The 280566-nt window shown below is 41.2% G+C and overlaps 3 protein-coding genes across 18 annotated transcripts; 1 reads left to right on the plus strand and 2 right to left on the minus strand.

Moving 5' to 3' along the window:
- Positions 1–1577: 1577 nt before the first annotated feature.
- RNF175 (ring finger protein 175) lies at positions 1578–41103 on the plus strand. The gene is given in 10 exon segments (XM_073230500.1): positions 1578–1690; positions 5459–5738; positions 9275–9312; positions 12256–12397; positions 23175–23329; positions 27416–27523; positions 31062–31182; positions 37178–37311; positions 40305–40406; positions 40853–41103. Coding segments are annotated over 10 exon segments (1314 nt in total). The 3' UTR covers positions 40974–41103.
- An 89-nt stretch (positions 41104–41192) lies between these two features.
- Positions 41193–54830, minus strand: TLR2 (toll like receptor 2). 11 transcript variants are annotated; one of them, XM_036998946.2, is made up of 4 exons: positions 54377–54584; positions 51747–51846; positions 48361–48437; positions 41193–47554 (listed from the first exon to the last, which is right to left on the minus strand). In XM_036998946.2, exon 4 carries the CDS (start codon positions 47536–47538, stop codon positions 45181–45183), a length of 2358 nt encoding a protein of 785 aa, XP_036854841.1. In that variant the 5' UTR covers positions 47539–47554; positions 48361–48437; positions 51747–51846; positions 54377–54584; the 3' UTR covers positions 41193–45180. The 11 variants fall into 11 exon arrangements, with proteins under 11 accessions (XP_036854841.1, XP_036854818.1, XP_017505319.1 ...); XM_036998923.2 differs by having other exon boundaries at positions 48132–48437; XM_017649830.3 differs by lacking the exons at positions 51747–51846; positions 54377–54584 and adding an exon at positions 54686–54830.
- A 24747-nt stretch (positions 54831–79577) lies between these two features.
- Positions 79578–237285, minus strand: TMEM131L (transmembrane 131 like). 6 transcript variants are annotated; one of them, XM_073232560.1, is made up of 35 exons: positions 237091–237285; positions 236316–236386; positions 228063–228106; positions 169305–169373; positions 164925–165048; positions 163757–163873; positions 162853–162963; positions 142131–142178; positions 141781–141934; positions 140022–140080; positions 139568–139676; positions 137986–138079; positions 137348–137501; positions 136700–136870; positions 135319–135388; positions 134132–134249; positions 132677–132818; positions 131366–131475; positions 130257–130329; positions 126265–126392; positions 124274–124416; positions 122443–122629; positions 122046–122231; positions 121349–121498; positions 120410–121035; positions 109793–109938; positions 102036–102160; positions 96299–96465; positions 95025–95231; positions 92427–92505; positions 91347–91429; positions 85804–85927; positions 84553–84644; positions 82417–82556; positions 79578–79985 (listed from the first exon to the last, which is right to left on the minus strand). In XM_073232560.1, exons 1-35 carry the CDS (start codon positions 237212–237214, stop codon positions 79710–79712), a joined length of 4821 nt encoding a protein of 1606 aa, XP_073088661.1. In that variant the 5' UTR covers positions 237215–237285; the 3' UTR covers positions 79578–79709. The 6 variants fall into 6 exon arrangements, with proteins under 6 accessions (XP_073088661.1, XP_073088664.1, XP_073088660.1 ...); XM_073232563.1 differs by having other exon boundaries at positions 120746–121035; positions 142131–142208; XM_073232559.1 differs by having other exon boundaries at positions 142131–142208.
- Between the last annotated feature and the right edge of the window lie 43281 nt (positions 237286–280566).

Here is a 280566-nt window from a genome sequence, read left to right on the forward strand (position 1 = left end):
CAAGATCTCTGCACCCACCCTTATATCACTCTCTCCCTGCTCTCCCTGATCCCTACTTCCGGTGCTTAGCACCCAGAGGAACTCTGTGGGCGGGTATCTGATGACTGGCAGATGCCCAACCAATTATATACCAGGAACTGAGGAAAAGAGAATGGATGTTTCCTCTCCACCTCTCCCCGGGGCGGGTACTCCTGTGACTGGCCAGCTGTTCTGTCCTGGGTAAATATCCCATAGATGTGCAAACATGCTCAGGTATATATACACAATGGGCACCATTAAGGCCAGGTGGAAGTCCTGGTCAGAAATTTCCATTTTCTCCACAAGAACTCTGCATACCTGGGAGGGGCAGAAGTCGGGACAGTCACTTTCACTGCTGCTATCTGATCTCTTAAGGCTGACATCACTGCCTCGCCCACTGCCCTCAGGAGGCATGGCTCTTCTGTTAATGCTGAGAGGGACTCACAGCTTTTCCCTTAATCCCCCAAAGCAGAGCTATCTGTCCAGGGATCAAGAGCCAAGGCATCACCCTGGTACCAATTAGAAATGCAGGGTCCCAATCATCCTCCCAGACCTACTGAATTAAAATCAGACCCTGGCTTACTGCACATCAAAGTTTGAGAAGTGCTGCCTTAAACCAGACTTTACAAGAGCTGGGATAATAGAAAACAATGCATATAGTTACTGTCCATCCCATAAAAATGTCCTGACTGCCCTATATATTATAGCATCCTCTCACTCTAAACCTCACCCTATTTTCCCACATTACCCTTGTTGCATCCTGAAGCATGTCTATTTGTGTGTTTGTCTGAGAACCTCCATCACCTTAGAAGCTCCACAAAAGCATGCACTTTATCTGTTTTGCAAGCCACTGTACTTCCAGCACCTAGAACAGTCTGGCAAATAGCAGGGCCTCAATACATGTTTGTTGAATGAGTAAATGAGTGAGTGAATGAGTATACAATCTCATGATTTAGGATGCCAGTCAGCCCAGCTCCTCAGTACCACTTGAAGCAGATACTACCCTCCCTGTCTAGCTACAACCCCTGGGGTCCATTAAGTTAGCCACATCCCTGTACTTGTGAGACTCCTCAAAGTTGGAGTGCGAGAGACTGAGAGCGTGGTACAGCAGTTCTCTTTTGCTTGTCTGAGGCCTGCTTTGCAGGCTCTGATGCCTCCAAGAGGACCCACTTCTGCCCCAAAACTGCCCTCTGCCTTGGGGTAGGCCCTACACTCCCACCTCTTTCCATGGGAGTTTTGTCCTCATCCTGTGACATGAATTCCCTGTCACTGAACACAGCATCCCAAATCTAAAATCCTTACCTCCTGCTCACATGTCCCAGGAACATTAATAGTTTGAATTTACTATTCTGTTTGACACTCATTATAGTGAGATTTTTCTATCAGACAGATTTTGTTGAAAGAGGGAAATCAGTTTGGAGGCCACAGCTGAGGTGAGAAGTGATGAGGGCCAGCACCAGGAAGGTGACATTTTTCAAACATATTGATCAAGTGTGCAATGTGCCACATGGGGGCCATTCAGAGGCAGGGTAAAACAAGCAGACAAATTATCAGTGATCATGCAGTGTGATAACAGTGTTCAGGGGACAGTGGGCCTACTGGCAGGACCTAACTCAAAGGGCTTCCTGGAGGAAGTCTGGTCCAAGATAACACCAGAGGGAGTAGAGAAAGAGTGAGTAGAAGAAGAGCATTCCAGAGACAAAGGGTGTGCTGGGCCAGTGGAGAGAAATGAGGCTGGAAAGGGGCACAGGGCCACATGAGACATGTTAGTGATGAGGGAAGCCACTTGGGTTTCAAGCAGGGAGATGATGACACCCAGGAGGTAGTCAATAAATATTTGTTGAATGAATGAAAAAGTGGATGACAAAGATGCCATAGAGGTGGAAAGAAGTGGTTTGCAAAATATTTAGTGGTAAGGTCAATGGGAGAGTAGTGAGTTGGAGGTAGAGGATTAGAGTCTAGAATGGTACCCTAGATTTCTGCTTTGAGCTGTTGGATAGATGGGATGTGGGGCTATTGAGCAAAATAGGGGAGCAGTTTGGGGAAAGTTAATACTATGTTCAGTTTGGGGCAAGTTAAGTTCATGAGTCTGAGGGACATCGAAGTGGAGATATGTAGGAGGAACTCAGAAGAATCTGGAGCTCAGAAGTGAGATTTGGCCAGCTAAAAGGAGACAAGACATAAATAGGAACAATGATGCAGGGACAGGAAAAAAGAACTTGGCTACTGACAGAACAGAAGGAGAAAGGAGAGGGCAGAGTACCTATGGCTTCATAATGTCTTTTAAGTGATGTATGTTCCATGGGGTATATTCAATACAGACAAGTGTGCAAAAGAAGTAAATATCCCAAGGTACATCACCATGCATAGGTCATTCCTGTTAACATTTTGGTAACCATTCCAGATATCTCTTTTTGGGATGTCTTTTTATTCTTTATTCTATATAACTATACTTTTACCTTAACAGGCTCATATTATACACAACTGTGTTTGGAGCATGCTTTTTCTTTTAACAATATGTCATGGAAGTATGTCTACCTCAGTAAATATAGACATGTGCCACCATTTTAAAGACCCACATAGATTTCCTTTGTATCAAAATATAACTCATTAACTGATCCCCCTACAGGTTGACATGTAGATTGTTTGCCTATTTCTCAATATTATAAATAAAACTATTTGAACACCTGTGGTATCCTTCCTTGTAGAGTTGTCTCATTTCCTGAGAGAATATTCCTAGAATATTCAAGTTTCTAGAATATTCTACACCAAAATAGACAAACACTTGAAATTCTGACATGCCTTGCCAGATTTCTCCCCAGAGAAACTGCCTTATTTTATACCCACACCTGAAATGCAGGAGGAGGCCATTTCCTCATGGGCACTGGCTGCTAAACATTTTCCTCTTGTCATTCTTTTAGGTGAAAAATAGACCTCACTGTTGTGGAAATTTTTTCTTTTCGATGTTAATTTTATTTAAATTATGTACGTCTACGATTTAGAAGGAAACCAGAAAAATAGTAATTCCTCCCCAACACTCTTCTTCATTACTGATTTCTATTCCCCAATGGTAATGACTTTCAGTTCTTTCAGTCATTTTTTCTAGTGTACGCTCCATATTTTAAATAACACAACTGATCTCTCATCACTGGCATTATTTTTTGATTCCCTAGTATGGAAGATGAGAACAAAACTCTTACACCACCCTGTGCATCCTTCCTACTCCCACTAATTTCCCATGCTCTGTCCCATCAATCTAGTTATGTCACAGGTGTTGACTGAGTCTGTAGTCACTGCTTGCATTGGTGTATCTGTGTGGGTACTGTTCACCTCTCAGCCCAGTCACTCCATATGCACTATGTCCTGTGGTGCCTGCTCTTGAGTGTCATGTTTTGGTTTCCTTTGTCCTCCATTCAGCCCCAAACCCTCTGCTGGACTTGTACATTTCTTCTCAGTCTGTTGGAACCCATCAGCCCATCTCTCAACTTCACCTTTTTCTTGGAGATGCATTTAGTGAGACCACCTGTCCTGGTCCAGTCTGGGCTGGCTGCTCCCTCAGTCTGCTGCCCAGACAGCCATCCTGGACGCCCCTCCCTCATCCCCCCGGGGAATCCATTCACCTGGAAGGGACTGTCCAGGTTACCTTCCTCTTTCCTGGATCTCCTGTTCTCTTTTTGAAATTTTGCATGTCTGTAAATTCTGCCTCCAAACTTGATTGGTAGTTTGTCTATAGAAATAATTTTCCCATGGAAGTTTGGGTTTTTGTCCTGCTGTCTTGTAACTTGCAGAGCTGGTGTTCAGAAGCCTGGTGCTATTCTGAGTCTTGGTCCTTTGCACATAACCTGTGTTTTCTCTCTGGAAGACTTTTCCTTTTGAACCACAATTTTCAAATTTCATGTTCATGTGCCTTGATGTGAGTCTGTTTGCATCCTTGGTGCTGTGCACCTGGCAAGTTCTTTCATTTGAATACAGGTGTCTTTCAGTCCTTGGGAGTTTTCTTGGGAGGAAATTGTATAATTTCCTGCCATCAAGAATCTCTATTCTCTGCTTCTAGAACTCCTAGTTTTTGTATGAGACTTCCTGGCCAGATTCTTTAATTTTCTTGTATTTTCTCTCCTGTTTTCAACCTCTTTGGTTTTTTTTATTATTATTATTCTTTCTGAGGGATTTTCTCAGTTTATCTTCAGTCTTTCCATTAGATTATTTCTGTTCTCATATTTTTCATTTCTAAGATCTTTTGTTTCTATTTTTTAAAACATGGTGTCGCTGACATCAGTGCAGAGCCCTCTCCTGTCTCAAGTGTCTAGTGATCTTTGGCTGTGTCTTGCCAATGGGTTTCAGCCCCAGGCAAGTTCACTATGGATTCAATGTGACCAAAGAAATTGACAGCAAATGTTCTTTGGCGTGAAAGGGTTTATTACCCAGCTTGTTCTCCCGGCGGTAGGTTGAGCACTGGCATCTCTGCCTCCGCCCAGACACTGGGCTGAGCTCTCTATATAGCACAATAATAGCTTATTGCCTAAAGGTGTGGAAGCAGTAGCCTAGCAACAGGCCAGTTACATCATCAGGTGGTTTAAGTTCAGTGAGGATCCTGACCATAGGAACCCCAACTTCCCCACAGGCCGTCTGCTTGTATTTAAGAGGAAACACTAGAACATGGTTTGGAAGCTTTTGTGAGTGGGCAGAACTTGGTTTCAGGCAGGCTGTGCCAGCGGCTGACCTAGCTGGGTCTTTTCATAGGGAGAATGATAATGGTCCATACCTGAAGGTCTTTTCTCCTGGCCTGGTTTCCCCACAGAGAAATCCTCTGATCTTCTGTGTATAAGGGCTGTGTCTGGCTGCCAGCATTCCAAGCCAGTGAAGCATGGCTGCCTCTACTAGGCCCAGGGCAAGGATACAAATGAAAGTCCACATGCACATATCTAAAGATCATAAACCACTCTGCTCTGACAGCCCTATCAACATGCAGCCTGCTTGTCCCAGAGGCTATAAGAAGCCAGACTCTCCCCACCTATCAACCTGAGCAAGGATCCGCTGGGACTGGAGGGGTGGCAGTTTGGATGTGCATGGATTAGTTTTCCACACAGGAGAAATTCATTTTTTCGGAGTTTTCAACCCCAGTTGCACCACTTCTAGGACCCATCTACCCCTCAGCGTTCCTGAGGGTCTTACACCACAGCCTGCCTTCACACAGTTATTCCTAGTGAGCTTGAACATCTTTTCATACATCAATCGTTTGTATGTCCTCTCTTGTGAATTTCTTGTTCATGTACTCTGCCATTTGGGAATGTTTGTCTCTTTTGGATTAAACTGTAAAAGCTCTTTTTCTATTTATGTTGTTTACTTCTTGTTTCTCACATATGTTGTATTTTCCCCCATTTAATTAGTCCTTCAAATAAAGGTGATTATAATGTATCTGATTTCTCTGTCTTCCATGGAGCTCCAGTGCTCCCAGGCCAGAAGCTGGGGCTGCAAAACCACGAGGCCCTCTTGGCCGCCGCCTCCAGGTGCCCAGGGCCCGACGCCGCAACTGTGTGGAGGCCGACTGGGGGCTGCTACCCCTTCTCTGCCCCGGCCTCCCCTTGCAGGAAGGAAGGCCAATTCTCAGGCAGTGCTCTAGAGGGCTGAGGCGCGGCTTGTCCCCAGCCCAGGCTGCGAGCTGCGGCACGTCCTGCAGTCTGTCCCCCCGAGGCGCACCGGGGCCCCCTGCGTTCCAAACCGTGTGTTGGGCGGGGCCGGGTCAGTAACGTGGGCCAGTAGGAGGGGCCCTGCGGCCCTGCCTCAGCGACCCCCTGGTGCTCAGGAACCAAGGGTGGACTCTCCCAGCAGAAGGCAGGAAGGAGCTCAGCACAGGAGAGCACCCTCGTCCTCCCCGATGAGCCCGGCGTTCATCCGGGGGCTTGTTCTCCCCAGCCCCAGGGATGCCCCTTCTCGCCCTCAGCGTTGGAATGGGGTGTAGCCAGGAGCAGGGAAGTTAATGAGCCACCTCCCGCTCATCCTGTGTGCCCCAGTCCACAGGCACCCAGGGTCCCTGGGTCCTCTGCTCACAGAAATAAAGTGGTTGTGGCCCTGGGGGGCTCTGAGGTTGGGGCGACCAGCTGTGGGTGAGGTGCGGAGGCTGGACTCATCCAGGACTGGAGCGAACGGACAAGCGCAGCAGCTTTCCCGCCGCAGTCTCTGCCAGGGCGGCCCACCTCTCGGACCAGCTGGCCCCTCGCTGCCCCCTAGGAGGAGGAAGAGGGTGCTGGGGGATCCCAGGGATCTAAGGATTCAACCCAGCCCTCTCATGGGACCCCTGAGGCACTCCATGTGACCCCAACCTGGTTTCTGGTCAACTAAATCCCCCAGAAGTACCACAAGTTTTCCATCGTCCCTTTGGGCCCAGACTCTGCCCCCTACCTCCTCATTGCTGACCAGTCCCACCCCAAATGAAGTTCCAGCTTTCATTCTGCCTGGAAAAAACAATAATCTGTTGGGTTCTTTCACTTTATAATTTCTAGGCACCACATCATACTTAGAAATGCCTTCTCCACCACATGATTATTAAAATGTTTACCCATATTTTCTTCTAGCACTTTTAAGATTTTCTTTTTTACATTTAAATGCTTGATCCATCTGGAATTTATTTTGAAGTGGGGTATGGATCCAGCTTTATATTTTTTCCAAATGCCTAGCCAGTTGTCTCAGCACCATTTATTGAACAATCCATTTTTTTCTCACTGATTTCAAGTGACTCATTCATCATATGTACTTGGGTCTGTTCCTGGACTCTTGTCTGTGTTCTGTTCATTCATCTGTCCTTTTATTCCTGGGCCAGCAATGCTTTCAATTAATTTCTGTGGCTTTATTGTGGATTTCAGTGTCTGGTAGGCCAAGCATCCAGTCTTCACTCTTGTGAATTTTCCTGGCTCTCCTTTTATATTTATATTTTCAGGTGAATTTTTTTTTATGTTATCATTAATCTACAATTACGTGAAGAACATTATGTTTACTAGGCTCCCCCCTTCACCAAATCCCCCACACACACCCATTACAGTCACTGTCCATCAGCGTAGTAAGATGCTGTAGAATCACTACTTGTCTTCACTGTGTTGCACAGCCCTCCCCATGCCCCCCCACACATGCTAATTACACATGCTAATCGTAATACCCCCTTTCTTTTTCCCCGGCCCTTCTCCCTCCCTTCCCACCCATCCGCCCTAGTCCCTTTCCCTTTGGTAACTGTTAGTCCATTCTTGAGTTCTTTTCAGATGAATTTTGCTGTCATTTTGCTTTGCAAAATCAATCCTCTTAAGATCCTGAATGGGCTTGCATAATAACACTTCAGAAAAAAAATTGTTAAGAAGTAGACCCTACCTACAAAAAAATATTGTACTCTAGGGAACTGTTACCAGATAAGAGATGTCTCTAAAAGTATCATCTTTATTCTCACCATCATCATCATCATCATCATCATCGTGAGTGTGGTTTACTTTTTGCCTAGGAAATAAGTGCTGTTTCACTATCAATATTGATGTCAGATAATAAATTATGGAAGTTCTTGTATTTAGCAGAAATCTTTTCAGCTACAACTTCCACTCCCTATGCTCTCCTGGTCTTCAGTACAATGATTTATCAGACTTCATTAAAAAATAACTTGGAATCTAGTGGGTAATTACACATTTATGCCCAGGGCTATATTACTAGTAAAAGACAAAAGTATTTTTTCTTCTCAGCTTAGCTTGTGATTCACAGTACCTTCCTACAAAACTCTCTGAAACTATCTTATTTATCCTCACCATATTCCAGTGAAGTTGACAAAAGCAGCTATTACATCAATCTCCAGTTTCTAGTAAGGAAACGGAAAAAACTGGTTAGTGATGCACCTAAGGCCACCTAAAGAACCAGTCAACTCCGTGCTGGGTGCTGGGTGTTGCTAAATGGCTGCATGACTCAGTGCTCCAACCCCATCCAGTGTTTTCTGCCCTGAAGCAGAAGTCTGCAGAAATGGACCCATCAAGCAGGAAGGGGCTGAGGTTCAGCTCTTCCCTGAGGGTTGCCACCAAGGCTTTCTTCCTGCTCCTGGAAAGCAGCACTTGAGCCCAGCTGCTGTGACTTCCATTTGGATATCAGGGAACACCTGGTGGGATCACCCAGGGGAGGAACCCATGGAGAAGCTGCCAGCATCACCTGCTGCTTCACCCTCTTCCTCTCTCTGGCATCATCCAGCAAGCGCTGGCCCTGTGCAAATATATGTCAAGCCGCCACTAGCTGTGCCATCTGGAGCCTTGTTCTTTCTTGTAGAGGAGCCTCTCAAGCCTCTGACAGAAGCACAGATTTTATTATGGAACCTGCTTAGCTGGAGTCAGAGAAATCCTAGGCTGAACTATGGATGGTATCGTTCTTTTCCATCTGTCAGAATTGCTTGTGCCATTTGAAGAAAATACAGTGTTAAAATCTGGTTAATATCAGATTTGTGTAGCAAGTGTTCTATTGGCCTTCTCTTCTTTGCCATCATTGGGGATTTTAGCTTTTAACACAACTGGTCTGGGAATTATGCTTTCTATGCTCTCCATGAAAGTTATAGAAGATTATGTTTTCCCAATGCTCGACCTTAAAGGTTTCCAATGACCACGTGCAATGGATTAGCAGTAATCAACAGAAGGCAGTGTGGGAGTACATGCTGTGCTCACAAAAGCATTTTCTGAGGTTAGTCTCGGTGCTCTCGAGGCCAGGGCAGGGCCAAAGGACCCCCTTCCCTGGGGCCAGACTTTAAGTTAAATGGAACTAACAGGAGTACAACTAAATGCTCCGAACAAGTAGGGCCTCTGGTTAGCTCTCTCTCTAAAACCTTGAGCTCAGAGATATTTACTTCTTGGCATCATTGAAGACAACAGCAAAACAGATGCTTTTTAGATGTTCTGAGGTTCGTCCTCATATCCCAGAAGCCAGGGTGACACTGCCTAGTTAAAGGCCACTCCCTTCATCCTTGACTGAATTGCCAAACAAACCACAAGAACAGAGCCTCTTCTGGTGCTCTGGCCTAGGAGCAGAATCAAATATTTACTAACAGTGATCTCACTGCTGTTTTGTTTTGGGGTGTGTGTGTGTGTTTGAGTTCCATAAGCAAATATTTTATTAGGGCTTTCATCCTAAATAATTTGTGTACTAAGAAACATTACCACTTTTCATGGTTTGGGTTTCCTGTTGTAATGCTGTAAAACACAAGCTAAGGAAACAAGGACACTTTGAAAGGGGCTCTTTTTATTTTTTTCAGATCTCTCGCACAAGGCTCTCTGCTGATGATGAGTGGAAGTAAGTGATTAGTATTTTCTTATAGCTGTTATACTAAAAATTAGATTTCTAGCTTAACATTTTGAGAAATTACTTGAAGCCATCTCACCTGAGAGAAGGTGGGTCATCATTATAAACCCAAACCACAGGGATTTCATGTTTTCTAAAATGTGCTCCATGTAATCCCACAAAGTTGGATTTATATGTCCTTCAAAATAGGGTAGTGTCAACCTAGTATTTATCTGTGCACCAGATATATCTGGTTTTCTTTATATGCTGTTTCCACTGTGTTCTGAGTGCCTATTGTGTGGCCATGGGCCCCTGTGGGCACCAAAAAAACTGAAATAAAAATTAAAAGTTCCTCCTTTTTGCATTACGATAATCAATTTGAATATATTCTTAATCAAAATAAGGAAGTACTTACTACATTTATATACCACTTTATGCTTTCCAAAATACTTCCACTATGTTAAGTATTTGAGATGCATTTTATTATACATATACAAAATAGATTGTCATGAAACATATTTTGTTTTATATCTATGCAAGTCCTATTTTAGACTGATGGTAAATTCACTCTTCTATCTATATGGCCTAAGATGAAAGTCTATTCACTACACAGAATATTAAATAGTTATTTTGGTTTTGGAGATGTAAAAACTGAAACTAGGTTCTTGTACCCTTTTATTTTTCTTCACTTCCCATTTCTTCAAAGGAACAAGTGTATTTTTAATGAGGTTTTAGAAATCATTCTCATCTCCTAAGTTCAGATTCCAACACTGAGTCTGACAACCACGTAATTTTATTCAGACCACTTACCTGATACGGAATTCAGCTTCTTTGCTTGGTAAACAAAGGGGTTTCAGTACATCTATAATGCCTTCCAATACTAATATTCTAAGAATACATCTCAAGCAGGACTCAAGCAAGAATATTTACTAGGCTGTACGGGCTCATTTCCATACATTGTCCAGAAGGGGGCACCATCAACACCCTTTTCTGGGGCACGCAGTACTCTGCTCTTTAGAGGAGCTGTAGATACACTGGTAAAGGGGGAAAACCCAACCATGTACTCAAAGTGCCTTTAAAAGGTCACCGTCCTGTGGTACAGACTATTCCCCTCCAGTGTTTTCTGATTGATACACTAACTAAATGCACACTCTAACCAGTCATGAGTGGGAGATTTTGTGACTGATAGTGCCCCACTGGGGTGTAAGATAATGCTAGCCAATATTTAAAAAGTAATTGATTGGCTACACCCATCATTTTTACCCCTTTTCTCTAGTCTTGAGCCTAGACTGCTCTCTTCCTCTAGCCCAGTGGTTCTCAGTCTTGGCTGCACCTTAAAATCACATGTGGAACGCTAAAAAATTCCTGTTGCCCAGGTCCTGTCCTGGCCCTCTGTGTTAGGTTATTAGAGCTACTGTAAAAAGTGCTAGAGAGCTAGAAGTCCAAGGTCAGGGTGTCAACAGGTTTTAGTTTCTTCCAAGGCCTCTCTCCTTGGCTTCCAGATGGCCACCTTCTCACTGTGCCTTCACTCGGTCTTCCCTCCATGTGAGGTTGTCTCTTAATCTCCCCTTCCTACAAGGACACCAAGTTATATTGGATTAGGACCACCAGTGGCCTCAATTAACTAACCTTAATTACCTCTTTAAAATTCCTGTCACCAAGTACTGTCACATTCTGAGGTACTGGGGATTAGGACTTCCAGATAAGAACAGGGTAGGGGGAACACAGTCCAGCACATAACACTCAGCAACAGTCGTTTAATTGATCTAGGGTATGGCGCGCACTCTGGGATTTTTAATGCTCCCCAGTGATTTCTGCTTTATAGCCAAGGTCACGCACCACGGCTGTAGGCACTCCTTGAGGCCACTCCTGCTATAGGAAGTTAGACCATATAACATACTATTTTAGTGGTTTTCTCTACCAAAACTGTCCAACTAAAAACTGAAACATTCAGCTGTCATCTTAGTGTTTGTGCCTGCTAAATGGGCCTCTGCTTTCTGCTTATGAAAACAATTTATACCACTCACTTGAGAGTTTTCTGTAGATGGATAACATTCTCTCCATAGGCACCATCTGCAGGATATCCTTTTACTTGAGAATATTAGAAATTACTCAAAAGTACTGATATTTTACTATTGCTGACTTATAAAAAAATGCCAATTTCATGTGCTTCAAACTAATCATAATTAGTATTCCTCCTATAGGAACAAATGAAAAACACATGTGCTTTGCAGTTTTAGAAGTATGGAGGCATCATCAGTTTAAATTTGCAAATGAGGAAACTGAGGCCCAGAGAAGAGAAGTGACCTTCATAAGGCTACGTGGTAACATAGTGGCAGATCAGAGACCAGAACCCAGGTCTCTTCAGGGCCCAGCAGTGATTTTGGAGCCCATCACTTAACCTGAAAAGACAAAGCTGATGACAAAACCAGGTGGGAAAGCTAAAGGCTGAGAGGCATTGGTTTTGCTGATAAACGCAGGCCCCTCCTCTCAGCTGCCCCTTCCCTGGCGCTGGGGGAAAGGAAAGAACCAAGAAGAATGTAGGATCTAAAAACAAAACAAACAAAAAAGAAATAGACCCATAAACACTGACAACAGACTATCAGTCAACATAGGAAGAACATGGAAGTACAGCATAGAGAATACAACCAATAATATTTTAATATTTTGGTATGGTAATGGGATGACTACATTTACCATGGTGAGCATTTAATAATGTATATAATAATTACTGAACCACTATTTGGTACATCTGAAACCAATGTAATATTATTTTATATCAACTATATTCCAATATAAAAGAAAAAGAAAAACTTAAGAAAACTTTGTAATCAGAGCTTTAAAACCTCCCATTTGAAATCCCCAGTTGCTTCCTATGAGCCCAGCCAATTTTTTTTTTCACTAAAGGTGCAAGGGTTGAGGGCTTTTTCAGATGCTCTCCTTTGCCGGTTCCAGCCTGCAGCAGGAAAGGATGTACAGGACGCACCCGGGCCACGAGTCCATGCATGTGGAGATGATCCTGATCTTCCTTAGCGCTCTGCTCATCTCCCAGATAGCGCTGGTGCAGTGGAGACAGATGCACGGCCGGTCCTACAATGTGAGTTGCCTCTGTAGCCTGCTCCGCTTCCCGCCATAGCCTTCCTTTGTTACCACTCTGAAGGAAATGATGTGGTTTAAGTCAGTAGTTCTCCAGTAGGTGCAGTTTTGTCCCCAGCAGATATTTGGCAACATCTGGAAACATTCTTGATTGTCACGCTTTAGTGGACAGGGTGAGGGGGACGGGAGTTGCTTCTGGCATCTAGTGGGTAGGGGCCAGGGATACTGCTAAACATGCACAGGACAGCTCTTCACGATGGACACATCAGTGGTGCCAAGGTTGAGAAACCGTGGCTTAAGGAAACCAACTTTCCTTTTGTGCATGAACAGCTTCTGCCAATGGCCTAGCAAAGGAGGATTAGGAATGACAGAAACAAAATGTTGAGGCTGTCTAACTTTGTTCATTAACAATAAACCGTCTGGGCATTGACAGTTGGCGTGCCCATGGAAGCCCGTTAGTGCATACTCCTCACTGACTCAGCAGCACAGAGCGCAAGCCCATTTTCACAGGCCAATCCCACGCAAGCGTGTTCACTGGAACTTTGCCATCTTAGGGCTTCAGAGTCATACCCTGGGCCTTGTCAGACCTGAGACCTTGCCATTTCAACACTTAGAGCCATGGTTCTCAAGTCTTAGGGTTACCTGGAGAGCTTCTTGAATCAGTTTCCAAGATCCCATCCCCAGAGTTTCTGATTCAATAGGGGCCCAAGAGTTCACATGTCTAACAAGTTCCCAGATGGTGCTGATGCTTCTGGTCCTGGCCCCATGTTGTGAGAGCCAGCAGCTCAGACTTGAGTATGGCCTCGATGGAGAACTGTTGCAAAGGAAGAAGGTCCTCAGTTAACACTCTAATGGTTCTGGGTCTTGGTCATTGTACATAAGACTTGCCTGTGACATATGAACTTTGTTTCATTTCACCAGTGTTTCATTTCAATTCCTTTAAAAAATGTTTACCCATCATAAAAATTATTTCTTGTGTAACCTAGGGTCTAAAAGAATTACACATAATGTTTAAGTTTAGACAATTTGAACATTTTATTTTGAGAGGGTAATCTTGCCTTTTTCTTTTAAAAAAAACATCGATTTCCTGCCATGTCAGCATTGCCTTGTCAGTTAGAATACCCTCTGTAATGCATTTGAGAGATTTCTTTTTAATGAAGGAGACTAGAATCAAACTTCATTAGTTATCCACTCTCATATTGAAGAAAACCTCCTTAAATCTATCTTAACCATGATTTCCTTATGTGCAAAATGGAAATACCTACTATAGAATTTCTGGAGTCCATAAGAAACCTACATTCATAAGGAAACCTTTCATAGCCCTGTTGCATCCTTCCTTTATAGCTGATAATTATCTCTAGATTAGATACTTTTGAAAATAGGAAGAACCTATGACCCAGTAATACCACTTGGGAATTTACCCTCCAAAAAAAACACAATCACTAATTCAAAAAGATATATGCACCCCTATGTTTATTGCAGCATTATGTATAATAGCCAAGATATAGAAGCAACCTAAGTCCATTAACAGATGAATGGATAAAGAAGACATGGTATAAACATAGAATGGAATATTACTCAGCCATAAAATAAGAATGAAATATTGCCATACGCAACAACATGGATGGATCTAGAGGGTATTATGCTAACTGGAGTAAATCATAGAAAAACAAGTACCATGTGACTTTGCTTATATTTGGAATCTAAAAAATAAAGCATATGAGGAAACGAACAAAACAGAATAGACCCATAAATGCGGAGAACAAACTGGTGGTTGCCATAAGGGAGGGGGCTGGGGGGATGGCTAGAACAGGTGAAGAGGATAAAGAGGGACAAACTTCTAATTATAAAATAAATCAGTCACTGGTATGAAAAGTATAACATAGGGGATATAGTCAATAATACTGTAATGTCTTTGTATGGTGACACCTGGTAACTACACTTATCGTGGTGAGCATTTAGTAGTGGACATAGTACTGTATATCAACTATACTTCAATATTTTTAAAAGATCCAGTTTCCATGGCAGCACAGGTGTGGATTTTGCATAAAAAGGCCCCTGCCCTTGAAAGGAAACACGTGAGCCGACAGACTTGCACTGTGTCTCACATCCTCTGCCATTTTTTAAAAAATTTCCATAAATGCTGACCTGAACAGCCTGTCATCCAGAAAGAACCTAACTTTTAAACTGTTTCTCTTGGCATCTAAGACTATGTGGGGGCTAACAGAGCTACAGAGAGCTTTGAACATGTTTATAAGATACATGAAGCTCCTGGCTCTTGTCTACAAGGGGCCACATAGCAAAATACATTTCCATGATTTGGTTTGTAACCTCCATCAATATATTAGCAACATATTATTATTATAGAGAACAATCACTCTAATAATAGTTACCCTATAATTATTATAATTATAATTAATGTAATACACTTATATGTAAAGTATACTATTATTATAGCTGTGATATGTGTTTTTTGTACAACATCTGAGTTACCCCAGGAGGTAATTATTTTTATTCCCTTTGTGAAATATAGTTCAGAGAGGCTAAATAACTTGGTCATGGTTGTATAGCTAATTTGTTACAGAGAGGAAATTAGAATCCAGCCTCACTAGTTATTTTGTCTCATATCAAGGATAAGCTCCTTAAATATCTCTAAACTATGGTTTCTTTATCTGCACAATGGAAATCCTGAAGATAGGAATCTATCTCACAGTTACTGCAATTCAGAAACATTTCCCTGTGAAAACTTCTAGCACAGTGACTGATACATAATGAGTGTTCCGTATCATTAGCTGACTCCAAATGCATTCAAGAGATCATTTTTATATACAACATTTGTGCGAATTAATCATGCATTGTAAAAGGACTTCACTAACAAAAGAATCCGTCTCTGAACCCTTTTGTAAAGCTACAGTGAATATTCAGCTATTCATCTACATCCTTCATAAGGAGATGTCGATGTGTTGTGTTTTTCAGAGCAGTAGGCTTGTTCGTCCTGCCTTGTCACGTCCCTCGGCTCCGCCACACTCTGTGTCTGAGGAGCATTCTCCAGGCTGACTTTGCGAGACTATTAATAGGAAGACAGGAAGATGAAGGGAAGAGCACTGGCTTAGGTGCCAGAAAATGTTAGCTTCTCACTTAACCATAGTGAGCCTCCATTTCCCAACCTTTAAAATGATGGAATTTCTAAAAATAGGAAGAAACTTTGGTTTCAGCTCTGAAACCAAAAATTTGGGAGTAAACACCTCACCTTACAAGAAGAAAAACGTTGGACAAACTGAATGTCCATGATTTATCTTGGACATACTGGAAAACTGAGGTGACAAAGAAAACCAGCACCCCAAAATCTGGAAAGACAGGCAAATGCAGGAAATCACAACTGGGATGTACTTGGAGCAGAAACTGCCAAAGCCATAAACTGGTAGAAACACTTAAGTAACTTTGAAGAACTGCTGAAGGTGGAATTTAGTGTGAAAGCGAGAAGCTCCTGGGAGGCCACAGTCTTAGGGATCTCCCCACCCCTGATATTTTTTTTGGAGTTTTGACCCCAGGAACCCCACCAGGTTCTCAAAGTGAAAAGTCATGAAAAAAGCCTTCTGCTTCTGACAAGGAGATGGAAAAAGTATTCATTCTGAAATAGACAGAGAGTGTCTCCATAACAGAACCAGCACAGCAAGGGGAAAGATTTCATCAGAGCCTTATCCAGCGTGGCGGAGGGGAAATTACCCAACGCCAGTCCCCTGTAGCCTTCATGTCACAACAAAAAGAACACCTCTCATGGATCATCAATAAACTGGACATGATTGAGGAAAGAATCAGTGAGCTTGAATAATGTCAGTAGAAACTTCCTAAACTGAAATGTAAAGAAAAAAAAACCTCAGGATATTCAAGAATTGTAGAACAATTCCAGAAAGTATAACATATGCATATTGAAATGCCAAAAGGAGAAGAAGGAAATAATGGAGCTGAAGAAATATTTGAAGTAATAATGGCCAAGATTTTTTTCATTGATGACAGATACCAAACCACAAACTTAAGAAATTCAGAAAAGAAGCAGGTAAACCAAGAACTCTATACTGAGGCATATCAAATTCATGCTGCACAAAGACAAAGATAGAAAATTTTAAAAGCTCCAGAGGAATAAAAATGAGACCCGATTATATGTTGAGGAACAAGAATAAGAGTTGCATCAGACTTTTCTTCACAAACCATGTATGCAAGAAGAGAGTAGAGTGAAATATTTAAAGTATTGAAAGAAAAATATCCACCTACCTAGAATTCTATATCTAGAGAAATTATCCTTCAGAAGTGAAAGAAAAATAAAGGCTTTCTCTCTCAGATAAACAAAAGGTAAGGGAATTCATCACCAATAAGTCTGACTTGCAAGAAATGTTCAAAGAAGTTCGTCAGAAAAAAAGAAAATTATGTAGCTCTACATAAAGAAAGGAAGTGTGTCAGAGAAAGAATAAATGAAGGTCAGATAAAATCATTTCTTCCACATCCTTAATCTAATAGATAGCTACTTGTTCAAACTAATAATAGTAACAATATAGTGGGTGATTACAGCATATGGATAAGTGATATGAATGACAGCAATGTTACAAGAAATGAGAGGGAGGAATTGGGATCATCTGTTATGTGGTACGAGCACTACCATTGAAGCAGTATAATCTAATTTGAGAATAACTTGGATTACTTCTAAATGTATATTGCAAACTCTAGAGCAACCAATGAAACACTTTTTTAAGGAAGTATAACTGATATACTGAGAGAGAAAATGGAATCATAAAATGCTCACATAATACCCGGAAGAATAAAAAGGGAGAGGGCAAAAATAAAAAATAAAAAAACAAGTGCAACAAACAGAAAACAGTCACAAATATGGTAGATATTAATGCAACTATATCAATAATCACTTCAAATACTAATGATCTAAATACACCAATTTAGATATTGTCACAATGGATAAAACAGGACCCAATTATGTGGCGTCTACAAGAAACTCACTTATAAAAATACAGATATGTTAAAAGTAAAGGTATGTAATGCTAATATTAATCAAAAGAAAGCTAAATTAGCTAAATTAATTTCAGTCAAAGCAGACTTCAGAACAAGGAAAAATTATCAGGGATAAAGAGGGTCATTACATAATGACAAAGGGGTCAGTTATTCAAAAAGACATAACAATTCCTAATGTGGATATAGCTAATGACAGAGCATCAAAATATATGAGGCAGAACTGATGAAACTGTAAGGATAAACTGACAAATCTACCATATAGCTGGAGATTTCAACACCCTCTTTCTGTAGTTGATAGATCAAGCAGGCAGAAAATCAGTCAGGATATAACTGACCCGGATAGCGCCATCCATCATCTTGCTCTAGTTGACATCTACAGACAACTTCACTGACAACAGGAGAATACACACTCATCTCAAACTCACATGAACATTCACCAAGACGGACCACATGCAAAGTATAAAGCACACCAGAAATAAATTTTAACAAATTGAAATCACACAAACTATGCTCTCAGACCACAGAAATTAATAGAAATCAATAACAGAAAGACGGCTGGAAATATCCCAAAATATTTTCTGATCGAATAATACAATACTAGATACCACGTGAGTCAAAGCAAAGGACTCAAGAGAAACTAAAAAATAATTTGAACTAACTGAAAATGAAAATACAACATATCAAAATTTGTGGGATGTATCACAAGCAGTGCTTACAGGAAAGCTTACAGTATTGCTAAGCATACCTTAGAAAAGAAAAAGATCTAAACTCAGGAAACTAAATGATTAATCATTAATGCATGATTGAACATATTATGTCCAATATACTTTAATAATGTACATGCTCATTTACTTTAGGAATCCAGAGGAAAAAAAATAGTTTAAATCTGAAGCAAGGAAAAGAAAAGAGTTAACAACTAGGGCAGAACTCAGTAGAGAACCTCATTGAAACTGAAAGCTGTTTCTTTGAAAAGATTGATAAATTTGATAAACTTCTAGGCAGCTTACCAAGAAAAATAAGACAAAGAACACAGATTAGTAATAACAGAAAAGAGGGGTTGTTATTACTTATCCTATGGACATAAAAAGAAAATAAAAGAATTTTGTGAACAACTCCATGCCCAACTCCAACTCCATAAATTTGGATAACTTAGATTAAATAGTCATTCCTTGAAAGACACAAATTATACAAAACTCATGCAAGAAGGAATAGGTAATCTGAATAGGCCTGTATCTATTTTTTATTGAGAAATAATTGACATTTAACAGTGCATTAGTTTTAGGCATACAATATAATGATTTTACATATATATAGATTGCAAAATGATCAATGAACTCAGTAAGTTTAGTTAACATTTGTCATCTCACATAGTTAAAATTTTTTTCTTGAGATGAGAACTTTTAAGATTTACTCTCTTAGCAACTTTCAAATACACAACAAGGTATTGTTAACTATGGTCACCATGATGTACATTATTGCCCCAAAACTTATAACAAAAGTTTATACCCTTTGCTCACCTTCACCCATCCCTTTACCTCCTGCCTCTGGCCTTTACCTATTTTTCAAAACTGAATCAATTCTTAATAACCTTCCAAAAAGAAAGCACCAATCCCAGATAGTTTCACAGGTGAATCCTACCAAACATATAAGGAAGAAATGATACCAGTATTCTACAATATCTTCCATAAGGTAGAAGTAGAGAGAACACATCAGACCTCATTCTTTGAGGCCAGCATTACCCCAATACCAAAACCACGTGAACATTATGAGAAACTATAGACTGTCTCTCATGAACATAAATGTAAAAATCCTCAATAAAATATCAACAAATCACTTTAAACTATGTATAAAAAGAATTGTACACCATGACCAAGTGGGACTTATTTTAGTTAGATTGGTTCAGCAAGTAAAAATTAATTTATGTAATCATTCACATCAAGAGACTTAAGACAAAAAAATTATATGATCATATTAATAAATGAAGAGACATTTGACAAGGTCCAATACCCGTTCAGATAAAAACACTCAGCAAACTAGGAATAGAAGGGAATGTCTTCAAATTGATAGAGAATATCTACAAAAAACCTGTCACTAAAGGCCTGATCACTACATATATAGAATTTAGGGTTCAGACACACTGCTAACTTGCCTCAACACACAGGCAAATAATTTGCCAAAGATCGACATATTTCTCTATTTAAAACAAACTTCCTGCCCGTTAATAGCTGTGGAACACTAGAACATATTACTGTACCAGTAAAGTGTTTATTTCTGCTTGTCTTTTTTAAATGAGTCAAGACACAAATATACACATAGCTACATACATATATAACATTGCAGAATTTCTGTGAAGAATTTACATGACAAAGTCAACAGTTGTGACTGACTTGAATATAAAATTAAGACTGAGTGAATTGCTAAGAGCCCTTCATATGCCAAGATGCCATACTTTCACTTGTTGGATTTATATCCACACTTACCTTTATTGCCTTTGTATTAATAGCAGGAACATTTCCTGTATTCGTTTATTTAAGTGATAATTTTCTGCTTACCTCTGGACTTCCCCCTGCTCCCCCTCCACATGTACACATGTACAAGTGGTTGCAAACAGTTTGGGATTTTCAGTGCATCACAGAAAATGAGCATCACATAACTTTCTTCCTTTCTACTTTCCTTCCTTCTTTCCCCCCATCTGTCTCCTCCCTGTCTCTCTCTTATTTTGCGTTACCCATTCATCATTCCTTACAATTAGACAAATGAACAGATATCTTGGTTTTGACTTGATTTACAATTCTTTTCAGAGTCATTATGTGCATGGCTACAAGAGAAAACATGGATACCTTGGGTAGCATTTGATTCATCAGGAAATTCCTCCTGCCACGATGTGTTGGTGGGGAGAACATGGGTGATGGAATCCAGATGCACAGGCTGCCCTTCGCCAGTAATGCCAACGTGTTTTATATGCACACGCCTAGATGGTGACCCCTCTGGCATTATTAATGTGTCCCAGGTGCCAGGCTTCCACCTTTGCATGCATGCAACTTGATTGCACATATTTCATTTCTTTATTTATGAGGTAAAACATTCCTACATTTCGTATATGGCAGTTACTATTAAAAATGAGAAGTTGTAACTGCTCTGGAAATTGATAACGAATCTTTTAAATTGCTATGAAATACAGACTTATTTCAAAATGACTTCTAATACAATTACTGAATTTACAATGCAAATTTCTGACCTTTCCCCTTGCAGGCTGAGGAAATATGGCATTGGGTATACACTTTAAAAACAGTTAAGAAATTAAATATTTGCACACACATTATAATGATGTTTTGCTTTCTTTTTATTCCTGATCTCCAAGGCCTATTTTTAAAAAATAGTGTCCATAGCTTTGAACATTGTTATTTGTTATGAATTAAATCCAGGCACCAAGAGAAATTTGGGGTCCTTTTAAAATAGGTCGTACTTACAGATGCACATGGAGAACTAGTTTTATAAAAATAAAATCCAGTCATCACTCCAAACTATCGTTAATTGTAATTCCATGGATTTAAGAAAATGGGTTAGTCTTGTAAATGCTGGTTTATAATCTAAGGTATAAAATAGAGGAGCATGATAGTTTCACTGAATTAAAATGAACTGACTCTTAACTTTTTATTTTAAACATTTACAGCATTTTTATGGAGGACAGGTAAACATAATCAAATTCTTAAAACAGAAAAGCTGAAAAATGCAAGTGACTGATCATCAGAATTTGAAGGAGTTCATGTTCATTTCCTTCTTAAATATCATAAGCAATGAACTAAAAAAAGTAAAAAATGTATAATTTATCATACATAGCTATCTCCAAAATTAGCAATAGGAGACAGGTGACTAAAATATTGATGAGATTTTTTAAGGGGGTACACACTTTTATTATCAATAGCAGAGGGTCAGAATTGCTGATGCTGAGTGCTGGAGTAAACTTATCTTGAGCCTCGGTTATCTGGCATGTGGTTTCTGGCCCTCATCAAAGCTATTGTACTCCCTTAAGTAAAGCCTGTTTTTCCCATGTGGATACACACACACATACACACACACACACATACATGTATTTGTATTTATTTATCTTGATTTCATAAATAAAGATGCTAACTCATTCATTAGCTTCAACCACACCCACAAAGTAGGATGGGAAATTAAAGCAATTATTTGATGAATTCAAGTAAGAGTAAAGAAGATTTACTCTTCCCTGAAAGTACAGCCTGGAATCTAAAAAACAAAAAAAGTAGGTTATAAGACTTTTCTTATATAATATAAGGACATAATTCAGGTCATTTATGGGAGATGTTCAAGACATTTCAAATGCCTTGGAAATGTCTTCTTATTTGACCTGCAAAGAATGGCTATAGTCTTGTCTTTTTCATTTACATCTGGAAGTCCTATCAAATAACTTGGTTATTGGCTTTAAGACTATTAAAACGAAGACCTCATTGAAGGATCCAAAAACATATCCATAAACTCTTTTTCGTAAGCTGCCTCTTTCATCACATGATGAAGAAAGCAAAGAACACAAACACATGACATCAGACTTTTTTATACCCAGATGGAAAATATGTGAAGTGCATGCTTTAACAGCTCTTTCCGCTTCACTGGCAGACATAATTAACTGATCATGATACTTTTTACACTAAACCAGGACCCAGGCTCAGAATCCTCCTCAACAAAGCATCACCAGGTGCCACCACCAAATAAAGTCCATACCTGAGATAAAACCTCATGCTATCCCTTCTTATATTGATGCTGAGCACATAATAGGTGGTTGGTATGACTATGATAAAACATAAAAGACCAAAGGTCATTGCTATTGTTTAAATCTTCCTGTTTTTTACAAGAGAGGTAAATAGCTGGTGTTAGGCCTGATCTAAAGAGTGGGAGTGTCACTGTACCATATCAAGTCATTGAGCCACAGCGTGTCAGCTCAGTCTATCCTGCTTCCTGCTACATGGAGTTGGGGTCGGCTGTCCTAAAGGCTGTTGGTCAGTGGTCAGGCCACAAAGGAATTACACAAAGACAAACAGAAGAGAGTCTGATCCACAACTTGGGTAGCCTGGAAAAGGCTTCAGTAACTAAAAAGGAAAGACAAGAAGCAAAAAGGTGGGTTGCAAATCCAATAGTCATGGGCAAGGTACCCCCCAGTTGGGATTTGAGGGTTAATCTTGCAAAGCATGCTGGGACAGCAGGCAGAAGAGGTTCCAGGAGCTGCTCTGACACCACTTCTCCTTGGACATCGTTGTACATCTGCACATGTGCACCTGACAGTAACAACAGCCTTTTGTCTCTATATCGTACAGTAGTGTTTCCAAAGTACTTTCCCAACTGCTATGTCATTTGATCCTCACCTCAGTCAGCAAAGGCAAGCAGGGCAGGCATTTTTACCCCCAATTTTACAACTGAAGTGAGCCTTATTTGTCCAAAATAACATAGCTGTTAGAGCCTAAAGTTGCTTTTATCTGAAATGTCCAGGGGAAAATGTCCAAAGGAGGTGAAAGAAGATGAATATTTTGGATTATCCCATATGAACTTTTAGATAATGTACCAATTCCCTCTGAAACTTGCAAGTACAGAACAGCTGACCACTGGATGGTAAACAGGTTTATGTTACAGGCAGGCTAGTGAAGGTAGTTTCCCCTAGAGTAGCTTCTGAATCGTTTAATAGTGTGCATGCCATTCCAGGCCTGCAATCATTGAAAGAGACTTTCTGTTCATTCCTCTGTCAGCTGGTGACACTGTTACAGATGTGAGTCGTCCCTGTGTATTTCACGATAAAACTTCACTGGTGGCAGTTTCTGTCTCTGTGGGGAATGTTCTCAGGGATCACCAGTTACATCCTATTCAGAGCTATGCGAAAACCCCTCTCGGGAAGAACACCACAGTACGTATTCCAGCATTCCACTCATTTCTTCCCTGCCATCCCTCTATTATGAACATTAAAAAGTGTAATTAATTTCCATTTTCCTGGATGTCTGTTGTGCTCTATTTGCCTTTAATAGCAAAATTATTTGGAAATTAGCTGTAGTGCTGTTAGTTCCCAATTCATTATATAACAGTGATTCAGACATGCCTCTAAAAGTGTGACTTCAAATATTAGCTAGTGAAGACCAAGAGAAAGAGAAGTGAAACTGGTGTTTAAATTTTCTAGAGCACTACTTGCATGCTTATTTTTAGCTCAGCATTTTGTTCTACTGCATTATAAATTGGGTTACACACGTTATATAATACAGCAAGAGTTAGAAGTTTGTATGTCTAACAACTATGTATTATTTTATGTCTGATAAATCAAAAGTAATGAACTTATTACTCTCATAACAAATGAGACTTTACTATTCCAATAATCATTTGAATTAACATTGCCAACCTCTTGATATTTCACAAGTCCATCATCTCATTCACACATCTTCCCAAAGTGCTTATAATCTCATAATGTGCCCACAAATTTATTCTCACTCTGCTTGTTCTATAAGCAAGATCTGAATCCGAATCCAGGTAAAACTGACACAGGGTAAAGAGAAAATGTGTAATGCGTTAAATGGTAATAACACAATGTCAAATTTTTGTCTTTGGAAAAAGAAGACATAAACTTTGGGGAAATATCTTTGTGATTATCTAGCATTCAGATATATTTTTAATCCTGTAGAAAGTATGAGAGACAAGTATCAACTTTTCCTTCTACTTTGGATTAAGAAAAACATGCAGTGAGAGAAATGAGATAATAAATGCAGTGATAAAAGATTAACCTTCAAATAAGTGAATTCAGGTTTTATGAGTGTTTTCATTTAACCCTGCTTGGAAAGAGCATTGGGGTGCTGTTAGCAAAGTTTCTACACTGGCCAATTTGGGGTTTTAGACAGCCTTCTCAGGACCTGTTTACCCATTAGCAAATGGACATGTGGCACTCCTTGTCCTAAAAAACAGTAGATATATAAGACTTGTGAAAGTGATCTAAATTTTGGATAAATCAAAATGTACTTGCTTTCATCCCCTGGATATAATCTATATTGTGTTTAAAAGGAACTGTTCACTTTTCCACTGTATAATGAGTTACCCTAGCTAAATGCAGTACTTCTATGCAGATCAGTTCATTTAATCAGAGAAACCCTGATTAGAAATACCCAAATTTTGCCTCGTTGCTCTGCATGGCTCATCTCCCACTCACACGGTCAGGGTCTCTGCCCTCTGCTTCTCACGCCCACAATATATTCACTTCAGCTTCCTCCTGCTTGCACAGCTTCGACACCAGGCGTACTCTGACAGCCATCGCACTTCACTAACATTTTAAGCCAAACTGGCTGCCATTTGAGAGAAAACAATAGGAGAGGCTAATTACGTCCCCATTTCTTCTAGAAAAGCAGTCTGAATAAAGAAGCTCCTGTTTATGAGAGGTAATCGGCCCTAAAGATCTTTATTGATCTTTGCTTAATCGTCATATTATAGTAAGTCCTGTTTTAGGTATTTTCCATATGAAAGTGGAGGATTTCATCACAGGCTAAGAAAGCTGGTCAGAGTAAACGCGCATGTGCAGGAGCAAGCCCAAGAGGAGTGGTCTCTGGCACCAACACCCTCTAAACACGGGCTTTTGCTCCCCCCAGAGTGCACCTAGCCCTCGCTGTAGGTCAGAGTAACAGGGAAGGGGAAGTGAGTTTCCTCTCCACCAGAGCTGCACTGTCTGTCAGGCAATGTTCAGGCTCAAAAAAAGGCCACACGCCAGCCACAAATTGCTGGGCCTGACCACATCAATTCCAACCCAAGGCCAAGCTTTCCTTTGTGGAGACTCCGAAGCACTAATACAATTGCTGACCTGGCTTATCTGCCTTCTAGTGTAATCTGAGTAGCAAGGGAGTTTTGGATTTTGGTGCTCTAGAAACTTGTATCACCAATAAGCAGGAAGATTTGGAGGGGGGAGCAATTTGGAAATATATCCATATATACAGTTTGGAAATATATCCATAATAATGACATGACATACAGAGCATTTAATGTGCCGAGTCTTTTAAACATTAATACATTATCTCATATAATCTTCAGAACTATTTTAGGAGCTAGTGTTTTTATTCTTCCTTTTTAAATGCAGCAATCATAAGAAGAAGTGCTAAGTGGGGTGGTCAAGGTCCCACAGCAGTAAACGAGGGAGCCCAGAATCAAACCAAATCAAAGACTACTGGGATGCAAAGCCCCTGCTCCCCGCAGCTTAATGACATCACCAAACCGTGGAGCACAGGGAAACCCTGCACTTTAAAAAATGGTTAGGAACACCTCAGTGCTGCCACAACCTTGATGGGGGCCCCCTCGAGGCAGAGAAGGAACATCGAGGATGTGTGGATTCCAGGAACTGCCCTCTGGTGCCAGCCGGTGTTGTGGGGCGGAAGGGGAAATCCTTTCAGAGTTGGCCACCTTCCCATCATCACCGCTCTCAGTGACGTAAACTTCTGCCTCTCTGGCTGCCCTGAGCAAACGATCCAAACTGCTGGGCGCTGGCAGATCAAACGGCCCAACGGCCCAAGGAGTCACTGTACAGAAAGACCCCCAAAGCCCCCGCAGGCCCCTTTAGAGATGACGCAGCCTCGCAGTGCCGTGGGCCACCCCCTGCAGCCCATGGGAGTTTCCGGCCCCCTGTAGTGCCTCATTGCCAACCCCTCCCGTGGCAGGCCGCCCAGGCAGCCCCCAGGTGTGAGCCACAGAAATGCTGTAAATGGCCACTCATTTCTCAGGCTAGCCCATGAACCTCTGTTTAAGCCTATTTCATGTTCAGAAGGTCCCTTCTGCCTGGAATTCAGTGAAGCAGGGCATTTTTTAAAAATAACATCACAACATTCCATCAGGAATGTGCTGGAACTTAGGCATTTGGTGCGATTGCTCCAACAGGGAGGAGGCTGGGGCAGGTGAGAGAACTGGGGTCAGGGTTCCGTGGGTGGAGGTGAGAGGGTGGGGTCCGTCTCTGGAGTGACTCTAAATGCAGTTTGGTGTGAAAGGCAGGAAAAGGGCTTGAGGAGAATGTGGAGACAAAGGGCTGAGGTGCCAACAGGACCTCCTGGCGCCCTCGAGAGCAACATTTACTCACGCAGTCAGGGTGGCCTAGGCACCCCCTTATTTCCTTTGGGCTCCAAGGCCAGCCCCCAGCGGCCTCTCCTCCCAGCAGGGGGCAGAGCCTTACATGGCACACCGGGAACGGAGCTGAGCGCCCGGCCTCTTCCCACATCCCCCAGGTGTGAAGCAGCCACATGGCCCTCTGCTGTTCTGCTAAGGTTTTTACTGCCAGAGATGTGGGAAACCACCTGGGCACAGGACCCTCTCCCAGGTCACCTCCACTTCACCCCTCACCCCATGCTCTACCCCTCAGACCCTGTGGTCCCGGTCCAGTCCACATAGCAGAAAAAACGCGGCTGAACGCCCCTGTGGCCCCTCCCAGAGCTGGGGGTGGGGGTGCTCTCAGGGCAGAGGAGAGAGAGGGGGCCGGGCCCACTGCTGATGGGATCTGCACTGGGGTCGGAGGCGGAGGCGCAGAGGGGCAAAGGAGCAGGAGTGCAGAGAAATCCCTGCTGGAGGAGATCCTGCTCATTTCCCATCATTTGCCTGCCTCCAAGCTACTGCTGTGCTGCCAAACCCACTCTAAGCTAACCCCAGGGCCAAATGAGAAAAGGAGGGAAGGGGCGGCAGGGTCCCCAGTAGGGTAACCATTCCTGAAGGCCTTCCAACAGGAGGAACAGAGATAAATTACCACGAACTCATGCCTGTACATGCATAGAAACACATGTGCAGGACAGCACTGTTTGTAGACTGCCCTATGACATTATATTAAAATGGTAGAAAATTACTGAGTTTAGCTGATACACTTATGTTCTGTATATTCTGTAATAAATTGAATTCCAGAAACAAAAACTCACTTATAACAACCTTTGAAAAAAGATAAAATACTTCAAAACATACCATGTTCTATGTTTCCCCCCATTTTTACCCTCCACAGATTGGCCTACAAATGGTTTCTTCTAATCTATGAACTCAGCTATGCATTCAGTGTTGTGGGTTATTTGGCTATCATGTTTACAGTGTGTAGATTCAATTTATTTTTCAAGTAAGTATCTCTGTTAAGACATTAATATCTTCAGTTTTAAATTGCTTATAATATTCAACTGGTTCAAGTTCACTGTATCCAGGGGCATTTGACTCTATAAAGTTCCATGCACACATTGTTTACAGTAGATATCCTTGGTACGTAGATGTCATGGGGAGAAGCTGCTAGAAAAGTAAGAGAAACTCATACTGAATAAGATTCTGCTTTAAAAGTTGTAAGCATTAAAGAGAAACTATATTTGATCTTCAAATTTAAAACATCACCATTAAAAGTAAGCCTACATTTGTGGCAGAATAACACTTACCAAAGCAAAACTTTTCCTTCCATATAATTCTGAAGTGTCATCTCCTTCTACTTCTTCCTTAAAACCTCTAAAACTATGCTGACCCAGTACAGTAGCCTCTAGTTCCTGTGACTTTGAGCACGTAAAATATGAAATAAGATATGCTGTAAGTATAAAAACCACACTAGATTTCAAAAACAGTGTGAAAAAATAATTTTTTATTGACTGTATGTCAAAATGATAGCACTTTGGACATACTGGTGAAATTATTTCATCGGTTTCTTTTTACCTTTTTAATGTGGCTACTAGAAAAATTTTAATTTTTTATATATGTCCAAACTATATTTCTATCAATCAGCACTGCTCTAGAATTTCGTTTCTGGCGTCTGTGATCCCTTTTGCTGGAGACACTTGGAAAAGGAGGAAGCTCAGTGCTTAGAAACTGGAAGAGAGATAAAGAGATAACAGAGCAAGAAAATCTTGGGAGAAATAAAGGAAATTAGAATAGTTTGATCTCTGACTCAGAACTGAGCTCCCACCAGGAAGGCTGCTGAGATGTGCTGTGGATGGGGTCCTCGTGCGCAGCGCTGAGGCTATGCAATCAGCCCATGCTCTGGAGAGGGAACTCAAGACTTACGCACAGCTGTGGAGTCCAACTCAAATAAAAATTCCCCAGGTTATCTCCCACATCAAAGTTTCTCTAAACCTCTAGGACCTTAATAGAAATTGAAAGGTAGAGATTGGCAACCCTTAACTCATAAAATAAGGAAGGCAATTGAAGGAGAGTCATCCCTGTGGGAAAGGACTCTTCCTATGGCAACCTGATCTTAAAGCATTTCATAAAATTTTCAGAGCAGGAGCTCCTACCATTTCCTATCAGGAAAGAGATGGAAAGTAGTTGTACAAACCCCTTATTTCTCGCTAAGATACAGAAAGGCACTGACTTGTTTTTTTAGCGTACTATCTATACTACTTTATTTTAGTGAATGTAAAAATATTCATAAGGACTTTTATGAAATCACTTGGAGCTATGGTTGTCCCAAGACTATTATCTGTAAGACTTTAAGATTCTTAACCATGAATACCCCTATAATGAGGCACCCCAAGAACTTAACCTTTCAGATTGAGAAGGAACTCTTTAGTGTTGTTGATCATCTTTGTATTAAGATTCTTTTCTGTGGAACCACAGTCTGCTACTAATTCTTTGCCATTAAGATTATAGATACCTTCATTCCTGGACATGGAAAGAAGGTCATCTTTATTCTTCCCCATCACCCTAATTCTCAAGTATACTCAGGCAAATCTTCAAAGGATAATGCCACTAAGTTGGCATTCCCAACCACCAAAATTCACATCACCAAATGATCTGTACCCTTGAGGTATACAAAGCTCTCTGCCTTTACCATTTCCTCCTCAAAGTACCAGAGCACAGAAACAACCAGGAAGTTCCCAAGGCAGAGTACCCACCCAGCTCCTCTCCACTTTCTACTTCCTTCTCGATTCAATCAGATCTGCCCAGGCCCATCACTAATATTTGAGACTGTTGACAGAGCAAACCAAATGTGCAATGATTAAGTTTCAGAAATTAAATTAGGGGTGAATTATTCACTTTTTAAAGAAATCATTCCCTTTAAAAGGGCTGGGGGTTATCATTGATAATCTTATATTTGAAATATGATCTGACTTGCAAAAACATTTTATTAATACATAACAACTATGATGTAGCAGCAGAGGGCCTCAAAATTTGAGCTTGGTTACTGGTTTTGTTTTGTACCAGTTGTCATGTGTCTTGCCAATGGGTTTCAGCCCCGGGCAAGTTCACTGTGGATTCCGTGAGACCGAGGCATGACAAGGGTACGTTCTTCGGGTCAAAGGGTTTATTACTCGGCTTGTTCTCCCAACGATAGGTTGAGCACTAGAATGACATCTGCATCCAACAGTCTGCAGGTATGTAATCCTCCCTCACCTCTGCCTCTGAGCAGAGCACTGGGCAGAGCTCTTTATGCAGTGACTCAGTCAGTAATAGCTTATTGCCTAGGGTATGGAAGCAGTAGCCTAGCAGCAGGTCAGTTACATCACCAAGGAGTTTAGGTTCATGTGAGGATCCTGGCCATAGGGACTTCCATTTTCCCCACATCATGTTAATCAAATCATTTTTTCTAGGTGTCTCACCTGAGGGTTTCAGCCCCAGTCAAGTTCACTTTGGATTCAGTGAGATTGAAAAATGACAACAGAACATTGGGGGTAAAAGGTTTATACCCAGCCTTATTCTCGTGATGGTAGCAGTAGAATCCCATCGGCACCCAAAGCAAGCTGGTCTCTGCCTCCATTCCTCACTCTCCAGGCTCTGCCTCTGCTCCAAACACTGGGCAGAGCTCTTTATATAGCAACACAGGCAATATCTGCTTATTGCCAACAGGTGTGTAAGCATTTGCCTAGCAGCAGGCCAATTACATCATCAGTAGATTAGGGTAAGGTGAAGATCCTGGCCATGGGAACTTCCACTTTTTCAAATGCAAAATTGGGAAAATCATATCTATCTCAAATATTTGTTAGGTAAGTAAAGTATTTGAAAGCATTCTGTAAACTCTCAGTTTTATAGCAGGGGTTCTCAGCCCCAGCTGTATTGTAGAATCACCTGAGGAGCTCCTAAACAATGCTGTTGTGCAGACCCCACCCCACGCCACTTAAATTAGAATTCCTATGTCTGTATGGTCTTAAATCTTCCCACATGATTTTAATCTATATTTAGTGCTGAGAACCATTGCTCTATTAAAGAGGTTCTTAATGTTAGCCACCCACTGGAATCACCTGGAGTCTGGAGAGCTTCCAAAAATATTGCTGCACAGATCCTAGCCCAGGTGGTCAGCTGTAACTGGTCTAGGGTTTGGCCAGGATATAGAGATTTTTACAAGCTTCTGGGATCTTTCTAAGCACATTTGAGCTCAAGAATCACTGGTTAGAGTGAGTTGAGTCAGTCAGACTAAGCACTCAAGTCTTAAGAAGTATTTGAAGACTCTCTCCAAAATTACTTTGTCCACTTAGCACTGAGTGGTAAAATTTGAGGGGAATTTTAAATTCTTCCACTAAAAAAAAAAAAAAAAGGAAAGCTGCACAAATCAATTAAAAAAAGGACATATCCCCAAGGTTCTGTTAGATACCATGGCAGGAAATGTTTTCTAAGCTGCAGCCCTTTCCGGCCCCCAAATGTCAGCCTCCACATTCCTTATTTCCTTACACTGTTGTTTTCAATAGAATCAAGGCTAGAGATTCCATGGATTTTGGCATTGTGTCCTTGTTCTATGGCCTCTACTATGGCATAATGGGGAGAGACTTTGCAGAGATCTGCTCAGATTACATGGCTTCTACTATAGGGGTAAGTATGTTGCTTTCATTATTTGAAACCACTTGTGTATAGCACATGGAGAAATGGTCTCATACATTTGCCTCCATTTTCAGAAATAAATAAGTCTTTTTTGATCCTCCAAGCCCAACTGCTCCCTGTGTTCTCCTTGCATCAAAAATAGTCTTTGTTAATTAATTGGAAACTACATTTCTTATTTATATAAAGTGATTGGTCAATAAGGCATCTGTGGATAAAGTGAAAATTCCTATGACCAGGATTCTCACCTGGCCCTGGTTGGCTAGCTCACTACACACGTGTGGACAATGCATCGTTATTGACTCTATGTAAAGAGCTCTGCCCTGTGCTCTGGGCAACATGCACAGCTGCAAGCCTGCAGGAGAGCAGAGCAGAGGCTGGAGTGGTGGCAGTGCTGGGACAGAGACTGGGACGGCTGTGCAGTTAGAGAAGCCCAGAGGCAGAGACCGGCTTGCTGCCTGCAGACTCGCTCTGAGGGGACGGGATTCTAGTGATTGACCTGCCACTGTGGGAATAAAGTTGGGTATAAACTCTTTTACTCCAAGAATGTTCCAGTGTCATTTTTTTGGTGTCACTGAATGCATAGTGAACTTGCCTGGGGATGAAACCCATTGGCAAGACAGTTGGCGATATTGACAGGATGCACTGTAGACCAAAGAACGAACAGGCTGCCCCCATGGGAGGAGTGTTCCAGCGGGCTGTGCCTATGGATGCAGAGACCTCCGAGTGTCCCCCAATACACATGTGTTCTGAGGGGCTTGCCTCCTAGAGGCCTGGGCCCCACCCCAGTACTGGGAAGGGCTGGAGGCAATACCTTAGGCAGTAAAGTTGGCCCTCAGCAAAACAGGGAATTCATTAAAGAAACAGAGTACCCTGTAGGGCTGCTGGAACTGTGGGGTGGTTTTCCTCACAGTACTGAGAAAGGCCATCAGGGAGAAACATGCCCTCTTGCAGGAAGCACAAGAGGCAGCCCTAGAATGAGCACTGGGAGGTGCCATAGAGGCGGTAAAAAAATTGTTGATAATTGAAAAGGCTTCACCACAAGGTGCTGTGTAAATGGTGAAGGATGTCATGGTAGCCTGAGAAGAGGCAGCTCAAGAAGCAGCCCGAGAAGCACTAGAGTGCAGGCCGCCAGGTGCCGTGGGGCTGATGAAGGATGCAGTGGAGCCGTCAGCCCCAGAAATGGAGGAGGAGCTGAGGCTTGGTGAACAGGTGGGAGTGGAGGCCCTGCCGGTGCCGGAGGCATCAGCCCCTCCTTGGTTGAAACCCCACCCAGTTGAAAGCAGGTGGAAAGCCGGAAAGAAAATAAAGACTTGGCAACCACGGGTTCCTCAGGAGAGGTGCCGCCCCCTCCCCAGGTCGGGAGCACTCCGTGCTCTGCTCCTATCCTCAGGCTCAAGCAATGAAAGAGCAAAAGGAAGTCGGTACACAAGGACTCAGATGTGGGTCGCTCTGATACAGGCAGGAGCAGACAAAGAGAAATTGGATGGAAAGTCAAACAGACTCTTCCTGGAGCTGTGGCAACAACTGAAACCAGAGCAGTGGTTCCAGCCGCTGAGGATGAAGAAGCAGAAGCCAAAGACAAAGCAACGAGACCAGCCTGTGTTTCTGCTGGTGAGGTTGGAGAAGGTGGGTATTGTAAGGCCCACCCGTGGTCCTTTTGGTTAATAGCCAGAATGACCACTTGGTGGCAATGGATCTCCTCGGGCTTGAGCGTTATTATAATTTGTCATAATTTTTGTTATTTGTAAGTTGTTGTAGCCTTTTTTGTTATTGTGGAATTTGGTTACAATGTTCCAGCTTTCTCGCACAGGGACCATTGCAGAAGATTGAGGGCGCATAGATTAAGAGGTGAGAATCCTGGAGGGGTGGAGTGTGGAGAAAGTGAAGGTTCCTACGGCCAGGATTCTCACCTGGCCCTGGCCAGCTTGCTCACTACACACATGTGGGCAATATGTTGTTATTGACTCTGTATAAAGAGCTACACCCAGTGCTGTGGGCTGCTGCATGGCTGCAGGGCTGCAAGGCTGCAGGAGAGCAGAGGCTGGAGTGGTGGCATCACCATGGACAGAGATGAGATGGCTGCAGGGGCAGAGGCCCAGAGGCAAAGACCAGCTTGCTGCATGCAGACTTGCTCTGAGCAGATGGGATTCTAGTGATTGACTTTCCACCAGGGGAATAAAGTTGGGTATAAACTCTTCCACCCCAAGAATGTTCTGTTGTCACTTTTTTGGTGTCACTGAATCCATAGTGAACTTGCCTGGGGATGAAACCCATTCGCAAAACAGATGGAATCCAGATTCAGATTTTAGGAGCATTCATCAACATGCACATCTCTTAAAATGTACAAGCCGTGGACTCCAGGGATGACCCAGTGATTTTAGGTACCCACACATCTCTGTCCTCTATCAGTCTCTTGGTACACAGTCTGATCTGATATGGAAACATTAGTGTGAGTGACAAGAATGAAATTCTGGACCATTCTTCTCTCTCTTCATTTATGGGGCAGGACTAAGTGGACATGACCTTGACTTCATCCCCACTCTATCTGCCCTTCCTCATCTGTGTAGGCTCTATCCTACTCTTCTCCAGGAGCCTGGAATACAACTTTTATGGTGAAATGCTGTAACAAGATACCTTTAGGAATGCCTCTGCCCTGTATCATCTTTGGGACAACTGGACATCAGCACAGGAGGGAGCATTTTCATTCCCAGTTCCTCCAACTAAAAACAGAAACCATACCCCCTTAAGAAATTCCCCAAGCCTCTTGTGCTTTTCTGTGGACAGGAGAGGAAGAGAAGAGTTGTATGTCTCTGTTCTTCAGTGAACCAGGAAGAAGAGATTTAACCTGGCAAGACAAACAAATCTTTAGGCACCAACTTTCTGGAGACTTCTCACCTGATCTCACCCCACCAATCTTCAACTTCTTGTCATCCTCTGTCATCTTCACCCCAACTACCAAATATATAAAACAGCCCCAAGCCATTGGCACAGCCACCAGTGACTTGTACTGATGGGGAGTGTGTGCACGCATTTGTGCATTTGCTTCTGAAGGAAGTAAGGTGGAAGCAGAGGAGCAGCGATCTCCCACTCTCACACCAGTGCCTGGGCCCCACACTGAATAACTGAGTCAGAATCCTGGAACTGGAGCCAATGCATCTGCTTTCTTTTAAAAGCTCCCTAGGAAAAGGAATGAGCTATTAAGCCATGCAAAAACACAGTTGAATAGTAAATGCATATTGCCAAGTGAAATAAGTCACTATATAATTCCATTTATATGACATTTTTTAAAAGGTACAACTATAGAGGTGATACACAAATCAGTAGCCACCAAGGGTTTAGGGAGGGAACAGTGTTGAATAGGGAAAACATAGGGAATTTTTTAGGGTGGTAAAATTGTTCTGTATGATTCTGTAATGGTAGATACATGACACTATGCACTTGTCAAAATCAATAGTACTATATAGCAGAAAGGGTGACCCTTAATGTATATAAATTTAAAAAAGTTATTTAGGATGTCAGGGGATGCCAGTATAAAGTGGATACTGTGACAAAAGAATCCAATTGTATTACAAACATATGAAACAACCTCTCTGAAGGGAGTGGGGAGAAAAAGTGCTGACCTAAGTAACTTTGAAATGAGTGCAGATCTAAAAATAAAAGCAAAATGAACTAAATATAAGCACCGCACTGTAGTTCATAAAATAGTTTCCTGAGGGCTGTGGGTTAGCAATTATGACACTAGTATACATGTAACATGGAATTGGACAACTAGGTAAATGAATGAATGGTAATAGTGGGAGCTGTTTCTCAGTCTCAGAAGGTTACAGACAAGCAAGGAGAGAAAGCTAGACTGATCCATGTAGTAATGGTTAAGAGTTGAAGACATCCCTCTAAGCTTAATATAGATTATATGTCTCTTGCTATAGATGGGTACACATAGAAATATTTATGTTTGTGTGTATACACATCTTAGTATATACAGATATATTTCCTTGTTCTGTCAGCTAAGAAACCCTAGAAGCAATGACACCCCAGTGGCAATGAGCACACCTAATGCCTACATCTTGGTTTCTAATACCATTCTACAATAAAAGGAACCAGGGCTCCTTGGAGAAATAGCTAATTCTAGGTCTTAGCAGGGAATATACATCATGAGCCTGATTATTTTTGTAGTGCTAGAAAGTAAGTGCTAAAACACACACACACACACACACAAACCCACAATGACGGGAGTATGTCAAAGAGATGCACAAGCCAAATGAAGGTGCTCCCAATGGCCAAAGCTTGATCAATATGTGCAACAAAATAGTAGTAGTAGTAGTAGTAGTAGTAGTAGTAGTAGTAGTAGTAGTAGGTCATAACATATTGATATAAATAAATGATTGAATAAGCAAATAGAGGAGAATATACAAATCTCCTTTAGAAGAACTCCATATAATTTACATAGATACTCCCTCCTTCAGAAGGTTGTGTGGTTTATTTTTATGTGTCAGCCTGCCTAGCCTATGGCACCTGATTGTTTGATGAAACACTAGATGTAGCTGTGACGGTATTATGTAGAAGTGATTTCAGTGAAGTTGGAAAGGAAGGAGATGACCCTTGATATTATGGGTGGGTCTCATCCAGTCAAATGCCTTAAAGGGTAAAACTGGGATTTCCCAGAGAAGAAGGAATTCTGCCTCAATTAAAACAGCTCTTGTCAGAGTTTACAGCCTGCTGGGCTGCCTTACAGGTATCAGACTTGCCAGCCCCAATGCCTTACAATGAATCTTTCTCACTTTCTCTCCAAATATATATGTGTGTGGTTCCATTTTTCCAGAGAACCCTGACTGATACAACCTTGGAGCCCAACTCCCCACTCTTGAAACATGGGCTGCTTGTGGCAATTTCCTTCCAAAGAGTAAGGTGTAGAAAGGAGTAAAAGAAAGAGTAGCTTTATAGTATAGAAACCTAACAGACACTACCTCAAGCCTGGGGATCAAGGTCAATATCAACGGTCATGTTACCCTGTATGGGGTCATACGAATGGCACTTTACTTCTGTTATCTTACTCCCCCAAACCCATACCCTCAGTATAATCAAGAGAAAAAATCAGCTAAATTATGAAGTTCATTCTACAAAATACTCTCCCAAACTGTCAGAGTCATAGAAAAAAAAAAAGTCTAAGAAATTACCATTTCCAAGAGGCACCTATGGAGACATGACAACTAAATGAATCCTGGAAGTAGGGACATTAGGTTAAAAAATAAACCAAACTAAGTAACCTCAATAAAATATGTGCTTTATTTCATAATGTGTCAATGTTGGTTCATTAATCATGACAAATGTACCCTCCCAATGTAAGATGTTACTAATAGGGGAAGCTGGATATGTGGCATATAGGGACTCTGTACTATATCTGTATCTTTTCTTTAAGTCTCAAACAATTAAAATTATTTCAACAAAAGCTTCTTAGGGATTCTACTGCTGCCACTGCTGGGCACCGCTCCTCATCCACACCACTGGGAAGGTGCAGGGACCCCAAGTCAGAACTCTAAATGCCTTGCCCCCGAGTGGGATTTGTCTGATCTGCTCCCTATCATCACACGGGAAGTTAGCAATATCCAGGTGCCTGGGTTTGCTTCAGATCCATGAACCAGTCTCCAGGAGAGTAATGGGAAGAGCCAGGCTCGGGGGAAGCCTAAAAAGCCTCTGTGGGACTCAGAACTACAGCTCTGGATAAAAACCATTCCTCTTGAAGGATTCCCCAGTGGAGAGATTAGATTGGAGGTTGTAATTAGCAATGTGCTTTGGGTCCATTTTGGGGTTCAGTGGATTTTTGCCCGGAAACCCTAGCCCAACTGTACCATCATTCCTGTGGGAAAAAGTATACCAGTGAAGAAGAGGTAAGGACTGTAGGTCCCAAAGCCTGGCAGGCGCTTCCCTGTGTCCAGAGAATGGCGTGTGCTCCCTTTTCCAATGGTGCCCTGTGCATTTCCCCCAACAGTTCTACCGCGCCAGTGGGATGCCCACCAGGAGCTTGTCAGACAACATCTGCGCCGTCTGTGGGCAAAAGATCATAGTGGAGCTCGGTGAAGAAGGACTTATTGAAAACACTCACCAGCTTTCATGCAATCATGTGTATCCTTTCTGGGGAAACCGTCTGGGCTTCATCAGGGCAATGTTGGGAGGCAATTTTTAAGTGATCAGAGTTGGGCGTGGGAAATGGCAAGTCAGGGAAGACGTCTCATCACCTTCCTGCTCCTCCCTCTCCTGCTGTCTCCGTCTCCTCTGCCCTGCTTGGCTCTCAGCCTGACTCCTGCCCATCTTCTTCTTCTTTTTTTGGTGGGGAGGGACTTTCTGATAATCCCTTCTGAATAGTGAACTGCCTCTCCCCCAGTAATTTCCTTCTTCAAAAGGAATGTTAGGGCCACACAGACAGGAAGGCTGCAGCATCTGCACAGGATGCTGGCGGGAGCGTTGGTGAAGCCATAAGCAGACAGCCAAGGAGGAGCAGGGAGATAAGAGGTTTGGGAATGAGAACACAGTGGTCTTTCAAGTCGGGGAGACACTGAGGGCTGTCCAGGGGGAGCCCTGTGTCTGAATCTCATGGAACCGAAGCGAGCCTTGCCTAGAAATAACCCAAGGAACCTGCTGTGTCAGCAGTCGTAATCAGGGGTCGCCAAGTATCAACTTCGGTCTTGGGAAAAGGATAATACCACAGAGCGCAGGACAGCTTAGATTATACAAGAAGGGAACAAATTTGAGCACCCACTTCTCGGACCATTTGATTCCTCCATCTATGGGGTTCTGCTCCAAATAGCAGATATCTACTGGCTGAGAGATCTTCAGGTATTAGGGACCAGACAAGCCTGGGCCTGGGTACCAGCATTCCCAGGGAACCCCAGTAACCATTGAGGAAGACCTCAATATGCGGAGACGTGCTGAGGTCAAGAGCCCTCAGCAAAGCCACCTACTCTGCCTGAGCATGTAACCCACTCTGGATACCAACGTTGTTTGGGTTGGCCAATAATCAGTATTTTAATTCTTTTCTAAATACAGAAAAAAAGGTATAATGTATCTTTATTTTATAGTACAGTATCAATTTTATCTTACTGCTATACACTCAATCAATTCAAAGTTCTGGCATTGTAAGTGCTTAAACCATATGTCTTTTGCCTCTGAAGCCCACTGAACTCAGGCAGTAATACCCTAGATGTGCAACGCCTATAATTCAATTCTGTTTAATCTGGACAGATTCCATTTATTCAATCCTGAAAGTAAAAAACTGGACTAAATGCATCTGAAATGTGATAGGTGCTCTTACACCAACATTTAAGCACCAACATTTTAAGGCAAGAATGCAAAGATATATGGAGTTCTACAGTGGTTTTTCAGTGTGATAACTTTCCCAAAAAAACTATCATTCTTAAGTAGAAATTTTCCAAGTCTGGCCCTAGTTTTAAATACAATTTATTTTTCAAATGTTGGAAAAGAGCCCCTTCTGACATTTCTAAGTGGAAATATTTTCTCTCTCCACCTTTAAAAGCCCTTAGGGATCGTTGTACGTGTGTGCATGTGCAATCTGAAATGTGGTCACCTTTAAATTTGCTTTGCAGGGAGTATTATTAATGGGCCATTTTAGCATGAGTGATATTAGCAAAGAGTGGGCAAACATGAGTCATATTAGAAGATAAGGAGGGGGAGGAATCCGAGTATTTTTCTAGGGCGGTTCTGCCAGCATGGAGGTTATCCAGCATCAGATTTTGAAGATGAAAGAGAACATTAAAGAGGAAGTGGACATTTTGATGCTGGCTCTGTATCCAACTGGAAGATGGAGTATTCCAGCCCATTTGAAAGAAGGGCAATATGGGTTTAGGTTCAAAATCTGTGTTATAATATACCACTTTATGTTACCCAAGCCTATTGTAAAAGGGACCCCAATTCCAAGAACATAAAATAGTGGAAACTCTTAGTTGCACACATATCTAATGTATACATATGGTCTTGACTTGTCTACACCTCCACAATCTTGCATTTGTTAGGGAGGAGACTTCTGAGTCATTGCTGTTCACATGGGTATGTAGCAGGCCAATCAGAAGATCATGTGATCTTGCTAAAAGAGCTAGATTGGAATCAAAGACAGAAAGCTAGATTGGGATCAAAGACTATAGAAATAAACCAATCAATAGGATGGATCTCATTATAATTATTTTGCCAAATCTACAATTTGTGTAACCTGGGAAAAGGTATTTGTAAAAGTAATCGGTTTTGAGTGGTTCCTTCAAATATTCACTCAATAAATAGACACTTAGGCACCACTTAAGATACTGAGGACAGAGATGAATGAGCCATAGTCCCACGGGAAGCATATGGTCCAGAAGAGACATGTAAGGACACTGAAAGTAATGATACAATGTGACACGTGTTCTAATAAGACTGAGTCCCTGGTGCTGTGAGAAAACAGTGTTCACTCTCAGCTTTGGAGGTGAAGGGTCAAACTTTCTGGATGAGGAGATGTATACCAATGAATTTGTAAGTGCCTAGAATTTTCAGAGGCTTATTAAGTGCATATTCTATAAAAAATAGCTGGCTTTGTCAGTAATACAAAAGTTGAGGAAAAACTTATGAAGCTAATGGAAATATTTGTAAGTTTATGACCACAACTAATGCAGACCTGCCAAGTGCGAAAGACAAGTCTGATTACATAGCAGGTACGAATAACACACAGGAAGCAGACTAGGGAAGGCTATGGTAAATAAATGCCTGAGAAATGCACAGTGAAGCAGGAGATACAATGATCCATTTCCATATGATATTGCTGTAGAAAAAGCACTTGCACATTCTTTATATAATTTCATTCTTGTGATAAGAGAGGCAAGGAAAAGGCAAGTGTGGCCAAGAAGCTAAGTAAACGCCTCGGGATCACAAAGCTATTGCAGCTCTGACTCCAAACTCACCCTGGAGTTCCTTTCTCCTACAGAATCTCCCTCAGTAGTGGTGTGCACAGTTGAGTCCGACAGCCATTCTCACCCTCCACTACTCCGCTCTACAGATAAATCACTGCCGTTACGTCATCACGAAGCAAATCTTGCCTTTTAACATCCAGAAGCTTCCCTAACAAGATGACTAAGTTTTCATGAATTCTGCATCCAAGGTTGGTGTATTACTGGTAAAAAGCAGACTTGCCCTTACTGCAGAGAGAAGGTTGATTTGAGAAGGATGATCAGCAATCCATATCCTTTTTGTAAAAAAACTTAAATATTTCTGGGGACGCATTCTTTGGTCTAAAACTTCATTATTGTTATAGCAGAAATCTTTGTGTTTTCTCTAACCACCTATTTCAAAATGACTAGTGATCTCTTTTCTCCCTGTGCCTATGTTACTATTCTGGTAAGAACTTACATACTTTTAGTGTATGCCACTTGCTTTTTATTGTTGTTTTATAATTTGGGATTTTATTGTGCACTGTTTATTTTTGGAAATTAGGTGTAAATAACAGTGGTAGGTACATAGGTAAATAAAAATCATGAAAGGGGCTCTTAAATGAGTACACATAATTAACAAGAAAGGAACTAGCCACTCATGAAATTGATTATTATATTTGCAAATTTGCAAATGATATTTATGAATATTTCTGCTACTGGGCTGTATAAGAGCAACCTCCTTAACTGAGATTTAGCTGGGAGCGCACACACTTTTTGTATGGGCAAATCCTGGACTGGCTTCGTTACCTGGTGGCCTGGCAACCCGTGGTAATAGAAATAGCTCAAGGCATTAACTACTCACTAGGGCTGGAATAGTACAGCAGATTTACTCCAGAAGTAATGGATTGCATGTTAAAGTCTTTTTTAAATTCTTGATCCTACATTTAATATTAACATTCTTTCTTTAACTTTAGACAGTTTAAGAGAAGTCAGTAGAATCTGGTGTCCTTTATAATTTGTCAATGTGGAAAGAATTTCCAAAGAATCTCAATGTCAAAAGTTCAGAAAAAAATAGAAATAAAACCAATGAATCACTGAAGTAGTAACTGGTAAAAGTTTATTGGGTGCACACCAAAAAGACGGTTTGTAAACTGGGAGAACTCAAACCAGAACCTGGCTCAGAGGTACATTGTTATAAAGCAGCTGAATAGTGAGGAGGCTAGAGTGACTGTTTATTCTTCACAGCGATGGGTTACAATATTAGAATTTGCCTAAAGGAAAGGGGATGGGTTAGTGGTTACCTCATACTGACTTGGGGGAATAATTTAAGTTTTGCTTTTGATTATCAGAGGCATAGGCAAGAATGACCCAGGGCAAGTAAGCTTTGCTTGTCTTACCAAAGAAGCTAAATTAAGCTCTGCTTGTAGGCAAAGAAGTAGGCAGAATTGTTAAGTACTCTTTGGTTAATGGATATGGTCTTTTTGGGTTTTCCATGCTTGTCATCACGTGACAGCTTCGGCACCACAAGGCCTTCCACATAGAGGGGAGGGGGTTACCCCTGAAACCTTGAGCACCAGGTGCACGGCCACTCAATGGGCCAGAATTAGGCTGGGTTTCCCGGGCTGCCAAATGCACTGAGCCCATCCAAGGACGCATTAAAATGGAGAGAGAACCACTCTCTCTTCTTCTGTGTTATCTGTTCACATGCACGCGCACACACACACACACAGATGTGCACACGCATCATTACTCTATTGCTATATTGTGCTTTTATTTTCTTCATAACACTTATCAATGCCTGAAATCATATCAGATTTATTTATTGTCTTTCCCTCCATGAAGGCAGAGAATTTTATGTTTTGTTCCCTACTGTATCTCCAGGATTGAGACCAGTGCCTGGCACATCATAGGTACTCAATAATTTGTCAAAAGAATGAATGAATCCAGCAGGAGACAACAAAATTAATGGAATAGGGAAGACCAGTCAGAAAGAATTAACCCGAGAATGGTATGTTAAGACTCCCCAAACTAATGCATTTCAAATTACTGGTCATTTGTTAAACAGCCAACACTGTATACATAATACCAAACATCAACTCTGCAAATAGTTGAAGATATTAAACTTGTAGTAAGTAGAAAGGAAACATACCTGTTGTCAAAATTATTGGCAATGTATTTAACTTAATGCTTTTCAAAGTTCCATAGTTGTAATGAAGCTCACACTAAGATTTCTATCCACTGGTAATTTTCCTTCTTGAAAATGCCCAGTGCTTCAGTATTCTTCAAAGATTTAACTATGGTTTCTTTCTTTACTCAGCAGACATTTGAACAATTCAATACTTATTACATACTTATTACATACTAGGCATGTGCAAGGGATATGGAGAAAAAAACAATTCTTGAGCTTATAGTCTACTGACAAATAAAAGTCCTCACAGTAAGAAGAAGCATTAACTAAAAATCAGTTTTTCTTCTGTAAAAGAAGGGGCCCTTAGACTAGTGGTTACCACAGGGAAAGGGGGTGGGGGAGGGCAGGTGGGGAAGAGGGAGGAGGGGATCAACGTGTATTATGATCAGCACACATGATCATGCAGCAGGGGCTTGGGGAGGGCACTACAGCACAGAGAAGACAAGAAGCGACTCTATAGCATCTTACAGTGACTGCAATGGGGTATGGGCGGGGCTTGATAATATGGGTGAATGTAGTAACCACAATGTTGCTCATGTAAAACATTCATAAGACTATATCAATGATACCTTAATTAATTAATTAAAAAGAAGGGACCCTTAAATTGATCTCTGATATATTTGCCACTTATCTTTTATGGACAGAGCCACATGAGGTAGTTTTCGAACCCTTTAGAACTCAGAGCAAGTAAACCAGTGTGTAACTGCACGGAATTCTGCACGACCCTTGAACTTTCAAAATGTTAATCACCGAACAATCTCAGAAGAAAATTAAGATGCTCTTTTCTTCATACAGCTTGGGTATTTAAATTCTAACCCCGATTTTATGGAGTAATATGTATACATAATTGAGGAAATTATGGAGAATTATACACTTCACAGTTATCAGTGGTTATCCCAAGGTAAAGGAATTAGAGCTGTTTTCTCTTACATGTGCTCATCTCTTTTCCAAAAATTTCTACGGTGAACATATTCATCATTTGCAAGAAAAACAAAGATTATTTTTAAATGCTCCTTTAAATCTATCAAATGTGAAGTTATTTTTATTGCTGTTTAAATTACTGAAGTTAAATCTACACACAAAGTCCATGTCAAATTTGTCTGGTTTTCATGATAATTAACACCATGCCTTATGTAGGAAATAGAGAAGTAAACTAAAAAAGTCTATTATGGTGTTTGGTGTCTGTGAAAGTAAAAGTTTCCTTCTCTGACCATGTCCATTTCCTTTCTTAGGCTGGCTTCTGTTCCCTCCATAACACTCTCCCAGGCATCTGTATGAGACAAGAAACACTGCATGAGTCCCCAAGGCAAAGCCCTTTATGCACTTACTGAACTTATTTCTTTGGGATATTTTTCTGCCAGCAACAGGGTCCTTTATATCCTGGCTAGTACCATGACAGAAAACTATGTATTTATAAGCCATTATGTAAGATGATGAATCACTTCTTGGAAAAAAAGTCATAGCTAATGTCTGCACAGGCATCCCTGCCACCCTGGGTAAGCACCTCACGGTTCCCATTCTCATAGGCTTGGTGCTCGCGCCCACCCCGCCCCTCAGGAGGGAAGGGTAACCGGGAGTGTGCTCAGCGGTTTACTTACACTACTGTACGTTAGTCCTACATCATGCCCTATGGTGTAAATACTATTATCCCTCTTTTAAAGACAGGAAAATATTTGGTATCAAGTGAAGTGACTTGCCCAAAGATACAGGCCGACTAACCTAGGTTTTCCGACTTCAGAGCCAGATGAACCACACAAACCCAATTCTAGCCAGAGTTTCATTTCCTGTCCCACGTGGTTCCCAAATGAGGGAGGAAGTTGCACTGAATCAGTAAATAGCTCCCAGCTGTTGAAGGTACTGTATTAATTGCATTAAATGTAAAGTATTATTAAGTCTGGATTATAAACAGTAACATATGAAGTAGTATCTTTTTAAATTATCAAATATTTTTGAGTCATTATGAGGAACCTCTAGGTATATACTTATTTAAAAACCTAGTTAGCCCACATGTTCTTTTATATATTTTCAGAAGAAAAAAATGGAAGGCTGTTTTAGAGCCAAAAACAATTTTTCAAAAAAAAGAAAAAAAGCAACATGACACAGGGGAAACAGAGTAGAAGATAGGGACAAAGAGCCAGAGTAATTAGACATTAATTAGGACTTCACATTACAGTTAAAGGCTGGTGGAAGATCAGAAGGGGCTTCTTTTAAATTCTTCTAAACTGAGTATTTTATTTACTTCATTAGTTTCATTTTCATGGACAAACATAATTTAGCGTATCTTGGCTTATGTACCCTCTCTCAAGTAACTATGGCTGGAGAAACCTATCCAATACTCAGAAAAAGAGACACAGTTCACACAAAAATACAGCCTCTAGGTGTTTTGTGTCCTGTAAAGTTTCCTGGGGACACATGGCACTTTTTTCTAGGAACAGCAACAGGTTTGCTGAGTGGCCCCAGCATCATGCCTTGTGGCCTTGAGCGCCGCCACCCAGAGTGCACACAGGGGCGCCGGCCGGAGCATGCCGTCTGGGGTGAGGGTGAGTCTCCTCACAGAGAGCAGACAGACGCATTCATCTGAGATCTTCTGTTTGAGCCATTTCCTAATGAACTTAGCCAACTGTTACACACAATTCAGAAAGCAATAACAGACTTAGATCAGGTTGATCTCATAGGATAAAGAAAAAACAAAAACCATTTTTTTTCACCCTGGTAACAGTTTTTATAACACAGCACTATAGATAAAATTTGAACAGTTTCAGTCGTTTTAGTGAGCTAGTTTTCAAATGACAGAACACTCATGTGGTTTGCATAAAATTGTGTGAGAGGGGACTTGGTGACAATTAGTGATATAAACACCACCACCAGACCAAGACTGGACATTAACAAAGGAAGCTAGGATTTTATCGCAGCTCTCAAATTCAACCAAAACCCTTGCTGCTGCGCTTCATCTGCGGGCCACTCCAGGTAGGTCTTGGTGTTCATTATCTTGCGCAGCTTGCAGAAACGCTGGGGAATGGCCTTCTTCTGGATGGGCTCCAGCAGAATGAGGATGGCAGCATCGTTGTTCTCATCGAAGAGACGAAAATGGGAGAAATCCAGTTCATACTTGCACCACTCACTCTTCACAAAGTTCTCAGAGAGCACAAAGATAGTTTTGTGGCTCTTTTCGATGGAGTCAATGATATTGTCAATAATCCATTTGCCAGGAATAAAGTCCCGCTTATGAAGGCACAGTTTAAAGGGAGGGTCAAAGTTCTCCAGCTCCTGGACCATGAGGTTCTCCACCCAGTAGGAATCCCGTTCACTGTAAGATACAAAGGCGTCATAACAGATGTCCCGGTGTGGAGCTTTCTTGGGCTTCCTTTTGGCCTGCAGCCAGGCCCACATCATCTTCATGTACCACAGTCCATGGAAATGGTGGCACAGAACCCCGGTGAGCAGGATCAATAGGAAGAGGACACAGCACACAGCAGACACCAGAGCCGCCCTGTGGCACTCAGAGACCGAAAGGTGAGTGTCCTGAACACGCTGGCCCCGCACATAGGATGGAGAGTCACACAGGTAGTTTTCTGGCCAGTCGATCAGCATCTGGCTCAGTGAGTCCTGCTCCTGAGTGAAAGACAGGAATTCACAGGAGCAAATGAAATTGTTGCCTCCAGCTTCCAAAGTCTTCAGTTTTTTAAAAGAATCAAGTTGCTCCTTAGAAAAAGTATTTATTGTATTTCTGTTGATATTCATGACTAGTAACATGGGTAAAGAAGAGGCATCTGGTAAAGTCTTCAACTTGTTTCTTGAAATATAAAGTTCTTTGAGTTGTGGCAAAATCAAAGAAAATGAATTGAGATTGTTATTGCTAATATCTAAAGTCTCCAGGGTCTGGGGAACACAGTGGGTTAAATGGTCTATTCTTGCACTGGATAAGTTCAAGTATTTCAGTTTTGCTGGCCACTGACAAGTTTCAGGCATAGGATGAAAACCATTCTTACTGATATCAAGGTTAGTCAGGTTTTTCAGAGTAAGCAAAGTTTCTGCAGTTTTTTCTAACGATTTCAAATGATTTTGCCTTAAAATTAAGGTTTGTAGGAAGGGCCAGGCATGCTCACAGGCTGAGTTTCCCAAGTATTCCTCAACCATTAAATTTCCACTGAGATCCAAATATTCTAAGGATTTTAAATGTTGTGAAAGTGAACAAGGAACCAGAAAAACCTTACTGTTTTCTATTGTGATTCTTTTAACTCTTCCCGTAAGTGAATATATACTACTCAGATCATAAAATGAGTAGAAGTATGGAATACGCAACCTCCGTATTGTTAACGTCTCTATGTTACCCAGCTGTTTAGCTTTGTCCATAATAGATATATCGAAATCACCAATTCCATTAAGAGTACAGTCATTAAACTCTACTTCTAATGATCTAGAAATATAATTAAGTATTTTCACAACTTCATTAAAACTTTCATCAGTGATTTCCACATTTGTAAATGTAAGCTTTTTAATCAAACTATTGGTGTCGTTGATGGATACTTCTGAAAAACGGAAAGTGTTCAAATGAGTGTCTCTTAGTTCTAAATATTCCAAGGAACTTAAAATATCTACAAAAATCTCCGGCAGTAGAACAGGCTGTTTCATATGAAGGATCAGATGACTGATGTTCTGAATTGACTTCAAACTCCTGGGCTCATACTTCTTGAGATGTGAAGCATCAATCTCAAGTTCCTCGAGAAAAGTTAGCCCAAAAAAATCCCTTTCCCGAATCTCAGCAAAGGTGTAAATATTTCCTACTTTCAGGATTCGCAGATTTGTGAGATGGGAAAACAGAGATGTTTCTCCGAGTGTTTTGTAAGGATTTCCCAGCAAGTTTAAGAATTTCAAGGAAGAAAGGGGCCTGAACCAGGAGGAGAATAAATTAGATAACTGATTATAGGATAAGTCCAAATGTTCAAGACTTCCCAGGGAAAAAAAAGAATCTTCTTCTATTGTGCTAATTCCATTGGACCCCAACTTCAGAGCCTTGAGGTTCACACACCCATTAAGGTCACTTCTGCTGACATGGGTGATCTTGTTGTTGGACAAGTCAAGGCTTTTCACAGCTGCTGTGAGCCCCGAGGGGATGGAGTTCAGAGATCTGGAGCTGCCGTCGCAGACACCAGTGATGTCACAAGACAGAGAAGAGGCCTGATCAAGGGCCCCTTCCCTGGAGAGGCTGATGATGGTCCCCAAGACCCACAGTGTCCACAAAGCACGGGACATTGTCCAGTGATTCAACCTGCAAATAAAAGAGGTTCAAATGAGTGATTGTGTTGACAGCACGTCATAATTCCAGTTCTTGAGGAATGTTTCTGTAAGGTATAACACAACATACACACACACACACACACACACACACACACACACAGAGCTACCAGGAAATATCGGAGACGCCAATGGAAAGTCTGAATAAGAATAAAAAATGAATTCCCGGACACATCAGCAACACTCACGCAGGTAGACTACCACTGTGCAATTACCTAAAAGCACAATACCATCTGGGAACACAGAGCAGGGCTCCATACACATGGACTGAAGGGAGGAGGGAAGGAAAGGGTGGAGGAAAGACCAAGTAAGCAGTTTAAGAAATGGGGTAAGCTTAACCGGATGGATTTACCATCGCCTATTCTGGCACTTCAGACTTTTTACCTAAGCGTCCCTCCTCCCTGCCTGGATGCCCTCTATGACTTAGAGATGTCACAGAGCCAGGCCACAGCTCCCATGTGCAACCACTCAGTGAATGCAGCTCCAGAAGCAGCATGCTCTTGGACTAAAAGAAAAGGGCCCCGTGGTCCTCAAGCCTGTCTGGTACCTACGATTAGCAGGCAGAAAGGATGCTGGGAAGCTCAGGCAGAGCAAGATGGTTTGCAGGGCTGAGGGACAGTCAATCAGACCATCAGAGCCTTTTCTTCCTGCAGAGCAGTGTGGAAAGCAGCGCTACGTCCGGACAGGCTGTTCAGGTGAATGTGGGGGAAAGCAAGCCGCACAGTCTCCACAACTGCTAGTTTCCTTTCAGCCATGAGTCCACACTTTCTCTCTGCCCACCTTCTAGGCCTTATATCCTTCTTCAGCTCTATTCAGCTCTTTAATTCCTTGCGTCTGCACTCCTTTGTATTTGCTCACTGCATTAAATCGACAAAAAAAAAAATTTTTTTTAATTTAATCCCAATGACAAAACTTTTTATGGTAAAACTAATTTCCCACATTCACAGACTCTAAGAGATCATAAGCCTAACCTGTACAATTTATAGGCTCAGAGAATTAAAACATAAATAATTTTAATACCTACTTCATTTGGGAATGGAATTGCTCTTGCAGCCAAATCTTCCAGGGCCACACCTATGCAACTGCTTTGCATCCCTTCCTCTTTTTCAGGTAAGTGGGGTCATACCACTCATACTTACTCTGGATTTTCATTTCTCATCTAAAAATCTCTCTTCACCTCTTTCTCTGTCAGTAGATGAAGCCATTTCTGATTTTCCTCCCAGAGGATCACAGTTTTCCTAGTTCAGATAAACCATAACCTCATTCCCATCCGCACGATACTGGGGAGTTGGAGTTGCTCCATCATGTTGCTGCCACTTCGCGGCTGCCAGTCTTTTTAATTTCTGCTATTCTGGCAAGTAAATAGTGGTATCTCATTGTAGTTTGAATTTCATTTCCTAGACTTATGATGAATCTGAACACCTCTGTGTATGATCATTTGGAAATCCCCACTTGTACTGTTACTGTTTAAATTTCGGGCCCATTGTTTTCTATTGGGTTGTCATTACCATAATTATTATGATAATTATTAAATTGTAGGGGCTCTTTATATACTCTGGAAAGGAAAGATTTATGTGTTACAAAGACATATCTTCTTCCACTCTGTGGTTTGCCTTTTCACTTTCTTAGTGGAGTCTTTTAATGAAGAGACGTTCTTAAATGTCCTATCTTGTTTTTTATTAAAGATTTTTGTGGCCCGTTTAAAAAAAAATCTTCCCTACATTATCATGAAGATATTCTCTGTATTATTTTCTAAAACCTTTATTGCTTCACCTTTTACATTTAGGCTATAATCTACCTGGGATTAATATTTGGGGTAGCAGACTGGAGTCATTTATTTTTCCAGTATGGAAAGTCAATTGATCCAGCACCATTTTTTAAAATATCATTTTGGGGAAACAATCAACAATATTACCTTTGCCAATAGTCACATGTCCTCATAGGGGTGAGTCTGTCTCAGTGCTATTCTGAGCCAATGCTTAGTTGTTTATCCTTGTATCAATAACACACTATATTGAATATATATATCTTTTTTTTGTAAGACATTACATTTATTTTGTTTGAAGCCACTATATTTGTAGTAACTTGTTATAGCAGCAGTAGGAAATGAATACAGAAATAATGTCATAATTTAAAAATTTTGATTACTGAATTTTTCAGTTCTAATATTTCCATTTGGTTCTTTATATTTCTATTTCTGCACTGAGAGTTATCTCTTCATTCACTCAAGAGTGTTCATTCTTATGATACATTTGTAATAGTTGCTTTAATGTCTTCTTCTGATCATTCCAACTTCTGTGTCATTTCTGTGTGACATCTATTGATTACTTTTCCCTGTGAGTTGAGATTTCCTGGTTCCCATATGCCAGGTAATTTTGGATTGTATCCTGGACATCTGAATACTATGAAACTATGAATGAATATATAACATATCTTAATATCCAGTGGAGCAAGTGCTTCCTTTTTCCTCTTCAAGTGAGTCTTGGCCTTTGCATATTCTTATAAACTGCAAAGTCTGTTATCAGCTTCAAAAAGCAAAACTTGTTTATTTTTGTTGCAATGCCAAGAATCTGTAGATCAATTTGGAAATTACTGACATTATTACAGTATTGAATCATCCAATCCATGAGCATAACATAGCCTTCTACTTATTCAGATCTTGTTTATCACAATAATATCTTATGGTTTTCAACATAGAGGTCTTGAGCATATTTTGTTGGATTTATTCCTAGGTGTTCAATACTTTCAAAGCTTTGAAAATCAGACTATGTACTTATATATGTATAAATTCAATGACATTTCATATATTTACCATCGGCCGAGCAACTCTGTTAAACTAATTCCACAATTTGTAGATTCCTTTTATTTTTTATGTACACAATCAGGTCTCTCAGATATAATAATGGCTTTATTTATTTTTCTGATCCTTTCACCTTTATTTCATCTTCTTGATTACTGAGTGTTGAATTGTATCAGATCCTTTTTTTTTTCTTTCTGTATCTATTGAAATAATAACATGAATTTCTTCCTTTACTCTATTACTAAATACTGGGGGTTACATTAATTAATTTTAGTATTAAGACAATCTTACATTTTTAGAATAAACCCAAATTAGTCTGGATGTAGTACCCTTTTTAGATGTTGTTGGATTTTTTACTTACTAATATTTTTATTTTGAATCTTTGTTATCACATTCAGAAGAATTGTCCTATACATTTCATTTCCTTCATTAATTCACCAATACCTCTTTGTAAACCTGCAATTTTTGTTGTTACTATTTGTCTATTTTGTTTTTGTGAAATACATCAAATATATTTAACACATTTTCCTTCTTTTCTGTCCATTTTGGTAAGTTATATTTTTCAGGAAATTTGGCATTTTCTTTTAAATTTTCAAGTTTATTGACACACTTACTTAAAATACCCTCTTATATTTTAATGTCAGCAGACCCTATAGTGAGAAACCATAGTTTATTCCTGAGATGGGTTATTTGTACCTGCTTCTTTTCTTGAGTATATTGCCAGTGGTTTCTCATTTTTACTAACATTTTCAAAAATCCAACATCTCACTTTATAGATCCTCTATTTCTTTTCTATTTCATTAATTTCTATTCTTATATTACTCTTTCCTTCCTTCTGCTTTCTCTAGATTTGTTTTATTGTTCTTACTCTAATTTCTTGAGGTAGATGTTTTCTCATTAATTTCCAGCCATTCTACATTTCTAATATATCCATTTAAGGCCATATTTTCAATTAAGCACTAATTTAACTGTATCCTCCATGTCTCTTCTGTTCTTTCCATATTTTTGTCTCTTCAAGTTGCAGTCTAGACATTTTCTTCTGATTTATTTTCTAGTTTATTATTTTTTCTTCAGCTGTATTTAGTTTACTGTTAAATTCATCCATTGTTTTTAAATGTTTTGATTACTGCCATTTTCATCTGTAAAATTTCTATTTGATTCTTTTCTACATCTGCTATGTCATTTTTTTATAGTTTCCAATTCTCTGATTTTCAATTTTGTCTTTTATCACCCTGAACACAGTTAGCATAGTCTTAAGAGGCTGCATAGCACTTCTGACAGGCCTTAAAGGACAGGGGTTAAAGGTTAAGATGGGGCAGTCATAATGTAATAGGTAAGCCTGAACTAGAGGAAAACAGGTTCTCACATAGGTCACAGCCCAGGTTTGATACATCTGGGTAGCTCAGCAGTCTTGCTATCCGAAAATGGGTTAAGATGATTTCTGGGATGCTAGTGCTGAAAAGTACCTGCAGAAGCAAAGGAAAATTTTCTCTAGACATCATCAGCCCAAGCCTCAAATTTTTGTCTACAGTTTTTCAGACAGAATGTCTGGTACACAATTAAATAAACAGGTACTAAAGGAAGCAAGATAATAAGAATAGAAACAGCAAACAATAACACTTACCTGTCAAAACTATAGGTCTGATATTGTACCCACCTCTAAAATCAACAGGGTTAAGAAGAGATGGATATTACTGTTTGGTGCTGTATTTATCCCATTGTCTTTCTGCTTAATCAGTTGTTGAAAAAAAATCCTCTTAACTGTACTGGGCAACCAAATGTATTTAATCTTTTCCATTTTGCAATAAACAGCACAAATCTTGAGCAATCTATATTAGCCTTTTGGCTAAGATTTAAGGTCAAATACATCTTTTTTTTTCCCCCTAGCCTTTCCTCTTTAAAATGTAAAATTTGTAAGAACAGAGACCTTGGGCTATTTCATACAAATATTATATGGCAGCTATTGCATGTTGAGTTTTCAATATCATTTTGGGGAAATAATTATGGATGATGCTAAAACTACAGTTACTAGACACTTAAGATCATAGTGACTCCTCTTTCCTCCCACTTCTTTAATACTTAGAGCACAGAGCACAGTGGAAGACCCTGAGGAAGGGAGACGCACAGGCCCAAGTTAGATGGAGTGGGGTCATCTGATAAGGGCTGGGGGTCTGAACAAAGTATAAAAATTGTCTGCTTAAAGAATTCAGAAAATGACAGAGTGGTGTGTCCAAAGACCCAGGAAAGGATGGCAGTCTGAGAAGTAAGCCTGGCATTAGAGGCAAGTTATGCTGGGGACACATGACCCAGAACAGAGAGGAAGCTGAAACCCCTCAGCCCACAGTGAAACCACAACCAGCTACCCACTTTGGGCTGGGGCTCTGATACTTGGGTGAAGGAGTGGAGAAGGGCCCCGTGGCCCAATGCGTGGTAGAGCGCTGAAAGTGGACTAACCATAAGACCATATGCAGGGAAAAGACCCTACCTTATGTGAACAGGGACCTAAAAAATCTCTGCCCTCTGACCCGGGGTCTCAACCTGGTTGGAAAATATCCTACTAGAAATCTCCCATAAAAAATCAAAGCTCCAAGTCATCCACATACACTGCTGAGGATCGAAATAGTAAAAGAAACAATAAGAATTTTTCAAAATTGAAGAAGAAAGTAAGTTCTCAAATAATAAATGCACATTGAATCCTGAGCCAAAAAATAATAATAGTAATAATAAAAATTCCTCACCTGGCCCAAAGACAATGGAATAGTATCCTCAAAGGATTGAGAAAACATACCTGTCCATCTAGACATCTACCCTCATTTCAATTATCACTCAAGAGAAAGGTGACATAGACATTTTCAGATATTCAAACACTAAAAATGAATTTTCACCCATAGACTCACTGAGAAAAAGTACCCCCCAAACCATACATTCTTCAGCAATATCGAAAATCGTGTTGGTAAAAGTGGGCAGCAAGAAGCAACAATTGAACCTTTTTAATGTAATAACATGCAGGAAAGAAGACAGCACTCGAATACTCTCAGACATGGCTTTTCAGTCTGGAGAAAAGTAACGTAAATTTTAAATGATTTTGTTGGGGGGGTGAAAACCTATAAATTTGACAAGCAAGTCAGTTATTTGGAAGCGGCCAATACACCTCATATTTATTAGAACATCTTTATTAGATCCTACCCAAGATACCACATAGAATAAATCATGTTAAATCACTAAAATCAAAACAAGACATTTAACCAACACAGCCAAACTCTCAAATCAAATAATGCAGAAAATTAACTGATAGCTTCCAAACTTTACTGTCAACTTCCAGCAATTTTCGCTCGTGAAATGAGTCCCTTATGAAAAGTTTAAAGATGAAAATCTTCTATTTTTAGAACAGGAAGCAGCTCAAAATATTGGTGAATAAGTCACTTTCAAATAGTCTTGATGTTTGTCATTCTTTTTTTATTTTTTCTAACTTTCAATTCAGGCCACTCTACCTACCGGTTGCTTTTTGACAGCAGTGCACGAATAGAAGCAGTGCAGTAGCAGTAGGAGTGCAGGCAAGGCCTGCAAAATTAGGATCATTTCAGCTTAGTTGTTTACCCTGGCAACAATTTCTCTGTCAACCCCCAATTTTTTTTTTTTAAACAGGGAAAAAAACACCATCCTGACTTGCATCTAAGTTCTAAACACAAGTTAACAGTTTATAAAAGTTGAAGAAGTTTCAGGGGAATTTTGGAGCATTCTTGTTTAAAGAACTCACGTCGCTTAAACGCTCTGATGATGTGCTAATCCGAGACAAGGGACGCGGGGGGGGCGTGAAACCCGCCCCCTGCGCAGAGTTCTAGTATCCTGTCAACCCAGGCTCGGGGTCAGGCAGCGGCAGTCCCGGCAGGTCCCGAGTCCTGACTTTCCCACTTCGGAACCGAAACCCGGTGTTTGCAGGTTTGGGGGCAGCGGTAGGCAGGCGGTCGCAGACGCGCCCCCGGCGGGAGGCCCTACCTGAGCCGCGTGGCCGCGCTGCGGGCGCAGGTGCGGGGCGCCGTCCCCGGGGCGGCCGCGGGGCCTGTCCGCGTCCGCCCGCCTCCGGCAGCGTCCCGGGGCCTCGGCTGCCCCCGCCCCGCCCGGCGAGGACGCCCGCGCAGCTCGCTCCGGCCCGACGCGGCGCGAACCGCCCCGGCCCCCGGCGCAGGGCGGGAGGCAGAGTGCGCGCCGCCCGCCGCCCCCGCCCGTTCCACAGCGCGCGCCCCGCGGGGAGCCGCCGCCCGCCCCGGTGCGCACGCCCGGCGGGCGTCGAAAGCCGGCCATTACCCTGAAACACGCCGTCTTTAAGCTCCACTCCTTTTCCATTCCTGCGAGCCCGAATCCAGGCGCCGATCGTGCTTCTTGTTTTCTCCCCGCCCCGTCTTCCACCGGATTCCCCAGCCAGTGCATTTGCACAGCCCACTACCCCACGCAACGCTGTGCATTCCTGCACCCAAATTGCTCACCAGTCACTATCCAGACCAGCGCAGCAAGGTTTGCCTGAGGAGCGAATGGGGACAGCCCCCGATTCCCCCCCAGTCCTGGGGCAGTCCCTGGGGGTGCTCTGACTGTCCCTAGCACCTAGTCCCATCCCCACTCTTCCCAAGAAACGATGTGGGGGAGCCACTGGCAAAGAAGATTTTGAACCCAAATCCTTTTGCCCTAGTCCATCCTGCTTCTCAAAGTAATTGACAAACAGTCTTAAGATTGGCTTTCTTCCTTGGTGTAGAAACTACTGAGGAATGTTTCTAAGGGAAGCAAGCTACCTTTTAAATTTTTTAATTGCCTTCATATTCATAAAGTACATTTTATATTCATAATTCCCATGTGATCTTCACAAACTGAGATTGGAGGCTGAGGAAGCATTCTTGCTCTTCCACATAGGAGAAACGTCATGCAAATTTTAAGTGGCAGAACTGAGATTTGAAACCAGAATTTTACCCTAAAGCCATGGCTCGTTCTCTCACCATATTCCACTTCCCTATTCCTCATTAATGGTTTGGGTATCAGGGTAACTTAATAAATCGGCATGGATGTCAACCGGAGTGTGTGGTGTCCACTTGGCCATACAGTTCACTGACTTTGGGTACTCCTCTCTCTCCCTGTTACCCAGACTCGCCAGCCACCTGAAAACACTTTCTTCTTACTTCAAAATCTCCACCTCTCTTTTTGGTGATTTCTTAAGATTTCTGAGAAAATTTCTTTTCAATTTACTCCCCTGAAACTAAAACCCTCTGTTCTTTCTGTATATACATCTTCTCTGGTTGAACTGCCTACATCAGCTACTGTTATTGCTTTGTAATCCAAAAGTCAATTAGAATATTCTGGGAAAGTCAGGTAAAAATCACTTATTCATCCACAAATTATTACCAGTGTCATCCAAATACAGGGGATATTTTACTAAACTCTCAGCAGAGCTATGAGCACATTCTACTCAGGCACAGTCCTTATACTTTTCCAGTTCTTAACATTTCAAAGCACTTTTCAAGTACATCTTGTCATTTGAATTTCACAATAACACATGAAATAAATAGTTCTGATATTATTACAACTTCAGTTTAAGTGGTCAGAGAACTTGCCTTGATTCCCATATTCACAACGAGGTGGCAAAGCTCAGGATAGACTCCAAGCCTCCTAAGTCAGTCTTCTTTCCAGTTTGACAGAAGACGCACAACTCCCTGCAAAACAGCCTACAAATAGAAAGGTTAGAAAACTGAGGACAAAATATGGGAAGGTATTTGGGAAAGAGATACTCTCATGGTATGCATTTATATTTTTGAGCGACTAAAATTCTAAATAAAGTTATCAGAAAACACTCTTTTTCATATAAAGCAGTTTGTAATGTTAAACACATCTATCAAAAATCACTCAGTGAAAGTCTATGATCCTTGCACTATTTTATAGATCTTTGTACATGAATGTCTATTCACAATTTTTCTACCCTGAACAGATTTCAATAATGTCTGTCACTTTTGAAGAATGGTATTTAATACTGAGAAAGAAAAGAAAGGTCAACCAAAACCTCTCAAAATAAAATTGTTTCATATGTTGGCCCAAGTGACTGACCTTCTACATTGATTTTAGATTTCTCGGTACATACATCTGAGGATTAGAAGTATCAATCTTAATTCAGAACAGAAAGTCCATAAAAATCCTGTTTTTTTTTAACTTAGAGAATTTGTAAATAATTCAGGAATCTAACATTTGGGAAAATGGGAAAAAAGCGAGAGAGATTTTTCTTCAGGTCCTATGATGGACTATCCCAGAAGCAACAGTCCAAACGGTGAGGCTGATATTGGAGGTAAGTTGATAGAGGGTAAGTCCAAATATACAAGACTCTCAAAGACAGGTAAATAATTTTCATTTGTTGCAAGAATCCCATTAGATGATAGAAAAGGAACTTCCAAATTTACACTCATCAGCTGAATGTGGCTGGATGTAAATTTCATGAAGAGATGGATTTTGTTCTTCATTTACTTTGTTCTTCTTTTTGCAGTGATGTATCCCCAGTCCCTAGAGCATAGTAAGCACTAATCAACCAGCAATTACTGAGTGGTGAATTGACATGTCTTTTCAGAACATTGGTTAGGTCTGAAGGAATGGAGTATAAATACAAAAATGACCATTGCAGACATACAGCAGGACTGAAAAGGAGAGAAATCTGGCCAGTGGCTCCTTGCCCTAACTTCCTATCCTTGTCATACAACTGACCTCATTTAAAGATGGGATGAAGTGTAAAGCATGATTTCCAATCATATAGTTAGACAAAACCATGAGTGAACAAAGTATTATTTTCATATCTATAAGGCTTATACGGCCTTGTCAGGCAGGAAAAGTATGAAAAGAAGGCAAATTTTTATCAAATTCTAAGTCCTTTGGAGATTCTTGGAAAATATATTGAAATATCTTAAGAGTAAATCATGTAAATCCAACTACATGGTGTGGCAGTCTGGGTGCGGATTGCTGACATCCAGGTGGACGGAAAAGATGAGGTCATGATATCACTCAAACCCAGGGCTGTGAGCCATGTGACCCCTGACTTCAGGGTCAGTGCTGTTATAAAGTATAACAAGCGTTCAGTGTGTAGCAGTAAGAATCATAGCCAAGAATACTGTCAGCTTCCTGGCCAGTGTCACCAGCCAGCTAAGAAGGAATTCCCCTAATAATGTATGATGATGTGATGGTTTCCTATTTGGGTGTGAGCGTCTTTCAAAGCCTGGAGGTTGCTGTCCTCTTGGCAAATGTATGGATAGTCATACTTGGCCTAAAAAATTTCTGGATACTATCTCTGGAAGATTTACTTATAATGAGTATTTATTATTCCATGTTAAGGGATCTGTGACTGTACTTGGTTTTTAAAGAATTGTCATATTTAAATGATTTGGGCTTATTACAGTCAAGGTCAGGCTTGTAATTCCAATTTAAAATGTATACTTTGTGCTGCAAGAGGGGGTCCAGGATGTCAGTAGAAGAAGTTCTAAACTCTCCTCCCCACCATGGACACACCAAATCTGCAACTACAGATGGATCATTTCCCTCTGAAAACATATCTGCAACTAGATGAACTACTTTCAACAAAGGATGAAAGGACCACATCATGATAGGTAGGAGAGGCAGTGACATGTCTCTCAAAAACCCCACCCCCAGCACATTGATGCACCAGACAGGCACTTCTGAGGAGTGAGGGACTGGTGCCCCACCTAAGGCACCCCAGCCCCTGGGATCTGCACTGGAGAGAGGAGATCCCAGAATATATGGCTTGGAAAACCAACAGAGTTGATTCCCGGGAATACCAGCCTGCTACAGGAAACTGAGATTCCCCTCTTCAAGCACATGTGTGTGGTCTCCCTTGGCCTGAGACACAGGGGAGAAAAGGCAGTTTGAAAAGTGTCTAGACTACATGTGAGGGACATTCATTTGGTGATCTGGGGACATGGGCTGGAGCAGTGGGAGACAGCCGAGATGCTCCCTGGAGACAGAAGCGTGGGCAGGGGCTCTTGTTGCCCTCTCCACAGCCTGCTAGCACAGCCTCCCGCCACCTTGCTGGGACAGGCAGGGGCACGCCATTGGTCATGGCATTTGCTGAGGCTGGAGAAGACAGGTGGTTGCAGCTGTTCCCCCACTACCCGCTGAGCAGGCAAGTGCCAGCAGTCACAGAGCTCTCCCACTCCCTAGCTAGAGTCTGTGAATACAGGCTGTTCAGACATTCCCCCCCATGCCCTGGCTGGGGCTGGTGAGTGCAAGCTCAGGGGGTGGCATTCTCCCAGCCCCAGCCTAAAACCAACGCAGGTACACACACAAGGCATTCTCCTACTGTATTGCTGAAGCCACAGGCATGCACAGTCAAAACAGTTTCCTGCTACCTTTCCAAATCCAGAGAGCATGTCTTGCCTCCTATACTTGCCAGTTGCCTTGCTAAAACCAGCAGACATGCCCAATCCACACAAGGGACACCCCTTGATTGCCTGGCTCTGAGAGCTGGTATTTAGGAGTTCCATGGGACTGTAACAATCAGAAAGACAGTTCTTGACAGGCCACCACCACAGAACACTATACAGACAAACAACCTGTCTTCTTGTGAAGAAGGCCTATTTACTTAGCCTGGAGCTTCAGCCTCAGGAACAGGCTTCAGGCTTTCCCCCAACACAAAAGCTAAGGAAGCACTCCCAGGGAGCATCAGCAGGGAGATACCACCCTTGTGCACCCCCTTGGCCTCACTAAAGCTGGACCAGACTTCCCAGCAAGGAGCTTACACCTTTTGGAGCCCCAACTTTTGCAATTACTATCTAGAAGATACCTCCAGATCTTCTGGTCTGGAGGCCAGCAGGGAATATGATTTTCCCCATAGGACTGTAATATAGTTACATACTTCAATTAATAACAGGTCTTTGCACACCCTCAATGATGGGGGCATATCAAAAATAAATCCAGTCATTTAAATAATCACAAAAGTTCAAAAGACAACAAAAAGCTAGGGCAAGTTTGAACAACAAAGACCATCCCCTACACAAGGCCACCCCTTCAAGACTGAGAGAGGTAGATGTTTTGCTTAATACATACAGGCAAACACAGAGAGTCAAGCAAAATAAGGAAACAGAGAAGAATGCTCCAAATGTAAGAACAAGACAAAAACTCAGAAAGAGCCCTGGATACAGAGATAAGTAATCTATCTGATAATAAAGAATTCAGTGTAATGGTCATAAAGATGCTCACCAAACTTGGGGAAAGAGTGGATGAAAACAGTGAGAACCTCAACAGAGAGACAGAAAGCATAAGAAAGCACCAAACGGAAGTCATAGAGCTGTAAATACAGTAACTTAACTGAAAAACACACTAGAGGAGTTAACAGCAGACTGGATGAAGTACAAGAGCACATCAATAAGCTGGAAGATAAAGCAATGGCGCTCACTCAGGCAAAGTAGCAAAAGGAAAAAAATTTAAGAAATGAAGATCAGGGACCTCTAAAATAATGTCAAGTAGACTAACATTTGCATTGTAGGAATCCCATAAGGAGAAAAAAGGGGCAGAAAACTAATTTGAAAAAATAATGGCTAAAATCCTTCCTAACCTAGGGAAAGAAACTGACAGCCAGGTCCAGGAATCCCAGAGAGTTCCAAAAAAGATACCAAAGAGATCCACACCAAGACACATTATAATTAACATTGTCAAAAGTTAAGGATGAAGAGATAATCTTATAAGAAGCAAGACAAAAACAATACAGGAAAACCACTTAAGGCTATCAGATTTCTCAGCAGAAATTTAACAAGCCAGAAAGGAATGGCATGATATATTCACAGCGCCTATAGGAAAAGACTTCCAACCAAAAATACTCTACCCAGCAAAATTATCAGTCATATTTGAAGGAGAGATACTGGGCCATTAAATAAATCAAAGCAGCAATCAAAAAATACCCAAAAAATTAAAGAGGAGGGAAAGCTGTCAAACTCATTTCATAAAGCCAACATTACCCTAATACCAAAACCAAGACACCACAAAAAAAGAGAAGTATAAACCAATATCCCTGATTTATATACATGCAAAATCCTCAATAAAATATTAGCAAATCAAATTCAACAATACATCAAAAAATCATACACCATGATCAAATACGATTTTTTACCAGGGATGCAAGGATGGTTCAACATTTGCAAATCAATCAATACGATACACAACATTAACAAAATGAAAGATAAAAATTATATTATCACCTCAATAGATGCAGAAAAAGCATTTGATATAATTCAACATTCATTTATGATAAAAAAAAAAAACCAAAAAAGTGAGTATAGAGGGAATATACCTCACCATAATAAAGACTATATATAACAAACCCACAGCTAATATCATGCTCAATAGTGAAAGGCTGAAAACTCTGCCACTAGGATCAGGAACAAGACTGAGGATGCACACCCTCACCACTTTTATTCGAATAATAATGGGAGTCTCAGCCATGATAATAACACAAGATAAGGGGGAAAAAGGCATCCGAACTGGTAGGGAAGAAGTAAAATTGTCACTATTTGCAGATGACATGATTCTTAATACAGAAAACCCTGATGACTCCACCAAAAACTATTAGAACTAATACATGAATTCAGTAAAGGTGCAGGATACAAAATTAATATGCAAAAATTTACTGTCTTTCCACACACTAACAACAAACTATCAGAAAAAGAAATCAAGAAAACAATCCCATTTACAGTCATGTAAAAAAGATAAAATACCTAAGAATAAATTTAACCAAGGAGGTGAAAGACCTGTGCACTGAAAACTGTAAGACAGTGATGAAAGAAATTGAAGATGACACAAATAAATGGAAAAATATTCCAAGCTCATGGATAGGAAGAATTAATATTATTAAAATGCCCATAGTGCCCAAAACAATCTACAGATTCAGTGCAATTCCTGTCAAAATTCAAGTACATTTTCCACAGAACTAGAGCAAATCATTCTAAAATTTGTATGGAACCACAAAGCACCTTGAATAGCCAAAACAATCTTGAGTAAGAACAAAGCCAGAGGTATCACACTCTCTGATTTCAAACCACACTACAAAGCTATACTAATCCAAACAATATTGTACTGGCATAAAACAGATACATAGGTAGCAATGAGACAGAATAGGTAGCCCAGAAATAAATCTACACATATATGGTCAATTAATTTACATCAAAGGAGGCGAGACTATATAATGAGGGAAGGACAGTCCCTTCAATAAATGGTGTTAAGACGACTGGACAACCACTTATAAAAAGAATGAAACTGGATCACTATCTTACACCATATGCAAAAATTAATTCAAAAGGGATTAAGGACTTAAATGTAAGAGCTGAAGCTATAAAACTCCTAGAAGAAAACATAGGAGGTAAGCCACCTGGTATCAGTCTTAGTCACGTTCTTTTGGATCTGACTCCAAAGGCGAGGGAAGCAAAAGCAAAAATAAATAAATGAGACTATATCCAACAAAAAGCTTATGCACAGTGAAGGAAACAAAATGAAAGGGCAACCTACTGAAGGGGAGAAGATATCTGTGAATCATACATCCTATATCCAATGAGAGGTTACTATCCAAAATATATAAAGAACTCATATAACTCAATAACAAAAAAAACATGATAAAAAAATTGGCAGAGGCTCTGAATAGACATTTTTCCAAAGAAAACATACAGATGGATAATAGGCCCATGAAAAGATGCTCAACATCACTAATCATCAGGAAAATGGAAATCATAACCACAATGAGATATCACCTTACACCTGATAGAATGGTTTTTATCAAAAAAGACAAGAAATAACAAGTGTTGGTGAGGATTTGAAGAAAAGGAACCCTGCATGCACTGTTGGCGAGAATGTAAACTGGTGCAGCCACTATTGAAAACAGTATGGAAAAGAAATTCCTCAAAGAATTAAAAGTAGAAATACCATACGATCCAGCAATTCCATTACATGGTATCTATCCCAAAGTATGGAAGCAAATCAAGTGCCCCTCAATAGATGAAGGGATAAAGAAAATGTAATGTGGTATATGTATGTGTATGTATGTATATATATATATATATATACATACACACACACACACACTGGACTATTAGCCATAAAAAACAATGAAACCTTGCCATTTGAAACAGCATGTATGGACAACTTGGAATTGAAGATATTATACTAAGTGAAACAAGTCATACAGAGAAAGACAAACATATGATTTCATATATGTGGAATCCAAAAAACAAAACAAACTAAACCAAGACTTGTAGATACAGAGAACAGATTGGTGGTTTTCAGAGGGGCAAGTGGTTGCAGGGATGGGGGGCATGAAAGGGGTGAAGGGGAACAAGAAGTACCAACTTCCAGCTGTGAAATAAATCAGTCCTGGGGATGTAATGAACAACATGGGGAATGTAGTCAATAATATTGTATTAACCTTTTAAGGTCACAGATGGTAACTAGACTTATTGTGATGACCATTGTGTAATGTATATAAATGTTGAACACTGTCTTGTACACCTGAAACATAATATTGTAGATCATGTATGTATACGTCAAAAAAAATGTATACATACGTATATATAAAACGTATATTTCATTTATACTTATGATTTTAAGTTGATATTTCTCCATTTGTAGGAACATATTGAAACATTTAAGAGAGCTTAAAGCTCATGTTTATAAGTGTATTATTTACATAAGAGTTATCTAAGAACTCAGGACACGTAAAGACAGGACACAAAGAACTGAGACACATAAAGAGGATATCAAGTATATTTATAAATGCAGCTTAAAACTATTTTAAGGTTTAATTAGCTAAGTTTGCAAATAGGACAAAGACAAGCCAAAGTCCCTTTTAAGTGATGTTCATTTTGGTAGATTTATAAACAGCTAATTAGTTTAACCTAAAACCTTATAGAAGGACAAAGCTTTTAACTTTGTACATTTTGCAACTGAGATATTAAATCATAAAGCCAAAGAAAATTTCTGAATTATCTCATTTGCAGACAAAAAAAATGAGGATATTAAAAAGCTAACATTGAGAAAATAAACTTTTGAGTCACTAAAGAAAAAAATGTAACACGTCCTTCCTTCCTCCCCATGTTGAGTGCAGCTCTTCCTCTTTCTGCTGCTTGTCGCCGCTGCTTCCTCCAGCCCGAGTCAGCCATGAACGCGTCGCCCGACGGCTCCTGCGCGCGGCTGCCAGGGTCCTTTTGCCCTCCGCCCACCATGGCTTCTTTGAGCTTCGTCACTGGTACAGAGCCAACCATGTATACATTATTACTGTGTAGCAGTTCCAGCCCAATTAGATTTACTAAGAGGTGATTTGTGCTAAATCCCGGTTTATATCGCAGGATTAAATCTATTGTTACATGTTTTTTCATGGTTTTCTACAAAGGGCATCATCAGATCCAGGAACCCCACTCGCTGATCAAGTGCGAGCCACAGTCTTGTGTAAGACAACCAGTTCCTCTGAGGCTCTGGGCTCACGTCACACAATTTGACCTCTGCCTTCATGTCTGTCACCACCTGCTCATCACCTAGTCCCTTCTCCTCACTTGTTGAAGACTTTGGCACCTGTTCATAGACTTCTTCCCACCATCTTCCAGGAGCCCAGATGGCTTCACTGTTTACAAAGGTGACCCATCTGTCACTCCGACCTTTCAGTTTCTTGACCTCCTCCTACCAGAGACCACCTCTGCGTACCTCAGTTATTTACTTCCTGGATGTGGTCATTACCTAGTTGCCCAACCTCAAAATGATTGACTCCAACCTCCTGCATCTTGCTCAGAGCCCAGTGATCTCTCTTCTTTTCACAATCCACTGGTCATCTCTCTGGTGTAGATGCATTCAAACCTTGTCCGCGGGGCCGCTGCCCCTCCTGCGTCCTCAGCAACCATGCACTGCTTATCATCCCCTCTCTCTCCCATCCTTTCCACCACTCCATCTCAACCAGATCATTCCAACCAATATTTAGGTGTGCTCAGGTCTCTGCCTTCTTTATATCAAAAAACAAAAACTTCTCATTTCCCTCAAGCTTCTCTCTTTCCTTCTCTCCCCCTTCATAGTCCAACTTCTGAAAAGAGCTCTTTATATTTACTGTCTCTATTTCCTCCCCTCTAGTCCAGTCTCCATTGTACCCCAACCCCATCACTACAAACAGCACTTACCAAGGTCATTGATGACCACCACGGCACTAACTCCAAATATCTTTTATTCCTCATGCTGCCTAACCCGCCATTGCTGATGGCATGCTGACCACGTTTTCCTTCCTCAGGCGTCTCTCTCTCTCCCTTTGCTTCCATGACCCCACATACTCAGTGTTCCTTTTCCACCCTCCTTTTCAAACCAATACTTCCCTACTCTGGTTCCCAAGTCTAGGTTCCTAGGCCACTCCTCACTGGCCACTTCCTTCTTAAGGAATCTCATTTATGCCGCCTCTGTGCCAATACCTTTCAAATTTAAGTCTCCTGCCCAGATATCTCATCCCAGATGTAGGTAGGACACTGGTCCCCTTGACTGTCTCAGAGCATGTCCATTCTGCATGTCCAAATCTGGGCTCATGATATTTCTTACCAAGGCCGGTCCTCTCTGAGTGTGCTTTATTTCAACATGTGACACCACCATCCACCCAGACACATCTGCTACAGCACTGCGTGCTACTGATATTACCCTGAATCCATCCAGCTCTTGCCCAGTACCACCATCCCAGTTCAAGCTGCCTTCCCCTCTTGTCTGGGCTACAAGAACAGCTTCTAACCCGTCTCATCTACTTTGCCTGCTCTGTGGCCAGCCCCCTCCTCACGCTGCATCAACAGCAGCCCCATCTGACACAGATAAAATGGGAGGCACAAAGGCAAGCTAATAGGCTATTTTTTATTTCCTGGTAGCTACATTTATAAAAGTTAGCCAGAAACAAGTAAAGTTGGTTTTAATTATTTTTATTTACCCAAAACATTATTATTTCAGTATGTAATCAATATAGTAAAATAAATAAGATAGTTTAAATTCTTTTTTCCATGTTAAATTTTTGAAATCCTGTGTGTATTTTATATTTACAGCATGGCCACCAGATATCTCAACTTAGACCAGCAACATTCCAAGTGTTCAGTAGTCACTGGCAGCTAGCAGCTACTATTTTTGGACAATTGAAATCTTGAGTGTGCTTTTAACCATCTAAATCTGATCATTTCACCCTATCCCACGTTTAAAATTCTGTGACTTCCAAATTGGTCTTAGGATTAGGATCCAAACACTTAACATGACCTATAAGGCCCCAGAGTGTCTGTAGTGTGGCTTCTGCTTAAACTGTTGGTCTCTGCAACTCCCCCTCACCACGTGTGTGCCAGCCACAGGAGCCTTTCAGGTGTTTCAACACGAAAAGTTTCTACCCATCGCAGATCCTCTGCATGTATTGTTCCCTCTATCATGAATGCCATCCTCTACCACTGTCCCCTCCACCATCGTCGTGACTACCACCATCACCACTACCACCACCTTCATCAACACCATCACCAACACCAACACTACCTCCACCACCTCCACCATCATCACCACCACCACCATCACCACCACCACCACCACCAGCACAAACAAAAACATCACCACCACCACCATGAACACCTCCACCAACACCATCACCACTAGCAACACCACAATGAACACCTCCAACACTATCAACACCATCACCACCATCTCCACCACTTCCATGAACACCTCCACCAATACCATCACCACCACCACCATCATAAACACCTCCACTGACACAATCACCAACACCACAATCACCACCATCTCCACCACCATCACCACCACCTCATTCAATACCACCACCACCACCTCCAGCACCACCACCACCACCATGAAAACACCACCATCACCATGAACACCTCCACCAACACCATCACCACAATGAACACCTCCAACACCATCACCACCATCACCAGCACCACACCCATCTCCACCACCTCCACGAACACTTCCACCACTATCATCACCACACCCATCACCACCTGCTATACATACTCTCACTTCTCTTTCAGGTCTGTACTTACCTTCACTTCCCTTCCTCTTCATCTTAGAAATGTGTTCTTTTCCTTTATAGCATTTATCTCAGGTCATAACTATCCTCCCACTTGTGTGATGAGTGCCTGGCCCTCTCACTAGGTGATCCGAAGTTTGGTTTAGCTCACCACTGTATCCTTGATGGTTTCCCAGAAACTATGTACATAGTACATAAGGGTTTAATAAAAACTTTTGAATAAATATATGACATAAACCAAGATAATCAGGAAATAAAAGAACTATAAAATGGGGCACAGAATACAGCTTGAAGAAAGGAGAAGTCAGTTAACACCATTAAGTTCAGCAAGTAGAATCCAAAGTGTAGACAGAGGAGTAGGAGGTAATTACTTCTGTTGAGACCTGACTTGAGCTAAAATCTCTGCTTGTTGTTTTGTGTGTGTTTGTCTAATACTGTAACAAGTCTTTGAGGCAGATATTATCTCCATTTGAAATTCAAGGAAGCTCAGAAGAGTTTGGGAATTTGCCAAGTAACATAGCAGGAACTGGGACTTCAGTCTGATTTCAAAGTCCATGTGCCATGCATTTTACTAGATCTCCACAGACAACTTTTTCACATGCTTCACAATCTTGCTAGAGGTGTTATTCAATGAGAATATGACCAAACACTCAAATAGAAGGGCTGAATGTTTTATAGTATGCATATATGCATATGTATATCCAATTTGTTGCAAGTTTTCTTTATACAAATATTGCCAAATGCATTGCACAATTCAGGTATGATTGCCTCATATGAGAATCTTAAGCAAAAACAAACATTGTGTGAAATGATATTATTTACTATTTTAAATCCAAGAAGGAAGTGATGATCGGATAATGGCTCAAGCTTGGCATACTCTCAAATACCAGTTGATTTTCCTTCCTATTTAAATGAGGTTATGCATTTAATATACCTAACAGAATCCTTGGCATACAGAGAGATCAATAATTGTTGGCTATTATTAACTTCATTTTCATTATCATTCCTGACTCATGCAGCTTTTCACTTATTCCTGCATACATACTAAAATATGGGTTCTTAAAAATATGTTATGCTGGGTCTAAAGGACTATGAGTCACCACCATAAATCAGCTTTTGGATTGATTCAGGGCAGCACACATCCAAAGCTGAACCAACTCATTTCCAGGGCTCAGCATGACCCGAATGTGCCCGTCCTCCACAGCATTAGGGGAGGAAGGAAGCATGGCTCATAAGGGCAAGTGCTTGCAGTCATAGAGATTTAGGTTCAAATCTTGTCTCTTCCACGTGTTCGTGTTATGAGTGAGCAGATCACAAAATTCAGTTTTCATATCTTCTAGATGAGTAAGGTCATTCTTATCCAGAGTAGAACCTGGTAAATGCTCAGTGTTAGGTATTATTGTTAGGAAAGGCCCTGGAATTTAAACTATTTCCCTCTCCAGCTTGCTGTAGGTTCAGCCAATCTAGTTAAATTGTTGCTCGATCAGGAGGAAAATAATGAGAACCTTTGTCCTGGGGGAAAGGAATATCACACAGCCACTTGCTCTGTTCACAGTCATCCTTCTATTTCCTGATTGAAGTGGCCACTACCCCCAGGCCCCCGAATCTGTTGAGATTAGTGATGGCATCACCAGGTAACTAAGGAACAACAGGGATGTATCACCTCGCCAACCGTGAGCACGCTGGAGTACAACCAGGTCCTAGTCCTACTGCTCATTTAAGGTGCAGACCATCTGGACTGTCTTTTAGAAAGTTAGGATGCTATAACTCTTGTTTGCTGTGAGAAATAACACTTCCAAGTGATTTTAAAACATTTCTGACAACATGGAAATAAGAGAGGAGTGCAGAGCCGTGGTTATGCACGGAGACTGTGGGCACACTTGCTAACTGTATGATCTTAGCCAAGTTATCATCTGTGTTAAAGGGACTTAATAGCTCCATAAGAATCAGGTCAGTCCCTAAAATCCCATTCACTCAGAGCGAGTCTGTATGCAGCAAGCCAGTCTCTGCCTCTGGGCCCCTCTGTCCTCACAGCCATCCTCTGGGCCCCTCTGTCCACACAGCTGTCCTCCGGGCCTCTCTGGACAGTCGTCCCACACAGCCGTCCTCTGGGCCTCTCTGGACAATCATCCTGTCTCGCACAGCCGTCCTCCAGGCCTCTGTCCTCGGCGCTGCCACCACTCCAGCCTCTGCTCTGCTCTCCTGCAGCCTTGCAGCCCTGCCACCATGTGGTGCCCAGAGCACTGAGTAGAGCTCTTTTTATAGAGTCAACGGCCATGTATTGCCCACAGGTGTGCAGTGAGCTAGTCAACCAGGGCCAGGTGAGAATCCTGGCCACAGGAACTCTCATTTTATCCACAACAGTTTAGACAATGGATTTCACAGCTTTTAAGCTATGTTGGGAAAAAATAAAGATTCACAGAGAAAATTAATCAATGTGAATGGGTGCACACATCTGGGTAGATCATTCTCCCCACTCTCCTAAAAAGCATTTGTTTCTAATCAAACCAATTGCCAGGAAAGTTACCACATGACAGCTGCTGTTCAAATAATCAGATCCCCAAACTGTCCTGCCTTTGGCCCACTGGGGACATAATATCCAGTGAGTGAGGAGAGACAATATCCAATGAAGAGAAATATAAAATCAGTATCCCGCCCCACTGTTTTACTTTCAAAGAGACAGAGGATATCAAGAAAAAATTATTCCTTGGGGGACCTGGAAAGGACTAACCGGCCAAAACTTCTGTGGAAGTTGGGCCATAGAAAGTGTTCACTTGGATTAATAAGCCCTCTTGAAAAAGGCAAGAACAGGAAGGAATTTAACTACTAGTGGGCTTTTGACTTTAATAGGAATATTGGTTCCTTCTACCATCCCCGAGCTCAGTTTCGGAAAATGAGAGCATTGGTGGGCCGCGGGAGGTGCGGTCTCGGAGCAGAGAGCGTTGCCTCACACAGACTTAGCTGGGATGGTGGAGGAGAAGTGTTTCAGGAGAAGGGGAGCCCGTCTCACTCTCACGCAGGGAATGGACTCCAGGAAGGAGGAGGAGCAGAGAAGGACGCAGGGAGGGGCACACTGCACAAAAGTGATTTGGAAGTGCGTGAGCTCTTTGTCAAGGCCTAATCTGCAGGCCCAGAGATAATTTACCTTCACTTTCTCAGAGGACAGAGTCACAAGCCTTGGCTATGCTGTCTTTTCCAGGAATGCAGGACAGCTCAGCTGAGAAAGTTTCCCCTGTCACTCACAGAAGAGTTGCTCAATCTTAAACCTCAGGCATTTATGCAACTGGCCCAGCACCAACATACCAGGAACTGGTACTGGGCGACCACCGTTAGTCCAGTGGTTACATTAAAATTCCACTCTTGCATAATGTGTTTCACAGAAATTTCAATTTCAGGAAATGAAAGCTACTGCTGTGGACCTGCACCTCCTTTCATATGGCAACCATCCCATGCCTGGCACCAGCCATGGGCTCTGGAAGCCAGTTCACAAAAGCAGGGGTTGCAAAGAGCTGAAGGGCAGAGAGCGGTAGTATCAAGCACCTACTAGATACCAGACATGTTTTCAGTCAGCAAATGTTCAGTTAGCGCATCCTTTGGTCAGGCATGAGGTTAGCTGCCAGGGTGAACAAGCGAAAGTCCCTGCCAAACTTGGTCTCTGCCCTCGGGATGCTCAGTCTTGTGGGGAAGAGAGAAATTGAGAAGTAATTCCAAGAGGGATGACATGAGCAACATCACATACGAAGCAGAAGTCTCTTAGCATCCCCATGAAAGAATTAACAACCCCATTTTACGGATGGCCACCCTGAGGTCAGAGAGACTCGGCAAGCCTAGCCAGGACTTGAACACCAGACCTCTGATTCTAGAGCCCAGTTCTTTTGATCAGCTGAGTTTAGTATCTACCATTTGCATCTCAACAAGGTGAGAACTTGAATAAATATTTACTCTTTTCAAAGAGTTTCATACCGTCACAGGGTGAAGAGCCTGCGCAAGGAGCTATGTTTACCAAGAATAAGGAGACTGGGAAGTGACAGGAAGCCATGGCCCCACCCTTCCTAGGGGGCTGGTCTGGAGGGTGACAGTCAGTGTTTCTGGGCCTCAGTTTCTTGGGAATGTTATCTTTTTAAGCGGTTATTAAAGAAGATTACAAGATCACATTACTTTGAAAAGTAGTCTGTACAGTACCATAGATTTCCCTCATTTATGGAGTATAACAATGAAGCAAAACTGAAGGAACAAAACAGCAGCAGACTCACAGACCCCAGTCACCAAAGGAGAGGGGTGCAGGAGGGTGGGTGGCAGGTGGGGAGGGAGGGAGATGGGGATTGTGGGGCATCATAAGTAGTGCATATGGTGTGTGGGGGGTCACGGGGAAGACAGTGTAGCACAGAGAAGGCAAATCGTGAATCTGGGGGATCTTACTACACTGATGGACAGTGCCTGCACTGGGGTTTGGAGGGGGACTTGATTATATGGGTGACTGTAGTAACCACAGTGTTTTTCATGTGGAACCTTCATAAGAGTGTATATCAATGATACCTTAATAAAAAAAAAGTAGTCTGTAAACTAAAATCACTATTTTCATGCTTATTCTTATTACTACTACTTTCCAGTTTGGGAGGATGCAGCATCTCCTTGGGAGCAAAGGGCAGGCATGCTTCCCGCCACATCTGCAGGCTGTGTGCCCACCCCCAGCCCTGGGCTCCTCTCTGGCCACACAGCCCCCTGCGGGTGCAGAGGTCACCAGGTGCCCGCGCGGCCCTGCGGGGACCTGTGTCCAGTGAGCCGTGCGGGACGCAGACCCTCCAGCCGCTGCCGCCGCTGCTGCCAGAAAGGAACTGCTCTTTCCTCTGCCCCAGGGGCCTGGTGTGTTCTGCCAGCATCCGTGGGTGACGACAGGCCAACCGGTGGGCTTGCAGTCAGGGTCCAGTTCCAGCTCCTGCGCCGTTCTTGGCGCTCTCTGAGTTTCCTGAGGCGGCCTCAACATATCACCACAGACTCAGAGGATTGACCCAGACTTTTCGTCTTGCAGTCCTGGAGGTCAGAGGCCCAGAACGGGTGTCTGTGCACAGACATCAAGGTGCCAGCAGGGCTGTGCCTTGCTCCACAGGCTCCAGGGAGGAACCCACCTCCTCCCCCTTTCCACCTCTGGAGGCCCCTGCGCTCCTGGCTTCCTCTCCTGCCTCTGTCTTCCAAGCCAGACGCCTACCACCTTCAGCTCTCTGACTCTCAGCCCTTGGCCACCTTCTTTTGCTTATAAGATGGACACAATTTACCTTAGTCTCTAAATTCTGTCAATCTGGCTCGAGATCTCCTAGGAGGCTATCGGCAGAGAGGTGACAGGTGACAGCCACAGCTGAGCCTGCTGCTGCAGGGCACAGTCCCGGCATCGCTCGCAGAGGAGCGGGGGGCCAGGGAAGGAGGTGGGAGAGGAGGGCTTTGGAGGGGCAGAGGGGACCTCCAGGCCTCTGGAGAGGCCCCAAGGAGAGGGCTGGTCTGAGGGTCAGGCCGCAGAGAGACCAGCTGTCTTGAGGAGAGAGGCCAGAGTCCACCGGCATCTCTTCAAATCACTGACATCCCGTTTCCAGTCACCACGATATAGGAAAGGGACCGAAGCAGGGAAATACCTACAGCTCAGCTCCCGCCGTCCGCTGGCGTGGCCTTCGCAGCGGCTCCCCACTTGGCTGTGCCTGGGCGCCACCCAGTCGTGCCCGCACTGAGCTTTCGCAAAGTGCCTCCGCGGGCCGGCACCACGCGAAGCACCCTGGCGGGTGCGGGCAGAAGGTGCCCAGTGGGGATGTCTGAGGCCGCCGCGAGCCCGGCCAGGTGCCCGAGGTCCCAGGTGGTGGCGGAGGACTGGCAGGGGCCGGCCCAGGCCTCGCCCAGCCCCAGGATTCATAACAGCTGGTGGTAGGCCAGCTTTTCGTACAGGAATGAAACAAAACAGAAGTATTCGAACATGTTGTTTTATCTACGAGGTGGGGTTAGGGCAGTTTATTCTCTTGGTAACGAAAGACACAGCTGAGTCTCCGCCTGCTGACTCGGGGCTGCTGGCTCAACCGTAGGCTTCACCCCACGTCAGAGAGCCGGCGGTCATGTTCCCCTTTACAATGACCAACTACCCGACTTCCTCAGGAGTACCTTGGGTTAGTCCCCGGGAGTCTCACATCCTGGGCTACCTCTCAGTCCTGGGCCACGCCCTAGCTGAGCACCCATCAGATCCCTTCTATGAACTGCAAAGTTTGGCAAAGATGTGGCTTGGCAAAAATGTGTGTTTCAGCATCTGATAGACCCAAGTTCATACATATCCTTGTATGTGCTATGTGGCTATCGAGCTGTGTGACCTCAGGAAGTTACATATTATTCCAAAATGTAGGCAGTATGTCCCTCCTATGTGAGGTTCTCACCTCGCCAGGTACCCCCTTCCCTCTCGCTCACTTTGCTCCATGTCACCGGCCTGTTTTCTTCCTCCAACATGCACAGCTCACTCTCCCACATTGCACGCCCTGTTCCCGGTCTACAAGGCCTGGGTGTTCCCAAAGGGGCTCTTCCTTGTCATTTGGGTCTCTGCTTACCTGTTCCCTCCCATGAGGTGTCCCCTGACCACTCAGAAGTACCTCCTCCAACACTCCCAGGCACTCTTAGCCCCATTTTATTTCCTTTCTAGCACTCCAGAAAATCAGCACCATGGCAGAAGGGACTGTGCCTCTCGCATTCACTTTGGTATGCCCAGAGCAAAAAACAAAGGCTGGCACATAAGAGATGCTCAATTTTATTGAATGAACAAACCACAGGGGCAAAAGCTGCCCATGGGGCATGTAAGGACTGATGAAAGAAATCTTGTTGAATGACTGAGTGATAGAGTGACTGATGAATGGGAGGATGGCTAGGGAAAGGGTGTCTAGGCTGACTTACCTTGTTTCTAGACCTCTACTGTGGGCTCAAAGATGCTGAAAGTAAAAGTTAGTAAATGAACAAACTCAGGAATAGGTTTGGGTTAGAGATGGACTAAAAGTGATAAGCTTGGTGTTAACAGTGAGTGTGAAATGCCAGTAAAATATTGAACAGGCATTCAGAAATAAGTGTGAATACTGTCAGAATATTAAAGGAAAAAAGCACTTTACAGAATAATGTGTATATCCCATTTTTGTAAAAACGCCCACATACAAGTCTGAAAGGAAACATACCATACGGTGATTGCTTGGTGGGTAGTAGAATGACGATGTTCATTTCTTTCCTGCTGGTTATCCATATTTTCTACAACAGACAGAAAGATATTTCAACTTAAAAAGCAGAGAGAGAGCCCCCAGTGGCTCTAGCAGTCTAATGTAAGACACTGATGATACAGGGTGGGAGAGATCCTGTGAGAGGGAGAGGAGAGGGGACAGTGGTGGCTGTGGGCGCAGCCCAGTGTCATTCCTAATGCTGTCTGGGTGGCGCTGACTCCCACGGCACGACCACCTCCCACACTGCCAGGCGCCCTCTGCCTTGTCTTGACAGCCCTTCTCTGAAACATTCCTCAACCTGCCTTTAAAGCCATTTCCCCTCGGACTAGCCTTTATTCTCACCCCTGCACACCTACTGCCTCCTGCTGGCACTCAGGCTGCCTCAGCGCTGCAGCCCCGTCCCCTGCACTCTGGCTGCAGACAGCGACCGTGTCCTGCAGCTGAATCACGCAGCCTCCTCCTCTCAGCCAGTGCAGGAAGTCACGGGCTGCAACACGACTTCGGCCTTTATCTCACTGCCCCACAGAACTTGATTAGCACTCCACTTACAGTCAGGAAGCCAACATTTTACCTCCAGGATAACTACTACCTATTTTTCAAAGTTCGGCTTTAGAATTAATCTGGCAATGGCCCCTTTCATGGCTGCCCAGGTTCAGGCATGCTAGTTACTCCGGCAAACTGACTTGGAATAGCTGCTCGGGGTTTACTCGTACTTATGCCCATTACTCCACAGTTGATTTTTCTCAAGTAGCAGCAGCATCAGGAACACAGTGGGTGTGGGTAGAAGCAGGTCAGGCTCCTGGCAGGCACAGAAGCCCCAGTAGCTACTGTGTGTATTGAATGCCCCTCTGTATGGAAGGCTGCAGGGCTGGGTGTGGGGGTCACAGGGAATCATCACTCAATGTTGAGGAGCTCCCCAGGCAGAGCCCAAACAGTGGGGCTTCAAGGCACACTTCTGCTGGGTCTCTAAGGCCTTTTCCCCAGGAGGCCCAGGCCAAGCCTGGATTCTTGGGGTTAAACACTAGTAGTGCTCAGCTCTTTTCAGACATGTAGTGGTTCCGGTGAAGCTGCCATCAGGTGGTGAGGATGCCCTGAGGTACAGCTTGCTGTGCCCAGAGCACAGGCATGGTTGACCAGGAGCCTCCACGCATGCTACTGGCTCCTGCAGCATCACAGGGCTGCCTCCATTTCCCTGGGAGATGGGACCATGTGACCAGTTTCCACCAAGGGGTGGACGCAGAGCAATGCACCGGCATGGCTGGGCCCAAGCATAGGAAGTGGGCTGGGTCCTCCGAGTCCTTCTTCCACGAAGGTAGAAGCACTTTCTCCCACAGGGGAGACCTCTCGTGGAGACAGCAGAGTCACAAGAGGAAAGTGGCCTGAATCACTGAGTCACACGAGAGGACATTTGCTCTGGAGTGTCACCTGCGATCAGTCTGTTACTGCAGCATAACCTATCCTGTCCCACTAATACACATCAACTCTGAATTTCATTGCAGTATCTTGATTTAATGATTTTTTTTTAATTCAAAAAGGCAGGCAAACAAAAGCCAGCTTTTCCTCAGTAGCATTGTGGGCCCTAGAATACGCGATGGCTTTGGGGACCTGGCCTTCCCCACTGTCTGCTCCTCTTTTAATATTTAATTATAGGCTGAGTGGCTGTTTGTCACTCTATGTGACAGCCCACCCAGTCCTGAGGCCACAGAACTCGGCCTGTCCCTTCATTCTAAGGTTTTATGTACATTTCCCACCTCCAGTGAATGAACAAACATCGAATTGGCCAGATGAAATGATGCTGGATAAAGTTTTTGTTTTTAGCTTCTAAAGTAAGAGTTTTCCTTTATAACTAATAGTCTACATATATTAAAAAATACATTTTCGATCTTACTGATAACTTCTCTGTACTCCAATAAGAACATTCAGTTGTTCAAATGTCTACAGAAGTAATCATTTTGAAATGTTGCTTTGAGTTTGCATAAATATATGAATTTGAGCAAAGTTGTATTGTAAAAGTGACTATAGTACTTGTTCAGCATTTTGATTGAGGGTAATTGGACTGCCTTGTGTTTTGAATGTTGGCTACACGAGTATTTAAAAAGGTATTCTTATGTGCCTTTAATCCTAACCGAAGTAATTACTACATACCTCACTTTACGGGATTTTTATTAGGGACTGCTGAGTGAAAGTTTCACTTTGCTTTTGCCTTTAAATTATGTCCTTTTATAGCGTGATGTAAATTTTATTAGGATTATAGCATTCATTTTTAGCATACTTACTTTTCCCCATTGTTAAATAAAATATACTTTCCCTTCAGATTTAATTAAAAGTGTCGGGGAGAGGTGGAGTGATAGAAATGCAGGCTTGTAACGGACAATATGAAAAAAAGGGACGGAAAAGAAAATGAAAAGGACCCGAACTCCCACCCCACAGGTGGCGCACCATCCCCTCCCCTATTTAGTGTGGGATCATGCTGTGTAGATGTTTGTGTCTCTTCCAGTCATTGCCTCTGCCAGCCTCTTAGGGTTGTTGGAGGTTTCCTAGGATTCCGGTAGTATCTGTACGTACAGTAATTTAAACACATCCCTGTTGTAGGACATTAATTTTTAACTCATCCCTGTCCTCAATGCTGTCATGAACTGTGCTCGTACATGATTTGTGGTAGCAGAATAATGCCCCTGCACCAAAGAAGCCCACGTCCTAAGCCCCGGAATCTGTGAAAATGTAACTGCAGAGCAAAAAGGGCTCTGAATGTGAATAAGGGCCTTGAGATGACGAGTTTATCTAGGTGGACCCAGTCTAATCACATGGGTCCTTAAAATAAGAGAACCTTTCCTGACTGTGGCCAGAGAAAAAGACAGAACAATGAAGACATCAAAGAGATGTAACACTGCTGGCTTTGAAGATGGAGGAAGGGGGCCATGAACCAAGGCATGTGGGTGGCCTCTGGAAGCTGGAGAAGGCAAGGAAGAGGATCCTCCCCTAGAGCCTTGTCCACAAAGGAATACAGCCTTGCCAACACCTGGATTTTAGCCGAGACTTGTGTTGGATTTCCAACCTGCAAAAGTGTAAGATAATAGATATGTTGTTTTAAGCCACTAAGTTTATGGGAATTTGTTATGGCAACAATAGAAAACTAACAGTGATTTTTGTGCACATCTTCGTTTCCCTTAGGAGTCAATTCCTAGATGTTCTCAAGGTACCTAATATACATTGCCAACCAATTTATAATCTCATTAGCAATGCCTTAAAGGGCCTGCCTCATTTGCCCTCATCAACCCTGAGACTTAATTTCACATGTATCCTGTTGCTTCATGTTCATTAAGTTGATGGTAGTAATTAGATCAAATACTAATAGCAGCTGATTGAGGGTTTACTATCTAAACTCTCATTCAATTCTCACAACTCTGTAAGGTCTGTTACCATTATTATCCCCGTTTTACAGAAGAGAAAACTGAGGCATGGAGACATTAAGACTGTGGTGAAGCTGGAGTTAGACCCCAGGAAGTCTGGCCCCAAAGGCTGTGCTTTTCCCAGAGTCCTTCATTAAAATCAATGATCCTGAAAGGCAGGATCTTTCTTTACCTCCCTGATGGCTTCTGTGATTCTCAAGTGTCCCCCGGGGTTAATGTGATCTAGTGGGATAACAGGTGTCAGGAAAAGCTCTATACTTGGAGACTGGCATCTGAAAGTTCCCTCAGAAGGTAAAGAACTGTGCTAACATTTCCTCCTACCTCTGCTTGTCTCTCAACACAAAATAACTGGCATATTCTCAAATACTCAAGGTACACTTCAACTGCCAGATAACTGTACACCCCCTACACACACACACACACTGTCTCTCAGATACTACCCTAGGTGCCGAGACCACAGTAAGCCAGATGAGAGGCAAGGCTGTGTTTGTTCTGATACTACAAAGCATACCACAGGCAACTAGCCTCAACCAGACAGACTGTTCCACTCCATAGTCCCAGGGTCAGGAGTCCAGAGTCACAATACCAGTGGGAAGGGAGAAGGGCAGAGAATTCCATGCCTTCTGGTAGGGGCCCAACGGGAGTCGGCATTTCAGGTTTGCTGGCACGCTGCACAGCCACACCCAGGTGCAGGGTGGTGAGGGAGTGGGGGAGATGCCGGCTTCACCTGCACAGCAACTGAAATTTAGGAGTTCTGTCACTTCCTTCTCTCACAACCTACCCACCTGCACCTCTGGTCAGGTCTCTGCCATTCCTCCCACTACAGCGATGCAATAGGCCTGCCAGAGGCAGGCACAGGCCTCAGCTCCGCACCTTGGCTGCCAGGCCGGGTCGCCTCAGGAGCTCGGCGCCTGCAGGTTATGACTCTGGGTCCAGTTTGCAGCTCCCTGCACACTGACCTTCACCTCCTAGCCTCTGGTCAATAACTCCAGCTGGCCAGAGATGGGCATTTGCACAGCTGCATTCAGTGTCCGCTTGTCGACCTGGTTCCACAGCAGCTCAGGGGTACTCACTCACTCACCTCTCTGGCTTCCTCCGACTGCTGCCATCTCCTCTCCTGCTCCACTTCCGAAAGCGGGGCAGTCCCTGGGCTCAGCCCTCAAAAAGAGGTTCTCCTCCCCAGGAGGTCTCGTGCACTCTTCGGCGCTTCAAAACCATCATGGGCTGCAGATGCAGAGGCTTCAGCCCTCAGCTCTGCTAGCTCTGGATTGGTCAGTGCGGCCACCCACATGATGTCCTACTGGATGTGAGGTCGCCCAACTAACCCACCCAACGCAGAGCACTCAGCCCACACCTCCAACCAGACCCTCCTCAAATGCCCCTCCTCTCAGGCAGCCACCTCACAGGACCCAGCTCTCAGGGCCCCATCAGGGGTGCTCCCCTTCCTACGGTGCCCCAAGCCCACCCCCACACAGCACACGCACATGCAACAAAGCCTGTCCATCACTTCTGCTGCTGCCACGGGATTCTCATCTGTGTTACTGCTTCTCCTGCTGCCCCGGGTGTGGTCTCCACTCAGCTGTCAGTGCTTTCTTTAAAACTTAAATCAGAGAATGGCTCCTTCTCTCCTAAAATTCTCCAGGGCTTCCCACTGCACTTGAAGTAAACTCCATCTTTCCAGTGGCCTACAAGGAAGGCTCCTCTGCCTTCCTCTATGGCCCCACTTTTCTACCCAGCATTCCATTCAGAACCCTCTCCTACTGAATTTCCAATAAAGACAGAACACAATGTAAAAAATAAGCCATTTTTATTAAAAGTTAAAAACGCTTCCAAAGTTTACACATGCAAACAGATGATTATTCCACAATCACATGGATTTCTAAGACCACTGACAGGCAGGTACGAGCTGGTCTAACACACACGCATCAGCTCCCTATCCGCCGAGTCCTTGTATCTGGAGAAAGCCTGTTCACTCAGGGAAGCCACTTACCGGATGTCCCTGCTGCTGTCATCATCCCCCAAGACTGGCAGGAGGGGAAGAGGGAATAACTGCCATACTAGACAGGCAGGAGAGCACGGTGCTCCCTGCTTCCCGCTCCCAGCACCATGGCCACCAGGCCAGAAGGAGATGCCCTCTGCCCTGAGCAGGTTCCCTCCAGGCAAGTGATTAGCTGCCCAGCAGGCTTTTTGTAGCCAGCAGTTCTCAACACTGGCTGCACTTTCATTCACTGGAGAACTTGAAGCTAAATCCTGATGGCCTGAGCCACATGTCCAATAAATCAGAATCTCTGGGGATGTGACCTGGCCAACTTCTTTTCCGCAAGTTCCCAGGGAGTCTGATGCCCAAGGCGGGAGAACACAGCAGCGCCTTTTCTCCCTCAGCTCTTGTCTTCCCAGAAGCCTCCCTTGTTCTGACTGAAAACATTGGCATGTCTGAAACACTTCTTGAATTATGACACATGGATGCTTAGTTTCTATCACTAAAATTTGTGATGGGTTAAAAAAACAGAGCACCCAGATAACATAAAAAATTTTATTTCCATATAAAAGTGCCAAAATATCCACCAACATCATAATCTAGCTCAACAACCAGTTTACGCTAGCAATCAGAACACAAGCCTTTTTATTCACATTGTTTAAAAATCAAATTCTCACACATTCCCACAGTAACTGGCATCTCTAGACAGTGGGAAATTTGCATTCCTGTTTGCAGTGGTAGTCCATATGTCCAGGTTCATATAGGCACGAAACGGGTTAAACCCCGGGTAGTACTCCTTGCACAGGACAGCCTGGTTTTCCATGTGAGTCGAATGTTCCGTGGTGGGGTTGATGGGGCAGCAATTTTCATATACATCATTTTGCGGAGCCCAGATGGAACCAAAAAGTCCAGACATTGGAGACAAGCTTCGGGTGCTTGTGAGGTAGGGCTGAAGTACAATGAGGAGGAAAAAGAGAGAAATGCTTAAAAAAGAAAGAAGCCTCCGGAAGGCAGTGCCAAGGCTGACTCGGCAACAGGGTGGACCCGAGGTCCTTGCAAGTTATTAAACGATCCGCACCCATCTGGGCTGCTTTAACTCTGTTTTTCTCAAGCGGAGGGTTATGAAGTCTTCATCTCACTGGATTCTAACTGGATACACTTACTTTCAAGCCAAGGAGGTACCCACAGCGATGTCCCCCCACACACTCTGGAAAGTGTGGCATGGATGTGACAGGAGGCATCAGGCCATGCAGCATGGAGGGTTGTGCACAGGCAGGAAGCCTCAGGACCAGGTGCCAACCACTGACTGACCTTCCTGGGGCTTTCATTTCACCCCAAGCACAGAGGAAAAGGTCAACAGGCCACATAAACACAGCTGTGTCACAGAGGGCTTTCTGGCCTCAATTCAATTTTCTATACAAACCATCACTCTTTGGTGTAGTTGGGGTGACTTTTACATTTGGGGTAGTTGGACTGTCAGTGCCTGCAGGCCTCCACCATCCGATCACATGTTAGGTTCCTTCAGAAGGTGGCTGGCCCAAGCGTCTGTGATCTAAAGGAAACAAGCCCAGCTTTGGCTGATCTTAGCCCAACACTAAACTAAGGGAGACCGGCATTAAAGAAGTACCAGAAACCATCCTGCCTAAAGCAATCTACAGATTCAATGCAATCCCTATCAAAATACCAACAGCAATCTCCAGTGAATGAGAACAAATAGTTCTAAAATTCATATGAAACCACAAAAAAGCCCCAATAGTCAAAACAATCCTAAGAAAGAAGAACAAAGCTGGGACGATCAGGCTCCCTGACTTCAAGCTTTACTACACAGCTACGATAATCAAAACAGTATGGTACTGGCACAAGAACAGACCCACAGATCAATGGAACAGAACAGAGAACCCAGATATAAACCCACACATATATGGTCAATTAATATATGATAAAGGAGCCGTGGACAATGGGAGAAAGCCTCTTCAATAACTGGTGCTGGGAAAACTGGACAGCTACATGCAAGAGAATGAAACTGGATTACTATCTAACTCCATACACAGAAGTAAACTCAAAATGGATCAAAGACCTGAATGTAAGTCATGAGACCATAAAACTCTTAGAAGAAATCATAGGCAAAAGTCTCTTGATTTTTTGGACACATCTCAGAAGGGAAACAAAAGCAAAAATGAACAAGTGGGACTACATCAAACTTTGTACAGCAAAGGACACCATCAGCAGAACAAAAAGGCATCCTACAGTATGGGAGAATATATTTGTAACTGACATATCCAACAAGGGGTTAACATCCAAAATATATAAAGAACTCACATGCCTCAACACCTAAAAAGCAAATAACCCAATTAAAAAATGGGCAGAGAACCTGAACAGACAGTTCTTCAAAGAAGAAATATGGATGGCCAACAGGCACATGGAAAATTGTTCCACATTGCTAATCATCAGGGAAATATAAATCACAACTACAATGAGGTATCACCTCACAGCAGTTAGACGGCCAACATCCAAAAGACAAGAAACAACAAATGCTGGCGAGAATGCAGAGAAAGGGGAACCCTCCTACACTGCTGGAGGGAATGTAAACTGGCTCAACCATTGCGGAAAGCAATATGGAGGTTCCTTAAAAAACTAAAAATAGAAATACCATTTGACCCAGGAATTCCATTCCTAGGAATTTACCCAAAGAAGTCAAGATCCCTGATTCAAAAAGACAGATGCACCCCTATGTTTATCACTGCACTGTTTTCAATAGCCAAGATATGGAAGCAACCTAAGTGTCCATCAGCAGATGTATGGATAAAGAAGATGTGAGACATATATACAATGGAATACTATTCAGCCATAAAAAGAAAAGAAATCCTGCCATTTGCAACAACATGGATGGAGTGAGAGGGTATTATGCTCAGTGAAATAAGCCAGGTGGAGAGAGACAAATCCCAAATGATTTCACTCATTTATGGAGCATAAAAAACAAGCAAAACAGAAGAAAGAGAACAGCAGTAGACTCATAAACACCAAGAAGGGACTAGTGATTACCAAAGGGGAGAAGTGGGGAGAGTGGGTGGGGAGGGAGAGGGGATTAAGGGGCACTATAGTTTGCAATCACAACATAGGTAGGTCACGGGGATGGTAGTACAGCAAGGAGACAATTAATGACGCTGCAGCATCTTACTACGTGATAGACAGTGAGCACAATGGAGGGGATGAGGACTTGGTAATATGAGTGAAAGCTGAACCACTGTGTTGTGTATTTGAAACCATCATAAGATTGTGCATTAATGATACGTTAATAAAAAAAAAGAAGAAGAAGCACCAGAAAGAAACAGGGGCTTCCTTAGGGTCACAGCATGGAGAGCCCGGATGGGCAGACTAACCGGAGAGCTGATGAGACCCGCGTGTCCCCAGGTAGTCGGCATGTTGTGGGCGGCGCTCCAGGTAGGCGGCGAGTTGTGATCAATAAAGTCCGTCTGAAGTTCGGCAGGGCAGGGAAAGCCATTGGGGTAATTCATGTTTTCTATAAAGAATGAGAGACAGCAACATAGGTAAACATTTTTGGGACAAGAACTGAATTCTCACTGTCAGGCCAAAAAGCTTTCAGAGCCTTATTGTGCTGACGAGTTACAGACATAAGATACTTCCTCAGTCAGGACCAGGAGGGCCATTTCCCTGTTGTCCTGGAGGTTAAAACTGTTTGTCAGATGTACCACCTGGAGAGCCCTCAGTGAGGAAGGTCTTCCCCTGGGCTTGATTTTTTCCTGTTTCTGACAATTTGATGGTAATCTTTCTAAGATTCTTACATAGAATACACTAAAATACCACTACAGATTGGAATAATGTTAAGATTCTTAGTTCTTAAAAACTTTTTTATTATCTGTCATGCCAACCTCACCACCTGCATATATACCACATGTGCTAATAAAAGAAATATGAAACCAAGCACTACTTAGCTAATTAAGAAGATACAGGTAGTCCCCCCTTATCCATGGGGGACACAGTCGAAGACCCCCAGTGGATGCGTGAAATCATGGATAGTACCAAACCCTATATTTCTATTTTTTTCTATACACACATACCTATAATACGGTTTAATTTAGAAATGAGGCACAGAGATCAACAACTAATATCAAGTAGAACAACTATAACAATATTCGATATAAGTTACGTGAGTGTGTCTCTAAGTATCTTATTTAGTGCATTTACCCTTCTTGTGATGATGTGAGATGATAAAATGCCTCTGTGATAAGATGACTGTGAGGTGAGGAATGTAGGCGTTGTGGTGCAGCAACAGGCTACTACTGACCTTCTGAGGATATGTCAGAAGGAAGATAATCTGCTGCTAGACCGCAGTTGACTGCAGGTAAGGGAAACCGCGGAAAGAAAAACCCAGGACAAGGGGCGGCCACTGTAACAAACACAAGTCTCACAAGCAGTGGAAGGAAGTTCCCACAGCACCCCCTTGTGGTTAGCATGGAGCAATGCACAGATCAAAATCCAGGTAAGAACTCTAACACACTGCTTATCCCTTTCCAGAAATTTCAGGCAGCTCTAGTATGAGAAATCAGGCCCAGACTGTAATGTATAATAAGAACATTTCCCAGTCTATCAGGGAGACCTCATTATTGTTCATCCTTACAGGTGCATGAGCCCAAACATGCACAACTTTCCACAATTCCCCCTCCAGGTGCTCTTCCTTTGTTCTGCAGCATCACCCAGGGGCAGAAGCATCAGGAAGCACTGAGGAAGAAGCATGTAAATGTTCCTATTTCTCATGGGACTTGAAGAGTCCTATTCTTACTAAGAAGAATTAGTAAACAACTAAAGCCCCAGCCTCCAATGGATAATCCACAACACTAGGTCCTACCAAATTTGATGGACTAAATAGATTAGAGCTATTCGTAGAAGCCTGCATACACCCAGATGTAGAGGGCTTTTTGAGACCGTTTAAAATTACCCATGGCAGGCGTACACAACTAGACCCACAGGAAGCTCCTCCTGCAAGGGCATTTGCAAATGGGCCGTTCAAGGCCATGTTCCTAACAACAGAAACCGGGGTCATACAGAGAGGAGCTGAGTGGTGGCCAGAGGTGGGGTGGGGAGTGGAGGGAACAGGTGGAGGGATTCAAAGGCACAAGCTTGCAGTTACAAAGCAAGCAAGCCATGGGGATGCCCTGTGCAGCACAGTGACTATCATCAGGAACAAGGCAGCACATGTGCAAAAGCTGCCAAAAGAGTAAATGCTTAAAGTTCACAACACATGAAAAAAACCTGTTTTTTATAACTTTGTGTGGTGACAGGTTGGTAACAACTTATTGTAGTGATCATTTTCAATGTATACAAATATCAAATCATAATGCTGTACACCTGTCACTAATACAATGATGTATGACAATTATATCTGATTTTTTTAAAAGGGCACATTCTTCCACAGTTCGTGCTTCAAGTCCACCTGCTTCCTTCTTGACTTTCTGAGAATAAAAGCATGGCATTGGGATTGTTCCAATAGCTTTTACCTTCTGGAAAGGCACTGTAATCGTTCAGTTCCAGTGGACAGTACACACCGGGGAACTGGCCTTCACAAGTTGCACTCCAATCAATGAAACTGCTACAAAAAACAAGAGGTCTAGTTTCAGAAACAGGATGTCAATATATCAGGTACAGAATGAGGAAATGATTTTACTGCCTAGCAATCCTAGTCACTGCTAATTCCTCAGGTTTAGAAAATAAAAGCTGTACTATCTCAAGCCACTGAACCAAAGACTTACTAACTATACACTCATTGCCAATGGTGTACCATGTGGGGGAGGAGCACCCTTTGTTTATAACCAGGTTTGTGAAGTCTTAACTAGAGGCAGAATCCAAGCCACGGCTCTATCAGCACTGTGAGCAGCTGGCCTCGCCGGACACGTACACATGAAGGACTTAAAACACGACCCGCTATTAAATGGCAATCTTGCACTTAGAGCGAGGCCAGCATTCATTCACCTTAGGTAAACCACAGCCATAAAGACTATGATTCACAATAAGGACTTTGTCCACTAGGGATTCCCATTATAGAATAAGAAAGGAAATACCACTGTAATAAGCTGGACCAAAAAAAACTTCAAATGGATTATGTGAGTAAACACAGAAATGAACAGTTTCTCAAGTTTTCATAACTGAATGACATATTAATATTCAACAGCAAATTTAAGAAACTGCTTGTCAAGTCTCTGTTGTATACCTGAAACTAGTATAATATTGTGTGTCAAGTACACTTCAACAAAAAAAGTATGCGTTTTATATTATTAAACTTCCTATGCCTTCTTAGGAAAAAAATAATCTGCCACTGGGTAACTATTTTTCAGTACTCAAATTATTTGATCTTTCAAAATTGCATAAAATTTTTTAAATTGTTAATATGTTAAATATGTTAAAGATTAATGTCATGGAAAACCGGAAATCTTTTCTCTGTTAAGAGGGTAGCAATTATGAGTGATTGTTTTTTCAAATGTGCCTCTATTAACGGATTATCTTTTAAACTTAAAAAACGAAAGTAATGATGTGGTCACCAGCTATATTGCTTTTTCTTTTTATGCTTCCCTCAATGCCTGGTTTGTTGTTCTCTAAGACAGCACAGTGCAACTCCAAAAGGCAGCCTACCTACACTGGGGGAAGGAAGCTCCGCCCTCATTTTTAGAAAGACTACCGAACAGACTGAACTCAAAACCCCAGTGCAAGCCCGTAGGCTTAGCAGGGCACCAGTCAGGGCGGAGCCGCTGTACCTGCTGGGAACCGGGGCTGGGCCTTGCAGCAGGCCGGGCACATTGCTCTCCAGCGCACAGTTGAAGCCACTTGTCACACACACAGGCTGCGTGGGCCACAGGTCTCCTCCTGGTGGGTAAAGACCTAGGGAAGAGAACAAGGCCTCTCAGTGCACCCCCTTCCGCCCTCTACCCTCACCCCCGCCTGCAGCAGGCAGTTCAACCTCCCTTCCCAACACACTCCCGAGGTCACCACACACACTGCCCACTTGTGCCTCCCCCAACCTCTTCTGGGATATTCTTTCAGGATATAAAGCAGAAATACAGCATATTGCTTCAAGCTTTATTTCAGACCGTCCCCTGATGTGAATTACATGATCATTGTAATTACTCAACAAGGATTTGAGGGCCAGGCCAAGCTTTAGACATCAGTGACACAGCAGTGACCAAGTCTACATTCAAATGAGCAGAGACAGACCACAAACAGAGGAAGCAAGCCGCAGAGCAGGGCGCGGATCTACGCGCTGAGCCCACAGCCCACAGCCCAGCACAAGGATTTCAAACAGGGCAGTGAAGGATCCACTGAGAGAGGAGCGCTCCCTGGAAAGGCCCAGAGTGGGAAGACAGTGAGGGTGCAGGTGGGCCAGCAGCAGGGAGAGCAGGAGGGGAGGAGGCTGGGGCGCCTACTGGCTGGTCCTTAAAGACCTGGCATTTACATTGGGTGGGAAGCCCCTGGAAGGTTCTGAGCAGAGTGACTCCTGGGACACAAGTCTCTACCAGCTCCTCACATTTCTGTAGAACTTACAAGCAGAGGCCCTGAATGCCTTTGTTCTGGACTGTTTTCAAGGACATGTGCTAAGCCAAAATCTTGCAATAGACACAGCCTCCCTCTGGAGCAAAGGGCAGGCCTGCTTACTACTCATTATAAAAGATATGGGTTCCCTAACACAACCCACTGTGTATGCAGGCGTCCATCTGGGCCTGTTCAAGTCACCCCGTGACACTTGGAATGGACGGGAACTGACGCAAACATGCCGAGGCTCACACAGCTGGCCTGGCCTTATCACACAGCATATCTCAGCTTTATGTGGGGTCAATGGCAGCTCTCCCGGGAAGTTTTGCCCCCCAACTCTGCCACCAGAAGCAAAGCTGCTGGCTCAATGGGGCCTCCAATTCACCAGGTTCCCCTAGATGTCCGAGCCCAGTTCACTGGTGGTCAGGTTAAGCTGAAACCTGACAGTGTCCCTGGGTGGCTGCAGCTGTCCACCTCGGCACCCACCAGGCAGCGCTGAAACTGAATGCAGCTCTTCTGTGTGGGCAAATCTGAGGTGGTTCTCACAGCTCAGAACAGCTCTCCTCTGGATGCACCTTGTGTCTCTACTGACACAGGTCCTTGCCAATGGCTTGGGTATCTGGTCTGTCACCTGGTAAGCTACCGACGGCCAGATTAAAGACACTTCTCTTTGGGGTCCTGAAATGTGGGGGCCAATCTTGGGTTAAACAGCACCAGCCCCTAGTGAGGGCCTGCTGTCTGACGAGACCAAGTGGTACTTCTCATGTGGGAGCCTGGCAGTTACCTGTCCCCTCCTGCAAACCCATGGATTCACACCTGAGGGGTGGTCAGAAGAGACCTTCGAGCCTTCAAAGGACCCCACCAGTAGTCCACATAGCTCTCATGGGACTGTGGCGGCCACTCAAAGATGACGCTCCTCCCCGCCCACATTCAGGATGCATCCTGAAAGAACTTGTTCTTGCCCATCCTAAGGGCGGTAATCACCATGAGGTAGCCTTCCAATTGCAAAACGTGGTATGCCATTTGTCTGCTGAAATTAGCTGAAGTGATCAAAGACCACATGGACCCTGGAAGCATTCAGGCCAGCCTCAGTTCAGTGGCCAGGGCTGCTGCGGGTGACAGAACGGCCTAGACTTTCTCCTGCAAGCAGACATGTCTCTAAGCTATCGCTACAAGGGCATTTTTATAACAGTTTATAACAAGGTAATACGTCCTACTGTACCTAGAGTAACCATCTCCTGGCCAAGTGGAAAGGTCACTACAGAAACTTGAGGAGGAGGCCAAGTGGCCTTGTAAAGCAAACCTGCTGGCTTCTGGGACTTGTTCAGATGGCTGAGGTCAATACTGCAGGGTGACCTGAGTTCCTGTTGAGAGTAACTGTAATTTATGCTGTACAAACCAAATTAGAAGATCTGGTCCCTTCTCTCAGCCAGATTAATCAAGAACCACTTACGGAATGATGTACTCATAAGAAAACCTACCAGAAGTCAAGACTCTATAGAAATGAGGGGGTATATATATTGTTGAGACCATTTTCTATGGGTCTCTCACGTTTCTGTACTTCTTGCAAGTAGGGGTACTGGCTGCCTTTGTTCTGACCTCTTTCCAAGGATGTTTGCCAAGCAAAGTCTCAGAAGATAAACACAGGGTCTCTCTTTGTAGCAAGGCCTAAATTTGCTTAATGTCCAAGAAAATTAAGATAATGTCTCCTGCCTACTATAAAAGAGTTGGGTTCCCTAAGCTCAGGGTTCTTTTCCTGTAATGCAACTACTGCCTATGCAGGCCACCAGTGGGGCCCATCTGGTTCCTTCCAAGGCACCGCCAGCAAGGGACCTGATGTAAATATGCTAACATGCACACCACCTGCTGTGTCAAACATCCTGTGACCCAGGAGCCTCCTGTCTTCTGCCAGCATCTATAAAATTGGAGCAGGCTAATTGATTAGCTTGTCAGTTGGATAACCTTCCAGACCCTTTGCAGTTCTTGACGGATACCACAATATCATTTATGTTTAACATGATCTGGCTGCTGCATTAAAAATAGAAGGTAAGGTAGTGATGGATGTTAACTAGACTTACTGTGGTAATCATTTCACAACATATACAAATATCAAACCACTATATTGTACACCTGAAACTAATACAATGCTATATGCCAATTACATCTCAAGTTAAAAAAGAAAATTAAGACAGTAAGGTGAGGTGAGTACAGAGGGGCAGGGGGACCTCTTAGGAAGTTACCATAGTAACAAGTGAAACATAATGATAGAGATCAGGGTCATTATCATAGGGGTAGGAGAAGCAATCAGATTCTACATAGATTTGGCAGGTAGAAGGTTAACAGAGTAAGGAAACAGATCAAATGTGGGGACCAAAAATGAAGTCAAGGGACAACACTTAGATTGTCGGTCTGAGCAACAAGAAAGACCCAAGAAGAAGGCTTACAGAGGAGCAGGTCAAGATGAATGAAGGCTTAATGAAGAGGAGGGTCAAACACTCAGTTAGGGATATTTACTGCGTGCCCAAGTACAGATGTCCAATGGCAGGTGGCTAGAAGATACTGGAATTCAGGAGAGAGGCCCAGGCTGAGGTTATAAATGCAGCAGTTGTCAGAGTAGAAGTAAGACTTCAGTGTGCAGGTGGGCAAGACCACCCAGAGGGTGTGCACAGACCTTCATAAGTACAGTGCTTCAGCAGCAGGAAAGATGGGGGAGGAGGAGGAGAAACTGCTGAATCAGGAACCCCAAGACCTATAGCCAGGACAGAGTGTCTAAGGCCTTCAGTAGGACACCATGGAGACTGAAGACAGACAAATCCCTGGGGCCTGTGCAGACACCGTTTCAGGGGAGTGGTGCAGCACGGCCAGACTACAGCGGTTTCAAGGGAGAGCAGGGGAAAGGAGCTTGGGTCAGCACGCACAGACAACTCCTCAAAGGCGTTCCCCTGAAGAGGAGGGCAGAGAAGCAGAGAGAGAAGCGGGTGGAGAGAGAGGGTTTGGGCTGTTGTTGGTGTTGAAAGATGGAGGTGTTGTGTATTTGTATGCCGCTGAGAATGGCCATTAGAAAAAAAACCAATGTGGGAAGAGGGCTGGAAGTGTGCTGAGATGACATCCAGGAAAGGAAGGCTGCACTGCCCACCGAAAGGCTGCGACAGGAGGGCAGCTGAGAATGGCGCAGGGGTGTGAGGCCTTTGGAAGGCCTCTAACTGCTTCTCTCTTTCCCTGTAAAACAGGAAGCAAGATAAGCCACAAGAATGCAGAAGGCATTGCTAGTGTGGGCACAGAGGAGAAGAGGACAGTGAAGGGACAGATGCGCTGGCCGGGCCCCCATGAAACAAGTGGCCGTGGATTTACAGAATGGCCATCAGTGTGTGTGTGCTCTTCCCCAGCCTCACCCTCTGCACCAGGACTGCAGGAGAAGCTGGAGGCCTGGGCAAAGCCGTGACTGTGGTTTTGAGAGGTGAATACAGTAAAGGCAGGGGAGACAGAGTGACGGTAACCGTAGGCTGGGGCGCTGAAGCTGGGCAAGACCAAAAGCATGCGCAAGAGGGAGGTGAGGTACAGCACGACAGGCAGGGTCCCCGCTCTGCAGACAGTAACTGAGAACGGCATGTGTTAGTTTAGCGACTTGAGGACCTATCCAAGGGTTGTAAAGGGGGTCAAAAAAGTAACTGCAGAATATTAACAAGGATGAGGTAAAAGGCAATTGGAGCACACACAAACATGGAGTAAGACAGTGGGTGACATATTCTCCAGTGGACAACACAAAGACAGAATAACACATTAAGGCATATTTGTTTTGATATACCTTTCAATCTTCCCATTAGCTAAATCTATTATCTCGAAGGAAAAAGGAAGTAACTATCTCAATTCACCCAAATCTTGCCTCAGCAAATAACTGAATTTGAGATTTTTTGAAAAATTTCAAACACTATACTTTATTAGATCCAACTCACACATAATTTATTTCTACTGACCATTTGACAGCAAGCCCAAAATGTACCCAAAGGGTGGCACAGAAGCCTTGTGAATCAAACTAAAGCCGATCCAGCGGGTAGAGCAACTTTAAATGCAGCCTGTTTACGTGGGCAAAGCAAGGATGTGTATTGCAGCTCAGTGATGCTGTGGAGACGGAAAACGAGGCTTGTCTTACTGCAATTCCTGCCACAGTTACACAGGAAGGAGGCATGAGAAGAGAAGACACGAGACAAGGACAAAAAGAGGCAAAGGAGAAGAGAAACACAGGAGGGACAGAAAGACCCAGGCAGGAGTGGGGTTTCTCCCACCCACCCGTACTCCCACGTGCCTGGGCCGTTGTCCTTCCTGCCCAGCAGAAGGCCTGCAGGCGCCCCGTCCTGAGCTCAGGCCTGGGGCAGAGCTCAGCTGGTCACCAAGGCTGCAGAGGTTGGGTGACTGGGCCTCTGGGACACGGGTGGGGGTGGGGAGGAGGTGGGGCCAGGAAAGCAGGAGCAGGTTAAGGGGCTGGCACCTGCCCCGTGGCAGTCTCTCCAACCGGGCCTTGACACTGCCTTCTCCATTTTCCCATCACCTCAGGCTGGAAAAGGTGCATGAAATGCAGTGATCAGCCCCACAAAGGTACCCTGCACAGGACCAGGGCTACAGGGAGGGAGCTCAGTGTGAGTACCGAGCGGGCAGCTGAAGCCCAGGGGCACCCGTCCTGCCCCACTCAGCCTGCCTGTCTCTCAAGCTCCTGGCCCGCAGGGCAACGCGCAGCACATGGCTAGGGTGTGGGGGACAGAGTGGTGTGCCTCACCTTTATCTTCATCAGCTCCTGAAGGCCTGGCAGGGAGGTTAGGACAGGTTGGTTCTGCATACTGAGGCAGGTTAGTCACGTCTCTGTGGGGAAAGCAAGAAAATGAGACTAACTGGTTTTTCTCTGAACAAGGAAATATTGAATTTGTATAACCACATCTGATTGAGGGTTTTTTTTATATGAATTCTCCTCCCAAGAAACATACAGAAACTCCAAACACAGAAATTAGAGATGTAAATTCATGTAGACTAGAATTTACATTAATTCTTCCCCTCAGAAACATATGGAAACTAAAGACAGAAAAGGGCTGAGGAATAGTAAATGATCAAGATCAAAGTCTGCGTTTACGGGACAAGAACAGACCAGTTTCACATAAGGTAACGAAGGGAATCTGTAGCCATCTACCTGCCCACTACCAGCTGGCAGCACCTCTGAGTCCCTAATTTACTCTCTGCCCCTAACAAAAACCACTCACACAGAGCTTTCCTGTCCCCTGGCTGAGCTTCCTTCTTCACAAACCCACCAACTCAACTTCAATGACATCCCGCTGTCCTCACGCACGTGCCCAGCGCCTCAGGAAACCTAACTGTGTTTCTCACTCAGACCCCCGTCCTGGCACACTCCCCTTTCTCCCACTCAATAGAAGACACTTGTTTGTTCCGTCTGATGTGGCAGCGATCGTCATGCAGTGGCATCGTAAACATCTGAGAGCTTGTACGGTTAGGTTCTTGTGAAATTTCCTGAATCACCAAATGCTTGGTTTTATTTCAGGTCCTAGCAAAGGGTAGATGATTCCCATTCTTACAACTACCATTTCTACTTTCAGGGACAAGATGTTCTTAACGTGGTTGTATTTCATGATCCCTGAAAAGACCAGGGATTGTACAGACACTTCCAGGTGAACCATGTTTACTTGGGAGGGTCCTGCTTTCTGAACTATTAGTAAGATCGTTTTCCTTTCTTACATCCTTCAAAAGCTTTCATATCTTAACCTGCAGAATCCAGCACAAAGAAAAAACACACTGACAGAAAAAGGAGTATCTAAGACACACTGTAAAAGCTGAGAAGTGACAGACTTACATGACATTGCAGATGTTATGAGAAAGACTCAAGGAGATGGGAGCTTCCGAAGGGAAGTCACTTGGGGAAACACCGTCTCCTACATAAAAATGAAAAAAAATTGTCCCAGGTTTTTACAGGTGTAATTTAACTTGTATGGTATATTAAAATGCAGATTGTTAGTATCATTAACCCCTAAAGAGTGATTTATTCTTCACTTTAAATGATATGCACGCATTCAGTAATTTAATTTCTAGAAAGTCATGGAAAACTTAATAGAGCAAATTTCAACTTCTGAATTTTGGATTACTAAAGTTTTAATTGTGAAGAAGAAGCTCAAAATATTAATATTATGTAACTTTTTAATAGAGATTTTTCTGATAAAAGAGATTTTGCTGTATAAATAGATCCCTCCAGTTTATAGAAAGAACTTAACTTCATTGTAGGAACTCTATAAACATAAACACAAGTTTAAAGAAGAAAAATGTAAGTCACCTGCTACCATTATCAGGCATGTTTCCTTAGATTGTTTCATGTGTATACGTATGTATAAAACAGGTCATACTTCACATATACGTGGTCTTTTTAGTCTCTTTACATAACTAATCACATTGGGGACATTTTCCTGATACCATATAAGCCTCAAACAACTTAAAGACTGCATATCCTGCCAGCACACAGCAAAACCATCGATTATTTTTATCATCCTTCTATTGCCAGCCTTTCCCCCAGCAAAAGTCTTACTTCTGTTTTTTATCAATAATTTAAAATCCTGCATCAGCACTATCAGGCCAACTCTGTCTTCAGTGGTGGGTGGAGCTGTGCTTGGCACAGGCTGTGAAAACCACAATTCCTCTGGCCAAAAAAACGGTTCCGGCTACCAAACCAAGGGCTGCATGCCTGCCTTCACTGAGGTCCATGCAGCAGTACTGGCCCCCAGAGTGGGTTTTGTTTCTTGGGGATTGAGAAAATATTAAATTTTATGCATAAAGCACCACACATGGTAATAAACATATACAGCGTATATATCTGTGCTATGAAAACTTTATGGCGGACCATTAGGAAAATGATGTCTAAAGAGGCTCCTGGGAGAGGAGGCCAATCATGAAAATAGGCCAAGCAGCATAGCCTAAAAGCACATGGGGTGCTTTGTCTTGGTTTTACAGCTACCGGCGTCCCTGTGTCTCAAGCGAGTCCTTCTGAAGAGCAGACAGCCCGAGGCTGCAGAAGGGATTCCCTGCCACTTGCGAGCATCCCAGGGCGCAGGCTGGGAGGAGGCGGGGAGAAGCACTGGGAAGCTGGCCGGCCTCTGGGGATGGGGGCGGCCCGGGGGCCCACTGAGCAGACCTCTCTGAGCTCGAGGTCTGCCACGCCAGACGAGACCCCACCATGCCCGCTCACGGCCTGACGGACACAGGGCATCGCAAGCATGAACTTCTCCACCTCACCACCTTTCCTTCAACAAAGGTTAAAAGCTTACTATGCTGAAAATAACTGAACAGGAATGAACGACATCGTTCTACAGACAAGGAGTGAAAAAAACAATGCTGGGTGAGAAAAGCATGGCACCGAATGCGGTGCTGAAGCTCAATGTCCCTTCGGGAAGGCACCTCCGCAGTCTGTGGCAGGTCTACGAATGCGAAGGGAAGACCTAAAGGAGAAATACCGAGTTCGTGACAGTGGACGGGATTCTCTTGAGGAGGAAGAGGCAGAACAGACTATAAAGCATTATTCCTTTAAAAAGATCAGCAACCATGAGTAAATATCACAAAATTAAGAGTAGTTTATTCTGGGTTATAGAAATATAGATTCTTCTTTTACCTTTCCGGGATCTTTAAATTTCCCCCAAATAAAGGAAGGGCAAAAACAGCAGCACTGTTTACAATACCAGAAGGCGAAAAAAGCCAAGCATTCAGATGAAGGAACAGAGTGTGGTGCACACGTACCACAGGGTATCAGCTAGCCTCAAAAGGGAAGGAAATCCTGACATGTGACAACATGGATGGGCCTTGAAGACATTATGTAAGTGAAATGAGCCAGTCACAGAAGGACACATGCTGTCTGATTCATTTACACCAGAGACTACCGTAGTCAAGTTCAGAGAGACTGAAAACACAATAGAGGTTGCCAGGGTCTGTAGGGATGGGGGAATGGAAAGCCATTGCTTAATAGTACGGAGTTTCTGTTCAGGATGTTGATAAAGTTCTGGAAATGGCTGGTGGTGACAGTTACACAATATGAATGTACTGAATGCCACTAAACTATGTATTTAAAAAGTTAAAATGGTAAATACTGTGTTATGTATATTTTATCACAATAAAAATGTACAAGGGAAAAAACAAATGCACAAGTTCTCTGACCTGTTTCAAAGACAGATACTAAAACAATAATAATAATAATAATAATAATAATAATAATAATAACAACAATAATAATAGTGACTGAGGGGAAAAAAAAGGACAAAAGAAAATGAATGACATCTAAAGCAAAGTACACACAGACCCACAGTCCCATCTGTGTCCCGGGCTCTGGAAGGCAGACCTAGGCCTTGCCCTAGGTGTGGCAGGAGGGCAGGAAGGGGGCCATTCCAGTGTGCGGGGGCTCGTGCTCAGGACTCACCAGCTGGCAGGAAGTGCTGAGGGCCCGTCCCAGGCTTCCTGTCCCAGTCCGAGCTGCTGGTGCTGCTCCAGCTGCCCCAGCTGCCCCGGCTGGCACGCACACCGCCCCGACTGGCATGCGCGCTACCTGAGGAGCTGCCGCAGTCTGAGCTGGAATCTGAGCAAGACTTCTCCACACACTTCTTCCCAGGCTTCTGGTGATGACCCTCTGTGGGAAGGAAGAGAGGAGAGCTGGCCCCATGCAGAGAAGTCATGTTTCACTTAAATAATGTTCATCTGGATGGCGTTTCCAATCAAAGGAGCGAGGCAAAATGATAAGGAACGCAAGGCTCGACATCGGGGTCCACTCCCTCTGCTCATCTCATAGGGAGCCAACAGAAACTAATGATGGGACTGTAAGAAACTGTGGGATGAGCTATGTCTACTCTGCCTATGGATGGGCAATTAAACTTGGCTGGGCTCAGACAGTCAATAACAAAGAAAATCCTTGATGCAAACCTCGTTCTAGAAATAACACTTCTACCAAGAAAACCAAGGCTACTCGACTGGACTGGAGACTTGTAGATAATTTCCCCCTCTCCTTTCCTAAGACACCCACTAAGAGCTTCAAAGTTATTACTTCTGTGCAGGTGGGAAGAGCATCCAATACAACCATAAAGCAATCCCATGTGTCAAGGGAACAAAGGAGAGGATGAAGAAGCCCATTAACTCTGCCAGCCTGTGTGCAATGTTGTGCCCATATCTGAGAACATGGGTGCTGGTGGGAGGATAATAGCTCTCCAACCCATACCCCACATGTATGCCAACTTCAATGGCCCTGAGCCTCCACTACCCTCTGCCCTAACCGGGCCCTAGCATCAGTGTCCTCTACGTCCCACTCCTAGGGATGCCGCCCAGCTGTGCTTGGAGGGGCCAGCAGCCTGGCTCTGCAGGAACTCCTTGGCTCAGGTGTGTGAAAACTGCCAGTGTTCTCACCTGGCCGTTCCCCAGAGCAAGCACCCACTCTGCCTTACACAAGCTGCATCAGGATGGCTGAGAAGGGCCTGGATTTGGGGGGAGTGGAAGGCAGGAGGGGGCAGCACACCAGGCCTGCCTGGGCTCACAGGAATCTTAGCTTCAGGTGTCACCCTGACAGCCTACCATTCGGGCTTGTTAAGCTGAACTGCCTGTAAAGTGATCATCTCATCACAACACTGCTTCTCTCAGAAGGGAAACCTCCTCAAGGAACCAAAACTTCTAACAGAAGCACCATTCCTAGCTCACTTGGTTACATACCTGCCTCTCCCTGGACAGCAGGTAAGCTACTTCCAATGCCAGCATCTGTTTCACACATTTCCCCAAGGTTTTCCTGTATACACCAGTTTCCTACATGGATGTCACTGCTCAGCTTGGGCCTTTCAAATTCACTGCACACAGGTTTTAATTCACTCTGTTCTGAAGGCCTGGAAGAGCGACAGAAACAATTAAATCCACATCTGATTGTGCAAAAACACATACCTGTTTTCACGAGACTTGTTAGAGGTGAAAGTAAAAGTTGCCGGGGAAGTTGAGGCCTCTTCCCTTTGGGCCTGGTGTGAGAAGATGATGAGTAAGGGCGGGATAGCAAAAAGAAACGATTTTGTTGCTTTAGAACTGGAATTAATTTGGAACTCAGTTAATGTATTTTCATATTTTACAGCATGAGGAGTCACTCAGGGTCAACTGGTAAGTGGCAGGTCCAGGACCAGAACCCAGGACTCTTGGCTTGTCTTTCATGGTTTTAATGTAAAATATGATTCTTACAAAGAATTATGAGAGAATACTATGAAAAATTATAGAGGATAACCTAGAAGAAATGGAAAACTTTCTAGAAAAATACAACCTTCCAAGGCTGACCAAGGAAGAAACAAAAAATCTGAATAGACCTATTACCAGCAAAGAAATTGAATTGGTAATCAAAAAACTACCTAAGAACAAAACACGTGGACCAGATGGTTTCATTGCTGAATTTTATCAAACATTTAGTGAAGACCTAATACCCATTCTCCTTAAAGTTTTCCAAAAAAGTAGAGGAGGAAGGAATACTCCCAAACTCATTCTATGAGGCCAGCATCACTCTAATACCAAAACCAGGCAAAGACACCACAATAAAAGAAAATTACAGACCAATATCCCTCATGAACATTGATGCAAAAATACTCAACAAAATATTAGAAAACTGAATTCAAAAATACATCAAAAAGATCATCCATCATGATCAAGTAGGACTTATTCCAGGGATGCAAGGATGGTACAACATTCGAAAATCCGTCAACATCATCCACCACATCAACAAAAAGAAGGACAAAAACCACATGATCATCTCCATAGATGATGAAAAGCATCTGACAAAATCAACATCCAATCATGATAAAAACTCTCAACAAAATGGGCATAGAGGGCAAGTACCTCAGCATAATAAAGGCCATATATGACAAACCCACAGCCAACATTATGCTTAACAGCGATAAGCTGAAACCTTTTCCTTTAAGATAGGGAACAAGACAAGGATGCCCACTCTCCCCACTGTTATTCAACATAGTACTGGAGGTCCTAGCCACAGCAATCAGACAACACAAAGAAATAAAAGGCATCCAGACTGGCAAGGAAGAATTCAAACTGTCCCTGTTTGCAGATGACATGATAGTGTACATAAAAAAACCCTAAAGAATCTACTCCAGAACTACTAGATCTAATATCTGAATTCAGCAAAGTTGTGGGATACAAAATTAATACACAGAAATCTGTTGCATTCCTATACACTAACGATGAACTAGCAGAAAGAGAAATCAGGAAAACAATTCCATTCAAAATTGCATCAAAAAGAATAAAATACCTAGGAATAAACTTAAGCAAGGAAGTAAAAGACCTATACCCTGAGAACTACAAGACACTCTAAAGAGAAATTAAAGAGGACGCTAATAAATGGAAATTCATTCCAGGCTCTTGGCTAGGAAGAATTAATATTGTCAAAATGGCCATCCTGCCTAAAGCGATCTATAGATTCGATGCAATCCCTATCAAAATACCAACAGCATTCTTCAATGAAAGAGAGCAAATAGTTCATATGCAATGACCAAAGATCCCGAATCCTGAGAAGGAAGAATAAAGCAGGGGAATTATGCTCCCTGACTTCAAGCTCTCCTACAAAGCCACAGTAATCAAGACAATTTGGTGCTGACACAAGAACAGACCCAAAGACCAGTGGAACAGAATAGAAAGCTCAGATATAAACCCAAGCATATAAGGTCAATTAATACTGATAAGGGAGCCATGGATATACAATGGGGAAATGAGAGCCTCTTCAACAGCTGGTGTTGGTAAAACTGGACAGTTACATGTAAGAGAATAAAACTGGAATATTGTCTAACCTCATACACAAAAGTAAAGTCAAAATGGATCAAAGACCTGAATGTAAGGCATGAAACCATAAAACTCTTAGAAAAAAACATAGGCAAAAATCTCTTGGACATAAACATGAACAACTTCATGAACATATCTCCCTGGGCAAGGGAAACAAAAGCAAAAATGAAGAAGTGGGACTATATCAAACTAAAAAGCTTCTGTATAACATAACAAAGGACACCATCAGTAGAATAAAAAGACATCCTACAGTATGGGAGAATATATTCATAAATGACATATCCAATAAGGGGTTGACATCCAAAATATATAAAGAGCTCACGCACCTCAACAAACAAAAAGCAAATAAGCCAATTAAAAAATGGGCAGAGGAGCTGAACAGACACTTCTCCAAAGAAGAAATTCAAATGGCCAACAGGCACATGAAAAGATGCTCCACATCACTAATCATCAGAGACATGCAAATTAAAACCACAATGAGATATCACCTCACACCAGTAAGGATTGCCACCATCCAAAAGACAAACAATAACAAATGTTGGCGAGGATGTGGAGAAAGGGAAACCCTCCTACACTGCTGGTGGGAATGTAAACTAGTTCAACCATTGTGGAAAGCAGTATGGAGCTTCCTCAAAAAACTCAAAATAGAAATGCCATTTGACCCAGGAATTCCACTCCTAGGAATTTACCCTAAGAATGCAGCAGCCCAGCTTCAAAAAGACTTCCGCACCCCCATGTTTATTGCAGCACTATTTACAATAGCCAAGAAATGGAAGCAACCTTAGTGTCCATCAGGAAATGAATGGAAAAAGAAGATGTGGTACAGACACAATGGAATATTATTCAGCCATAAGGAAAAAACAAATCCTACCATTTGCAACAACATGGATGGAGCTAGAGGGTAGTATGCTCAGTGAAATAAGCCAGGTGGAGAAAGACAAGTATCAAATGATTTCACTCATCTGTGGAGTATAAGAACAAAGGAAAAACCGAAGGAACAAAACAGCAGCAGACTCACAGAACCCAAGAATGGACTAACAGTTACCAAAGGGAAAGGGACTGGGGAGGATGGGAGAGAAGAGAGGGATAACAGGGAAAATGGGGCATTACAATTAGCACACATAATGTAGCGGTGGGGGGGACATTGGAAAAGCAGTATATACAGAGAAGACAAGTAATGATCCTATAGCATCTTACTACGCGGATGGACAGTGACTGTAATGGGGTGTGTCGGGTGGACTTGATAAAAGGGGGAGTCTAGTAACCATAATGTTCAAGTAATTGTACATTAACAATAGCAAAAAATATATATACATATACACACACACACACACACACACACACATATATATATATATGCATATAATTCTTAATAGATGAACCTGTTCCTTGGGGGAACATACTGAGAGTTAAATCTCTTCTCATTCATTCATTTGGCAAGCATTTCTTGAAACTGCCATGTGCCATGTATTGCTGGGAAAGATCCAGTGCCTACGAAGAAAGGAGTTCACAGTCCAATAATAATCTCTCTCTCACTAGATTGTGAACTGCTCCAGGGAGGAACTACAACACTTTTGTGAACAGAATTACAGAAATGTGTCAAGAAGCTCTGGGAGCACCAGGGTAGATGATCTTACAGAGTCTCATTTCAGTACCTCGTGCTGGGTTTGCAGGATGGCAGCTAGGACAACTGAGTATGTGAGAGGTGCACGTGATTTCACTGACTTCTGACCCCTCAAGGTAAGGAGTGTATGGATGGAAGCAGGAGCCAAGGCAACACATAATCCAGCCACAACCTACTTCTTAAGCAGTGTTCTCAAAACATTCAGATCAGCTACCAGCTACTTCAGTGTTGTATTTTAACAACTTGTCTCTTCAGTATGTCAGAAATTTGCTTTTAAAAATACATTATAACACTTAACTTGTGAAATTCTATTCTCATTTTCTATCTTTCTATGTGTTCATATCAGGAAAATGTAATACATAAGAGTGACCTCATAAGTCAACCCAATTTTTACAAAAATACATGTAAAAGAACATAAGATATAATGTTACTTCTCATAAGATATTGCATTGTGATAAATAAAACAACCTAAACAATTCAGGCCTACATAAGGATAATCACCAATAAACAATCACATTTTGCATTAACAATGAACTATGAGTACACTTCTGATTTCTGTATTTGCATGTTGCTGAGTGGTCCCTATGAGGGGGGGACTGAAGCAGGGCTTGAAGACTGAAGCAGTTTCCTGACTGCTCTTCAGTGCACTCAGGGATGCTGGGGACTGTGTTACATGGCTGAGTCACAGGGTCCGAGCTACAAACTACAGGTGCTTCCTCAGGGACCTGGGGACAGACACTGTAAGCAGCTCTGTACAGGTTTCCCATCTGGCAGTCCATGCCACAGTGAGGGCCATTCTGCCAGAACCTTCCAGCAAGGAAGCAGACCTGCAGCAAGGTGGAACCCTTTCCCCATGTCAGTTTGGAACACCCTAGAAAATAATTTGACAGCAGCACATTTAAATACCTCCCTGAGCTCACAACAAAGAGAAATCCCTAGATGCCAGAACTCAAAAGAAGAAAAAGCCAGGGCAGTGAGGATGGAGGGATTACTTGGGGGGAAGCAAGCACTAGTGCTCAGAGGCTGGGTTTGATGCTGCCCCAGACAGTGACGTACAGGAGTCAGGGAGCTGGGGCCCTGGAAGGGGGCACTGCCAGTGCCAGGGACACCTGAAAAACTCCATCCACAGACCCAGGGAGGCAAAGGCAGGAGGGAGAGTCTCTGCTGGAAGTTCTTGGCTTGTGTGCGTGCTGGGCATTAGAAGTCTATCCTGAGAAACCAAAATTCAGAAACTGTACCACCAGGAGGATTTGGAGTCAGAATGTAAACAATACTGACCCAGGGAACAAAAACTTCAAGCTGAGAAATCTATATACAGTTAGATTTAGAGAGATATTTCTAGAAACCCAGAAATACAGGATTCCCACCTAAACACTGTCCAGCTCATTTATTTTACTGGTAAGAAAGTGAAAGCGCAGGGAGATTGTCTCAAGAAGTAAGGTTTCCAACGGAAAGTACCAAACTGCCTGGGTTCCAATTCAGCTCTGCCTTACCAACTGTGGGGCTTCAAGCAGACCACGTAATGTCTAGGCACCTCACTTCCTGCAGCTGTAAGAACCTGCCTACTACAAACAGACCTGATAGTCCCAGAGGGTCCCTATGCTCTGTCACTGTTAGGACCCCACAAGGTCAGGGGCCAGCTGGGAACAGGGCTTGTCTGTATGACCTGCTCCACAATTGCTCCTACACTGCACGGGCAGGATAAAGCTCTTGGCACAGAGAATGTCTTACGCTATTTCTCTAAAACCTCCCACAGCTTCAGCATTTTATAAAGTAAAAACTTGAAAAATTTACTTAAAGGTATTTTTTACACAATAAATTAAAACAAACAAGAAAATGTTCATTTTAGTGACATACTTTTATCTCAAAATACAAAATACAGATCTACACTCTCATATTACCTGTACCCAACAAAATAAAAACAAGATTAAAAGATAATAGCTAAAGGTGAAGACTATCGAGTAAGAACTTAATCAACATTTTACAGGGACTGTAAAAATTACATACCTCAAGACCTGGGCAGCCCCCCTTTTCTTGTTTTTTCTGCATGTTCGATTTTTGTTCCAATTTAGATTTTGTAAATTTCCTTCTTTTTTCTCCTGAAGCTTTTTCTTCCTATAAGGATCTTCTTGCTGAAGAGAAAAAAGAAAAACTTTCAGTGAAGGTTTAAACTGACTAAATACACATAAAAATTCTTTGTTTAAAAAAAAAAAAACTTTCGAAGACCAACTCTGTATGAATTCAGAATGTTCCAACACTGGTGAAGAGTGAGACATATGTTTCTCAATCTCTATTTGTTTTCATTTCCTTCTCTTTGTACCCCTCAACCTCCGAGGAAAGAAAAAAAAATTGCAGCCTATAAATTCCTGAGGGGCTAAAGAGGAAAAACCATCTGTTAGCAATTTATGGTCAGCCTGCTGTTAACTTCAACAGCAATAAATCCTCCAACCTTGACCTGTGAATTTGGTATGTGCCGTTTGCATGAATTACTACCAAAGACAAATCATGTTAAAACCCAGCTTAGGAGAAATGTGTGTATTTATGTTTTTATTTGTTTATAGAAGAACTTTGGGAGAATAGCCAATCTCCACAGAATGCTCTAAACTAGTTTAGGCTTTTAAGTAAATATGGCAATATGCTTGATGCTTTTTAAATGTGGTTCTGAAAAATTTAACTTTGCATGAGATATATATCTATAAATTATATATGTGAGTGTAAATATATGTGTATGTACATGTGTGTATATATGCATTTTAGATGCATATATGTGTGTGCATATATATTTAAAAATCATATATGCATGTATCTCAATTTTTAAGATTCAGGCTTTTTCCTCTTTTAAATGTTAGGCATGGTCTACTAAGAGGCCCAAGGGGAAGCGCTTCCCCTGCCCTTTAATATTTTAACGTAGCTCATATTGTTAAAAGTCTTCTAATACTTACCCTTTCTCTTCCTTCCACCACTCTGCCCTTTACCACAGAGGCACTGTCAGCAGCTGGGGGTGGTAGAGCCTCACACATTGAGACCCTTGGGTTGGAGCATCTCTTATAGGTGTGAGTTCTTTTCAGGAGGAAAATGCCTCCTCCAGGGACCTCACAGAAGCCAATCCCCTTGCTCAGATAATCCTCTTTCTATTGACCGTTTGGATTCACATTTTGTAAAGAGTGAAGATTGACTCCTTTTACCTTCTTTTTTCAAAAGGTTTGGTCCAGAAATCAGAGTAAGACTCCATGAGGTTTAACGTACACTTGATTCACACACACAACTTGGAAGAATAAAAATAAAAGGCTTTAGATACCTGCATGTTGCATGCTGAGGTACCAAAAACCTTCTGTATCTGTTAAAATGACATGCTTACCTCAATAAATACCCACTAGAAATAACACAACATTCTAAGAATGTATGTTGTGGGATTCCGGGATCTTTGCTTTCTTTTTTACTCTCCTTGATTCCCCCCAGTAAGTATTTCTGATTCTCGAGGTATTTCAAAAACATGCCAAGTTAAACACACAAGGCCCACCTACCCTAGAGAACCCTTGCTAACTGCTTATGTCTGATGCTCAACAGGCACATTAAAGACACATGATCAGACATAACCCAAGGTCAAACACTAGACACATACCATACTTATTCCTGTATTTGTTCCCTGTGTATTTCTAACTTTCAGAGGGAAAAGTTTTCCCCTCCCCTGCCCTGTTCTCTTAAAGGCCAAAAAAAGCCTTTTCAATACAGCAAGTACCTGAGCCTTCCTTCCCCGGGGGTCCCATACAAATTAAAGGACCAGGCTCCACGTGGGGCCGAGGAAGCGCGGGCCGGCTGCCACGGACCCACGGCTGCCACGGACCCACGGCTGCCTGTCCCACATCACTGGTTGGAACATGCCGACAAGAGGGCTCGTATCCCAGGACAACAGAAAGGAGGGCCTTGTAGCCAGCGGCACCGTCACCTTCTCGGAACATCGGGAGGCGCACATGTTTGGCCTCAGAGGCGAGGGCAGGGTGGCCCGGGGCAGACACCGCAGGGCCTGGGGGAGGGGGAGGGCGAGGGCGAGAGAGAAAAGGCAGAGACGCAGGGAAGAATGAACGACTGACAGGTTTTTGGGTGTGTGCGTGTGGCAGGCAGGGGGAAGGAAGGAAGGTAGTGTGTGTGTGTGTGTGTGTGTGTGTGTGTGTGTGTGTGTGTGTGTGTGTGTGTGTGTGTGTGTGTGTGAAGGAAGGTAGTGTGTGTGTGCAGTGTGTGTGTGTGTGTGTGTGTGAAGGAAGGTAGTGTGTGTGTGTGTGTGTGTGTGTGGTGTGTGGCGGGCAGGGGGAAGGAAGGTAGTGTGTGTGTGTGTGTGTGTGTGTGTGTGTGTGTGTGTGTGTGTGTGTGTGTGGTGTGTGGTGTGTGGCGGGCAGGGGGAAGGAAGGTAGTGTGTGTGTGTGTGTGTGTGTGTGTGTGTGTGTGTGTGTGTGTGTGTGTGGTGTGTGGTGTGTGGCGGGCAGGGGGAAGGAAGGAAGGTAGTTGGTCGGGCTAGGAGGGTAGGCCTGGAGCTCGGGCAGCAGCCGGAACATAGGGGGAAGGCCGCCGACCTATTGGAAACCAGATGGAGATGAAGGGGACAACCAACTCCACACCAGAGTGGGGGGGTCACATGGCGCGAGCCGGGCTCACGGGAAGCCGCAGCCCCCAGGGGGCTGCCGTTCAGAGCACGGTCCCCGCGCCCACCAGCCCCCTCGGTATCCCACTCATGCTGACTGGCTGTGGAATCCTGGGCAAGTTCCTTAGCTTCTCGTTGCCTCCATTTCCTGAGTCTTCCTCAAAGGGCCGGCGTGAGGATTAAATCACCTGACGGCCATCATCACTACTGGTCTGAACGCGCTAAGTTCTTTGATCTCCCTGAGAGAAGGGACAATTTAACTGACTGCAGGCTGGGAAAATGAGAGTTCCTGAGCTTTAATAAAGCAAGGAGGAAATCAGAAAAATCATATACTGCCTCTACAAAGGCACTCTTCAAGCTGTTGTTTGTAAGTAAAAGCAAATAAAAATGAGAGGGAATGGGTGTATTTCTCACTTTTAGGGGGAAAACTTTTCCCCTCCCCTAAGAAAAAAAATCCATACACCATTTGACAGAGTCACTACCTTTACATATGTCCTTACAGAAGAAAACCACTAACGTTCATTAGAGAAGTGAACAAAAGTGTAAATGCAAATTTACACAAGAAACATAAAGTTCAGAAAACCTTTTTAGGAAAGGCAAATCACAGACCAGCTTGTATCTCATCTTTCCATTTTGGTTTTAAAAAACACGAGTGTGTTTACACTGCAATGTTTCTGTATGCCAACACTAGGACAGGCCTGGGGAGGCAGGCAGCCAATTGCAGTGTCTGCCTCTGAGCAGTGGAAGTAGAACTGGGGGAGACACTGACTTCTTAATTTATGGGGAAAAAAAAAATCTACTGAGAAAGATTTAAGTGGTAGGATTTCGGATGAATGACTTTTTACCTGTCAGAGTTTTACAGAAATTGGGAGGAAATGCTCACTTTTCCCTAGAGATGCAAATTGAAATGAAAAGCAAAACACAATCATTCCCCCATCACACTGACCAAGATTTTTGCAAAAAAAAAAATAGTGCTGCTGAGAGCAGAGCGAAGCCAGTGTTCTCACACACCATGCATGTGAATGCAAATTGGTACCATCTTTCTAGAAAGCAACCTGGCAGCACTTGAGGAGCCTTGAACAGTTGTTGCTCTTTAATTCTATTTCTAGAAATCTCCAATAAGGATATATCAGGTATACAGGCAAGACTTAAGAACAACACAGTTCATCATAGCGTTATTTATGAAAATAAAAAGGTTGCAAACACTTCAGCGTCCAACTGCAGGGGAATGGTTTAGATTATGGCTTAAATGATGGAATGTTATATAACCACTGAAAACAAAGTTCCCGATTAATTTCTAACATGAGAAAATTGAGACTTTTAACATTATTAACAAAGTTACATACACATGATGATAATGATCCCAAGTTTTTAAAAAGTTGCATAGAAAGGAAACAATATAGAAAACGTGCCAAGTGGTTCATTATGGACAGATCTTCCCCACCCCCAACTCCTTCCTTGTGCTTCCAAAATCATCATGAATTCCTTTTTCTAAGGAAAAAAGAATCTACTTAAAAGAAAACGAATGGCCAGGGCTAGGGTTACAATTTAGCTTGTGGCTTCCAAATCTGGGCTTCAGCCTTCTTTGCCAGTAAATCTAGAGGAATATTCCTCCTGTGGTATAGACAGACTTATACAGTTTTCTAAGCTGCAAAGTTAGGCCGTAAGAATGTGCAAGAAAAACAAACACTGAGCGTTACACTTGGGAATGTGTTTACTGCGAATGATTTTCTCCAAATGAACAATGAAATGGAAAGTACGCTCACAGGGTTTTAAAGTGGACTTCTGCAAAACTGAGAGGAGTCACAGGGACGGCAAAGAAAGGACAGAACAGTCCCCCAAATCCTCAGGCCTGCTGCATCCTTACTGTCAAGCTGGCTATCACCACGAGGGGCAGTTGTCTTCTCCCACCCAGGCTCACAGACCAGAAAAGGAAGGAGAAGCTTACACAATCAACCACTGGGACCAAATTCAAGAAATGTCTGAGCTCCAGGGAATAGAGATTTTAAAAAGACAAGGCCTGTGCCCTCAAAGATCTAATGCTGAAGAAACACAGAGAAAATAACTTGAATATGTTAAGAGAACTGTCATACGCAGAGGCACAGGTGCAGAGGGCCGGCTGTGGTCTGGAAGCCAGGGGACCTCTGGGCCGGCCGAGTCTGAGGTGAGGGCATGACGCCCACACAGGGCGGCCAATGTGGGCAGCAGCCGTACCACAAAGCACCTTCCTCAGGCTGAGGGGATTTGCACTTAGTAGGTCTAACCACTCCTCCCTGCACACAAGGAGGTGGGGCTGTGGAGCCAGCACAGGGTCAGCCTGGGTTTCTACTCACTGCAGGGCAACGTGGAAGTCTCCAAAGCCTATATCATAAGGCTCTTAAGGTTCAGCTCTTAACTTCATCTGTTCCCACCCATCTCACATTCAATGACTTGACTTCTGCTCCAGAAAGCATGCCCTACCTTCATCTTTTGGCTTGGCTTTCTGTACATCCGCTATACTTACCCTCAAGCTGACTGCAACTTCAACATCAACTAAGGTTCAGACTCAGGCCCCTGGCGGTCCCTCTACACAACTCAGAGAACTCAGTGTCACCTCCTTAAATCCTAACCTCTGCAGGGACAACTAACATCTCAAGCTGCGGGCCCGAGCTGCCACCTGGCTCCATCACCCACTGCCCACTGCACATTCTTGCATCGATAACCAGCCATCCCTCCATTAGTAATGGTCACGGGCACAGTCCTTTCCTTGGTACTTACTAGCCGCACTGCTGTTCTGAACACTTACTTTAGTAACTCATCTGATCCTCACAACCCAATGAGATGGGTATACAGTTATCCTCTTTATTTTTCAGGTGAGGAAACTGCAATGATAATAACCTGCCCAGTGTTAAGGAGCAAATAAGTGACCAGCTAGAATAAAACCCAGGAAGACTGGCTGCAAAGTCAATGCTCTCAGGCCCCAGTCTACATTGCTTTGACCAACATGAGTTGGTAAGTCAAAATCCCCCAATTTGTAGTTACCCAGACTTAAAACCTTGGAGTTAATTTTTGCAAATGGCTATAGAAATAACAGCTCCTCTTCTTTATGCAGCTAGGTGCTAAGAAGTCCTGTTGGTTTTTCTTCCAAACTCTCACTTTAAATAAGAACCCAAATCTAGTCCTGATTACATCACACCTCCTAGCAGAGTAACAGCCTCCTTGTTAGAAGGGAGCCAGTATCTATTTCTGTCTCCTCCAACCCAACCACTAACACATTCAGATTGGCTGGTCCTCAAAAAATGCATTATTCACATATTCACTAAAGCATTTACTCAAGAACTACACTGGCTCTTTATAATATGCATTTTTCCTATCTTTGTGAAACTGAATTGAGGAATATTCAGTTCAGTATTGGCTCTCTACCAAAAAAGGTTAACATTAAAACTTATTTTCACCTACCATTCAATCTTATTTTTTGCATAGGTTCCATTTTTTGCTCTACTGAAGTTTTAATACATGCAATCTGTTGTGCAATCGTAACTGCCAACTCTTTAGTGTTAGTTCTGGATATAAAATAGAGAGAAACCTCAACAGTAGACCTTTGACATGGCTTCTACAAACCTGGGTCTTCATTTTTACTATCTTTCTTGGCTGGCTGAACTACAGTAACTTCATTTTTCAAGAAAGGCTCATAAGTTCATTTGTGTTTAAGAATGTCTGCCTCTTGCCTTTTACTTGAGTGTTGACTTGGCTGGACATACTCACATACACATTTTCATTCTCTCAGAGATAGGGCTCCACTGTTTTCTGGCATTAGATGTTTCTACAAAGTCTGAAGCAAGCCTAAGTTTGTGTTTCTTTATCTTCCTGCCTTTGCACAATGCTTTATGTTTTAAGATTAATAATTTAACCAGGATGTACATGTCTATTATTATGTATCAATTTTTCCTGGTGTACATGGTGCGCACTTTTGATTTATAAAATTCAGTTCATCCCTCATACCAGGAAATTTCTATTAACTCTGTGAATACATCTGTTGGGCTATTTACTTAGACAATCATTATTTGTGTGTTGGGCTGGTTTTGTCTTTCTTTGTCCCCCTATCTACCATCATCTTTTCTCTAAATGCTTTAATCTCTTAAGATTTTTCCCTTCTCATTCACTCAATTTATCTCAAAGCCTTTTTCTTTGAAGTCAGTAATTCAATTTTTGACCAATGTCTATATAAGCCATTTGAGTCTTCATTTATTTATTTGGCATTATAATATCTCTTTTAATCTCACTGTAGTGCATTAATTTGCCTTTAAAAGGGCTTATTTTATTCAATTCCTAGTCTACAGTGTGATACAGTCTTAGTTTTCTTCAAGTCTCTGGATATGTTTTTTTCTAGATTAGGATCTTTGCCTGTCTTCTTTCACTTATTTTTACTCTGTATATGTGTTTTTGTCCATATACATAGATATTTATACACTATATAGTATACATCTGTGGAGTTGGAATGCTGTTTTTTTTTTTACTGGGCTTGTGCTAATACACAGATTGCTCTAATGTGAAGTAGGTAAATTCTACTAAATACCTTTCTCACCTTTATGTTGGATGGACCTGTTTGATTATCCCTATGAGAATAGGGATGTATTCTGCTTTCCAGCAGCCAATACTGGTGAGAAAGGAAAGAGCTAGCCAGAGTGTACCTCTGCTCTCTCTTCTGGGTTTCTGTTGTACTAGGGCCCACTCACCTGACCCAGAAAGGCAAACCTCTCCTGTGGATGTGGTTCATGCTTCCATCTCAGTAAGACTATGCCCGAAAATGGATGGTGGGTAACAAATGGAGAGAAGGAATATGTGATATGGTTCTAATCCACCATCTTTACCCAGGAAAGAACCCATTTGCTTAAGAACAGCTTCTCTTGAGAGTAAAAGCTACTTGATATTACTGTAAAGTATTTTAATATCTCCCCTATAATCAGAAGATAAATAAAATTTTCTAAATACATCAAACTCACCATTTCTTAATATGATTTAAATGCATGATAACCATCTCTTTAAAAAGTATTAAATGTATATGTACAGTTATTATACAGCAATTTGCACTCTATGCCTAAAAATTGGTTTTGCCCTTTTCAATAAGGAAAAAAAAAAGAATACAGACCTCAACTGAAGGTATGTCCTGTTTCTCAGAACTTATGTCTTCTTTAGATGCTTTGTGAATCTTCTTTTCTGAAGACTTTGTGTCAACCTTTTTCAAAGTTTCACAATTGTCTATTTCACTCTTGACAGGCACTTGCTGGTTATTCCCTTGAATAAATAAAAATGATTCAATTTCTAGCTAACTATTTCCATTCATGTTCCCTATGGTTAAACCTCTTTCTTTCCCCAAACAATCTTGTTTGATTTAATGACACTGAGACTTAAGGACTGTTTTTGATATCCACAATGCTCTAGAAATTTATTTACAGGTGAAAATACACTTATATTAAGAATTCTATAAAATAGGTAAAGGTAAAAAAAAGGTGGGGGTATACCATTATCCACAGCGGGATTATTCATAATAGCCAAGAGAGAGAAACAAACAGAATGTCCATGGATAGATGAATGGATAAACAACATGTGATGTACATACAATGGAAAAGTATCCATCCTTTAAAAGGAATGCCTGGAAGTTGGATTAAAGATGGCAGCGTGAGAGGTGGCACAGAGGCTTCCTCCTAAAATCGCATATAATACGAAAATATAATTAATATAACTAATCCTGAGAGATCAACAGGAAAGAGGATGGCATCAGACTGCACACACCTGGAGAAAAGAGCAGACCTCACGGAACGGGGTGACATACCAGAGCTGTGGCTCCGCGGGACCCAAGCCCTTCCCCCACCCCAGCTCACCAGCAGGAGGAAGACAAACAGAGCAGGGAGGGAGTGGAAGGCTTGGGACTGCTGAATACCTAGCTCCAGAAATCTGCTCTGGGAGCACAAACCTACAATTCATGGTGCTTTCATGGTACTCTCATGTTTAGGGGGTTGGAAAACTAAGACAGGCAGAATTCCTGGAGAGACTGAGATTCCAGCTGCTTGTGGAAGCAGGGATCCATATCTGCCTGCTCTGGGACAAAAGCTTATTATACCTGTGTGCTTGGCACACTGGTTCAGGCAGTGGAGACAGGCACAGCAGCTGGGAAGCACGAAAGAGCTCTTTCCTCCCCCCAGGCACCAGTACCGCGCCCCTGCAACCCCCGACATTGCTTCAGGGGCTGAGCAGCTCCAGAGATTACAGCTTCTGGACACTAGAGGGCGCCATATACAAACATGAAACACCAAAGGAACCTGGTACAGAGTAAAATTAATATAACCCCTGAGAAAGATGACATGAACCTCATGACTCTTCCTGAAAGGGGGTTCAAAATAAAAATCATTAACATGCTAATGGAGGTACGGAAAGATATTCAAGAACTCAGGAATGAATTCCAGTCGGAGATCCAATCGTTGAAGAGCACAATGGAGGGTATTAAAAGCAGGTTGGATACAGTGGAGATGATAAATGAAATAGAAACCAGAGAAGAATACAAAGAAGCTGAGAAACAGAGAAAAAAGGATCTCTAAGAATGAAAGAATATTGAGAGAACTGTGTGACCAATCCAAAGGAACAATATTCGCATTATAGGGGTACCAGAAGAAGAAGAGAGAGAGAAAGGGATAGAAAGTGTCTTTGAGGAGGTAGTTGCTGAAAACTTCCCCAATCTGGGGAAGGAGATAGTCTCTCAAGCCATGGAGATCCACAGATCTCCCAACACAAGGGACCCAAGGAAGATAACACCAAGACATGTAATAATTAAAATGGCAAGGATCAAAGACAAGGACAGACTGTTAAAAGCAGCCAGAGACAGAAATAAGATCACATACAAAGGAAAATCCATCAGGCTAACACCAGACTTCTCAGCAGAAATCTTACAGGCCAGAAGGGAGTGGCATGATGTATTTAATGCAATGAAGCAGAAGGGCCTCAAATCAAGATTACTTTATCCGGCAAGATTATCATTTAAATTTGAAGGAGGGATTAAACAATTTCCAGATAAGCAAAAGCTGAGAGAATTTACCTCCCACAAACCATCTCTACAGTCCATTTTCGAGGGACTGCTATAGATGAAGTGTTCCTAAGGTTTAATAGCTGTCACCAGAGGTAATAAAAGCACAGTAAAGAAAATAGAACAGCTAATTACTAAACAAGTGCAAAATTAAATTAACTATCCCCAAAGTCAATCAAGGGATAGACAAAGAGTACAGAATATGATATCTAATATATAAAGAATGGAGGAGGAAGAAAAAGAGGTGGAAAAAAAGAACCTTTAGATTGTGTTTGTAACAGCATATTAAGTGAGTTAAGTTAGACTCTTAGATAGCAAGGAAGTTAACCTGGAACCTTTGGTAATCACGAATCTAAAGCCTGCAATGGCAATAAGTACATACCTATCGATAATCATCCTAAATGTAAATGGACTGAATGAACCAACCAAAAGACATAGAGTCACTGAATGGATAACAAAACAAGACCCATCTATATGCTCCCTAGAAGAGACTCACTTTAAAACCAAAGACATACACAGACTAAAGGTGAAGGGATGGAAAAAAGATATTTCATGCAACTAATAGGGAGAAAAAAGCAGGAGTTACAGTACTTGTATCAGACATAACAGACTTCAAAACAAAGAAAGTCACAAGAGACAAAGAAGGACATTACATAATGATAAAGGGGTCAATCCAACAAGAAGATAAAACCATTATAAATGTCTATGTTCCCAACACAGGAATGACTACATATGTGAAACAAGTACTAACAGAACTAGAAGGGGAAATACAATGCAATGAATTCATTCTAGACTTCAACACTCCACTCACTACAAAGGACAGATCAACCAGACAGAAAATAAGTAAGGAGACAGAGGCACTGAACAACACACTAGAGCAGATGGACCTAACAGACCTCTACAGAATTCTACACCCAAAAGCAGCAGAACACACATTCTTCTCAAGTGCACATAGAAAATTTTCAAGAATAGATCATATACTAGGCCACAAAAAGAGCCTCAGTAAATTCAAAGACTGAAATTGTACCAATTTCTCAAATCACAAAGGTATGAAACTAGAAATAAATTATGCAAAGAAAATGAAAAATTCAAAAAACACATGGAGGATTCACAACATGCTCCTAAATAACCAATGGATCAATGACCAAATAAAAACAGATCAAGCAATATATGGAGACAAATGACAACAATAATTCAACACCACAAAATCTGTGGGACACAGCAAAGGCCATGCTAAGAGGAAAGTATATTGCAATACAGGCCTACCTCAGGAAAGAAGAACAATCCCATATAAGCAGTCTAAACTGACAATTAATGAAACTAGAAAAAGAAGAACAAATGAGGCCCAAAGTCAGTAGAAGGAGGGACATAATAAAGATTAGAGCAGAATCAAATAAAATCAAGAAGAATAAAACAATAGAAAGAATCAATGAAAGCAAGAGCTGATTCTTCGAGAAAATAAACAAAAGAGATAAACCCCTAGCCAGACTTACCAAGAAAAAAAGAGAGTCTACACCCATAAACAGAATCAGAATGAGAAAGGAAAAATCACTACAGACACCACAGAAATACACAGAATTATTAGAGAATACTATGAAAAATTATATGCTAACAAACTGGATAACCTAGAAGAAATGGACAACTTTCTAGAAAAATACAACCTTCCAAGGCTGACCAAGGAAGAAACAGAAAATCTGAACAGACCAATTACCAGCAATGAAATCAAACTGGTAATCAAAAAACTAACTAAGAAAAAAACTCCTGGACCAGATGGCTTCACCGGTGAATTTTATCAAACATTTAGTAAAGACCTAATACCCATTCTTCTTAAAGTTTTCCAAAAAATAGAAGAGGAAGGAATACTTCCAAACTCATTCTGAGGCCTGGATCACTCTAATACCAAAACCAGACAAAGACACCACAAAAAAAGAAAATTACAGATCAATATCCCTCATGAACACTGATGCAAAAATACTCAACAAAATATTAGAAAACTGAATTCAAAAATACATCAAAAAGATCATCCATCATGATCAAGTAGGATTTATTCCAGGGATGCAAGGATGGTACAACATTCGAAAATCCATCAACATCATCCACCACATCAACAAAAAGAAGGACAAAAACCACATGATCATCTCCATATATGCTGAAAAGCATTCGACAAAATTCAACATCCAGTCATGATAAAAACTCTCAACAAAATGGGCATAGAGGGCAAGCACCTCAGCATAATAAAGGCCATATATGACAAACCCACAGCCAACATTATGCTTAACAGCGATAAGCTGAAACCTTTTCCTTTAAGATTGGGAACAAGACAAGGATGCCCACTCTCCCCACTGTTATTCAACATAGTACGGGAGGTCCTAGCCACAGCAATTAGACAACACAAAGAAATAAAAGGCATCCAGACTGGCAAGGAAGAAGTCAAACTGTCCCTGTTTGCAGATGACATGATAGTGTACATAAAAAAAACCCTAAAGAATCTACTCCAAAACTACTAGATCGAATATCTGAATTCAGCAAAGTTGTGGGATACAAAATTTATACACAGAAATCTGTTGCATTCCTATACACTAATGATGAACTAGCAGAAAGAGAAACCAGGAAAAGAATCCCATTCACAATTGCATCAAAAAAAATAAAATACCTAGGAATAAACCTAACCAAGGAAGTGAAAGACTTATATTCTGAAAACTACAAGACACTTATGAGAGAAACTAAAGAAGAAACCAACAAATGGAAACACATCCCATGCTCATGGATAGGAAGAATTAATATTGTCAAAATGGCCATCCTGCCTAAAGCAATCTACAGATTCAATGCAATTCCTATAAAAATACCAACAGCATTCTTCAATGAACTAGAGCAAATAGTTATAAAATTCATATGGAATGACAAAAGACCCCGAATAGCCAAAGCAATCTGGAGAAGGAAGAATAAAGCACGGGAGATCTCACTCCCCAACTTCAAGCTCTACTACAAAGCCACGGTAATCAAGATAATTTGATACTGGCAAAAGAACAGAGCCACAGACCAGTGGAACAGAATAGAGAGTCCAGATATTAACCCAAGCATGTATGGTCAATTAATACACGATAAAGGAGCCATGGACATAAAATGGGGAAATGACAGCCTCTTCAACAGCTGGTGTTGGCAAAACTGGACTGCTACATGCAAGACAATGAAACTGGATTATTATCTAACCTCATACACAACAGTAAACTCAAAATGGATCAAAGACCTGAATGTAAGGCATGAAACCATAAAATTCTTAGAAAAAAACATAGGCAAAAATCTCTTGGACATAAACATGAGCAACTTGTTCATGAACATATTTCCCCGGGCAAGGGAAACAAATGCAAAAATGAAAAGGGACTATATCAAGCTGAAAAGCTTCTGTATGGCAAAGGACACCATCAGTAGAACAAAAAGACATCCTACAGTATGGGAGAATATATTCATAAATGACATATCCAATAAGGGGTTGACATCCAAAATATATAAAGAGCTCACGCACCTCAACAAACAAAAAGCAAATAAGCCAATTAAAAAATGGGCAAAGGAGCTGAACAGACACTTCTCCAAAGAAGAAATTCACATGGTCAACAGGCACATGAAAAGATGTTCCAAATCACTAATCATCAGAGACATGCAAATTAAAACCACAATGAGATATCACCTCACACCAGTTAGGATGGCCAACATCCAAAAGACAAACAACTACAAATGTTGGCAAGGATGTGGAGAAAGGGAAACCCTCCTACACTGCTGGTAGGAATGTAAACTAGTTCAACAATGTAGAAAGCAGTATGGAGGTTCCCCAAAAACTCAAAATAGAAATACCATTTGACCCAGGAATTCCACTCCTAGGAATTTACCCTGAGAATGCAGCAGCCCAGTTTCAAAAAGACATATGCACCCTATGTTTGTCACAGCACTATTTACAATAGCCAAGAAATGGAAGCAACCTAAGTGTCCATCAGTAGATGAATGGATAAAGAAGATGTGGTACATAAACACAATGGAATATGATTCAGCCATAAGAAGAAAACAAATCCTACCATTTGCAACAACATGGATAGAGCTAGAGGGTATTATGCTCAGTGAAATAAGCCAGGTGGAGAAAGACAAGTATCAAATGATTTCACTCATCTGTGGAGTTTAAGAACAAAGAAAGAACTGAAGGAACAAAACAGTAGCAGACTCACAGAACCCAAGAATGGACTAACAGTTACCAAAGGGAAAGGGAATGGAGAGGATGGGTAGGAAGAGAGGGATAAAGGGGAAAAGGGGGCATTGTAATTAACACACATAATGTAGCACGGGGTGGATACCGGGAAGGCAGTATAACACAGAGAAGACAAGTAATGATTCTATAGCATCTTACTACTCTGATGGACAGCGACTGTAATGGGGTATGTGGTGGGGACTTGATAATGCGGGGAGTCTAGTAACCATAATGTTGTTCAAGTAATTGTACATTAACGATACCAAAAAAAAAATAACGTAATACAAGGTAAACATACTTTTGTTTTGTTAACAGAAGATCACATAATTATTACAGAACTATAAAAATGCTGCCAGGGAAGCAACTCCTAGAGCATAAATTGGGTGTTAGGCTTCCACAGAGGAAATTTCCCATCACAATGAAGGAGGAATGGAAATGGGCAAGAGCAAGACAGATAATGTCTGAAACAGAAGAAGAAATCATAAATAAAGGCATGACTTGGGATTCTAGAAACAGTAAGTATGAAGCAGGATACAGTTATTCTCTCCAAAAAAATTTGCCATTATGTTCCCAGTCATAATTCATGAGAAAATGGGTTTCCTGAAGTTTCCTTCAGGTCAAGGACAGCATTAAAAGTATGTCATCAAAGTTTCTCAGGAAGGATCCAAATGTACTATCTAACACTAAACTATTCCAAATAAGTGGTAAAGCACAGATACTCAGAATATTAGCAATGTCCTCTGTGGGCCCAAGAGTGAGGACAATCAAGTGAATTCTTGTAACAGGCTCTTCATAAAGTCTTTGAGAAATTCTACCATGACTGTATTGAAGAATTCAGAAATACCGTGAGTAGACACTTCATTTTAAAAACGGAGCCAATCGATATCATCCTATCAAGTTTGCTTACTTAACAGTATTATACAACCTTCTTACATTTATCTCACAGAGTATTTGAGCCACAAAGTTAAAAAGTAAGTAGAACAAGGAACAAGTGAACAGCCAGAATCCTGCTTAATGTTTTTTTTGTATCAAATCTAATCATACGGTATATTTTGTGTCAATGGCTAGAGCTTCATTTCAGATCATGTGCTTAATATCTGTAAGTAAATGAGGTTTTAAAAATTGTTTTCAAATAATAGCATTTCAGAAATTTTGGAGGTATCTAATTCACTGGAAACTCTCATGTGCTGTTAATTTCAAGGGTATTATTAAATCAGGATATTATTAAACTTAATATTATTCTGTACATTATTATACACAGAAAGGAATAATCTGTTAGCTAATCCTCTTTTGTAGTGCTAAGCCCAGCAGCAGTTTGTCTTTAACCTTAATGCTAAGTCTGTATTATTTTGATAATATAATTTTAAAAATAGTAGTTATAAACATTTAGAAAGAGACATATCTAAAAGATTGTTTGCATTACACATAAAGCCCTACTCTTGACAGATGATCAAGAGACCTGGAACATGTAACAGATGTTTGAAAAATTTAGCTGTTTCACGGTTGTTTGACAGGTTGATGCCAAAAAACAAGTGTGTGAAAACAGAGCCCTGAAGAATCTGTCACCAGACTTCGTTTCTACGGGAATTTCAATTTATGATGTATTGCAGGCCTCTCAAGAGGAGGTAACAGAAAGAGTAGGAAAGGGATAAGACACATTTTCTGTTATTCAAAAAAATTCTGTTTCTGGACAACAAGGATAAGCATGGAGCCAGAGCTATGTACATCCTGGAACATTTTCTTCTCACACAATACGTTACACTTAGGGAAAAAAAAAAAGCCTCCAAAGAGGAGGCCCAATTCTTCAGGTGCCTCAGGAAGGTCTGAGAGGTGGAAACACCACCTCTGGCACTCTTAGGAGTCAGCTCATCTCGCTCCCCCTTTCCAAAGGCAACCTTATTGCTGGACTTGCTTCTACAGAACATTTGTGTACATGAGGAGAAATGGCTAGAATGTGGCAAACACATGAACTGGTGTCAAATGAGCAAAGAGCAGTTCCCAATTCTGCTGGACCACACAGCAAACGACTCCTGGAAATTGAGGTCCCCAGCCATCTTCAGACTCCAGAAAGTCATTTCTAGACTCACTTCAGACTCCATTTAAGAAGGAAAAGGCATGATTTTCACAAGGTAAAATACCTGTCAGACTGAACAAGGAACTAATGTTCAAAGTTGGAAGTGAAAACTCAGAAGGTTCTTATCCATGTGGCTTCTTACCTTTGAGCATTATTTACACTTCATGGATTTCCTCCTGATGTCTGCCTGTTCACCACCTGACAGGTATTATACTGCTTTCCTTTAAAATTTGACAAAGGAACCTAAAACCCCTGACATGGCTAAAAAGAACTCCAAATCCTACCTTCAAGCTATAATTATGTTCCCCTAGATTTCTCAGTCCTTGTTTTTCAAATTTTCAGTTCTTAAAATGTTTAAATTGTAAACTGATGACAGGCAATTTGTTTACTTTTTAACCTCTTTGTTATTTTCCTAGAATAATGCTGTGAATAGAAAAAAAGAACGAAAATGCATGTCAGTGAATGGATTTCCCTGTGAGCAACCTCCTGCTGACATTTTAATTCTAGAGAGAAATACAGGACTGAATTAGCACCTTGGAATTTGCTGGTCTGAACCCGTCACAGAAAGCCAAAGTTCTCTCGTCAGCTTTTATTTGATCTGATCAACAGTCACCCTGATACTACTGATACAGTCTACTGAACATGCTTCTGATATAGTCAAAAAGCAGCTTAAGAAAACTTATAAGCAAGGGATTTGATTCCATTTAAAACATTATAAACAGACTAGTAAACTGCACAGGAGGCTAAGATTCCAAACAGGGTTGCCGTCTACAATGATAAAAGCAAATGCATGGTTTATGGACTTGGACTTTCTGAGCTGTTATTGCAGGATCTTCTAGGCTCAACTATGGGCATTAAACATCAGGTACTGGCCAGAAAGATGATCTAACTCTGGAGAGAAATCCGCTGACCACTCAGGTACTACAGTTCTGTGCCACATCTCTACATCTCAACCACCTCAAAGTATAAGATGAAGCAGCAGGTCCTTCCCACCCACCAACAGACAATGCCACAGCCACCGCAGTTTGCAGGCACAGGTATCCAGGCCTCCGAAGGACACACTGAACCACAGGAGAGGCACTTACAAAGGGACAGTCCCCCCAAATGACTATGATTCTAAGTTTATGGGAAGTCAGCCTATGTCAAATATTGTGCACAATATTTGTCTAAATGACACAGAAAACAAGGGAAAGCCCAGTAGGACTCTCCCCATTATTCTACCCTTTTCACAGGTGTTTTATAGTCTGGACCCTACAGAAGTAGAATAGGCACCCCACCTGCCACCCACTGCCATAAACACCCTCAGACAAGGTAGCTGTGATTTGAAGATCTTTGTGAACACATCATCTGGAAGGTGTACTCACACACCTGGAGAAGAGGACAAGGGGCCAGCAGCCACCCTGCAGACCAGTGTCCACCTCCAGCATGGGCACTGCTGCTGGGGATATGGTGCCAGTGGGCTGGAACAAAGTGCACCAGGAAGGCATGTGCAGCTGCCCGAGCCACGTGCCACTCAGAGCACTCCAGCTTTCTTTTAAATTAACGATGTCCTTTTATGGAAATTTAAATTTTATTTTCAGTTTTTTACTAAACGCTTAAAGCTCATTGGAATTAGCCAATCCACATTTCTGTACCTTTCCTACAACAGTAAGGAGTGAAAAATATGAAGTTATTTATATTTAGATGTTTCAAATAACTGTTTTTTTCCAAGTAGCTGTTCTTTTTTTCCAGATTAAGAAGCATCAAAATTTGACTTTTAAGGGGTACAGTAATGTGCATATTAAAACAGAATGCACAAGAAAAATAAGCACAGGCTCTTATACCCAAGGCCAAAGGAATCAGCTAAAGCATAATGATAATTTTACATGTAGGTAGCCTTCCTAGTCCAGTTTTGCTTGCATTCTCATTAACTGTATTTGCTGTAAGAAAACATCCATCTTCTTCCAACCAAGGGACATAATTAGAGAAGAACTAGGGCCAGGGAACATGAGATGGTGGCAGCTGTTAAAGATAAAAGTTGTTAAGTTTTGTTCAGTCAGAAATATTTTATGGGATGATTAATTTTTGTAGAAAAGCAAAGATGAAAAGTAATTAGGAAAATGTGTCCACACTCTCCCAACAACAAAATATGATATTCACATCCCTCTATACCAAAAAGTAAACTTCTTAGCCACGGCATTCTAAAAGCTAAGTGCCTCATCCTCAACTTTTATCTCACATACCGCATTTCAACATTTGTATCTTTGCTCAAACTTCACATCTGAACTCAGAATTCAGCATCTACAGTGACAACTAAAGCTACAGGTGAGAACAAATTCCATTAAACACAGACTGGAGACCAACAGGAAAGAATCATCATCAAGAAGGAAGAAAAGATTACCATTATTTTTCCTGGAAATTTCTGGCAAGTCTGACTGGTATTGAGGTGAATTTCTTGGCAAATGATTTTCAGGTGGTTTCTTAGAGGTCTTCAGAGGACAGAGCTCTCGTTCCTTGAGCTCAGCTATGTTTTCTGAAATTTTAATGTCCGTTTCCTTAGGAAACATACATGTCTGTATTCCCTCCTTCATGTGGCATTCTGAAGAAGTATTATTGACAATGTTTGTGTTTTTCAGTATGTTCTCTCCCTTATTCAGTAAGTTTTTGGGAAGGGTTAAATTCTTGTGCAGGTTGACATTTATGCCACTTGCATATTTGAGGTTTATCCAGTTCTCACCCACAACATCAGTGCACACGTCCTCTTTAGGAGCAGACAGGGAGCTGCCCGGGGCCGATGTCTGTTTGTCCTCAGTGGTAGTGTTGGCACTACTGGTGACAGATGGGCTGGTTTTGTGTTTACTGTAGTAGACTGAGCACTTGTGCTTCTTCTGCGAATGCCCATAGGTGGCTGGACTCCTCTTTGCAGCATTCTGGACCCTGCTTTGTGGAGTGCTTACTGGAAGGCAGTTTTTCCCTCTGCCTTTATCAGAGGGGCCATAGGTATCGAGGAAGTTCTTGCAGTTGCTTCTGAATTGAGGAAGAAAAACATTTACCTGTAAAGCCAAACTGAATAAAACTCTACCTCTCTGTAGTAACTGGTATTGTGGGTATTAAGGTCTATCTGTCCTCCTTCTAAAGCCCCATGAGTTTAATAAGCTTACGTCCTTACATGAAATCTAACTTATAATAAAAGAACTGTTGTAACTGTCACACAATGTCTTAGAGAAAATTTTATGAAAACAAATGTGGACTCAAAATAATTTTTATATAACCTGAAAATCAGAACTGAGTAATATATCAAAGGTGAGAAACCCTCCCCACTCACTCCAAGAATTCTTACTTGTGAGAATGGGAGCTGATTACATCCATTGGACTATTGCTTTGCTGTGAACAGGAGCTGGCATTTTGCCTCTGCTTTGTTTTCATGAATTCCATAAGAATGTACTGGGCTTGTTGGAAGGCTATTAAAATCACACCCAACAGGGACAAACTGAGGGAGAAAGCAGTGAGGTTCATTATTGCATGGTTCTTCCTGGCATTAAAAAGACTAGCTTTATTATAGAAGTACAGTGAATGGTTGATGGATAATGTCTAAAGATATGATATTGAAATTCTATAAGATGTATGATATCATTCTGTTTCTTAAAAAACGTTTCTAAAAATGTGCATATTGTGAGTTTGATATTTCAGTTTCATTTTTAAAGACACTTTTAATTAGCTCTAGAACAGTCTTTCTAGTCTTTCAATCTCAAACTGCCATTGCACCGAGCAAATGAGGGTACATTCCTAACTTGCACCGTGACTGCCAATGACCATACATGGAGCATGACAGTTTATTACACTTCTGGGTCCCATGAATCTCTTACAATTAGTTTACAATTACCTCAAAGCCTATCAGTTGCTACTTTGTCTACTTCATGTATGTCAAGGTTCTCAAAGCAATATAAATTCCACTCAATTCATATGCTTTGACTGCACCTGGGCACTACACATCTTCATGCAGCTCTCCTGAGAGTGTGGAGAAAGTAGCAGCTTACCTGACACAGAAGACTGTGAGCCTCCAGAACGATTCCTCCCAGCTGGGACCTGGGACCACATCTGCACACAGAGGCAACAAGTGATGAGGGAGGGTCACGTTGAGAGTGAAGCGAAACTCGAGGTCGGCCGCAGTCACAAGGGTCAGCTCACGAATGACCCAGGAAGAGGTGAAGTCTGGAGTGAACCTGATAACAAAAGATTCACCATTATGAACTTTAATTGTTCTCACTTTAAGCACAAATCAAAATAATCACCATGGCAGCAAGATTTCTTACTTATATGATAAGTACTTATATAAAAACAACTTAAGATGTCTTTATTAATGGAAAAAGGTTTTGTCCCCCCCATTATTAAGCTCATCACAAAACTTAAACAAAGTTAAAACTCAATGCTTACACAATGCTGATATCCCGGGATGTGTTTGGGGCCAGGGAAAACTGATGACAGTCTAGCACTTCAAATCCATAACCTTGGCAATTATACCCGTTAATTTTCAGAGATGTCACAGTTATGGGAAGTGGTCCAATATTCTCAACTTTAAAGTTCTTTGTAATAGATAAAATTTGCTTGCTGTCTTTCAGTTCTACCAAGGACGAAAAGTGATATTTAGTATATATGAACTAAATTTATTTAAAATAATTTATTGAATCAACAAACTATGATCTATATTATTCAAATGTGCAAAAAATCAATAAGCTCAAAGCATGACTTCTATCTAACTTGCAGAACAGTCATAGATTCTCTTATATTAACAGAATATAATAAAAATACTTAATTAGTCAAGATTTTTCTTAAGTTACATGCTCTGTCTAGGAACCAAATGTAATGAAAGTCTCTTCTTTGTTCTTTTACTTATTAAAAGTTAGGGTTAAAAGTTTATTCTTCTCAGAAACCAAATAACGTGGATACCCCTAAAGGCCTTTGCCCCTGAGATCCTCACTCACTTCTGCAACAGGGACCAGTTAAGAGTGTATTTGCTTCTATGTAAATTCATCACAATTACTAGAAACACAATTCAAATGCTCACTACATTAAGAGGAAGTATGCAGTTAAATAAATCCTTGCAAATAAATGAGAACTCATTAAATATGGGCAGTTGATAAAAGGAAGACTTAGCACAATTTAAAAATATTCCTACAAAGTTATAATCCACAATCTTTTCCACAGAAGCACTAGTATTTTATCTGGTTCTATAGTTTTTATATTCCTCCTTACTTCTACCTTTCAAAGTCAACCCTAAATTACTGAATGAATGCATGGAATAATGAATATTCTGAGGAAGAATTTTTAACGTAAAATGGCTAATCTTTTTAAACTTGGTGCTCATTTAGCATAGTTTTCTTTAAAAAAAAAACTATCAGGCATAGAAGTGGCTCTATAGATTATCTAGTAGTTTCACCAACCAGCTTTCTACACAAGAAACTTACTGTTAACACTAAAATGCTTTCAGTTGTGTTCTCAAAATTAAAAAAAGGAAAATAAGATAGAATTTACCAAAAACATTTTACATCCATTGTTTGATTTTTGTTTTAATTCTTATTTAGTTGTTTGGTACTGAGGAAGCTCTTGAAACTGATATAAATAAATTAAAAGCATTTAATTTAAACACATGCATAATTTAGAAATTTCTAAATTTGCATTATCTGATACAATACTGTGGATACCCCTAAATACAATACTGTATCAGATAATGCAGGTATTATGACACATGGCTACATATTTAAATTAAATTCAAATTAAATTATAAAATTGATTTTCTCAGTCATGCTAGCTATTATCTTTCAGTGTAGTAAGTCACATGTGGCTAGTGTCTACTGCATTGGATGACAAAGATACAGAACACTTCCACTATTGCATGAAGTTCTGTTGGTTAGCAGACCTTTAGTCTTCTCTCCATTCATCATTTTGATGTGATTTTCAATGATTACATACATGATAACCAAATTAAGAACTTCGTACTATTTATGAGATATTTGACAATATACTGGTAATTTAGCAATTAAACTATTTTTCTCTGTATTATTTGAGTTGGGTTAATAAATATCTAAAGCTATTATTATGAACAGTACCAGCCTATACATGCTACAATGTTTGCCTGTTTTAACTGTTTGCATCAATAGAAGGAATTCACTGTAAATTTTAAAAAGAATCTTCTTATAGCATCCTTTCACTCTTGCTTTCCCAGCAGCAAGCCTTCCCTGTCAAGGCACCACGCGTACGGACTCACGTCGACGGCAGTCCATCAGGGTGGACTCGGGCACCTTGAACCGCAGTGAGCCTCCTGTGCCAGGGAGTCTTCCACCCACTTTCAGTATCTCTCTTGCTCCAAATCCCTCCACGCCAATCATGTCGATAACAGTCAAGTTATTCCTATTGTGGAAAGACATACAAGTGAAAAGGGATTACAAAAGTCACAAGATACAGTGCACTTGAATTTAAATATTTCTAATTAGCAAAAACACTTTAAACGTTTTGAAAGAGAAAATCAACTTAAACAGTGTGGCATCTCCTGCCATCTCAGGGAGTAAGGGTGTGTCCACCACACGGACACTGCGAGGTTCAGAAGAGTCCAAGAATGCTGACAGAACAAAAACAAATCAGTGACCAGGATCACTCTCCAGTCTGGGCCTAAAAATGTAAACCTATGTTTTTCTAATAACCAGCCACCAGGGTGGTAATCAGACCTCTGAGAAAAAAAAAAAGAATAAATAAATCTGGGGCCACAGAAAAACACTAACAAATTTAGACAAATTGATAAATTATGTACAGGATAAATTAAGGAGTTTTCATAGTAATTGTAACTGTAAGAAATTCTGCCTTATGGATAATTCTAGGAATATAATTCTAGTGTGGCTTTTGAACCAAAGATTCAAAATATCATTGCACAAATAGCATATATTTACTCATTAATAAGTTCTTATTAGTCAAACAAATTCTGATTAGCTTTTGCCTTTTCACTAACTGAAATCATGATTCCTAGGACAAAAAAGTTAAGTGGAAATAATGTTTAAATAAATAATGCAGACTGGATGGAAAACCAGTCAGCATTCGTGTAAATACAATAGAAGCAGAGAGAGAATTCATTTTTAATTATGCAAAATCCACAGGTATTTTTACATCTATATCTATATCTAAAGGATTAAAAATCTTTTAACTATTTAAAAGCCCTTCAAGTGATGTTGGAGGATTGATCCTGCTTACAGAAAAATACTATCAATACAGAAACCACCAAAAATAAATTAACTATTATTAAAAGTTTAGACTTTCTTTTTGAGTCTGAGAAAGTTTAACCTGAGATGAAGTAAAGTTTATTTCTGCATTTCCTAAGACCTTAGGTCTTCAAAAGAGTATGGGTTTAAAATGAAACATACTGTCAGTAAGGCACTAGGAGTCTTGAATTACATGCTTAATAGAACACTTTTTTAAGCTTTTAGTACATTTTCTTTTTAGCATTCACTGACAGAACAAACTCATATGCTATATGAAAGGAAGTCCAGAATACAGTAGTCTTTTCCCGCTGATCTGATACTAGAAAAGATTTAAACACATGAATGTCATTTACTAGAAATTAAACTTGTGTTAGACTTCTCACCAATGCAGAGAGCTTCAACATAGATCCACATTTATTTACTGTAAATGTCTGAAAGAAGACTCTCAATTGAGACTATCTGAAGATGAAAAAAATTTAAGGATGAAAAGTGTTTAGCTGCTAATCAGCAATAATTCTAATTCAACAGGAAGGAAAAGAAATAAACTAATGGGCTCCACTAAGCACTGTTTCCATTGTCCTTTGGAGCCACAGAGAATTCCAGAAACAAGACAGATGGATACGAGAGTGGTGTAAATCCAAGCACCATGTAATGAAAATGTATCCAACAGTGTTTCAGTTATTTTTCTGAGCTGAGGATAGAGAAGTAATTGCTTGTGTGTGTGTTCATATGTCTGTCCTGCCCTCTCTGACAGTCACTCCTGGAGAGATAGGAATACTCTCCCTATTATACAGGGGAGTAAACTGAGGCACTGGGGGATTAAGTGTGGAGCCTCAAGTAGCCTTTCTTCTCAGTTATTGCCTCCTCCTTCCATGCAACACAGCCTCATCACCCAAGGCCCGACTAGTATGTAAATGTCAACTTTTTGCTAAAGAAAAGATGTATTCTTGAGAAAAAGAGACTTAGGTGAGTCAGTGAGGAGCAGGCTCTGTGACAGGGACACACCTACCGGATTAGTATGAGTGAGGTAACTTTTCCATAGTCAGCTGGCCTGAAAACTACACCGACCCTTTTCATTTCCAAAGGCTGCAGATGTAAATGGAGGATGCCAAACCTGGATTCCTCTGAATGCAGACCCTGCAAATTTAAGATACACAATTAAGTAATTCCTGCAAAGCAAGCTTACATCTTCACTACTATGCATTTGAGAGTAAACACGATTGCTTTTACTACAGATATGACTGTCCTAATAAACCTGCTGAACTTGTTAATCCTGAGAGTTCACACTGATGAAGAGTTCCCAGGCCATAGCTGAGAAGTACAGGCAGAGGCTGCCAGACAGCCTCGTATGGATATTGGGAAGAGGATTTGCCTCCTGCCTTAGATGGGGGCCAGGGCTAGAAGCCTTCATTGCAGAGATGCTTTGAATGTAAACGAGCACTTTGACAACAGACCAAACAGCCTCCGCATGAACGCGACAGATCTGACCAAACCACCCAACTACTGCTGGACAGCCCGAAATTCTCCTTAACATTGATTTAAGCTTATATAGAAACCATCTTTACTATATTTAGTCTCTCCATTCAGAAGAAATACTTCATTTATTCACAGACTCTGATATTCCAAGATTCCTAACTTTCTCTGAATGAATCTTGTGATCTCAATTTAATATTCAAGATTTAGTTCTTTATCATCTTCCCTCTTTCCACTGCTTTTTCTAGCTCCTTCTCACTAAACACAATTTATTAATGTCTTAGAGCTATAATCCTATAATCTGCATCTTTTCTTTTAATTTTTGAAGTTTGTTTCAGCCTTCAATTATTGCTAGTATTTCTCACACTATCTGAAAGAAGAAATGACGATGGTATTTGATACATTTTTTTTTCCATGAAGAAACTTCATGAAGGGTGAGAAACCCTCCTTTATACATATGAAAAGTGAATAAAAAGCTGATTTTTAATATTAAAATTATAATACGAACAGTACAACTTATTAAATGGTTCTTATATGCCAGACACTGGAATATAATAAGGTGTGTCTATGTATATGTATACATATAATACAATAAGGTATATAAAATGCTGAGCTTTCTATAAACATTACTGAATCTTCAAATGTAATTGTGAGTGAGAAAGATGAGGCCTGAAGAGGTTAATAATTTGCCAAGGGTCACACAGAAAGAAAACAGAGGAACCTGGATTCAGAAGCTGAATGTCCAATTCCATATGCTCTTAACCTAAGGACAACAGTTCTAAAAGTAAACCAACAGAATAAAAAAAAATAAAAATGCAGGCCTCTTTTTACAAAATAAAGAGTCCTAATAAGAATTTTAAGTTAAATTTTTACATGTCTCAAAGCCATTGATACTATCCTTTTTGTCCATGTAATAAATTCACAAATTTATTACCCAGTCCAAGCCCTCCCCCGTGGTAACCACCAGTCACTTTTGAGTGTCTATGAGTCTATAGCTATGTCTTCATTTTGTTTAGTTTTGTTTTTAGATTCCACAAATAAGTGAAATCATATGGTATTTGTCTTTCTCCTCTTGGCTTATTTCACTGACCATAATACCCTCCAGGCCCACTCATGTTGCAAATGACAGGATTTTTTTTATGGCTGAATAACATTCCATGGTGTATGTGTACGATTATCTTCTTCCATAACTTGGCTATTGTAAATAATGCAGCAAACACAGGGGTGCATATATCTTTTTTTTTTTTTTTTTGAGAGGGCATCTCTCATATTTATTGATCAAATGGTTGTTAACAACAATAAAATTCAGTATAGGGGGGTCAACGCTCAATGTACAATCATTAATCCATCTCAAGCCTAATTCTCGTCAGTCTCCAATCTTCTGAAGCATAACGAACAAGTTCTTACATGGTGAACGAATTCTTACATAGTGAATAAATTCTTACATGGTGAACAGTGCAAGGGCAGTCATCACAGAAACTTTCGGTTTTGATCATGCATTTGCATATATCTTTTGAATCAGGGATTTTTGCTTTCTTCAGGTAAATTCCTAGAAGTGGAATTTCTGGGTCAAATGGCATTTCTATTTTTAGTTTTTTGAGGAACCTACATACTGCTTTCCACAGTGGCTGCACCAACTGACATTCCCACCAACAGTGTAAGAGGTTTCCCATTTTTTCACATCCTCGCCAACACTTGTTATTTCTTGTCTTCTGGGCAGTGGCCATTCTGAGTGGTGTGAGGTGCTATCTCATTGTGGTTTTGATTTGCATTTCCCTGATGACTGGTGATGTGAAACATCTTTTTATGTGCCTGTTAGCTATCTTAATTTCTTCTTTGGAGAAATGTCTGTACAGGTTCTCTGCCCATTTTTTAATTGGGTTATTTGTTCTTTTGATGTTGAGGCATATGAGTTCTTTACATATTTTGGATGTTAATCCCTTATCAGATAAATCATTTATGAATATATTCTCCCATACTGTAGGATGCCTTTTTGTTCTGCTGATGGTGTCCTTCACTGTACAGAAGCTTTTTAGTTTGATGTAGTCCCACTTGTTCATTTTTGCTTTTGTTTCACTTCCAAGATATGTCCAAAAAATCACTCATGCTTATGTTTAAGAAATTTTTGCCTATGATTTTTTCTGAGTTTTATGATTTCATGTCTTACATTTAAGTCTTCAATTAATTTCAAGTTTACTTTTGTGAATGGAGTTAGATAGTAATCCAGTTTCACTATCTTTCATGTAGCTGTCCAGTTTTCCCAACACCAGTTGTTAAAAAGACTGTCTTTTCCCCATTGTATATTTATGGCTCCTTTATCATATATTAATTGACCATGTATGTGTAGGTTTACATCTGGGCTATCTATTTTGTTCTACTGATCTACTGGTCTGTTCTTGTGCCAGAACCATACTGTTTTGATAACTGTAGCTTTGTAGCACAGCTTGAAGTCAGGGAGCGTAATCCCCCCAGCTTTGTTCTTCTTTCTCAGGGTGGCTTTGGCTATTTGGGGTCTTTTGTGGGTCCAAATGAATCTTAGGATTATTGGCTCTAGTTCACTGAAAAATGCTGTTGCTATTTTGATAGGCATTGTACTGCATCTGTAAATTGCTTTGGGCAGGATGGTCATTTGGACAATATTAATTCTTTCTATCTATCAGCAGGATAGATTTCCATTTATTTGTATCCTCTTAAATTTCTTTCAGGAGTATCTTAGAGTTTTCAGAGAGTATAGGTTTTCACTCCTTGGTTAAGTTTATTCCTAAGTATTTTATTCTTTTGATGCAATTTCAAATGGAATTATTTTCCTGATATCTCTTTCTGCTAGTTCTTTGTTGGTATCTAGGAATGCTCTGTGTGTATTTATTTAACCAAAGCTCCACTTTTGAATTGATCTCACACATAGAACACCCATTAAGGAAGACACTCAGCTACAACCAAAGAGCCACAGAATAACTGAGTGAAAACTAAGAAACAAGGCTGTCATATCCCAAACAACATCCTTGCCACATGTCATGTTTACTCCTGCTTCTAAGTAATTATGCAAGGCTTTGTGAGGCTCTGAATTTCAGAGAAATCTATTTTTATAGATGAGGTGAATATCTCAGATACTGGGTAACTTGCTAAAAACATGAAGCCAGTTTAGTAATAGAATTTTTTTTTTAATTAGGCATTTGCTTTTACCTTATTTAGTCCTAAAAAGAATTTGATGGGGACTCTTAAGAGAATTATAAATTCTGGGGTCTCAAGTTTTATGGTTTTCTGTATTAGCCCTGATTTAATTGCTATTTCTTCACTCACATGAATCTAAAATATCAAATTAAAATGATTTACAGGCTAACATGAATCATGGACTTCTGCTACATTAGTTAATTGGAAAAATCTGCTATGTTTATTTAATGCCTAGAATATAAAAATAAGAGAGCCACAAATATTTCATAAAGACTCTTGAAACATAAATAAGTGAGGCCCGTGTGCTATGTGCCTAGTTTGTCAGCTCTCTTTTTCTGTTTAAAGATGACATCCTACCTGGTAAGGACAAGCTTTGGTGAGCTGGAATTCACCAGTTGTGAAATTAATCATCTGCATATCAGTGCTAAACCTATAAAGAAAAAAGAAGTTTAAAACAGTATTCAGATCGCCAATAAAAAATAATACATTCATGTGCACATACACATATTTGTGTATATATATATACATAAATGGAAGCACATGTACTTGCACACACACAATTCACCCGACCCTGTCACTACTGTGTCCCAGTCCCCCACACTGTACCTGACACATTGTAAGTGCTGAATATTGCTGCATGAATGACTTCAGCAGCACAGAATGTAAAGAAGCATGTAATGACTAAAAGCTCTAAATGTGAAGCAATTTTTTTTTTCTCTAAATGGTTCGTAGCTAAGGATCCTGATAGGAAGTGACTCAACCAAGGGCAATTTTATCTGCCAGGGGACATCTGGAAATGTCTGGAGACATTTTTGGTTGCTACAGCTGGGAGGTCCTACCATCTATTGGGAAGAAGCCAGGGATGCTTCTAAACATCCTTCAAAGTACAGAACAGTCCCTCCTACCCCAAACAGAGAATCATCTGGTCCAAAATGTCCATAGTGCTGAAGCTGAGAAACCTGGGATGAGGGTAGATCCTACTAAGCCAAAAGGAGGAATCATTCCAAGTGAAACTGGTTATTGTGTGAAAATAAATTATGATGTAATCGACGTGAACTAACCATATTACCATACCTCCTATATCAACACCAGAGTAAAATATACTAAAACACTAACTCATTTCTTGTGTTGCCCAGAGATCCTAGTGATTTAGATCCTAAATATTAGGAGTATATGTGACACATCATAATTATTAAGGTTCCCTGACCAAAGGCAAGAATATTCTGCCAGGAACTGGACTTAACATAGTAACAATGGGGGGGATGCAGCATTACACACTGAACTGGTCATTTCCATCAAGTTTTATGCACCAACGAGCTGGATGCCCAAAGTACATGAGCTAATCCTGTGGACGTCCATTACAGACAGGTTCCAGAGGAAAAATGCAAAGGACTTTCAAAAATGTCAAATCTTAACAGTGTTTCCCAAGCCACCCTCAGAAAGTCTTCCTGGGCTGGGCGCTTTACCATTTGTGGAGCAGGCGCACTACAGCTTCCGGTTTAGGATACAAGGAGAGAGGCAGGAGCTGCAAGGAGACTGGCAAAGAGGAAGGGTTCTTCACCACAAAGTACTTCACCTAGGCATGGGGAAAGGAAAATCAAAACCCCAGGAAAGGCACAGCATCGTCCTGAGATATTCCTGCAAAAACCACATAATCTGAATCTAATCATGAGAAACTATCATAAAATCAAATCAAGGGACATTCTAAAAAATCAACAGCCTGCATGCTTCAAAAATGTCTATGCCATGCAAGGAAAGGAAGGCTGAGGAAGAATTTAAGGAGCCAGAAAAGACCTGATCCTATACTGTGAGCTCCTGAACTGGATCCTGAACTGGGGAGAAAAAAATTGCTAGTATGTTAGTAGGTAACTAGAAAACTTTGAATCTAGACTTCAGATTAGGTAAAATTATTATAATAATGTTGCACTTTCTGATTTTCATCATTAGACTCTGGTAGGTAACATTGTTTTTGTTCTTTGGAAATCCACACTGAAGTCATCAGAGGTAAGGGGGCATGTTTGACACTCTCAATGGCTCATAAAAATACATGCACGGAAGGAGAGAGGGGATGATAAATGAATCTTTGTGAGGGCAACTGGGGCTTGTGGTACTATTCTGGAAACTTTCCTCTACATTGAAATTATTTCAAAATTTAAAAAAGTGTTTTAAAGTTTTAGGATGTCATTCCTAAGAAACTCGATGAGTGCCTGATGAAGTGTAAATATTACTCAGATGATATGTGACATAGTTCCTTGGCACTGAGACTCGCGAGACATAGACAGTAGTCAGCTGGTGTCAATTCTTCCCCTCGACCTTTCCTCCCGCCGCCCCGGCTCAGCGGGAGCAGCACACACCCAAGGGGAGCCAACATGCAAGGACGGAGACGAACAGAGCAGCATCACCAGCTTTGGACTTCTTTCCTCTGAGCTTCTCATTGTGAAATAAACTCACTCCAAGTTACACCTGTGTTAGTCAAGATTTTCTCTGCTGTCTGCAGTTGAACACTTTCTTAGCTGAAAAACTTTGAATGAATACAAACTTCATGAAATCTACTTGTTTTATGCACTTTTACTGTTTCACGTGCCATTCCTTTTGATTTTTGTCCTTTTGATACTTCCCTACTGAAAGCACCAAATGGCATATGTGTGTCACGTGGAGTGAATTTAAATTAATTGTGGTTCTGAAACAATATATTCTCACAGTGGAAAGACTCTGCTCACTTAAAAACCCAAGAGCTGGGGTCACTGACAAACAGGTGAAAATCACACAATCCTCACCATGCTGTTCCTGAGGGCAGTCGCGTTGAAGTTCAACACAAGGCCAGGCTCTGTGGTCAAACGAGGCAGAAAGAAAACAAAGGAGTCTGACTCCTTGGATTTCTTCAAGTGGGCAAACCGAGTCATCCCTAGGACATTCCTCCTGTGTGATTCATAAAGAAAGAAAGGATTATCAAAAATATTTTGATATAAAAAAAGAGAAATCACTAAATATCACTCCCACTGAAAGGAAGAAGAGCGTGTCGAAAAAATGGCTTACTTTGGGTCTGGGGAAGGGAAAGTACAAGATGACCTTGCAACATCCTGTTTTACTAGAAAGCAAGGATGCTTAGAGAAGAATGAGAACATACCAGAGGGCCCCCAGCGGCTGGGATGATTTAGCATCAAGAATAGTAATGATGGTAATGAGCAAAGATTCAAAAAGAATGTAGAGTGAACAAAATAATTAGAAACATCACCATTTTGCAGCCATCAATCTAATAACTGATACAGGCAAGGATTCTCAATGGGATGCTAAAATGGGGTGAAATGTTCTTAGGGAACAGGAAATCTCTATCATCTCAAATTATCAAAGCAGATTTTATTTATTAATTGCAAGAGGAAAAATGTACCTACAAGGGAGAGAGATTTGTCACACATACAATGGAAAGAGTCAAATGATTCAACTTAGCAAAGTCAACAATGGGTCAAACTAACATTTGTGTCCTTCCTGGGGTGAGACAAAGATAAGGGTCTTCCCAAAGAGTCTCTTCCCAAAAATGTTTAATGCAAATGTAACCTTGAGGAAGCAATCAAAACAATCCAGTGTGTTGCAGGTTCTACAGGACAACAGGCTAGGACTCTATAAAAGGTCAGCATTTTGAAAGATGAAAGGGGACACTAATCTAAAGAAAATCAGAGAAACATGACAACCACATGCACTGCATGATACCTGAATGGAGCCTGGGTTTTAAAAAGGAAAAAGAAAAGACTGCTCTAATGGATAGCTGTGGGTAAAAGAAAGAAATCTGAATAGAGACTATAAATATTTTATCAATGTTAAGTTTATTGGGTATACATAGTTGTATAGTTACACGTAGGTGAATATTCTTCTTAGGAAATAAAGTATCTACTAATAAAGTACTGAGGGTTGTATTAAGCTATCGACAGCTTACCCTCAAATGATTCAGCAAAGAGAGAGTGTGCATGTGTATGTGTGCGCACACATATAGTTACAGATGTAGAGAGAACAATAAAGCAAAAGTGATAAAATGTGAACAACTGGTGAATCCAGATGAGGAGTATTTGAGTATTCACTGCACTATACTTTAAACTTTTCTGAGGTTTGAAATTGGCAAATTAAAGGCTGGAGAGAACTATCTATTATTAAAAATCAGTACTACAAATCCAGTAAAGTACTATGTAATGGTATCTCCCAGTACTTGATAAAGGAAACAAAGAAAGGTGAACACATACTTGCAGACATCACCGTTTTTAAATTTCTTCCATTTTTCGTACAATTTATTTGCAAGCTCGTAATCCACATCCCAGGTAGACCGATCCAGAGAAAGACTCCCTTCCCAGGAAGGATTTTCTAAAAGTTACATCAGATTTAATGTTTAGATTTATAGGAAACACAATTCAACTAACAAATAATTCCAACAGTTGTTAAACTTCTCAAACCGAGAGGACTGCGGAGTGAATAATTGCCCCCTCTTCGATTGCTTTATTCAGAGTCCCTCTAACTCAATGGCAAATCATAAATTAAACAAACATGTATAAAACAAAACTAAATAGAATTATGTAAAGGTAGTAACATAAAAGACACATGGCTCATGAGTACAGACTGAAACAAGTTAAAATTGTACTTGGAACATTTTTAACAGCTTAAATCTAAAGGGCTAAACTGAGCCCATGTAAATGCTAGGTCACCACCTACATCGCTCACTATGCTGATGGACAAACTGCAGTCCTCCAAAGAGGGCCCAAGCGGGGACCTGCCTGGAGAGGGTGCTATTTACATTTATAAACTGGTCTCCAGTTCACCCCGCCCCCTCTGCTTATCTGTTCTGTCTCATCTGTGCTAAGGAGTGTATGAGGATGAAAAAAGTGGGAATTTCCCAAAAGAAATTTCTGGACTAATTCACTCATTAAATATTTTGATAAATCAGAAGACGGGGAAAAAAAACAAGAAACAGCTTCTATATCAACACCATGCATGGCCTTCAGTCTCCTACAATGAGCACTACCTCTAAGATGTTTATGCTCCTGTAACTAATCTTCAAATACAATTCCAAATTACTTTTACTAACTTCTAGTCAGCCCTTTTCTTAAAAAAAAAACCAGAATGTTCCAATTTTTCCTGGAAATGAGGTTGCTATGATGATCAAATAATGTGTTCTGAAAAAATCCCTTACAAAATATAAGCTACCTGGGGGGGAAAGGGGAGGCATTATTATTTTACAAAAATACCTTGAATATTTTGGGAGGATTCTAACTGATTTCAAGTTATTCTGTTAATGATCATGCTCTTTAAGAATGGCTTATGATGTGGTTATGTGTACAGGACTCATTATTTCATCTACATATGCTAATTTCCCTCACTACTTCCCACCCAACCCCAAACTAAAGTTCTAGAGAAAGCCTCAGGGCAAAATACTTACCTGCTTTTGATTTTCCCATGAAATAATGCATGCCACAATGTGCTATCACTTCAAAACCCAGACTCCCTTCCTAGATTGAAAAGTAATATATGAATAACTTAAAGTACAACACCAAACATAAAAATCCTAATGCGCTCAAATGTGAAGCAGACATTGGCCTCTGCCTTAGTAACCTTCCTTTAACCAGAAGCCAAACAACTAGAAAGTGAGTCCCTGGCTTCCTTTCATCCCTGGATGAGAGCTCTGAACTGCCCCCCAGAGGAAGGATCCCTACAGAGGACTATATGCTACAGTCAGCGCTCACAGGGACAACCCACGGGCTCAAAACACACCAAGCTGCCTTCCGAATTAAAGATTAGTCTAAGGACAGTCGTAGATTTTTCAGAACTGTACTCTAATCCTCTGAGGAATAGAATGCCACTCTGTAGTGACTCCTAAGCTACTTAGGCCATTTAAGCTCATGCCCCACTTGCTCTAGGCTGAGAAAGCACAAACTTGCTGCCTCCACACACACCCGAAAGCTGCCTGCTCCCTCCCACGAGCCACTCTTCTTCTGTTTCTCTTGATGGGAAAAAGGAAATTCCTAAGAAATCTCCTCTGCTCAAAATATGGATGAATGGAATTAACCTTACATTTCATTTAGTTTGATTTTAGAAGTCCTATCTCTAGCTTATAGCTAAACATAGGCATTTCTGTCTATGAAACACCAATGTTAATAAGTGAGAAAAATCATAAAGATGGTTGCATGAATGTCTCATCGTGAAAAACTAGAACCCAGTGTTATACAGAATAGCTTGAATCAAAAAGAATAACAGTAACTAAATGAAAAGAAATAAACATTAAGAAAAAATGAGTCATGTTTAAGATAAGATCTAAATTAAATAAAATTCAGCCAGATTTTAGAAAGCATTTTCTTTACTTGTGAACCCTTTCAGGCTTTAGATCTGGTCCACTAAAGAAATTTAAGGATTACAAGCAACTCAGAGTCACTTACCAAAGGCCTGAACAAAGCATTTACCACCTAATTTATCTGAAGTCATTCTAAGTATATACTAAAAGTTCAACTGTGTTTTCTATAGCTAGCATTTTATTGCTCTACAAATTTTTGAAATAAATGAAAAAGAGACTAATCTACTTATAAAGCTTTATTTCATTCAAGAACCTCAAATTATTTTATGAAAAATAGAAACTTCTCCCAAATTAAGACTTCCATATCTAATTTACCATCAAAGATTGGCTGGTAATACCCTTCAATTTCTTAAATAGGTTTAAAGAACATGAGCTGAATTCAGTCAACAAAACCCAAGACCCATGAGATAAGTCAATAAAAAGAAAAAATATTTTGAAAATTATAATACATATATAGTGTTGTAAACAATACCTTGGCTGGTGCAGAGTAAATCTGTAGAGGTATTGCAAAAATGGCACCTATGTTTGTAGTCAAAAATACATTGGTGAACAGATTTATGGCAATGTCTTTAACAGCAAGTTTCAAAGAAAATATTTTCCAACAGCCTGGAGGTAGAAATAAAGGGCCAGTGAAATTCAGAATCTAAAAAGAAAAGAAGCAAAAGAAATTACTTTTCCTAAAATTTACTCAATTATTTCCAGATCAAAGATAGAAAAAAGTTTTATATTAATGATGGCTTTAAGTTACATTTAATATGTTTTTAAATTTCACAAAAGTAATCTTGAAATTTTCATAGGGTGGTATTTTGAAAAAACCTATCTTATCATGCACCAGGCTTATTTTTACTAAATGTAGTTTTTCAGTATAAATTATACAGTATAATGTTTTTGAATAATGGTAAAAGCAAATTTTCTTAAAGGATATATCCTGGTCCCTTTGAGCTCCCTAAAAAAATAATAGAGCTATCTTAAAAGTAATACTGAAAACATTAAAAGAAAAAATAGCTGCCTTAAAAATTCTAAGTAAAAATTATATTTTATAAACATTTTTATTTCAAAGCATCTGGCCTTAAACAAAGCTTAAGATAGGCTAAAACTTGGATAAAAATACCGTATGTACCTCAAAAATATGCTTGGTCTCCTTGGAAACAAACACATCACTGAACACAACACTACGGTCAAAATGATTGAGGTACCACACTGACCAAACTCCAGATGTGTTCTCATGAGTCTCTATGTGAAACTGGGTTGCAGAGGAGTCCATTCTAAAATACCTGTGAACACAAGACATGCATGCCATCAGCCCTGAGTGTGAGACAACCTTTAGCACTCGGAAGAGCCCCTAGTTGCAAAAAGAGGGCCATCAAAAACGCCATTGAATGAATGTTTGCACTGAATGAAACCACCTTAGATCAACCTCTTCAACCTTCATGCTCACAAGTGGAGCATTTGAAACCCAAATGGGAAGTGACCAGGCCAGGAGAGCTCACAGACACTGCCAGGGCAAAACAGGACCCAAATGCATCTCACATTTCTTATCCCAAACCTGCCCAGTGCCTAGAACCTATTTCATAACCTGAATCATTCAGCTTCTCCCTCCCCATTCTGCAAACAGCCCCTATCCCTGCTTGTTGACAGTGTTAAATGCCCAGAAAGCAAGGCCAGAGACAGAGAATCATTCAAGTCTTATCACTTGTATTTTTAAATCATTTCTAGATGAAATAAACCCAAATTTAAGGGTAAGTGGAATTAACCTACCCTTGAACCACAGGAGACGATAGACATGCTTTTAGTGTTGGAGTGTTTCTTATTTTCTTCACATCTTCTTTAATCCCCCCATCACATGATGCAGCTGTGTGGAAATATAAAGAAAGAAATATGAGTATAAGTATCTTTACTTTCATTATGCCTAAACAAAAACAAGATACATGTGTTACTAACTTATTATTTCACTTCTCTGTCTATGAAAATGGTGCCTCAGATTTAAAAGGTAAGGTCCTTTCTCAGACATTCCTAGCTTTCTTCTTCACTGGCTCATTGCCAATTATCTATTGTGTCTACCTCTCTACTCCACCCCTCCTTTAAACCACCCTCTCATTTCTTCTTTGGTCTGCCAGAGATGATGAAAGGGAAAAAGGAAGCTCAACAAAGAATGATGAAGAGAAGAACGCAGAGGTGTTCGCAAGGAAGGAATACCACTGCAACAGCAAGAAGCAGCTTCTCAGTCAAAGGGGGACTGTGCTTCCAAACACTGCGCACTTATCAAGACTCAGCTTTCCTCGAGCCAGGTCAAAAAACTAAATCACTGGCACTGAATTCTTAACTCTGATACTAATACCCAACTCTTTCTTTTAAAGCTCTATACATGGTTCCAAAAACACTGAAACACTAAAAAATAAAACTGAAAGTAGAGTCTGCCTTTCACCCCTGACTTCCCAATTATCTGAAAGGAAACAACTGTTGGCAGATTCTAGAGCATCCTTCCAGATGTTCCACGCATATACAAGCACATAAGACACCCTTTTAAAAAAACCCAAATGTACACGTACTGCTCACATTACAAGTTCATGCGTGCTTTTTAATAGCTGTGGAGCGTATCCTCCTGCAGATGAACTACAATTTAAGCAGTCTCCTATCAATGGATGCTCACGTTATCTGTTGTCACAAATAATGCACATTTCTGTAGTTAACATTTTGAACACATATATGAGTGTAGATAAGCTCCTGAAAGTAGAAGTAAGGATTTAAGAGCATATATGTGCATTTTATATATTCATAAAGATTGCCAATTTTACCTCCAAAAAAACCCTGTATCAGTTTATACTATCAAAAATATGAGGCTTTTTTCCTAATCATTACCAACACAGAATATAAACAATTTGTTCGATCTTTATCCAGCTAAGTAATAAATGATAACTCACTTGTTTTAATTAACATTTCTTTAAAACTAAGTGAGATGGTGCATGTTTTCATATGTTTAAAATCATCTGCATTTCTTTATAGAACTATAGAAACCCCTAAAGCTAAGACAGGATTTACACTCCCGAGGCATTCACATTCTGAGTCGCAGCTACAGCAGCTTAGACAGTGTCTCCATCTGGGAAAGCTGTGCCTCTGTCAAACACATTTACTTCCTTGGCTTTCAGACCATCGAGTTAAGCTTTAAACTCAAACTCTTATGTGTGTGGCAGAATTTAGTGGCATCAACAATCACTTTGACTTTCATGCTATCTCTTATTTCTGAAAACCTTGCCCAACTGTAGTTGTGAGTCATTTCACAGAAAAAAAGGGCACATAACAAAAAATAAGAAGACAACCTCCAATATTTAAAAATCTGTACCTTTGCAAGTAAAGGAGGCAATTTTTGTAAAGTTTGTTGTAGAAGTGGGTAGGAGTACTGGTTCAAACTGCAGAGATAGAGCGTCTCTCTGTGAGAAATGACGTATATCCTATAACAACAACAACAACAAAATCCATGTTACCACTCTCAGCTGAGTGAATACTTATCCAGTTTGAATCAACTCCGTTAAAATGATCTCTGAAAATAACTAAAGAGTTCAGATTGGCATACACAGCAACCGCCCAGCAGATGTGTCTATAATGCTATGAAAAGGGTGCTAACAACTTTTACCCAAATGCGGGTTTCAAGCAGGGCAAAAGGGGTTTAGTTTAAAGTAAAAGAGATAGGGACACGTACTTCTATAGCTGTTCCTGGAAAATCCTCATGTTCTAAAATTAAATACTTTTTAAGGTTAAGTTTTAAACTTATACTTTATGTAAGTATTTACAATTACCTGTATCCATATAAGGCTGTTTCCTGAATGTAATATATACATATTTACTGCCGAATCATCTATCCAAAAAGAATCAGAGCAAATAAGATTAAAACAAAAAGCCATCTCAGTCTCATACTTTACTACTTAAAATGTTACATTAAGCATTTCTATTTAAAAAAGTAACTCATTTTTCAGCACTGCAATTGAAACTAGGAGCTATTTTCTCCTGGGTATTCTTTGAAGTCAGAAGAAAAAGGATCCTTACACAAAAGACTGATGTACCATATACACAATGGAATATTATTCAGCTATAAAAAGAAAAAGAATCCTGCCATTTGCAACAACATGGATGGATCTAGAGGGTATTATGCTCAGTGAAATACCCCAGGCAGAGAAAGATAAATACCATACAATTTCACTTATTTGTGGAACATAAAAACAAAGCAAACAGAAGGAACAAAACAGCAGTAGACTCATGGACACTGAGAGGGGACTAGTGGTTACCAAGGAGAAGGGATTGGGGCGGGTACGATGGGGAGGGGGATAAAAGGGCACAGTAATTCGCAATCACAATGTAAGTTGATCATGGGGACTGCTGAACCACTGTGTTTGAAAGCAAGATTGTATATCAATGATACTTTAATAATAATAATAATAATAATAATAATAATAAAAGACTGATGTACCAACATAGGCTCAGCTAAATGAAGAAGAGCTACCAGCAGAGAAATTCTGAGCTTAGGGTCATACTCCCCCCTCAGGATGAAACTAACCAACTGGATGGCTTCAAATAAAGCTATGTTCTCTTGTTGATTGAACAGCCCCTCATTTCCTTATTTAGATGACCAACCTTGGGAAAAATGAAACCCTCAGATCTCAAAAGAGCCTTCCTTTTACCCTCACCAACAGCAATGCTCCCCAGTGGGACAGGGGTCTTCTCTACACTGAGGTCTACCTGGCCATTCTGAGAATCACCAAAAACTATGAATCCAAGCACAGGAAAGCTCTCCCGCTAACCATCACTACTATAACCAATTCTGAGGACTGGAAAGTGAACCGTGTTTACACATTGCCAATATAAAACTATATTTGGATAACATTTCTTTCTCTGAATATGTGTGTGAATGTGTGTGTGTGCTCACACACACTTATGTACCAAAACAGTCTTGATAACCAATGGATAATACCAAACACTACAGTATAAATGCCATGGATCATGTAATGTGTGTCTCCTACAAAAGTTCTAAAAACTTAAACTGATGAACTAGGTTATTTCTGATAAGAAGGACACACATATTCAAAGATAAAAATTCACAGAAATGAACACTAAAATTCACACTACTCTAACTTGTCAGGTATCCAGGAAAAACCAGAATGCAATCAACTATTAAAAATACAAAACCCCATGATTTTATCAACTGAGCTTCTGCAAATCAGTAAAAGTGGAAGAAGAGATAGAAGACTACTTCACATACCTTGTGAAAATTTGTATTAGACGGTCATGCCTATTTAATTTGTTTACTATCTCCAGAACATCAAGAAAAATTATTCCCAAGCCAACTCAGAACAGTTAATTCTAAATTTAATTTACTCCAAAACAATACAGCCTTAAAGCAATTGCAGACTGAGAACCAGTTACTACTGTAATGTCTTAATAATGAAAACAAAAACTCTTTGTCTTGGAGTGCAATGATACAATCCACAAGTAAATACTACATAATGACATAGATTAATCCAAAATAGATTATGTGGGAAATTTTTAAAGATTCCATCTTACCTGAGGTCTCAGATTTATCTGTAGCTACATAAATAATAGAGAGATGATCTAACAAATCTTGTGTGTTTTCCTCAAATTCTTTCGAAGAGTTTTCCATTGTTACAATTATGCTCATCTTAAGCCGTAAAACATCATCTGATTCCAGGTAACAGCTCTGAGATCAGAGGGATGGAAAAAAAAGGAGAAACTCAAAAATCAAACAAACTCTATGATATGAAATTTTAGAAAAAGAAAAGCACTTTAGATAAAGGCATGTGTATTTCTGAGAATAGAATGTGCCATTTTATTTTTTATTGCTAAGCAGAGGCAGGAAGGAAATCACGATGAAAATACTAATTTTTCTACTTTACCTTTAATTGCTGACACACTTTATTATGTAAACTGCATTCCAGTTGCACCTGTAAAAGGCTAGTATTAGTGGTTTCTGCCTAAAAGAAGAAAAAAGGAGGAAATAACTTAAAAGAAGCAAAAAGCTCGATCTAGTATTAATAGTAAACAATCTATCATTTATTCATAAACAACACTTATTTATCCAGAAATGACATTTATTCATTCATTCTTCCATTCAACAAAGATTCAAATATCTGCTGGATATTTGACTAAATGCTGGATATTCTTCTATTTACTAGAAAGACACCAATGAAAAAAAGCAGAAAAATCTATTTGGTCACTGAGCTTACATTCTAATGAAAATCTTAAGTTCTCCCTTGGGCAACATGAAAATTCCTATTATGGCAATAAACAGATAAATATGTTCTAAATATATACAGGAACACTGTAGTTTGGTATTTCTTATGCTTTTCGAACATTTTGTTTCAACATAGAAGTCTACTTTTATTTTAAAGTAGGCTCACCCAGTAGTAGTTAATTAACTCATTTTGTCTGCCTTCCATCTGTAGAATGACCTTAGAAGGTATGATAGAACCACAGATCCAAATTCAACTGGCTATCATTTTTAGTATGTGGAAAAGCTATGGATGGGAGAGACAAAAGTTTTTAAGTAGAATGCAGAACTTAGTGAAGTTCAAAGACCTTGGCCACATGGGATGATATCAACATATCTTGGAGACAAAGGAATGTAAATGCAAATCCAGGGCTATAGCCATCTGGGTGTGAGGGTGGGGGCTGCATATGGTAAAGACACAGAAAAACTGAGTAATGCAGCATGTGAATCTAAAGGACCTCGGCTGTGAGATTCCTCCTTCGTCCAGTTTAATGTGTCTGACATAGTGATTATAAAAAGACACACGGCTTGGCAGTCACACTGAGAACACCAGGAAATTTCAGTAAGGTAAGAAGGCATTCCTGAAATCCTTGGCTGACTTAATTGGGGGTTAAGTATTTATTCACTCCAGGAAGATTTACCATTAAGTAGAATCACCCCAATTATATTTAATGTGTTAGATTTATAAGATTTACCTGAATTGGGTTATATAAAAACACTTTTAGCTGCTTCAGGGGTCACTCGAGCAATTAAGTACAAAATAAATAAATAAATAAAATAGATTACATTTTAAAATGCAGTAAAAATAGTTAAGGAGCTTAACCAAGCTTGTAAATGGGACCAAACATTAACCAAAGTTTCTTTTAAAAAGTAAGTGCTAGTATTTGCTAGACTTACATTGAATCATAACACGTGTAAACTCAACCTAAAATCTTAAGAACTAGATTTCTGAATTTATTTTTCTGTAAACAAGTCCCACCACCAAACAAAAACAAAAAAAGCCCAGTTCACTCAAACGGCTTTAACCAAAGCTATAAATGACCTCCTCATATCCAACTCCAAAGGAAGCTTCTCATTTTAACCTTCTGCCCCGTTTAACACCATTACTACTTGTCCTTGCTGTGGCTGTTCCCCTTCCTCTTGGGGTCCTCCCTGGTTGGTTCCTCCTCCTTCTACCCTCCATATGTGAGGGCTATTTTGGATTCTGCCTTTGGCCCTCTTCACTCTCTTCCTAGGGGAGCTCTTCGACATGCTGATGCTGCACACATTTATCTCTCCAGTTCAGACCTCTCTGCACACCCATGTCCAACCAACACCTGAGCATCTGCCTGAACCCCTAGACATGCCAAGACACCAACTTTAGCCATGTGCCTTGTCTTAGCACCATCATTCATACAATTATTTAGGCCAGAAACCTGAGAAACAACTTCACCTACTTACCTACCCTCCCCCAAATAAATCCAAAACCAAGTTATAATGATTGCACCTCCTCCACAGTAGTCCTTAAATCCATTTGCTTCTCTTCATCTGCTGCTTTCACCATAATGCCTACCAGTTGGTGAATGAAGAGAAGTGGGCACACAGCCACAAATGCTTGCTTGAAAAGGGCAAGCTTGAAACAGACAAACTAAAAATCATAAACAATGGCTATAAAATAAGAGATGATATCAAAACCTGATATGGCATGTGTTTCTGATCTGAATCTTTCAAAAAAAAAAGTTTAAAGGAAAACCCATATCAACACTTTCAACATCCGTATGTGTAATTAAGTTTTTTATCTACAATTTAACTATAGATGTTAACCTAATGAGGCAATTTTCTTCCTTAAATATCTTTTCAAAAATCAAGAGGTTAAAAGTTCAAAATTATGATTTTTGAGCGTGATTAAAAATCCCCTCTGCACAGTGATTTGATATGATTTAAAGCCCTATATTTTGTCATTCTTGGTAAATTAGTGGATGAATTTATACTTTACCACTTTAAGTAAGATTCTTCTATTAGTGCAAAGCATATGAAAAATAAACTACACTTTCATCTGTTGCAGAACATATTTCAGAATTCCACAAGGGGGAGCTCTAGCACCTCCAAAGTGCCCATGGAGCGCATCAGTTTTTCTCAAAGAGAAATTTAAATGTGTCCTTCTCAAAAGAGCAAGCCTATTGCAAGCTTGGCTGAAAGAAGGAAACCATTACCAAAACAGGAGCCACTTGGGGCAACCACACACACACTGGGATTACAAATTCTCCCTGAAGGCACCTGAGCACCCTTGTTATGACAGGAGGACATCCCCTTATCCAGGAGTGTGCCTGGGCAGATAGCAATAGGAAAACAAAAACCTACTTCTCTACTTGTGAAATCTCCCACATTACTTTAACCAAATAGTTCATGATTTTAGCTCAAAAATAAAATAATTCCTTAGTAGTTTTCACATAAAGTATACCACTTAGAAGACGGGAAGAAATACAGTCTGGGAGAGTTAAATGACTTATCAAAGGTCCTGAGGTTAACTAGAGGAAAATCAGAAAAAAATAACAGGACTTTTAACACAAGTCAGCACTTCTAAGTAAATCAAAATAGACCAAGTCAAGTCCTCCTAGGTTTAAAACCCTAAAAATTCTTCAGCATGGAAACATATATTTAAAACCATACCAAGACATGGTGCAACTGTCAAAAAAAAATAGCAGCGTTAAAACTCCTTTTTGTAATGGCTTGTATTCACATGGTTTCATGGTAAAGGGGTATAAATCTAAGTAACTGCGTGTAGGAGAGATAAAAGACCACCTTCCTGTCCTTGCTAAGAAATTGGTCTTTGTATTCCCGGCCAGAGGCAGGTGTGATTTGCGGGGATGGTGTGCAACTAAACAGGAAAGAAAATTATTGACTTAAAGTCTTAAGTCACTTTCAATAACTTTCATGAACAAGAGTAAACCATATTCTAACAAAAGTATATGAGAATCTGTAATACATTAATCCAGACAGAATGAACAAAAGACTTGAAATTATGACCTTCCCTGTAATGACCATACACAAAAACCTTTCATTTTGAAATACAACTTGTGAAATATAAAAGACTTACTTAGCTAAATCCCAATCTCACATTCTACTTTTCTTAGACACTTTGCTCCCTTTTCATATTTCAAATGCTAAAGTTTAGAGGTCCTCATAAAGGTAAATCTCTTATGCCAACATGTGTATCCACAGGGACAGACCCTGTATAAGCCATGCAGCCATCCCAACCAGTGGCCCACAAATACAGCGCTAGGTACAATACATTCTATGCAGCAAATGATTCTGCATAAAACAGGCCCTTTTTTGAGTCCCTTCCACACAACACTTGTGCTCTATAACCAAATCCCTAATGTAGTGTTTTCTGTGTAACGGCAGGCTCAGCTGAGTTACTGGTAGGCACTGCGGGTTGCTTGGCCTTAACCCTTATATTAAAAAGCAGTTATGTTTCAGCCCTCCCCATTACTACCACCATTAGATAAATTTAATCACTGAAACAACATTTACCTATGTTGCCAGACCTACTCACTAAAATATCTGTAAAAACCCAGGAACTGAAATGAGTTTTGTTTTATTTTAAAGGTAAAGGGTTTGAAGCATGTGTAGAGCATTTACCCTCATCCACATCTTCTTAGAAAAGGCAGCATTGCCAAGTGGCTTTGCAGTCAATACAGGTTCAAGATAAAACCCCAGCATAAAAAACCCTGGGAATATTCCCTCCCCTCCCCAAGACTCAAGCTTCCTCTTCTTTAAATGGAGTTCATGAGTTCACCTCCATTACAGCATTAAATGAGATACACATGCCAACTGCAGGACACAGAGTAGGCCTGCAAAGGGGAGCATTACTACATATATTTGTTCATTCACAATGAATGCAGCAAAATTAGTAAAATTACACAGTAAATAAACTGAATGCTTCTGGAAAGCATTTTTCCCACATCAAAGTAGGAAACCCCTCTTCCCCATTCCTTTGGTTTCTAACAGAAGGGATTTTATTTCTTAAGCACTTCAAAGTCTTCTGTCTTATTTCACATTTGGTTCAGAACCCAAGAAAAAAGTGTCCGTTATTCTACACGACCTTCCACCCTCCTGAAATGTGCCAACAACTCTTGACAGACAAAAAGCAATTTGGAGAACAAATTAACACTTAGATATTGAGACCTTTGTTTGGCTGGATGATCAAGTGGCTCCATGGTCCGTGTTGTGCAACACCCTAGCTCTTAACTATTACAGCCTGGGCTGGAAGTTTCAGGATGGCCGTGTGGGATTTTCACCTTGGTAGGTCATGCACCATATGGTGGCTCTATCCAAAGACAAGCAGCTATTTTTATACAATTGGATGCTGCTGGGTCTTAAGCAAATGGCAAGTGGATCCTGAAGGCCGGGCACTCAGGTCTTGAACCTGGGCCCAGGCTCAGCGAAAGTTCAGGCTTTATGTTGCAGGCGGCTGTAGCCTGACCCTGAGCAACGTGAGCACAGCTTTAACCTCGCAGCTGGCATGGCCACGGCAAGGACTAGGCTAGGAAAGAAAGCTTGGTGTAGTGGAAACAGTAGGGCACTTCCTCAAACAATTAAAAATAGGATTACCATATGATGCAGCAATTCCACTTCTAGGTATATGCCCAAAAATGAGAGCAAGGACCCAGACAGATATTTGTACATCCATACTTACAGCAGCATTATGCACAGTGGTCAAAAGGTGGAAACAATCCAAAATCTATTGATGAATGAATGAACTAAGCAAGGTATATAGACACAAAGGGATGTTAATTCAGTTTGAAAAGGGAAGGAATTCTGACGCGTGCTACCACATGGATGAAACTGGGAAACATTATGATAAGTGAAACAAACCAGACATAAATATGGAGCTAAAATGACAAATTTTACACTGTGTATATTTCACCAGTAGAAAAGAAAAAGAGAGAAGGGAGAAAGAAAAAGAAAAAGTGGTCCCAGTCAGGGCTCTCCTTTATTTAGAGAAAGCTTCCAGAGCTCTCTTTTTATAGCTGCTGCTTTTATAGCCAGATCTTGAAGAAACTGTTGAGTCCAACTCTAGGCAGGCAGTAGAGACAGGCTGCTCTGAAGTCTGTTCCTTTTTATGCATTAGCTTCCCAACTAGAGTAGGAGCTGCGAAATTCATATGGTCCACGGACTCAAAAGTTCCTCCTTAACTCACTGGCTCTAAATTTAGCAATCATCTAAATGCTGTCACTTTTGACGTTCAAGAGCCAAAGTGACAGATACATAGACAGGTGGCAGATTTTCTAAATAAAGATACAATAAGAATATCCTCATTCAGGAGATATACTCTGATCTTGGGTTAAGTCAGAGAAGCAATCTTACAAAATCACTGCATGCACAAAGAAGGCAAACACGAAGGTCTGTCCTTGGCACAATCAGGCTTCCAATGGAAATCAAAGAGGCGCTAGGAGGTTAGAGACACATGCATTAGTCTTGCTATCAGGACAAGAGGACCAAAAACAAAAAAGGGAAGGCAGACTGATGAAGCGGGAAGAAGGGAGGCCTCCCCTTAGGAAAATGGCTGACATCTCAGGGAACTAGACAGAGCTGGAATAGACAAGGAAACCTTCAAAGTCCAGTTAACAGACAGAAAGAGAGACAGGGTAGCCTGGGCTCTAAGTGAAATGAAAGAGATACACCTTTGTGCTTATAGGAGCTTAACAAATCCAGTAAAGGTAGACAAGCGAGATCTCAGCAGACTGGAATTGCTCCCCAAAAAGGAACCAGGATTCAGTTCTTGGAACAACACAGAAGCACACTTCTAATGCCGGGTACAGAATCTATAGTAAGAGCAATTACTGTAGAAGACTGAGATAGCTATGGCCAGGGTTACACTGGCCAGGCTTCTGAGGCAGAGACCAGGAAGATGAGAGCAGAATGCTCACAGCATTATCAGGTGGAGACATGTTAATTCCAACATGTTCAAGAACTTAATGGAACTAGGACTCAGTCTAGAAGAAAGCAAAGCAAGAGGAAACCCATTAAGGGGAACCAGGCAGGACAAGACAGACTAACCTCAGACCTGATTTAGAGGTAGGTCTGATAGGAAAATATCGCCTCTGTTAAAAGTATCTGATGAAGAGGGGAGGGGAGGGGAAGAGAAGAGAAGAGAAGAGAAGGGAAGGGAAGGGAAGGGAAGGGAAGGGAAGGGAAGGGAAGGGAAGGGAAGGGAAGGGAAGGGAAGGGAGGGGAGGGGAGGGGAGGGGAGGGGAGGGGAGGGGAGGGGAGGGGAGGGGAGGGGAGGGGAGGGGAGGGGAGAGGAGAGGAGAGGAGAGGAGAGAAGAGAAGAGAAGAGAAGAGAAGAGAAGAGAAGAGAAGAGAAGAGAAGAGAAGAGAAGAGAAGAGAAGAGAAGAGAAGAGAAGAGAAGAGAAGAGAAGAGAAGAGAAGAGAAGAGAAGAGAAAAGAGAAAAGAGAGCAGAGCAGAAGATCTGTTTGAACAAGAGATGCTTTCAGCAGACCCAGACCTTAGTCATTTTATCTCTCTGGCTTTGAGAAAACTCACAAGAAACTATTGAAAGGAAAAAAAGAGAGACCAAAAAGTAAAGGGAAGAGTGAAAAAATGAATGCACCAATTCCAGCAATCAATAGTAGCTTGCACTTGCTAAAGAAAGAAAGAGACCAACAAGAAAAGTTGGTTATGTAATGAGAAAATCAACTGAGCCTTCCTGATAGGATGAGGGGACAGGAAAAGACAAGCACATCCTGGAAGCATAGCCCATGACTGCAGAGAAAGAAGGGGCCCAACACAGGGCCAAGGTGCTATCCCCACTAGGCCCCATGCTTCCAAAGTGCAAACAGTGGCTCCCCTCCAGAAATCTGCTGAGAACAAATGCTCCACTTGAGATAAGTGGGGTGAAAGGGGAGACTTCCCTCAGGACTAGGTTCTGAAAGTCTCCTGAGTCCATAGTTAGAGGCGAAGGAAACCAGAGTGTGCACAGATCTCCACATCCCTGACCACAGCCACTGCAGATGCTCCAGCCCTAAACAGAGCTTCCCCACATTCAGCCAGCAGTGCCAGAAACTAGGGCTCGGTGCAGAAAGAAGAAAGACACGCTACTGACTCTGTTGCCGCCACTGCCAAGTGCTGACTGAGGGACGGCCAAGCATCTCAGGCGCTGCTCCCTTAGAGAGCATGGCATGCACAGGCGACTCCCCCCCCAACCCCGAAGGTCCCAAATTAGTCTCCTGACCTGCAATCCCTCCCCATCAAGTTTACAGTGGCACAAATGGAAGCTGAAACCAAGACGATGCTCTCTCGGTCCCCCATCCTTCTCTTAACAGGAAGTACTGAGGAAGTTTTGCTTAGAATTAGTGCCTTGAGGGCTGGGAAGTGGGGAGTGGTAGACAGAAGGTTGATAATCTGATATTCTTCCGTGTCTTATTAAGATTCTGGATTCAAGTGAGGCTCAAGAGAGACTCAGTACTGAACTACTGTAACCTCTGAAATTCTGGGCAAGCCACACACATTCTAGAGAGACGAAGCCCAGGCTGTAGCTGCCAAAGGCTCCCCAGCTGCACTTGGGCTTGGGGAACCTCTCTGGCTAGGACAAAAAAAGAAAGGGAAGGAGAGGGGAGAAGAAGGAACAAACTGGGGAGGACTTCAAATTCTTTATATGTTAACTCACAGGCCAAGATAATATGATACGGGACTACAGCAGGCTTCAACTTTCATGTCTTGCCAGAGGACTGAATCTCTGAATTTTAAAGTTCTCTATGAATTGCATAATAGGAGAGACTTTATATTCAAAATGTGTTCTTTAAGTGATGAGTGCAGTTTAATTAAGTGCCAAGTACTAGTTAGTTCTAAGCTATTTACACGTATTAATGTATTCAATAGCTACAGCAGTCCTGGGAGGTAGTGATAGTATTACCTATCTGACAGGTGAACAGGGACACAAGGTTAGGTACCTTGGCCAAGGTCTCTCAGAACCAAGATTTTCTCCCAGCTGCTCAGGGTTTAGAATTCACCTTCTTATTCACTAAATTATGCATCTCTATGGGGGCATTCTTACATGGCTGGTATTTTTTTATTTGAGTATTTTAACTCTTATTTGACCCCACCACAAAAAAAAGCTCTGATAAGCTGTATAGTTTATAAGACTTGAAAAGCATTGGGGATGGGAAACATGAGAATATGAACTTTCAACCTTGGGTAATAGTGTGGCTTTGGAACAGGTTATTAATGAATTATTCTAACCCACCTCAGAGCTTTCTAGGGGTAAACTCAGCAGTGCTCCCCAGCAGTCCAAGGAGGATCAACAAAAGCAGGGGCTTTGGTTCGACTGGGGGGAGAAGCAGACTCCAGAAGACTGGGGCAAGCCACTGGAAGTGGCTGATCTCCCTGTCTGAGAGGGAGGGCCCCAGGCTTGCTAACAGGTCAGCGCAGTGGGTCAGGCCTGGTATAAGGGGAGGATTCTCTTTCCCTAATGACTCCTGTCCTTTTGCCCCAACTCTTCACCTCCACCCACGGAGGCAGAGGGAGTTGCCTGGTGGTGGGTCCCCTGCAGCGAGCAGCAGTGAGGACGGTGGGGGTTATCCAACCAGCTGGTTTCTTTTCTCTTCCTCTCTATGCCCTGGGGAGGGATGTCCTTCAGACTCAAGCCTCCCTCCCTGCAGGCCACCCCAGCTGACCCTGCAGCGCAGGGGTAGGACCTCTGGTGCTCTCACTTCAGCTAATGTAGGAGAACGGGACTTGATCAATTACTTATCAATTAGTTCTCTAGCTCCTGATTCTCATATATCAAGGCCAGGAAGAGAGAGTATTTATTGGGCATCTTTAAGAACCACAACAGAAGTTTCTAGAATATTCTAACATAATGTTTGAAAGAAGTCAAAAAAGATTCATGTCCCATAACTTCATAAGTAGCTAAGATCATAATGTCTTCCTTTTTAAAAATCATCTATTCAATCATCAAGCATTTATTTACTACTCATTATATGACCAGACTGTGCCAGGGGATAAGAAAACAAATATTAAGATATGATTCCTGCTCTTAAGGAGCTTATAATCTTAGCAAAAGAAAACACATCCATAGAAACAAAAACTTTTGAGTGCTGTAATTGCTACTATAGAGTTCTCACAGGGTATTTCAGGAAGGATCTACTTAATTCTTCTGGGAGACAAAAAAGAGACAAAGCAAGAAGTGAGTTAAAAGAAGGACTATGAAACTGTTCTAGAACACTGTTCTGACTGGATAAGAGAGCAGAGATTTTAGAGAAGCAAATAGGGGAGTGGAGGGGAGGTTACTCCACTGGCTCTGCAAATAAAGAGGGAAAAGGGAAAAAGAAACAGCCCCCAACACATCTAGGTCTCGCTCCCTCTTGTCTTTACCACGCTCCTTCCCTCCACCCACCAACCCTGCGTCCGCTTCCCAAGTTCCCACTCCACTGAATCATTTCCACTTGAGGCTCCAATGAAAAAAAGAAAATCTAAGCAATCTCCATGCTTTTAAAGACTATATTAAGAGGTAGGAAGCGGAAAAGTAGGTAATGGCATATATTTATCTAATATGTAGTAATACATTCCGGAGTCTGATGGCCTCCCATTTTTATGTAAAAAATATCAAACAATGTTTATCGTGCAAATAAATGTTTTAAATACATTACTGATTACAAACAGATTTGTAGTTCTCAGTATTATACTCAGAAAATCTGCTTATTTCACTGAGCTAAGTAAGACAGTCAAGCAAACAGGACGCTGTAGAGGCCTTCAGCCTTTCCCTTTTCTCTATTTTCTACCTCCAAATTCTAGGTCAGACTTGTGCAACTTACTTGTTAGTGAGAAATCTGCCCTTTTCTCTTTGGTCAAACTGTACAAGAAAACACTTTCCTCTTCCCCTCCCTGCCCTGATTTTACAGCTTCATTTCCAGATTGCCACATTGGACTGACGGATCAGCACCTCGGGAGGCAAGTCGCAGGAAAACAACCTGACCTCCCGCCACCAGCAGGCACAGCTCCACCCAGGCCTGGCAGTGCGGCCCTGGCCCAACACCTGTCCGGGCCAGGCAGGCACAAGGGCCAGACATCACACTCCAAAAGCAAACGCTGTACCAGTCTTAAAAGGTTAGGAACTCCTGGTCTGACATGTATTAGATATAACACAGAATACCCAGAAATAATCTCTCCATTACACAATGATACTGTGGCAGAGAGAACCCCTCAGCTTGCACACACACACTCTCAGAAGAAGAAAAAACACTGATCCGAGATGACAAAACAGTCAACAATCCCGGGTACCTTTGCTGAGTCTGACTGTGGTCTTGTGGCTTCCTTCCAATTTTTCACTTCCCTGGTTCCCTGTGTTTTCTAATAATTGAATTATAATTTCTTACACTCACCATCTCCCTTTGAGACAATTCAATAATATGATACTATGTGAGAACATTCACACACTCCCCTTTATGGGGTGGGAATTTGTATTAGGGGTTTTCCTGTAACTTGAAAACCTCTCTGGTTTTCCTGTGTTGCATTATTCCATTTTTAACAATAAACATTATTTTACAATGATTCTAATAATGGTAAGTTCTTTTAAATCTCTGAGACAAATCTATTGCTGTAACGACCCTATATGCCAGATTCTGAGACAATATCAATTTCAAATATTGTTTTGCTCAAATAAATCACTGAAACACTCTTCAAATCTCAATTGTTTATCCAAAATGGCACTGAAGAGAACATTAAAAAATAAATTCTCTTACTTTTTCTAAGCCTAACACAACTATGTTTACATGTTATATCCCACCATTTATTTTATAGTTACAATCATACAGTCTAGCTTATATTCTACCATTCACTTGTCAGATATACTGACTTCAGCATTGTAAGTGGTGGAAGGAACTGCTTAATACTCTACTATATTGATAAGGGCAAATTTATGAAATCCTTTTTCTACTGTTGAGACTTAAACTGCTTCTACTATTTTTTGCCATTATAAAAATGATGCGAAAAAACACATTTTATTTGCATGTATTTCTCTAGAATAATGAATTACTGAGTCAATGGACATGAAATTCTTTATGACACTCCATACACATATGGAAAATTTTTAAGGCACGCTGAACTGGCTCTGCTCTCAACCTCCACCAAGTAACTTAAACTCTAAGTCTATTCTACAAGTTCTAAAATAAGAATATTGCCACCTGTCCTGGTAGTAAATCTACTGAAGGTCAAACTGGTTGATGCAGTGAAAAGGTGAAGTCAGACGAGTCTGAGATGCCACAAGGGACAGACATGCTATTTGGGGATCTCAGCTCGCTGCCCCACCTAGCTGTTGAAAACTCCGAGCACCCTCAGTGCACTACACAGTAAATTCATGTTGAGATTTAAAAAATGACAGAGAGACAGGCCCTGTCCCAGACAGCCTAGTGGAAGAGCAGGGAAGGGAGACGGCATGGAAGGCTTTGAACCAAGGGCCATGGGCTCCAGAGCACAGATGTGCCAGGAGCCCAGAGGCTCCGGAGCTGGTGATGCCTGAACTTGACCTCCAAGGACAGAACTGGAGTGATAATGAGAGTTCAAAGGAGTAAAAGTGTCTGATGGTAAGCCTGTTTCAAAAGGGATGGCATGTTCTGGCAATGAAGAGAGGTTTATGAGGGCAGAGATGAGAGAGAGGAATGGGGGAACTCTGGGCCCCACGTGAGGAAAGGCCAGGACACCAAGGTGCTTGGACTCTGCCTGCACCCCACGGGGGACCCAGCTAAGACAGTGAGTGGGGAAATACTGAGCAGTTCTGTTGAAAACGACATCACCAGCAGTGGTGTGACACATGGCCTGGAGCGGAGGAAGCCGGGGGAAAGAGTCCAGATGCCAAGTGACAGCAGGACTGCAACAAAAGCTGCTGTTCTCACTGAGACCCACTGTACCAGTGGGTCTGACATGTATTAGATATAACACAGAATACCCAGAAATAATCTCTCCATTACACAATGATACTGTGGCAGAGAGAACCCCTCAGCTTGCACACACACACTCTCAGAAGAAGAAAAAACACTGAAGAAAACAAATACCATGTGATATCACTTATTTGTGGAGTCTAAAAATTAAAACCAAACTTACAGATAGAGAGAACAGGCTGGTGGCTGTCAGAGGCAGGGATGCAGGGTGGGTGAAATGGGTGATAGTGGTCAAAAGGTACAAATTTCTAGTTATCAAGTAGTAAATCCTGGTGATATAATGTACAGCACAGGGGAAAAACAATTCATACTCTTGCAACTTGACCTGAAGGTGTGAGAATGCCCCTTGTGTAGCCCTAGCTCCCCCTTAATAACATTATTATATACCTTTTTCAAGCAATCTCTCTAAAGCCTCCTTACAACAATGTATATTTTTGTACTTTACAATTTTACTTGATTTTCCCTTTTCATCTCTGGATGTATGAGAATAACAACTTCCATGTATTTATGCCTATTCGTATTAATTGAGCACCTACAAGGTACTGGTCAGTGAACAAAATGAAGATGTCTGCCCCACGGAGCTGCTGTTCAGTGGGACACTGGCCTGACCGGCTTTCATCCTGAGCACTTAGGTGCTGAGCAGGCACTGTTCGGCAGCATCAGCCTCCAACCATCCCGGTTCGTGGCCAGAACCCAGTGCAGCTTCTTTATGTCTTAGTTAGAGGGGAAGCAACTGCGTAAGTATTTCGGGTCCTGTATCTCACAGCACTGCACAAAGGGACGCACCTGTGTCCTGACTGTTTCGGATTTAATTTCTCATGATGGAGTTTTGTTGCGCTTGCAGCAGCAAAATATCTGGTGTCTGCTGTGATCATTCTGACAACTCAAGTTTCTTTCAAATTTTCAAACAGTAGCTTATGGCCATCTTAAAAATCCTTAGGGAGCACATCATGCACATCTGCCATTTTTGGATGCAGGCTCATAGTTATACAAAATATCCTGCTGTTTCTCCTTCTCTGATCAGCATTTCACAGCTTGGGAGAGGTGAGCAGCACCGCACATTTTGGAGTCTTCACAGTCCACACCATTTATACTTGGGCATTCTCCAGGGCAAGTCTTTTTAATGTTTAGGCCAGATAACTTTTTTTTAAAGACTCAGTGAATTATACTAAAATCCAACTCTATAAGACCCATAAGTAAGGTAGGCCTGAACATATTAAAGAAACTATACTTTTCACCCATTCACACAAAAAAGTCTAAAAATTATGTGGCCCTATCATTTGAGTGAAAATACTTCTGAATTGTTATTATCACCACAGTCTTGACTTTCTTATAATGATTCAATGGACTCACATAAAGCAAATCTATTTCTACTCTCAACTTCAAACTTTATTTCTAAACAAAATATAGGCACAGTTTTGTGCAACACAGAGAAGACTAGTGATTTTACAGCATCTTACTACGCTGATGGACAGTGACTATGAAGGGGTATGTGGGGGGGACTTGGTGAAGGGGGGAGTCTAGTAAACATAATGTTCTTCATGTAATTGTAGATTAATGATACCAAAATAAAATAAAATAAAATAAAATAAATAAATACATATATATATATATAGGCACAATTTTGTTTTATTGCACTTTACTTTATTGCACTTCACAGACACTGTTTTTTGCAAATTGAAGGTCTGTGGCAGCTCTGCACTCAGCAAATCTATCAGAACCATTTTTCTAATAGCATGCTCACTTCATATCTGTGTCACATTTGGGTAACTATCACAATAGTTCACTAACATATTCAAAGTATGACAGGTTTTTCATTATTAGTATATATGTCACAGTGATCTGTGATCAGTGATCTTTGATGTTACTATTTTAATTGTTCTGGGATGCCATAAACAGTGCCCATATAAGATGGTAAACAATTGATAAATGTATGTTCTGATTGCTCCACCATTCACCATTACCCCATCTCTCTCCCTGAGCTTCTCTATTCCCTAAGACACAATAATATTAAAATTAGGCCAATTAATAACCCTACAATGGTCTCTAAGTGTTTAAGTGAAAGGAAGAGTAAAACTGATATTTCACTTTAAATCAAAAGCTGAAAATGACTAAGCTTAGTGAGGGAGGCATGTAGAAAGCAGAGATAACCAAAAGCTAGGCCTCTTGTGCCAAACAGCCAAGTCATGAATGCAAAGGAAAAGTCATTGAAGGAAATGAGAAGTGCCACTCCAGTGAACACATGAATGGCAAGAAATCAAAAAGCCTTATTGCTGATCTGGAGAAAGTTTGAATGGTCTGGATAGAAGATCAAACCAGGCACAATATTCCCTTAAGCCAAAGCCTAATACAGAACAAAGCCCTAAATCCCTTCAATTCTATGATTTCTCTGAGAGAAGTGTGGAACCTGCAGAAGAAAAGTTTGCAGCTAACAAAGGTTGGTTCGTGAGGTTTAGGGAAAGAAGCCATCTCCATAACATAAAAGTGCAGATGACGCAGCAAGTGTAGAAGCTACAGCAAGTTATCCAGACGATTAGCTAAGATATTTAATGAATGTGGCTACCCCACACAACAGATTTTCAATATAGATGAAACAGCCTTATCTTGGAAGAAGATGCCATCAAGGACTTTCATAGCTAAAAAGAAGTCAATTCCTGGCTTTAAAGCTTCAAAGCTACTTCTAGATCTACTCTGCCAGTGCTCCTTCAATAGAACAAAGCCCGGATGACAGCACATCTGTTTACAACATGGTTTACTGAATATCTTAAACCCACTATTGAGAACTATTGCTCAGAAAAAAAGATGGCTTTTGCAATATAACTCTCATTGACAATGTACCTAGTCACCAAAGAGCTCTTGACAGAGATGGAAAATGAGATTGTTGTTTTCACGCCCACTAACAAAAATCCATTCACAGCTCATAGACCAAGGAGTAATTTCCATTCTCAAGTCTTAATTATTTAAGAAATACATTTTGTAAGGCTTTAGCTGACATAGATACTGATTCCTCTGATGGTTCTGGGCAAGGTAAATTGAAAACCTTCTGGAAAGGATTTACCATTCTAGATGCCATTAAGAAAATTCATAATTCACTGGAAGAGGTCAAAATGCCAACATCAGCAAAGATCTGGAAGAAGTTGATTCCAACCCTCATGAATGACTTTGAGGGGTTCAAGACTTCGGATACCTTGTTCATACTCTACACTAAAATGAAGTCAAAATGGGTCAATGACCTAATAAAGAGATAAACTTGAAAACTCTTGGAAGAAAACATAGAAGGTAAATCCAAATGTGGTGGAAAGAGCAAGAGAACTAGAATTAGTGGGGCCTGAAGATGTGACTGAATTGCTACAATCTCACTTTACAACTTGAATGGATGAGTTGCTCCTTATGCATGAGCAAAGAAAGTGGTTTTGAGATGGAATCTTCTCCTTGTGAAGATGCTACAAACATTGTTAAAATGACAACAAAGGATTTAGAATATTCCATAAACTTAGTCGATAAAGCAGTGGGTAGGGTTTGAGAGGACTGACTCTAATTTTGAAAGAAGTTTTACTGTGGGCAAAATGCTATCAAACAGCAGCGCATGATACAGAGAAATTGCTCATGCAAGCGTGCATCAATGTGGCAGACTTCATTGTTTAATTTTCACAAATTGCCACAGTCACCCAGCCTTCAGCAACAACACCCTGATCAGTCAGCAGCCATCAACATCAAGGCAATACCCTTCACTAGCAAAAAAATTACAACTTGCTAAAAGCTAAGATGATGATAAGCATTTTTTAGCAACAGAGTATTTTTTAATTAAGGTATGCATTTTTTTAGACATAACGCTACTGCACATTTTATAGACTACAGTATAGTGGGCACAAAACTTTTATATGTACTAGGAAACCAAAAAATTCATTTGACTCACTTTATTGCAATATTCACTTTACTGTGGTGGTCTGGAAACTGAACTAGTAATATCTGAGGTATGCCTGTAAAGTTATTTCTCTTCATGAGATTTAAGGAGATAAGTCAACACATATTAACTTCTGCCTAAACCTTCTCACTCCTAGCTTTCTACCAGATATATATACCTTCCAGCTCTAAATTGGAGAAGAGGTGACTCTGAGTACTACCATATCCTCTGTCCTTTTTTGAGGTGAGCCGACCTGAACTCAGCACCCACCCCAGATGATGGGTTTCTTGATCAAAAACATGAACCAGAAAGCTTGGATAGATAGGGTATCAAAATAAAGATATGCCTCTCTGATAAAAAAAAATTATTGGCAATCCTATAGCCATTTCAAAGACTATACAAACACATAGATGTATGTGGTTTAAATGCAGAAACTTCAAGGTTTTCTTCTGAGGAATGCCATAATTATTTCTTAAGTCTGAATTTTGAAGGTTTTTAAGTATCGTAAGCCTTGAAAAATGCTTTAAAACTCCTTTTTCTGAATCATAATAAAAATAAAAGGAATTAAAATAATTGCCTTTTAAGAGATGTTTGTTTGATATTTAGATCTTTAAATACTGGTTTCTAACAAAAGATTAGCCAAACAATTTGAGTTTTATCTAAAAACTGAAATGTATATTATCATATCACAGAAGTAGTACACTGGGTTGTGTTTGCTTACTTATCATTTATCCAAACAATCAAGAAGTGATGTTCAGTAACTATTTGTCAACTGACCAATGTGGGGAGAACTATGCCCAGCAGGGGCAGCCTTAGGAAGTTACTTAGGTACAGATCCCAGTATACCTGAGAAATGAAGGAGAGAATCTACAACTGGGACTGGAGTCAAAGCAAAGAAAGTCAAAAAGGATGCCAAAGCAAGACAATAGGTAAAGAACTGTCTTTTCAACAACTGGTACTACAACTACTGGTTGTCCACATGCAAAAGAATAAATTCGGATACCTTGTTCATACTCTACACTAAAATGAAGTCAAAATGGGTCAATGACCTAATAAAGAGATAAACTTGAAAACTCTTGGAAGAAAACATAGAAGGTAAATCCTAGTAGAGTTGGACTTTTTCATATATGACACTGAAAATGTAAGTGACAAAAAGAAAAAATAAGTAAACTGGACTTCATCAAAATTGAAAGCATTTGTGCTTCAAAGGACACGATTAAGAATATGAAAAGACAGGAGAGACCAAAAAGAAAAAAAATTGAGACAATCAACAGAATGGAAGAAAATATTTGAAAATCAAATCACATACCTGATAGAGGTCTATTGGCTAGAATATATAAAGGATCCTTAATGTCAACAATAAAAAGACAACCATATTTAAAAATGGGCAAAAGATTTCAATAGACACTTCTCCAGGGAAGATACAAATGACTAACACACACATGAAAAGGTGTTCAAAGTCATCAGTCATTAGGGAAATGTAAATCAAAACCACAATGAACTACCACTTCACACTCAATAGGATGATTATTAAAAACAAAAACACAAAATAACAAATGTTGGTCAAGTTGTAGATAAACTGGAATCCTTATATTGCTGATGAAACTGTAAAGTAATACAACCATTTTAGAAAATAGTTTAACATAAAATGTCAAAATGTTTAACATATAATTACCATGTCACTCAGCAAATTTCCACTCTATATATACAGTCAAGAGAATAGGAAACATATATCCACACAAATTTGTACATGAATATTCATAACAACACTGTTGATAACAGCCAAAAAGTAGAAACTCAAAAGTCCAGATTGATAAATGGTTAAGCAAAATCTGGTATGTCCATACAATGGCTTATTATTTAGCAATAAAAAGGAATAAAAGACTGACATGAATGAAGTTTGAAAGCATTCTGCTAAGTAAAAGAAGACAATCCCAAAAGACCACATATTTCATTTACATGAAATGTTCAGAATGTATAGAAATCTACAGAAAGAGAAATGAGAGTAGTGGTTGCCAGGAACTGGGGCCATGAACTGTTACTAAAATTTGATAGTGGTATTGGTTGCACAACTCTGTGAATATACTAAAAACCACTGAATCATACATTTTAAATGGGTGAATTTTGTAGTATGCGAATTATAACCAATAAAGCAGTTAAAAATAAATTAAAATGCAAAAAAAAAAGAAAGAAACTGAACTGTGAAACTATGAAGAGCTCGGTATCAACTAAAGCAGAAACAAAGACCAAGAAAAGCTAAGTCACCACCAAGGTGAGCCACAGAGCAGGAAGCAACAGAAACCACTCTTGTGGGGAGAGCAATAGATCTACCTGGGGGCCCGTAATTCACTCAGCCAGTATTCACTGGGCCCCTCCTACTCCAGGCTCTGGGCTGGGCACAGGGAATGCCCTGGAGAGCCAAATCAATAGGCCCTGCTTCCCTGGGGCATGACTTGCATGGAGGGAAGGAAAGAGTGGCTAAGTCATCAAAGTATGGGGCATGTGATTATTTAATGCGGATAAGTCCTCTACCGGGAAAGGAACACAGTGTACACCAGTTCAACAAAGGACCTGAACTATAATGGAGAGAGATGGCAAGATTCTATGAAGAACTCAAGCTTGAGTTGAAAAAGTTAAGATGAAATAGGCTTAGTACAGGGAAAGGTTGGGGGAGGCGAGCTGAGGAAGCTGCAGAAGCAAAGGACCTGAGGCAAGATGGGAGCTGGCTGTGTGAGCAAGCAAAGGAAGGTGGTGTGAGTGTAATGCAGAGAGCAACAGAGATGCGTGCAGACAGTGAAGACTGTGCACAGCCAGCCGTGAAAGGCCTTCCGGCCATGCTGAGGATCTGGTAAAACCCTGAGCCCTATGGGAAGGCAATGGAAGGTGTTAGGCAGGTGACTAATGTCCAACTTACATTTTTGGGAAAGGGACTAGAAAAGGCCCAGGTAGCTGCCAGCAGATCAATTAAGGGGCTCCAGTAGCCAAGGAGAGGGGTGACAATGGCCTGGATGCAAGGAAGGGCAGGGCACATCAGGGCCAGTACACAGGATCTGCTAAGTGGAGCGGATGAAACAACATGCCAGCTCTTGCTACAAGGTCTCGTGCAAGCCTCTCTGGGAGGCCCCATGGTCAGTTTCTCTCCCTTAATCCCACGTATCCTTAAATTAACCCATTAACTAAGGTAATCTGAACACCTGTCTCTGTTTCAATACTTCTATCACCACTCATAGGGCATTTGGCACTCAAAGCTCCCAATCTCAGTTACCAGAGAAACCTGGCCATTCTCAGCTGTCCTCCTTTTGCTGAAGGACAGCCCTGGGATGAGGCTAAAAATGTTCACACAACAACACCCATGCTGCCAACACGTGCAAGTGAAACTTACTCTAGCACTCTCGGCCCCCTACAGAAATACAACTCAGATCGCAGCAGTCTCCTGCTTTAAAACCTTTCCATACATCCCCACTGGTCTTGGGATTTAAGCCAAATCCAAATTTGCAAGTTAAAAGAAATATTCCTTAAAAACTTGGGAGGGGCTATTCAATTTTATAAAAATGAAACTAATATTAAAAATCCCTAAGAATTCTCTATGTGGTCACAAAGCGCCTAGACGTTACATTACGGGTAGATTCATTTTGTCTGCTTCCCTCACTGGAAGGTAAGCTCCATGGTACAGAGTTAGACCAGTGCCAGACCCACAGCAGTGGCTCCTCCGACTGCTGCGGGGAGGAAAGACCCAGGTACTGCTGTGACTGATGAAAAATTCTAAGCGCTGTTCTTCATTCATTAATCCAAAAGAAAGGGTAGGTAAGGTGGTAACATAAGTAATACCGATATATTGGTTCAAGAGTTTTTTCAATTTCAAAAGTCATCTGTAGTTACAAGAAAATACAGACAATCAAAGGGGACAAATGGCCAAACCGGGTAAAGAAATGCAAGTTACAAGAATGTTAAGGTATCAATATACACCCTCTAAAACATCAAAACTCTTTCTTTCTATTAAGCCACACTCAGGCAGAGGTGGAAGCAGGGAGAGGGGAAGATAGTAAGACATTCCTGGAGAAATATCATTACTAGTGACCACAGAGGTTCTGTCTTCCTGAAAAGCAACCTGGCAAGATTTAACAAGCTCTATAAAATGGGTCACAGTCTTTAACTACAGAATCCTGCTTTATGAAATATACCACAAGGAAACAGGGAAATAATCCAAAAGGGAAATAAAGAATTTACAAAATATGTAGATGGCCTAATGATAATAATAATAATAATAATAAGCAGGTAACATTTCAATTGGATTAAGCAAACTATGAAATATCAATACCATGGACCATTCAGCTATTAAACAGAAGTATATGGATTCCACTGACACTTCATATATATTATTTCTACATGCATTACAATTTTGTCAAAAAAGCAGAAAACAGTAAAATCATGTGCAAAAAGGGCTCTTTATGTACAAAACATACATAAATTTAGAAGGCTTCAAAGGCTGGTGTTTACTCAAAATAAATCCACTATTAAAATTACCTGTGTTTGTGAAAGCTGAATGCTCTGGACCTGTGGAAGCAGAAAATAAGCATTTGGTAGCGGCTTTGCAGACCCTTCTGTAGAGACTCTGCGAGTACCAATTCCAGATACCTGCAGGAAAAGAAAGACAATTACTCCACTGTGAGCTCTGATCTGTAGCCATCACCTTGGCCTTCCAGACTCTATTCATCCAATTACCTTATCTTTGTCTACCGAAAAAGTAACAAGAGTTGCTGAATTAAGCTCATTATAGCAACTGTTTTCAGAAATAGACAAGTTTTCTGATAGGGGACCACATGTTTAATGGAATCCAGTAAGAATTAACCACAAAAATGTCAGATCTTGGCTCTTAAATTACTTGATACCACATCCTATTAAAAATGTCACAGATACCACTTAAGATAAAGATTCCTAACTATGTTTGTGAACAACAAAATGTTCTTCACACTCCATCCCTAGACCTTGATATGAATAGTAAGCTAAGATGCAATCCATGACCTGATCACAAATACTCCTGATCCCAGGAGGGGAGGATGCTAAATCCCTGGAGGCTACCTTTACAGCTCCTTCTCCTTGGACTATTTGTGAGATGAGGGCCGGAAATTTTGAATGCCTGCTGTATTTTATACTAGGAAACTGTATGGTATATTTCTGTTTTGTTCCAATACACTTCAAAGATACCCAGTGAGAGCCACAGCTCTGCGCAGGGTACTGAAGATGGCCAACCACGTGGCCGGGAAGCAAAAGACAGGGGAAAGCTTGTGAGTGTAAGGAACATCATTAACTGTTATATTTTAGTAACATAAACAAGGTGTCAACATTTCTAAAAGTCTTTTTTAAAATACCCAAAACTCTTCATTAAGTCAACAACCAGATCATGTGACAAAAAGAAAAAGTTACTTACATGATAGGAAAGAACTCCGTATGAGGAGGTATTAATAAATAAAGAACTTTCAATGCTTCCTTCTTCAGTAGGTAAGAAAATAATTCTGAAGGAGGTTTTCCCCATTGCTGGAATTACCTGAAAGAAAGGTATCTAATTAGCCATTAGGAATTGGTCCCCTCTGAAGAACTGTCTTTCAGTTTTCCTTTTTGACAACTTTTGTTAACAGATGTTTGCATATTCTGTACCTTCGACTTATCAGTATCATGAATCCCTGAGATTTCCCAAATGGATCAACATCCAACAATCAAAGAGAATGTATCAAAGAACATACCACAGACTTGGGGCAAGAGAGTTTGCCATATCCTTTCACTTCCCATTGGAGTCACGTGACTCACATCTTTCCTCTCCCTTCCTCTTCCATATCCATGCATTCAGTGGCCTTTACATTACACAGTTCTAGCTCTACGTAAATAAAGTGAACCACTGAAGTACAAACATGCTGATACTTAAAGCCAGGGACAGTGTTTAACTGGGTAGATTATCATGAACAAAACAGTGGGCTCCCCCCTATACCATTACCTTAGTGTCTCAGTATTTTTTAAAAAGTGCATCAGGTAGACATAAGTAAGTGAACAAACAAAAGAAAGAAAGAAAATCTACCAGTTATTGGGATCCTCATTAAAAGTTAGAACACTGAAATTTAAACTGTTAGGAGACAAGGGTTTTGAGCTCTGTGTTACAGTGCAAACTTACCTTATAAAGGCCCATTCACTATGCCTGGGTCCTACATTTAGAAAGCAGTCCTATTTATCTTGGTAGGTTTGTCAGGTGAAGAAATCACAACTATAAACTCGTATTAGTTGGTAAATGCTTCAGCATTTGTAGTCATTTCAAGATAAACAAAACTGAATTTCTTTATTCATGAAAAAGACATACTGAGTATACAAATATTACTACCTAGTTGAGATTCCTTAAACCTTTTCTTCCATGTAGATTTCAACAGGCACCAAAATTATGAATATGAACAACTCAAAAATAAAATACTAAAGCAAACACACAGAAGGAAAGAGTTTGGGTAGCAGAAAAGGGGAGACAGGGAGCAGAAAGAAAAAACTTCATGCCAAAGAAAGCAAAAAAACCTGGCAGCCTGCCCCAGCATAGTTTCCAAGAGGACATCAACACTTACCCTGCAATGAACAGGAGGCACATGGAAATGTCTGGCAGCTGTAAACACTGAATTCACCACAACCTCACTCTCCCTGCTAGGGTTATAAGCATAGAGAATCTGTGCTGAAGGGTGTCCCAGGAATCTAGGAGGGGAACAGGGAGAAAAGGTACTGTGTTGTGTGGTTATAAATATAACTATCCATCCATAAATACATACATATATCCAAACATACATATACTTTAAACCCAAATCCATTCATACATCCACCCATTCATCCATCTATCCATACTACTTTAAACCAAGAAAGCTTGATGTTCATTACAAAGTTAAAAGCAACAATTACCAAATCTTAAATTATTAGTGAAACATGTAATCCACAACAGTTAAAAATCTAAAAAAGAAATCCTTTCTTTCGCAAGACTTATGCCAACCCACAGTAGCACCCCCACCGCTTTTTGTGTTCAAAGAATTCAATCCATCTAGGCTATTAGATGCTTGCAAAAAAAGCACAGTGGAAACTAGGCACTTCTCTAACTTGGGTCTCTAATTGAAATGAAAATATGTTTAGATAAGAAATAATACTCATAGAAAAACCCAATTTTCTTTGTGTTTGTTTTCTGAGTCACAAATTTTGGGCTTTGGGGGGAAATGGATTTCAACTTGCAAAGAGACTTTAGTAAACCTTAGAAAAGTTAAACGTTAATTGTTGCTAAAGACCATTTCATATGAGAAAAATGAAAACTCTACAACACTTTCTAGAAGTGGTTCTTATCCACTTAAATCATGAGTCTATTAGAAAACTGATGAAACCTTTGGCTCCTCCCTCCACAAGTATGCACACACAAAAAGTTTTATAATTTCAAAACTTGCCATGAATTTCTGAAAAAGACTGTCTGCTCTACAGCAACACCCTAACTACTGAGGAAGGTACCATGTCGATTCTTCTCTTTCTGGATGTGCTGTCCACCTACGAGGATGGCTCTCACAAAGGAAGCACAGGAGGGCAGGAGTTACCTGCAGGGAGCCCTCTAATCACTTAACTGTCACTCCTACCGATTCGCTCTGGTTAAATCACATTGTAATAGAGAGCTGGCAAAAATTTCACTGAAACTTTACTCCACTTTTAACACACCTGGTGGCAGAGACCCAAATATTCAGCTCTCACTAGAACGGACTAGAAATAAAACTACACTAGCTTCAGCAAAAACTCATCTACATTATGTTTGTATTTCTCTGATTTTATTTTGATTTCTCTGATACTAAAAATGTATGGTTCAGGAAAAATGAATTGTATGTTGTTTCTCTTACATACAATGGGATTTCCAACATACTGTATTACCAGCGTTGAATCCTTGGAATTCTTCTCCTAGCTTTTCCTAGTTCTAATCACAAGTCTTAATTGAAGTTTTTATATGTCCAATGTGTATTTTTAAAAAGTCCTTACAGCCAGTTACAAATAAAATATCACCTATGTGAAAAGGGACTGGGGAGGATGGGTGGGAAGGAAGAGAATAAGGGGGAAAAGGGGGCATTATGATTGGCACACATGATGTAGCAGGGGGGACACGGGAAGGGCAGTATATACAGAGAAGACAGGTAGTGATTCTATAGCATCTTCCTATGCAGATGAACAGTGCCTGTAATGGGGTATGTGGGGGGACTTGATAGTGGGGAGTCTTGTAGCCATAATGTTGTTCAAGTAATTGTACATTAACAATATCAAAATAAAAGATAAAAATAAAAATAAAAAAATATCACCCATGTGATTAAAAACCTGATTTTTAGAGTGTTCTTAAATAATACAACTAAAACTGTTTTATACTACCACAGCACAAAGGGTCACCTCAGAAAGCCTGACCTCAGAAGTACTGGGCTCCCACTGGCCTCTTCTCTCAATTAAATAAATAAGGACCTTCCATGGTTTTAGGTGAATCATATGAATCAGCCAGCAAAGTTATTAATACTTATCCTCAAAGCTTTATATCCCATTCATATAACTGGAAGACAAGATTTTTAGTTTCTGAGATACAAATGCCTCCCTGAGAAACACATTAGAAAATGAGACTGTAAAACCGCCATACTGCCGAGTTCAGTGGCTGCACGCACCAGATCTCACCAGCCCTAAAGCGGCATGCTGGCTATAACCTAGCTACGGCTGTGCTATTTTTATTCTTTTTTTTTTAATTCTATTTTTAAAAGTGTTACGAGGATAAGAATTTGCTTTAACTAGTGACAACTGGAAGACACTCTTAATTTAATGGTACAAAAAAATCATTAAAATCTCTTATGAATGATTAATCTCAGGACCAGCACAATATTAACCCTTACAATAAACCCTAAGAAGTAAGCAGAGGGCATCTCTGTACACATGATGCTGACTCTACATCCTAGAAGGAAACCAAAGCTATGAAAAGGGATGGGGTTTATCCAAGGTCAACGTCAAAAATAAACAGCAAAAACTGAACAAGGGCAATGAAGAATCAGGAGAACTCTCTGGTTTAAGTTTTAATTGAATACCCATAAATTATGCCATTTGTCAGAAGTACAGTAAAACAACTAATTTTTAAAGTGCCCTATTCAAACTACAGTTTGTTCTTGTTGAGATTTTTTTAAATTTCAGCAAAAACAGTTTATTACCATAATCATATCCTAGATCTCAGTAATAAGAAACAAAGTATGGTGTATGCTGGCTTAGAAATCAGATTTATTCTGTCATTTCTAGTGAAATGACCTTGGGCAAACTGCATTACTCTTCAGCAACAAATATATGAGCATTTATAGTACATGCTCAAATAGAGAGATATTGGAAAATGATACACACATTCAGATGACACCTGTCCTTCCAGGATTGATATAGAACTCAATGACAAGAGACATGGTTGTGCTTTGACAGTACTAAAAGTACTACATAAACATCACTGAATCATCCAAAGGTGATTCAAGACTAAGAATCAGTAACTTTTTCAAGTCAAAAACCTTAAACATTTTTATTTTTTAAATTTGCTTTCAGCTCTCTGGACCAGCAAATGATGTAAACAGCTAATGTAGCTAACATATACATACATACATGTACACTGATTATAGGATTTTTATGTTACTGAAGAATAAATACAGACAGCCAGCATCCAATGAGCTGGAATTGTTATCTTAATCTAACTGTGCTTACTACTATCCACCTTACTACATCTACCAAACTATAATATACACTCTTTAATGTAGGTCCTGCATTAAAATTTCTTATGATAATGACTTCTCACAAAAGCCAAGTGCACCTTCAGAATTTACAATCAGGGAGGTTTTCTCATAAATTCAGCTTCTAATAAAATGTCCTTACCTAAGAGTAAAAATACAAAAATTCAAAAACAAAAACAGCAGACACCTAGTATCTTGTCAAGTCAGCAAGCTTCCTTCACACTTCGTCTCTTCTTCCTTTTACAGAATCTCCTTTAAAACCTCAAAAAGGTATTTTTAAATTTAAAATTCCTTCTCCTTCAATGCAGCTCTAATCTTTTGAGGACCAGAGGGAAATGGAAAGGAAATGCAGATGAATAGTAGGGCACACCAGGAGACCACCACTAACTCATGCCAGATGCTCTTCTATCACCACGGTTATTGCATTCGCATATTTTTCTTGTAACTCAAAAAAGCTCTCCACAAAACTGAAGTGATGTTCCAGGCTGCTTAAAACAAGCACAGCTTTTACATTTAAAACACACTTTCACTTCTACCCTTAAAACTCTACTAATCTGAAATTATCTCTACCCAGTGCTGCAATATTTGGCATCCAACGAGTTTAAGACTTTAACTTTCAAACTTCATCACAGCCAAGTTCTGCTTCTGCATAGCTTCACCCTTCTCTTCCTTAATTTCTCCCAGGTCCCAGATTAGACCCTCAAACAATACTTGTATCACAACTGCCTTCATCTTCTATTCTTAACACGATATACTGTAAATAATTACAGTTTATATGCTGTCTTCCCCACTTGTTTCCAAAGCCTTAATCATAATAACTAACATTTGTACAGTGAAATTTTGAGTCCCAAAGGAGGGCAAACAGTAAAAAAGAGTTATGAAATGAATTCAGGAACCATCAGTATTTAGAGCTTTTCATTTATAGAAGAAGCTAATTTGTTTCAGAAAAATAAGGACCTAACATTTGACTTCTTACTAAATGTCAATCACTATAAAATGTTACAAGGTATACTTATTAAAAACTAAAGAAATGGCTGAAACAACTCTCCTTTTCACAAAAATATTCCTTTTAGCAAGTCCTAGGATCAATATCCCTTATATTATTAATATACTTAAAATTTTATTGACATCATACACATATATATATAAGACATCCTGAAAGCAAATAAAATACATCATTAGAAACCATAAAGAAAAGTTACTCACTGAATTCCAAAATCTAGAACTGATGGCTGGAAATGTAAGCCCTTTCCACTGAATAGTTTGTCTGAGAAGCTGAAAAAGAAAAGACAAGACAGATTAATTTTTGTTGTGGATTTAAAATCTGAACACTGAACTAAGAGGATGTACTGAGGCCAGTGACTCTCAATGCATGAGATAAAATTTCACTCTGTTATAAATGAGTCTGAACTAGGTTTTAAATGTTAATATTGATGAGAAGTCTAATATAATTCTACAGCTATTAACAATTTGATACTTAGATTATGGTAACTTTGTATTCAAAACACAGACAAAATGGCGATGGATTTAATTTTTAATGGGCTTGATTTCTGGATGAATTCAAATAACATGACTGTTTTCATAAATAAGGTGGGTGGAAGAGGGGGCAGAGAAGGAGGGAGCTTTGGCCTCTAACAGGGAAAGGATGTGAAGCATAGCCAGAAGGCTCACCCATCACCAAGTCTGTATTTTGAAGAAAAATGATCACATAAAATTTCACATGACAGGTCACAATTTCAACAGTTGTTAGTCATTATTATGATTTCATTTTCCTTCAGAATCAAAAGCCACAAATTAACATACCAAAAAAGATATTAAGGATACACATAAAAGAAGAAACATAAGCTATGGCATAATATATAGACAAATTTATTTAAAGATAAAATACAAAAACATATGGATTCTATATACATATATTTCATATATGTATATAGAATACAATGCTGTCACATGACATTTTAAAAGCCATATCATCCAAAAACATGTAACTGGAGAAGCTCCTAAATGCAACACGTATAAACTGTTTTCAAAGGCCAAAGCAAGCTTTCCCAAATACAATTTTCTTTTCCCACCAAGCGGCCTTCCACCAAGCATGGTTCATAGTCTGATCCAGGAATGGACATTTGAGTTTCAAATGTGCTGGCCAACAGAAGCTTTGTGACCTTCAGTAAGTCCCTCTCCCATTTTTCTTGAAGGTGCAAACAATACAGAGACCAGACAACCCCTTCCAAAACCCTCTCATAGGAAGAATCCTGGCTGCAATCTTTCTTCCTCCCTCTACTTTTCTGCCTCTATGTAAGCCCCTCTTCTTCCATTCTTTCTCCCAAGAATCTTTTCTCTGTTTTCTTCTACTTGTATCTCCTTTCTTTTATCTCCATCTCAGCTTTCCATTCATATGAGGGCACAGTGCAGTCTCCATCTGCCTAACTCCTGCCAACCCCTCCACCATGCTGAGCTTGGGCAGGAAAGAGGCATGCATGCTGCCTACTGGGTTCCCTCAAACCCTAAAAGGCCAGGACTAACTCTGTGACTTGCCTGCAAGAAAGCCCACTACCACACCAGCAGCCTCCAGCAATGTTTTGAAGAGCCACAGGAAGTGACAGACACAAAGAGGTGCCAACAGCAGATACACCACAACCACCCCACTCCAGACAGAGCTGGCCAGGACTCAGCATTCCAGGAGAAGAAGAAAACAGACAACTTTCCACGCCAAAAATTATCTTAGAAAAGTCAGGCTACTGTGCAAGTAATACATAAAATAATTAATGACAGTCATCTTTCTGTCTTGTGTACTGAAAGAAGTAGATTTAGCACCAGATTTCACACACAATTTCTGAATGAAGAGATTTGGAGAATTTAAGTAATTCACACAACATCACATAGCTACTAAGAGGCAGAGCCAAAATTCCAATGTAAATCTGTCCAGGTCAGAAACACGAAGCTGGTATGGAGTTTAGGCCGATCCAAGTTTGCACGACCCACCAAAGGCACCAAGGCAATTCAGCCTGCTGGGTGAGGACTGGGACTCCAGAGATCAGACCAGCCTGGATTCCAGACCCAAGGCCATCTCTTTTTAGTCCTGAGTAGGTCAGTCACTTAACTTTTCAAAAGTCCCAGCCTTATGATCTAATAAAATGAAGATGACAAAAAATCTACCTAATAGTTATCATGAGGTTGAAATGAGGTAATAATGCCTTTGCCTCATGCCTGGCACAGTTAAGCGCAAAGAACATTAGATCGTGTTACTGAGAGGGTGACTCTCATCTAACAAGAAAAGCAATGAGAACAGATGGAAGAGCCAACTGAGTCTGGAGTCAGAGCCGACCTCTGGATTCAAGAGTCCCAAATGGGGTAGTGGTAATTATCTCTGAATAGAACAAATGAAACATAAACCTGGGCCATCTCGTATCATAACAGGTCTTTAAATCCTACAATCAGGAAGTTTCACAAACCCAACAAAAACCAGACATTTAAGGTCCAATCTAAGCTAACTAGAAATGGCCAGCACTACTCTAAATTCAAAGGAAACTGTATTTCAACCTCACAATGGAGAAATAAAACTGTCAGTATTTTCCTAAAAGTCATAGAACGGAGTCATCCTTCTCATTCATCAGATTGAGCTCAGCTTGACTTTACAATTTAGAAACTAGATCAAGTTACAAGATTTAATATCACTTTATGATTTAAACCCATTTCAGACATAAGCATTGACCTGGAAGGAAAACACACACACACTTAGGCCCTCAAGTATTTGTTTAAAAGACTGAAAAGGGGAAAAAAGCAGCAAACCACCAAAGTTTAGTCAACCTCAGATTATCAACAATTCCTCAAGTAGTGCCACTAAGAAATTACATTGTGTCTGAAGATGCCAAAGATTTCCTTTGTAAATTGGCAACTTCAACTAAGTAACTTAAAGCATCAAGAGGTACAGCCATAAAATTTCCTACCTTTCCCCCTTTCTCTCAAAAGTCAGATTAACCTCCTCACATTTGAATCCTAAATAATATGATTATTATTAATGTCAAAGTCCACCTAGCCTCTTTCATTCTTATAAGTCCCCACATCTGGCATAAAATAAACATGCATTTTATAAAATAAATTAGACATTTATGCCACATATTTCTAATGTTCACCCTTTTCCCATCTGCAAAATAATTTATAAGGAAAAGTCCTTTATTAAAAGAGAAAAATAAAACAGGGGCTATTTTGCTTGTATGACAAGGAGATAGGCATAGGCACAGGAAATAAAAGTGACAGTAATCTTCTGTGAGTGGGCTTTATTCATATGGACCGTGTTGCACACACCCTCTCAGTCCTGTTCTAAAGACACCCTGCTTCTGCAAATAGCTGAACTTGCCCTCAGCTGTAGGACACGTGGAAGGAATTCTACACGTTACTTTGAAAGAGTATCTTTGCCTCAGATTACCTAACACTTTTTCTTTTATGTTTTTTTTTTAACTTTGGACACTTTTAAACAGTTTGAAAAAAAGAAAAGAAATTTCACTGGAAATAAGAAGCCTTGGATCAGGTCCCAGTTCTCAATTCCTATGTGACACAAGGCTTCAGTTTCCTCTTGGGCAAATTGAGGGGGCTGGGAGGGATGACTCCAAAATCCTTAGAAAAGCATTCAGATGCCCAGACGCCTATTCCTAGGAAAATTAAATCTGCTGATATCCAACACACCCTTTAAAAACATTCAGACTAGGAACTTAGATACGGAAATGAATTAACTATAACCAACCATTCTGGCCACTCACAAATGGTATCTGACCAAAATACATCTCTCCAAACGCAATGCGCCGCCTCTCCAGAACAGGCAGCAGGGCCCAGGGACTCAGAGCCAGCCTCACAGCTTCCGGCCATTCAGTAGGACCTCACTGCACGGAGGCAGGCGGCCCGCTCAAGCAGTCTCCTCTCAAGGGTATAGTCCAGGAAGCTGGGTGAGGCTCAGATGCCAACAAGCAAAACTCAAGAGACAGAAGAGGAGAAACCTACCTGCAGAAGGAGGGAACACCTCACAGGGCCCTGGCGACCAGCTGCCCTGAACGGAAACTGAATGGAGGCTGCTCTCAGCAAAGCTACTGGAAGGAGGGAAGACGCAAAGGCCTACGCAAAGCACAGGCCACGTTTGGACACCACCCTCTGAGCAAGGAAAATGCATTAGACAGGGAACCTGTTGACTGACTGGTAGAGTGCAGAGCATAAAGCAAAGGAGACGAATGGGAGCAGTGAGGAAAGGAGACCGCAGGCAGGGGGCTGCCCTCAATCAGCACTGCAGCTAACAAAGAAGGCTTCCCCACGCGGTGGGAACTCCGAACACTGGAACAGTCGGATGCTGGTCATGGCCTCCATGAGCCACAAGTCTGTGACCACCCTTAACTCCTAAAGGTAAACCTGAAGGTTTAGTACGTTTCTGGACAATGCTGCACTGTTTCTGAACAGGGCCTGCACAGGCTGTTGTAGTCTTTTCCAAACAGGGGAAAAATAACTTCACCTTCAAACATTTTTGAGAAACTCCCCCTACAGGGAGGGTGGAGCTGTTGGTGTCCATATTCCTAAAGGTGCTGGTTTTCATCTGTCGCTGGAAGCCCCAGTATCTATGGCTAGGTGCCTTTTATAGCAAACTCTTTCAATACCTGGAGAGACAAGCATATGTTTAAAGAAAGTTTTTTTTAAGGATGTGACAAAGCCTTTAACCACTGGTTGCGGGCAAGAAGGTTGCATGAACAATAGGAAAGGCTGCCCACCAACTTCACAAGCCACCTCTACCTCACAAAGGTAACAAAGTAGACAGCACCAAAACAACGCTAATGCCTACACTCTGAGGTCATCAAGGAGAGACATGTCAGTGGAAGGACCTGAAGATTCCACCAATGGAGGATTGGAGCGCTGCTAACCCCCTTGGGCCCTGAGCAGGAAACAGGTATTTCTAGGACTCAGCTGCTGTTTCCAGGGACCTGGAGGAATTTAGTACTTTTGGGTTATGCAATGAAACTGGAAGGGATCTCTGCACAGACATAGGAAGCCCCCGCCTGGGGGGGCCCTTACTGACACTCACCCACAGTTAGGCCAGCCCCTCCAGGGCAAAGCCTGCAGGCACCCACCAACAGGGAGAACTAATGCTGCTCTGAGCACTCCTGTGACATAACGGTCCCCAGCTTTAGGGCCTTCGGTAAGCTGCATGACTCCTGAAATGAGCTCTATAACTAAATGACTCAAAAAATGCTACATCATACTCTTAGTGCTACAAGCTGTTTTATGCTTTTACTTTTAATTAAAAAATAATTCTTCCCAGAAGTATGATTGGAAAAAATATGAAATACACAGGCATGTCTACTTAAGTTAGAACTGCCACTCTTTCCAGAAAACAACCTGCACAGAACCACTTACCAATGGAGGCAGACCAGTAATTTTCCCTATAAAATTCCCAAAGAGGAGAGGAAAAGCCATTAGGTAGGGCATGATTTTCCTAGTTTCTTCTATGACAGAAAGCCTCAGGTTGCAAGGTCAAAGCAGAGGAAAGTCCTTGGAGCAATACCAATAGCGGCCTGTCAGGGGCGCTCCCACTGCTAGCGGGATATCCAAAGCAGCCTGGCATGCTGACGGTCAGGCCTCCCTGAGGCCAGGACTAAAGTCCTCTACACCAATCTGTCCCTCAAGTTGCAGACAACCTTCTCCTCATTCCTACCACCCAAGGATGAGATGTTCCCTCTCTCAGAGACCAACTCTACAGCCCCTTTCTTGAGGAAACCCGGGCCAATTCCAGGGCTTCACGGGCTCCCTCCATGCTCTGTCTCCTCCACTTAACCACATTAAAGACCTATGCCCCTCTCCCCTAAGAACCTCTGACGTGCCCTACCTGCTTCAAAACCGTCTTGCCAACAGATCCAAGCTGCTGGCGAAAGTAACAATGACAGCAAGTCCACTTACTGAGCGCTTACAGGCTTCCAGAAGCTGGGCCCAGCTCTTTATTTTCCCATGTAATCCTAAGAACCTTGTGTGGATACTATTACTATCCTATTTCCACACACAAGGAAACAAACTTTGAGGGTTCAAACAACTTCCCAAAGCCCGCTCAGCCACTGGGGTGTTGAATGGGGACTGAATGCACATTCGGAGCCCCTCGGCTACACTGCCTGCAACCCCAGTTGTCTCTGCGTCCTGCCCCCTCACTCTACAAAAAGGGCCCTTGCTGAGGTCACCAGTGGTTACACACTGTGACATCAAGTCCTGAGCTTACCGAACCTCTCCAAAGGCCCCTCTCTCTTGGAGTGCCCTCCCTTGGTTTCTAGGCAATCTCGCCCAGTCTTCCTCCTCCCCCAGTGGTGTCTCCTCCCCATCTTCCTGTCCAGCTCCTCTACCTCTGCTCATCTCTCGCATGTTACTGTTCCCTCGGCTCATTCCCTGTTCTCACTCTTTCTAGCCATCACACCACCCCAGGTGTTTCACCCACACTAACAGGGTGATGCCACCTACAAAGACGATTGTCATTTTTTCAGCTCTCCAGCATCTAAGCTTCCTTCCTACATCCACAGCTTCCCCTCTGTCACCCCTTCTGGATTCTGAAAATGCCAGGCACTAGTTTTTCTAACCGTGCTTGCAGCTAAAGTGCTGGCATATGACCTAGACTTTGCTGCATCTGCCTGGGGGAGAAGGCGGGGTATCGAGAGCTGATGCCATGAGGAAGGCAGGCAGGAGGTAGCACACCAGCAGGGCAGCAGTGTCCCCAGCAGTTATTTCCAAGACAATTTCGCTGTGGTACTATCGGCTAAATCCCCTTTTTGCTTATTTGTTTTCTGAGCCTGGTTCTTAAGTCTTCCTAGAGATTCTGTAAGCTGCCCAACATCTTTTCAATAAATTCCTTTTCTGCTTAAATCAGCCAGAGTTGGTTTCTGTGGTTTGACTGATTCATTTCCCAAGCCTGAGTTTCTGTGGCCTAGCCCCCTCTGCTAAGCTCCTGACTCACATTTCCAAATGTACCAGACACCACCCTGCAGATGGCCCAAGGGCACATCCAAATAGAAGCCAAAGTGGAGACAGCAACTTGCTTAGACTCCCCATCAGTTTGCAGCACGGTATCCCCATCTTGGTGAGTGACACCCCACCTGCCCAGACAGAAGCTTTGACACCCTGACTCCTGGGCTATTCTTAACTCCACACAATGCAGGCTGAGGTCTCTGCTGGGATCTGACATGCTCACACCACTCAAATCTGTCCCCTCCTTGTAGTCGCACTACTGGAACCTTATATCCAAAAGACATTACATTTGCATTTCAGAGACTTTTAAAATATATTATTACATTTGCACATTTAATCATACCCCACTCCACATGCTATAAAGAACTCCTTTAGCTAAGTGGTTAAATAATTTTGCAAAAATCTATAAAAGGAAAGACCAGTAATTAAACATATGTTTACTAACTCCATTTCCAACTTCCTCCTTACTGAAACATATGGCTTCTCATCTATGATTTAAAGACTTAACATTTTTTCCTAGACTCCTATATGTTAAAATAATATAACTTTTAAATCTGCACATGCAAAATAGATTTTGCATTATCTTTTAGCTCTAAGACAACAAGTTAACACTGAGAAAGTAATTCAATAGTAGACATCTCCAGCAGCAACAGAGTTGGTCAGATGCCACACATTGGAGAGAAGAAGCCAGGGCAGAAATTCACAGAGACAGTATGGGACTAGGGAGATGGGATGGAGGACTTTCCTCCTTGGTCACAGGTAGACAATGCAACTTCCTGTAATACAGTGGCTGTTTTCAGAAAACCAACTCTGACTTCCCAAAGTGTCCATATAACTGCAGACAGTAATTCTCTGAACACGTGCTGGCTATTTTTAAAGCCCACCTATAGCCCTTGAGGTCGCTCGGTGGCTAAGCTCACTCATACTGTAAAAGCCGCAAAGCCAGACCCACCAAGGTGAATCGCTGAGTCTACCTGCGTTAAGACAGTACCACAGCCCAGACACTCTGCCCCAGAACCCAAAGGTGAGTAAGAGACCCCCAAACTTTCATGGGCTTACAGTCTCGCATGGTACAAAGTGGAGCACAGTCCTTAAGAAGAAAAACTAGTGTGGGCAGGTTAGGAAGAGGTGGCATTTGAGCAGGGCCTACAAGGTTAGACACACTGTTTGCAGGTGAAAACCAAGGAAGGAGCTGCAGACAAGGGGGAACCACGAATGAAGGCATACAGGCTGCAGGAAGGTCCGTGAGGTTAAAAACTTAAGTACATGAGATGATTTCTTAGCGCTTCTTGGTAGGATGAAAGAATCATCCTGTTTATAATTTCACGTTCCAGAACAATATTGTGATTCAAACACAATGAACTGGTTGACTTTGCTTTAAATCCCAATGTGTGCAAATACATCAAAGCAATCTTTAGGCAATTACAAAGAATGTCAGCAGCACTGTTGGAAAATACAATAAAAAATGTCTAAGCTTTGCAACTGTTCCCTTGAAGGGCCAGCCTCACGGCCTTCTTGGCCCCAGTGAGTGCAGGAGCCTGCAACTTCACATCCTGAGAAGAGCACAGCAGTTGGTAGTCTTGGACAGTATCAAGTTGCATGGGTGGGCCGCTCCTGTTTCTCAGAATACCTGGACAACGTGTTCACCAAGCTCAAGTATCCTTTTAAAAGAAAGAAAAAGGAAAACCTAGCCTCTGTAATTTTTGTGATGGAAGGTAGAAGCAGCCCTTTCGACTGTGAAGCTGCCTACTGAACATGCTAGCACATACCCACACTTGCCCTCAGAGTGTAACTTCCTACTGCCAAGCTCATCGATATGCTATAATCCCACTGTCAGAATGGTTTAAAAGCTGATTTTTCTTATGCAAAACCCAAGGAATACTGACATGGAGAAACCATTCTAGAACATACCCAGAAAACAAGTACTCCTTAACACAAGTCAGAATGGCTGGGTTTTTTTTCCCTCTGGAATGTTGGGGTAGGGGATGTGTTGTCAAAGCAATTTTCCCTTGAGAAATAATGGGAAAGCTCTCACGGTCTCTTTACCAGGGTTCTGTAACAAGGACTGTTCTTTAGCCCTTAATATCTGTATCTCCTTCTGTGTAATTTTTAGCTCTTCACATTTCCCAGGTTCCCCTGCAACTGGGCATGGCCACGGGACCAAGTTCCAGCAAACAGAATGTAAGCTGAAGTATCCCATGGCAGCTTCCAAGAACCTTCGTGCCCTCTCCTTTCTCCTCTCCTCTCACCCGCTGCCTCTAACACAGATGGCTCCACCTTGCACCCTGGGTACCAGGTCCAGGACCAGGGAAGGCAACAGGGTGATCTGGAGGGAGCGGGGCTCCCTGAAAACTCCCTCAAGCCAGAGGCTGTGTATCTTCTAGAATCCTACAGGAGAAAGAAAACTCCATCTTATTTAAAAGCACTGGTATTCTGTAACTCTGTTGCCTCAAAACTTGATTCTAATTGAAACAGATTTCCACCTTTTGCTAACACCAGAAACTGCCAGTGGCCGCAGCTCAACAGAACTAACACTACACAGCCGCCTCTCCTTCTAGCCATTGCTTGCTGGGGAAGGCAGGTTCTAGCAACATCAGCCTTTCATTTGGTGCAGAACCAGGAAATCAGAAAGCTAAATGGCTACAGCAATAAAAGCAGCCCAAACCTGATGGCAAAACAAAGAAAATCTTAAGAAATGATGGCTCCTGAAGGGTCCCCACCAGTAAGATGGCAAACTTCCGGCTTCTCTTCGGGGGTCCTCAGTTCCCGCCAGCGCCACCTGAAGCCCAATCACCTCTCGCCCCCCTCCCAATCCCAGCACCTAGCCAACAGCCAACAGCCCCGTAGAAGGGACACCTCAATCAATTCATGCCCCTTCCTATATAACCCAGCACCTTTCCCTAATAAAGTGGAACTCTCCGGTGAATTGCTGCTATGTGTCGCTCCTTTCCATTCAGCTCCTGGTGCCTTTCACTGGGAAAAGCCACTGACTGTGGTAGTGGCCCATGGTGGCTTTGGTCACATGCTGGTGGACACCGAGAAGTATCTGTATATAAACTGCCAGTAGGACCGGCACCCAGAAACCACCTTCTAGGTGAGAACCTATCATTCTGCCTCATAACCACATGTGCAGGGACAAGTTCTACACAGACACCTGCAAGGACCTCTATGACACACTGCAAAGAACCCAGGATGAAGGGGTGTCTCAACTGATGGAGCCACACCAGCAGTAACGGAGGTGCTGGAGGAAACACACGCATAACGTCCCGCGTGGTCTTCTGAGAATCAAGTGCTAGGTGGGGCCTTGGCCCAAGGAGCACCACACCATTTGCACCACAACAAAGGCACTGAGTAAAAATTATTCTACTTTTCGAAGACTGATTGAAACACACTCAATTACTGGCATACACTCCCTCCTTCCCTAGCACGGATGGCAAGAAACCTTCAGTGGAAAACAGCCACCTTCTGGCTCTACACAAAGTCCTTCCACATTGTGACAAAATGCAATAGAGCTCTTGCAAAATAAGAAGAGGAAAAGCAGGAGCACATAGTATTCTGTCTCCTAGTCAGTCTTGGGAGAAAGGATCCAAAGAATAAGAAGGTATAGCAGTGAAGAGAAGTTTGCTGAATTCCCAGGGCCCACAGCTTCACTGGGTTCCGATCAGAGACCACCAACCCCCAAGGATAGACTTAACTAGAAAGGTGAGTACAAGAGATCATGTTTGGGTGACCGGAATTTCAGTTTCTGCTGAAATAAAGGCAACACCTGAGGTCCACTGTGAAGATCAAATGGAATTTTTAGGTAGACATGTGCAAATAAGTGCCCAGCAGAGCTTTTGCTCAGGGAGGGGAGGCAGAAAAATCAGATCTTAGATCAGCAGAAAAGCAAAATAATGAAGTTCATTTTCTGATTTGAATGGACTCTCCAGAAGTAAATCAGGACAAGGCTAAATGGCATCTGTTTTCAGAATTTAACGTATGGGGAGGTGGGCAAAAAGCCTCCAATTTAAATCAAGCGAGCTGACAGTCGGGCCGCACTCACACGACCAGCAGAAGAAGTAGCAGGAGCCTCCCTTTCAATTCAGCCCTGGAATTTAATTGTTCTTAACTACATAGACATCACTCATATGCAAATAGTGCATCAAGGGTTTTCCTTTTAAATTGTAATTTCTCTTTCAAACCCTTGAGGCACTGAAGTGTAATTGCATAAGATGTCACTGAAGAAAGAAAGGACTCTCGGTCACTCCGTCCAGGAGAGTGGCCCCTCTCGGCAGGCACCCTCCCACCCTTTGGCCCTCCGGGCATGTTACCCACCCTGCGGCCAGGCCTTCCCCTCTCACGGTGTGTCTGCACTTCTCTTAACACCTTGCCCTTCTCCCTCCTGCATTCTCCATCCCTAGACAAAGCACACTAGGAATCCAGCGCAGACTCCAGAGCCCAGCAGAGAAGAGAGGGAAAAGCAAAGATCAGCCGGCTGAGGCTGTTTTATCTCTTCAATCCTGGTATCAATGAGCACCCACTCCGAAAGCAGCAGAACTCTGTAATACAAACTGTGTTTTGAAGATAATAATAGCAACATGAAAAAAAATGCTGCCAAGAAGTAAATAAAAGGAAACAAAACTGTCATGTGCAACTGGATTACAACTAAAAAAACAAATGAGGAAAATGAAAAGGCAGTTACATTTCCCTTCCCACCCCCTCCCCGCCACTTTCCACAACTGTTGCGTAGTTCAATGTCTTTGAGAATACTAAAATGTTCAGTTACTTGCTTTTGGAAAACTCAAGAACAACTGGAAGGTACATTCTTCTTAAATATAACTTGTAATTATTTCTTTTTATCTATTCGGGTAACACATTTCCACATTTGTAAGTTTTTTAAAAGCTAACAAATTCCAGTTCCAAAATATTTGGTTGTTACTTTGCTCCACTTCCCTGACTCACTGGGTACTTTTCAGTCTCTGTGGCCCCTCCTCAGATACCTCTTCAGGACAGAGGCAGCCAGGCTCCAGGACCCACCATCTCTTTCCCACCTATGGTCACTCACTTCCTGCTCCGGTCACTCACTTCCTGCTCCGTCCCCATGTCAAGGCTCTCGACATCACCCAAATTCCCTCTACTGAGCCCTCTCTTGAATCCTAGCACTCCAGCTGCCCATCTGCAGGGCAACTGGGATGTCTATAAGGCATTTCTAAAGATCTAAAATAAAATTCTTGTCCTGATGCCAACCCACTCCATCAACAGTAATCTTGGCTCGGTTGTTACAACCCAATAATCTTGGAATGACCTCAAGTGTTCTCTGCCCCACATCTATCCATTGTTCATCTCATGAACGCTGCTTTCAAAACATAGCAGGAACCTCCTCCCCACCTTCCCCTCCTCCTCCACCCCAGTCAAGCACCACCAACTCTCTTGATCTCTTGGTTCCTGGCTCCGGTGGCTTCAACTGGTCTTCCTTGCAATGTTGACTCAACCCCAGCCAGGAAGGCCTTTTTAAACCTAATTCAGATCATGTCACTGCTCTGCTCAAAACCCCAAAATGACTTCCCATTTCAGAGGCCTCACATGGGCTTCCCCTCCCCACCCCCCCACTACACTCTCCCCAGTGGCCTCACGCCTTCAGTTCCCTCCCCTGCTTGGGAGGGGCTCTGCCCTGGCTGTTCTGTGAACACTCCAAGCATGAGTTCCCATGGCATGGCCTGTGCACAGGCCCAGGCCTGTTCGGTCTAGAACACTCTTCTTCCAGACAGCTTCATGAGGAACTCGCCCTATCTCCTCCAAATCTTTGTAAAACTGAAACACTCTGTTTATAATGACAGTCCCCATCCCATAATCAATCCTCATCTTCTTTTCCCTTGCCCTATTTCTTCAACTTTCTCCACCCCACATTCTGTCTTCAAACACCCCCAAAATTCAGTTGCTTATTGTATGTAGATTTGCTGCCTCTTCCCCTTATCCTATCAGACGGTAATTTCTGCTAGGTCAGGGACTTTGGTCTCTTCTGTGTGCCCCAAGCATTTAGAGAACAACCACTCGATAAGATCTGTTAAGTAATAGAAAGACTTTTCATCTGGTGTCATGGATTTATAAAATCACAATTCAGGCCTTAGAATACATTTTTAATTATCCAGTACAGTTATCCTCATGGTGGTAACCTCAGCACCACAGGATCATGAAAAAAAAAAGTTTCCCAAATATCAATTTAAACCTTTACCAAATCTAGTAAAGTGAGTGAATGAGTGAAAGAAAAACAAGGTATGTATAATTTTTAAAACCATGTCAGGTAAGTTACACTATTTATTTACCTTTAAAAAAAATGTCTAGCCATGTCAAAGGTATACAAATTAGAGTAAGTTATAAATTACAAAAGCTGTAATTAATAAAATACTGAGCTAACTAAGAAATTAAAAAACAAGAGAAGATATTAAACTATTGAGAAAAGCAAAGCTTTGAATCAGGCACTGAAATCTTGTGGAAGAGATGAAGTGGGGACCATGAGACTAGAGCCAGTTTGTTAACTGTCAGCTGGGGAGAATCTTCTGGAAGACAGCATCTAGAGCCCGGATCTGGTTTTAATCCTTAAATTGTCTGAATCAGCACCACTAGTTACTATAACGTGCCTGAGATGGCTGTTTTGGTCCCACTGCTTGAATAGGTAGATTTGTAATCCCAGAAAGAATAAATGAAAACCTATAGTATTTATAAACATCAACAACACAAAAATAGAGGCAAGCTGAGCTGAGGGCTGGTATCTGACCCTCAGGCTCCCTTCTGCTACCTCAGTGTCACTCCTGGTTAAAGTGCCAGTGGGGAGCAGATGTGTACCCCTTCCCACACCTAGTTCCCCCAGCTAAATGGAGGCGAATGTGGCCAACATGGTGATGAAAGGGCTCAGTGAGAGGTGGAGATAGAATCCCTAAATTCGCCTACTCCTTAAGCCAACAGCCCTCCTTCTTCCAGGTTCTAAGAGCTAATAAATTCTTTTTAATGCTTAACTAAATGACTGGAATCTGTCACTTGAAGATGAAAAGGTCCCAACTAGTAGTACGATGAACCCAGTAACTAAAATATGATTCATGAGGTTGGGTCCAAAAGTCAGGAAAGCAGGTAACCTTTGGAACCTTAAAATACATTTTACGACTTCATAAAACAGATGCTTTTTGAGAAATAGGATGACTCTGCATAAGGACTAAAATAATCTGCATCCCCACAAAAAAGGGGGTAAAGAAGTGCTTCCTAAGAAGTGAAAATTACGGTTTCTTTATAAATTGACAGTTTCTTTTAAGAGGAGTAGAAATACCCTGAAGTTAGGTTGTGGCAATGGCTGCACAACCCTGCAGATTAACTAAAAAACACTGAACTGCACACTTAAATGGTTTAATTGTATGGTATGTGGATTATATCTCAATAAAGCTGTTATTTAAGGAAAAAAAAAAAGCAAGTGCACATGCCAGCCTCCTAATTCAATCATTTTGTCAGGATTTTGTAAGAAAGAAAAGCCATTTCTGCAGATGCATCTTCTCAAACATGTACCCATACAAGCCCACCAAGCTCATTTCCTTTCTGTGCACACAGATGCCTCTTATATACATAATGAAAATGCCATATGCAGATGTATTTGATTAGGGCCATCCACATTTCCCATCATTATGCAGCACTTTGTAAGCTGCAGTTAATTCCTGCCTATTATCCAAGTGCAAGATCATGCTGCTTAATTTCAAGCAGCCTGGCAGCTGCAGAGGAAGAACAGCCTTGCCCTTCAGTGGAGATGCATCTGACATATACCCCTGCTGTTACAAGGCCTCCAATCATCCAGTGCTCATCAATTTCAATCAAGTGGGCACTATTAGACTGGAGCACAACGGCGATTCCGGAGCACAACGGCGATTCCTTCTCCATATGTTAAGCATGGACCTTCAAACTATCAACTTGAGAAGGTGAACAGGAGAGGCAGAAATCAGGACGGGTGTTTGGAGAGCTTTTCACCATGGGGGTCAGGCCAGGGAGAGGGGTGAAGGGTGTGAAAAAATCGAGAGCAGAGCAAATGCTTACACCAAGGCATGTTCTCTCCCTCTGCAATCTCCATCCCTTATTAATAATCTTCACAGACATGTGAGCCCTGGCCCCCTAAACCACCTGGCCTCCAGAGCTCAATAACCTCCAATACTTGTCTTTGTTTTTTACTCCGAATCCACCAGTTCTCAACTAATCCCTTGACCTCTCTTCTGAGGAGGCATTTCCGTATTTTAAATAGCTTTCATTGTGGTTTCCCTTTAACTATAAACAGAGATAAGAAAATATACTAACAGTACTTTATACAGTGAAATGGTACTTCATTGTGAAATGCCATATGTATGCAATAAAATACTATATATATTCAGTTAAAATTTTAACTCTTATATGCAACTCCATTTTTAGCTGTATTCAGGAATACTTTCGAAATATCTTTCTTTCCTCCACTAATAACAAAAGAGGGAAATCCTGAACACTCATGTTAGAAATACTGCCACATTCTGGCAGTAGTTACAGACTTAATTCCTTTAAATCCAAGAAAAGGTAAATCCCCTGCAGGGGACTCTTTAAAATTGTGTAGCTACTAAACATTTCCTCCCTTATAAAAAGGATCGTCATGAGCACCGGCTCAGAGTCAAGAAATTTAGCCCACTGATACCAGTTTGGCCATCTCTCAGAGGAAAGCAGAGGCAGCATTCTAAAATATGGATTTTAGGATGCCAGCAGTTCCTCCTGAGTCAGGCTCTCTAGGGGTAGAGTCTGGAAATCTGCATTTTGGGAAGAGCTCTCCCAAGCAATTCCACTGTCCTTGCACCCATTAGGGAAGCAGAAGGGGTACGTGAATTTGGGAACCGCAGATCCTTTTCATCATCTCTCTGCTGCACATTCCAGGATCCTTCCCGTGATACTACTTGCAATACAACTCATTCCCTTTATAAAATTCTTCGATCTCAGCCAAGAGTCAAGTTGCAAGAAACAAGCTAGCTAGTTAAAGCAGAAAGAGATTTTAATATAAGGAATTAGGTGCTTATGAGATTGTTAAAAAGTGCAAGGGAGCAGGCTCTATGCTGGGCCTCCTGGAAGAACTCCTAGAACAATGGGGAACTGGTCCACCAACGGTGCTGGTACCTCTGTCAGGGATGGTGGGGCACCTCAGGAAGCTGCCCTGGAACTAGAGAGTCAGCTGGGATCCCAGGACCTGCAAGCTGTCTCTGCCACCACAACTGTTCCTACCCCAAATACCCAACTAAGTCAAATCATGGGAAGAATTCTTCAGTTTTTGCTATGCTCCAGAGGTTGAACTTGCATGAGTTAAATGTGTTTCTAATGCTATGCACTGAACAGTGGTCACCAGGCTTGAGCCCAGCATGGCCAGTCTACCCTTTACAGCGGACCTCAACTCTACACAGACTGATGCAGCTTTCACCTTCCAAGTAGTCTTGGACACCCTCGAGTCCCTCTCACCTACCTCACTTGCTCTGGGCCTTTCTGCTACTTCCCTGTCCTGTGGGGACACCTACTAATTCAGATCACAGTACTTTATCTCATCTTTTCAATTTCTTCTCGTTCAGCCTGTCTAGATTTCTTAGGGTCCTGATTTTTATCACCCAATTAACTGGCTCTTTGCCCCCAAATCCTATCATTCACCAAATTAAAGATACCTGAAATAAACAAGATTTATAAAAGATATACTAACACCACCTTCACTGGAAAACTCTAATAGTCACATTACCAAGATCTGCCCAAATTCAATCAGCATTTTTTACACAGTATTTTCTGGACTCTATGCCCAGCAAAGCAGTGGGTGCTGTGAAGGAACAAAAGCCTCTGACCACAACAAGCTGGTATCTCAGAGAAGCAGCAGAGACCAAGAGAAGAAAACAAGAGAGACAGAAAGAATTTTAGATGCTGCAAATAGGACATTTGACACCAATATGAACTATAAACTCTGATTTGAAATAATGATTGTACTTTTCTTAAAGCATGCGTGAGGTCTTTTGAAATGAACATATGGTAACATCTTGTGTAACAGCCTACAGAGTCCATTTCTGCAATCAGATCTTACTTAATACAATACACTGTGACTTCAAAAACAAGGGCATATGTCAAATATGGAAACTCTCCCACAGATACCTGCACAGGGTGGGGGTAAAGAGAGGTGGGTTTTTAAAGCAAATTAAATCATTCTGAACACAGGAGTCGGGCCAGAAAATACACCACAATGTGATAGAAGATGTACATGTACCCCTAATTTTCTAATTTATTTTCTCCTCTGAGTCAACTACTTTTCCTCCTAGATCTAATTAGATATCATATTTGTGTCTGAATTAAGATTTTTTCTCCTGAGGATTCAGTTTTCTCCTCTCCTTGCTTTTTTATCTCCTTCCACCCACTCCCTTCCAAAGCAATATCTATTTCTAAATAAGGAGTCCACATAGGTTCCTTATTTTACATGTTCACTTTCAGTAAATGGAAACATATACATTGAGTAAATTTCTCTTCATATTATCTGGGGGTGGAAGAGGCACACCCATAAAAGCTTGCTAATTTGTTTTAGGTGGAAATGTTACTTTCATTTCTCTTGTAAAAGGATTACATCTACCACATTTCAGAAGCATGCTGTATGCAATTTCCTTAAATAGAAAATTCAAAGTTATCAATTATTTCTTTTACTACTACAAGTATAACCACCTCTGTATGGAACGGAGCATTTCCATCTTCTATAGATGAAAGTCCAAGTTCACGGACATCAGGTTAACTGTCGATTCTCATAAGCAACAAGATAAAATTCATCACAAAATATCCTAGAAACCACCAATGATCATGGAACAGACTGATGAGCAGTCTCTGGGGCCCTCTGGACAGTGGGGGGTAAAAGCAATGGAAAGTTCTTCCTCACCTCACAGGACCCTACATCCTTAATCCAGAGGATACAACCCTCCCAGGTTAGACTAAGTGCAAAGCTACCCTATCGAAGGGGAGCAAAACTTCAAAGCCTGGTGTAACCCAGAACACATGTCGTCAGATAAGAAACCATGGTTGGTGTTCCTCTCCAGTTTCAATGCCTACCCTGTCTCTAGCCCACACTCTCGGAGGGAGTCCCTAACACAACCAAATCCCTTCCTCAAAACCCTGTGCTATTTCTATTAGTCTTGGGAACTACAATTAAGGCATACACTGTAACTGCTTTGCTTTTACAAATACATAATGTTTCTGTGTCTAGGAAGGGGCCTACAAGAGACAAACCATTTTAAAGCATTTTAAAGAACACAGGAGAAAATCAAAGTCAGAAAGTGATTTCCTCCTGAAGTTCTAAAATAGGTCTCTTCCTCCTCTACCTGCTTTAAAACTGACATTTGTTCCTACCCTGTTTTCAGTTGTTTTGTTGTTTTTACACCTAGAGTTTCCCTCTAAATTTCCATACGCTCCATTGTAAAACCAGTCCTCTTTCTTCAACATTTTGAAACATTCACATAGTTTTCTGCAGCCACTGGAAAAGGATACACTAAATATAAAGCTTATGTTTTCAACCCACACAAATTCACCAATGCCAACTACTAGGAACTCAAATACAGCCTTCCTCTCCCATCTGTTTTCATATACGAGGTTCTCCCTATCAATAAAGTTCCATCTTTACAACTGAATAACCACTCTTTGAAGAGGCAAGTCATAATCTGTTTCATATTATCTAATGCCAAAATCTGGAAGTAAGCTGAGGCTATAGCATTTCAGCCCCAGTCCTAAAAATCCACAGGCATCCATCCTGCTCTCTATTTCACAGAGACACGAGAACTCAGCGACTGACTGCATGTCAAGGACAGAGCAGGCGATGGCTTTCAGCATGCGGAGGGAACTCAGAACAGACCGCGGGAAAAGGCAGCTGCTCACAGTAATGGTATGGCTGACACTCTAAAACACCCAGCACCGAAAATCAAAGAAGCCTGTCAAATTATAAAAATATGGTACTAAAAAGATGAAACCAAAGAGAAACAAATGCAAGGTGGCCCACAAAGGCAGAAATAATTAACGTGTGGACAGTAAAAGGCCACCTGCCAAACACTTGGCAGCGTATCGTCCAGCACATTCGGCGACATTAAGTACATGTCACTATCCACATAGGGTGGTCTTTAAAAAAAAAAGAAGAAAAGGAAAAAGCCATCCACTGAGGTTTCTTACACAGAGATAGTCCCCACTTTACCTTCATAGCCACAACATAAAGTTAATCACATCCTCTTGTGGGAACTACATTAAAATCAAAATGTTATAATCCTGGCTAAAGGCATCAAATAAATCATAGCAATAACAATGTTACACAAAATCTATGACACAGCTACAGACCCTCTAAATAATATAAAGGGATACAATCAAGCCCAAACATTGGAATCTTATGTTAAAAGTGACCTTATAAACCACAGGGCCTAAGTCTCTCCTTCTGCATGCCAGGAAATGGAAACGGGGAGAACTACTTGCCCGAGGTCAGGAATCTAGCTAAGAGCCAATCCATGTGCTACTAGGAAAACTTACCTTCTTTATAAGAGTCCCTTAAAACAAACAAAAAGCATACACAGTTATTATATAAGCATCTCCAAAACAAGACATACATAAAGCAAATAAAACTAAAGTTCCCGTGTAACACATTTTACCTGCAAACAAAGTCAAACATTAAAAATTACATGTCTCTGTTTGTTATTGGCAATCATTTTTCTTTTGGGCCTTTTTAATGTTCACTAAGTATGGGAGAAGACTTGTACTGCCAAACCAGAGAAGCCATGGCTCTGGGCCATCACATCCTTCTGGTTGAGACTGGGCCTCCCGGGCTGCATTAGCAGTGGGGCGGGGTAGTGGGAAGACACCGTTATGTGACCCAAGGAAGGTCCACCAGAGACCTTCCCCAGACCACATGCACGAAGAGGGAATTCTCAGTGTGCAAAGGTTTGAGAAGGGCAATCTAGCACAACCAGGGGCCAAATTCCCCGCTATAGTTTTTTTCTGTAGGAGAGACAGAAAATGTCCATCAGAAAGAAGTGAAACATGGAAAAGATAGCCTGGCGTACCAAAAGGGAAATGTGCTGGTAAAAAAGTCTTAGTGTGTAGAAAGGGATAATGAGGATTTCTATCCTCTTTGTTTTTTTCTGAGTTACCTAATTTTGCTACAACAAATACGAATTTTGTAATGAGAAAATGATGTCATGAAGGAAGGGCAGGGCCGATATTCAAATAGAATGGACTCCCTTGATTGACTGTCCAAGGCCTCTTCAGTTGGTTGGAACCTTAGGTATCACCCTGAGCATGGGGCAAAAAAAAAACAAATAGAACTTTCTAGACTATCTATGAAGCCGACTGCAAGGGGTGAGGGTGGTTACTTTTTTTGGGGTGTGACCCTGATTTGGACATAGTTTTAATTTTCTTTTAACACCAGCTAACTGCAGACCTTTTCCCACAATTCTATCAATAATAATGTGTTAATTAATGGACACATTAAAATTAAACTACAAAACTTGAAGCTAATTAGAAGCAAACACCCTCCTTTCTGACTGCCCTCCTCAGATACCCTTCAAAACAGTTAGCCAACTAGCCCCGTAAATGTCAGCTTTTACGTTTCTAAAACCACAATTCCTCTTCCTGAAAGGCTTCCCCTTCTTTTAACCCCAAGTCTTACCTTCATACTTGCATCAGATTTGGTTTCCTCCTCCACAAAGCAGTGCTGTTTTCCTTCAGATTTTTAATTTTATGTTTATTATGCTTCTCTCCCCTCTCCATTTCATCCTGAGACACTGTCCCCTTCTCTAGCTTTAGGCAAACTGCCTAACCTCATGTCCTATAGGAGTAATTTCATTCAACAAACAGCAATGGAGACAAACATTAAGAAATTCCTACGTTGTCACAAATACTTCTACTTAAAAAGCAACAAAATTTTGGCAGTTTTAATTAACATGGCTTGCCAATGCCTGACCTAACACTTGGGAATTATATGCACAGGAGACTCTATTTCAGGTCTTATTTGGACATAAAATGCTAAAGGCAAAAAATACAGGTAATCCTACAGTCACATGGTCATTAAGCATTAAGCATTTTTTCAGGCCAAAGAAAATACAGTACCAGAGAAACATTACATGATGGTTAAATGAACAGACGAAGCCACAAAAACCTACTCAGTCCTGAAGTCCTGTAAGGTCTCACCACCTAGTATCAGAGTGGCCTAAGGGAGAACTCAGGAGCTCTGCGGCCCTGGCAGGGACAACAGGGATTTTCTCTGCCTTGTCCAAATTACCAAAGGTGACTCAAGCAAACCCAGGCTGAAGGTTGTCTGTGGGAGGATGGGGAGACCCAGAGACACCAAAAATTGAAGGGAGACTCCAGATGGGCTGACAGAGAATGAGACACGAGGACAACCACCTTCTGGGCAAGCTCTCCATCCATTTGAAGAAACATTTATTAAAGACCAGGTAGGGCTACAGCCCCCAGCTAAATTCTGGGAATACAAAAAAAAAAAAAAAGTAACAGAAGCTTCTTGCTCTTGAATGCCATCTCGGTGGGAAAAGACAAATAAGACTAGACAATCAGACAGGAGCAGCACCAGATGTTCTGGCCCAAGGAGCCTGGCGGGCAGGAGTGGGGGGCTTCCCGGAGGCTACACCCTCCAAGTCTCGGGGACCCAGACAGCTTCCCTCTTCGCACTGCATTCACCCCCGCTTCCTTCCTGGGTCTTTCCAGTCCTCTGGTGCCCTTCCCAGCCCACTCACCCTGGAAGGAAGGAGACTACCCTTCTGAGGTCTAATACTTCCAAGCCAAGACACCTATTTACAACAAACTTACAAACTTAGAAAGTTGAAATGAAAGGGCACAAAACAGGAACTCAACACCCACAAGCCCAAGCCTCAAAGGTGAGAATGTCCCATTTCATAAAAGGAGTTTGTGGGTTCCTACTCTGCTACTCCACGTTCTCTCCCCAGCTCCTTCACCACAGCCAGTACAGACTCACACTTGATTAGTCCTCAAAACTTATACTCAGCGGTCACCCTCACATCCACAGAGGCAGCCAGGGACCCTCGTGGAGGTTGGATTCTACTCTAAGCCATTCTGCTTTTAGATGCAGCCTCACGAAAAGTGTATTCACCAAAACAGCAAGAGCCAAGTTGGGTACGGGAATTACGGCACAGTTCTGTTCATCTCTATACTGCTGAAAGACTATAAAATAAACACATGTTTCTTCTGTAATAAGAACAGGAAATAAAAAGCAAAAGACAACAACCAAGAGCACATGCCATAGAACGATGGACTCTGAAGACATTGTGCTAAGTGAACTAAGCCAGTCCCAAAAGACAAGACTGTCTGATTCTGTTCAGTGAGGAGCCTAGCACAGCCACATATGCAGACAGAAAGTGGGAGGGTGGTTGTGAGGGGCTCAGGAAGGAAGAATGGGGAGCGACTATTTAAGAGCACAGAGTCGCAATTTTGCAAGACGCAGAGTTCTGCAGATGCCTGAGGGCGACAGTGGCACAACAATGTGAATGGTCTTAATGCCACTTAAATGTACACTTGAAAGGGTTAAAGTATTTTATATTACATGTACTTAATCACAATTAAAATGAGTGATTTTTTTAAAAGAACAGTCTTCAGGAACATAACCTATCTAAACTAGGGTCCATCAATATTTTACAACACTCATTTTTCTTGGGTAACACACAATGGTTCTAGCAATTAACATGGAGACTATCTAATTCCTAACTAGATACATCAAGGGTGGACATGTGTACTGAGAAAGTCCTGCCTGGAAGGCGGGGCCCAAAATTTTCCCTGGAAAAATAGCCATCCCCTCCTCCCCTCCAACCATATTAGCACCATTATCCTCAATACAGCCACCACCACTATTAGCTGAATTGCTAACAGCTACCACTTGATACAGGTTAATTTCAACCTCACAAACACCCCAGAGGAGTAGGTGTCACCCCCATTCCACACACACAGCAACAGGCCCAAGATAACACAGTTGAAAGTGGCCAACGCCTGTGCACTGCCCACTAGGGCAGGACTGCTGCCCAGTGTGGACTCCCCATGGCCACCTTGCTTCCTGAAGACACACACACAGGGAGCAAGCTTTGCAGGGTGCACAGCAAGTCACCTCGCTGGCTCATTCCTTCAGCATACACACTCGGAGCACCTGCCCTGTACTTCCAGGCACTCTGGTAAGTGCTGGACTCACAGACCTCAGTGGAAACGGCAGAAGCTACAAGCAGCCCCAAGAAAGGCTCTGCAGAGCTTTCCACTGACTACAGAAAACACACTTTCAGTACTGCTCCGATTCTTTACATTTTGGAAGTAGGCCTGGCTGTCCTCACTGCGGGCCCCCCAGACAAATTCCTGGCAAAATCTTCCCCTGAGCAAAGGACTGCTGTGCGTGTCATCTGCTTGGCATTTACAACCCAGGCTTTACTCTGGTGGTTTTGGGTTCATGTGCATACGCATGTAAACTCCCTGTGGTCAAGGAATGCCAAACTTCCCCATTTGTCTACCACATCTAACCCTGTTTCTTACACAGAACAGACGCTTGGTATAGCAGGTTCTTCCAAAAGTCCTCATGTACAAGACTGAAGTGAAAGCAGCCAAGACGCCATCTTCCTAAAGACTCACAGTGAGTTTCTGTCTCAGAGCCTGAGAAGCCCCTGGGTTCTGATGGGGACAGTAGCACCTACCCTGCTGCCCGGGGTAGGGGAGCATTTTTCCTTTGTCTCTGCCACTGAAATTGGCCAAATTCAGTAGGTACTAAATTCACATATCTGCTTTAAAATTATATTTTCCTGTTGTTTCTCTCCAATGTAAACCCAAGGATTAAAGTTTAAAACTCCTCATTCTCCATACTCTAAATGTGTTGACTAATAGAAGCAGAATGGTAAGTATGTTCAAACTGTTTCCATAGTAATTTAAAGTGTCTCCATACTTTTATCCCAGCTTTTCTCCTTCTATGGTCTTAAGTCACCTGCAATTTGTGCAAAACTTCACCATCTCCATAGAAAGAAAACCTGAGATCCACATACCCATTTGGGTTTAGGTACAAAGACCCTTCAATATCAAAAATAAGTATGCTACACCACAAAATAATTTTCTGTCTCAGCTTCTGTCACTTCAGCAACTTTCACTGGAAGTGTGGCCCCAAGCAAGTCAAAAAGACAATATTTACACATGACATGAGAATGGTTGTTGAAATCCCAGAGAACTTTCCCTACCAAATCTCTAAGCAAAGAACAAAAAGTATTCCTTACAGCAGCCACGTCTCACATTTAGAATGCCCATAGCTTACTTATTTTTCTTAAGGCTATTTGATCAAATCACCAACTTAACAAGCTCTTTACACACAGAATTTCCTCTCCATGAGAACGTGGCGAGAAAAGTATTACACATAAAAGACTATATCACAGGAAATCTGAGAAAGGTGTTCAAAACATTAAAATACAGCAAGTAAACCACAAGTTAGTCTCTCAATGTCTGTAAGATCCCAACAGCTAGGATTTCCAGGTGCCGCCCTGATATGAGGAGCAGGACAGAGGAGGCCCTCTCAGTAAATAGCTAAGTAATTGGCACGTGCATCTTCCAGAGTCACAGATGCCATCAAAAAGCTGAAAACTGGCTCTGATTTATCCTGGGGATACTGGAAATAGTATCTGAGCACCAATTTAAGCCACTGATACTTATAATAAATATATACCAAAGCCTGTCATTATGTTTTGAAACTATCATACATGATTTTAATCAACAAGAAATTTCTCAATGACTTACCTAATTTTCCCTTTCCACATGTCCTGCTAGACCTCGCTAGTTTATGCCCCTACCCTGCAACAGCCCAGACCTCACACTTGTTGCAAATACCTTCTCTCCAGGATGATCCAATGCCAAGACAAGAACTGATCTATTTATTATGTTCCATGCTTTTCGATTCCATTAACAGGTTCCCAGCTAATTGTGTCTGCTTCTTATTTTCACAGACTGCAAACCCTGAGCTCAGCCTCTCGTGATTCTGCTTTCTCCACAGATCTGCCCATAGATGTCCCGCCTCACTCCTGGCTGTCACCGCTTTTCATTATACCCAAAACACTGTCATTTGGAATACTCAGCAGCACACAACAGTGCTACCCAAATGTGCGTAGGAAATGAGGAGTCTTTCCTGTTGCAGGGCTCAATCCTACAATCACAAGTGCACAGCTCACTGTAGGGAACCTATGAACACAAACACCTGCTGCCTGCCCTCAGTTCTCAGCACAAAGCTGGCTGCGTTTTCATCCCCATTCTTCAGTCTCAGCTAAACGAAAAAGCAAGTCTGAAATTTTCTGTTCAACAAAAAGTTTATTAGGTTTTCTTCACCCCATTATTAAATACACACTTACATTAAGCTTAGAAAGTACAGAATACTATTAAACAAATCACATTGAAGCCCCATCACTCAAGTCGGGCAAATCTGCATGACATAAAAGACAGGTTTCCAAAAATCTTAAAGGCTTTAAAGAGTGAGTTTAAAAAGCAGGCTCTATGCCATTTCAAAAAGACATATGCACCCCTATGTTTACCACAGCACTATTTACAATACCCAAGAAATGGAAGCAACCCAAGTGTCCATCAGTAGATGAATGGATAAAGAAGATGTGGTACATATACACAATGCAATATTATTCAGCCATAAGAAGAAAACAAATCTTACCATTTGCAACAACATGGATGGAGCTAGAGGGTATTATGCTCAGTGAAATAAGTCAGACAGAGAAAGACAAGTACCAAATGATTTCACTCATCTGTGGAGTATAAGAACAAAATTAAAACTGAAGGAACAAAACAGCAGCAGACTCACAGAACCCAATAATGGACTAGCAGTTACCAAAGGGAAAGGGACTGGGGAGGGTGAGTGGGAAGGGAGGGAGAAGGGGAATAACTCTATAGCATCTTACCATGCTGATGGCCAGTGACTGTAATGGGGTATGTGGTGGGGACTTGATAATGGGGGAAATCTAGTAACCACAATATTGCTCATGTAATTGTATATTAATGATACCAAAATAATAAGTAAGTAAGTAAATAAATAAATAATAAAAATTTAAAAAAAAGAAGCAGGCTCTATGGGCAATGAGTAATTTGACTGGGTTATTACAGGAAATCAGGAATGCAAAAAAACAGATTATCAACTTCTGGTTAACAAGGTGTGGGAACACATGATTACATACACACATGTGCTACACCCACAGTTAATCTCAACTGTTAAAAATCTTCAAACAGTTTCCCTTGCACTGCTACCATATTTTCCATGCACATACTAAGAACCAAGCCTCAGATGAACAAAACCCTCCTTGACTAAATGTTAAAAAAGCTAACAAGCCAAACCTCATAGGTTCCATTTACTTCAACTTTGTTTTGAACATCTAACATGTCCAAAGCAGGGAGATCCAGCTTTTGTGGGCCTTGCAACTTACTGGGATGGGAGGAGTTGTTTAAGAGCAAAAAATATACACATTACTTTTGGAAACTTAATGAAAACAAAACCATGTGCACACATCCCCAGGATCCCTTCCAGGGTGTTGGAAAGGACCCACCAAGTGAGAAAGGCAGAATGTGTGTGTGTGTGTGTGCAGGTCAGAGAAGGTGCAGGACAGGCCTCCGGCATCAAGGGCTGTCCAGGTGGAGACCTCCTCAGAGGAAGCACAGGAGGGAACCTCCAGGCTCAGGAAACAAGTCCAATGGTCAGAAACAAAGAAAAGACTTCAAACAGCTTCATTAATAAATGAATGCAAATGAAAAGAAGTTTTACAGAATACTAACTGGGGCCTCTTAGATAAAAATTTAAAAGATTAACGAAAATACTGGTACTCAGTGTTGGGAAGTTTATGGAGAAACCTGCAATTCTAAAACACTAGCACGAGATTATAAACTAGAACAACCTTTCTGTAGGGCAAACTATTTTCCAAAGGCTTTTTAACACGTGCAATTTTTGACACAGCAACTCCAGTTCTCAAATGAGAGCACAAATGTTCAAAGGTGTAGATGCAGTGTGGTAGGGGTTTTTTCCCTTTAAATAAATCCCATGTATATTAGATTCTAAATTATGAAACATCACATAATAAACACAAAGCAGTCATTAGAAGTGATATAATCACATAGATGTGAAACGATGGTCCCCATACACTAAGTTTAAAAATCCTATTACACTGACTCGAAAAGTTATCTGCACTCCTTCACCACAGCATTATTTACATTAGCCAAAACATGGAAACAACCTGCCTGTCCATAACCATGTGGATGAACGGATACATGGATGAAAGGAAAAAGAAGTTTTAGTATACGTATATAATGGAATACTACTCAGCCATAAAAACAAAACAAAACAAGAAATCCTGCCATTTGCTACAATACAGATAGAGCTTGAGGGCATTATGCTAAGTGAAGTAAGTCAGACAAAGACAAATGCTGTATGATCTCACTTATATGTGCAATGTAAAACAAACAAACTCACAGAAAAAGATATCAGATTTGTGGTTACCAGAAACAGGAGAATTGAGGAAGGTGATCAAGAGGTAAAAATTTCCAATTATGAGATTAATAAGTAGCAGAGATGTAATGTACAACATGATGGTCATAGTTAACACTGCTGTTACGATACACATGACAGTTGAGAGAGTAAATCCTATGAATCTCCATCACAGGAATAACTTTTTTCTTTTAATTTGCTTTTTCTTTTTATCGTATCTATATGAGATGATATATGTTAACTATAAACTTACTGTGGTCATAATTTCACAACATAATGTAAATCAAACCATTATGCTGTACACCTTAAACTTACACAGTATCTCAATAAAACTGGAAAATGAAAAAATCGAGTTATAAAACTGTGTGTCAAATAATCCCATTTAAAAATACATAATAAAAATAATATACTGTATTAATAGAAATAAGTTCTAGCAGGATACATTAAAACCTTACCATATACAACTCAGCGATAAAAATGGGCAAAGGATTTGAGTAAACATTTCTCTAAAGAAGATATACATATGGCTAATAAGCACATGAAAAGATGCTCAATAATTCTTGTCATTAGAGAAAGGCAAATACAAATGACAGTAAGACGCCACTTCACACCCACCAGCACAGCTGTGACCAAAGAGTCAGGTCATAAGTGCTGGTGAGAATTTGAAGAAATCAAACCACCTGTACGTCACTGGTGGGAATGTAAAATGGTGCACACACTTAAACAGTTTAGCAGTTCCTCAAAATGTTACACACAGAGTTACCTGATGAACCAGCAATTCCCCTCAGATATACACCCAAAAGAATTGAAAACATATGTCCACACACAAACCTGTACACCAATGTTTGTAGCATTATTCACAATAGCCAAATATTGGAAACATCCCAAATGTACAACAACTGATTAATGGATAGACAAAGCATGGTGCATCCATACAATGGCTTGTTATTGGTAAGACAGAGGAATGAAGTACTGATATATACTACAAAGTGGGTAAACCTTGAAAACATTATGTTAAATGAAAGAAGATCACATATTGTAGGATTCCATTTATATGAAATATTCAGAACAGGCAAATCTAGAGAGACAGAAAGTAGATTAGTGTTGCCAGGGACCAGGAGGGATGGGAAGTGATTGCTAATGGGTGTGAGGTTTCTTTTCAGGGTAATGGAAATGTTCAGCAATCAGGTAGTGGTGATGGCTGCACAGCTGATGTGCTAACAGCCACTGACCTGTACACCTCAGCAGGTGCGTGTATGTGGGATTGTGTGCATTGTGAATTTTATCTCAATAAAGCTGTTATTTTAAAAAATACAGTAGCTATCTCTGTTCTATGGTGGTTTCAATGTTCTTTATATTTTATAGTAAGAAGCATATAAGATAAAAATATGTACATATACCTAATTTTAATGACAGCCTAGGCAAGCTTGAATACTACCTTTGGTTTCTAATTATAAAATGGGGATAGTAATGATACCCCCATCTTAATGGTTTTTAGCTAATCATTCTACTCAAAGAAGTAAATGAGATTCCATTTATAGAAGGTTTTAAGGAATATCTAGCATACAGCAAGCACTCAAAAATTAACTATTTTGATTACAACCTTTATAATTAAAAGCTACTGCTTCCATTTTGAAAATGGAACCATTCCCTTCCACTTACATCATTACACATCCTTGACTCATTTCTCATCACTGAAGAAGCAGTTCTCATCTCGGCAGAGCCAAATGTCAAGTGCAAAGCAACGGAGATGAAAGAGTAACATGGCAGACGATGAATGGCGGCGTGTGGTCCCATCACAGAGGATCTGCCGCTGGGCAGGCCCCCAGCTAAGTGCTTTATGTGCACTCTACCACCAACTTTCTCAACGATGCTCTGGGAAAGGTACCACTGGTCTCACTTTACAGAGGAGGAAATTAAAGCTTGCACAGACTTACAATACTTCTCTGCAACAAAAATCGTTAAGCAGACTGAGATTTATGTCTTTAACCATAAAAATTAGTGTTAAAAGTTCTTCTAAATTGAGCTAAATACAATTATTACTGTAAGGACAAAACTGATCAAAAGACATAAACAAATTATTCAGTATATGTAAATTTTTATTGCAAATATGTACCTTAATGACATGAATGGGACTTTCCTCCCCCTAGTTCATTCTTTGTAAAAGATTATTATTTATTACTGGAAGAAGACACGATCCCACATGATATCTATTATGCTTAGTTCTTACAGATGTAGGCATGAGAAAATGCGGGCACATAAATAGGTAGATGGAAATGGAAAAAGATTTTTCTAGCAAAGAGTAATAATATGCATCTGTGGGTATAATACTTAAAAATTTATCAGCTGACCACTCAGTTAAGTCTTCTTTCAGTTTGATTTAAAGAAAAGAATGGGAAACTTATTTGTAAAACGATTGTTTAACCAGTCATTGGAGTCATTCAATTTCTCAGCAGTCACACCAGTATTTTAATTATCCCTCTGTTTAGCACCGTGGTGATTAGGGACAGAAGAGAGGTGTACCTTCCCTTCAAAGAATGTAATTCTGGAAGGGGCGGTGTGAAAGCAGAACCAGAAGATCACCACGGCCACAGGCATTTTCTCAGGCATGGTAATTTTAGGACTGATAACACTGACCATCTAAGAATCTGAAATTGATTGCCTTTAAATAACAGGTGCCTGCATAGCCCTTGAGAAGTCTTCGAAGTACCCCGAGGTGTGCATCCTCTAGGATCTAAGGGCCGCTGCTTTAAGACTCCTGCATGCATAGACCTCAAGTTCAAAGGCAGATGAGAACGACAGAGAAACACAAGAAAGCAAAGATTTTTAAAAAATTACTCAAAGTATGATTCTATTTTGGGCTGTTTCATACACATTCTTTGGCGAGTGAGGGTTAGTTTTCAAAATGTTAATTTATAAGATGTGTTTTCACACCCTTTGACATCATCAGATGTGCTTCCATTTTAAAGCAAAAATTTAGCCTTCTACAAAATGAACATTGTTATCCCTTTCCTGACAGATCATATTCCACTTAGCAAGATCAAAACAAAGACACCATAAAAGCAGCTGCCCTTGCATTACAAAAGCAATTCCAGTGCAGCAGTTTGAAATCTGGCTGCCCATATTCTGATTCAATTACTTCAGGGTGTGACCAGTAGTGTTGGTATCATTAAAAAAAAAAAATCTCCAGATATGGCCAGGGCTGAGAACTGCTGAGCTATTAATATCTAAATATTAAAATTCATTTCTAATTGTGGAAGGGATATATATTTCTGATTTGTAGGTTAAACCAAGATTAATCTACTTTAATTTTAAAGAGATAGTATTAATTTTAAAAGCATTATAGGTGGTAGAGGTCTATGCAGATAAGAATACACCATATTTTTAACTCATTCTTAAAATGCCATTTAAATCAAACACTAAATCACATCCCTCAATTCAAGGAAACCTATGAGACACATCATTTATACTAATTTGTCCTGGGAATCTATTTAATGGATAACATTATCTACAATACAGGTATGAGAAGAAAGCATTAAGTGAAAGGAAATGAAAACATATAAGTGACCCAGCACAGTGCTTGGTACACAGCAGAAACTCAGTAATTGGGCTTTATAAGTTCTGAACTTAGGATTCAGACAGAACATCTACATAATTTTCTGACTTGGGAATTCCAGTCGTTATAGCCTTCCTTCATTGGACTTACTGACTTCCCAGATTAGGAAAAAATAACATGTTCAAACACAGGTATAATACACATATCAACATTTGATTTTTGAATACGATAATTTTTCTAATCATCCTGGGTAAAGCTATCATTTTTTAAAATTATGCACATAGTAAACACAACATACAGTAGGGTATAAACTGAAAAGTGTGTCGGCCTCCCTATTATCCACATACACCCAAACCTCCCTATGTCACCACCCAAATCTATTCCCCAGAGGTAATGCTGAATGTGACTGATTTTTTTCCACCATTTCCTTATTGTAACAATCATTAAATGTGATTCATTCCTTCTTTTGCATTCTTCTTTAGTCCTTTTTTATGCTCTACTAAGTCCAGGCTAGCTCAGGCCTTCACTAGTTCCTATATGGACTATGCTGTGGTCTTTTAACCACCCTCCCAGCCTCTAGGCTATTTCTCCACCTTCCATTCTGTGTATCAGGTTCTTAACTTCCAATCACAGAATCCATTCTATAATACATTTTAAAGGCATTTACTGCAGCAGGGCACCACCTTACGGCCACTGCTAGGATCTAGGCTGAATGACAGTTGAAGTGGTCTGGAAAGGGAGCAGCTACCACCATCACCAGAACCAGAACTTGTCCCCCCACCCCTGCCCTACGATAATCAGGAAGCTGCCTCTGAAGCCACCAACACCATCACACAGAAACTACAAGCCATTTTTTCACATTTCACTTCCGAATCTAAGTCTTGCGAGGGCATCTCACTCAAATTGGCACAACTGGACCCTGAGAGCAAGAGAGGCTGGGTAATGCAGTTTAATGGCTTCCTATGTTTTTGGTTTTTGATGTGTAATCTCTGTTGCAAAGTTAAGATTCACAATATAGAGAACTATCCAAATGTGAAGAGGATGTTCAAAAGATTCTAGGGAATCACAAAATAACAGAGGTTGACACCAGTGAGAAGAAATTCGCCTTTCTACATTGTCACTCTAACCAGAGTTTTCTACTAAGGAAAATGCAAGTATGGCAGACATGGGGATGCGCTGCCCAGAGAGCTCTGAGTGGACAGTCTCCAGCGGCCAGCTCCTTCAGGGTCTGCCTCAGCTACAGATTGCCACCCACCCAAAAGCATGCCCTTCAAACAGCAGCCCACAGCCAGTGACTGGTGAAGACAAGGGTATAAAAACCTGACCTTTTCAGCCCAACACTGGACAGCTCTGATGGTCCACAAACACCCTAGAGCTCCCAGTGGCGCTGGTGAGAAGTTTGCCTTCTCCCCCTGCCCAATTGTACTTCTGCCCCTCCCTTCCACAGGTGCTAACCCTTCATAAATATCCTGTCCAGCAAACCCCATCTCAGCATCCACTTCTAAGGAACCCACAGTGCAACGGAAAGCAACCTCCAAGAGCTTCCAATTACAGTAACAGCAAAGGGTATTCTTCTCCCATCCTTGTCCCTTCCTCCATATTAGCCTTAGATCTTCAAGTAAAATATTTGTATTTCAATACTCAGGCTCAGTCACTTTGCTGAAGTTTCTCCAGTCATTTCCTGGCTACATGAAGTTCATCCTCTAACAGATCTCTCAACAAGGGCTCAAATGTACAAAAGTCCCTGAGTTTGTGTGTTTAAAACTGGTTTTCAAGACCTGAAGGACATTTTGGCTGGATATAAATCCAGGGTTGTCACTTTCTGTAAGAGCCTTTGAAAATGCTGCTCCACCGTGGCCTTGCTTTCTGTCATTTTGAGAAATGATGATGGTCAAATTCTTTTAGCCCTTGTAAATTATTTAATCTTTTTGCAAAGAGTCCTTGGAAGTATTTTTTTTTTCTTTTAAGTCTAATATTTTTTCTAGAATATATCTCCATGTAGATTATTTTGGGTTAATTTCCCCAGGTGCTTGATGGGCTTCTTCTTTATAGACCTGAGTCTTCTTTAGTTTTCAGAAAGTTTTCTTCTATTTTAAACTTTAGTATCAGGCACTACTCTGTGTTTCTTCTTCACAGTTCAATTATACAGAAGTTGTTGTTTCTTTGCTATCATCTTCTACTTCCAACATTATTTCTGATTCCTTTTTGCTTTATGGAAAAGTTTAAATTCCTCAGGCCAGAATTCAACCTAGCAAAATCTGGTAGGACAGATCAGAGATTTATGTTTGACGCATGACAACAAGCTCTCTGCTCTGGCCTGGCAATCCCCTTGCAGAATCTTGGACAGGCCCTACTCACTCCCCGTTTGTCTCTCATTCCATTCAATCCCTCTCCTGCTTACTTCACGAGCCCTCTATCACCATTCTGATCCCAAATTATCTCTCTTTTTCTGAATTCTTCTAACTTTATTCCACAACTCATTTTAGTGGTACAGGACATTTTAGATGGGCAATAAAACCATAGCCACTATCTTACACCATTAATATGTCCTGGGCTTATAACTCATTTCCCAAACAAAACGAGAACCCAAATACTGAGAACTGTGACATTTTTCTTTTCCCCTTCAGCATATAACACACCCTCAAATTCTAACTGAAATGATATGCAAACGTGTATATTCCCATTGTAATTAAAAAGTGAATTTATAGTTTTGGAGTTCGTTACTGACTGGTATTTCACCACAAATATTCATGGGACATAAAATACACATAAGTTGTCTTTATCCTCCCACCAACGTCCCTTGATACTTGCTCTACACCTCTAGGGCTTGCACCTAGCTAACCCTATCCTCTCCTCCTACATGCTCCCCTGGAACCCTAACCTCTGTCACGACTTGGCTACTCTGGGAAAATAAACTGAAATTCAAGTGAACACAACCATCCTTGACTATGGCATGTTGTCAGCAGTAAATATGATGAAGAGGCAAAAAGGTCAATAATTCTGGCTTTCAGGTATCCTAAATTTCATCAGTTTGTGAGAGAAAAAGCATTTCTGAAACTAATCTGATAATCTTAAAAGAATCATATAGCTAGTTCTTTGGGACAAATGAAAAAAATCATGCGTAAGAAAATTTATATTACAACTCAGAGTAACCAAGCAACAAAATAATTACTCTAACAAGCCAATTTTTCTCTTGTTTAGGGAAAAATACAAAGAACCAACACATTTAGCTTTCATTATACATTTAAAAGCAAAGGCTTCAATATGTATATTGAAAATAATATGTATTGAAAAACAGTGAATCTTTTTTCTTTTTTGTTTCAAGGCTCAGCTATGACTCTTTCATACCATAACTCTACATTTCATGATCCTTACTCATTTTCAAAGCACTTTTACAACCAACATCTAATTACACTCTTGCAACAAGGCTGGCAAGGCAGACACTAGCCTTACTTCGCTCATGTTGAAATAAACTCAGAAGTAATCTGACTTGCCCCAAATTGCATCACTAGTAAGCTGAAGGAACCCAGGTTCTCTGACTCTTTGTCCTGGCTCTGGACACAAAACCAAATTAAGGCAATAATTAAATACACATCCAATGTTTTTTACTACTACTACTGTCTCAGTTTATCTAATACTCTGCCCTAACAGATTTTTCAAAGCCATATCCTAGTAGTTGTATAAATAATGTCTGAATGTGAAAATAACAGTAATTCAAACAGAATCTACTCACTTTGCTCTTTTAATAGTTGTCCATTTGCACCACTTAACCTTAACTCTATCCTATATAATGTCATTAATTCTGTCCCAATTTATGTTTAAAATCTGTTATTCTCCAAGGGCAAAAGGGAGTAACAACCAAACCCCTGAAATGTGAAAATTCCCTTGTATTCTAAAAATGATTAAGGGAAAAAGTGAATTAAACAAGAAAGTTATAGCAATGGAAAACATCACATGGATATTTGCTAAGTGCTAAGGTTCTTGAAAAATTTCCTAAGTGAGAAAGCACTCTCCAACTGAAGTGTGAGAAGCTGAAATTCTGTCTTTGCTTGTTTTAATGCACAGTTTATTGAGTTTAAGATTAACTTTAGGCATCTCTGCATTTTTCCAGCTAAAAATAAATCTCAAGTACTTGGGTCAATAGAAATAAACATGGTCAGGAAGACTAGAAATAAAAAAAAAAGATCATCCTGCAAGATGAGACTTCACAGTAACTGGCTTTCTAGAAATTTCATATCTAAGAACAGGGTCATGGACATAGGTCAAAGTTATTCTCTTACCAGAAGGAAATCATGTGAAAAATCTAAGATGTAGATTTCCCAGGAGTGACAGTAGAGAGTTACACACTTCCAGGGCAGAGAGATCAAATAACAAGAGGTTATGAACACCAAATGCTCCAAGTGTCCTCTAATAGTCAAAGCAAACCACATGAACTGTCTCCATACCAAAAGAATAATGTATGATAATATCAGCCTCACAAGATAGTCTCAGTACTGTCCTATTTTCTCCGTACTGTCCTATTTTCTCCTTATCTGCTGTCTTTTCAAAAGTAATGTTAAGCTGAATGTTTTCAGCAGAGCCCATTTAAATGCATTTCAGCTATATTAAAAGATTTGGTGGTTTAGTGCCTAATTTAACACATAATAATTCATATGTCAATCAGAGTACCAGTTAATATGCCAATGGATCTTAGGGTTAACTTTCAGAGTTGAAACAAATCTTATATTCCAGAAATTTAGGATCTACTGTATTGATAAGTGAAGGCTTTCTGTGACACAGAGAATGCCAGCTGCCAACCCCAACAGCTGTTTCCCCTTCCTACTTAGAAGAAATTCTTAGCTAGGCACATGGCTGTAGAATCAACTTTTTGTCTTGGCCTACCTTGCAGCTGAGATGCAATCATGAGACTAAGTTCTAGAAATAAGATGTACACTGACATTTTGGGGCTACTTCCAGGAAGTGACTTTTAAAGGAGGGTATGGAGGCCAAATGCTACTGTAGCTCCTTCCTGTCCTGGAGGTGCTGTGAACGTGATCCTGCAGGGTGAGCAGTCATTTCAGAGCAGGAGCTGGAAGACGCCACAGCCCTGGTGGTGGAGCTATCCAGCAGCTCTGCCCTGCCACTGCTCCCTCAGAGAAGCAGTCCAGAGGTAAACTGCTGTCCTACTTACTGCTGTCTTGTTTATGCCACTGGGTTCCTGTCTCAGGGAGCTGATCCTAATCCTGACACACTTCTTTACCATCACAGTAATAGCAGTGATGGTAAGAACTGTAGCAACACCCGCACACATACCCTTAAAAGTTCTTACTATGGGCCGGGAAATATGTCAGATGCTTTACATGCATTACTTACTTCAAACTCTGCAACAAGCTCGTGAGGTGGGTCTTCTAAGTCCCTTATCCTCAGTTAGGCATCCAATGGGGTTGATCAGAAGTCCCCCTGTGGTATCTTCCTTCTAGTCTCCCCCAAACCCCATCGTCCTCTCAAAAAAACCTTTGAGAGTCTCTTTTTCACCCTATCATGCTGAAACGTCACAATATGCCTGGTGGACCTTCTTAATTTTTCATGTTGTAGGCTTTTCTCTTTCTCCTCTATCAGTAACCACCTTCGTCCATTTTCAATATTCCAGAATTTTTTTGAAATTTCTTACCAACTGAGAGCTCCTCTCTCAAACAGTTCTTCACTAGGGGCTTTTTCTACCTTTTAAGTTTCTGTCCTGACATATTAAATGAGATTTGGGGAAAGAGAGGAGACTAAAGTCCTGTGGTCATTCTGGAATCAATTTTCACAATCAGCAACAAAAGTGCATATATGTGCATGTACATGCATGTGTGTATGTATATTTCTTTTGGTTTCAACATGTTATAGTAGGTCCAAATCAACAAGAATAAGACCAAATGTAAACACTTTTAAGTTTTTTTTAAAGAAGGCAATTAACTATGTAAGTATATATTCAGAATGAGAACTTAAGAGTTCCTGGTAAAAAGAAAGAAAAAAGAGATGCTCAAGGGATTTTTTTTGTTTTGGGCCATAAAATTATCACAGTACAAACAGGAAGAGACTGAAAAAAATGCTAATGAACTCTCAGGCTTCATTAAAATAAGCAGATTTCAGATAAAAAAAGAAATGAATTCACTACATATGGTACCATTCAGACCTCAAATGAATCACTTTATCCAGTATTGGCCAAACATAACCTAAGAAAAGTTCTGGCCAAGTTAACATCAGAACTTTTAAAAAATGAGGAATGATTTAGCCTGGAAGAATTTTAAAAAAAAATTAGGTATAATCAACCTAGAGATGAGATTTCCTAACTGTCTCACGTCTGTGGAGAACTGACTGTCCCACGGCAGAGAATGCAGACTTGTGCTGCCTTCAGAAGACAGACTGGGATTGCCCAGCAGGCCTAAGATGTCAAATGTAAAATCACAACAAAACAACATCTTTGCAGTGAGAGAGGCTCAGAAATGGGAAGTCAGTTTCAGAGGTGGGGAGCTCCTTATCATCTCAAGTGCTCCAGCTGAAGCTACATAATCAGGTGTAAAGGACATCACGAAGAGATTTATTTCTTCACTGGTAGTGTTAGAGGATTTCTGTCCAGAAATACACCAGAAGAAGATCGTGTTGGAGCTACAGTGCCTGAGAGCTGAGCATCACTGACTGTGGGAAAAAGACTACCCAGGACTGGCACTCATAAGCTATAAGGTACAGTCTTGGACCCATGAAACAATGAGTTCAGGCCTGACCTTCCCTTAAATACTAAAGAAAAAAGGAAGGAAAATTAGTTCTGCCTAGGATAAGCCAGATAAAGGTTTTGGAAAATGAGAGGCAACCCAAATTCCCTACATGAGACAGCATTCAAAGAAAAGGACGTGAAAACAATCCAGGCTTACAAACTACATACATACTTACACTATAAATGCAGAATGGGCTTCCCTGGGCAGTATTACAAGGTCTCTCTTACTTCTAGTGGGTTGTTTTTTTTTTCCCAAAAAAGGTTGGCAAAAGCTTGAAATTGATATAACTTCAAAGTATAGAAGAGACTCTCCCTTGCATATGTTGTATAAACTTCTAAATGGCAACTTCCCAATTTTCAGCTTCTAACTAGTTCTAAAAGTGACTGAAACAGAGAGAGGTGAGGGCAGATGGGAAGCCCAGCCTTGCCCTTAAGGGCCAAGTGAGATCTCAACTCTTCATTATTCACACTCTGCATAAGCACTAAGGGAGAAAACATTTTGCATTTTGTGAAGAGAGTTTAAAAGAACTATATTCACCCTCTACCTCCCTACCCATCTCCAAAAATATACACTACACACACACACACACACTCTCTCACTCTCTCACACTCTCTCTCTCTCTCTCTCTCTCTCTCTCTCTCTCTCTCACACACAACTCACAAAGTGCGATTATCCCTGTATGCTGTACTAACAAATGTGCAGACGGCCTCTAATCTAAATCCTGCAAAAAACATTTTTATGAACCAATTCACTAAAACACATGTTCCAGGACCTCAAATTAAACAGCAAACCGGAAATGAGTGGGAGAGCAGGGAAAGCTGGCCTCGGCCCTTCTTGGCTCGGCTGCTGCAACCCCTGTTTCTCTGCCCAAAGTGGACTTTTAGGAAAAGTTCCCAGCAGAAGAGGGCCCCTCGGTCTCTTCATCCTCATGGGGGGTGTTGCAAAAGAACAGAAAGGGCGGAAGGGGAAGGGTTTCCCACACAGGACTCCTCCAAACACCTGGCTCCATCCAGAACCCACGGAGCATGTGTGTGAATAAAAGCACAGTGTTCATTCTCCAGCCTCCTGCATCTCCTCCCACACGCCCCCTCAAACTTACATAAACCAGGGAATGGCAGGCCGGCTGAAAAGGAGCTATGCCTTAAATGTGAAAAAATAAAAAGATAGGAAAGGCAACATCATGTTTTTCTTTAGTTAGCCAAAAACTTCAAAATGCTTAACCCTGGCCTTTACTAAGCTTTAAGGATGGCACTAGCAGCAAAATCTAGGCAATGTACATTTGAGTGCTCATTGTACAGTCTTTCAAGTTTATTTTTCAAATTTTTCATAAGAAGATGAAAAACATATATGTATTTCTTCATTTTGAGATAAATGACTGTGAACACAAATAAGTATTTAAGAGTGGAAAAGAGACTAATTTATGAGGAGAGAGCCATGTACTGATGTTTGCCATCACTTCCTAATTTCAACTTGTATGAGTTCGGCACACAAATGACTCCAGATCTGAACAAGCAGCATCAACAAACATGTGACTCAACGACAATGTGGAAAATGCTCTGCCTGAAAAACAGACTTCAAAAATATGTCTTCAAAAGCATGAAAGACATAAAATACACGACCTTAATTTAACAAAATGAACTCTCTAGGTAGATGATTCTATAGAACAAAAGGCTTCAACTGGGTTACTAGTCTCAGGGAACAGGATGTTTTCAGGTTCAAGAAGCACGAGGCCTAACTCAGAACAAGGTAACTGAGAGTATTTCTCTCATGTGACTCACATGACCAGAAGCCTGGGGCACAGACAGCTCCAGGCCAGGTGGATGAGCAGCTCAATGGTATAATCACAGCTGTGGACTCTTCCTGCCTGGCCATGCCCTCAGCTTAGCATCCTCACTGGTGCACTTCAGAGGTGAGAAAAACTTACTACAAAGTCCTAAAAACAACATTCCCTTCAAATCTGTCTTCATAAACATCCAATCCTAAATCAATTACTGACAAGACTGAGGGAACAACCAGGACGTTGTCATGGCCATACCACACACATATCCATGCAGAGGGAATTTAGACTAATCGTGAGATGTCCCTGGGGCTGGGGTCAGTCTTCCCTGCCATGCATGGCCACCCCAGCTTTATAATAAGACTGGGGAGGAGTGTTTCTTGAAAGGCAAATATCCCTTTGCCTCAATGAGACTCCCATCCTCAGTTTAACAGACCAGTATTTACCTTCTATATACAGGCCTATACAGGAAACTCTGTCTTTAAAAAGTGTTCAGTGATTTTAAATGCTTTGTTTTGTTTTTCTGAAACTGTACTTTAGGCCAGTCTTCTGCAGTAATGCCTAGGCAAGTACTGTTTGGTCCTGTCTAAAGAATTCCTAGCCATTAAATCCATAGCCTAACCTATTTTGATACTCTGACTCCAAACAGGATTCTCTTCCACCAACCACCTTTCTGATTTTCAGTTATACTACCCTGGAGTGAGATGGGCTGGCATGCAAATGCCTTGCTGGCACTCTAGGAATTCATCTTCAGACCTTTTCTGGCCAGGACTAATGTCCACTCCCCAAGCACCAGTACAGCCACGTCCTTATAAACATGCACAGTGTCACACTTGTTTGGTAAACAGCTACCACCCCTCCCAGGACCCCTCACACCTCCCCAGAATTGAGCAGCCAAAGGGCCAAGAACCTAGCAGAGCAGACGCCCCACACCCTCTGCACCCCGCCTCAGAGCCAGTGTTGAGAACATCACCCCAAAGCCTACTGCTGCCAGCTCCAGGACAGCTCCACGACAGCTCCACCTCACAATCCCCAACTCCTGTTCCTGCTTTTCCTCATCCCAGGGCCTCATGCTGCTTCCTGATTTGCAAACAGACAGCCTCCCATTCTTCAGGTGGGACAGCCTACAATGGGATGAAAACCACCTTAGCATAAGGGGCCTGCCCTGGCTCCCAGCTCGCAGACTGTAGCAAGTATTATAGTTGGCTGTTTCTTAATCTGCTTCCTCTCTTTATTGTGAATCTCCCTAAGTCAAAATGCACTTTATGGCATAATAAGCAAAAATAATATCCCACTACCAAATGAAAACAGTGAATGTTTCTAAGGGCATTCTTCCAGACTGGACATGTTTTTTCACTTGTTTTCTTGTGCAACATGATATAGGTAGTTCTCTGTTTCAACAGCATCCCTGGGAGTTCTTATAAGGACAAAACGAAGCAGTATGTGGAGAACCCAATCAGAGAAACTGGCACCAACCCACTCACTCAACATTAGTACTTTCCTTTAAGATAACGGACTTTTCTTACTGAGGTATAACTGATAAATAACATACTAGTTTTAGGTGCATAACATAGTGATTTAACATCTGTATATATTGCAAAATGATCACCACAGTAAGTCTAGTGAACATCTATCTGTAATTTTTATGTATGAACAATTCAATAAAATGAACATCTTTCTCATGTATTTACTACATTATCAATATGGATGTACTGCTGGACATACAGGTTGTTTCTGATTCTTTCCCAATATAAACAGATAGACATCATTTTATGCACATCTTTGCGAACAACCTGTTTCCTTAAGAAACGCTTAAGTGTGTAGTAATTACTTTAAGGCCTACACACACTGATAGTACTGCCAACTGCATATTCCACTACTGAGAGTTTGTCTTACATGTAACCCCTTTAATCCAGGTTTGTGAGGGAGATGCTATTACTGTCCCAATTTTACTGAGGCTCAAGACCACACGGCTTGTAACCACAGAGACGGGATACAGACCCTGCACCTTGGCTTTACCCACACTAGTTCTGGATTCTGGAATGTAACAATTCCAAAAAAGAAGAAGAACAAAAGGACTCTCCCTGGAAGCCGGAAAGGGGTGTAGCCAGGATCCGGGCAAGTCGCTGTTACAGGGCAGCCCCAGCACCACCATTAAGACAAGGACAACCTTCTCAACTTCCCAGCAGGCAACGCTGAGGCGCTCACACACATGGCGCTGTTCTAACTAAATGCCTTACGGGTTTTTCATTCTTACAACAAACTCTGTGTTGGGTACTATTAATAATACCTGTACTTCAGAGAAGGGAAACTAAGGCAGAGGGTTTTGACAACTCATCAAAAGTCACCAGCTAGTAGGTAGCAAATCAGATCCAAGCCCAGATGGCCTAGTTCCAAGCACATCTGTTAGCCACCAAGCTACTATCCTACCTTGGGGTTGGAAAAAATACCCTGCCTCCAGTGAACATTACCATATCCTCCTGTGTCTCACTCTCTTATTACATAGCCCTGTCCACAACCACCTCAGGGTCCTGATGAAAAGAGCCCTGAGCTGGCTCATCCTTAACTTCCTTGCCCCTATTCCTTCCCAACTGCCTAACCTCACCTGCTGCTCCTCCTTCCCACCCACTACTCCCCAACCTACCCATCTTTGTCCTCCACCCATCTTCTACTGCTCTTTCCACTCCACGCCCCCAGCACCAACCCAATATTATACGAAGCCAGGAAAGACAGAAGTAAAAAGAAGTAACCTAGAAACTCAGCTCATAAACACACACTACTTCACGTGTTTCTTCTCTTAAAACTATTACAAAATTCCTTGAGAGCAGAGCCTGTGTTTATAACCTACTAGTTTTACCCATCTGCTTCAGGGGACTTCTAGCAATCACGCAAGGCCAGTTTCCTATAACCAGCATATTGTCTCTTCATCACTGGTTACAGTAGAATATTCATTTTCCCCAGATCCAATCTGGTGAAATTGAGATATTTTATGCATAACCTGGAGGCTCAATGATTTAATTAAGCAAAGTTTTGTGCCTATTTATTAATGTAATACAGATTCAAAATATTCCTTGAAAATCTCTCCAACTGAAGCATCATTAATTTGGAAAATGTAATGATTTGGATAAAGGCCAGCAAAAATTCTAATTTTCAACAAGCTCCATTTTTAACCCAGGGTGAACTCAAGAGAAAAACAGTTTAATTCCAAGCATGTAATGATTAAGAATTATCTACAATCAAACCAGAATGTTAATTTTTTTTGTATCATTAATGTACAATTACTTGAACATTATGGTTACTAGACTCCCCTATTATCAAGTCCCCCCCACATACCCCATTACAGTCACTGTCCATCAGCGTAGTAAGATGCTATAGAATTACTACTTGTTTTCTCTGTATATACTGCCTTCTCCACGTCCCCACCCCCCTACATTATGTGTGCTAATCGTAATGCCCCATTTTCCCCCTTATCCCTCCCTTCCTACCCATCCTCCCCTGTCCCTTTCCCTTTGGTAACTGTTAGTTCTTTCTTGGGTTCTGTGAGTCTCCTACTGTTTTATTCCTTCAGTTTTTGCTCTGTTCTTATGCTCCATAGATGAGTGAAATCATTTGATACTTGTCTTTCTCCACCTGGCTTATTTCACTGAGCATAATACCCTCTAGCTCCGTCCATGTTGTTGCAAATGGTAGGATTTGTTTTCTTCTTATGGCTGAATAACATTCCATTGTGTATATGTACACATCTTCTTTATCCACTCATCTACTGATGGACACTTACATTGCTTCCATTTCTTGGCTATTGTAAATAGTGCTGCAATAAACATAGGGGTACATCTGTCTTTTTCAAACTGGGCTGCTGCATTCTTAGGGTAAATTCCTAAGAGTGGAATTCCTGGGTCAAATGGTATTTCTATTTTGAGTTTTTTGAGGAAGCTCCATACTGATTTCCACAATGGTTGAACTAGTTTACATTCCCACCAGCAGTGTAGGAGGGTTCACCTTTCTCCACATCCTCACCAATATTTGTTGTTGTTTGTCTTTTGGGTGTTGGCCATCCTAACTGGTGTGAGATGATATCTCATTGTGGTTTTAATTTGCATTTCTCTGATGATTAGTGATGTGGAGCATCTTTTCACATGTCTGTTAGCCATGTGAATTTCTTCTTTGGAGAAGTGTCTGTTCAGATCCTGTGCCCATTTTTTATTGGATTATTTGCTTTTTGTTTGTTGAGGTGTGTGAGCTATTTATATATTTTGGATGTCAACCCTTTATTGGATATGTCATTTATGAATATATTCTACTGATGGTATCCTTTGCTGTACAGAGCTTTTTAGTTTGATACAGTCCCACTTGTTCATTTTTGCTTTTGTTTCCCTTGCCTGGAGAGATATGTTCATGAAGAAGTTGCTCATGTTTATGTCCAGTATGCTAATTTTAAGTCACCATCATCATGGACATGCCAATCAGCCCCCTTGAGCTAAATTATGTATTTTTTTTTAAATGTTCTCTTAAATAATCAGTTTCCATAACTCAGTATTGCATTTTCCCAGCTTACATGATTTAACATTTCAATATATATATAAATAAGTGGTATTATTCGGTCTTGTTTTTCTCGTTTACTCATCTTAGACTGAGGGAAACTAAGGAAAGAAATAAGAGCAGAGCAAGTGAAAATTTTCTAATCATTGCCATTGACATTACACCTAAAACTGTGAGCAATTCAAAGTCTGGTAGCCTGGTATCTGGATTCTAGCTCAGCTCTAACACTTCTCAGCTGTGCCAAGAACTGAAACCTTGAGAGGCATGAGTCTTTAACAATCACAGTAAAATGGAGCTAAGGCAATTTTCTCTTGGGAAGTTCTATGAATGAAATAAGCTAATACTTATCAAAACAACCACCACCACCACCAGAAATGTTAACTGTTTGATAAATGTTTCTACATCCAGAATGTTGGTTTCTTATCCCCGATTCCCAGATGAGCTCTTCTTAACAAGGTTACACAGATCAAGAGAATACACAGCCAATGGGCTTCAAACTGAAAAGCAATGATATGTTATGTTATACAAAAAACCAGTATGCTAAAGCATACTTAGTTTTAAAAATTAACATTTCAATTTCTAAGTAAATTTTTTAGGCTACGAAAGGAATACACACTCAGTATAATAAAAACTGCAGCAGGCAGAGTCAAGTTCAAGACTTAGCCATGCGGTGCTTTTGTACAAATGTGAGTAAGACACCCCCTATGGGAGCTCAGAGCTCCAAGGGCCACAGGTCAGCCTGCACCTCCGAGCCTGCCTCCCTGAAAGCCAGAACAGACTTAACTTCGCAGGGCTTCCATTTCCACAGAAATTAAAAGCTAACAGTTAATGTATTTACTGTAAGAAGAAGTATATAAAGGCTCGTGCTCAGGTTTCTATTTTATAGCAGAAACAGCATGTGCTGCGTATTGCCAAATACATGCCAAACTAGACATTACAAGAAAAATACCCCAAAAGCTATACAAGTTTAAGAAACTAACGTACTATATATAATAATCTAAATAACCTTTAGATACTAAAAATCTTCATTTGGGGAACCAAAAGAAACCTTTAGGAAAACCAAACCAAACCCTCAACAAGAAAGTCATACTCTATGATAGAGTAGTACTAAACAGTAAGCCAGAGATTAAATGTAGTAAATGTGTATAAAGGACTTTTACTATGTTAACAAATAAAGCACAAACTGTATAAACTGGGATGACTGATGTGACAAAATTTTAAAGACATCCCTAAACAGACTTATAGGAATAAAAATTATTTCTTACTAAGGGCCAGCAGGATTGCAGAAGGACAGAAAACTGACATGGATCCCTGAGAAACCAGTCAAAGACGGGTGATTTAATTGCATATGATTAACACCTACAACCACCACCTACCTGATCAGAATTCCTAAAAGGGGGTACAGAAAAAAACTGCCCACAATCCCGACCCTCTAAAAGATGTTTTTTCCCTCTGCTCCCTTTCTTTAGCAGTTTCCCATTTCACTTATTTCCCGCCCACTCCCCCTTCTCTCCTCTTACAATGTCAGTCCTCCAGGTGTGGGGGTCTCCTGGGGCATCTCTCTCTCCTTCTCCAGTTTCAAACCCTTTTATCCCCAATTCAAAAGCAGCAAGAAAAAGAAAATGTAAATAGTGTATGTTTAAGTGACAGACAGGCCTGAAAACTCAGTAAGAGATATCTGTGGGTCCATATGCCAGAAATCTATTTCTGAGCTACAAGGACAATACCCACAACACATCCCTGAACTGGGTTTCGGTTTTGTCGTGTTTGCTTTGTTTGTAAAGTTTTAGGTTCACTTTGTTTTATCTAGAACGTCGGTTTCAACAACAAGCAAACTGACTTTAACGGGCCCTTACTGGCCCCATGATAACTTTAAGTTCAGGCAGAGGTAACCTTCCTCCCCTAATTATGGTCTACACGTGGTGAATTAATGCAGCCCCATCTCAACTACCTAAACATATTTTCAGATTAAAACAAAACTGGAATTTACAACCCAGGTTAGATGGATTAAAACACTGTGGAATAGAAAGCAAGGCTTTCTCCACCTCACTCACCCATTTCAACCTCAAATTACACCACTGCTCTAATGACTAAAGAAGTAACTGCAAAGATACCTAATTACCCATGAATTACACCAACTGTAACCAATTTCCAGATCACAGATCTGATTTTCCCAAAACACGAATCTCATAGTTAAGTCACATGAAAGTCATACTAACAGGCAATCTGGATGTGACATATACCCACCTGAAGTAGATGTACAGGTGGTGTTAAAATTCACAGTAACAGCAGCTATTCCTTCTGGTTAGCACCATTATCCACCTGGATGACTGCAGTGAAAATGTATAGAAGCAGGGAGAGACTAATCTTGATTCAAGCATTTCCAGGAAACAACCAAAGGATTCTTCTGTCAATCCAATAAATAAATGGCTCACCGGAATCTGCTTCTGCGTGTGAGTCAGCCCACACGTATTCATTTGCTAAGTTTAAATTGGCAATGAAACAAGTTTAAGATACATACACAGACCCAACATAGCACATACAGCCTGGCGGCAGTTTCAGCAGTTGTATTTTTCTGAATTTGAACCAAAAGTGTGGCCAGATGACAAGGCTCTGCCTATTTGCTAAGACTGAAATATTCTTCTATCTCTCCACTTATTTCCCACAAAAGAAAAAACACTTCCCACACTCACAGTTTTGTGTATAAAATAAAGAATTCCCTTGGGTATGTTCTTATAGATATGTAAAGGGATAATTTTTAAATGAAATCCATTCAACCGAAAGGCCAGCTTCAGTGCATTGGTAAGAATATCCATGAGGCCTGTAGCTGTCCCTGGAGCCCCAGCAATCTGAGGTTGCAGCAGACCCAAGTGCTGCACTAGGAAATGAAAACTCACAGCCAGTCACTTAACAGAGGGCTGATACCTAGTCATTTCCTCGGGGCCCCAGAGTTGGGGGAAGGCAGGGAAACAAGGTGAGGGATGCCTCACAAGGGCTCACAAATAAGTCTCTGTATATTATGGGCTGAGTGGTGTGCCCCCTGAAGTCCCAACTCCCAGTTCCTCAATGTGTGACCTTATTTGGAAATAGGGTCACTGCAAACAGAACTAGTTACCATCAGGCCATACTGGAGTAGAGTGGGTCCCTAATATAATATAATATGACTGGTGTCCTAAGAAGACACTCACATGGAGAAACACAGGAGAATGCCAAAAGACGACAAAGGCTGGAGTGAGGCAGCGGCCAGCCGAGCAAAGCCAAGGTACCAGCAAACCAGTGGAAGACAAGAGGCAAGGAAGGATTCCCCTGCCCGGTTCCCAGGGAGTGGTGCGGGACACCTGATTCAAACTTCAAGCCTCCAGAACTGAGAGAGAAGGTGTTTTTCTAAGCCACTGGTTCGCAGTACTGTGTGAGACAGCCCTGGGGAACTCATGCACCATATCTGAGCTTAGTTTTTCTTCCTCTTGCCCTCCCCTGTGCTGCGCGCCCCCAGCTGTCCCTGCACCCTCCAACAGCTGGCAAATGCTCCCCCTGCACCAGGAAAGAGCTGCAGGGAATCCCCAGCCTGTGGTTTGGTTGGGGAGGCCCCTCTGCCTCAGTGTCACAGCACAGGCTCAGCTACCCGGAGCCCCTGTCCCAATTTTGCTCCTCCTCTCCAGTGCGCCCCCCTGCCCTGGGCATCATCCCTGCTCCCCCTGCCAGCAGCCTGGACCAGCTGGGGGCGGGGGAGCTGGCAGGGTGTGGAAGTTCCCTTCACTGTGGGTGGATTCTACGCTCTTCTGCCCACCCAGCTTCTCACAGCCTTTTCAGAACAACACTTTTCAGTTTTTACCTAATATCCTTCCCCACATCCGAAAAAAAAACCCCTACAGCCTCAACACTGTCCCTCTCTCACACACACAGCGCCACGTGCCCAGAGGGAGCGGGGCCAGGACACAGATCTGAGCACACACACCACCCTGTACTGAGAGCGGCCACTCCCACCCCATGATGGAGACTTTGTTGCGGGCCAAGGCTTTCTGCCAGATTCACTTCCCTCAGAATGAATGAACCATCCCTGAGAAAGTTCCTCAGTTCTCCCCTGGAAGCTGACTTGGGATGGCCTAACCCACCTGTTTACCAAGCGTGCCAGGGCATGGTGGCCCCGGATGGTGGACATTAAAGCCCAACTGGAACCACCCGCATCCCCATAACCATGACGGAACTTTTAGAAAAATTGAATCAGCCAAGTGAAAACTTGATACCACATGAAAAGAATATGCATGTCTCCCAGGTTTACTAAAATCCCAGGCAAGTGACAGAGGTCAGCGCTGAAAAACAGCCTCCATCTCCCAGTGTCCACCCCACTGTTTTAGCTTCCGGACCATTTCTGCCTCTCGTTATTTAATCTTCAACCGAAAGTGTATTTTGAAATGTGTTTCCTTAGATGACTTAAATGCCTTACCAATGGTTCTCAACCTTGGGTATGCGTCAGCATCAGCTGGAGAGCTTGTTCAAACAGATCGCTGGCCCCTCCGCTGGAGTCTGATTCAGCAGGCCTGGGGTGGGGTCTGAGAACCGGCTTAACAGGTTCTTGCACTGCTGACTCTGCCGCCCCAGGACCATCCCGGCCTCTCAGTGCTCACGAAGCACAGCCACGAGTGGGCATCACACACGCTGCGGCTGGACCCCCCAGGACAGGCGCAGTCCTGGGTGTTCAGTGAGCACCCATCCTCAGTGACTGGGAAACCCTGCCACAAAGCAAATCCCAGGGGGTTCCCCTTTCCCGAGGCTGGGGAGTGGCTCCAGGTCAGCACGGACCCATGTTGACCTGTGAGAGGCAAAGGGAAGCCTGCTGAGGCAGCTCCTGAGAAAGCACAGGATACAGGCTCTCAAGCTGTGTCTGGATGGCCCAGTGGGAGACAGCAAGGCTGTGAGGTGGCAGCCCTCCTGCAGCCCTGAGGGGAGCTGGGCAGCAGGCGAGCCAGCCCAACAGGCAGGAAGGGCCTGGCTGACACTCACCTGCTGAGGACACCGATCCAGAACCACCCAGCCTCCCGGCTTCTTGTTAGGTGACATAATTCATTCTTTATTGTTTGAGCTGGTTCAGACACGGCTTTCTGTTACTTGACGCTGAAAATAGCTGATCACAAAGCAAAGCAGGCTAACAGGACAGCACGTCCATCCCAGGATCAAAGGCGACCTCTCAGCACACATTATAGTAGCATGTGGCAAATTTTCCAGGTTATTTGAAAAATTACGTGGATGAATATCAGTGGATGAGCCACACTCAGGGTAAAACTAAAGAAAGAGCCAAACAGTAGTATATTATTGAAGTCCCAACTCTGGGTCCTTCTTACAAGAGCCATGCTCTTTTTTTTTTTTTCAGGGGTTTGCTAGAAGCCATGTAACACTAGGGCTTACTCAAGAATTCAACTGCTTCCACGCATCAATCTCAGACTTGGTCTCCGTCCACAGAGAGCAGACTATCTAATTGGGAAAAGGGTTTTCTAACCTATTTTACCATAAATACAATGTAGACCATGATCTAGAGAGAGGACACCTCGGATTCTGTGCCTGTTCTGCCACTTCAAAGCTCTGTAATCTTCAACCATCTTCCCTTTGTGAACTTGTTTCTTCATCTATAAAATGAGAATGCCTGGTTTCCTAAGGACAAAGCACTTGCAAGCACTTTGTCAACAATAACGTACAATACAAGAGCAATTATTTCTATCCAATTGTTAATGGATTAACTGGATTACCATGGGTATGATTTTTAAGAGAGAAAGATTAATCATGATCTGTGGAGGATGCTTCACCAGGAAGTCCTACCACATGCATCTGCCCTATCAACTGGGACACTGTTTGGATTGTTGTCAAACCAGACTTCTTCTATTATCAATAATTTAGTGGCAGCTAAAGGAACCAACATCCACAAGGTAGAACAACATGGAGTCAATGTTGTACAAGGCATGGCATCAATATGAATTCTGTACTATGTACATTCTCACGGTGGTCAACTTGGGAGGCCACACACAACATCTCTGCTTTTACTGACCCTGTTCTCTGACAACAACCTTCAAATGCAGCAGGGGGTTCGCTGGACATTTCGCAGGTGGCAAGTCATCCTTCCTATAGGAGAAATTTAGTTTTAGCCCAACAGCCACAAGTCATTCAGAGCCAGGTTTTCTTGAACAAACTAGAGAAAAACAACGGGAACTGGCCTGAGGGAAAAAACAGGTATGGCACTAACCCCACCCCCCAAACTAGGATAAGTATGTGTGCAGTAGAAAACAGTACCCCGAGGTAAATATGGCCATCCTACTGAAACATCAATTTTACAAGAAGAGTTTTGGAGGGGAAAAAAGGAACAATCACTCAGTAATTTTTAAATGACTGGAAGTTCTCAATAAAGCTTGGTTGGTTTGTTTTGTTTTGTTTTTTTCCAAGACTTTTCATGCTCATAGCAGACTTTATAAAACTACATCCTTCTGCTTTGTGGGAAACCACTGAGAAAGGCTACCATAAGCAAAGACTTATTCTTGTTTCATTTACAAACCAGCTACAAAGGCGATCCTAAATTAATATTCCAAACACATCTTTATTGAGCACACCACCTGTGAAATTCTATCTGGACTATCATGGCAATTATTTGTGAAGTGGCAACATTCTTTCCTTACATTTACCAGAGGGGTGGGGGGGACCACTACTACTCTAGAGTCCTATTTCCTACGTGGAAGACTCTTGAACAACAAATGAATAATTTGATGACAATTCACTTACAACTACAGTAACAAGCTCCCAGGAGACCCCATTATCTTAATATTGGTGTTCCTAGACAGAGCATACTGCCTTGGGAAATTATATTTCTTCTCTGAATCTTGGTATCTCAAGCTCTCTGCCACCTTCTAAGGCAATAAGAAGCCTGATGTCACAACATATCCAGAATGCCTTTATAGAACTTATCGATACTGCTGCCAATATACTGGGATCCATCTAAAAAGTACTTTGATGTCTCACTGACCCATCATGAAGAGCAAAGAGCTACCCACAGAACAACAGTCATGGCATCAAAGAAGCCTGAAATGACCAAATATCAGCTCCTCTCTGACTGTATAAGCTGTAAGCTTTCCTGAAGACAGGAGTAGGTTCCTGTCTTGCCAATGGGTTTCAGCCCTGGGCAAGTTCACTGTGGATTCAATGTAACCAAAGAAATGACAGTAGAACATTCTTGGGGTGAAAGAGTTATACCCCACTTTATTTCCACAGTGGCAGGTCAATCACTAGAATCCCGTCCTCTCAGAGCGAATCTGCACGCAGCAAGCTGGTCTCTGCCTCTAGGCCTCTCTGCCCGCACAGCCGTCCCACTCTCTGTCCTCGGCACTGCCACCACTCCAGCCTCTTTTCTACTCTACTGCAGCCTTGCAACCATGCCACCGTGTCGTGCAGAGCACTGGGTGGAGCCCTTTATATAGTCAATAACAATGTGTTGCCCACACATGTGTAGCGAGATAGCCAACCAGGGCCAGGTGAGAATCCTGGCCATAGAACTTTCATTTTATCCACTGTTCCCAATGGCAAAACACCCAAGTCTCTCTCTCTTGCTCACAGTGCTACCTTTACTCTTTTCTGAAATAAGCTTCTCACCAAGTTTTTTATGTACTTTTAATAACCACGTTGTTATTTCCATGGGCAAGTCTTCCTGGGCTGTTGCATCTTCCTTGCTCTTTCCTCAGGATCAACACCTGGCTGAACAGATTCCCTGAAGTTACTTTACTGTTAAATATTGTGATGAGTAGCAGTAATCAGTCAAGCGACTGAGCTGCATGTGGAATAAAGCAAGCTGAATGTCAGACTTCTAAGTGCGAAGCCCCTTGTCCTACCCATGGCCTACGCTAAGGTTCTGGCCCAGGATATGCATCATTTATGGGCCATACCCAAGCTTTCAAGATTTCAATGCCACCTTTCTGTTTCAGGATAGTCAACATTAATGAAGTATTTTGCCTGTATTTATTCTAGGTTAATGCCTCAAAATACACCTGGAATGATTAAAGTTGGTTCAAAACCTTTTTCAATGTAAAGATATAAATTAGTTCAAGCCTAATCACTACAGAGTCTGTAAAAAAATACATCTAGGAAACATAAAAATTTCTATGAAAATCAGAATTAGGATTCTGATCCTGTTACATGATTTTTCTAATTCTAATTGTGAATGAAATAGGTATATAAAGAAGTGCCTAAAGATTTGCTAAAAATTCACAACCTTGAAAACAATTTGAATATATACCAAGAACCCTGTTTAAAAACTTGCACTCTAAGGAGAACACCTAAATTATGAGATCTATGACAATCAATGAAAATTCACTTTACACTGTTGAGGCCAAGTTCATGATGAAATGCATTCATACTGCAACCCTCTCGGGGCCCACATAACCCCAGAGAAGGGCTCGTGGGGCACACACAAAGCTAATAATCCATCCTCTTAAAAAACACGCCAACTGCAATAATCTAATTTAAAAACCACAACCTCTAATACTAATATCAGTACTGGGGTTCAATGGCAAATACGGTTTGTGGGCTTAGATATGAAGAACATGTGAAACAGTACAAGTAACTGATTTGAGTTAGATTTTAAAAATAGGAGCTTGCATGCCTTCATGTAGCAGCTCTTCACCTAGGTGTTAGGTGCTGGGGAATCGGGTGAATGAGGGTCAGACAGGAACTTGGCTATTCTTATAACCGAGGAGTAGGCAGGCGCCCTGAGCTGTGTGCAGCAGGACCCACAGAATTGTCAGGGGAGGCGGTTGGCCAGGGAAGATGAGAGGGTTTGGGCCAAAAAAAAAAAAAAGAAAGAGAGAGAAAGAGAGAGTGAGAGCTGGGCAAGCTGTGAGACAAAGGAAAGTGACAGGGAGGCAGGGGCAGAATGCTGAAGAGGTGAGCAGGACCAGATCACAGAAGGCCTTCTAGGCTACGCTCAGCCATCTGCACCTTCATCTAGAGGGATGGTGCTACATGGAAGGCTGTTTGTGAGAGGAATGACAGGAAAGGATGTATGGTTTAGATACACTACTTGGGTAGGAATGCAGAGCACAGGCTGGGGTGGCTGTAAAATGCAGACAGGAGACCATCTGAGGAAGATCCAGCAGGTGGAGAGTATGAGGGGAGTCAAGAGGGGCACCCTGATTTCTGGCTGGTGCAAATGAATGCAGGGTGCTGTTGTTCACCAAAAGGGGGCTGTGCCAGAGGTGGAGCAGGTGGGATAAGGCTGGCAGGGAACTCAGCCCAAGAGCTCAGCTCTGGACATGCTAACTGAGCAGCCCCTAAAAGCTAGAGGGAGCTCTCTCTGGGCAACAACTGAACAGATAAGCCCCCTGAGCAGAAGCAGCACCCAAGTTCAAGTTCCTTCTATATAGACAAAAACCCAAGAGCACAGGTGAGAGTGCCTAGGGAAATGACAGACGGCAAGAGAAGCTACCCAGGATGCAACCCCGGGGAGGGACATGCAGATTAAAATTTTAAGAGCCTGTCAACAGGTAAGGAACATTGGGGATCTGCTGAAAACACAGCTTTCAGTTTCTGAAGGAGAACAAAGAAAAGTGAAAAGTAGTTCCATTCCCTAAGGAAGCCCTGAAATCCCCTCCATTGCCAAAAGCAAATGTCACTAAAGACTGAGTCGTTTTTGTCTGCAATTATCTTTCAGGATGCTGCTGAAAGGTTAAGGAGAGTTTCTGCGTGTTCTGCCTCTTAGGATCAGCCTTTAACTGATCTAAGCTGCTTCAGGAGAACACATTTTGCTGCTGTTACTCATCAGATAAAAGAACATTTTAAAAAATTTCCAGACACTGTACCTAGCCCAATCTGTATTCAGGCTTTTTACATAACCATTTTTAAAAGTTGAAATAATAATCTATTCAAAATACAATTTGCCAAAGTTTACACTTTTCTCGTTCTAATAAATATACCCCCAAAAGACTTATCAGAGATGTGTACCCAGCCAGTCAAGCTTCCTGGGGAGCATCCAATTCTAGTAAGAGCCAAAGTCAGTGCTCATTTGCTCTCATCACTGAATCCCCAACAGCAATCTTTCTTTCTCAGCAAAGGAGTACATGACTGCTGATATTTGAGAATACCCAGGAGAAAACTGGGGAGGGTGAGGAAAGAAGGAAAAAAGTTTTTCCAATAATGCTTTTCTGGCTTTCAACCAAATACAATTACACAGCCTTCAGAGATGAAATCAAAATCCCATAAACAACATCTTCATGAGGTCCATTACCCTGAAAGCTTTCCCAAACTGCATCTAAGATCACAGACTGGCTCCTCCAGAGCCCTCCACCCGGGACCACCTTGGAGAGTCCTGGGGGATGTGACACAGGCCTCTCCACTGCCTACACTCCCCCCAGTGGTAGGTGTCAGGGCCACCTACCTGTTCTGGGGAAATCCTGAGACTCCGTTTTTAGGGTCAAAGCTATTTCTCGAGTCCCAAGGGAGCAGCCCTTTGCTCTCTCTCTCACTCTCTCTCTCTGGATTCTCTCAGAGATGGTGCATTCAGTTTGTGGAATTCCTAAGTGTTCAAGTCCCTCTTAAAAATCATTAAGAGTTGGCATTGTGGACTAGTAATTAACTGAAAATCACAAAAATGTTTGAAAAATAGTACAGATACTAACTAATCATGTCATAAATTTGATTAAGGATAAACGACATTAAAATAGGGCAAATCCAGTATTGCATTATAGCCCAAAGTATAAAATAAATATCCATGAGTCCATACTGATATAAATAAATGACCTAGTAAATAAATAAATGAGGGAGAACAGACAAATCTCCCATATAGAAGAAGTCCAAACAATCTATGTAGCTTGATTCCACTTAATGACTGTCTCCAAAGAGTGAAGAACGGAAAGAGGTAAAAAAGGGTAACTCTACAGGAGAGAAAATGGACAAACAGCACCTTAGCCAGCTGATCAAGGTCAGCATCAAAGTGATGAGTCAATCTGCTGGCAGGTACCCTTGACATATGATAAGAATGGCAATTTATGCCTGTGGTCTTCCTCCCCAAAACAACCACCCCAATCTAACCATGAGGTAAAACACCAGAGAACCCCAAACTGAGGACTATTTTACAAAATACCTGACCAGTACTCCTCAAAACTGTCAAGATTTCAAAAGTAAGGACATTCATTCTGAGAAAAACTGTCACAACCAATAGGATCCTACGGAGACATGACACCTAAAAGCAATGTGGTATCCCAGATGTGATCCTGGACAGAAAAAGGATATTAGGGCAGACTAGTGAAATTTAAAGAAAGTGTGGAGTCTAGTTCATCCTAATGTACCGATGTTGGTTTCTTAGTGTTGACAAATGTACTGCAAAAATATAAAGCATTAACATACAGGTAAGCTGCATGAGGACTACGTGGGAACCCTCTGTACCGTCTTTACAACTTCTCTGCAAACCTAAATCTATTCTAAAGCAAAAGGTTTATTTTAAAAGCAGCAAGACACTATATGAGCTTTGAGGGTATTAAAATTTTCACTGAAAAAAATGCCCAACTGGGCAGTAAAGGTAAATGAGCAATAAGAACTTGGTGACTACTCATTACAGGACTTGATGCTTCCAGAGGACTCCAGAATCTACGTTTTTCAGAAAATGGACACAAAGAAGGTCTTCTACTAGCAGATTCCAACTTATGTCATCATCTTGTCTTGACACATGAGCAATGAATCTCCAACAAAAAAAAGCCAAAGAACAGAGAGGTTTGGGAGCAAAGTTAAAATGAAAACGAGGGATGAAAGAGCAGCAAAACCCTGGGACATCTGATAATTGTGAAGATTACAATATATAAATCAGGGCTGATCAAACTGTGAGTCACAATTAAGGAGTTTTAAAGTCATCCCAGTAGAGGCAACCAGCATTTTATTTTTTTAAATGAAACAAAATGAAATAGAAAAGTGCTGTGAATGGACGGTAGTGATGGTTGTGCAGTGTGAATGTATTCACTGCCACAGTACTTGAAAATGGTTATAAAATGGTAAATGTTATGTATATTTTACCACAATTAAAAAAAGGAGGAAAATGGGGTACATCACAGGTAGTAAGGATAAGGACTATTTTATAAAGAAATAAATTAGCATGCATATCCATACACCCAAGGACATGCCTGTGGGTCAGTGATCAGGATGTACAGTATATCTCTCACCATGAGCCACTGTCAGAAAGTGTGAAAGCCACTGCTCTGTGACTGACCCAATCTCCCTCACCATTATCCCTGCACTCGACAATCTGACCCTGTATCAAAACACCAGTAAGGATAAAATCTACTAATGCCTTAAAACTTGACAGAAAAATGAATGAAAAGAAACTAGGGAAGGGGAGAGCTGCAGCTACAACAGAGATAACAAGTGCGCTCGCCCAGCCCTGGAGGCGCAGCCTGGGACTTCCCGCTCCAGAAGCACACGTCCCTGCCTACCTGCCATCCACTTGGACGTGTCATCTCAAGTCTGACATTCCTCGGGAGACAACCGAGCAGAGCTCCTGATTTCCCTCCCACAAAACTCCCTCCCTGTCTCACTCATCACCTCCCCAAGATGCCCAAGCCAAATGGCAGAAGTCCCCTGTGTGCCTCCTTCACACTCCACCATGGAACCAATCCCCCCCCGAAATTCCTCTCAGAACTTTCCATGTCCCTCCATGCCCACGACCAGCAGCCGAGCCTGATCCACCTTTTCTCACCTTTCCCTGCTCCCCTGCTCTCACAGGATTGTGACAAACTCTGAACCCTACCCCATATATTTATAAGGTATGTCATATTTAAAATTTTATGCTATCAGTTGAAATGGTTTCAAGGAATGTCATTTTATGGCATATTATAAATACTGGCATTTTTAATAAAACTTACAATCACTTTTTAAAATACATTCAATGGACTCTAAATATCACTGCAATGATACCATCATCCATTTTTTTTAAATACACAGATGGGTTTTCTTGTATTGCTGGATATTCCCTCAAAGAGTTTTAAACATACTGTATCTTTATGTTCATGGTCCTTTGCAACAAAACTACGGGTATAAACTGAAATTCTGAGTTTTTAAATAAATTTTTTGTGACCACACGGTCCAAGTGTTAAAATTTTTTTCTTCTGAACTGAGTTATCATTATAATTTCTATTAGTATACAACTAATCAAACCAACAAATTTTATAAATTTTGATATGTATTTGAACATGAGGAGTCAAATTCATTGAAAATCATCCTTAAAATAGATGGAGGAAACTCTTTTTACCCTATTGGTTTGTGTGAATATTTTCTTCCTTTTTTTTTTTTTAAATATAAGCACTGAAAAAGCTGTTCACATAAGTAGATGTGAATGGAAAGAGCTTTGCTATCACACCGTCCCTACATTCTCTAAACTCCCTCAGTGTTTTAATCCAAAAATCACAATGGTCTGTCATTAAAAATAACTTTTGATGAACCGAAAGTTTCTGTGACGACTGCCCTTGTACTGTTCACCATGTAACTTATTCACTATGTAAGAATTTGTTCTCCATGTAAGAACTTGTTCGTTGTGCTTCAGAAGATCGGAGACTGATGAGAATTAGGCTTGGGGTGGATTAATGATTGTGCATTGAGTCCCCTGTACAGAATTTTATTGTTGTTAACTGTTAACAACCATTTGATCAATAAATATGAGAGATGCCCTCTCAAAAAAAAATAAATAAATAACTTTTGATGATCAACTATTGACTTGATTGTAGCCTTCAACTTTATTAAAAGTAAAGATTTGAAAACCACAGAGTTACAAAAGACTTGTTATCCAATCAGAGTGAATCCCTTACTCCTACCTATACCAGCATTTCAGATGGCCCTTTCATTTGCCCAAGCACCTAGTATGACTGACGCTGGGTAAGAGGTATGCCTCTCCTGTAAAGTGGAGACATGAGATGGCAAAAGAGGTGAAAAAGCATAACTTGCAACCTCAGACAGATCAACTTGAGGAGTCTATATGGAGGTTAGGGATCTAAATGCTGATTCCCTGAAAGATATCCCCATGTCCAGGTAGCAGTTAGTCTTCAGGTACCTTCAAGCGACAAGATACCCTAGTTGGACAACTGACCAAGACTGTTCCATGACACAAGTATTCTTTTACAATTGTAGTTTATACCTTCCAAGGTGCTAGGCTCTGCTTCAAATTCTTTAACAACTAACACTACACTTAAAAAAATAAAACCTGACCTCCTTATTATGGCCTCTAAGGCCCTACATCGTCTCAATGTCTCACAGACCACACTGGCCTTCTTCAAGTCCCTGGATTGGTGCCAGTGCTCCCCACCTCAGGGCCTTTGCACCTGACATTCCCTCTGCCCAGAGCACTCCCCTGCATACTTCCTGGCTGCACCAACACATCCTGCAGAACTCAGGCTCATGTGTCACCTCATAAGTAAGGTGGGAGGGGCCTTACCTGACGACTCCATCTACCTCACTGTTCTCTACCCCAGCAATCTCACAGTCCTTTTGTAAGCATAATTATCTCCTCTGTTCACAGTAAAGTCAGACTCCAGAAGCACATGCAGCACAGGTTTTGTTCAGTGTTTTACGTCCAGCACCCAGTATAGTGCCTGATGCTTGTGAACAAGAGAACGAGCATAACATGCCACAGCAAAGTGAATTTGGGGACACTGTTTCTAACAGCTTTCTGTACAACCTCGTTTTTATTTTTTAAGTCATTGTTGATCATTAGAGAGTATAGATGTCCCCAGTGCCAAAGAGAAACATATATTACACATAATATTGAATACATAAACAGTCTTACACCAAGACTTCATACAGCATCCAAAGTGGGCAGAGAAATTCAGCACGCAGGTACAGGCTCCCAGTGTTTCCTTACCTCTGTTCTGGAGAATGCTCCTCCACATCCTCTTCAGAATCACCCTATTGAAAAAGAACATGGTTTAACAGTTGTTTCAAAGGCACACAAAAATGTCCAAAAGAAACAGTCCTTCAAAGCTCACACATATGAGGACAATTTCATATACTTTGACTTCAACCTTAAACAGCTGATAAATTTTATAAAAGCCTTAAAAATCACACTTTAGAGCACTTCCCAAATCGTCTGCCAGACTTTAGGTGCCAAAATCTGATCATGTGTCACGGGCCAGGAGAGTAAAAAAGAAAAGCCACTGGACACAGAAACAAAAGGGCAAATGCAACCAAATACTAGATTGCAGCTCACCTAACGGACACAGTCTGGGCTCTCCATTCTTGAACCGCCACTGCGGGAGTACCGAGCCTTCCTGTCCCTCCAGCTTCTCTCCAACCCTTGGCTTTCCTGGCGGCCCTGCCGCACTGCCCTGTCCCTGGACCCAGACTCCACTATGCTAAGTCCCTCAGAATGATAACCCACACTTGTAACCATGCGCCCAAATCCCTATCTCCAGCCCCAACTTGTCAGTCAGTCGCACACAGATACACAATAAATGCCCATCGCTCCCAAGAGTCAAGACATGCGCAGCCCAGGCAGCCCCAGGCCCTGACCAGCCCACTGTGGGTACTCCAGGAAACCTGCAGGATGAATTCACTTACAGCTCCAGCCCTACAGCCATATGCCTGCAGGATATAATGTGCTTTGTCTTCCCAGAAGCAATTATGAGCAGTACCAGACTCAATCTCCGGTGTCCCTAGCGAGTGGCTTCTGTTCTAACAGGCCTCCTTCTGTCAAGAACACCATCACGCTCTGTGACCCACAGGCAAACCTGAGGTCATCTTATACTGCTCTCCTCCCTTTACCTGCGACCATGAAGACCTGCCCGTGTCCTTTCAGTTTAGACCTGTCCTTTCCTCTCCACCCCTTCTGCCAGCACTGAGCCCACAACCATCAGCACTCCCAGCCTCCATTACCACCGCTGATGTGAAGACCGCTGCCTTCAACCCATCCTGCAAGTCCAATCTTCCTCAACAGCCATCAACTTCCCACGCACATGGTATGGACCCAGCATGCAATGCAACATCACTGTGTTAGTCTCTGTTCAACAACCTACCATGGCTCCCTAATTGACAGTCAGATACACACTCCATGCTCCTTACCCTGGAATTGAGCTATTGTGGGTTGACCCTGCCATACTGATGCTGACTGATGTTCTAAATTAGAGCCCAGGGCACCCGCTAAAGTGTGGCTGAAGACACTAGGATGGATATGTCAACCAATAACTGCTCAATTCCAGGTTAAGGACAAAAAGGCAACCTAATGATTTATTTGATAAGGGATAACATCCAAAATATATAAAAAACTCATATGTCTCTACACCAGAAAAAAAAAAAATCCCAATTAAAAAATGGGCAGAGGACCTGAACAATTTTCCAAAAAGATATACAGATGACCACATGCAACGATGTTCCCATCACTAATCATCAGGGAAATACAAATGAAAACCACAATGAGATGTCACCTCACACCAGTCCGAATGGCCATTGCCCAAACAGCACTAACAAGTGTTGGCGAGGATGTAGAGAAAGGGGACCCCAGGAATGTCAACTGTTGTGGCTACTGTAGAAAGCAGTATGAAGGTTCCTCGAAAAACAAAACATAGAAATACCCAGAAATTCCACTTCTAGGAATTTACATGAAGAAAACAAAATCCCTGATTTAAAGATCCCTATGTTTATCACCACATTACTTAAAATAACCAAAATACAGAAACAATCAAAGTGTCCAACAATCGATGAATGGATAAAAAAATGTGGTACATATATAGACTGGATTATTACTCAGCCATGAAAAAGAGAAATCCTGCCATTTGCAACACCATGGATGGTCCTAGAGGGTATTATGCTCAGTGAAATAAGCCAGGCAGAGAAAGACAAATGCCATATGATTTATCTTATATGTGGAATCTAAAAACAAAACAACACAAAATGAACAAGACACAGTAGACTCATGAACACTGAGAAGTGACTGGTGGTTACCAAGGGGAAGGGGCCGGGGTGAGTGGGTAGGAAGGATGAGGGGGATAAAGGGGCACATAAATCTCAATCATATTATAAGTTGGTATGGGAATGGAAGTGCAACATGGAGGATATAGTCAATGAATCTCTAATATCTTCGTATCTTAACAGATAGCAACTACACTAGCTGGGGTGAGATAATGAGTCTAACTGTTGAACCACTGTGTTGTATACTCAAAATCAATACAAAATAACGATAAAACATCAGCATAAAAATACAGAACCATCACCTATGAGGCTGCCGGCCAGGCCCCATCACACTTTTGCTAATGCAGACCTCTCAGCCTTAACAGACTCCAACACACACTCCTCTCCTCTCCCCTCTCAGTTCCTACATTTCAGCACTTGAATGTTATCTCAGGGTATTACCAGCCTTATCTCCCCAACACCACAGGCTCTCAAGGCAGGTACCAAATCTTGCAATCCCGCCTCCCACTTGGCAGTGTCTTTGTACTCACTATTCTAATTCTCTCACGCTTTCAAGGGCTGGCTCAAATGTTAAATATAGGCCTTCCAAAGAGATGTATTTGGCCTTCTCAAATTAAAAATACAACTCCCAGCACCTGAATCCTCCTCCAGTCTGCCACAATACAGCATTGGTACCCTCCTAACAGAATACATAACCTAACAGTTTACTCTATTTCATATTTATTACCTATATGCCCACCAGGAGACTGCACACTCCACAAGGGCAGGGTCTTTGCTGTTCACCATGACATGCCTGACACCTAAGACAGTGGTTCCCCCACCATACCTGTTCCATTAATGTCTGGAGAGCCGAGTACAGTCTACCTGTTTCTTAAGTACTAGTGGATACACACCTCACGCCTGTCAGAATGGCTGTTATCAAAGACAAACAACAGCAAATGTTGGCAAGGATGCAGAAAAGGAGCCCCTATGCACTGTTGGTGGGAGTGTAAACTAAACTGGTACAGCCACTACAGAAAACAGCATGGAGGTGCCTCAAGAAATTAAAAATAGAAACACTGTATGATCCAACAATTCCATTTCTGGGTATTTACTGGAAGAAAATGAGAACGCTGACTTGAAAAGATATATGCACCTCTGTGATCACTGCTGCATTATTTATAATAGTTTCAAGACATGAAAACAACCTAGGTGTCTATTGATGGATGACTGGATAAAGATGAGATACATATATATAATAGAGTATTATTCAGCCATAAAAAAGGAAATATTGCCATTTGTAACAACATGGATGGATCTGGAGGGTATTATGTGAAATGAAATAAGTCAAAAAAGGTAAAGACAAACACTATGATTTCACTTATATTTGGAATTTTAAAACAAATAATAATAATAATAATAATAATAATAATAATAATGAACAAGCTTATAGATACAGAAAACAGACTGATGGCAGCAAGAGGCAGAGGGTGGAAGGTGGACAAAATGGATAAAGGTGGTCAAAAGGGACAAAATTCCCGTTATAAAATAAATTAAGTCCTGGGGCTGTAATATAGAGCATGATTAACATAGTTAACAATACTGAATTGCATATTTGAGAGTTGCTTAGAGTATAAACCTGAAAAATTCTCATAAGAAAAAAAAATTTCTTTGTAACTAGGCATAGTGATGGATGTTAACTAGACTTACCACAGTGATCACTTTGTATTATCTACAAATACATAATCGTGTTGTACATAATGAAACAAATATAATGTTGTATGTCTGTTATACCCCAACAAAAAAATTAAAAAATTTTTTTTATTAGTGGATACAACTACTTTTAAAAATTTAATAAGCAAATTGTTCTAAATCAAAACAGAACATGAAATTATTTCCCTCAGGCACAGTAACTTTACCACCGCAATACGACTTTCCTAGTCACACTGTGCTAAAACTCATACAATAACATAGTGGCCAAGAGCATGGACTCTGGAGCGAAATACCTCCTGGTTCATCCTACCAGTGCCACTTTCTTACAGCCTTGGGCAAGTTACTTAACAACTCTGGGCCTCAATTTCCTCATCTGTAAAATCAAGTCATAAGACTTCATAGCTTTTAGTGTATAACCTGAATTCATACTCACAAAGAGCTTAAACAATGCCAATAATATTTGACCCACATTTGTTTGTTTTTTCCTATGTTGATGGTGGAAGTCAATTAAACCAAAAATAAATCTCTATGACAAAAAGATTTCCAAATGCTAGTCAATGATTCACTGACTAGAGCAAGATGCTATTACATAACACAGTACCTGAGATATAAAAGAACTTAGATACTTACTGTACCATTTCCTGTTTCACTTTCTACCAATTTCCGTTATCTACACACTCAGGCTTAGGGAGGGAAAATAAACAAGGCGTGAGAGTTAAAGGCAGAGACTTTCTCATTCATCACCATATCCCAGGGGCCTGGCTGGGCCTGGCCCATGCTAGGTGTTTGCCTCCTGAACAAACAAGGCCAGAAGAGCACTGGGCCTGCCCATCCCAGACCAGGCCAGCATAACTCTGTGTCAGGTAACAGCTGCCCCTCCACGGCACCCATGTCTGATGTTCATGTCCCAAACCTAACCAGGGGCATTTAGAGTGAGGCGTCTCATCTCAGCAAAGTCTGAATGGATTAAAACAACAAATTCTACATTGCCCTTCCTGCTGCTAGAACTGATATAAAAATGTGATTATTAAACAATAACTGGAAGTCAACACAAGGCATTCTGCCTATGACCTGTGGAACTAACCTCATAAAAACGGGAACTGACAAGACGCTGACAACGACCTCTGCCCACTAAGAGAACTCATGCGCTAACTACTGAACGTCTACTGAAGGCAGACCCTGAGCCACAACGGGGCAACAAGTTGAGAAGCCCAAACCTTCTTAAGGGGAACCCAGTTAGGGCAACAAGGTACACACAACACAAAGAAAAAAATTCCAGACACCCAAGAAACTCAAAAAGGAAGAAGTGACCACAGTGCCACCCACTGCCAAGTGAGGAGTCAGGAAAGGCAGGCCTTGCCCAAGCAGCAAAGCCATCACACTCATCATCTCTGTCCCCAGACACAGGTTGGCCTGCTCGGCAAAGGGGCGGGCTGGAGGCAGTGTCCCAGAAGCCCAACCTGAGCAGCAGGCAGGGTCCGACTGCTGAAGGCCCTGAGGATCACAGGGAATCACAGAAGGTTTTTGACCTCGAAGGCAAAGTAAGAAGGGGCACAAAGCTGTATCTTGTGCACAAGCAATTACTTCTCGACAATAAGCTGCTGAAAACGTGTTGGGTTTCTGCACAACCACCACTTCAGATTCAGTGTGTTGAAATATGGGTGAAGTGGTGAAGTGGAGTCAAAGAGAGGAAAAATTCTGTAAACCTAAGAATAAAATCACATTTTTTTACCATCTTCACACTATCACCATGGACAGGGTTTTTATGTTCCTACACCAAAATATCTTACAACTCTTTTACGAGTATGGAACAAACAGAGAGAGATGCTTATTTGCACAACTGTAGAACCCCTGATAGTACCGAGTTCTCTGCACTGGCTCAGCTCCTTCAAGCAGGAAAGCTGTCCCATGCTCCCCAGTGACCGAGTCTAGGGGTCAGCTGAGATACTGCCAAAATAATCAGTATGTATGTTTTAATATATATTAAGGGCTTATTAAGTCAAAGACACCTAATTCTCATAAAATACTCTGAAATCAGCACATTATTCCCATTTTTAAGATGAAGAAACTGAGGACAGAGAGGTCCTGAATAATGACTAAATAATTGTGTCACTAAATAGTGTTGGCAAATGTTTATATTTAATTTTTGATGCCACATCTTTTGAGGCCCCTATTTTACCTATTACTGACACATCTTAGCTTCTGAAGCTATATTTAAATCTTCCTGAATGAAAGGAACCCAATCTGCAAGTTAATTAAGCAGAAAACCCTCAAATTTAAATAACACCTATAAATACTCTCTTTTCAACAGACTACATGACACACATCTGGGGACTTTTTCTGATAAAAAAATTCAAAATACTTTGAAAAGAATTGCCTAAAAATAACTTTCTTCAGAACTTTCTGCAGTAATGTGTGTGTGTGTGTGTGTGTGTGTGTGTGTGTGTGTGTGTGTGTGTGTGTGTGTATGCAGTTTAAATATACTGGCATATATACATGCAGTTTATTATAGATAGCTATAGATAGATCCACATACATCCTCACCCTCACCCAGGTACATACAGGATAAATGTCTCTGAAAGACACACATATAAATAACACATATAAATAGAGATGAAGTATTTAGAAAATTACTTTGAATACCAGTTTCACTTTCATTATAGCTTTAATTAAAACAACTTAGCTGTAAATGCTTCTATAGTGAGTATTCCAGAAAGACAGCTTCTAAATTCTAACATTTTTTTACCAAAACAAACAGTATTATACATATAAACAAAACAAAACCAGAAATCAAGAATTTGATAAAATAACTTTCTGAGCCTATAAATAAAATCACTGATCATATCATAGGCCTTGACATTTCCATCTCTGAGCATAGTAACTAAATCTTCAACTAATGCTGTAACACAAGAGAGTCTAGAATTTACTTTCCTTTCTGTCTGGGTTGGTTTCCAACATGAACCAGTAAGAGGCAAAGGCTACAATTGAGTAAAAATGCAAATACATATAGACATACACCAGTGCTTCTCAACCCAGGCAATTTTGCTGCCCAGGGACATTTGGCAAAGTCTGGAGACATTTTTAGCTGTCATAACTTGCGGGGGGGGGAGTGAAAGGAGTGAGTGCCACTGGCATCCAGCGGAGAGAGGCAGGGATGCTCTATCTGCTTGACATCCTATAGTGCCCAGGACAGCCCCCCATGTCAAAGAATTCTCCAGCGCCAAATGTTACCGACGCCATTTTTGGACAATACTGATACACATAAATATACTATACTTTTAAAAAGTAAATACGTTAAATGTTATGTGTGGTTCTCTCAGTAGGATTATGAACGATTTCTATTTTATTTATCATTGTTTTCCAAATCTTCAACAATACACATCTGTTTTCATCATCAGGAAAAAAAATCCATTTGGGAATAAACTTTTAAGAGAAGGGCAGACTATTTGCTCCACATCCTGATGAGGCTTTTTCTCAAAGTACTGGTCTCATTCAGCCTGCTCTCCTTGAGGGAAGTCCAGGAAAATTTCCCTTTAAAAACCACCTCTCCGCCTTGAAGATGTTATTCATTAGCCCTATTATAATACTTCACATAGGAAGGAAAAAATGTGTAAAACTGCACAACCTCTCCAGAGAAGTTACAGCTAGACATCCCGTTTTTCTAAAGAGCCACAAGAGACAACACAGAATTAAGTGCTGTCACCCATGTGGGAAGTAATGAACATCTCAAAAATTACCACACAGGCTGAATATTTCCTTATAATTCAAACCACTCACTTCCCCCCCAAAAAAACCCGCATTTGGGGTCACTCCTGTCGCTGTTGAAAAAGTCAACAATATATTTAAATGCATACACTTACAATGACAATTTCCCCTGAAAGTTAAACCTTTAAACACAAAACCTTTTCACTACTGCATATCCTGCAGCGACAAACACTGTATGATGCCACCGAGTCCCAATAAAACGTTAGTAATTATTTTTCCGCATGCAATCATTATAGCATATGGGGGGGGGGGACCTAAACCTGAAATTCAAGCTCTTAAGGGGTGTAGTCTACTACGAATTAAAGGCACTTGGAAAAAATCCAAGATTACAATACTTTAAAGTCACATCTTCATCCCAAAGCTACTTAACGCTAATGGCAAGTACCTCTCTCTAAGATTTTTGAAATCAATATGCCTGTTGTCCACGGGCACGCAGCACCAGCTCACTTAGCGAGCAGGGCACCGGGCCCTCGCGCTCCCAGGACCACGGCCGGCCGAGGGGCCCGCCCTTCTCCGCAGGGCAGCGCTGGCCTCGGCTCCCACCTCCTGAACTTGGGGCCGGCGTGACTCACGCCCAGTCACATGGCGCGGGAGGAGGCCGGGAAGGCCACCGTTGCCAGGTGTTCAGGCTCGGCCCGGCCGTTTATTTGCCTTGCAAAGTGGCCCGCGCGCCTGGGCGGCCGGGAGGGCCGACGGCCTCGCGGCCTCTCCTCCCTCGCGCGCCCACGCCCCCCTGTCACCTGGTCGTCCTCACCTGAGTGGGCAGCAGGAGTTCCCCTTCTTCTGCCTGCCACAGCTCCACCACGTTCGGCAAGGGCTCAATCGCTGCACGAACACCAAAAAACACACCGCGTTCTTGAGACTCGGAAAAGAAACGCTTTCCTGTTTCCCTGTCGCGCCCCCGCCTCACCCAAGCGAGTCTCCCTTTCCCTCGGCAAGCGGGGGGGGGGGGGGTGACGTGGGGCCCGAGGGGCGAGCCGAGGCCAGGGACAGAACGGACGGGGTGTAAGCCGGCGGCCCCCCCTGCCGGAGCAGACAGCGGCCCGGGTCGGGGGTTCCCGTGCTGGAGGGACGCAGGAGGGAAGCCACGGCGCGGGGCTCCCTGCGCTCCCATCCCGCAGCACCTGGGCCGGTCGTCTGCGGGAGGGCGCCCGGCGGCCTGGCTCCCGGAACAAAGCTGCAGGAAGCCGGGCCGCTGCGGGGCCCCGGCGCGCGCCACACAAAGCGGGGGCTGCGCAGGGGCGCCCGGGGCCCGCGCACAAAGGCTCCGGGGCGCGCGCGGCTAGCGGTCCGCGCCGCTGTCCCCGAGCCCCGCGACTACCAGCCTGCCGTTTGTCCCGGGGCGGGGGCACGGATGCAGCACTGCGGTGAGAAAATGTCATCAGCCGAGAATTGCAACCGCTGTCCTTCCTCCTCCGGCCCCTTTCCCTTTCCTCCCCTGGCCCTCTCATAGATTTCGGCAGTTCCCTAAAAGAAAGCGGGAGGGGGGGCGGGGGGGACGGAGAGCGAGCACAGCGGCGCGCGCTGACCTTGTCCCTGAGCCCCTCCCGGGCGAAAGCAGGGCAGCAGGACCTGGAAGACGCCCAGCAGGAGGTTCACGGCCGCGGCGGTGCGGCAGTAGCAGCCCGGCTGCGGGCGTCGAAGCCCCGCCATGCTGGTGCTCGCGCTCCTCTCGCTGCTCGCCGCGCTCGCAGCCCGCTCGCTGGCGCCCGGGCTGCCTCGCCCCGGGCCCGCCCCCGCGCCGCCCCGCCCCGCCCCGCGCCGCCCCCGCCCGGCCGCCGCCGCCGCTGCAGCAGCTGCTGCTGCAGCCCCAGCCCGGGGCGCGCCGCTCGCTCGACGCGCGTGTGCGCCACAGATAGGGAGGGACGGAACGCGGCGGTGCGGGGGAACGTGGACAATGCGAACGCGGCGGCCCGGCCGCCCCGCCCCGCCGCGAAGCACATGGCTGCGGGCCCGCCCCAGTCTGCGGTGCCCAGCCACTTTGTGCGGCTCTGACGGGGTCGCTGAGCGCTGTCGGGAGGGACTCCCAGGCCCCTGTCGCCAAGCGCGATTTCAAGAACTTTCGGGTGTTTTCCGCTTTGTTTGGGCACGGGAGCCACGGTGGGATTATTAGCCACGGGGGAGGGGAGCACTGGGTGGGTGGTGGGAGTGGAGTCGCCCGGCGACAGGCCTTAGACAGGATATTAGTGGAAATAATGCAGTAGTTGTCAGGAAATGCTAGTGCAGCCACATGGCTACTGCCACTTACGCAGTGAGGATATCCGGTGGCTACAAAGTCTGTAATTTTGAATAAAAAGAGCTCTCCAAGTCCCGAGAGGCTAACCTCAGCACTGCGTGGTGGTGGTGCACCCGGCACCCTCCACCCTCCGTGGGTCTCCGAGTTGTGACAGGTGGGGAAGCCTCTTCCTAAGGAACTTTAGCCTCAAAGACCCTGCATATGCTCCTCTTCAGATTCATATTGCAGAATTCAGCCAGCCTCTTCTGGGTTGGGGCAGGTAACAGTGGTCAGTTACCTGTTTCTAATATCAATAGGATAATATAAGTAATACTTGGAAATGTATTTTCTAGCTCCATTTTTTAATGCCTATAACCAAAAAATATATCTGAGATCTTTTTTAAGTTAGTATCATGCCTTTTCCAGTAATGTTACTGACAAGGGCTTATTCAGGAATCGGTTTACCTAATCTGGAAGTATTGGCAGCCTTAAAATGTTTTAATTAATTTGCTGCTTCCAGACTAGGAGAGAATAAGAGCAGTGTAGAATAAAGAGGGGAAGTGACCGAGGCACACCTGTCTGCTTCCATTGATCCTCTTCTTAATTGCTTCCGGTGCCTTACAGTCTAGCCCATGGAAAAGCAGTGGCCGAATACCAGGACAGATTCCCTAGAAGGACTGAATCAATTATGGAGCCTCTCTGATCCAGTACTGTGAACCCAAGGTCTGGACATAACTCTAACCAAGGTTAAATAATCTAATTGCTTGGCCACAACTTAACATTTAAGAAGACTAGCGTAAATGTAAGTTCTCCATGTGGAAAAAAAGGTCACTTTGCATTACCCAACCTGAACCCGTCCTCCAGTATTCTCTCAGTTCCTTGCCTTTATTCTATGTTCCCTGCCAACACCTTCCTTCCTTTAACAAGGATCACCAGTGCCATCTCAGTGTGTCCCTTTTTTCTCTTCATTTCACTACTCTAGGTTTGTATTTGCCCCTTGGGCCCCGAAGGTTTCCCCACTTATGACAAGAATACTTTCACAGCCCACTTAGGCAGTAACTGCACCTTCAAAGTTTGTTTTTAAACGGAAGTTCTCTCACTGGCCTGTTTGTTTACAAAATGTATTCTTAAATCCTCTTATGACTATACTAGTTTGAAAGGAAAACAAGCAAACATTGATGGCTTAAAAGGTTTTTATTAAACAGGTTTAATAAAAAGTCAGGGTATAAAACTTTTTATTTTACTAATTTTTAAACTATTTTACATTTTTACTGAAAGCCTTTCCCATACTAACCAGTATCACAGAATCAATGGAAGTACTTAAAAGACAGATGGAAAGTGCTGTGGACCATATATAAATATAGCTCTATTTTGTTCTACTGAGGCTTTTTTAAAGGCCAGCTTGATTTTTCAATTGTGGTCTTGTGAACTTTACAGAGTGGATAATGCTATGTGACTGTTGTTCAAAATGCCAGAAGCATGTATCTACAGTGCCATGGGGTTGGAGAGGGCTACAGGATTACACAGCTGTCTTCTTAGATAAATCTGACCTACTTAGCCTTCTCTGGAGGTATTTTTCATGCTGACTCATGAACAACAGGAAAGTTATGGCCCATTAAGTAGCATCCATGTTTTGAAGTAAACTTGTTTTCCAACAAAGACTCCTCTGTCATCTGTACTCTATTTCCATTATTCCCCTGAAGATAGGTATTTTATTATCACAGAATATTAGAACTGGAATTAAATGTATTAAATATTTAATGTTTATTATCAAATAATAGCTCAACTGCCTCATTTTACAGAAGAAGAAATGGAAGCCTAGAAAGGATGAGAACTATCTAAATTATAGTGGCAGAGTTATGGAGAAGTATATATAAAATAATGTTAACTGAAAAACATTGACTGAAACATGAATTAACTCTATATGTAAACTACATACATAAGACTAATGCGTAAAAGAGGCACTAAAGAGATTACTAGAGTATATCAATTTTATATTGATCCAAGTAATTTAAAATGTTTTCTTTAAAAAGCCACACATAAAATTGACTAAATCTGTTCTTATTTTAAAATATACAAGATTTTGAGCATGCTTTTGACTTATCCTTGTTCTTTTTTCTTAATGAATACAAATGAAAACCCAACAAGTCTATAAATGTAAATTATATCTCAACACATCATATATAAAATTGGCAAGTATCAAGGGAAGTGTCAAGCCCAAATCATCTGTCTCTAATCCAGAGAAGTTCAATACACCAGGTCCCAAGGTGGTTGTGAAAATTAAATGAGATAATGTGTGGTGCTCAAAAATGTACAGGTGCTCAATAAATGCTAGTAATGAATTATCATGTATTCACATTGTGGGAGCATGCCAGACCTTTCATTAATATGGTAAATTGATACTGATATTCAATTACTTGAATTACCTGTTCAGGATCACTCATTATCATATCACGCAGACATGCTGGAAATGGGAATGCTTACCGACAATGTACATGCAACAGCTGTTTGCTGGCTATCTACCATTTGGGGCCTCACCCCAAGTGTTCCGTCAAACCACCACCACCGTCACTGCTGTGCTCCAAGCCTCAGCCTTGCCTGGGGGGAAGTGCCCTAAAGGGAGGATTCCTGAGCAGAGTAGAAATCTAGCAACGATGATCAGGTACTCTTGAGATATAAACTGCGCCCTTGTCTCAAGCAGACTCTTCTTATTCCAACTTCCATTTTGTCTCATCTCAGGAAGCCTAGGTTAGGTGCACTGGATCTGGGTTCTCTTCGTTCTCAAGCTACTCTATTGGGTTCAACAGTTGTCCTTTTCCGTTATGGGAGTACCAAGCAATTTGGGGGAGCATCAGTATTCACAGTTAAAAATAATCCTCTTTCTCTGTGTTTTGTTCAAAACTCATAAAATGATGATGAAGAGTGTAAGTTTTACTGTTTATTAATTTAAAAGTTAAGTTAAAATTTTTGATTAAGGCAATAACAGTTTTAAACATTAAAGGCAAATTTTTTTTACAGGAATGCTAGAAGGTGATTTATACAAGATGCTTTGAATATGATCCTGCATTTACATATGATTAATTGAATAATACCTGAATGAAAAAAATCACCTTCCCAGTCTCCTGGCAGTTTGGTATGACTATCTGCCCTAGTTCCAGTCAGTGAGATATAGGCAAATGTTTACTGGCATGACTACAAAGAAAGCTATTGTTTCCCTGATGAAAAGGAACAGATACAGCTTGGATGGGTCTTTTGCTCTGTGTCTTTCTTACTGCTGGGATATAGATGTGATGCCCAGGGGTTTGCAGCCATCAGGCAAGCATGAGGAAGAAAGCTACCTGTTCAGGGTCATGTACTGGAAAGGAGGAAGTCTAGATCTCTGATTGAGTTATGAAATTGCCAGGTTTTCTGCATTGAGAGACCTTGTTTCATAGATAAAAGTAACCTCTTCTTATTGTAGTCAAGTTTTCTGTTACTTATACTCAAAAACAATCCCAAGTGAAAAAAAGAAAAAAGGCAAAACAAAAATGAAAGTAAACAATCATCATTAACACAAACCAGACCCCAAAACAAACACCAGTAACAGAATGCTGATGTACAAGGGAAAAATTGCAAACTCTTACTTGATTTATTTTACAAGTGCAAATTAAAACAACTACTGTGCCTCATAGTATATCAATTAAACTAGCAAAATAAATAAAAGCAACAAAAGTAAATACTGATTACATGGTTGCAGAGAAACAGTGCTTATCACTTAGCAAACCAGTTTATTCCCCAGAGGACAGTGCAATCACCAGGGCCATCACCTGCAGTCTCTGTGAATGACCCTCCTGGCATGTGCGGCGTATAGCTCTGGGCATCATCTATGAGACTTGCCCCTACCTCCTCAGCTGCTTTGCTGCCTCTTCCTCCTATGCCCAACCTCTCCATGTCAGAGTACCCCAGGGTGTGGTCTGGGATACTCTTCATGCTTTCTCTTTCTGGATGAACTACAGCCATGTGTCCTTAAATACTATCTACACACTGATGAATCTCAAGTTATAATTTTAACCTTGACGTGAAGTTGCACACTCATATATCCAACTACCTGCTTGCTATCTCCACTTGAATGTCTAATAAGTATGTCAAACCTAGCATGTCTGAAACTGTTCCAAACCTCCACAACCCCAGCCTTCCTAACTTACAGTCCCTGGTAGGACCATCTAGCCAGCTGCTCAACCCAAAAGCCAAGGAGCCATACTTGATTCCTCTCCTTTACATGCCTTAAATCTATCAACAAGTCCTGTGGTGCCCGCCTCCTGAATATTTCCCATACCTATCCTTTTACAACCACTGCCCCCACTTAAGTACCTCATCCCTCCCATAACTCTTACAGTTGGCTTCTACTGGTCTCTCTGCTTCCACTCTTCCCCTTACTTCCTGGTTTTACAATAGCCGAAATGATCTTCTCAAAATAGAACTCAAGATTATGTATAAAACCCTCCAGTGGTTTCCTATACAGTTAGAATAAAATCCAAACTCCTGTCCTTATGCTGCAGAGAACAGTAAGATCTGGCCCCTGCTCACCTTTCTACCTCATCCACCAGTCTTCCCTTGATAACTGTTCTTCAGCCAGGGACTTGATGATCGCCAAGTCTTCCAGGCTTGACCCCCAGCTCAGGGCCTTTGCACTTGCTGTTATCTCTACCTGGAAAGTTCTTTGTCCTGAATGTCACATGTCTGGCCTCTTCTCATTATTTACACAGGGCTGCTAAGTATGCTTGTGCATGAAGTGCCCAAGGAGCAGGGGCCAAAATCTAGCTTTCTGATTCAAGCCAGGCTCTGGTTCAACGATGCCTGCAGTGAGAGGAGCATTCTGATTCCCAAAAGGCACTAATCGATGGTCAAACCAATGCCTGTGATGCTGGTCCCCACAGAGGGGGCACCTTCTTCTAACAAAATATTATCCATGTTTAAGGAGAAAGAAAAATTAACAGTCACTGGGCACTCACTGTCCATGTGTGTCTTAGGTAAAAACACAACGGGACTAGTCCTATCATCCTTAGTTTACACGTTAGAAACTGAGATAGCAAGGGATAAATTGTTATTCGAGAGTTAAAATTGGTCTCTAATTCCATTCTACAACACTGTCTCCAAAAATGAAAGAGCAAGCACTCACTTGGAAATTTCCACTTTTTTCATGTTTCAATTCTACTTCTTATTTTAGGATGCTTATAGGAAGGTTAGAAAAATCTATGAAGGCTTGGCTATTGTCATTAAGAATAAATTACTATTGCTACATATAACTTCAGAACATAACTCTATATGTACCCTCCAGGTGATAAATTAATATCAATATGAAATTCAATAAAGTCTCTTTTCTTTCATGTCTTCATACTTTTAGACATACGGAAGGTGTCTTTCTACTGACTTTTATATATGCTAACGGACCATCTGTTTTGAAAAGCTATTTGTATGAACTTCTAAGATAGTAACTGCATTAACTTAATTGTTTGCACTTACTACTAAAATCTTCTACTTGGGAATTTTAAATGCAGACAAATTAGTAGATTTATTTTTCTCTTTCTTGCTGACTTTTTTCTTCCTTGTTGGAAATGATATAGAAATAGACTTCAGAACGTTGGCAAGAACTGTAATTCCATAAATTGATTGACTTTCTTGGAAAAACTATTTCTCTAATGTCCCACTTAAGTTATAAAACAAGACCTAGTCTTAGTCTGGGAAGCAGAAATAGTGAGAACTTTTTCAGCTTCATTTAAGTCTGAAGTGATTCCACTGCAGCTCGACTTCTCTTGTAGAATGATAGGTAACTCGCATATAGTGCTTATGACGTGCCAAGCCCTATCCTAAGTGCTTATCATAGTTTAAGTCATTTAATCCTTCCAGCAACCCTATGGGATTTAGTAGATATTATTATTATCCCTATTTCACAGATGGAGAAATCAAGGTACAGATAAGTAAGTGTAACTGCTCAAGGTCGTAAGCCAGTAAGGCACAGAGCTGAAATTCAAACCCAGGCCACCTCTCCTGGAACCCATGCTCCTGACCACCAGGGCCATACTGCCTTTATACACTCTGCTGAATGGGAGGGCATTGCAGACCACGGTTGTAATGGTGATTCTGAGGAAAGTGTGCACAGCACACTGAAATTGGAAACAGTCAATAAAGGCCGTCACGGCACCAAAAAAAAAAAAAGACCCAACAAATTATTTTTAAGAGGATGTCAATATTGCATAACCGACTTCTAGTCACTGAATGTCTTGGTTCCAGAAACAATGGCAAGCCCAGGAGTAGAAATGGGCTGTTGTCTAGGTGAGGTAACCTTGATGTAGTGTATGAATTAAGGCATATGAACCCATGTTGCTTTAAGAGCTCTTCAAACTAATACCACATATCAATTTCCATAACTAGATAGGACCCTAACAGTAGTACTTCAGCAACACTTACCTGGCTTATCCATCTAAACAAGCTAACTGCAATTTTGGATAACATGCTTCGCGACCTTGAACAAGGCACTTCTCCTCACTGGGCCTTTTATCTAGCCTGTAAAATGAAGCTGTAAAACACTATGACCCTTAAGGTCCTTTCCATGTCTAACATTGAATGATTTTCTGTCCAGACCTGATAGCTTGGAAGCAGGAAGCCTGAACTTGTATTCGTCATTTCTTACTACTTCAAAATCCAGTGAGTAAGGCAACTTCACAGTTTCCTGAATCTGTGTGCTTTCAGATTGCAATCCTGATAAGTTTGGCACTTAAAGTTCGAATAAAAAGCTATCAGGTCAGCAGCATGCACCCGGATGTTACAGAAAAGTGATAAAGGGGGATCTGTTCTCTCTTTAGGTGCAGACCTGGACTTCCAGTCCTGGGCCAGCTGGCAAAATGTGCAGCTGGTAGAATCTAGTGTCCTATCTATGGGGTCTCAGACAATGTATTTTCGTCTCTGTGCCTCAGTTTCTCATTTGTAAAATAGTGATAATAAAAGTCTACCTCATAAGTTGTGGCAGAAAAATGAGTTAGTATATATGTAAGCCTGTAGAAGGGTGCCTGGCACATAATAAATGCCACATCATGTTTTGTAGTTGTTGTTTCTTACATTAGAAAAACAAAATGAGAACCTGAAGAAAGTTTAGGGGACCCTGAGGAGTGTGTATGGGCGCTGCAGGAGAGAAGCTCAGATGATGGCCTGTAAAATGCTTCTCCCAAGTCAACTTTACTGCTGGTGTGAAACTGATACCATCATATTGTGAAAATGTCCCCATTTTAGTTCCTCCAGCTCCCAAGCCAATATAAGGCTTCCTTGCTTTTCCTCCAACTGTGAAATAAAGCTGACCACCAACTGAAAAAGGAACATCTTGGGTAACATCTGATCTGTTTCGTCTCCTATAATCTCCCTCCCTGTTCAAGAAGTAACAATCACAGGAGCAAACACTTACATAGGCAGAGGTTAAGCATCTTCCCAAGGCCACAGAGCTAAGTGGTGGAGCCAGAATTCAAACCTAGGCAGTATGGCTTGGAGTGTGCACTTGCGTGCTAGTAACCACAACATTTTGCTGTAGAATAGACTACATTCATTGTGGTGTGTGTGTGTGTGTGTGTGTCTGATTTGAAGGAGAGAACAAAAGTATGCCCCAAAGGGTTTGAGAGGATCTACATTCATTGTGTGGTGTGCGTGTGTGTGTGTGTGTGTGTGTGATTTGAAGGAGAGAACAAAAGTATGCCCCAAAGGGTTTGAGAGGAATGAATACCTGATAGATTAATAGAAAAATACACTGTACAAAATGTGACATCTGATTCCATATCATGCCAAATGTAGACCTCCTAACCACCTCCCTGAGGAAAGAAGCTGCAGACACATAACCAGGAAGGGCCCCACAGTGCAGAAAATTAGTTCCAGGCAACACACAATCCTCTCAGCCCAGGGCTGCACAAGCCAGCAGGGCTATTGCTCAGGAAGGGACAACAGGCAGCCTGCAAACGGGAGGCATGGGACACAACCTGACCCAAGTCAGCTGCCAACAATAGCTTGGAGCTAACAGCAGGAACATCCCAAACCAGAGCCTAGCTAGGAGGCGTGAGGACTCCAGCCTGCCGAGGCATGGGGCAGAATCACAAACAGCAGGCATGCAACCTCACACAGTGGCTGAGCTCCTGCAGTCAGAGAGCTCTAAGGAAGGCCTCCAACATCAGCCAGCAGCTCTTCTGAGACCTGGGTTTCCAGAAAGTAGTGAGAGGTGCAAGATATAGAAGAGCATTGCCTGGGACTCACAAGACAGGTTTCTGTCCTAGCTGGCTATGAGCCGGTGGCCCCCTCCCTGGGGCCTTTTGCTCCAGGAGCACATTAAACTGGAAGTTGTGAGTAAGTGACTTGAGAGTTGAAAGTTGATAAATTGGTTACAAAACTTTGTCAATCATCTGTGTGTGAGGAAAGAGGTATCTAGGGTAGAATAGGTTTGTTGAATGTCACTTATGAGATCCCCCATGATGTGTAGGCAAATTATTCTGAGTAGGTCCAAAAGATTTGAAAGACTGACCTATATCCACTCCCTTTGGAAATTACTTTTGCTGTGTGTTAAAGATTCTCTGAAATTTTATATTGATAAATTAGCCTCACTTAGATGTGCACATTAAGATAACTAGGTACTGTATTTTATAATAATTAACTTAAAAACAACAACAAAAAGCATATCAATAGAAGACCCAGTGTTGGGAAGGATCCAAACAAGCCTGCTTTTACAGTGCAAAGGACAGAGCCAGTTGGTACCTCTTGAAGGTAACCTGAATACAGAATAAGAGCCATAAAAATGACCATCATCTCTGACATATTAATATTCTTAGAAATTTATTTTGAGAAAATAATTTTAAATAAAAGATAATTTAACAAGATATTTATGGCAATGTTATTTGTAATAGCTCCAAACTGGAAACATCCCAAATAAACCCACCAACATGGAAACAGCAAAGATAACTTTGATAGTCAATGAAAAACTACTCAGTACAATGGCAAATATATACAAAGGGTTTTTTAAATACTATTAAAAGAAAAAGGTACACACACATGAATTTGGACAGAAGGGATTTCTAGGCAATACAATCAGGAAAGGATGGATGAAAGTATTTATTTCATTTGAGCAGAATGTGGGGTATGTGAAAGAGGAAGCCAGACAGGGCTCCGCTTGGAAGGGGTATGAGTACAGGATCAAGGATGAAGTATGTTGATTTAAACACAAACCAAGGCAAAAAACCTTGGGAAGCCATAGTCATAAACAATTAGTGTATGCATTTTTCTATCAAGTGATTTTAAATTTTCAATGCAAGTGGAAAACTTGTATATGGTTTAGTAGGATACAAACTGGATGACTGGAGAGTGGGTCATCAAAGAAAATGCAGAAAAGGGCAGAGTCGGTTACCTAAATGGGAAAAGGAATTGGTGATTAGACTTCTCTCTGTTCTTAAAAGAGTGAATAACTGAAGACATCTCTGAAGCCGGAAATAGGAGCAGAGTTCTGAGCAGGAAATAGCTAAGACAGTCTTTCTAGTTGTCAGAGGAAGTTGATGACAGGAAGCTAAGACAGGACTCTGGGAAACTGTTGCTTGATTATTAAGACTGAATACTTCAGATCACCTCTGAAGAAGCCCAGATGGTATCTTAGATCAAAAAGGTAAAAGGTCAGGAAGATTAGATGAAATATTGTGGGTAGAAGCACTTTGCCAAGTAAGAAATACTTTCTAAATACTTACCCTAGAGACTGGGGCTTCACTCTAAAAGTCTGTAAAGTTAGTCAGTGTGTTCTTTAACTATTTCCTAAATCAAGAGATGATTTGATAATTTTTACAGTTCTAATTTTGAACAAAATGGCAAAATCATAATCTTGTTTCTATTTGAAGCTATGATTTTATCTTGACCACTTAACCATGCTGGCTCTTTTTAGTAGATTTTTGGTGATCTATAAGCCAGCCACAATAAAATTGATTCTGTTACAAATTAGTGACAGTCTAAAAACACCAAATGAACCTTCATTGGCTTACTGATTTTTGTAGTCTATTTTAAATCACATGACCACTCATTCATTCAGGACGATCACAAGAGAAACGCTGTATCTATATGTCAGTAGGGTAAACTTGGGAAGGCAGTGGACAGGTACAGAGCACTAAAGACTTTAAGGAAAGAGAAATATGAAAGTAGGGCCACATTATATGCTTGTCCTTTCTGCTGATCTTGCAGATAACTTACATCATTTCAAAGAACAACATTTGATCTTTCTTGCATAAGCTTAAATTTGGCTTCATGAAGCCTGCTGAATTATGCTAGCTACTTGCTTGCACTTACATGCATTTACATGTTTCCTTAATGCTTAGCTCACCAAAGCCAAGAGTCAGTTTCCACCTCAAGCCTCAGGGTTATCAGGTTCCAATTCATGTTGTTTGCATCTTGTATACCTTCCCTCCCCTTGTGTCTTATTAAAATGGACACTTTCCATTTGATCTTCTTCTTGTGACCACTGGGTCTAGGTTGTTTTTTCTCTCTGCTGTTGTTAAACATCACCTATATCATTAAGCCCAGATGTATGAAGACACGTAACAGCACTTCTAGCAGAGAAAGGTAGTCATCTTGACTGGATATCAGTTTATCCATTTAATGAAAGTACTGTTTCATTTTTGATAGCCTGAATTTAGCATATATCCCTGGGGTTGGGTTTTATGTTGCCTTATAAGCACACACACAAAAAGAGCCTAGTTCTTTTTAGGCACTTCTCCAGCTGTGAGTTTAGCAAGGCTTCCTGCTAATGGGGAGACAGAATTACAGCTCCAAACATTCTCCTGCCACTGATCCAGAACATGTGTTATCATATCACACACTGTAAATTGATTCCAAATCCCTGCCAACAGGGCACAGTTTGCATTCCCAATATCTAAGGGCCTGGACAGCGAACTGTAAAATAGAAATACGCCATGCTTCCTCCTTTAATTTGATACAAGATTGAATAAGTTTGCTAAACATATTTGATTCTTAGAATATGTCTTTTTTTCCCTGAAAACAGAACAGTCTACAAAATCTCTATACTTTAGTGACAGTAGACTTTATCTTGGAAGGTCCCCAGCCCCTTAATTGTTCATGTCAGTTCCAATATCTTGGTGAAAGTTGGTTAACAGGAAGCAGGGCAGGACGGAGGGGAGCTCACATTTAAGATAATAAAGTAACTCTCATTCAACTGATGAGAGACATAAACAGTCTATGATAGTCTCATGGGAGTAGAAGTCTAGGATTTCAGATGCTATATAAACAGTTACAAAATCTCTGCAGTTACTCTAGAAATGAACTCGGTACAAATGGCAATGTAAGGAATAAACATATATTTCAGTTTGGTGCTATATTGTACTGATGATCTGAGTTACTGTCAATTATTCCTTATTTAGAAATCAGTGGGTAGATTAGCAGACAACCATGGCTAAAACCTGTCTCTGTTTTTTGACTACTGAGGACTGGAGAGTGGAACAGGGAGAAGGCAGAATAAGCATCACTAGCGACCTGGTATTGGATACATCTTGGGGATAAGCAGGGAGGTTAGTTGAATTCCTCAGAAGACCCCAGTCCCACTGTGTCTGAAGACCCCCAACTTGGTTACCATGGTTATACCATTTGAGTCAATAATTTCACCTGACAAGGTCTCTGTTGTCTCTTCACTCTTGAATGTGAGCCCATCCCACGCTTCTTTGATCCAACTCTTCTTCATAAGATTCTAAAAACAGCCACATATGCACAAATAAGAATAGGGAGTTAATACTTTGTGACAAGTGGATTAATGTCAGAGGGTGAATTGCCAGAGCAAGTACTCAAACTTTATAGAATGAGTTCTGCATATTTTCAATTAAATCTCATTATATATGGAAAAATGCTAGGGTTATAGTGATGTGGCCTGCTTTTCCCCAAATGTATTAGCTAGTGCTAACTCATAAATAAAATATGGCTAGCTGCAAAATTACCCAAGTTATTTTCAAGTTGGTCTGGGATGATGAGGCATTACTCTACTAGCCACCAAGAGGCCTGGCTTTTCAGCTTATGGTCAACCAGCAGAGTGACTTCAGCACGACATTTACACTCTCCAGGTCTGTAGTTCTTTAACAAAATGGAGGAGTTGGGCTGGTGTTACTTCCTGAAGATCTCTCCTTGGTCTCAAATCACATGATTCTTTGCCATATTGGTCCTTTCTTCTTTGAGATGAAAGATTTTATCATACATTTCTAGGTTGGTTTGCTTGATCTTGCTACTTTAAAACTTTCAGGGAATGAACGCAATAGTATTTGAAGGAGGAGTGCATATTATCAAAATGAAGGAACTCTAACACTATATAAATTTTAAAAGGTGTAATTATGTGTATTTGGGATAGACAACCCATAAGATTATAATAGGAAAGAATAATTCAATTGCATTTAATTACAATAGGTGTTTTCATTTACTGAAAAGCCAGATTATGAACAATGGCTATAAAACTAGATTTAAATTCTATAATAATAAAAATGGATTCCTCTCAAACATCAAGACATAAGTCTATGCATTAAAAGTCCCTCTTGAGTATTATGCTCAGTGAAATAAGCCAGGTGGAGAAAGACAAGTATCAAATTATTTCACTCATCTGTGGAGCATAAGAACAAAGAAAAAACTGAAGGACCAAAACAGCAGCAGATTCACAGAACCTAAGAATGGACTAACAGTTACCAAAGGGAAAGGGACTGGGGACAATGGGTGGGAAGGGAGGGAGGGATAAGGGGATGGGGAAAAGAAAGGAGGCATTATGATTAGCATTATGAGGTGGGGGAATGGAGAGGGCTGTACAACACAGAGAAGACAAGTAGTGACTCTATAGCATCTTACTACACTGATGGACAGAGACTGTAATGGGGTATGCTGGGGGTACTTGGTGTAGAGGGAGTCTAGTAAACATAATGTTCCTCATGTATTTGTAGATTAATGATACCAAAAAAAAAAAATTTCCCCAGGTGAGTTTAACTTGAAGTGAAGTTTGGGTATCATTCTTCTTATTGCTTCCTTTGATTTAACAAATGTTGGGAATTTGTGTGTGCATGTGTTTGGAGAGGGGGGCTTTGTCTCATTCATCATTGGATCATTAGCACCTGGAACAGTCCTAATACATATTTGTTGCTTAATAAATATCTGTTGAATTAACAAACAAAAAAAGTCCCTCTTGAGTAATGTTCTTCTGTGTTTATTTCTATTTATTCTATCCCAGCAGATATCATGGTCAGCATTTTGCTATAAAAGATGCTGACTATAAACACTTAGATTCATTGACATGACTCTCAAGCCAGAATGTTGAAACTCTCTGGAAGGATGGAGGTCTGCTCTAGTTGGTTGTGAGATGAGAGTATTTAAAAAGCATTTGTAAAAGGGCTGGAGAAATTTCTCCCACGCACCTTCAGGGAGAGAATGAGTGGTGGCGGTGAAAGCAGCAGACAGGAACAGATGTTATTTTACATAGGAAGGTCAAGAAAGCCTCATTAAAAAGTTGACATTTGAGCAAGAGTCAGCCTTGCAGCTATCTAGGGAAGAGCATTCCAGGCAGAGGATGGCCAAGGGCCTGTGTCAGGAGTGCCAGCAAAAGGCCAGGGAGGCTGCAGTCGTGTGAGAGGGCAAAGATGGAGGAGATCAGAGAGTGGAGTGGGTGTCAGGCAGACTGGCCAGTGTCTCATGAGCCACTGCCAGGGCTTTGAAATATACTTATTCACAAAAAGGTGGGGAGTCATGAAGGGTTTCAAGCAGAGTGACCTGACCTGACGTACATTTCGGGGGGATCCCTTTGGCTCCAGTGCTGAGAGTAGACTGAGCCAGGATAAGGAAGAAACAAACCAGTTTGGAGGCTAATGTGGTAATCTAGTCTACAAATTACAGCGACTTGGACTAGGCGTTAGCAGAGGCAGATTCAAGATATATTTAAGGGTAGAGTTAACAAGATTTCCCAAAGTAGAGTGGATGTGGGATGTGAAGGGGCAAAAGAGGAGCCAAGAATGACTCTGAGCTTTTTGGCTTGAGCAATCAGAAGAGTGCAATTCCCATTAACTGAGATGGTAATAAAATGGAATATAGAACTCACCCATAAATTTGTATTTTTCCCTGTTTTAAAAATATGTTTACTGAGCTCTTATGATTTGCCAGGCAGTGTGCTAAGCATTTTATTTTACTTAAATACAACAATGATGCTATGAGGTATGTGCTACTATTACTATCATTTGCAGAAAAGAAACTGAGGCGTATGCACCCCTATGTTTATCACAGCACTATTTACAATAGCCAAGATATGGAAGCAACCTAAGTGTCCATCAGTAGAAGAAAGGATATAGAAGATGTGGAACATATACACAATGGAATATTATTCAGCCATAAGAAGGAAACAAATCCTACCATTTGCAACAACATGAATGGAGCTAGAGGGTATTATGCTCAGTGAAATAAGCCAGATGGAGAAAGACAAGTACCAAATGATTTCACTCATCTGTGGAGTGTAACCCTGAAGGAACAAAACAGCAGCAGACTCACAGAACCCAAGAATGGACTAACAGCTACCAAAAGGAAAGGGACTGGGAAGGATGGGTGGGAAGGGAGGGAGAAGGGGAATAAGGGGCATTACGATTAGCACACATAATGTAGAGGGTGGAGGGCATGGGGAAGGCAGTTTAGCACGAAGAAGACAAGTAGTGACTCTATAGTATCTTACTATGCTGATGGACAGTGACTGTAATGGGGTATATGGTGGGGACTTGATAATGGGGGGAATCTAGTAACCACAATATTGCTCATGTGATTATATTCAATGATACCTTAATAAAAAATGTATACTAATACAAAAAAAAGAAACTGAGGCTTAGAAAAATTAAGTTACTTATGCATAGTCATACATTTACTGCTTGGAGAGCTGAGATTTGAAGCTAGGAAGTTCTGACTTCAGACCTCCACTCTCACCAGTATCTGATACCACCAACTCTACCAGGTCAGGTAATATTCTATTGACCCTCCTTCTTCTATTAACTAAGCCCTCCCAACTACTAATGTGCAGTAGTTCATAAAAGTTATCTGAGTATGATGCTGTGCATGATTTAATCAGAATTAGAACGTATTGTCTCAGCCAATGACAAGAGCACCAGCATGAGGGAAATGCAAATCAAAACCACAATGTCACCTCATACCTGTTAGAATGGCTATTAAAGAAAAGACAAGGAATAGCAAGTGTTGGCAAGGATGTGGAGAAAGGGGAACCCCTACGGACTGTTGGTGAGATTATTGTAAACTGGTGCAACCCTATGGAAAAAATATGGCAGTTCTTCAAAAAATTTAAAATAGAGTTGCTGTATGATCCAGCAATCCCTCTATGAGTTATTTATCTGAAGAAAATATTTTAAAAACCCCACTGATTTGGAAAGATATCTCCACTCCTATGTTCATTGCAGCATTATTTATAATAGCTAAGATATGGAAACAACCTAAGTGTCCATCCATAGATGAATGAAGCAGATATGAGATACACACACATGCACATATAATTAATAAGTATACACATACAATGGAATACTACTCAGTAATAAAAAAGAATGAAATATTGCCATTTGTGAAAATAGAGATGGAACTTGACGGCATTATGCTAAGTGAAATAAGTCAGAGAAAGGCAAATACTGTATGATTTCACTTATGTGTGTCACTTATAAAACAAAACAAACAAACAAAACCCAAGCTCATAAATACAGAGACAGATTGGTGGTTTCCGTGGGGGTTAGGATTGTGGGAGGTGGGCAAAATGGATGAAGGGGGTAAAAAGGTACAAACTTCAAGTTATAAAATAAAAAGTCAGGGGGATGCAATGTACAGAATCTTAAAAAATCCTCACCCCAAGGAAAAAGAAAAAGAAAAAAAATTTTGTAAGTATGTATGGTGACAGATGGTGACTAGACTTACTGTGATCATTTTCTGATGTATACACATGGTGAACCACTATGCTGTACACCAGAAACTAATATAATGCTGTACATCAACTATACTTCAATTCAAAAAAAGAATATAAGCCATTAATTATGTCTAATCAATTTGAGTCAGCCTCATCAATCCCTGACCTCATGATAAGGTGGGTATGGGATTTCGGAACAGTGTAAAGGAGACACATGTTGTGAAATCCCAATTTCTGGCCGAGACTGTTTTCCCATGAGAGGTGTATCATTTGGAGGACATGTGCTTACTGGATGGCTACAGGCCACGTGTGTTTCTGGACTGCGGTCTAGAATGGGTTTTCTGGGCTCCCTCGGGGGAGGATGACAGTGAGCAGGACAGAGCTCCTCCTACAACACGTGATGTATTTGTAGACACTCAGTAATTGTGGAATGAACTGAAAATAGGTTATCCAACAGTTTTCTCCAGAGGTAACTCACCCTAAAGGAGGAAAACTGAATAAACAAATATGCAAAGTTAACCACTCATCAAGAAGGCTATCCTTGACTTATAGGTGTGGAAACAATGAGAAATTCTATCACAACCTGTAACATGTGCTCAGGTGAAAGGTGGTGAGAAAGATGCAATGACCAGAATTTCCTGGGATTCAAGGCACAGGACTGGGGTTCAGTGTGGATTCTGTAGATTCACATCGCTGAGAGATTATATCATGATAATGTCAAGAGGGGCCAGCATAACAAATGAGGAGGGTCTTCGCTGGTTTATTTCCAACTGAGGAATTGTTAGCACCACTCCTGAAGCTACGTATCTCAGAAAACACAGGTCCAGGGAAGTGAAGAACTAATGCAGGCATGGCTGTCATGTTGGGCTTTTCATAGCAGCCATACCAGCTCCATACTAGGAGGGATTTATTCAGTCTGAAGACACTCACTGCATACCCACTGTGTGCTCACAGAGGCTCTGAAGACGGACTGTCTGGGTTTCATCCCGGCTCCTGCACTCTGCATGGCTTTGGATAAGTTCCTTAACCTCTTTGTGCCTCAGGATCTCCATCTGTATAATGGGGATAATAATAGCATCTATATCATTGTGATCTAGGGAGGATTAAATCAGATGACTTACTGCCTGGTTTAGAATGGTGCCAGGACATCAGAGGCACTCAAATATTAACACATGTTAACATTATGTTAACATAATCATATAATATAATCATGGCAGTTGATAAAGCTTTTTAGGTAATTACTAGGAAGGCCCTTGTATGATAGTCCTTTATTTACCCCCCATGTTTAGGCAGACCACCTGGCTGAGTCTCGCGCTGCAGTACTTTCCACTTCTACACATGCCTATTCTAGTTCAGACCATCATCACTTTAAACCAGTTAAAATCTACATCCTTTGGTCTTCTTGCTCCCTGCTCTTGCTGTTACCACTTAATTATATACATAGTAAAAAAAGAAAAGAAGTCAAAAAAAGATCAATTTGTCAAAATAGCCACTGTGTCTCACAATTATTCCAATTTATACACAAGCCTGTTCTTCCGTGCACACACCATTCTTCCTGTCTATAAACACCCACCCAGCCCCCTCTGCCCACTTGAAACTTGCCTGTCCCTAATGGGTTAATTCAAGTTCCACCTTCTCCAGAAAACCTACCCTGGCCATACCCCCAGCTGCAGACTACTTTTGCTATTGTCTTTAATGTGCTATCTGTAATGATTGATTGATTGATTGATTACATTTCTAATGTTTCTATTTTATTTTTTCTATCTAGGCAATATTCAGGAAAACATTTTAGTTAATCCCTCTTATTGAAAGCCTTTTTTAAAATATTAGTCCATGCTCATCCTTGGCTTTTTTTTTTAGTGTACAATTTGCTGGATTTTGATATGTATATATCCCCATATGACCATGTAATGATTTATTTTAATCCAGTGATATTGTTCATGGTATTTCTGTTGCATTTAATCCCTCAATAACTATTTCCTTAAGTTCTTACATTCTTCAACTTCGTTTCTTCCCAGTTTTACTGAGATATCATTGACATATTAGTTTGAAGTGTACAACGTAATGATTTGATATATGTATATATTTGTGAATGATCACAATAAGTTTAGTTAATATCCATCACCAGACATAGTTGCAATTTTTTGTCTTGTGCTGAGAACTTTTAAGATCTACTTTCTTAGCAACTTTCAAATATACAATACAGTATCGTTAACTATAGCCACCATGCTGTACAGTACATCCCCAGGACTTACTCATCTTGTAAATGGAAATGCGTAACTTTCTCGACCATCTTTACCCATTTCACCTACCCCCACCTCCACACCTTAGACAACCTTCAAATTGTTCTCTGTACATTCTTCAACTTCAAATTCTTTTACTCATTTTCTTCACTCAAAAACAACTACCCTGGACCTGGATTACCACAGACATGGTCACTGCCGTGCTCCAGGCCTGTGCTGGGCCTTTAAGCCCCACCTCGTTCGCCCCACTGTGGTTCCCTGCCTTTGCCCACCGCAGAAACTGCGGAGACTGCTCACCATCACAGACTCATCAGACATTTCAAGACAGTTAACAATAAATAAAAGGGATTTTGAAAGCTCCGCCGTTCTGATGCTCTGGCTCTAGCACCTGCGTCCCGCGCGGGCGTTTCTAGGGCCGTCGGTAAACTCCTAAATGAGCATTACCTAAAACTGCACACAGTCAACTGCCTGGGAAGCGCTCCTGAGTCTGAAAGGGCCAGTTCACCTCCTACAGTGCCAGAAGGTAAAGAACTTCTGGGAAAAAAAAAAGTAGTGTCATTTCCATTTACTTAGGCCTGTTGTCGGTTTTTAAATATTTCTGTAACAGGGAGAAAGACGTTGAACTTTTAAAAAGGTGGAAGGGAATCTCAATTTCCTCTGAGCCTCATTATTTCTCTTCTCTATGTGATGGCTCTGAGTTTCTCGTCCAATCAAATGGCTTCAACTACCGCACCGCAAACTGTATCTCTGGTCCCATCTTCTCTTCTGGGCTTCATATTACTGACTGCATACACAATGCTCTCCCTGGAAATGCATACACTTCTCAAACTCCAGATACTCAAAACTCAACTACTCATCTCTCCTTCCCTCACCAGCTTTGCTTCTCTTCTTAGACTACCTACCTTGGCTTCTTGCACAATGGTCAAACCTAGTCAGAAAACTGATGTCATCTTCAACTCTTTCTATTCTCTTAATGCCAGTAATGCTACTCTGAATATTCTCTTTAATTTCTGTCCCCCAACTCCCCACTCCCAAAAGGACTGATGGTTGTTACATCTAACCTCTTTTTGCTCCAGTCCATCTTGATGTTGCTGCCAATGATTCTCTAAAATACAGATTTGATTATTTCTCTGCTTTAAAACTTTGAATGGGTTCCTCTTGCTTATGGAATGAAGTCCAAATTCTTAACAGAGCATACAAGGCCCTCCACACTCTGATTTTTGGCCACAATTTCAGCATTCCTTTACTCCCATTCCTCTCCCCAGATCACCCCAAGCTCCAGGAATGAACAAACTGCATTTCTGGAAAATCCCACTGAATTTCCCAATTCCATGTTTTTGCTATGTTATTCTTTCTCCACATGTAGCACCTTCTCTTTTCCTTCCTTTGCATTTCTGTTTATCTTTCAAGACAAAAGATGTCAATTTATTCTTTCAAAAATAATTATAATAATGATCACTCTATGCCAAGTAGTACATGAAGCTGCCCCAAAATATGCAACAGGCAATCGTTGCCCTCAAGGAGCTGCAGGGTGGTAAAACCAGCTTGGCAGACAGTGGATTTTATAATCACACAAGATCATCAGTGCTAGGAGGCCAGGGCCTCTCACCTGGTGACACCTTCTCCAGCTCTCTCGGGTAGAATGGGTGGACTTGTTTCTCCCTCAGGCAGACTCGGGCAACCCCCTCGTTGGTGTTTCCCCTTGAGTAGACGTGCCCAGGCTTTTCTGATCCTATGACTTTGAACTGGTAGTAGCTGGTACATCTTAGGCTCTTGGCACATGATTCGGAACCAGATGGCACTCCTCAGGAATGCTGAGCTCAGTCTGCCCCTGTTCCTCCATGGCACTCAGTCTAAATGGCTTTGAGCACCAGGAACAGGGGCAGTAGAAATCACCTCCTGGAGTCTTCATATAAATCTAGAGTAAACTTCACTTCTCTGGTCAACTTTCTAAAATGCTTTTATCATGACTTTTCCTCTTAGAGAATCTACAGTGCTTCCCATGGATGGTAACTGGAATATTACTGGGATACCAAGTGGCTCATTCCTCTATGTCCAGCCTGATGGTGGGGAGAGAAGAATGTTGCCTAGAATTGGCACCAAAGGGTCTCAATTCACTCCATTGATCAGATTTACTTAGATTAATGAGACCTTCTTTTGAAACATAACTGTTCCCTGGGGTAATGAAGCCTATCCGTCATTCAGACTTAGAGTACAATATTTTAACCAAGTAACTTGACTACTAAATACCTGGTGACTATGGCTTAAATATGTGTATGACAAGGTCGTCTGAGAGTTTTCTAATTCTGAAGATTGGAAAAGTCATTTTTAAAGGGGGTGATCTGATGAAAAAGTGTAGTTTTCAGGAAGACAGACCCATTCTGGGTATAACTATATCCGTGCATAGTGTATTAGAGGATACTGAATAACATGCCATGAGGGGTGACAGGCATGCAAAAATGCAGGTAGGAGCAGGAAAAAGAGAATTAATTCCTCTTTCTTCCTTTTTAATTAATTTTTGTTTAGAATTCTTATGATAAACCTTCTTCACAAGAAACTTATAAATCATTTCGGGTTATTACAGCCTGGTTGACATGCTCAATTTCAAACCCATTCAGGTGTTCTTCTTCACCTGGCCCACATCTCACCTTAGGTCAAAAGCTACTCTCACTTTAACTGACCTTACCTGCCCCTGCTTCCCCTTGTGGATTATTCTGCTTACTAGGGGCCAGTCATCTCTCTACAGCCTACCCATCCTTCATTCAATAGCTGGCCCACAAATATTCACCAAGGACCCAAGTGTATGGGACCCTGTTGGGAAGGGACCAGTGAGCACTGGATGGTGTTGACACCAACCTTGTTCTCATTTGGATGACCTTTCCCTCCATTAAGCCTTCACGCATAGTTTGGGCAATACTCGTTGAACGAAAAAAGCAAATTGACCTCCTGACATGAGATATGACAGTGGCTCTGGATATCTGAAATCCAGTTACTCTGGAAAATGTACTTTAACATCCCTATTTTTGTACCCAAGTGCCATACTGTTTCAGCTGTACGGAAGTAAGAAAGAGGTGCTTTTCTTAGTCACAACTAGAGTTTTAAGGTAAGACTAGACCTGAGGTGGCAGAGGGACAGTGGGGCTGAGCATGAGAAAGTCACAGGGAGAGAAAGGGTAAAAGTCAACAGACCTAGTGGGGCAGTAACTACACACACCAGTGACTCTAACCCAGGACCTATTCTGGTAAACCCCTGGTGAGTTTTGTTTTGTTTTAAGTTGAGTTTATAGATACTACCACTAGATTTCAAAACTGAAGTGTTATAAATAACCTTGGACAGGGTTCAGAGAAGAGTTCACTGTAAGAACCACCATGACTGAAGTGTGGGCAAAGGTACCAATTAATAGATGAAGAAACTGAAATCACTTAGCTTGAGGGAAAATTTAGGATCAACCCAATAGTCCCCTTGAGTGAATGAAAGGTCAGAAGGGCAATGGACCAGTAAGGAAAAGACAGTGTTTGAGCCACTCCATTTAGATTCTCTATTTTTAAAAGGGGTGATAGAATTAGTCATAATTTGGTTGAAGTGAAGTTGAGAAATGAAAAGGCTTCTTAAATACTGTCTGCGGGCTGTAGTTTATACAAAAAGTGGGTTGGAGCCTCTGTACTGACAGCAGTAAAAGATGTAAAAAATAACCATAAGATGTACTCAGTGCCGCTCAACTGCACACCTCAAAATAGTCAGAACGGTAAGTTTCATGTTATGTATATTTTTAACCACACACAACAAAAATCCACGGAAGAAAGTTAGAGCTAACACATTTTCAGTTTTTAAATAATGTCACTTTGAGGAAAATTCCTATTTCACCTACTCAAAATATACTGACATGCCTGTTTTTCTAAGACTCTGGTAAAATCCCGAGCTTTCCTGCAAAGGCAAAGGGTTCTTCAAAGGAGAAATGGACACTGTGAGAAGATGGACTTCTGAGTTGAATCCAGACACAGAGCAATTAATGGAAGGTCATTGTCTTCTTGACCACCTCAGTGTATGAGAAACGTACACAGCGGGGGAGCAGTACACCGGTGAAGGGGGTTGGATGGGCTGATGCTTCTTTACACGAGGTAAAAATGTCCATAAGAACTGAGTCTGGAAATACGAACTCCTGGGGCTTCTTTATTCTCTAGTTCTCCCTCCAGCTCTTCCTTCCTCCACTCCCAAAGTTAGATCTTCCTGCCACTGCACCATCCACCAGAGAGCAACTAGCCTGAAAACTGAAACAGCAGGGAGGCTACAGTTTCCCTTCTTTCAACCAGCTGGAAGAGGCAGAAGAAACCCTGGTTTTTACTGTCTGCTTCAGAATAGATGTCTTCCTTAGTTCCAATCCTCTGAAAAATAAATTTAGATTAAAATAACTCATGATGACTTGTAAGAAATACAAAAGGTTTCCCTCAAAAGAAAATATATGTAAAAATTTTTTGGTTTTTAAAAGGTCAAAAAATTGTTCTGTCTACTGATTCCTTTTTTATAGTTCTTTTGAGTTAGTTCCCTGGGAATTGTATCCCTGTGCCATCTCTAAGTAAATGCTCATATTTTCTTATGCTCCTGCTCTAGGTATGGCTAGACCGGTCAATGGGTTATTGATAATTCCTGGTATCATCTCGGAATACCTGTGCTGAATAACAGAACTTTGAGAACCTAATCTGTTTTGGAGATAATTTTCAGGGCCAGCTGGTCATTTCAAAATGCAAGGTGACACTGACCATGCCTTCCACCTACCATTACAGCGGATACCCTAAAATGAATTAAAGAAAAAGGACTTTGAGAAGAATAAGATCAAAGGCTATCATGATAGCAATTTTTGAGCTGATAAGGAAAATATTATTTTAGTAAAGAGCATGGACTTTTGAAATTAAGGTTATTGCTGAGAGGAGAAAAGGTATTACTTTCTTTAATTCATTTTATCTAAAGACCAGAACCCAGTTCAATACCTAGAATAAAAGTGTCCAAAATTTGGACCCAGGAAAGGTATTGAATAAAGAAGTCTACTTTAAAGAGCAAAAGAATGCCTTTTCCTATTTGTGCTCCCTTATCTTCTACCCAGAAAACCATTACAGGGATGGAGGAAAGAGAGGGGGGAGGGCAAGCAGAAATCCCAGGGGTGAGGATTCATCCACTAATAGAGAAAAATGTGTGGATCTGGTCTCTTGTCTGTGAGATTAAAAAGAATCCATTCCAGAAACTAAGAGGACCTTGACCAATGCTACCTTGAAGTCTAGCTCCAACCCCCTTTTGCAGACTAATAAATGCTAAAAAAACAAAAACCAAAAAACAAACCTTATTCACTGCTATGGCAGTTAAGGAAAAAGAAGATTCTTTGTACCATGCCTCCCACTTAAAAAGTATAGGCCCGTTCAGCTTTAAAAAGGAAGGAAATTCTGACACATGCTATAACATGCATGAACATTATACTATATTAAATAACCGGTCGCAGTAGGATTTCACTGTGTTCCATGAAGTGCCTATTTATTTCAGTAAAAGGCATAGACTTTTACGTGGAACAGTCATTTCGTGGACACAGAGAGTAGAATGGCGTGGTCGCCAGCAGCCGTGGGAGGAGGGGTGGGCCTTACCTGCTCACCAGGCACAGGGTCTCAGTTTGGGGAGATTAAGAGAGTTCTGGAAGTGGGCGGCGGGGATGCCTGCCCAATAGTGTGAATGTACCTAATGCTCCAGGCTGTGCGCTTAAAAATGGCTCAAGTGGTAAATTTGATGTTATGTGTACTTTATCACAATTTAAAACATTTTTTAAGAAGTGTAGGCCCTCACCTGGTGGCAGATCTCCACGCTGGCTCTTTTCTAGATGTTTTATTTTTAGTGTGGTGTAATCCATGTCTGGTTCTGAAAACATAGCCCAGGACTCATAAATTTGGTTTAGCTCATAGCAAATGTCTTTCGAATTGCAGCTGGGACCTGGACAGTGACTTTTTCCACTGCACCTGCAGTTTGCTGCAGATAGAGGTGCACAATTAATTTTTCAATTAGCCTTGAGCAAGAGTCGATTAAACCCTTGATAAAATAACTTCTTGGAAGATATTGCATTCTTCTTACTTCCCCACCCTCCTTCCCTCCTGCACGAACATCACATAAAAAGTGACAGTAATCTTTTTTTCTTCTTTTTTAAGTATTGGCATCAAAGCTGGATGGGAACTTCATTCCTCCTCTGAAGGCACACAGGCCACACGGCACCCTTGGGGCACCCCTCATGCCATTCCAGCCCGGCAACACCCTGTGAAAGGGCTGGCACCTCAGCAGGCACACAGCCAGGTGCTCAGGGGCAAAGGGACATTTCCTGTACATCTGCGCCTTCCTACGGTTGCTGCTTTGGGGGGAGCACCGGAGAGGAGAGGTGCGGGGAGCACACTGGGAAATAAAGTCCTAGGGACGCCAAGTTCCTCTTTCTATTTCTGCAGTTTTCACTTCCTCTCCCATCAGAAATCCCCACGAGGTGGTGATACTTTCTCCTCTCCCTGCCCTGCCATTTCCCCTTTGCTCCTCCCCTGACACCTCTTCTGGGCTTGTCCCCATCTCTCTGCTGGCGACTTGCTACTTTGTCTGTCTTCACATCTTCAAGCCCGTTTCCAAAGCACTGGCGGGCCGTCTCTTTACCAAACCTGCTCTGCTTCCAGTAGAACCCTTCCTACTTGCAATCCCAGCTGTCTACTTCTGGCGCTTTTTCACAGCACAGACATTGGGGAAGGGAGTCAGGTCTGCCTTCTGGCTGCTTTTCTTTGCCGGCTGCACATTTGGGGCGAAAGGGAGAGAGAGAGAACTCTCCTCTGTGCTTGTGAAAGTCTCTGGCGCTCCCTGGCTAGTCAAAGAGGGATTTCACGGGGAGGCTTTACCGCCCACTATTTCTTGGAGCTACAGGTCCCCAATGGTGTCTTGATGGTGTCTTCTGGAAAAATAGAAATAGAGCAGGGTTTTCTGGGGCAAGCTGCCTCTGAACCCTAACATGTCATCAGGCCTTTTGCTACCTATCAATGCTATATAACCCTCTAAAACCTGCCTCAGTTGATTTTGTTGAAATGCCTCTGACTTGGCATTAAGAACCTTTTCTGTACCTTTTCCTTTCAGAGTGCTGGCGTGGTTAGCCCTCATTCATGCCCTACTATTCCAGACTGTGTGCTGTTGTGGGGACATGCTAGACTGAAGTGTATTTCTGCCCTTTATACATGAGAGGAGAGTTTTCCCTTTGTAGTGGTTGTAAGTTTCCAAACTCATTTTTGCAAGAAACATACTTTTATTTTCTACATGACCTTCTTTTCCATTTCAAGCCACCATCCTGCAGGATACAACCTCCGCCCTTTTGGAGGTTCTCCCTTCACCATTTTCCAAGCTTGTGCCACAGCTCTGGGGTCTTACATGGTACCAGGGATGTGTACATCTGGTTCTCTGCTTGTTCACATTACCTGCTGCAAGGATGTCTACTCAGGGCAGGCTGCTCTTGGCTGGTTCAGTGCCATGTTTGGGACCTGGGAATCCCTGCCCAGCTACATGCTGCATGACCATTTCCCCCTGAGGTCTTGCCTTCTTGCAGTGCAGCTAAGCAGCAGTGCACAGGCACCCTTAACTCTTAGGACCCCTGCCTTCCCCTGTCTTTCCTCTTCCAGTCTGACGAATTTCTTTCTAATAGCAGGGAAATCTTGCTTTCACGTCTCTGGCCAAGATATTTTGACTATGCCCTCTAATCCTCTCCCCAACCTCCTCCTTCCACTTTTAAACTAACGGTTTGCCTATAACCAGGAATCCACCACCCTCTTTAGGGCTCAGGGCTTTAGAAAAAAAAAGCCCAGATTTCTGCTTTCCAGAGCTGCCACTAAAACAGTGAGCACAAAGTCCCCCCTGAACAGTAAGATAAAGAGGACTCCAGCTATAACTTCAGGACGTTTCTCAGCAATTTCTGAACACATGAATGTGATAGTTACAAATGACTTCTAGATCTCTAACTGATTAAAGAAAACCCCCCCTTCTCCAAAGTAACTGTCAAGTCTTTGTATGAACATATGTATATGTACAGCAAAAAGTTGTATTTCTCTAAAATTAGGTCAAGTGTTATTCAAACTTTTGGGGAAAAAATTAACAAGGCATTTCTTCATTTATAGATAATATTCCTCCTATACTTTATGACCACTGAACGGGCCCAGATCTGTCACTTGCTTACAACTTTTGATAACTAAGAAGGTGAAGCAAAAGTAATTATAAATATCAAACAGGGTATAGAAAACCTACTTTTACTCTGTATGCATGTAGGAGAATCATCCTGCTTCCATCCTAAATATCATTCCAGATTCAAAAAAAGACCTTAATTATGGCACAGGGCTGTGGCTGACAGCTTCTCACATCTCATTTACTGATTTATTCAGTTTATATGTTAGTTTCCACTTCAGGAACACTTACAAATAATTTTGTTTTAAAGATATTAATGCACATTTGCATATGAACTTACAGTTTACAGAATCCCCTGTCTTTCTGAATTCTCACAATCACTCTAAATGGCCGTGGTTTTCTTTTAAAGGGCTTTTAAAATAGTAGTTGCAGCTGACATTTGCCTGCAGATAAACACTGAGCCAAGAGCTTACTTAATGAGGGGATTCCCAGCTAGCTCTCTGGAGCTGTGTAAAAGATGCCTGCTCATCTACATATTGGAATAAGCATAAGTCCTCCAATTTTTTAATTTTTGTGGAAATCTGTGGCTAGCATTGCTTTTAGTGTACTACGTGCCGAGAAATACTCAAGGGGTTCTGAAAATGTACTAAGAAAAGGATCATAAAATAGATCAGTGGGAAAAAGGAAGAACCATTTTTTTTTATAGTTGACATACAATATTATATTAGTTTCAGGTGTACAACATAGTGATTCAACAGTTACATACATCATGAAATGCTCACCACCGTAAGTGTAGTTACCAAGTCACCAAATAGTTGCTACAATATAATTGGCTACATTTCCTATGCTGTACTTGGAAGAACCATAATTTTTATTTATCCTTTATATGTATAACACATATCACAACCAAAATTGCAAATAGTAAGTGTTCTTGTAGTTTTTACAACCCAGAAAGTATTTGGAACCAGAGAGAGTGAGAGAGTAAGCAGGAGAGATAAAGGTAGGGCCTTAGAAATCCTGGCTTTCTATGGGAATTTCTTTCCTACCCTCAGGGAGATAAAAGATGAGAACAGAAAATGGGAGGGCTAGAGGTAAACGCTCTCACAAAATAGACAATTCACACACACACATGCAGACTACTAAATGATTCTAAGAGATCTTCCTTTCTTTTTCTTCCTCCAAAATTTAAGTGGCAGACTTTTTTATTCCACTGCATTTAAAGGGTAAGCTGATACTATCATTTGAGAAGTTACTCAAATCACAGACCAGAGTCGCCCTTCACACTGATCAGACATCTTCCTTAGCCCCCCACCCCCACCTCCATTCCATCCAAGCAGTCATTAAGGCTTCCCTGTTTAGCCTACAAAGTAGGCTTAGAATCTGTCTACTTTTGTCCTTCCTCTGGCCTAATGCCCCCTCCCACATACACGTCTTGCCTGGGTTCTTACACAACATACCCCATCTCCGCACTCCCCGTCTTGCACTTGCTGCACACTCCATACCAGCAGCCTGCCAAACAGGACCCGCACCCACACTGGACACAGGGTGAGCCGGCCAGCTGTAGGAAGAAAATCTTAAGACTTCTCCTTGTCCTATCCTTTACAATGCCTATTTTTCTGTATTTTATATAATAACATACAATAATAAACATACCTGTATCAGCATGCAGTTTTAAAATGGTTTATTGGTAGATGTACCCAATTTAAGAGTTTGGTGGCCATACTCTATACAGCAGGCAGAGCGATGTTTAAAACTACAAATCTGATCATGTTAATTCTTTTGCTTAAATGGTTCCATATTGTCCACAGAGTCTAAATTCTGAGACAGTTCCTACAAACCCTGAAGATCTTTCTAGGCCTCTGGCCCCCATAACCTACTCCCTCTTTTGGGCATGCAGCTAAACTCTAGCTCACTCACTCTCCCCTCCTTCAAAGCGAGGTTTTTCTCCTGGGAAATCTTCATACACCTTGTTCCCTCTCCCTCTGGGACGATTTTAATGTTGTTTTCTTCCATGACACCCTGCCCTGAACACCATCCCACTCTAATCCAAAAAGTCCCTGGGTGAAACTTTCAGCTCCCTGCATTTTCAATCATGGTACATACTACAATTACTGTTATACGTGTGCAGTTTTTGTTCAATGTGTGCCATACTAGGCCATAATCTTCATGAGAATTTGTTTAACCACTGTAACCTGCAGCACCAATAGTGCCCAATAAATATTTGTTCAATGCAAGAATGAATTAAAGTACCAATAGCCACCCCAACACTTACTTCCTAAGAGTTAAGAAGCCTGGAAGGATCCTCGGCTCACTACCCCATGGAATCTCTGGCCTTTTGTGTTCCAGAACACCTTGTCTTTAAGACTCAGCCTCAGTTGACCATCTGCTTCTGTGAGGCCTTTTGCGAGGCCCCGGACATTTACTCTCACCTGGATTCTTCAGTATCCTCTGAAAAGCTTTATTACAGCACTTTCTGCTATGTAACCAACTATTTCCATTTCTGTTTCTGCACTAAGATTGATTATCTTCAGGACTTGGACCTTGTCATTCATCTTTATGAATAGTGTAAAGAAGGCATTTTGTAAGTTACTGGAGATCTCTAGTGTTTTTTTCTACAAAAGAATTTCTTTTGCAGGAAAAAAAAAAGGTTCAGCCTGCTTCATTTCCATAATTCTCAAAAAGTTACAACTACCCTTTAGAATAAGGCAAACACTCTGGGTGCAGCATGTTCATAAGCCTTATTGTGATATATTACATGCTTATACCATACCCCTCCAGAGAACTGGCTTTCTCAAGGAGGTAGAAAGAATTAACACCCTGCCTAGTTCTTTTTCCTTCTCCCTCTCACAGAAATTAATTTAAAAGAGAGGATAACTCAGGGGCTGAGTATAAGCCTGGAATAAGTAGTATAGAGTACATGAAAGTTGCTTTTGTCCACATACACAAAAACATAAGAAACAGAAGAAAAAGGAAAGATAGCCTGATGTTCCTTGTGGTAATTACATAAAATAGAAACAATAAGAAAGGTAAGAACATGCTTTCTTGGGATATATTACAGGATGAATATAAAACAGGGCAAGTAGTTGTTTTTCTTATTAGGACAGCAACCTCATACAGATCATTTATCATTTATATTCATACCTCTTCCTCCCTGAACAACTTTGTCACAAATCCCATTTAGTTGATCCATATAGTACCTACCAGATTCTAAACACAGTAGATTCTTGATCTTAGCCCCTGAGCTGTTTAACTTTTAAACTTGGATCCTAATAAGGGTTCAACTTGCTCACTTCAGCACCAAGAGCTGCTGTGGAACAGTTAACCATACATGGGCAGAGAAGCCTCCCAGGAGGGAGGAGGGGAGGGAGCTCGTCACGTCAGTGCAGCAGTTACATAACCACAAGGGGAGCGCTACAAAAGGAAAGGCTCTTTCTGCCTTCCTTAAAAACACTGAATTCTAAAATGTCTAAAAGACACCTAACAAACATCTGAGTTACTGGAATTAGTAGCTCAAATATAATTAGACCCAGAATATCAATTCAATCCGATGGGTTTATGTGGCTGATATTTTTTTATAACTTTAGATACTTGGTGTCCCCCAGAAACAGAGAAATATATGTGGAGTATGTTTCTGTAATAGAATAAATGTCATTTCCCTTTTCACTGACCATTAGTTATAAATGTTGACCTGTAGACAGTCTCCAAACAAGCTGCATTCCAACAGTTCATTTCTAAGTCAGCTGTTAGGCGCTTAGAACATAGTTTCCCATAGAAACAATTTTAGATGTGATGTGGCTTAGATTCCCAGATATGGCCAAAGAAACTCACTTACCCATAAGGAATTTTACTAAAGACCTGAACCACCAGGTATAACAATGCTTTTCTATAGGAAAATTTATCCTGACTTCCTAGTTGGGATTCCTTACCTCATCCTCCCTTGCCTCGGGAGTGGAGAGTGCCCTGAATGTAGAAGTGGGTTGGAGGTGGCTGTAGTGAAGGGGATTGGGATGTCAGGAAATGCAAAAGCCGTGAGCAGCAACAGGAAGGACTTCATGGTGAGAGTGAGGTCTGGTGATGTCCAGGCCCTAGGTCACTGTCACTGCATTTGCATTGAAGAGTATTTGATTTTCTCCTGGCAAGAACTTCTTCAAGGTTCAGAATGATGTAACTACCTTCCATGGAGCACATACTCTGTGTTACAGCACAGTGTTAACTGCTGTGTTCACATTATTTCACTTAATTCTCCAAACAAGCTCAGCATCTGTTAGGCCAAAAGGTTTACCTGCATTGAAGAAAAAGTGCATGAAGGTATAATGCTATTAAGAAACTTGCCTAAATTAAGTTAGAGCCAGCACTTGAACCCAAGCTTGTATGACTCCAAGTCCACTATTCCATACTATCTTCCATCAGCTTATTGCTGAACATTTTTCTATTTAACCATTTTAATTAAAGCAGTAATTATCCCCCTGAGCCAATGGATTGGATTAATTTATTTAAGAAATATTAAATGCTTTCTATGTGGATGATGCAAGGAGATATGTACTGGAAATCTAGTGGATGCAAGACACGCAAACATTTAGGTAACTTTGCAGAGCAGTAAACGACCAGTGCCACATGAACTGACTTACCCTGTTATACAGAGCAACAACTTACGGGAGGTCACTGTGAGCTGGTATTATCACAGACGGAGGCCTCATGAAGGATGCTTGAGAGTAAGGGCATGTCTAATGAAGGACTCAGGTGACCAAAATTTACATGCTAACAATTCTTTGAGATAAGACTTTCTTGATTTGTTTCATGTTGTAGAGAAGTGGAAAATAAGATTGGAAAAGTTGGGGCCAGAAGGTACAGAAATCTCTAGGATTTTTTGTTGTGATTTAGATTTTTGAAAAAGAAATGTATTATTCAAAAGCAAAATTTATGAAAAGGAACACAGAAAACTCCCTCCCTCTCACATAGGTAACCACTGCCAATGTTTCCTGTGCATCCTTTCATGTTTTTTGTGTGCATATACAAGCAATAATACATACACTATTTTCCCCCTTTATTAAAAGTAGTAAATGGCCTGTAGACATTTTTGAATAGCAATAATCTACTTATATTTATGTATTTTCTTATTTAAAATAACTATATTTACTTACTAATATAGTGGTGTTTCCCACTATGGATTTATTAAATAAGTATCAAGAGTTGGGATCCAGAGTAGGGACAGTAATATTGACAGGGGGGACTCATCCAGGGTCAACTTTATATCTATGGCTCTTAAAAAGTGGGTGAGGTGGGTGTGCCTCTTCAGTGTTACTGTAAATCTTGTACACTCCTCTCCTTGGCTTCATAGTTTTAAATTACCTGTTTATGTGTCTGCCACATTCACTTGATTAGCATTCTTAGAGGCAAGGGCTACAGAACTCACTTACCTATAGAACTCACAAACATCTAACATAATGCCTGGCAAACAGGATTATTAATGCTCAAATGAATGGAGGAGGGATGGTGAATGAATGTGAATAACCTGTTCAGTAACATGAACAACTTAGCTGAACCTAAGGTATTACCATCTAAGGCAAAGGGATGGTACTTTATTCCATCTGGCAATACTTGATGAAACACTGTAAAGATGTGTTAAGAAAGATCAGGCAGTAGAGAGGAATTGTGAAGAACTGGGAGGAGGAGGAGAAAAACGAAGCAAGGTCTCGGAGCAACCAGAAGGCAGTGGAACCATAGGCAATGGTGGAGAGCTTGGCCTAAACAATAAGGATGGCTGTGAAAATAATTGTTAAGTATGAGGATCGGGGAGTTGAGATTATGCATGAAGGGCTTGGATTAAAGAAGAAACAATTTTTAATAGAGAAAATAGAGGAAAGTGGGGTTTTGAGCAGAGAGGCCTGGCAGGCAAATGTTTGAAATAGTTGTAGGGACTGAGAAGAAAGGCTGATTGAAAGTAACAGCTGCCTTATAGCCTTTCTGGAATACAGCCAGTTATAACTTTAAGTAAAAGCATTGATAAGCAATGCTGAGAGTCTGTTACATGAAGTTGTAATTCTTTTGTGTCAAATACTGTGTGAGGTGCGCTGGGCCTACAGAAATGAAAAATCAACATGCCATCAAGGAGCTTTTGTCTAGTAGGGAAAAGGTCAACCAACCCTTCAAAATATATTTGGTCCCAACATTACCACCTTACTATTAAAATGATCTTGCAACATAGTTAACATTGCCATATAATATGGCTGTCACTGCTTCTAAATATTCTGTTCCTGTATGAGAAAACTCAAGCATCTTAGGCACTTTCAGTTAGGATTATGAAACATAATTTTGATATCCAGGTACTTTATTCCCTGAGGCTGGGCTACTTCAAATGGTGACACAGTTCCAAAAACGAATCCACTAATGGAATTGTTGTTAATAAAAATATGTCTGTTAAAAACAAATAAGCAAATAGGCCATTTCAATTCCTGTAGATACAAACTGATTTTATTAAGGTACCTAAAGGTGAAATATTTGTTCCAGTTGACCTAAGAATCAAGCCAAATGTGCTCGGATGGAAACTTGCTAAGTAAGTTAAACTTAGTTAGGTGTGGCTCCCCAGAGCTCCCATGACACAGGAAACAAATGTAAGCAAGATGTACATTTACTTAAACACAGTAACAACCACAACTGGACAAAAAAATATTACACATCTGTAATTCAGATCATGTAAATTCAATTTAAATGTGCAAAAAGTTCCCATAGTTACTTTTCAAAATGTTGTGAGAAACATGATGCCTTCCAAGTTCAGGTTTGCAAACTAATTTACCCTTTCTGCATCAAATCCAGCCTCTAAATTGGTAAGGTATATTTTATAAGAGGTTTTTCAGAAAGATTTGGGCTTTAACTTTTAAAAGCCAATCTACTTACAGACACATGAATGGTAGTTACAGATATTCTCTTTCATTAATACATCCCAGCTAAAAGGCAAGGATTTTTACAAATCTGTTTTTGATATTATATTCCCAGCTCATTTTATATAAATCTGTTAAGTAAAAAACTACAGTTCATTTCTGAAAACTCATAAAAAAAAGTCATTTTAAAAAGTCTTCAAAGCTATTTCCCTTCCTTTCTTTATTATAAAGTTCAGTTCTGCATTAATAGGGATTCTTCTTTCTTTCTGTCAAGGAATTCATCCTCAGAACTCCCACAAATGTGCAAACAGATATGTTTGTAAATGTTCTTTGAAAATACTATCTGAAATAGCATGAAACTGAAAACTAATCAAATGTCCATGAATCTTAGTATATCTTTATGAAGAAACATTGCATAGCAAGGAAAATAAACTGAACACATTTTTCAAACTTTTAAATGGAAAACCAGTGTTGATCCATATGCACAGAATGATCTAATTTTTGTTTTTATTCTTGTTTAAAATTATAGTTGAGTATCTTTAGAGACCAGAGTCCCAATGTTATATTTACATAAATTGTTTCAGAGCAAATGAAGGAAAACTTCCATAACTTTTTTAAAAAGCAAGTATAACATTGACACCCAAATATGTAGACACCACATAAAATTTTTGACCAGTATTACTTACAAATATTGATGCAAAAATTCTAAATAAAATGTTAGCAAATAGACTCTAACATCACATTAAGAAAATAATTCACCATGACTAAGTAGGTTTTATGCCAGGAATGCATGGATGGTTAAGCATTAGGAAATATATTAGCATCATTCACCTTTTAATAGATTTAAAAAGATCATACGCTTACTCCACAGATGCAGGAAAAGCCTTTGACAAATTTAACATTACACAAATACTTGAGAAAATAGAACTAGAGGAATACTTCTTCTTAACATTATAAATTATATAAAATAAAAAACCCAGTATTTTACTTATTGCAGAAATACTAAAGGCATTCCTAAGTTAGAAATAAGACAAAGATATTCTCTCTCCACTTGTTTTATGACTATTTGCCAGTGGAATTTGAGGAAATAATTGGAAGCATAAAAATTTGAAAAGAATTGAAATTATGTTTATTTGAAGATGATATGATAGGATACCTGGAAAACTTAAGAAAATTAATTATAAAACAAACTCAAAAAAGAATTTAGCAAGATAGCAGGATATAAAATTATTATGCAAAATCAATAGCCTTTAGATAAACAACCAGTTAGAAAATAAGATGGAAAACTACATTTATTATGGCAACAAAAAAGATAAGATGCTTGAGAATACACACTTAAATGTGCATTTTGAAACAGGCCCAGAGACCCTAATGTATCAGTATCCACTACTCCTCTCCTATATTACTTTACAAATGTTTCATTGGTAAACTGTAGAATTTAAAGACATCTCCAAAGAGTTAACATTTATGTCTTTTTTTAATCGATCTGTAATACCTTGAAAAGAGTATTAATTCAGTTTATCAGCAGTCATGAAAATCAATAAAAATCTATCATAAAAAAAGGAACACAAACTTAAGAAATGTGGAAAATCTATGTGAAGAAAACTATAAAACTGGAAAAACACAAAGTGTGCTTGAGCAAATGGAAAACTATCCCATTCTTGAAAAATGATGTTTCATCATCACTGAGATAACAGTTCTCCCTATGTTTCTTTATAAATTTAATATAACCTCAATTAAAAAATACAGCCCCAGGATTTTTTTCCTGGAATTCAAAAAGTTGAAACTAAGGCTTGATCTCAAGTCAGTTTGTCAATTGGAACAAAACTGTGACTTAAAGAAAGCTGTATGTTGGCATCCCTTGAAGAAATTAATTCACTACCATTGAGCCAGTCCTACTCACTTCTACCTGATTTACGCCATGTGGAACAAGGACTTAGGGCTACTAAGTCATCCAGTTTCCAAAAGGGCGAAAAAAGGCCATTTGCATGTGACATTTTCCATGTGAATATGTTGGCAACTAATTTATTTTAAAGTAAAACACAGTTTGGGCAAAATAAAATTCACCTTGTGGTTTTATCTAGCCCACAGACAGGCTGTCAGTTTTTGATCTCTTGAAGGTTGGCAAACTTTCTGTAAAGGTTCAGATAGTAGGTATTTTAGGCTTTGCAGGCCATATACAGCCTCTGTCGCATATTCCTGTCTATTTTTACATCATTAAAAAATGTAAAAAGGCATTCTTAGCTCAAGGGCTATAAAAAACAGGTCTCAGATTTGGCTCTTAGGATGGTAGCTTGCCAGTCTTGGTTAGTAGATCACGAACCTTGAGATTCAACAAGTACATCCAAAGACAGCCACATTACCTGACTTAAATCTCTCATGATTAAAAAAAAAAAAAAGCTGGCCTACGTATAATATATATATAAATTCCTGCAATGGGCCGTTTCAAAATGCAGTCCTCCTGGCATATAGAAAACATTCAGGAAGCACATAATGAAAGGGAGTTTATGCATAATTTTAAGACACCTTCCCACCATCTGTCACATTTTAACTGCTCTTACAAATGATGCCATTTTAGCTGAAAAATATTTTCTGTTTTACTCCAATAATGCCTTCAAAAATCACTGCTATCAGGTTTACAATTTAGACTTCCCTGCTCAAGAATTATCAGGACGGTTCTCGCTTCTTGGCTGCCAGCTATACTTACTTCCTTTTCTAACCCCTTAAAGGGAATCATGTTTGATAAAGTTAAGGATAATAACATCTATTTCTGAGACAGGCCAAGAACTTTATAATCACTTTAGGCTAATGATGTGGCAAACATCAGAGGAAAAGTCATATCCAATTCATGCTCAGGGATTGTTTTGGTCCTGCCCCAACCTCAGAAGGGCCATGTCAGTGTTCTCATCTGGCTCTGAACAACTGCAAAACTTACTAGGAGACTAAAATCTCATTCCTAGAATCCTTTAAAAATAGGACTGATACTGAGATTTAAAAAATAAATACACATGAAGGAGGCTGATATGACAGATACCTATTCTCAAATACCTTTTAAACTACACAATTCATTAAAATTATATTGGAAGTATCAATTATAACACTATTTACTGAACCAAATTTGACCCTGAAATTACTAGTAATTTGACTCTATCTACCAAAGTTGTACTCAGTCTTCAGCTAAATAACAAAACCAACCCAGGCCTAAGGATTACCTAGAGCTTGGCTGGACCAATGCCCCTGGGCTTCTTTTTTATTTTTTTTATTATTTTGATTTTGGTATCATTAATCTACAATTACATAAGGAACAATATGTTTACTAGACTCCCCCCATCACCAAGTTCCCCCACATATCCCACTGCAGTCACTGTCCATCAGCGTAGTAAGATGCTGTAGAATCACACTGTCCTCTCCGTGCTGTACAGCCCTCCCTGTGCCTCCCCCTACATTATACATGCTAATCGTAATGCCCCTTTTCTATCTCCCCCCCTTATCCCTCCCTTCCCACCCATCCTCCCCAGTCCCTTTCCCTTTGGTAACTGTTAGTCCATTCTTGGGTTCTGTGAGTCTGCTGCTGTTTTGCTCCTTCAGTTTTTTCTTTGTTCTTATACTCCACTGCCCCTGGGCTTCTTAATCCGTATCTCTAATGTCAAGGAAGAGCAAACTCAAAAGCAGCTCTTAAAGGTTAAGAACAGTGATGGGCTAGAGTAGGTAAGCCAAGTGTTAAGTAATAGCAAGCCAGTTGTTAAACTCAGACATCCCTAAAGATTATATAAACTATGATGAACTACCTTAAAAATGGCACTAAAATTAAAAACTTATCACTCCTTATTTTACATTTTATCCTCATGTACAGTCTTGAGATTATTTACATTTATTATATCTGTATGGTAGAAATATTATATACAGATGAGCTACTGACAACTTTTCCTAACTCTGCATTGCCATCTATTAGTAATCTGAAATTAGCTATGCTAGGAGTATTGACACCACACAAAGAAGAAAACACTAAAAATCAGGCCCTTCCCCTACTTTCCAAAGAGTCAGTTTAAACATTTACTAGCACAAAGTTGGCTTAGAAGAGTACCACAACCTCTTGTTATCTCATGTACAGACCCCATTTCAGCCATTCTCATACTAGTTCCATAAAATAGACTTAAAAAAAAAAGGTTGTCTAGCAATAGAATATACCATCTTCAAAAGCACACATGGAACACTCTCCAGTATAGATCAAAGGATAGTCATAAGACAAGTTTCAATAATTTTAAGACTGAAATTGTATGAAGCATATTTTCCAATCACAATAGTATAAAACTGGAAATCAATTAAAAGAAAACTGGAAAAATCACAAGTATGTGGAGATTAAACAATATGCTACAGAATGATGACTTTGGTCAATAAAGAAATCAAAGGAGAAATAAAAATATACATTGAGAAAAATGAAATGTAAATACAACATACCAAAATCTATGGAATGCAACAAAAGCAGTTCTAAGAGGGAACTTGATAGTAACACAGGTCTACCTCAAGAAACAAGAAAAATCTCAAATGAAAAATGTAACTCTATACCTAAAATAACTAGAAAAAGAAGAAAAAAAGAAGCCCAAAGTTAGTAGAAGGAAGGAAACAATAAAGATCAGAACAGAAATAAATCAACTGGAGACTAAGAAAACAATAGAAAAGATCAATGAAACTAAAGACTTGTTTCTTTGAAAGGATAAAATGAACAAACCTTTCACTAGACTCACAAAAAAAACAAAAGAGCTCAAATAAATAAAATCAGAAATTAAAGATAAGAAATTATAATTGATTATCAAAGAAATACATAGGATTATAAGAGAATTCTATGAAAAATTATATGTCAACAAACTGGACAACCTAGAAGAAATGGATACATTCCTAGAAACATACACTCATCCAAGACTAAATCATTAAGAAATAAAAAAACTGAATAGATCTATTACTAGGGAGGAGATTAAATCAGTATCCAAAAAAAAAAAAAAACCCCAACAAACAGTCCAGGGTTTCACCAGTGAATTTTACCAAACATTAAAAGAAGATTTAATACCTATCCTTCTCAAATTCTTCAAAAAATTTGAAGAAGGAATGCTTCTAAATTCATCCTATGAGGCCAGGATTACCCTGATAACCAAAACCAGAGAAGGAAACCACAAAATAAACAAAGTTACAGATTAATATCCCTGACAGACATAGACACAAAAGTCCTCAACAAAATATTAGCAAACCAAACTCAACAATACATTAAAAGGATCAAGATCAAGTGGGATTTATTCCAGGGATGCAAGGATAGTTCAACATCCACAAATCAAGCAAAGTGATACACCACATCAACAAAATGAAGGATAAAAATCATGATCATCTTAATAGATGCCAAAAAAGCAACTGACAAAATTCAACATCCATTCATGACAAACTCTCAGCAAAATGAGTATAGATGGATGCACCCCAACATAATAAAGGCTATATAAGACAAACCCCTAGCTAACATCATACTCAATGATGAAAAGCTGAGAGCTTTTCCCTTAAGATCAGGAACACAAGGATGCCCACTTTTAACACTTTTATTCAACATAGCATTGGAAGCCCTAGCCAGAGCAATTAGGCAGGAAAAAGAAATAAAAGGCATCCAAACTGGAAAGGTAGAAGTAAAATGATCACTATTTAATTTTAAATATGGAAAACCCTGAAGTTTCCACCAAAAACCTATTAGAACTAAAACAAATTTAGTAAAGTTTCATGGTACAAAGTCAACATACAAAAATCTTTTTCATTTTTATACACTAACAATGAAGTATCAGAAAGAAATTAAGAAAACAATTCCATTTACAATTACATCAAAAAGAATAAAATACCTCAGAAGGCATTTTAACAAGGAGGTGAAATATCTGTACACTAAAAACTAACGACATTGATGAAAGAAAATGAGGAAGATACAAATTAATGGAAATACATTCCATACTCATGGAGTAGAATATGGTCAAATGTTCATATTATCCAAAGCAATCTACAGATGCCATGCAATTCCTATCAAAACAGGAATTTCTCAGAGAAATAGTACAAACCTAAAATTTGTGTGGAGCCAAAAAGATCCTGGGAAGCCCAAGCAATCTTGAAAAAGAACAACAAAGATGGAGGTATCGTGCTCCCTGATTTCAAACTATACTACAAAGCTAAAGTAATCAAAACACTATACTGATGGCATAAAAATAGACACATAGATCAATGTAACAGAATAGAGTGCCCAGAAATAAACCCATGCTTACATGGTCAATTAATCTACAATAAAGGAGGCAAGAATATATAATGGAGGAAAGACAGTGTCTTCAACAAATGGCTGGGAAAACTGGACAATCACATGCAAAAACAGTGAAACTGGATCACTAACTTACACCATACAAAAACTAACTCAAAATGGATTAAAGACTTGAATGTAAGACCAGAAATCATAAAACTCCTAGAAGAAAACATAGGCAGTAAGCTCCTTAACTTGTCTCTTGCTGATATTTTTATTTAATCATAATCCAGAGGCAATAGCAAAAAAAGCAAAAATAAACAAATGGGATCAATATCAAACCAAAAAAGCTGCTGCACAGTAAAAGGAAATTAAAAAAATTAAAAGGCAACCTATGGGAGGAGATATCTGCCAATCATATATCTGGTTAGATGCTAATGTACAGAATATATAAAGAACTCATAAAGGTCAACAACAACAACAATCCAATTAAAAAATGGGCAGATGATTTGAATAGACATGTTACCAAAGAAGGCACATAGACCAAGCACATGAAAAGATGCACAACATCATTAATCATCATGGAAATGCAAACCAAAACCATAATAAGGTATCACCTCATACCAGTCAGAATTGCTAGCACCAAAAGGAAAAGAAGTGTGGCCAGGATGTGGTAAAAAAGGGAACCCTTGTGCACCGGTGGGAGTATATACTTGTATAGGCATGTGGAAACAATACAGAGGCTCCTTGAAAAATTAAAAATAGAAATACCATATTCTCAAGCAATTCCACTTCTGGGTATTTATCCAAACAAAATGAGAACACTAATTCAAGAGGAATATGCATCCTTATGTCCACTGCAACATTATTTACAATAGTGAAGACATGGAAACAACCTAAATGTCCAGTGACAGATGAATGGACAAAGAAGATGTGGAATATATATACAACGGAATACTACTGGGTCATAAAAAGGAATCTAATCTTGTCATTTGTGACAACATGGACCATGAGAGTATTATGCTAAGTCAGTAAGACAAAGACAAATATATTATTTCAATTATATGTGGAATCTAGAAAACAAACGAATAAACAAAACTCATAAACACAGAGAATAGACTGGCAGTTGACACAAGGGAAAGGGTTAGCGGGTGGGGGAAATGAGTGAAAGAGATCAAGAGGAACAAACTTCCAGTTATAAAATAAGTAAGTCATCGGGATGTAATATACAGTATGGTGACTAGTCAATAACATAGTATTGCAAATTTGAGAGTTGCTAACAAAGTAAATCTTTTAAGTTCTCATCACAAGAAAAAAATGTTTTGTTACTCTGTATGGTGACAGATGGTAGCTAGACTTGTGATCATTTTGCAATGTATACAAATGTCAAATCATTATACTGTACACCTGAAACTAATACATCTGTCAATTATACCTCAATAAAGTTACCTAAATATTTATAAAATAGAATCTTTTAGGGATTATTAGAAATGGCTTCTTCTGAATATACATATCTTCTCTCTAAATAAGGAAGCATCTTTTCTAATAGCAAACAGGGTCTGAGAAATTTTGTTATTCCAATTAGTGTTTTATGGAAAAGCTTAAGATAGGCTATTTTAATTTTTTGTCCTTTGTCTCTCACATCAAACACTTTCTCTTGTAAGAAGAGCTATTGCCCTAAGGCAACCTAAACAGGCCTCAAGAACAAAAATGGAACAATTTGTTCCCACCCACCTCCAGGAAGTGAATTAAGTAGGCCCAGAACAACTCCATCCAATACAAAGACCAGATTCACTACAAATGGTGTGGATGCCATTTGGGTCATTTTAGACATATGGAGTATTTCATTCAAGTTAGGACAGGGTGAAAAAAATTAAGGGCATTTTTGTAAAGGCCATTCATTACACACTTTATTTTTTATTTTTTTTAAGTTTGTCTTGGAGTGCCTGCAAATACTCTAAATGCCTAAGCAGAACTGGAAAAAGATGTATGCACAGAACATGTTATTTTTAACCTACTCTTTTTTAGGTAGTTGAAAAAAAATCTCTGAACTGTAGTTGGTTATGTGTGCTATACTAATTCCATTACATTATCTTATAAAAAGTGTGTAAATTAGGACAAAGGGCCATGTGCTTATTCTTTACAATAGAAAAACACCAGAAACTCAAAAGAAAGCTTTCATGCCTAAAGAATTACAACCTAATAAGTTTGGAGAACACTAACTTTCTGCATTTTTCCTGTGGGAAATGTACAAATACAATATAGGATACTAAGAATCAACCCATATATTTTCCACTAAACACTGAGAAACACTAAACCAGTCAATAGGGTCTTAAACGTTATGTCCAAGCATTTATATAAGGGTGTATATATATATATATATATATATATATATGTGTGTAACAAATGGTACCTTTAGTTCTTAATTTTTTGTTAAAGTATCATTGATACACAATCTTATGAAGGTTTCAAATGAAAATTGTGGTTTCAACATTCACCCATAGTACCAAGTCCTTACCCCACCATCCCCCACTGCAGTCACTATCAGTGTAGTAAGATGCTATGGAGTCATTAACTTGTCTTCTCTGTGCTGTACTGCCTCCCCATGACCTACCTATATTGTGATTGTGAATTATAGTGCCCCTTAATCCCCTTCTCCCTCCCCTGCTTCCCCAACCCCTCTCCTTTGGTAATCACTAGTGTCTTCTCAGAGTCTGAGTTTCTTTTGTTCCTTCAGTTTTGCTTCATTGTTATACTCCACAAATGAGTGAAGTCATTTGGTACTTGTCTTTCTCCTCCTGGCTTATTTCACTAAGCATAATACCCTCTAGCTCCATCCATGATGTTGCAAATGGCAGGATTTTTCTTTTTTATGGCTGAGTAGTATTCCATTGTGTATATGTACCACATCTTCTTTATCCATTCATCTATTGATGGACACTGAGGTTGCTTCCACATTTTGCCTATTGTAAATAGTGTGGTGATAAACATAGGGGTGCATGTGTCTTTTCAAATCAGGGATCTTTTCTTTGGGTAAATTCCTAGGAGTAGAATTACTAGGCCAAATGGTACCTCTATTTTTACTTTCTTGAGGAACCTCCAGGTTTCCATAGTGGTTAGACGAATTTACATTCCCACCAACGGTGTAGGAGGGTTCCCCTTTCTCCATATCCTCACCAGCATTTGTTGTTTGTCTTTTGGATGTTGGCCATCCTAACTGGTGTGAGGTGGTATCTCATTGTGGTTTTAATTTGCATTACCCTGATGATTAGCAACAAGGAGCATCTTTTCATGTGCCTGCTGG

This window comes from Manis javanica, chromosome 3 (genome assembly GCF_040802235.1).
Source record: "Manis javanica isolate MJ-LG chromosome 3, MJ_LKY, whole genome shotgun sequence".
Taxonomy (NCBI): Eukaryota; Metazoa; Chordata; class Mammalia; order Pholidota; family Manidae; genus Manis; species Manis javanica.

Coding starts and splice junctions, on each gene's coding strand:
- TLR2 (XM_017649830.3), bottom strand. CDS start 47,538: ATGTCCCGTGCTTTGTGGACACTGTGGGTCTTGGGGACCATCATCAGC.
- TMEM131L (XM_073232559.1), bottom strand. CDS start 237,214: ATGGCGGGGCTTCGACGCCCGCAGCCGGGCTGCTACTGCCGCACCGCC. Junction 138,080..139,567: donor TGCCTCCTTTACTTGCAAAG/GTACAGATTTTT, acceptor ATTTCCACACAG/CTGCATCATGTGATGGGGGG. Junction 131,476..132,676: donor CTGCCCTCAGGAACAGCATG/GTGAGGATTGTG, acceptor CCCCATGCCTAG/GTGAAGTACTTTGTGGTGAA.